Here is a 288,358-nt window from a genome sequence, read left to right as displayed (position 1 = left end):
AGAAATATCAAATAATTATTTCATACACCTGAAAGTAAATATCAATTATACCTCAATTGAAAAAAAAAGCCTAATCAAATTTAATGAATTTAATGAGACACAGTTTTCTACCCTCAGATAATGGGGATAGCTTTTCTTCACTGGAACATCTTTGTTGGAAAAACTCATAATGGAAACAGCTTTTCTTTGCCTTGTTTCCTGACACAGGACACCTTTTTTTACAAAGCCAATTATTTTCTGGAAGTTACCAGATGTTAGAAGATGCCTTCCCATGAGACAGCCCAGGTCCTTTCCTGAGGAGAGCCAAAGGTGATACTCTGGGCTGAGCCACAGCAAGTCCACGTTTTCAGTCATAAGCTACAGAGACCACCCCCAACTGTGCACACTTTGAAGATCCGCTACATTCTGTAGCTACGCATTAAAACAGCTAAAGGGGAAATGTAAACGTCTTCCTCAGAAATGTCACCAGGGACTTGACACCCACCACGGCTGGATCACAGAACACTGGCAGAGCAAACATCCCTTCCCATGCTTTTTATTTCTCCTCATCAACCCACATCACCTCACTTCATCAGCTCAACATCTTTCTTTACTGTCAACACATCTACTGATGAAGCCATATAATAACGAAAGAGCTCCAAGTGCATCTTTAACTTATCATCTGTCCCAGAAAAGACGCCCATTAAAGCGGCAGCCTTGTCCTTGGTTATCACAGCACTCAGCATGTAGGACAGCCTCAGCATCTACTTGTTAAATAAGCTAATAAAAGGCTGTGATGACTGGTTTTCAGACATTGCCCAATTAATAATTACAAAACTCCATTTCAGGATGCAAATTCTGAAGCTCAGAAGGATTAAATGACTTACCCCAAAATATCGATTTATTCAATAGCTGCAGAATTTGAACTGAAGTCAGGATTCAGCCTCCTCACCACATGGCTACAAGGCTCATAGTCTTTTCTCCAAACTACATTGCCTTTGTTGTGTATTTACCATATTTCCTGCACTCAGTGCCATCTGCAAACTAATGTTGTCAGAGGTAGAGTTCTATGTTCACCTCCCTTCCTCAGTGGCTTGCTCCCTCTTGCAGCTATTTCTCACACTAGGTTCTCACACCAGACCCTCAGCAAGCCTTGTAAATAACCTAAGACATAAATACACCCATGAGAGGAGGCACATCTTCCATTCTTGGTGCGTCCATCAGAGTAGTTCCTGGCACATGAGATGTGTTTGGTTACTGACGATGGCCACGTCTATACAGGAAAGTTAGAGTGAAAGTGTTAGCTAACACCATCCTCTTGTCTCGCCCCCAGAGCCCTGCGAGGGTGGGTAGGGCATCGCACTATGACAGACAACGAATTTGAATTCAGAGACCACATCTCAAGGCTGGCTGACAGAGCCAACCTAAACATAGGTTTTCCTATAACAACCTCCAAATTTCCATCTCAGTTTCCTACTTGGTGAGCTGTTACACGTCCTCCAAGAGCTAGTAGATATTTGCCTCCTCTATGACAATGCCCTGGAGAATGTGAGCCCCACGTGCTCTGTGCTCCTATCACTCTTGCAAATGTCCTGCAACATTTACCACAATGTAATGGTCTTTGGTTAATAAGACTCTCATAATAGACTGAGAAACCGCTGGGCTACAGATTCTCTGACTTTGTCATCAGTGTCTCTCCAAGGCCTGGCACAAAGCCTGGGTGCACAGGAGGAGTCTGATAAAATATGTTTGACATTTTATTTCTGTTACAACACATCAACAAGTTAAAATCAAATGAAGATACTCATAAGACTGTGTTACTCTTTAGCAAGCAAGTTGCTTGCTAAAAAGACAGCTGCAGATGAATCTCACAAGCATAATGTTGAGCAAAAGAAGCAAGATTCAAAATAGTATACACTTACTTGAAGTTCAAAACAGGCAAAATTACTGGTATAAGAACTGCTATTATCATGATTTCTCCTAATGCAACCTATGCCTGAACACCACAGGGATTCAAAAAAAGTAAGCTGTTATTTTTATATGTTCAGATTTCATTATCAGCTGACAATGATCTGCAACTAAAAGTGACACCCCTCTGCAAATGTTTCTAGCAATTATGTGACAACTGAAAACACCATGAAAGGTACCTGTATTTGGTGTTAATGTTTTCAATGCCTGGAGAACATTTTAAAAGTTCTTTAGCTACTGCATCCAAGAAGTTTGTTATTTTTTTCTGGAACTTAGAGTTTCTAGAATCAGCTTAAATTTTAACAGTTCTTTCAGATTTAAAAGATGCAAAATTGCCTCAGAAAATTAAAAGCTCTCCTGAAAAGGCCAAAATTGGTGGCTTCCACCTTCTCTGTGTCACGTGGAGCCCACTCATACCCACTTGCCCAGTTTCTGGCCACCTAGAATCCATTAACCCCTTTCCTCCCTCCACTGAGGGAGGGGGGGACTGTGTATTTGTGCTCTTCACTAGAGGAGATCAGGCAAAGGAGACAACAAGGGGTCACTGTCACTGGGATCTCCTCTCTTCCTAGGACTGATGACACCAGAGAACAGTGGTTCATGCACAGACGGGAAGCTCCAGGTCTGACCACACTGCCAAAGGTCTGAACAGATGATGCTGAGGCCCTCCCTGTAATGCACGCGGTGAGTGCCCAGAACCAGGGAATGCTCTAAGGAAAGGTTGTCCAGTGCCTTTCTCCTCTCCTAAGAGATACAAGGTGGGACTCCCCATCCAAACTACCCTATGGACACAGCCTTTTGGTCTCACTTCAGCTCACCTCAAAGCCAACAAATAAAGGGAAAGTTCCCTGGGAGAAAGGCAGCCTGCCGTAATGTAACTCTTCATCTCCCCCGCCCTGACACTCGGTTGCTCCCAATTCTTTACCTGGTCTTCAGCAACACCCGGTGCGACAGGTCACGCTGTCAGCTCTCTCTGAAGTTTTTCTTAGGGTTATGGTTTGGGTTTGGAAAAGTAGATGGGACTTGGGTGAGATGGAGGTAAGTCTTGCAGAAGAAAAACCACCTCTTGCGGAAGGATGGGCAAAGGCCCTAGACGAAGCACTTCTGAGTCCAGAGGCCGCAGGACTCAACTTGAGGTGATCACTCGGCCGGCTTCAGCCTTCCTCACCCTCACTTCTCTTGTCCCCGACACGATCACCTCTCCTCCTCCTGCTGCTGCTGTGTCCAGAAGTGCGGCCCAGGGCTTAGACGGCGCAGAGCCAGGACCTATGCAGGGCAAATGCTCCGCTGATGGGCTTCAGCCCCTCCAGCTCCGGGCGGGCGGCGCTGCCTCCAGGCACTCTCAGGATGTGCCGTTCGGTCCTCGCCCTGGGCCCCTCACTGTGGGGAGCACCCCGAGTGAGGCAAAGCTGTGGCAGGAGCCCGGCCTCGCGGCCCCAGGTGAAGACACCGCGGGGACCGGGGCCCTGGGACCGCGGGAGCCGCCGCCGCAGGCGCCCAGGGCGGGCGAGGGGCGCGCTCAGCCCGGCTGGGGAGCCGCCGGCGCCCACTTTCCCCGTCGCGGGAGCGCGGAGACTTGGACTGTTCCGGGCCGCGGGGGCGGCGCGGGGCGCTCGCTGGCCGGTGTGGAGACCCGCGCTCAGGGCCCCAGCTCCTCCCGAGTTGGGCCGCGGGGGGCGGGCGCCGCACGTGGGCTGCAGCGGGCGTCGAGGGGCCCGGGCGCGCCGCCTGCCGAGCCGGGCGCGGGTGGGAGCGAAGGGGGCCCAGGCTCCGCTCTCCGCACCCACCGCCGCGGGCTGCGGGCGCACTGGAAGCGCCGCTGCCGCCACGACCCCGGCGGCCCCACGCAGAGGCCTCGGCCGGCCGGGAGCCCCTGGGACTCCGGAAGGCGGGAGGCTTCCCGCGCTCTCCGCGCGTCGGGACCCCGAGCCGACCCAGGAGCACGCGCGGGCCGTGCCTGTCCGGGCAGAAGATACTGGAAACCACTGGGCGGGGGGTGCGCCCTTCCCGACTCCTAAACGTTCCTCTCATTCCGCATCTCAGACCCTTTAACGCAGCACTTTCCCATCTGCCACCTTCTCTACCTGTTTCGCGGGCGCACATTTTGGCCTCCTCGAGACACTGCCAACTCCTTGAAGATAGGAAGACAAAGTTAGGAGCTCCAGAAGACAAAACACCGTGTTGGGTTTTGCTCACCAAGGAAGCCCTGACATTTAAAAGGTGCCTGACACGAGTGTGAGACAGATGTCTCCAGAGAGGTACCCGTCGGAACCGGTTATGTCTCCCCCTTCAGGCCTAGCCCTGGGCTTCTGACCTGTGCCTTGTATCGTCTTGGAATGAGCCTGTAGGAAGTTAGTCAACTTCGACTCCACTAGTTTGTAGCGGATGAGGATCCTGGCTCAACCACCTCTTGGCTAAGAGGCATGAAATGAAGGAGTTAGTTAGATGACAAAATCCTCTCCAGGACCTAAAATTCTAATATATATGGTCATATCAGCCCAGCAGCTCAGCTGCTATTTAAATAGTTCAAATAATGATCTACGGTGGGTGAATTTTTAAATATGTTTTAAATTACTACGTTTTTCTTAAAAAGCCAATCTTTTTAAAAAATAAGGCTAAAACATCTTCCAGTTTCTAAGTCGTTACAAACTTTGTAACCCGTCTGTGTGTACATAGTGATTAAATGATGGATATCCATTACTAACTAAATGAATACCAAGATGATTAATGCCTATGGATAAAGTGAAGATTCCTGTGGCTAGGATTCTCAGCTGGCCCTGGTTGGCTAGCTCACTACACACGTGTGGGCAATACGTTGTTATTGACTCTATATAAAGAACTCTGCCCAGTGCCCTGAGTGGCATGGCTGCAAGGTTGCAGGAGAGCAGAGCAGAGGCTGGAATGGTGGCAGTGCCGAGGACAGAGACTGGGATGGCTGTGTGGGCAGAGATGCCCAGAAGCAGAGACCAGCTTGCTGCAGGCAGACCCACTCTGAGTGGATGGGATTCTAGTGACTGACCTGCCACCATGAAAATAAAGTTGGGTATAACCCTTTCACCCCAAGAACGTTCTACTGTCATTTCTTTGGTCACATTGAATCCAAAGTGAACTCGCCTGGGGCTGAAACCCATTGGCAAGACAATGCCTATCACAAAAAAAGAAAATAGTACTAATTCATGTGTGTGTTTGTTTTCCACTGCTATTTACATGGTTAAATCACTTAAAATTTGACCCTTGTGGCAATGACATACCCACCTTGAAGACAACATTGGAATAGTTCCTCGCGGATGTTTCTAACAGGGTTCAAGAAAACCTCTTACACAAACTCTTCACAAGGCACAATTATAACAAAGTTCTCCAAATCACATTCTTAGGATCACTCAGAGGTAAATAGGAATAGAAGAAGAGCAGCTTTCTCAGCTATTGAAGTTGAGTGTGTTGATAGTTAACAGAGTGATGCCAAAGATATTTAACAGTGACATCAAAGGAACCTAGAATGTCCTTCCAGGAACACCCTTTTGAGGTCCTTGATTAGTGGCCTGTCCTTGGAACCTGGCTGTGTACCCTTCCCTAAAGGTAACAACATCCCGTGGGCTGTGAGACAAGAGGGGAGATTCTCCCTCACTCCAGGTTGCAAGTGCTCTTTGTGAAATCCAGGCCAGCCATTCCCCTCTCCTCAGTTTCCAGAGCTTTTCAGGACCGTTTGTTTGGCCTTCTCCTCATACCCTGCTTAACCTCCTTTCCCACCTGGATAAGTATGCTGTAGTCCCCCAGGAGAGGGAAAGCAGATTTAGAAGTCAGAACCCACATAGATCCCTGTACAAATATGGGACTGGGAAGAACAAATTTAAAAAGTGAGAAGAAAAACCAGAACATCTGAAGGCTGTGAGCCAATACTAATTTTGCCTTAATACACTTAAACAATTTTAACCTGGGACTATTACTGCCTTAAATCGTTTTTCCAACAGGAAGCACTTCCTGCAGAAACATGGTGAAAATACAACTGACTTTTCTCCCCATAAAAGTTAAATAGCCTTTCTTCTTGAACTAACTTAACCCAATCAGCCTCTTAGAGAACAATGTTTGAGATTCATCTGAGAGGAATTCAGTGCTGCCTGATAATTTTTTTAATCTCCCGTTTTAGTTTGCCATTTGTGGAAGGGTTTAGCCAGAAAGATCTGGAGCAAACTGGTCACCAGCTTGGTTGGTGGGTTTGCTGTTTTTTGTTTGTTTCTTTGTTCTACAGTTGTTACCTTTTAATTCATAGAGCTCTGCTCCCCATTGGCCTCTGTCACCAGGAAAAAGTTTAAAAACATCACTAATTCCCCAAACCCATCTCTCAACAAAACTGCCAAGGAAATAGCCTAATCAGGTAGAAAGTGGACGAATCTAATTAAGTGTTTCCAATCAAGCATACCCTTAAGATTTTTGAACAGATTTCATTGGTTTGATGCTAAAAGGATGAGTTAGTTATCCAGCAGATGGGAGCAGGTCAATGTCAGGGAGGCAGTGGTTATAGACGGGTGGTTCTTACAAGAAGTCTGCAGGCTCAAACATGAAAAATATATCTCAGTTCTTTCTGTGTCTCATCACGTCTACCCCAGCAGCTTCCACACTACTGTCCCTGCTTCTCAGGTACTCCTATCTCTTTCCTACTCAAGGTGGGCCTTATAAATCCAGTAGTACCAGATACTGACCCAATAGGGGAAAAAGAAGGAAAATAATTAATTTTTACATGTCCTTAACCTTTATATTCAAATGCTATCATTTAATCCATCCAGTGGTTAACTATTGAAGTCTGGCGGCACAGTTTAGAAATAAATATAAATATTTGACAGGGGAGCACATGCTAAAAATTCTTTCTATTCAATGCAATGTATAATCAAAACAATATAGAAACCATTATTCTACAAAACAGCAAAAAATCACATTTTTAAATACACAGAATCACCATGCAATTCCTTTTGCTTAAAACCATTTGAAAGTCCCCATCGTCCTCAGAATAAAATAAAAAATGGACCATGGTGTCTGAGTGAACTGGCCCCTGCCTATGCCTTAAGCTCATTAGGCATGGCTCTTCCACCTCACTCACTACACCCCTGCCACACTGGCATCTCAAACCCTTCATTGTGTCGTGTCTATTCCCAACTCTGGTCTTTGCGGGTACTGTTCACCTGTTTGGAATCCTCATCCCCATTCTTCATGTGACTGGCTTCTTTTCTTCTCTTAGGTCTTAGCTTGTTTAACTTCTCTGAGTGGTTTTGGGTGAAAGACTTAAGAACACCTTTCTGTAAAACAGGAGAAAAGCCATGTACATGACTCAAAAAAGTTCATTCAGTTTTGTAAGCATCCTTGTTACTAATGATAACTGCTTGGTATTTATGATATGCCTATCTCATCAGATTACTAAATAGTTTCTAGATATTCATTTTTGATTTGATAAATTTTTCAGCAATCCCAAAAGATAGATAGAGGGCAAGTATTTCTCACTGTTGCAGAATTCAATGAAACCTACCCATCCATAATCATTGATTTAAAGACAAAATCTTCAAATAGAACTTTACAAATTTTTAAACCACAACTTGTCCAATTGCTTCCCCACTCTGTTTGTGTGTCTGTGTATTAAAATCAAATATTATTTCTCAGTTATTGCACCCTATTTGCACAATCATTTCAAACTTGAAAGAACAGCTTGTATAATAAACTGAAATGGTAGAGTATGAAATTATATCATTGACATTTTCTTCCTCCAGAAAGGAGAAGTACAGACTGGCAGACTATTGTTCCAACTGCCACAACTAGAAAAAAATGAGCAAAGTGCACAAAAATCATGTTTTAAAAGACATTATAAAATTGTGAAAACAAGTAGGACTATACATTAAAATCCAGAGAGAGAGAAGAGTCTTAGGTAACATGAACTGAGATAATCCATAGATGAAAATGGGGAACACTGACCCTACTTTGTGTCTTAAAAGCATTTACAAAACCAAGGATGTGCTTATGCTAACAAGGATGTGCTACAACTAAAATTCTCATGCACTGATGTTGGGACTGCAGAGCAGTATCCACTCTGGGCAATGGTTTGGTAGTTTCTTATGAAACTAAACATATGAAGTTATGCAAAGTTACATATACCAAGGTAAAAATGCCATATTCTACAGCTAGGTATTCACCCTGGAGAAATTAAAATTTAAGTATTCAGGTGGAGCCAAGATGGCAGTGTGAGTAGGACAGTGGGAATCTCCTCCCAAAAACATATATATTTTTGAAAATACAACAAATACAACTATCCCTAAAAGAGAGACAAGAAGACACAGGACAACAGCCAGACTACATCCACACCCGTGAGAACCCAGCACCTGGCAAAGGGGGTAAGATACAAGCCCTGGCCCAGCGGGACCCGAGCGCTCCTCACCCCAGCTCCCAGTGGGAGGAGAGGAGTCAGAGCGGGGAGGGAGAGGGAGCCCAGGACTGCTGAACACCCAGCCCCAGCCATCCGCACCAGAGCGCAGACACAGTGAGTGTGTGGGATGCTGGAAACTAGGGAAAAAGGACAGTAAGACCTGTGAGCGGGTCCCTGCAGCCGGCGCCCCTGGGACAAAGAAAAGCAAGTTCTTTTTGAAAGTCTTAAAGGGACAGGGACCCCACAGCTGGATGGAAGCATCCTGGGACACTTAGCCCAGCAGCTGGGAATCCCAAAAGACTCCAGGTGTACTAACACCCTGGGCAACAGCTCTGAGACCTCTCATGGTGGTAAACAGCCAAACAGCCCCCCATCCATTTCCCCTCTGGGGCCCTGCCATAGCAGAGCAGCAGCCTGAGGCTGGCCACGCCCACAGCAAGGGAGCTTCCTCCATACTGGCCAGGCAAGATACAGAGACCCAGTCTACAAGCAATTGCCCAACACAAGCCGCTAGAGGTCGCCGTTGTCCAAGTAAAGAAAAGCCAGGAGCAAGTGGAAAGAGTCTTGGCTCTCCCAGCTGACAGACGAGTCAATAGCATACCACTGCATCTATCAACATGAAAAGGCAAAAAAATTTGATCCAGACAACACTAACCCAGACAGCTTCTACATCTTCCCCTGAGAAGGAATCTGGGGAGATAGATTTAGCCAATCTTCCTGAAAAAGAATTCAAAACAAAAGTCATAACCATGCTGATGGACTTGCAGAGAAATATGCAAGAACTAAGGAGGGAGAATACAGAAATAAAACAATCTCTGGAAAGACTTCAAAGCAGAATGGATGAGATGCAAGAGGCCATTAATGGACTAGAAATCAGAGAACAGGAACACAGAGAAGCTGATGCAGAGAGAGATAAAAGGATCTCCAGGAATGAAAGAATATTAAGAGAATTGTGTGACCAATCGAAACAGAACAATATTTGCATCAAAGGAGTACCAGAAGAAGAAGAGAGAGAAAAAGGGGTAGAGAGTGTCTTTGAAAAAATAATGCTGAAAACTTTCCCAAACTAGGGGAAGAAATGGCCTCTCAGACCATAGAGTCACACAGAACTCCCATGACAAGGGACCCAAGGAGGGAAACACCAAGACACATAATAATTAAAATGGCAAAGATCAAAGACAAGGACAGAGTAGTAAAGGCAGCCAGAGAGAAAAAAAAGGTCACCTACAAAGGAAAACCCATCAGGCTGTCATCAGACTTCTCAACAGAAACCTTACAGGCCAGAAGAGAATGGCATGATATATTTAATGCAATGAAACAGAAGGGCCTTGAACCAAGAATACTGAATCCAGCACGATTATCATTTAAATATGAAGGAGGGATTAAACAATTCCCAGACAAGCAAAAGTTGAGGGAATTTGCGTCCCACAAACCACCTCTACAGGGCATCTTAGAGGGACTGCTCTAGATGGGAACACTTCTTAAAAGAGCACAGAACAAAACACCCAACATATGAAGAATGGAGGAGGAGGAATAAGAAGGCAAAGAAATAAAGAATCATCAGACAGTGTTCATAACAGCTCAATAAGTGAGTTAAGTGAGACAGTAAGATAGTAAAGAAACTAACCTTGAACCTTTGGTAACCACAAACTTAAAGCCTGCAATGGCAATAAGTACATATCTTTCAATAATCACCCTAAATGCAAATGGACTGAATGCACCAATCAAAAGACACAGAGTAATAGAATGGATAAAAAAGCAAGACCCATCTATATGCTGCTTACAAGAGACTCACCTCAAACCCAAAGACACGCACAGATTAAAAGTCAAGGGATGGAAAAAGATATTTCATGCAAACAACAGGGAGAAAAAAGCAGGTGTGGCAATACTAACAAGAGATAAAGAAGGACATTACATAATGATAAAGGGCTCAGTCCAACAAGAGGATATAACCATTATAAATATATATGCACCCAATACAGGAGCACTTACATATGTGAAACAAATACTAACAGAATAAAAGGAGGAAACAGAATGCAATGCATTCATTTTGGGAGACTTCAACACACCACTCACTCCAAAGGATAGATCCACCAGACAGTAAGGACACAGAGGCGCTGAACAACACACTAGAACAGGTGGACCTAACAGACATCTATAGAACTCTACATCCAAAAGCAACAGGATACAGATTCTTCTCAAGTGCACATGGAACATTCTCCAGAATAGACCACATACTAGGCCACAGAAGGAGCCTCAGTAAATTCAAAAAGATTGAAATCCTACCAACCAAGTTTACAGACCACAAAAGTGTAAAACTAGAAATAAAGTGTACAAAGAAAGCAAAAAGGCTCACAAACACATGGAGGCTTAACAACATGCCCCTAAATAATCAATGGATCAATGACCAAATTAAAGTGGAGAGAGATCCAGCAATATATGGAAACAAATGACAAAATAACACAAAGCCACAGTAATCAAGACACTTTGGTACTGGCACAAGAACAGAGCCACAGACCAATGGAACAGAATAGAGACTCCAAGCATTAACTCAAACTTATATGGTCAACTAATATTCCATGAAGGGGCCATGGACATAGAATGGGGAAATGACAGTCTCTTCAACAGATGGTGCTGGCAAAACTGGACAACTACATGTAAGAGAATGAAACTGGATCACTGTCTAACCCCATACACAATAGTAAATTCAAAATGGGTCAAAGACTTGAACGCAAGTCATGAAACCATAAAACTCTTAGAAAAAAACATAGGCAAAAATCTCTTAGACATAAACATGAATGACCTCTTCTTGAACATATCTCCCCAGGCAAGGGAAACAAAAGTAAAAATGAACAAGTGGGACTATATCAAGCTTAAAAGCTTCTGTACAGCAAAGGACACCATCAATAGAACAAAAAGGTATCCTACAGTATGGGAGAATATATTCATAAATGACAGATCTGATAAAGGGTTCACATCCAAAATATATAAAGAGCTCACACACCTCAACAAACAAAAAGCAAATAATCCAATTAAAAAATGGGCAGAGGAGCTGAACAGACAGTTCTCTAAAGAAGAAATTCAGATGGCCAACAGACACATGAAAAGATGCTCCATATCGCTTGTCATCAGAGAAATGCAAATTAAAACCACAATGAGATATCACCTCACACGAGTAAGGATGGCTACCATCCAAAAGACAAACAACAAGTGTTGGCGAGGTTGTGGAGAAAGGGGAACCCTCCTACACTGCTGGTGGGAATGTTAATTAGTTCAACCATTGTGGAAAGCAGTATGGAGGTTCCTCAAAATGCTCGAAATAGAAATACTGTTTGACCCAGGAATTCCACTTCTAGGAATTTACCCTAAGAATGCAGTACTCCAGTTTGAAAAAGACAGATGCACCCCTATGTTTTTCGCTGCACTATTTACAATAGCCAAGATATGGAAGCAACCTAAATGTCCATCAGTAGATGAATGGATAAAGAAGATGTGGTACATATACACAATGGAATATTACTCAGCCATAAGAAAAAAACAGAGCCTACCATTTGCAACAACATGGATGGAGCTAGAGGGTATTATGCTCAGTGAAATAAGCCAGGCGGAGAAAGACAAGTACCAAATGATTTCACTCATATGTGGAGTATAAGAACAAAGGAACAGTGAAGGAACAAAACAGCAGCAGAATCACAGAACCCAAGAATGGATTAACAGTTACCAAAGGGAAAGGGACTGGGGAGGATGGGTGGGAAGGGAGGGATAAGGGTGGGAAAAAAGAATGAGGGCATTATGATTAGCATGTATAGTGCGTGGGGGACATGGGGAGGGCTGTGTAACACAGAAAAGACAAGTAGTGATTTTACAGCATCTTACTACATTGATGGACAGTGACTGTGAAGGCGTATGTGGGGGGGACTTGGTGGAGGGGAGAGCCTAGTAAACATAATGTCCTTCATGTAATTGTAGATTAATGATACCAAAATAAAAAGAAAAATTTAAATTTTCACAAAACCTGTACATGATTGTTTGTAGAAGGTTTATTCAGAATCACCCAAAACTGGCAACAACCCAGCTCATCAGCAGGGGTTTGGGTTAACAAACTGTGGTACACATATTCAATGAAATGCTTCTTTGTAATAAAAAGGAGCATGCTATTGTTATGTGCAACAGTTTGGATGAATCTCAAAGGTATTATGCTGAGTGGAGAAAGCCCATCACAGATGACTGCATACTGCATAATTTCACTTATGAATCAAAAAGACAAACCTACAGTAACGGAGAACCAATCAGTGGCTGCCAGCAGTTAGGGAGGGAAGGGGAGAGTGCAGAATTCCAACAGCACAAGGGGGGTGTTTGGAATGATGGGCCTAGCATGTATCTTTATTGTGCTGGTGATTACATGACACCATACATGTATCAAAACTCTTAGAACTATACCAAAATAAAAGTTAGTTTTATTGTATGTTAATTTTAAAAATTATGAAGTATGGAGCCTCTTGACTCAGACTTCTTGGGTTTCATTCCTGACCCTACCCCTTCCCTTAGATATTTTATTTGCCATCACAACAATCCTGATCTAGATATTATGATTTCCACTCTTCAGATGTGGAAACTGAGGCTTATGAAAGTGAAGGAACCTGCCAAGTTCTCACAGCCAGCAAGGCATGAAGCACAAATGAGGGCTGACATATCTCTGCTGTTGCTGTGGTCAGTTACAGAGGTTTTATATAACATATAGTAGAAGAGTCATAGACTCTACCATTTCTCCTAAGAACTAGTTATGGGAGTTAAGGAGGTGAGGTAAGGATGAAACTATCATCTTCATGATTGATAAAGCAACACTACTGGACACAGCTTGAATCAGACCCTCAGTGAAGCTTCCTGTACTCTTCCCTTTGGGACATGCAAGTGGGACAAATCATGTCTGCCCAGCAAATACTTAACTCCCTGGCCTCAGGCCTTCCCCACTCAGGCAGCAACATCAATCAATGCCAGAGGTAGGAAGGATGACCGGCTAATTTTCCAGGAATTAAACAGGGTCTTCAAATAGCCACATATTTGCTTGGCTTTGTGGGAGCAGGGAAAGTGTTCCTGATAAATATGTTGGCGTTCTTCTAGTCTCCCAAGGCAGAGGTCATCTTTGTAATGGGTAGCCACCTTTGTAAGGAATAATGGTTAAGCTCAGTCTTAAATTCTAGGCTACTTTTATCAACACTGCATTTCTTCTTATAGTTTAGAATTTCTATAAGAAGACTTTCTCTTCTTATAGTTTACAAACACTTCTATAACTGCTTGACTCAAATGTTGATACTATAACTTGACTGATGACTAATGTCATTCACCTGGACTTTCAGCATAAACACAAATAATTACATGGAGCCAAGCTGTGGAATAGCTCACATACATTTATCATTATTTTTTTAATGTCTCATCTAAGCATGACCACCTTTTCTCTAAACTTTAGATGTTTACTGGCTGGAACTTTTATTCTTGAGCACAACTGAGACTTACCTGGGCATCCACAAAGCAATTAGATATGCTGATGAGTTCAAGTAGTTACCCAATTTCTGGAAGATTGCTTTTCAATATAGCCATGACACTCCCAAAACTTTTCATTTCCAGTATTAAATATTCATTCATTTTGATTTTTTCTGAATATTTGCCTATCTCAATGGAAATTTCTATTTAACTTAGTATAAACAAGGGTGTTGTTTGGTTATGATTATTTTGTTTGTTTTCTCCAACATCTGACTGCATGTCCACATTTCACACATACATACTGTACTTTAAGGGCCTCCTTTCTGGCTATAACAAGTTGAGTCTGTCTTGTTATAGATGTTCCTTCAATAATCATGCATTTGTTATTGCAATAATTCAGTTTTCTTGATGCATTTTTTAACAGACTTTATTTTTTAGAGCAGTTTTAGGTTCACCACAGAATTGAGGGGACAGTGCAGAGATTTCCCATACATCCTCTGCCCCCATACAAGCATGGTCCATCATCAACATCCTCCATCCAAGTAGCACATGTTACAATCCATGCACCTACATGGACACATCAAAGTTGCCCAAAGTCCACTGCTTATGTTATGGTTCACTCTTGGTGTTTTACATTCCATGGGTTTAGACAAATGTATACTGACATATATCCATCATGATAGTGTCATACAGAGTAGTTTCACTGCCCAAAAAATCTTCTGTGCTCTGCCATTTCATCCCTCTCCACCTCCTCCTTGATAGCATTTTTATTAAAGTCATTTTAATCTCAATGTGAACATGACTGTATTCCTGCCTTATATATTAAGTTCAAGGTTGGACTCATTTTCAAATTATCAAGGATTACAATCTCTAATTACAATTAAGACACTAATTTATTTTCTTTGCTCATTTATTTGAAATCCTTTTTCATTACTTCTAAAAGTATATACATTTCATTAATTATTTTTGCTGACTTTCTAAATGAGTTGTAGAACAAAGCAGTAATTTTGAAAATTATATCCATCAGACATCTACATTTAACAAGACTCCAGTCTCAAAGGGATATTATTAACTTGACAGCAATTAAAAACTCCAACACAAATCCTTGACTGCAAGATGCATTATGATTTTAATAAATTTCTAAAATGGGATAAACAAATCTTTAAAGGTTCTTTCTTACTTTGGAGCTTTATAAATCATAATTAGAGAACAAATGCAAATGAGTTTATCTTCATATGAAGATTTTTGGAAAAAATTTAAAATTCTGGGATATATTTATGGAAACAGTTTATTGAATACCTATTTTGAACCAGGAATGTTATATATTTCATATTTTTCACAACACTAATCTATGGCACTTTAATTCCCTCTTGACAGTTGAGACAACCAAGACTCCAAGAGATCAAGTAGCTCTCCTAAGCCAGGTGCTGGGGAGCATCCTAGGCAGATGGACTAGCGTGGGGTGTGCATGGAGGCTGAAGCCAAAGGAACCCCAGGAGACAGAGGAGCTGAAGGAAAGCCTCAGGGCCGGAGTGTGGGGATGGGGGAGAGTGGTTGAGCTGAGGACCAGGAGGCAAGCAGTGGAGCTCAGGAAGGATTTAACAGCAAATGTTAAGGATTTGAGAATTCATTGTGTGTTCCTCACACTGGCGTAGTATGAAGAGTACATTAGACAGACGGTTGCCATAGTCCCCAGGAGATTAGGATAACATGGATTGGGGGCTGAGGGTGGCCAGGGAAGGGCAAATCATATGGCTTGTGACAGATTTGATAGGTAAGAGCGAAAGGCATTACTGCTTGATTGCAGGGTGATGGCAAGTGATGAGGGAAAGGGAAATGTGAGGGCAATTCCAAGACTCCAGGCTCGGCCAGCTTCATGGAGGGCAATACTCTTCACTGAGACAAGGAGAGTCAAGATCCTGAGTCCCATGGAAATATCTGGGCCAGAGATCTAAGTATAGAAGTAGAAGTGAGGAGCATTAAATATGTACAGCAGTGTTTCCCACATTGTGCCTTGGACTTCCTGCATCAGAATCCTCCACAAATCCATCCTGTACCTCCGTGTTCTCAGACCTCGTGTGCATTGGAAGCCCCCGGGTGTGGCCAAGCCGACAAGTGGGCTGCGTGGTACAAAGCACCTGGCTTGAAGTCTGGCTCTGGAGCTTGAAGTGTCAGCTTGAGCATCTTAACTCTGTTACTCAGTATTCTCCTCTGTAAAATGGGGATAACAGTTCCTACTTCAAAGGGTTTCTTGACAATTGAATAAAAAGTTAATTTACATAAACCTCTACAGATGATGCTTAATACGTAATGAGAACTCAGTGCCTGCTACTATCACTATTTTCTGGGTAGCTTTGTACAATGTAGATTCAAGGACCCCAAACCAGTGTTCTGTGATGTACTCCACATTTTATCTCAACTTACATACTTTGAGTCTATGCCATAGTTACATTATTCTTCATTAATTATTTATATCAAAGTAATTTATGCTCAGTTTAACTAAAAATTCAAAATGGGTTTATCCTAAAAAGCAACTTCTCTCCATCCCACAGCTCCCCACCAGAAATTCTGTTTCCTGGAAATGATGTTTTAGTCATTTTCTTGTTTTAAGTCTTCTGGTGGTTATCATCATAGTGCTAAGTATTAAATTCATGCCATCATGTCAACATTATTACCTTTTTTGTATATACATTGCCTTTGTTTCTACAGATTTTGCTTCTCCTCTTCTCAGAAATCTTCTGGTTGTTATTGTAAACCAGTCTTGTATCCAAAGAAAGAATACAGTGAGAGGAAAAGGGGGATCTTTCTGCCTCCCTTTCTCATGACCCAAGGCTCTGTAGGGTCAGCGTCCTCCCTGAGAAAGAGCATTGTGCAGAGACTGAAGTCAGTTCTCAGCCCTCAACAACAGGTGCCAAACCTGGGATCCGACATGCGACTACGTTAAAGAATTGTTTGTTTTTATCACTGTAGGATGAGATTTGGAAAATATTCATGGTACTCTATGTGAAAAAAAATTTGTAAGACCACACAAAGTTGCTTCTGACTATCTCAGGCAAAATTGAATGGTCTTGAGCTGCAGTAAAACTTTCTGTTACAAGAACATGTCTTCTTTGCCAACATTCTGCCTGCAACTTTACCTACATGAATATGCATAACCAAACCTGTTAAAATAAATGAGATGCAGCATGAATTTCATTGCTGGAACCTGCCATATTTGAGGTTTGTTCCTTGCGTCAATTGTTCACATAACGCAACATTGCCTTTCTTGTTTCCTTACAGCAGTGAATGACAATTTAGTTTAAATTGATGACCCATTTTCATTTGGAGTTACTAAGAAGAGACCTCTGAGGATGATGTGAAGTGTCTTCAGGGAGGAATTCCTGCTCACATTGCAGAAGAAAGATTTAGCTGAGATACTTATGACTGAACTAATTACTGGGAAGGAGGCATCTAATAAAACCACTCTGCTCACCAAACACATGAAAACATAGGAAAGTACTTTCATTTGATTGCATGTAAAACTTGTTGTCAGACCAGAATTTATTTATTTACTTACTTGCTCATTCATTCATTCATTCTACCATAGTCCTGCTATACAGCATGGTTAGCAAAGAGAACTCAAATTTAAAAGCATTGTTTTGAGACAGATAGAAATGGAGGGATAAATTATTTGCTATAAATTTTGCCTCTTCACCTACTGTTTATAAGCTGCTATTATGACATGTTCTCACATTCCCTCTAATTTTAAAAAGGCTGTCAGAAGAAAAAGTGCCCATTTTATGCCAGGAGGAAACACATAATAAGAAATAAGGGTGCAATCTTCCATTCAGATATGTGTTTAGCTTTTCAAAACACTTTGGTATCTGCTATTCTACTTTAATATCATCAGAACACTGTGAAATGGTGGGGCAGGTGTTAGGGGTCACATTTTGTAGATGAGAAAACTGAGGTTAGAATATAAATAATGTATCCAAAGTCACATGTAAGTTAGAACTATATCTCTTTAACTCTAATTTGTACAATATTTTGGATAGGAAAAATGTTCTAAACAGAAGTGGAAAAATTATTTCACTTTTTAACATAATTAAGCAAAGCAGTATTTTTCCCGCCTTTCTACTTAACCAATCAGATGCCCCTCTTCAAATCTACTCAAGTTAAAATTCTTTCCTCCGGAAACACTTGTCTTTCTCTAATGTCGCCTACTTTATGTGCTTATGGAATTTAGGTGAAGAGTCTGGTTCTCCTGTATCTACTTACATATTATCCTGTATCCATTATCTAGATGTGTGTATAATAAAAATAATTATTGCAAAGTATAGTAAATATATCCAAGATAAGAATGAAGAAGGCTGTCTGGCTCAGTAATTAAGAGCCTGAGCTTTAAATGTGTCAAATCTAGAATCAAATCCTGTTCTGCTACTTATAAAAGGGCAGTCTCTCTAAGCTTCAGTATTTTCATTGTAACATGATTCAATAGTCAGACTTACCTGTGATGGATGTCTACTGTTTATTTATTTGCCCCTTCTACCACACAGTGCAAGTGTGGTGAGGCTACTCTCATGGCATCTGCTTCCTTAGACCTCAATGTTGTGACCTAGGACCGGCCAACAAGAGCGCACCGTCCTGCTCTGGTAGTTGGTTGAAGGCTAGACATGTGGCCTAAGCCAGGTCAGTCAGGGCTCTCCCTTGGGCTCTCTCGGCGGAAACAAGCAGGTTTGATGGCTGCATATAGCTGACAAGAGACAAGGAAGGGTCTGTAAACATGGGCTAGTACTACTGATACTGGTCCAGTTAGACGTGCCCACCCTCCCAGTACTTTGGGAGTTTGTCACTGCTGTTATTGCTTAGGCCACCTTGAATTAGGACTTCTCTTGTTTTTAATTGAAAGAGTTCTGTCATACTGCCTTGCAGAGCTGTAAAAAAGGATTGAATGAGGAAATACGTGTAAGGTACTTAGCACTGTGTCTGGAACATAATAAACCCTCCATCAATGTTAACTGTTCTGATGATGGTAATGGCAATGATACAAATGAAGCAAATGTACTGTCTGTTACTCTTCATCCTGCAGAGCACTGTACGTACAGTGGACACTGACTAAATGCCACCTGAATCTCTTGCTGACTCTCCAAAAGACTGTATGGAGGTGAATGAGTTAGGGCTGGAAGAGAGATTTGAATGCTTTAGATTAAATGCACATTTTTGTTGTCATATCTCACTACCCCAAATTTCATCATTTCTATTTTCTTTCCTCTTATTTATTTATTCTTTTTTCCAGCCTCTATTGAGATATAATTGACATGTAACATTGTGTAACTTAAGGTATACAAAGTGATGAATTGATATATGTAGATATTGTGAAATGCTTACCACAATCAGGTTAGTGAACACATCTATCACCTCACATAGTCACAATTTTGTGTGTGTGGTGAGAATTTTTAAAATCTAGTCTTACCAGCTTTCAAATATGCAATATAGTATTGTTAACCATAGTCACCATGCTGTGTGTTAGATCCCAGAACTTACTCATCTTACAAATGGAAGTTTGTACCCTTTGCCTACCTTCAACCCATTTCCCCACCCACCAGCCCCTGTCAAACCCAGTCCTTCACACTCAAGCCTGAATGCCGTCATCACAGCCTGCAGCTACTTTGTTTGCTTTCCCTGGATTCTTCCTTCTAGGGACTGTCCTGCTCACATGCCCCTTGAGGGGAGTTGGAAGGCAGTTAATCAAGGGGGCACTACCTTCTCCATCAGAAGAGCATGAAAGTAATACACCGGAGGCCACTTTAAGACTGGACTTGGAGGCTAGAGGAGGAAGGGTTTTCTTCCTCACAAGAGCTCAAGAGGAATGACCATGTAAGCCCACCTCTTACTCTTTTGCACAAAGGGGGAACTTGTCAGAAAATAGAACCATGGGGCTGGGGGGATTAATTCTGCATTTTTGGTAAATATAAATTGAATCCCTAGATCCATTTGTCCTGAAATTTGGGGACTGATGTACTACATTCCTTTTTCCAATAAAAGACTTTGAGTTGGGTTTTTGTCACTTGCAAACAAAAGTCCTGTGGCTAATTTACTATAGTGGTCTTTCTTGGTATATTGTACTTCAATTCTTACTTTCTTTATTTTTTTTGTATTTCAATTCTTATCTCTGTTAAAGTATGAACTCAATTGCTCCACTGAATGTTATTAAACTTAAGATAGTACATGGTCAATGGAAAAGGTATCTGGCTGTGTGTGTGTGTGTGTGTGTGTGTGTGTGTGTGTGTGTGTGTGTGTGGCTTCTTAACAGCATTTAGCCTTTAATTAGAAGGCCCCTGAATGACCTAACTTAAATGGTTTAAGTGCTCTGAATCACTAATATTCTGCATTAACAAAATAAAGGTATAAATATGTTCATTCTCGTATCTGTAAAGGTGAATAACAGATGTCTGCATAGAATAAATAAGTAAATGACTTTTTCCAGAAACTACGTGAAAGATTAATTCTCTATTTCATAAACACTGACCATTCCAAAATTTATAAAAACTTGAATCATTTCACTATCCAGGTTGATTTTGGTTCATGACTATGATCTAAAAGCCCTGGAACAATATGAACTGATTTCAGAACCGTCTCTGGGAGAATCCATGTCTGTTAAAGATGAAGGGTTTTATAGGAAGATAGAGAGTGACTCAAAAAGAAGAGCAAGGATGGGCTTTTCTGCAGGCAAGCAAGCAAGGCCGCTGTGTTGGGGGAGCAGCAAAAGCTCTGTGTCCCCAGGCAGGTGAGGGAAGGGGCACTGAGAATAGATGTGAGGGTCCCCAGGATGGGACTGCCTGCACTAGGGACCCAGCCTTACCCCAAAGTCTCCTGTTCCACAAAAGGACTCATTAAGGAGAGAACCCCCAACAAGGCATGAACAATGAGGCTGCCTGCAGCCAGTGGGCAGGCAAGGAGGGGCTCTACCTCCCTTCTCTGGACATGACCTACATCCCAAGATGCTAGAATAGCTCTACAGATGGAAGGGGTAACAATGATCGAAATTGAATTTCTGTCTAGTCCAGCTGGGTGATACTTGGGCTAGATTATGTTGATTGAAATGAATGAGCTTGCTTTTCTGAGCTAATGGGCTACCATGCATAGCTGTTATGAGTACTGTGTGTAATTTCTGTAGTCTCACTCTTTGATAATTAGCAATCCACATTCAACAATTATTATAACATCGGCATCATCACAAGCACTTACTGAAGACCACTGGGTATCCACACCCCAGCCTAGACACCAGGAAACTATGGTATTCCAAAATCAGAAATTAAATGCACATATTTTCTTGTACCTTTCATTTAAAGGTTCAAAGACCTGAATGAAAGAGAAACTGATGGTCAAATTTAGGTGAAGTTTAGCCATCCATGATGGAACCCATTTTCCACTGCCAACACTTGTTATTTTCAGACTGTTAAATTTTTACCAAGGTGATGTCTGCCAGCTTATTAAGGGCTACCACCTCTGGAAAGGAAGGATTTCCTGGCCACCACAGCCTGAGACTGGGCAAACAGCCAAAGGTCAGGAGAAGGAGGAGGAAGAAGACACCTGGACAAAGATGTTGGGAGAAGGCTCAGATCCCCAAGGGAAAGAAGGACAAACGTCAGTCCGATCCTCACTGAATACAGCCCCAGGACCTGGCACTGATTTATTTCTGTTTGGTAATTGTGATGATTTGACCTCCCAGGATGGGAGCTGCTAGCTTCTCATGCTTGTCAGTCTTGACTAAAGGCCTAGCATTGCCTGTAATGCATGTCACATCCCTGGCTGAATGATTATTTGAAAAGAACACTGTTTTCTTTTCCTAATACATTTGTGGAGAGAATTTCTGGATTGGGAGAAGTTCGGGTTTTAATTATATTTCCCTCAGATTTCCCCATGTGCAACCAGTGATTGTCGCTTTGAAAAGGTGTGTGAGAAGTGGAGAGAGGTGTTTCCTAACTCACTTGTTTCTCTGTTGATATAAATAAAGTGGTTTCATGAACCAGAGGGAAGAATCAATGTGCTCCCCGCATTCTGTCTCCTGGTCTTCCCTTGTGCACAGTTTAGGAGGGGCTTCCTGTTAGACTGCCCTCACTTTGATTAGATGCTGGCAGCACTCTTCAAAGTGGATGATGACTGGAGAGAATAGAGGCCGCAAACCACAGAGGCTTAAGAAGCATAAACCCACGTGCTGCTTTGCTCACTCCTGAGAAATGACAGGCCTTGGGAAGCTCTCCAGACACACGCCATGTGGTAAGCGCATGAGGCTGGTTGGCCTCTTCCCATCTGAGTTTCACATGGCTTCTGTCATAATAGGGTTTTACAAGCTGCACTCTAGTCACTTTCAATTCCTTGGGAGAAGAGGGATTGTCTTGTCTGCTTTCCAGGGCCCAGTTATCCAACTCTTCCTTGGATTTAATCATTCCCTATTAGTTATTTGTTACTTGAAAGCAAAATTGCATGCTGTGCATCTTTGAGTTGATGCTAGAATTTAAACCCAGATTTGGTAACTGAAGATTGGAAATCTGTGTTCTCATGTATAAATGATATTAACAATAATCACAACCTCAGAAAATATTCTCAGTAGGCACATTTTTTGAAGAGTTACATGTATGTGTAACTCTTACTATTTGATACTGGTCAATTTATATCTTTTTTAGTTTTCATTATTATGATTTCATTTAATAGATGGCACATTGTAATCATTTAGGAAATTTCTTTTCTTTCCTTCCTATTCTCCAATTACCAGTCAATATATGTCTTGAGTGTCCTAGGACCAGAAGTCTAGAAAAGTAACATGACCCACTATGCACCAAAAAAAAAACCACACACTGGCTACTCTCTGCCCGCTTGCACAGAATGACCTGGGTCTTCCATTCCAGAAAGTCCCACCGTGTGTAGAGATGCCACAAAGGAGACCTGTAACACTGGACTCCTCTCTGTTTTAGAAAATCATGTTACTCTGGGAATTAAAACTGTGATCCCAGCTCCCTGGCAAACATCTGCTGTTCATTGATAACACCATCTGGTATTTCAGCCCCTCTGTTGCAGAAACTTCATGTAGCTGCCTCCCTGGATTCATTAATTTATAACAACTCATTTTCTGGAAGCACAGGCCAAATAGGGTAGTTTTGCTAAAAGCTACTAATTTGGTGCATTCCTGTGCCTTCCCCTGGTCATGGTCTGAAGTGATTCAAGCCATTATATTCTGGAGGGTGGTGGTGTTGGTGGCGGGTGGGAAGGAGAGGAGGGAAATGCATACTAATCCCCTGAGCAAGTGGCTTGGGGAAAAATGTGTTTATCTACATTTCACAAGCTCATGAGTATGCTGGCTTAATCTAAATAATTTATTTAGAGGGATGATTATGATAATACAGGCTGAGCTATATCTGTCATAGGAGCTTGAAGATTGCTTCCTGGAGTGGTGATGGCTTTTAATAGAGCTATACCCTTTACCCCATTCAATTAGCAGCCCCTTCAATTACTGATCTCACCATTCCACTTGCAGCAGTGCCTTGAAGTTCCAGGGGCTGTAGGGGCAGCTCAGCCTGTTGATGCAATGAAATAAGCACCAGATGGGGTTGCCAACTAACCAAGTGATGTCCAGAAAGTTACAAGTCACTCTGGGTCTTAGTTTTCTCTTTGGTAAATAAATTACTTAACTCAGCACACCTTAGGTTGTTTTGACACTCCGATAAGGATATCAGTACATGGTACAAGCAGTAATACAAATCTCCACCCATATATCTTTTCTTTACAGACCAGAATCTGTTGAATTCAGGTAGTCATTGTAACACTGGAGCAAGATGTAACTTCAGACTTGCAGTATACTGTATGTTTATGTACTTCAGGGACAAATTCTCTCATCCCAGCTCACCTGCTCTGAATGTTTACATTCCAAACTCTCTTTTCAGAATATACCTTTTGTTTCAGCGTTTGGCTGCAACAATGGCAGTATGATTTGGCACAGCGATTCTTCACCTTGGTAACACATTAGAACCACCTGGGATTCTTTCCATATGCCAAAACCCAGACCTCAAATGAACAGAATCTCATGACATGGTCCAGGCATCCGTATTTTTTTTTAACGCCTCAGTTGATTCAAATGCACAGTGAAGAATGAGAACCACTCACCCAGAGGAAAGAGTACCAGCTCTGGAGTCAGACACTGGTGTCCCCACATTCTGCTGACAGTGTGACCATGGACCAAGGTCCCTGAATCTAGTGTGTAAAATGGGAAGGGGGAATTGACAACTTCAGAGCTGTTCTGAGGACACAGGATCACTAAAATACCCAGAAGTCAGTATATGTTAACTATTATAATTTATGAATTGACTTTTATCATGCACTCTCCTTCCCTGTGTGTCTGTGGTGTGTGTGTGTGCGTGCATGTGTGTGTGTGCACGCAAAGTCTTTGAGGACAGAGACTGTGGCTGACTTTTCCTCCATACCCCCTGAAGCCCCAGCATAGCACCATGAGTATCATAAGGGTTACATAACACCTGTAACAATTCCTTTTGATCAATTTATTGACAGAAAGGAATTTCAAAATCATTGTCAGCTCTGTCAGATATATTTAAAAACATCAAAATTGCATTTTAGTAGGCTCACCACAGCTGTTGATGAAATCCAAAGTGTACTTGATCATCTGAGTCTGAGTCATAGAAAACCTTTTCCATATTTAAGCTATGAGCCTGTCAGCTTACCTGTTGCATTTAGAAAGGAGTCATGTTTGCCCCAGGGCATTTTGTTTGACACAAGGCTGCAGGAAGGGAGCTGCATCAGGTGCGAAGGCAGGACCTGGCTTTCGTTTCTGAAGAGACTACTGTGCATGTGTTCTAGAAACAGGTCATTGGAGGTCAGTATAGCCCAGGTGCTTGGGTGGATGAACTAGAAACTTGAATGGGCTTGAGAAGGAGGATGGACAGGGACACTGGGAACAATGTGGGGAACCAGAGGGCATTCACTCTATGTCAAAGCAGCAAGGAGCTATTTAATGCTTTCTGGCTCAAGCCCAGATTGGTCTTTAAAGTAGAGCAGGGGAATCTGTGTGCCAGCTGCAGCAAGCAGAGAGCAAAGCAAGGGAGGTCAGGCAGAACTGCTGTGTTCTCTCTCAACTGGACATGTTGTGCCACCATTTGAGCCTTCTTGCCACTCTCTACCCTGTGTTGGACAGCAGGCATGATCAGAGCAGATGAGCAGCCTGCAGACATGTGCTGTGTGGTCCATGTATTTAGTTCACACAGTGTTTTAAAGCAGTGTGGCTAAGGAGATACTACTCTAGATCTTACCAGAATTCAGCAACTACACCACTTTCTGTGCCATCTCCCTGCCCCTGTATAATTCTGTTTGCAAACTCAAGTTAAAGCCTGTTGATACAGTGGACACTTATCTCTGTCAAGTATTGCCAATAAAATGCTGTTCAATTTTATTGCACATTCCAAGCCTCAGTCTACTGTTAAGAACCCACCCTCAAAGTTAATGGTAATTCAGAGCAATAAGAGAATAGAGATTTGGTCCTTATCCTAAGTCATCATTAGTGACAAGGTGTCAGGCAGCCTTGGAGTGTGTATCATAAGGAGTACATAGGATTCAGAGATCTGGGGTGTTGTACAAAAGCATGTGGTTGTAAGACGTCATCCTGCAAACTGGAGGTCACTAAAAGCTAAGGCCCCAACGTCATGGCCTATAAAATATCAAGTCAAAACTCAAGTTTCCTGCACAATGGGACATGGATCAGGATGGGAGTCAAGATCTGCCTCCCTCCAAAGTCTCATACGTATCATTCTCTGCCAATATAGGGCTGACCCGGGGCATGCGATGGCATATGTGGCAGTTTTGAAATGCATTTTACCTGAAAAAGAAAGACTGTCACCAGCTTAAATTTCATATATTGAGTTTTAGAAGTTGCCACCCTCTCCATTTTCTCTCAGGTCTCAGGAGTAATTAGTCAAATAACTAGGTCTGATAATGGGAAGGAACATGGGGGGTCATTTTGAAAGAGATGACTCTTTGGGCTGATGTCTACTTATTGGATTTCTGTTAATACACCATTACCCTGTAACTATTTTCATAATGGATTTTTACAATTCTGATTTTTACTCATGACTTTCATAGCATAAAATTCCATGACTGTGACACCACAGTCTGGTTGGTCCTTTTGCATTCCTTTCCTGTTTTTTTCCTAAAAGTAATATATATCACATTACTGTGTTTGTAAAATAATACAGTTCTATGACTTTTTGCCATATAATCTGTCATAAAATTTTCTAGAAAAATACCATTTTTATTTTCATAAAAGCAAAATTTTTTCTGTGGCAAAGTTATCTTTTATTAACGTTGAAATGACATTAGCATAATATTCATATGTATTAGCATAATATTCATTTACACTAGCATAATATTCAATTGCATTTGTCTAAGATAAATTACCTAAAATAGATTAAGTACATTAATGCACATTTCAGTTGCTTCCAATTTTCAAAAGACTTCTTACTTCTTTATAATTATTTCCTTAAGATAAATCCCATGAATTGGATTACTAAAGCAATGATTCTGAATATAAAACACGACTTGTTAAGTTTACAAGGAATCTCCCTTTAAGGATTAGATTTCAATACTCAAACTTTCCAGTAAAGTGGGCAAAGCACGAATTATTTCTCCCATTTTACAGGCAGAAAAACAGCCTACGGGAGGTTATGTGACTTGCCCAGGCCAGATGAACCAAAGCGGCAGAATAAGACCTAAATGAAAATCTTCTGGTTCTTGGCGTTTCCTTCTAGACAAGAGACATTAAAGAGACTCTTTGTTTAGCTTTATTTTTTTATTTTCATTACAATGTCCCAAATTTATAACTTTTCTTCTTTTGTTATGTTTCACAGGAAGGGTATCAAGGGAGGAGAGACGACCGCTTTTGTTGAGTGAATTTCAATAATAATAAAATCCAAAACAAAATAATGGTAATATTTATTATGATAACTGAGCCCATCAATATTCCAGGCACTGTGCTAAGTGACTTACACAGGTAGTATGTCCTGGGACTTGCACGCTGTCTTCCCAACTTGAAATGGCCCAGGTAGCAGCACAGATCATAGAAATCAGTAAATGATGACTTCCCCACCCCACCCCAAGAGCGGATCGTAATGGGCGCAAACAAGGCAATTTTACAATGATAATCTTCATTCACAGGTGAAAAGATGGAGGCTAGATAAGTTAAATGATCCTGGCATTAAACAATTGGAAGTAGCAGATTTGGAATCTGCACCAGGAAGTCTAATTCCAAAAATTAACAGTTAATTGCAACGTGTTACTCTTTCCTACTGATTCAGAAACAATGAAAATAGAGAATATTCTGAGATAACTGGGGACAGATTCTAGAGTATGGATTTTGCTTTTGCTTTATCTTGCTGAAAGCCTCACGCTTATGACTCAGGTAAACAACAGAATGGATTCTCAGCCTGCTTCAGCAATGAAATATCATGTAATCTACTGCTGTGTCTGGCATTAAACAACGATAATTTCCTTTATATAAATCATCCCCTACCCCCTTAAGGACAGTGAACTCGTTATTATTACTGTTCTTCATGCACGCCCTATATGACAGTGCTAGTTATTCAAAGGACTTTCTTTGCATAATTCTTCTATTCTGCTCTTACTCTAGATGTCTTAGATAAAATTGTTTTGTTATTTTCACAGATGTAGAGAAACCTCCTGATACAAGCCAATAATGGATTGTAGCAATTAATAAAAGGAAGCCATTTCATTTAATTATCTACAGTGTAGAAACAAATGGATTTGGTATGTCAACTACAGGCAAAAAAGAAAAGAGCTCAGCATTTTGGGGGGCTTAGAAACTACTTATCAATCAAATGAGATGGGGAGTTGGTCTTTTTTCTTAGAAGACTGGCACTTTAGAAATGAATCTTAACTACCATGAATGAACATTCCCTTTAAAATAACTTTCATAAAATTTGTGGAAGTAAGTCACTTGGTATTTGTAAAACATTTTACAGCTTCCCAAAGGTTGTGGATATAATCATGGAATACAATTCTCAGAGAGATGATGTCAATACTCAAGGTCATGCAGCTCTCCAGAGGCAGAAGGACTCAGGTTTCCTTACCTGAACTCTGGCTCATTTTCCATTTTACCAGTAACATACTATGCCTCTGGTAGAGAAAGAAAATAGACATTCAAGTGTCACATCAATTATCTTTAAGAGAATGGAAGACTTATCATTGAATTTTCCTTCTTATTTACTCTCCATTCATTGGCTTAAAGAAAGGAAGGAAGGAACAACTTCTCACTGAAATGTTCCTAAAAGTGTGATTTGGGATGATATTTGAGATTATTAATCCAACTCCTACACAATATCTCCTAAATTTCTCTGACAAATTCCCATCAGAGAATATCTCTGGAGGTGAATTATTTTGTCATATCTTTGGAAAGTTATAAGTCTAAGATATATTTTTCTTATTGTGAGTCAAAATTGACCTTCTACCTTGATTTCAGACTTCCATCTACAGTTATATAAAGGAGATTGACTTGTATATAGCAGAAAGAATGATAGATTTGGTCCACTCAAAAATTTGACCTGAACAACTCCAGGTATTAGAATTCCTTTGTCTAAACCCTGTTGCCAGGATTTTTTCCCCTAAATATATCCAAATGCTTTTTCTTACAGACTCCAAAGGATGATTTGGAACACCGAAAGAGCGGTACAAACCAAGAAGTCTTAGGTTCTAATTTATAATCAGCTGAACTACTTTCTCAGTGACTCTAAGAGAGCCCCTCTACCTCTGAAAATAAAAGTATAGTAATAGTAAAGCCATGTGAATATATTGCAACAGTAAACATGAGCTGATAGAGTCTAAATCCCACTGGCTTTCTTGGAGAAATGTGTGGGGAGAGTTTGGGAAGGATTCTTGCAGTACACAACAGAAAAACAAAGAGAGTAGACTTTGGTTTGTAATAAAAGGGTTGCACTGAGCAGTGTTCGGAAACTTCTTGGACATTGCAGCCCTCTTAGATTCTTGCAGATTTTCCTCATGCTCAGTACAAATAAAAACCACAAAATGTCTCATGCTTCGCATTGCCTCTCATGTTCTAATGATAACACTGCTATCATTGAAGAAACTCCCCAGATGGAGCAGACTTTTAAATGTGAAAGTCCATAAAGGGGATGTAGGAAGGGCAATTTTTTTATCATTATCAATGTTAAGAACACATGGGCTTGGAATTGTGTACTGAGAAGCCCCTGAATACTTAATGCAGAATAACTATGTTAGGATAATTCAGTGGAGATATTAAAAAATTCTGAAAAATAACTCAGCAAAAATTACTTAGTCATTCTTTATCCCAAAGACAAAACCTGGTAACTGATAACCTTCCAAGTTTTTTTCATATATGAATGTGTTTTTATTTAGCTATGTTTTGCAAAATTGGGGCATAGTACATCTACTATTTTATAATCTACTTTCTCAATTAATACATAATACACACTTTTCATGCCGTTAACTATCCTTTTAAAATTTGATATTGCATGCCTGCATTATTTCAGCAATTCATTTAGTCAGTGTTCTATTTTAAGATAAATCCCTGTATGACAAAATACTGGATAAAAGAGGATGAACATTTTTAGGTGTCAAAACTTACTGCCAAATGGCTGTATCAATGCCTATTGGCAAGATCCCTGGGTATTAGCATTTTTGTAAAGGGAAATTTGAAGGATGAAACACAACATTTCATATGGTTTTTCTATGGTTAATAGTGAGAATTATTCTATAATGTATTCATCTGGACATTTTTTAAGCTGCTCATTCATGCTCCCTAGAATAATAATAATATGTCACTGGACTAGATCACCCAGATATCACTAAGTTCAACATTCTTCTTCCATCTAGTGATGCTAGTGGCTAAATCTTGGGCCAGAACAGAAAGTCAGCCACTTGCTGTATGTATCATTTGGGCAAGTTAATTCTTCCCTGTACCCTGTTTTCTCCATCAGAATAAGAATAATCTAAATCTTATATTCCACATAGTCATGTATTATGGGATAGGACAACCCTAACTAACCTGAATCCTATGTTCTACATCTATTAGATGAATTTGGAATAAATGTGTGTATGATCCCGATCTTCCTAGCCCTCAGCTGCTTTCATGGTCTTATTATTGAATGGTGATATCTGAGCATTTTTATTTGTCCTCCTGAAAGCTTAGAAAGTAAGGAGGAGTTTACCACTCTAGAAAATATAAATAAATGCTGAACAGTTACTGAGCACTTTCTAAAGCATCGCACTACAACTTCAAATAACACACACAAGGTCCTACAACCTCTGAAGCTTACATGGAGTTTTTCATAACCTGCCCAGATTCATGTGGTTAGTAAGTGAGACAGAATGGAGCCTCAAACTTTGGTTTCCTGATACCAACAATACTTGCTGTGAGTAACTTGTGTTAAAAAGCAATTCAAGACACTCATGAGAGAAATTAAAGAAGATACCAATAAATGGAAACACATCTGTGCTCATGGATAGGAAGAATTAATACTGTCAAAATGGCCATCCTGCTTAAAGCAATCTACAGATTCAATGCAATCCCTATCAAAATACCAACAAACTAGAGCAAATAGTTCTAAAATTCATATAGAACCACAAAAGACCCCAAATAGCCAAAGCAATCCTGAGAAGGTAGAATAAAGCTGGGTGGATTACCCTCCCCAACTTCAATCTCTACTATAAAGCCAAAGTAATCAAGACAATTTGGTATTGGCACAAGAACAGATCCATAGACCAGTGGAACAGACTAGAGAGTCCAGATATTAACCCAAGCATACATGGCCAATTATTATACAATAAAGGAGCTACAAACATACAATGGGGAAATGACAGCCTCTTCAACAACTGGTATTGGCAAAGCTAGACAGCTACACGTAAGAGAATGAAACTGGGTTACTGTCTGTCCCCACACACAAAAGTAAACTCGAAATGGATCAAAGACCTGAATGTAAGTCATGAAACCATAAAACTCTTAGAAGACAACATAGGCAAAAATCTCCTGAATATAAACATGAGCAACTTTTTCTTGAATACAGCTCCTCAAGCAAGGGAAACAAAAGCAAAAGTGAACACATGGGACTACATCAAACTAAAAAGCTTCTGTACAGCAAAGGATACCATCAACAGAAGAAAAAGGCATCCTACAGTATGGGAGAATACATTTGTAAATGACATATCTGACAAGGGGTTAACATCCAAAGTATATAAAGAACTCACATGCCTCAACAACCAAAAAGGAAATAACCCCATTAAAAAATGGGCAGAGGATATAAACAGATACTTCTCCAAAGAAGAATTCAGACGGCCAACAGGCAAATGAAAAGATGCTCCACATTGCTAATTATCAGGGAAATGCAAGTAAAGACCACAATGAGATATCACCTCACACCAGTTAGGATGCCAGTATCAAAAAGACTAAGAACAACAAATGCTGGTGAGGATGTGCAGAAAGGGGAACCCTCCTACACTGCAGGTGGGAATGTAAGCTAGCTCAACCATTGTGGAAAGCAATATGGAGGTCCTCAAAAAACTAAAAATAGAAACACCATTTGACCCGGGAATTCCACTCCTAGGAATTTACCCAAAGAATATCATTTCTCAGATTCAAAAAGACATATGCACCCCTATGTTTATTGCAGCACTGTTTACAATAGCCAAGATATGGAAGCAACCTAAGTGTCCATCAGTAGATGAATGGATAAAGCAGAGGTGGTACATATACACAATGGAATACTACTCAGCCATAAGAAAGAAACAAATCCTATCATTTGCAACAACATGGATGGACCTGGAGGATATCATGCTCAGTGAAATAAGCCAGGCAGAGAAAGACAAGTACCAAATGATTTCCTTCATTTGTGGAGTATAACAGTGAAGCAAAACTGAAGGAACAAAACAGCAACAGACTCACAGACTCCAAGAAGGGACTAGCGGTTGCCAAAGGGAAGGGGTCAGGGAGGATGGATAGTGGAGTAGGGAGAAGGGTTTCAGGGGTATTATTATTGGCACATATGGTGTGGGGGGGAATCAGGGAAGACAGCATAGCACAGAGAAGGGAAATAGTGACTCTGTGGCATCTTACTACACTGACAGGCAGTGATTGCAATGGGGTATGGGGGGTCACAATAATATGGGTGAATGTAGTAACCACATTGTTTTTTCATGTGAAACCTTCATAAGAGTGTGTATCAATAATACCTTAATTTAAAAGAATAAATTCAATCAAGGGAATCTGAAGATCTAATTGGCTTATTGAGTGATTCATAAATAGGCAGCATTTCATCTAGCAAATAGAGAGGTGCTCCAAGGAATTCTACAAAGCAAGGTTTTTATAGAAAGGAGGGTTGGGCAAGACGTTATTAGCAAGAAAAGAAGCGATTGTTTCAGGTAAGGTCATGTTCCCTTAGGAGGAAGAAGGGGCGAGGGCAGGTGGCATCCTCTCATGCAAATTACCTCATCTTTTCAGGAATGGAAAGCACCTATGTAACAGTTTACCTCCCTGGGACTCAGAAAATTCCAGATGGACTCTTAAAAGGTCATATTCCTGGAATAGGTTGAAACTGTCATAAAATCTTGGTTTGGAAGACTAATGATTACATTTGGGCTTTTTCTCATTTTAACGCTTGGAATCAAAGCCTGATTTAAAAGCAATGCATCATAATTTCTTTAATTCAGGTTAAATTCCTACTGGCACCTAGGATCTCCCTAGCCTACCTTTTTCTCACTATCCAGTTGAAAAGAACACAGGAAATGCAAGTAACATTTGATATTAGACTAAATCAATGCAGCTAGCAGAGTTTATCAATGACTGAAAACCAAAAGCTGAACTTCTCTGCAAGATGTATCATATATTAAATATAATGGGCTTTTGACTAATCATTATTTCTGTTGAAAGCCTGAAACTATGGAGTACCTTAAAGATAATTTTCAAACTTCTCATTTATGAATATGTAAGCTGACAAAGCTATGGGAAAGGTAGTAAAAACCCCACACCTGGAAGGAGAAATGTTAAAAAAGAAACAGTAAATTCAAAATGGAGTCATTTGCCCTCCACCAGGAGAGTGGACCAAGACCCCATTAGTTTCCCCCTATCCCAGGTATGTGACCTTTGTCCATCTGAAATGTCCTGATCAGCATTAGTGAGCTAATCTGCATGATAAAAAGAAGTCTCAACTAAAATAATTTACCTTTCTTTTGCTAATAACTTCCTTGACCCACCCTCCTGCCTGTACAAATCTTCCATTTTGTACTGCTCTGAGGATCTCTCTACTGGTGAGATGGGATGCTGCCTGATACATGAATCGCCTAATGAAGTGAATTAGATCTTCACATTTATTCCATTGAATTTTGTCTTTGAACAGATTCTAGGTCTCTTGATTCCTACTCTATTGCCTTTTCTGATAAAACATTTTGCAATTTGTGACAAATGATGAATATTCTTGGCACTTAAACACACAAGTGCAAGGAGACATACACAAAGGCATTCCACTTAGAGATTATAATAGCATAAAATTGAAAATAACACAAATTTCCATCAATAGGACATTTGATAAACAAGACTACATAACAACCATGAATCCTAACCAGCTGTTCAAAATGATGATCCAGAGCTCTATTTCTTGTCCTAGATAGACTAGCATGATGTATTATTGTTTGAACAAAAGGAGCATCTTCCAAAGTACATGTATAGCATAGGCTGCTACATATGAAATTGCACACTGACATCCGTAGATGATGGGATTATGATGAAGTTTTTTACTTTTGTCTGTGGTCTTGATTCAGTATTATTTCAATTGCTTACAGAATTTGTTATATGAAACATAACATTTTCAAATAAAGTATCAGTTCATATTCTGTGTGCCTTTTTAAACTACCTAAACTAGTGTTTCTCAGACTTGAATCACTTGGAGAATCTTGTTAAAATGCAGGTTTTGGTTCTACCAAATGTCTGTGGTCTGGGGTGGGGCCAGACAGTCTGTATTTTAAACAAGCTCTCAGGCAAGGCCAATACAAATGAATGGAGAATAAACTTCGCTACAAGGACCTGTTTTCCTTAATCACCCAGCGGACCTTTTCATCAGTCATTCCATACGTAGATTCTGGAAATCCTGGCCTGGAAATATTAGTGCTGCAGTGATTGCTAGGAAAATAGACCCCTGGAATTTTCTTATTTTCCTTGCAGTTAATAAACATAAACACAGGGGGACACTATTTTAAACTGCTGCATACCCATTACACAACTGAAAATAGCATTTGACATATGATCATTTTTATCTTGATATCACTGAATAAGAATGTGCTCTGATTTAATGGCATTGACTGTGTAAATGTATGACCAACTGGGGAGTAATTAAGATTAAAAAAATAAAATAGCAGTTGACAGGCTGCTCAGTAAGTGAAATGAGATCATAATATGAATGTTAATTTCAACACATTTCTTTAATGCATTTTCATGAAGAAAATGAAAATAAAGCATTTTAAGAATAACTGGGTGTGGAAATGGCCTAAGATTTCATTTATGAAAGCAAAATGTTAAAACCCTGAATTTAGGAAGAAAATTGGGTAAAATAAAATCCCTTAGAAATTACAGTGTAATCAATGGTTAAGCAAAATATGGCTATTACCATTGTGAATGTTCAGCATTCATTATTCCTATTCTGTTTATTCCTATTCAAGCAAGCTGGTCAAGTTGATTTATAGACAATTATTTTGTTTAATATCTTATTTAAGGTTTATAAAAGTTCAGTAATTTGCACAAAGTAACATGTAACAACGGCAGTCAATATTTTAATTTCTATCTGACTCAAAACTCAGGATATTAGGCACTATGTGAAATTTGAAACACATTTAAAGAATTGAGTGTATACTAATGGGTACCACACATTATTTGGGTAATCAGGAAAATTTAGTGACTGAATGAGACAAAAGCCATGCCTTCATGGAGTTTACCTTCAAGAGAAGACGGAGAGAAATGGTCTTACAGATTTGCATGAAATCTTAATCACTTAGGCTGTGTAATCTTTAGTGAGAAGTAGAAATGCTACTTCCCTCTTTGGACGTCTATTTCTTCAATTATAGAATGAGGATTTTGTACTTCAACTTTGCTTTGATCTCCCAAACTTATACGTTCATGAAATTTCAAACCATTTTATGTATCTTTATATTTCCTGCTTCCTATCCAAACTACCAATAGGCCATCTCCCCCTAGCCTCCTGATTTCATGTATTTAATTAGGTTTTATTTTCCAATAATTATTGTTATTGTTATTGATATTATTACTATTAGTAGCCATGAATGCCAGATCAGGCTGCTGTGAGATGACTTATGTGTTTATGTCAACTGCACTCCCCTCAAGCCACCTCTTCCTACCTGTGCCGTTCCTGGCCTGTCATCTTGTTCCATGGATCTCTTCATTTGGCTGGTCAGGATCTGTACCCTTTATAAAAAGACTATAATCATAAATAAAGTATCTTCTGAGTTCTGAGAGTCACTCCAGCAAATTATCAAACCTGAGGGAGTTGTGAGAACACCTGAATTTGCAGCCAGTGGGGCTGAAATGTGGATAGCCTGTGAACCCTTGTGCCACCGGCTTCTGAGAAAAGGACAGTCTTGTGGAGGACTGAGTCCTTAACATAGGCAGTTTGCACTAACTTCAGTTGATTAGCACCAGGGTTGAACTGCAGTATACCAGCTGGTGCTGGAATTCCATCCCAGGAAGAAGCAAAAGAAATGAGGCTCTCATGCCTGCTTGCTACAGTTAAATTCTGTTGATAAATGTGGACATTTTCATATATAGCTTACTACTATAATGTTTGCCTTTTTTTTTTTTTTTTTGCTTTAAAAATGAGGGATAGAATTGCGGAGCCAAGATGGCGGCGTGACTAGAGCAGTGGAAATCTCCTCCCAAAAACACATAGAGCTATGAAAATATAACAAAGAAAAATCTTCCTAAAATAGAGACCACAGGACACAGGTCAACATCCAGACCACATCCACACCTGCAAGAACCCAGCCCCTTGCGAAGGGGGTAAGATACAAGCCACGGCCCAGTGGGAGCCGAGCGCCCCTCCCCCCGGCTCCCGGCGGGTGGAAAGAAACTGTAGCAGTTTGGTTTTTTTTTGGCGAGTGCTTTTTGGAAGACTTAAAGGGACAGGGACCCTGTTGCTATGGAGGCAGGGTGGTGGGACCGGTGAGCGGGTGCCAGGGACCAGCACTTGAGGACGGAGGAAATCGCGCGTTTTTCCCCTTTTTTTTCCTCTTTTTGGCGAGTGCTTTTTTGAAGCCTTAAAGGGACAGGGACCCCGGTGCTAGGGACGCAGGGCGGCGAGACTGGTGAGTGGGTGCCTGGGACCGGCACCTGAGGACAAAGAATATCGTGCGTTTTTCCCTGCGGGACCAGTGGGCGGGTGCTTTTTGGAAGCCTTGAAGGGACAGGGACCCTGGTGCTAGGGAGGCAGGGCAGCAGGACCAGTGAGCGGGTGCCTGGGACTGGCGCCTGAGGACAAAAAAAAAAATCAAGTGTTTTTTCCTTTTTTTTTTTTTTTTTTTCTGTTCCTCTCATTGTTGCTGTTGTTGTTTTGGTTTGGAGAGTGCTTTTTGGAAGTCTTAAAGGGGCAGGACAGGACACTTAGACCAGAGGCAGGGAATCTGGGGATCTCTGGGCACTCTAACCCCCTGGGCAGCAGGGAGCACAGAGGCCCCTTATGGAGATAAATAGCCTCCCAGCCGCACCCCCTCCAATAAATTCTACATTTTGAAGGAGCAGCCCCAGCCAGGCCACGCACACAGCAACAGCAGAGATAAACCCCATAGCAACCGGGCAGGAAGCAGAAGCCCTGTCTGCACACAGCTGCCCAGCACAAGCCACTAGAGGTCGCTATTCTCCCAGGTGAGGAAGGCCACAAACCAACAAGAAGGGAAGCTCTTCCAGCAGTCACTTGTACCAGCTCTGCACACTATCTCTATCACCATGAAAAGACAAAACTACAGGCAGACAAAGATCACAGAGACAACACCTGAGAAGGAGACAGACCTAACCAGTCCTCCTGAAAAAGAATTCAAAATAAAAATCATGAACATACTGACAGAGATGCAGAGAAAAATGCAAGAGCAATGGGATGAGATGCAGAGAAAAATGGAAGAGCAGTGGGAAGAAGTCCGGAGGGAGATCACAGATGTCAGGAAGGAGATCACAGAAGTGAAACAATCCCCGGAAGGATTTATAAGCAGAATGGATAAGATGCAAGAGGCCATTGAAGGAATAGAAGCCAGAGAACAGGAACGTATAGAAGCTGACATAGAGAGAGATAAAAGGATCTCCAGGAATGAAACAACACTAAGAGAACTATGTGACCAATCCAAAAGGAATAATATTTGTATTATAGGGATACCAGAAGAAGAAGAAAGAGGAAAAGGGATAGAAAGTCTCTTTGAAGAAATAATTGCTGAAAACTTCCCCAAACTGGGGGAGGAAATAATCGAACAGACCATGGAATTACACAGAACCCCCAACAGAAAGGATCCAAGGAGAACAACACCAAGACACATAGTAATTAAAATGGCAAGGATCAAGGACAAGGAAAGAGTTTTAAAGGCAGCTAGAGAGAAAAAGGTCACCTATAAAGGAAAACCCATCAGGCTAACATCAGACTTCTCGACAGAAACCCTACAGGCCAGAAGAGAATGGCATGATATACTTAATGCAATGAAACAGAAGGGCCTTGAACCAAGGATACTGTATCCAGCACGACTATCATTTAAATATGATGGTGGGATTAAACAATTCCCAGACAAGCAAAAGCTGAGGGAATTTGCTTCCCACAAACCACCTCTACAGGGCATCCTACAGGGACTGCTCTAAATGGGAGCACCTCTAAAAAGAGCACAGAACAAAACACACAACATATGAAGAATGGAGGAGGAGGAATAAGAAGGGAGAGAAGAAAAGAATCTCCAGACAGTGTATATAACAGCTCAATAAGCGAGCTAAGTTAGGCAGTAAGATACTAAAGAAGCTAACCTTGAACCTTTGGTAAACACGAATCTAAAGCCTGCAATGGCAATAAGTACATATCTCTCAATAGTCACCCTAAATGTAAATGGACTAAATGCACCAATCAAAAGACACAGAGTAATAGAATGGATAAAAAAGCAAGACCCATCTATATGCTGCTTACAAGAAACTCACCTTAAACCCAAAGATAAGCATGGACTAAAAGTCAAGGGATGGAAAAACATATTTCAGGCAAACAACAGTGAGAAGAAAGCAGGGGTTGCAGTACTAATATCAGACAAAATAGACTTCAAAACAAAGAAAGTAACAAGAGATAAAGAAGGACACTACATAATGATAAAGGGCTCAGTCCAACAAGAGGATATAACCATTCTAAATATATATGCACCCAATACAGGAGCACCAGCATATGTGAAGCAAATACTAACAGAACTAAAGAGGGAAATAGACTGCAATGCATTCATTTTAGGAGACTTCAACACACCACTCACCCCGAAGGATAGATCCACCAGGCAGAAAATAAGTAAGGACACAGAGGCACTGAACAACACCCTAGAACAGATGGACCTAATAGACATCTATAGAACTCTACATCCAAAAGCAACAGGATATACAGTCTTCTCAAGTGCACATGGAACATTCTCCAGAATAGACCACATACTAGCTCACAAAAAGAGCCTCAGTAAACTCCAAAATATTGAAATTCTACCAACCAATTTTTCCGACCACAAAGGTATAAGAGTAGAAATAAATTCTACAAAGAAAACAAAAAGGCTCACAAACACATGGAGGCTTAACAACATGCTACTAAATAATCAATTGATCAATGAACAAATCAAAATAGAGATCAAGGAATATATAGAAACAAATGACAACAACAACACTAAGCCCCAACTTCTGTGGGATGCAGCGAAAGCAGTCTTAAGAGGAAAGTATATAGCAATCCAGGCACACTTGAAGAAGGAAGAACAATCCCAAATGAACAGTCTAACATCACAATTATCAAAACTGGAAAAAGAAGAAAAAATGAGGCCTAAAGTCAGCAGAAGGAGGGACATAATAAAGATCAGAGAAGAAATAAACAAAATTGAGAAGAATAAAACAATAGCAAAAATCAACGAAACCAAGAGCTGGTTCTTTGAGAAAATAAACAAAATAGATAAGCCTCTAGCCAAACTTATTAAGAGAAAAAGAGAATCAACACAAATCAACATAATCAGAAATGAGAATGGAAAAATCACGACAGACTCCACAGAAATACAAAGAATTATTAAAGACTACTATGAAAACCTATATGCCAACAAGCTGGAAAACCTAGAAGAAATGGACAACTTCCTAGAAAAATACAACCTCCCAAGACTGACCGAGGAAGAAACACAAAAGTTAAACAAACCAATTACGAGCAAAGAAATTGAAACAGTAATCAAAAAAATACCCAAGAACAAAACCCCGGGGCCAGACGGATTTACCTCAGAATTTTATCAGACACACAGAGAAGACATAATACCCATTCTCCTTAAAGTGTTCCAAAAAATAGAAGAAGAGGGAATACTCCCAAACTCATTCTATGAAGCCAACATCACCCTGATACCAAAACCAGGCAAAGACCCCACCAAAAAAGAAAATTACAGACCAATATCAATGATGAATGTAGATGCAAAAATACTCAATAAAATATTAGCAAACAGAATTCAACAGTATATCAAAAGGATCATACACCATGACCAAGTGGGATTCATCCCAGGGATGCAAGGATGGTACAACATTCGAAAATCCATCAACATCATCCACCACATCAACAAAAAGAAAGACAAAAACCACATGATCATCTCCATAGATGCTGAAAAAGCATTTGACAAAATTCAACATCCATTCATGATAAAAACTCTCAGCAAAATGGGAATAGAGGGCAAGTACCTCAACATAATAAAGGCCATACATGATAAACCCACAGCAAGCATTATACTGAACAGCAAGAAGCTGAAAGCATTTCCTCTGAGATCGGGAACCAGACAGGGATGCCCACTCTCCCCACTGTTATTTCACATAGTACTGGAGGTCCTAGCCACGGCAATCAGACAAAACAAAGAAATACAAGGAATCCAGATTGGTAAATAAGAAGTTAAAATGTCACTATTTGCAGATGATATGATACTGTACATAAAAAACCCTAAAGACTCCACTCCAAAACTACTAGAACTGATATCGGAATACAGCAAAGTTGCAGGATACAAAATTAACATACAGAAATCTGTAGCTTTCCTATACACTAACAATGAATCAATAGAAAGAAAAATCAGGAAAACAATTCCATTCACCATTGCATCAAAAAGAATAAAATACCTAGGAATAAACCTAACCAAAGAAGTGAAAGACTTATACTCTGAAAACTACAAGTCACTCTTAAGAGAAATTAAAGGGGACACTAATAAATGGAAACTCATCCCATGCTCATGGCTAGAAAGAATTAATATCGTCAAAATGGCCATCCTGCCCAAAGCAATATACAGATTTGATGCAATCCCTCTCAAATTACCAGCAACATTCTTCAATGAATTGGAACAAATAATTCAAAAACTCATATGGAAACACCAAAGACCCCGAATAGCCAAAGCAATCCTGAAAACGAAGAATAAAGTAGGGGGGGTCTCACTCCCCAACTTCAAGCTCTACTACAAAGCCATAGTAATCAAGACAATTTGGTACTGGCACAAGAACAGAGCAACGGACCAGTGGAACAGATTAGAGACTCCAGACATTAACCCAAACATATATGGTCAATTAATATTTGATAAAGGAGCCATGGACATACAATGGCAAAATGACAGTCTCTTCAACAGATAGTGCTGGCAAAACTGGACAGCTACATGTAGGAAAATGAAACTGGACCATTGTCTAACCCCATATACAAAGGTAAACTCAAAATGGATCAAAGACCTAAATGTAAGTCATGAAACCATTAAACTCTTGGAAAAAAACATAGGCAAAAACCTCTTAGACATAAACATGATTGACCTCTTCTTGAACATATCTCCCCGGGCAAGGAAAACAACAGCAAAAATGAGCAAGTGGGACTACATTAAGCTGAAAAGCTTCTGTACAGCGAAAGACACCATCAATAGAACAAAAAGGAACCCTACAGTATGGGAGAATATATTTGAAAATGACACATCCGATAAAGGCTTGACGTCCAGAATATATAAAGAGCTCACACGCCTCAACAAACAAAAAACAAATAACCCAATTAAAAAATGGGCAGAGGAACTGAACAGACAGTTCTCTAAAAACGAAATACAGATGGCCAACAGACACATGAAAAGATGCTCCACATCGCTAATTATTAGAGAAATGCAAATTAAAACTACAATGAGGTATCACCTCACACCAGTAAGGATAGCTGCCATCCAAAAGACAAACAACAACAAATGTTGGCGAGGCTGTGGAGAAAGGGGAAACCCTCCTACACTGCTGGTGGGAATGTAAATTAGTTCAACCATTGTGGAAAGCAGTATGGAGATTCATCAAAATGCTCAAAACAGACCTACCATTTGACCCAGGAATTCCACTCCTAGGAATTTACCCTAAGAACGCAGCAATCAAGTTTGAGAAAGACAGATGCACTCCTATGTTTATCGCAGCACTATTTACAATAGCCAAGAATTGGAAGCAACCTAAATGTCCATCGGTAGATGAATGGATAAAGAAGATGTGGTACATATACACAATGGAATACTACTCAGCCATAAGAAGTGGAAAAATCCAACCATTTGCAGCAACATGGATGGAGCTGGAGAGTATTATGCTCAGTGAAATAAGCCAAGCGGAGAAAGAGAAATACCAAATGATTTCACTCATCTGAGGAGTATAGGAACAAAGGAAAAACTGAAGGAACAAAACAGCAGTGGAAATACAGAACCCAAAAATGGACTAACAGGTACCAAAGGGAAAGGAACTGGGGAGGATGGGTGGGCAGGGAGGGATAAGGGGGGGAAAGAAGAAGGGGGGTATTAAGATTAGCATGCATGGGGGGGAGGGAGAAAGGGGAGGGTGGGCTGCACAACACAGAGAGGAGAAGTAGTGACTCTACAACATTTTGCTAAGCTGATGGACAGTAACCGTAATGTGGTTGTTAGGGGGGACCTGATATAGGGGAGAGCATAGTAAACATAGTATTCTTCATGTAAGTATAGATTAAAAATTTAAAAAAAAAAAAGAAAGAAAGAAAGAAAAGGGGGATTACTCCTTGATAGGATAAAACAATTGGTAAATCAAAGATCAACGCATGCTTTAAATATCCTTAATGTTGATCACTTAAAGGGTGTCAGATGATCAGCTATGGAGGTACTCTTTTCTGATAATATTCCTTTCTCTTAATAAAAAAAAAAAAAAAGCAGTTACTGTGTGCTGACCTCCAATGAGTTCTGCACAGTGGTATAGAGGGCATGTCAAAGTGTGGGCAAAGGGTCTGTTTGTTTCTATGCAGAAGATCAAGGCCTAGCTTGGATACCCAGAAAATGAACTAAGATACGATATGAGGAGGAGCTTCCGGCATCAGCACTCTCTGGAGGACTTGTGCCGGGGGATGATTATCAAAAAGCCTCCACAGGGATCCGGACGATGCTGCGGTTGTGGCTGCATCCAGCCCACCGTCTCCTGGACTTGCCATAGGAATGAGGAGGGAGATGTCTAGGCTGGCATGTGCATACAGTGAGACAACGAATTTGACCGGATCTGTACTGTTGGAACTCAACCAGGAGTTGGGAGGGGTGCAAGGTGTAGCACTCCAAAATCTTATGACTATAGACTATCTACGGTTAAAAGAACATATGGGATTTGAACAGATCCCAGAAATGGGCTGCTTTAATTTGTCTGATTTCTCTCAGACTGTTCAAGTACAGTTGGACAATATCCATCATATCATAGTCAAATTTTCACAAATGCCTAGGGTGCCTAAATGGTTTTCTTGGCTTCACTGGAGATGGATGGTAATTATAGATTTGCTTTGTTTATGTCACCGTATTCCTATTATGTTAATATGTGTGTGCAAATTAGTAGTTTAAAACCTATACATACTTAAGGTACTATACAAGAAGATATGTCAAAGAAATAATCAATCCTCCCATGTTTCCTTCCATATGCTACATCTGTAGCTTTTCTTCTTTCTTCCTAATTACAACCCTTAAATAGAATTCGTGCCTCATATCGAATTTACCAAGTATCATAATTCCTCCAGGTAGTAAAGATACCTCGAGACAAGTGCTGGGCATAGAAGCCACAGGGCATAAATCTGCAAAGAAGTAAAAAGCTAACCTTTTCAAACAATATGGCTTCTCTCTCACTTACCAACTTTACATTTCCCTGTATGGCCCGGGAAGATGACTGGTTAGCCAGAGACGGGTAAGATTCCTCAAGGGAGGAACAACCTAAGACAGGCACAGTCGCAGGGGGGCCATCAGGTGAGAATTTGGGGATCAACAGAGGTGAGGCTCAGAACCTCACCCCCCCTGCTTTGAGAGAAATCTTCTGCATCCGTGGATGTTCTGCTGCCCTTGTCTAGCTTGGATTAATACTTAGTCCATAGGCACACACCTGATCATCTGATCATCTACATTTGCCCTCTTACAGCACTAAACTATGTTTTCTACCTTTATCTTGCATCTACCTACCACTTAAGCATTTTATTAAAAATAAAAATAATAATAATAATAAAGGGAGAAATGTGGGATCAACATATAAATCAAGTACAAAAATCAAACGAATATTCATATTTGACCTGATTGTTTATAGGTCTTAATGCGTGATCAAAACCGAAAGTTTCTGTGATGAATGCCCTTGTACTGTTCACCATGTAAGAATTTATTCACTATGTAAGAATTCGTTCACCATGTAAGAACTTGTTCGTTATGCTTCAGAAGATTGGAGACTGACAAGAATTAGACTTGAGATGGATTAATGATTGTACATTGAGCATTGACCCCCCTATACTGAATTTTATTGTTGTTAACAACCATTTGATCAATAAATATGAGAGATGCCCTCTCAAAAAAAAAAAATCTGAGAAAAAAAAAAATGAGGGATGGAGAGGTTGGCATGCATAAAATGAAAATAAAATTCAATTGCATGTTAAAATGGACTCCCATTTCTGCCACAGAAAGACACAATATATATTTAACAGGCCATGGATAAAAGCCACGGCCACAAACAGGAAATGGCTGAAAGCTGCAGACCGGACCACTGTTTTCAGGGTAAGTGTGGCCACCCCTCTCTCCGGGGGCAACGCTCCTTTCCTCCCACCAGACCAGACGCTAATTCCACAGGGAACAAAATGACAACACACGGCTTCTTAAGAGAAGAGAAGAGCAAACCTGGGTGTAACTATGGAAATAATGAGGTATGTGACCTCGGCCCTGTTACTGGATAGTTTGAGACTCAATTTCCTCATCTGTAAAATGTGGATAAAAATTCCCTTCCTCTTAGATGATGGTGAAGATTAATCTCACTTGATAACTGACTATTAAGGGAGATGATGAATAAGAGGTGACAAACTGCCTAGAATTTACGGAAAGCTTAACAAAGGGTGTCTTAGGGCCCCTGGGAAACCTAAGGCTGTTATCTCTCCTGTGCCTTCTTTTCATCCCTTTGCTTTTGTTTAAAATGGGCTTTCCGTGGGAAAATGTAATAGTTCTCTGCTGTTGGTAACTGCATAGCATTTATAAAACAATGAAAACACACATTCACACTATACTCCAAGATAGCCTTGCTACTCTCTTATGCATCTGATCCCTTCTTTTGACAGCACAGTTGAGTTGCGCCGGTTTGCTTGGACAGTATTTTCAGCATTTGGGTGTACGTGTGCGCGCGCAGGTGTGTGTGTGTTCCCCCCAAGCAATTGGTATTAAAGTACTTTCCTTTTGCAGAGAAGCAGGACAGTGTTTCTACATCTGTGGTTTCTCTGATTTGCTTGTTCCTTTGTTCTTCATCTTAAAAAATGCCTTGGGCCCTCTCTTTAATCTCCTTTGTTTGGATTTCACTCAAGCAGACATCTGTGATCCTCCCTATAACTAACGCAGCCCCACCCTGGGCTCTGGGAAGGCTTTGTTTACGGACTTCAGAGCACCTGCCTGCGGAGGTCAGCAGCCCGAAGCTCCTCCTGTTAGATGGAGATAAAAGTGGCCACAAGTCTCTGGTTAGAACACAGCCTACTCCACAGGCATGGCTGGAAAGGAAAGATATCAATAGATGGGGAAGGGACAACCTAAGGATAGAGAGAAATAGAAAACAGAGCTAGTGTTTAGCTAGAACAAAGGTTCAACTCCTGGATTGAACCAGAACAGGGAATTCAAACAAAAAAAGGTAAAGGTTATAAACACTGATGGTGTGATAAAGGATAAAGGAGGGGAAAGGGGGAGGGTAAAACCTCTCTGAGCATCAGGAATAAAGTCAAAAGACAAGAGGACTTGCTTTGCAAGAATAAGCCAGAGAATATGGAAAATTATGGATGGTTGGTAGATAGATAATATATAGGGATCCTTCCGGAAGGAACAGTCTGCTTTGCAGCCGATCTACCCCAATTTAGAAGGGGTGCTTCTAAAATCTGTGGGAACAGATGATGAGGAAAAGGAAACACGGAGCCATGTTTGAGGCACCCGACAGAATTGTGCTCACATGTGTCACCTCTGCTCTTCAAAAGGTATTTACACTCAAGTTCCGTTGCTTTCTTTTTGCTGTGTGCTCTTTGGGTAAGTTACTTAATTCCATTGAGTCTGGATCTCCTCAGCTATAAAATCAGGATAATAACAGTGCTGAGCTCACAGGATTATTGTGAGGAGGAGATATTGAATGTGAAAATATTTTACTTGGAGTATCATTATTGTTTAATAACACATAGCTAATATCATCAATATTTTTGAGGAGCTGTTCTGTCCCAGATAGTGCCCATTATTTTCCATGTAATATCTTATTTAATCCTCCAAATAGCATACTGCATGTCATCACCACCTTTGTGTATATGAGGAAATTGAAGATCCAGAGAACTTATGTAACTCACACAAATACGAAAGCATCCTTTTCAAAACATGGACCCCTCTGCTATAGGTCATGCTGAAGCCCAGTTAAAATAAATGTTTACTCTATAGTTAACATGAATTCTGCCTGTTTTCTTTTTAAAACTCAAATTAATTTGAATTAAGTAAAAAAAGAACAAGGCAAAAATATTATTATATATGCATAATATATGTAATTCACTTACACAAGCAAATAACATATATAATATTTATAATGCAATATTTTTATATATAATACCCTAACTACAGAAAGCCAAAAGTTTTGATTGTCAAGGATCCAATATTCAGATTGTCATTCCAATTTCCTTTCCTCATAAGCCATGAAGGAAATCTGAGGCTTCCCAGATTCAGAGTTTGCCTTTAGATACAAGCTCATGTACCATTTAGAAGAGCTTTCCTGCCTGTTTCCCACCAGTGGCTACATGCATCTAGAATCTGGACCACTCCTCTCCAGAGTGTAAAAAGAACCATAAGCTTTTGAGAGAAGGGACTGTGTTTTCACACCTTTAAATCTTCAGATATTGGCCCAGTGCCTGGCATACAGGAGATACTAAATGTTGACTGAATGTATGCCAAGTGAGTCCCTGAGCATCTCTGCTGTCCCAGGAGTCTTTATGCCTCCACAGGATATTTTATCTCCCTCCTTTCTCCTTTTATTTTCAAAAGGCCCCATAGACATTTGGCAGGTATTAAGAATGCCTTCATCTCTCTCTGGCTTCAACTTACCATTTTGTTCTAAATGATATCTGTTGTATGAGAACATTATTTCAGAACTTCTGTTCTTTCCTCTCTGTTTTCTTAAGACTAAAAGCCACTGCAGATCCTTTCTTCCCAATGTTTCTGTTGAGTAGGTCTGAGTCATTGCAGAAACAGGTTAGAAGATGAGCGGAGAAACCTCAAACTTTGCCTGTGTAGGATTAGCTGCTGAAACTAGACTCAGATCAGGCAGTGTTCCTGGGTGTCTATCAAACTAGAGTATTTTACCTGCACACACAATCTGAGCACTACTTGGGGAATAGGGAATGACTTTGCTCTACATCCTGGAAAAGTTTGAAATGTGAAAGAAATAATTTCTGAGAATAAAAAGAATCAAAGTTGCTTTGGACCTTTCCTCCCCCTTGATTGTACCTTGTAAGCTTTCTGTGAGCTGTGTCATAACTAGATATTTGTGCACACTATTCTCCTTCTATGAAAACAATCCTATTGTATTTTCCTATCAAAACTGGCTCTGTGTGGACATTGCTAACTCTGCACTCCAGCTACCTAAGGGTAGATAAGAATGAGATAATGAACAATGTACACTGATATGGAAATGAACTTTGAGAAGATGTTTTATCACAAAGGCCTTCATAATACTTCTTAACTTTCTAGATTTACTAGACATTGTTCAAGTATCTGCTGTGCTTTTTTACCAGTAAAATAAGTTAATAATATTGCAAACAATAAAGTGATATATATACATAGGCCATGAGGATGAACAGACCTTGAATAAAAAGACAGAGTTATTTCACATTAACCTATTAGGGTCAAGGGCAAAGGTGTGCATGTTGCCCATGTATAAAGTTAACCATTTCTCTCAAAGACAGTGGTTTGTGGGCAAACTATTTGACAATGCAGGATGCAAAAGCACAAATGGAGACTACAAGTGCCAACAGGATGGAGCAAGCCCACTAGAGCCTATTTCATATTGTTTCATATTAATTGGAAGCAAAAGTTCTAGGGCAATTCAAAAAGCAACTCCCTGAGAACTGTGAGAGGTTAATAATAGCAGACAGACTGGGGAGGGGAGACAGAACTTGAAGAACAATGGTGTGGGGTACGCTTCTTAAGTTTTTCCTCTTTTATCCCCTGGGTTGACCTGATGGTGACCACAGCGCTTAACTAAGCAAAGTCTCTGAAGAAACCCTGTTTTTCTGGTTGGAGGACCAGGCAAAGGACCTGTGAGCCTACACATAAGGGGGGCGGCGAGGGATTATTGTTTCTGTTTTGTTTTTCTCTTTCTTTCTCGCATCCCTGGTCTGAGCCACAGTGCCCATGGGGGCAGCAGTACAGCCCTAACACACAGGAGGAAACCTGTCTCTGTCCAGAGGAACTGGGGAAAGGAATTTGGGCCCTGTCACCCAAACGGTGTGGGGAAATCCTCTTTTTGTTTCCTCCCTTTTCTCTCTCTACTTAGACTCAAGGGAGGCCCCAGCCATGTGGAACTGCAGAAGTAAGGGTGGATGAAATTCCAGGAGGAAGCCCGTGTTTCTATTAAGATGATTAGGAAACATGCCATCAGGAGCTAGAGAATATTATCCCAGATGGAGAGCCTGGAAAAGAGGATTCTTGAATTCCGGTATGAATCAAGTCCCAAGTTTGGCCTTTAAATAAGCTATTGTAATCAGCTCCAGGAATAAAGGTAAAAATGCTTGAAATGAATGGAAAGATATATGAGTTCTCCGCAGAGAAACAGAAACTATAAAAAAGAACCCAATTGGAATTTCAGAACTGACAACTCCATGTCTGACATTAAAAAATCACCGGATGGACTCAATTGAATAATGAAGATGACAGAGGAATGAGTTATTGAGCTTTAAGCTAGAGTGATAGAAATTATCTGATATGAAAAATGCAGAGAAAAACAAAGATTGAAAGAAGTGAACAGAGCCTTAGGAAGTTGTGGAACAACATCAAAAAGATCCAATATTCCTGTCGTTTGAGAATATGAGGAAGGAAGGAAGAAAAACTGGCAGAGAAAAAGAATTAAAGAAATAAAAGGCCAAACAAAGATTGATTAATGTAAATGGTCAGAACTTCCTGCTGCTCTCGTGTAGCAAAGACACAAGAGAAGGTGCTTTTCCTTGACTGACCTAAACTGATAGTTTTCTTGATCAATTCAAAACTGCAGAGTGTACTTTTTTTGGATGCACTTCACTACCTTTTGAGGGCTGAGGGTGGTTAATCTCTTAAATGCACTTCCCTGGAATTTAGACCATCTTTTTAAGGACTGAAAAGAACTTGGAAGAGTATCTTCTTGCCCTCACATCAGACTCCCTCTTTATCATTTCCTCTTCTTCATATTTCTCCTTCCTATTGTCTTTAATAACTGAATATCTTTGCTAACTGCCAGAAGTCTATTTTTGGATGTTCTCTCCTATGACAACAGGAATAAAGCTTTCTCTTCTCCCATTTGTATAGACCTCAATCTAGGATCCCAAATACCAGGATGTACCAGTTTCTGTTTATAAGAAGTAACTTAAAACACTACTAGGTTTTCTCCTTGTTCTCATTATATTTAAAGACTTAAGAGAATTTTCCACATGAAACTTCATCTTACATACTAGGCCTTCATCACCCATACCTGGATGACTACCCCAGTGTCCTATTTTCCCCGTTTCCAATCCTGTTTCCTTAAAATTCACCTATCACAACTATCAAAGTGATGTATTAAAATAAAAACATGACTATATCACTTTATGGCTAAAAATATTTATGTATACTTTCTTGATACAAATTCTTCATAAGATATTTTGAAATATTCTCAACCAGAATGTGTCTGCTTTTCAGCTTTTGATGACCAGAAATTCTTAATATTGGTGAAATCTGATTTATTATTTCCCTTCTTCTGTTAATGTCTTCTGTGTTCCCAGAAATTATTTCCTATCCTCAATTCATGAAAATATTCTATTAGTATTCTAGAAGTCTTATAGTTCTCACATTAATGTTGAAGTGACCTCTGGACCCCTGTGTTTCATTAATCAATTTGTCTATCATTATGTCACTGTGATATGATTTATGACAGTGAATCTCAGCACTAATTTGCTTAACATCTAAAAGTTGTAATGACAGTATAAAAAAATACAATTTCATTTCCTGCTCAAAGATCAGTGGTCTTCTCCCCAAGTAAGACTCAAGGAAAGACACATAACTTGGCAACTCCAGAATAACTTCATCACCCACCAAACAGTCCATGAAATTCACAATCCAGATTTCTCTGGGTCCGACTTATTTTCCCAATCCTCCTTTTAGAACTATGTGTATTGTACCACACATCACTGGATAGTAGCTCCAAAGTATTTGTGCAACCTCAGCTACCATCTCATTATCTCCTAGGACCAGTGAGCCAACTCTCCTCCATGCATGGTAGTCCCAAAATATTGCTTTCTTTTCCATTGTAATGGAAGATTAATAGGCCATTATGAAATAGGTCTTCAAGCAAAAACTAAGATGGGCAGAATCTGTGCATTTTCCTGAGTAGTCATTTCAGACTGGTGTAAACAAAGTACCATAGACATTATTCTAGAAAATAATTCTACATGGTCTCTGGGACTGGATCAGTTGACCTGTCTGTAATAGGGCCTATTATTCCTCTACATTCACTTCTAAAATCTTATTATGATAGAAAAGTCCTGGCCAAATTAGCTTCAATTGCTTCCAGACTTCAAAAGTAATTTCATAACTACTTTTAATCTAGCTACTTTAAATATAGCCTCCATAACTTTCTTCATCTATCTTCCTTATAAAAATAGTGACTGTTAATAAGAAGTAGATGATTATTCCCCACATTTTCCTTACCTCATGGTATGAAATCATGTATCACCTGAGTGTGAAAAATATAAGGTGCAGGTTTCTTCTGTAATTACAAATATACCCCTGCTTTTTTTCTTCTGTGAGAAAAATCTTTCTGGAAAGCTCTTATTAATGGCTTGCTATCAATGTGCTAAATGATATGCTTTGAACATTAAAATAGCTATTATAGAGTGGTAATAGATTTCTTTCAATATATATGGTGAGAAACTACCATGACAATATCCCTTAATGCTTTCACTGCAAAGCATTTGCTAATACTGTTCTAAAATTTAGTGTTACCAGTAAATTTCATAGCAAGGTTGACAGGACTGAGCTTGCAAAGACACTGGGTGGTACTGTCAATGAGACATCATGGAAGGATCACCATCCCATATTAAATATTTTCTTCTCTCTTGTCTTGGCAGTAGGTTCAGCTGTATATTCTCTGCTCTATGTAATACAAGTTTCTTCTATCAATTCATAAAAAGAATTAAGAGTTTTGGAGCCTTAGACTTCATGAATTTCCATCCTCCACTCTTACCATTCCAATTCACTGTGATCTATTCCTTCTCTCAACTCCTAGAGCACCTGCAGAGAGTTCTGAGGTTTAATATACCTGGTCTCATATTATTCTTTAAACAGCTAGTCTTTACTCCTTCATAGAAGGTTCAACTCCCTGAGAGTTGGGACCATGTCTCTAGTTTCCTTGACAATCGCAATGAGCTTAGCCTGGTGTTGGACATAAAGTGAATTCCAATAACTATTCAGACAGTGATTACAAAAGATAACAAAAATAATAATAATTTTACCTGATATATATTGAGCTCTAATATGTGTCAGGCTTAATTAATCTTCATGACTATTGGATTACATTACTACCCTATTTCTACAGTCAGGAAACTGAGGTTTAATGAGGGTATAAATGGCTGACTGAAAATCTAATAGCTAATAATCACAATGAAAAAACTATAATATAAGGCAATAGACAGAGAGGCTACTGTCCATAGCCAGTAAGCACTGTTAGTAAATTTTTGAGCCAAATCTCTCTTGATAGTTATCCTCAGAAAGGTAACTATAATTACTTGCTTCAGCTAGTAATTTGTTGGATTTTGTCAGATAACATGACACTCCAGGAACATCATTCACAGCTCTCTCAAATTACCACTAAGAAAAAACTACTTCAATTTAAATAAACAACTAATGAGGGTCAGTGATGAAAGCATATTAGAACCTAGACTTACAACATAAAGGGAAAAGAGGGGATGTGAACTCAACAGTTCAAGCAGGTTTATTGCTAAACCTAAGAGGGTCCCCACCCCAGTTCTGGCCAGCAGAACAAAGAAGGTGTCTCTTATAGGCTAAGAGACTTTTTATGGCCAGGTTTTGGGCAGGTTATTTGAGGGGATGGGTCAGGGGAAAGGTGGGCTTGTGGCTTGCTGACATGTCCTCTGGAGAATGCTTGCAGCCTATGCAAGGTGAAGCCTAGATCTCTCGGAGATGGTGGGTGGGCTTATTCAAAAAGGCGGTACTCCTGTCCGGCTCTATCACAACACTTCTCAGCTCCACCTCCCATTAGCTTCACCCTAACTTCTAGCTCTTAAAGGTATCTATAAATGAGTGCAGTTCCTTCTCTCAGGAATTTACATCACACTGTCAACTTGGAGGATTACGTTTGGCTGGTGTTATCCTCAGTGCATGCTAGTGGGACTTGGCCAGCTCTCAGAGAAGTGGGGACCTTGACATATCATGAGCTGCTACTCTTAGATAAACCGTGCGGTGTAAACATGGTGTTCATGGAGCTGGGATCTTAGGAAGCAAAATAAATTGTTTCCTTAGAGGAAGTGCCTCTGGTTCAAGGCAGAGATTTCTTTTGTGGTATACAAGAAAAATGAGATCGAAAAAAGAGAACCAATAAATAAAATGTTTGAACTAAATATAAATGGATATAAATACCCATTGTGAGCCTGAAAAAAAAAATTTTAAGTCAACTAAGAAGAAATTCCAGAATAAAAATGAAGACCCTGTACATTAAAGATCAAGGAAACTTGCATTCTCTCAGAGTGTGGTGTTTCCTCCTCCTCTAGCAAAAGACAGCCAGACTTGAGACGTGGTGATGCGGAAATAACTGTGTAATGGGGACACTTGCTGGAATGTCTAAGTGGTGAAGAGAGGGAAATCACCAGCAGTAAAGAAGGGGATATGCCTGTTGGGCTGAGTTCTGAGCAGTGCGCAGTGTGTGTAGGGAGTGGAGAATAAGCAGAGGGTGGAAGGAGCTCCTTCCTTCCACAGGAAAGGTAGTCACAGAGGAAAAACTGAGATGCCTCAGGCATGCATTATCATATGTGTACCTAACAACAGAGCAAGATCAGTTTAACGTCTGAAAATCAATTCATTTAATACACCATGTAATGGAATGAAATGTTTGAAAACTGATGACTGAGTAAATAAAATATGATCTATCCAGACACTGGATATCATCCAGCAATAAAAAAGAATGAAGTACTGATACAGGCTACAATGTGGGTGAATCTTGAAAACATGATATGTGAAAGATGCCATCACAAAAGACCACATATTGTATCATTACATTTACATGAAGTGTCCAAAATGGCCTCGGTCTATTTAGGCAGAGAGTAGATAAGTGATTGCCTGGAGCTGAGGGGGTCTAGGGGTTGAGGTTGTGATGGGATTATTGCTGATGGCTACACAGTTCTTTTGGGGTAGACAAAAATATTCTAAAATTAGATTGTGGTGATGGTTGCCCAACTCTCTAAATATTCTAAATATAACTGAGATTGTAGGAGGTATATCTTAATAAAGTTTTGGGGGCTTTTTGTTTTGCTTTGTTTTGTTTTAATCTCTGAAGATATGGGTGAGTCAATGCTGGAGCAGGGAGGGTAATACATGCAGTGAACATTTTGTTAGATGAGAAAGCAAGTAAGTGCTCAAATATTAATGTATTTGTATCAAATAAATGTAGAATTGCCTTGAAGGAGTGCCCACCGGCCAGATTTGAATAAATGTGAGCAAAAAAGAATCATACTGTATGGGGAAAACTACATTCAAAAAATTCATAAGTCCATTGTGATATTAAAAATGAATATTACATAAATATATACATAATGCATAGAAAGAAAAGATAAATCAAAGAAAAATTCTTCTTTGTAAAAGAATGTCAGATAGGAAAAGTAGGACGAATGATGGATTAGAAAGTCAACTCTCTGTAACCCCCATTATAACAATGGTGAAAGCAAGAAACATCAGTAAATATAAATATCACTGCATGAAAGGCATTGGAAAACATATTCACATTATCTCAGAATGTTTCCCAACAGACTGCTAATTACAGGGGTACAATTGTTAAATGGAGTAATCTGATAGTCACCCTCTTAACCAAGTGGTCAAACTTGCCATCACCAGTAATAGGATGACCTGATGTTTCCTGATGTGAGGAGTGTGAGATACACATCACCTTTATGGCATTCTCGCTAGCAACATGTGATCTGAATTCAATCAAGATCTAACAGTCAGACAAATACAAAAGGTGGAATATTCAGCAGGGCATGTGACCAGCAATTGTCAAAGGATGCAATATCATAAAGACAAAGGAGAGGTAAAACGAAAGTTCTAGATTATGGGAGACTAAAGACACTCAACAGCAAATGCTATGTATGTATCTTCATAGGATCATTATTGTAAAAGTAAATAAAGCACTGAAGGATATTTTGGAAACAATATTGAAAATGAGTGTTGAATGATGTTATTGAGTTAATGGTGATTTTCCTAAGTGTGACAATAGTATTGTGTCTGTGTAGCAAAAAAAAATGTTCTTGTTCTTGGGTTGTGCATACCAAGTACTTAATAGAGAAATGTCAAGATGCCTTCATGCTACTTTCAGAAGATTAGGGAAAAAAGATGTCTAACTCATATATATGCACACAGGTACATATATGCATATACACTTACTCAGAAGCAGAGATAAATAGGGTTATACGTCATAACGGCAAGGTGTTAGGAGTAGTAAATCTGTATAAGGGTTGTACAAGCATCTAGTGTATTCTTCTTTAAAATTCCTGTAGGGTTGATATTTTCAACACTAGCTCTTTGCCCATATCACTAATTTGTGTATTTAATTCTGCACACTTGCCTTTTCATGGAATTACTTTTTGAAGAAATTAGCTTTTGTTCAATTGTGAAAGTGGAGTGTTCCAGACAGATCTGAAATTCATTAGTAGAGAAAACCTATCATTTAAAAATCTCTTTGTTTACACCATAAAAATTCTAATATAGAGAGTGAATGACTTCTCCTGTGATGTCAATATACTAACTTCCCTGCCCTATTTCCTCAGTGAAAGAAAGATTTTCTATAATGAAAATTGGTCCCAGGATGGGATTAATGTAGATGAGACTGTCCAGAGATAATACTAATCATAATTCTAGAGTTTAACTTTCCAATTCTGAAGGATTTATGAAGAAAAAAAAATTTTTCCCCAAGATAAATGTATTAATATTTAATAAAAACAAAGCCAGATTACAGTGTTAGTGAAAAATAAGGAATTTATATAAAGCTCTTTTATATTTGAACAAATACATTAAATTGAATAGCATAAATTCCTTCCTAGGCATGAAAAAGGTGTGAATAAAAGGAAAATGTACAGGTTGATAAAATATTTGGATACTGGACTAAAAAACTGCCATTGAAACTGTGTTGGCCAAAGTGACCAAATTCCTATTTTCAGAATGACTTCTTGCAGCTGTTGGTGGACAATCATTGATGTTGTATCAATGATCCAGGAAATTGGCCCTGATGTACAGTAATTTATCTCTCAAAAAATCAGGAATGGCCATGGAAAAATGTGACACAATTTTTGTGTCTTTTTTCCATTTCAGATTGTATAAGGAATGACTCTTCCCCACATTTAATGAGCTTTACTGCAACTATCCCAACCATGCTGGAACAAGAGCCAGATGGGCCGACTGAGTGGCAAGTGGGAAATTGGCAAAGTACTGTTTGTGTTAATCTGGATAGGCTAGGTCACGCCACAAGAACAAATAAAACCTGACGTATCAGTGGTTTAAGAGAATAAAGTTTTATTTCTCACTACAAAATGTTCTGGTTGGTTGCCATGCGCTATGTTTGTAGTTTCTTCATCTGAAACATGGAGCCTTTAGGGCACCATGACCAAGGGAAGAGAAAGAGCTGAAGGATACAGAGCTGCTTACAAGACCCAGCTCTTAAAGTGCCTTAAATCCCTCTACCCACCTTTTCTTGGCCAGAACCCAAGCATCTGACTGCAACACAACTATAGGAGAGGCTTGGAAATGGAGTCTTTCTGGGTGTTTTTTTGTTCAAATTGTTGAATCACACATTACTGATTTAAAACAAACCCACTTTTTCCCCAACCTCTTCTTGGAAATGAAATATACCCCCTTCCATCTGTCAGCCTACTAGAAAAACTACTTGTGAAATAGGACTAGTACATGGCTATTATAGAACTAGTCCACACTAAGTTGATAAATAATGTAGGCAGAAGTCCTTTGTCAAATAAATACATTTATTTGAATCAACTTCAGTTTAGGTGCATGGTGTGTTGGACAGGTTATCCAGCTCTTACTAAATAATTTATCAAACTCTCGCTTGTTTGAAAAATAATAAATAAAACCTCATAACAAAATTTTTAAATGTTCTTATATCGTAGACTGTACATTGAAGAAATATAATTATAGCTTTTCACCATATCATACATTCCCATTATACTGAATACAATAGTGAAGTGGTTGCCAGAATATTTCAAAATAAATACAATAAGAGTGTGAAAGACAGAGAGAAAGATGGTAAATAAACTACTTGGACTTCAGAGTGGTTGATATCGTCTATCTCCATCACTCTCTGTTTCCAAAAATGAAGAGGAAATAGTCCTGTGTGATGGATACCATTCTATAATATTATTTGGGTTTTCTTGAGGTCCTAACTCAACTCCAGTATGGGAAAAATCATCATTTTATCCACCTCTCCAGCATTCAAAGGAAAATATAGTATCTAGGATTTATAAAGGCATGGGGACTCCTTTAGAACTATGGAGCAAAACCATGCCCTATATACAGGAATTTACCAAGAATGAATCAATGACCTAAATGTAGTAGCTAACCTGTAAAACTCTTAAAAAAAAAACATATGGATAAATCTTCATGACCTTGTACTTGGCAAAGGATTTTTTTAGTTATGACATCAAAATCATGAGCAACAATTTACTTTTTTTTTCTTAAAGAGATAAATTGGGTTTTATCAAAATTAAAAACTTTTGTGCTGCAAAGGACATCATCAAGAAAAGCACAGAAATACCCTACACAGTGGGAGAAACTATTTGCAAATTATATATGTGAAAGGGAACTGTATCTAGAAAGTATATGCAACCCAATGATAAAAATAAATAAAACTCAATTCAAAAATGGGCAAAGGATCTGAATAAACATTTCTCCAAATGGTCAACAAGCATTTGAAAAGATGCTCCACATCTGATGATCATTAGTCATTAGAGAAATGAAAATCAAAACCACAATGAGATACGCTTCACATCTAGTAGGATGACTAGGATCAAAAAGACAGGTGATAACAAGTGTGAGCAAGGATGTGGAGAAACACTAATACACCGCTGGTGGGTGAGTAAAATGGTACACCTACTGTGGAAAAGAGTATGGAAGTTTCTCAAAGGATTAAACATAGAAATTACCAGCAATGCTACTCCTAGGTATATAGCCAAGAAAAATGAAAACATTATGTCCATGCAAAAACTTGTACATAGATATTTAGAGCAGCATTATTCATGATAGCCAAAAGGTGGAAACAAACAATCCAAATGTCCATCAATGGATAAACAGATAGACAAGAATGTAGTATATCAATAAAATGGAATAGATTCAACTATAAAAAGAAATGAAGTACCGAAACATACTACAACTTGGATGAGACTTGAAAATATTGTGCTAACTGAAAAAAGCCAGTCACGAAAGTGTATATATATGACTCCATTCATAGGAAAGTCCAGAACAGGCAAATACATGCACCAGAAAGTAAATTAGTGGCTGCTTAGGGCTGGGGTGGGGGTAGGTGGGGACGAATGTACTGGATCAGGAAAAATAGGATGGTGATAGTTAAAGGATATAAGGTTTCTTTCTGAGGTGATGAAAATGTTCTAAAACTGACTGTGGTGCTACTTCAATATTTCTGTGAATATACTAAAAACTGTTAAATTGTTCATACACTGAAAATGGAGGGACTGTATGGCACATGACATATTTCAGTAAAGCGGTTGCTACAGGGATTGTTCTTCATTAGCACTAGATAGAGGGGTGGGCAGTTCTTTGCTCTGTGCCCCCCAAGGGTTTCCCGACAAATACCAGGGGACAGGACATAGCAGTTATTGTACATTCTGGGCTCAAGCTACTTGGCTTTAAACACAGGAGCCTTTCCTACCACTTCCATGTTGTGTGATCTAGACCCATCTGCCTTCTCTGAGCCTCAGTCTCCTCTTCTTAATAACAGTAGCACATTTGCTTATGATGTTAGGTGGAAGGGACCATATCAGAAAATTCTGTGCCAGGAAGAATGTAATCACCCAATAACTATGGGTGTGGGTTAGGGTAACTTAGTAGATATTCCTTCACCATCTCAAAGTATTTAGTGAGACAAAAGTATTTTCTCAGCCTCTACTTGCCCAAGCCCCTCTCAGCTAGAATTGTGGGGGCTTTCCACCCCTGGGATCTGCCTGGCTGACTCCTCACTCAGTCAGGCAGGTTTAGCCCACCAGGTCATAGGGTTGAAATGCATTGTACTTCCTTAGATTGGCACCAGTTGCACCCGTATGCAGTCTAGAATTTGGACTCCAGACAGCCAAGCATCCTTCTCAGTTCCAGCTTCCTGCCGGGAAGATGTGGTCTTTACAACCGAGGCTTTGCCTCTGGCTTCCCTGTGCTGATCAAGGCCACCTGTTGATACCACAACCAGACCCTGAACCTTCTTGGATGGATCCTTGACTTTCCACCCTGCCTCTGCCCTCACTCTCTCCTACAGGGGTGAATATTTTTCTTGTATTCAGTAACTACTAGCTGGTATCTTGTTACAAGTAGATGGATTAACTGGAGTCATGGCTCTGCTACCTACCTGAATTAGGGTGCTCTTCTTCCTAGGTCCCTGCTGCTATTTCTTGATTAGATCTCTATAAAGAAGACCTGCCTGAACTTTGACCTAAGCAGCCAAATCTTCAGACACAATGGCTAGAATGCTGGCAGTGCACTGGGTAGGACACAATGGGTTCCAGCCCTTGAGTCTGATCACTTCCGTTACACCATCAACCCGCCCCAGCTTTGGATCAGTGGTAGCGACTGAATTAATACAGGATGTCAAATAGTGATTTGGTTGTTAGCAGGGCTTTGGAGGTTAGAAGACTTGGGAGATGGGCTTCTGTAAAACTTCACTTTTGGGGTTAAACCACCTCTCATGGTAAAAAGTGGACCTCTGGTTTTATTTCCCCTCCATTTTTGCTGTGCAACAGGGGAGCAATAGCAAATGAGAGCTGTGGAAATAAGTCCACCAGGGTTACCAGAACTCAATGCACCAAACTCGGGGTGTAGGAGATCATGGCTCACAAGTGATGTAGGCCAGTGATGCAGGATTCCTGCCTGGAAAGAGATTTTATAACCTGGATCTGTTTCCTATTTTTGGCCATTGTAGTATAGTTTATGTTTGGGTGAGACATGTGTAAGAGACCAGAGACACTAGCAGATGAGAGCTGCCTGGTCCTAAGAATCTGCAGAGCTTTGTTTCTTCATCCACCACCATCCTCCCACCGATCAGGAGTTCTCTGACCTCCAAGAGGCAGCCAGGCAGGCAGCCATAGGGAGACTGGTCCCCTGTGGGACCAACTGGTGCTTTTTGACTTTTTCAGCCTGAGGAAGAAATGGTTTGGGTCAGTTATTTCTGGCAATTGCCTGGGGGCAGCCCCTTGGAAGGATTTGTCATGTTTTTGATGAAGACAATTTTGAAGAGAAGGACTAGAGATTTGAGAGCTTCTGCTCTAGTCAAAAATAAAGATTTTCTTAGTGATAAACTTTCTATTTATTTCTTAGTACAGTAGGGATGATTTTTTAAGAATATTCTATGTACATCCTAGTGGAGAGTGCTTGGCATATATTGAATACTTAATAAAAGTTAGCTGTAATCATTTGTATTATTACGTGCTTTGTTATAGGCTTTGAATTTTGCATTGGGTCACTGTCCATTGCCCCGCTAAATGCCTGGAGTGTTCTGAGGTACAGATTTAAACACAAACTGTCTGCGTACTATAGGGCCTCTGTAAAGTCTGTGAATGGTAAGGTGGCTGTGATCATACAAGGGACAAAAAGTGCAGCTTTCCTGAAAATGTGAGGGTGGGAATAAAATTATTCCTTTCAAATGAAATTTGAAAATTCAGTGAAGAAGATTTATAATAGAGACCCCAAAGTCATATACTAAGTCGTGGGCACAATATCATGTCCATACCAAGTGCTCTGCAAGTGCTAGGGCTTTCATACCCGTGAAGGTAATTCCTTCCTTGTAAACAGAGTTGATGAGTTTGAAAACAACTCCCAGCAGGAGAGGGAGCAGAGACCACATCCTGACGGCTTTTAGAGAGATCTGAACTGTGTCAGTATGCCGGCACAATCAAGATTAATGATGTTTTATTTGTATTTTTTAAGGCTTTGCCATAAACCCGTTACTTCCACTTTATTTTTTCTTCTCCACACATCTCCATTTCTGTTCATTCTATATTAACAAAGATTAAGGGCATAATTCGAGTCAAAACATGATCTCTTTTTACAGCAAAACAACTCATGAAAGTGCACTGATGAGAATGTGCCTAAACACACCATGCGCTTGCTGACCAGCTGCCTTGGTGGCTCCCAATGTATAATTAAAGCTTGTTCCGGAAAATTCTAAAGAAGAGCTCTCTCTCTTTTTTTTTAAGGTATCCTTAAAATTGTATGCTAACCATCACTAGTATATGTAGTTATTCCTTTTAAGAAATGTGCTATGGATTTTTAAAAGGCAAAGGCGGTGTGGGACTGTGGGCATGTAATTAGCCCTAGTGCTTGACCCAGAATTTTTACTTATTTTCTTCAAGTTTCTTGCTGATCTTCTCTGCTTACCCGGGGCCCTGCTAATTTGCACATGTTCACATCAGAACCGCCAAGATAGCAGAATCCAGGCTGCTGGGACGTAGAGGAATCTTCCCTAAGAGAAAAGAAAAACTTAAAGACCTTTCTACAAATCCATACCAGGCCAAAAAGCCTCTCCAAGACCTCAAATACAAGACCTAACCTGAGTAATTACTATATCCATTCATGAGAGAAGTAGAAAAAGTGGCTCACCTGATGAGTCAGTCCAACACTGACCACCTCTGGCTGACGCAGGAACTGGGGAATCCAGTCCAATCACGAGGTACGAGCTCCCTCAAGGACGCCTTCTGGGAAGGCGCTTGTCCCTGCAGCCTTCAGGCCTCTCAGCTGCAGTAAAATTCCCAAAAAGTGAACTCTACTTTTTCCTTCCTGGGCTGGCCGGGATAGCAGCAGTTTCCTTTTGTCCTTGAAAAAGCTTTCAACTGACCTGTCAGAGAGTTCACTGTAGGCCCCTCATACAGAAGCATTATTCTAAAAGAAGGATGAAAACACAAGACTTATTTAATTATAATCATGTGCATTTTTTAGATAGATATTTCCATCACATAGTTCAAATTTCAAAAAATACACAAGTATATACAGGTCAGTAAAATATCCCTCCTAATAATCCCACTAACCCAGCCACCTGATCAGCTTCCCAGAGGCAAACAACTTCATTGTTTTTTTTTTACTTCCGTCCAAAAATATTTTATGTATAATCAAAAAAATTATAAGTGCATATTTCCTTTTGCTCACTTTTAAATATATAATCCTTGGTTTGTATCTTGCTTTATTCACTTAACAATATATCTTGGAGATTATTCTCTACATTTTCAAGAACATTCCGTACCAGGTCATAGAGAGCTTTCTCGGTCTTTATGTGTACTCTATTGAAGAATTTTCATAGTTGAACCAGTCCTCCACTGGCCGACATTTGGTTTGTTTCCATAATTTGCTGTTACACATGGTGCTACAAGATAAAGTTGTGTACTTAGATCATTTCATACACACGGGAAAGTACCTGGAGGCCAAAATGCTAGGAGTGAACGTACTAAGTCAAAAGGTAAATGCATAAAGTTTTGATAAGCATTACAGATTTTTCTCCTTGGAAAACTTCTACTTGTAATACATAACAGTTTTGTTCCATAAGGGTATTGTCAAACTGTAGGACTTTTTTATATTTTGCCAACTTGATATATGAAAAATAGGTCTCAGTATAGTTTCAAATTGCATTTTTTTCTTATATGTGAGACTGATCATCTTTTCATATACAAAAAAGCTATTTGTATTCATTCTCTGTAAACTACCTTCAGATCTTTCCCCTGATTTTTACTAGCTTATTCATGTTCTCTTTATTGATATGTAGTGTCCTTAGTCTTCTTCATTTATTAGAAAAAATTAGCCCCTTCCAATATGAGTTGTAGTTTATTTTTTAAGTTTTCATTTGTCTGTTGCTTTTGATAATTATAAAATTGATATTTAGAAGGCTTATTTTGCTTCAAGATTTTATATGTATGTGAGGCTTATTCTGCTTCAAGATTTTATATGTGTGTATGTATGTGTATAAACACAGAATATATTACAAATATACTGCTATATATATATACTATTAATAATATATATAATATTCCTTGGTTTCTTGCAGTAATTTCATGGATTTGGGTTTTTCTAACATTTAAATTTTTGATCCATTTAGAATATATTCTGGCATAAAACATGAACTCACTTCTATTTTCTCCCCAATAGAAACCTAGTAGTTCCAACCCAAATTCACTTTTTAAAAATCTTCTCTACATTTGATTACTTTTGACAAAATATTATGAATGTTTCCAGTTCTTGTAGAATCTTTCTACCCACCATCATGGCATAGTTTCAGGATTTATCATTCACACCAAACTCTGAAAGACTCTAGATCCAATTTCTAGGAGGTGAATTTAAAGTCTTTCTGAAGCTTTGCTTTGGAATATTTACATAAAAAATCTTGGACATGTCAGTTTGATTTTCATCCATCATTTGATTTCAATAGCCACACAAACTTATGTTGAATGTTCATGTGTAATTGCATCCATTCTGAAATGCAGCTTTTAGACTATATTTCTGTGTATGTTTGTATGCAAGGTGCTCTGGCTGCCTGACACAATAAGGTGTATAAAGACATTTCAGACATAACCCCAGCTCCTTCAAGGCACTTGCCATCTAGCATAAGGATACAAGTAGACCAGTAACTATGATAAAAAGTAGAGATGATATGTCTCAAACTACAAAGCATGTAGACCATTGAAGAAGGGTTCACAAGTGTTTGAGAGGGAGTTAGAAAGGAAGGATTCAAAGAGAAGGTAACATTTGAAACCCTTTGTAAGAGATTGAGAGTGATGGAACAAGCCATCCATGTGCAATTTACAAAGGTGGGAGGAATGTTTTCCAGCAGTGAGCAGTCCTGCTTGATTGGAGGGCAGACACTGTGGGAGATGAGAGGGAGACAGGAAAGTGGAAATGGAAACTAGGGCCTGAGCCCTAAAGTCCTGGGCAGTGGAGTTTGCAGGTAGTGGGATGGGGGGTGGGGGAGGGAGACATGATCCAAGCTCCTCTTTGTGAAAGCCAGTGTGAAAAACATGAGAATATTTGTAGGAATTAGAGTCTGTGCATGAGGTTTTCAGGAAGTTGACATTCCTTGGCCACTGGGATACAATGAAGACAGAGTCTTGCCCTCTAAGAGGGATCTGCTTTTTGGTGTGTGCTTGTGTATATGGGATAGGTGGTGGGTAGCACAGGGCTGGTTAATGAAACTGAGGCTAGGGCCCCCTCCCCAGAATATGGAATTTGCTAGTGTCATAGTACCAAAACAAAAATGAAACAAAACAAAAATGAAAAGAGCAATCGATGGATTTGGTTTTTCCTACTTGATTTTGGTGACTCATAAAGCAAGGCAAGAACACCATACCAAAGCCAGGGTGTCCTGCCATCCTGTCAGGCGGTACTGGCAGGAGCAGTTGCTTGAGGGGACACTCGGAATCAGTCTTGTCTCCCTGAACCTGCCTTGGGAAGAGGATAGATGAGAATGTGGACTGGCCTTGATGTAGAGACAGGATATTTGATATTTTTACCTCAGATTCCTGCCTCGCTCATCTTTTCCCTAAACCTTCTGAATAGGAAACCCAAATATTTTATGATTTATTTTCATTTTTTTAAGTTGAGACATAAATGATAATACATCACCGTCTAATCAGCTTCTCTGAAGTTGGCATAATCAAGGGATGGTGGCAGGAGGACGGGGTGGAAGGCTGAGCTGGATGACACTACTACCCTGCTCGGTGCTCACAGGCCTTCCCTTCCTCCTGCAAGCTCCAATTTGTAACTATGCCTCTTTTATCCATGACAACCGCAGGAAACACTAATCATGCCCCTTTTGGTGCTGTAACCCCCAAAAGTTAAAGATGACATTTTAATTTAGTGCACAGGCATATAAATTTATTTATTTTCAATTGCTGTAGCTGGCTTGGCCTTTCTGGGAGGATGGAGACATACAATAGCAAATCCCTTTGAGCACAGTAGCATCTAGGCAGCCTTAGTAACAGTGAGGCTGGGGCTCCCACTTCTAAGCAGTCCATGAGGACATTACATTTCCCTTTTCACTATAGTGCCTACTAGAATATCATCTTGGACAAAATATACAAATAAATATGTAAAGAAAAAAATGAAGGCTATAATTTTAAGAATAAGGGAGGCTTATCAGGAAAGTAGGTGATTAAGAAATATGACTTTGAAACTTTCATTAGCACAATTGATGGACTTAGAAAGGGTCACATGAATAAGGCTTGTGTTACCACATTTTTTACCTCTCCTTGTGTACAAACCTACAATTCCATAATCATTTTGGTACAATGCCAGCCAGTGATTTTTGATCAAGAGGATTTTAAAAAGATGAGGAATGGCTTTAGCTAAGGAAAAGGATCTACCTAGAAAATAAGGGGAAGGTATGAGTAATGCCAAATAAATTCTTATGTATGAGAGGCATTGTATCTGTAGCATATGACATGGTAATCTGTAGATGGAAAGACTTTATATCAGAATCAAGTCAAAGAAGAACAGATTTTGTGATCATCATTGAGCCCTTTGAAGTAGGTGACTGAAGTCCACCATAAATTGTGCTTGCATTGCCTTTCAAAGATCCTGGTTACTCTCTCCAAGACACTCGGGAATCATTTGGGGGCTGTCAGGCATAAAGATGGTGGGATGGATTAATTGAACTCTCAAGGTCCTTTATGATAATTTTGAAAATAGGAATTACAATAGCATTCTATTTATTAACTATGCCATGGTGCTCAATATTATAAATTACATAACAGGCCTCCCAATAAAATCTGAAGAGATTTTCTGTTAAGACACTGCTTTACAGATCCCATAGGATATACTGTCATGCAGTTAGTCAGATTTGTACTTTCATAGGACTAATGATCTATATGTCTTGTGTGATTTTTATTTTCCCAACTCCCTCTCATCTCTTCATCACAAAACAAAGCCCTTACACCTTTCTGTCAATTTTGGTCCATTGGACATTTGAGAAGGGTGTATTTTTTTCCCTTCCATCTTGGTAAAAATATCAATACTTTTAATTTGATAAGTTCCAATTTTTGGGGGTGTGAAGCAAGGGATTTTTAAAGACTGCTGCTTTCTGAGACTTGATAGAACACCAGAATTTGTTCAGACAGGTTAGTTTTGAGTGACCCCTGAGTGCAGAGGAAAGGGATTGGGAAGATCACACAGTATAATAGAAATGGAGAAAGATTAGTTAGCAAGTAAATGCAGGAATCCACTGATGAGACATGTGATGAGAAGACACCAGGAGCATCAAGAAGTCGGTCACGAGACAGGCTGATTGGGGAAGGGCTGGAAATAGTGGCAGATCCCATCGTATGTTAATCAGCTTGAGTTTTCCTCACGATCATGACTTTTGGGTTGCCTCAAGAGCTAAAGATGTTTCTTTGCTTACACAGTGACAAGAGGCCAGGGTGAGGAGGAGACGGAGAATGCAGACATCCACATGTCAGTAACCATCATTTACAGAGCATGTGGTAAGTGCCAGGCCCCTGATAAGCTTGTGCAAGCTGAATGTTATTTAATATTGACCACAGCCCTGAGGTGGTACTGTTGTCACTTAACATCCCACAGATGAACTAACTGAACCTTAGACAAGTTAGGTAGTGCCCCAAATTTCATATCCATAGAGTGGTTCCTCTATGACTAGAAATCTCTTAATTCTTATGCTGTACATCTAAGAGAGTGCTTTCATTAAGCTAAATTCTTACAGAGTTGGAGCCAAAGCAGTGCCACTTGCAAATCCAGGCTGAAGTATTTCTGCAGGAAGCAAAGAATAGTGGTCCAGTTCTGTGCATCATCCTGTCTTTGAGAGCTTCTGCTTGCCATCAACTATGAAGGCGCATACAGTGAGCTGAGCATCTTCCATGTGCACCCTTGCTTTGAAACGTAGAGATGTGTGGTCTAAAGCAATTGCAAGAGAGCTAGGAATTTTAAAAAAAATGTCAGCAGTTTTGAGACAAAAAAAGGAAGAGGTTATGAAGAAAACTCTATTAAACTCATCACCTTTCTCTTGCTTACAGTAAAAACTTAGAGCATGCTGGAAAACTATTATTTTACAAATGAGTGTCAGGAGGCATCTATTTCCTTGCCCTTGTTTTGTTTCTGCCTGGGATATTTATATATGATCATTGTTCTCTTAATGGATCGAACTAATAAATAAGCATATGAAAGCTACAGTACCTGCAAATCTAGAGTAAAAGGGAGATATAAAATATATTGTCACATGATTTGTGATTTCCTTTCTGAAAGTATCACCAAGGAAGTCAGTTTGGCATATTGATTTATGGTTGAGGACTAGAGAATCCACTGGGAAACAGAGCCACCCAATTAATGCATCTTGGAAAAAGGAAGTCACAAAGTAAAACAGGGTGATGTAGAAAACCGCCTCTCCAGTGTGGACTTGGCTATCATTTTGAGACTAAAGTTTTATTCTCAGAAGATTATACTCAGGGGGGATTAGCCTCTGTCATTGCCATAATATATCAAGGTCAGAAAAGAATGTCTCTTAATTAATTTATGGAATTACACATGCTAGATCTTTGATGGCTGGACTTTGATTGTCATCAAAGACAAAACCTACAGGGCCCAAGTGGGGGTGCCTAATCAAGGCAAAGATGTAAATTGATTAAATTAATTTTTAATCAACAGAGCCAGAACACACAGAGCAAGTGTTTAATAGTTATTTGAATGCATGAAAAAATGGAAAGAAATGAAAGGAAGAATGAAAATGGTGGTCTCCGTGGCCAAGATTCATCATGGTCTATGATTCTAGTCTAAAGCAAACATTTTATATTAAGACTTTAATGTGTGAATTCATTAAAGTTTGGGGGTCATACTCTCATTTACCACATATCTTAACTGGTAAAAGAATTTTAGGGATCATCCACTTAAGTTCTCACATTTTACAGAGGAAAAAGTTGAGGCTCAGAGAGCTTTGATGATCATCTAAGTTCATAACCATAATTAACAGCAGAACTAGGGTTAGAGCTGGAGTTTCCTGGCATTTTCTTCTGCACACAGTCTGATTTCCTATTAATATGAACCCAAAGGTCAAGACCAATAACATTCTGTTTATTGACTTTTCCTCCAATTCTATTTGCACAATGTATTAACCTATTTAATTTATATTTCAAATTGATCGTCTTCAGTATGCTAAGTTCTGTCGGGGGCACTGGGGACACAGCATTGAATGAGACAGCCATGGACTCGGCCCCCATCGGTTTTATAGTCTGGAAGTCAGGCACTAAATGACTAATTACAAGTGACAAGTCTTTGAAAGGGGGAGCTTTTCAGGGAAAGCATTACTTCTGTTTTCTGGCAACAAAATGGAATGCCCCAAGAAGCTCTTAGACAGATATGGGAGCAAAACTAGATTTAACTGGAATTTCTGATACTTTCAACAGGAAGAGTCCTGACCTGGTGCCCCAACTATACAAAACAACTGAGGGTTTGAGATGTGATAATGCATCTTCAGACCCCAGATAAGGCATCCCTGGTTTATACGGTTTGTAAATTGGGGAGATTCACCCCAGGGCTCAGCTCCTCCAGCACAAATGATTCATGTAACCCCCACAAGAATAATCTTGTAGATTTGTAGATCATGAATCCTAGCCCCTCTCCCTTTCCTGGTTTTTTTGTCCCCTTCAATAATCAGATTGAAGTTTTACAAAATCTAATCTGCATCAAAATCACCCAGATGATTCTGCTGTGACAGAGCTTGGGCCACACTTTGAGGACATTGATGTAAGTGCAAATAGATTTGATCACCTTATCTTTGCATAATTGCAGAAACATTGTTAGAATTTAGCAACCATTCTGATAAAGTAATCTTCAGCTTCAACAGAGTTATTTCCAGGTCCCTCTGTGCAGACAGGAATTTATGAAGCTGGATCACTAAGTTTTTCATCTGCTTTTGAAAACAGGAAAGAGGTAGAGTTCTCTGCAACTTTGAGAGGAAGAGGAAAGTTGTTGGTACAGTGCCCACCCTGTGGGGACAAAGCCATTTGTCCTTCTTAAGGCTAAAAAGAAAGGAACTGAGAGGCAGATCACAAGGGGTGTTGACCCACAGACTTCAAACACTAATTGCAGCACCGTATCTAGTACCTGTGGGGCCTTGGTGGGGCCTGTTGTGAGTTGCTTTCCAGAAAGAAGTAAAATGGAGCTGCCCGGCTGGAGGAGCCTGCAGCTGTTAGAAGGTTTCTGAGAAGGTGAGAAACACTTGGGCCTCCCTAGAAAACTGTTATAGGAAGTCACCACTGAGGAAAGTTGCTGCCATGGTTGCTCAGTGCAAGGAATGGGGAACCACAGCTCAGAGCTTGAGAGAGCAGATACTGAGAGGCACCACAAATTTTACTGAGCAGTGACCACGTGCTCAGCACATGACTGCTACTACTTGTTGGTGTGAAGGCATTAACGTGGAGAAGGCAGACAAACTCTTGCACCAGAGATCTTGTAGTCTGAAAGGAAAGAAGAGGTGTGTGCCCAGAAACACAGCACAACATGAGTGGGTACCAAATCAGGGGGACAGACAAAAGTGCTGTGTGAGAGTGGAGGGGAAGGAGAGGCAACTGCAACCTGGAGAGCCCAGGCCTGTCTGTGGATGGGCAGGGGCACTGAGCTGCCAGAGGAGCAGAGGAAATGTCCATCAGAGTCTGACTGTGAAAGGCCTTGACTTCCAGACAGTGCCCACTGGTGACACCCTTGATGGCTGAGCAGGGGAGTATGGTGGACAGAGCTGGGTTCTAGGAGGATTAATTTGGTCATGAGTCTTCTTAATTTCTAAGAAATGGGATGGCTCTATACCTATGGCTTGGAAAGGATCTTCGAATGAAGATTCCTCTCCTAAAAAAAATGAAGAAAACACACGTGACCAAGTGCACTCTCAAGGATGAGTTTTAAAGTTCTGATTCTCAGAATACCTATTTAATGTCAGTATTTTTCTAAAGGACAGATGCATACACCCTTGACCCAGCAATCAACCCTTAGATATTTTAACTGCAGAAGTACATGGATAACATGGTATGCATGGATTGCTCCTTGCAACATCCTTGGAAATAGCAAAAGACCAGAAACAATCTAAGCGTCCAATAGGAAACTGATGGAATTAGTTGTATCTCCATACAATGAGACATTACGTCCTAAAACACTATGCTAAAAGAAATGGTGCAGAACAGTGTGTTAGGAAAAAAGAACTATATATATGCATATTTTATTTGCATTTTTAAAAACCCGGGGGATACAGAAAGAAAAAAAAACCCACTAGAAAGTAGTTATCTAAGGGAAGAGGGTGTAAACTTGAGGGAGGAGAGACAGGAGTGAGTATAGGTCTTTTCATTCTAATTCTTAATTATAGTTTAAATATGTGAGAGCATTTCAGAGTCAGCATTGAGTGTTTATCAAATGTGGGTGAGCAGAACACGTTCAGCAGGGGCTTCTGTAATTCGTGAGGCTGGACGCTGACTCACGGCGCAACACAGAGGTTCCTGAAGGAGGAGGTTGAAGACCAGGAGCTTCGATACAGGCTGCTTACCAGCATTTACCCGCTCATATCTCCTCAGGAGAATCAAATTCCTCCTCTTTGCTATCAGGCAAAGATGATTATTCTGCAGCAGAACACCTGCTTCTCAAGGGAGGCTTTGGGAGAGGGAGCTGGGATGTGCTTCGTCACTGAGTTAGCGTCGCCGTGATGTCCTGTGCCCTGTGCTCAGCTCTCCTGCAGAAAGGAGCAGATGGTCCTATGCTACTTGGTTCCCTGAGCTCAGTGGGCATCTGCCTACAGAGCAAATGGCTTCCGTTTCCTAACAAATCTTTTTTACATCAAACCTTCCCTAATGAAAGGGTGCCAGTTGTCATTAGTGTCGGTGTCGACGGTGCAGGCATTGGCTGCTTCTTCACCCCTTGCAGACACACCAGTGCCTCTGCCTTTTTTTCCTGTCAACTTTCTCCCAGCGGATCACCATAGATGCACACACAGTCTTGCTTCTGAAAGAAAGTACACCCTAGTGATTAAGAATACAGAATTTAGGGTAAGATAAATGTGGTTTGAAATCTGAGTTTGGCACTTACCAGCAAGGCCTTGAAAAGGTTACTTGATGTATCTAGTCCAGTTTCCTCACCTTAAAAATGAGGATGTTTTATAAAATAAAACAAAATAGTTTTTAAGTATTAGCCCCATACCTGGCACACAGAAAAGACTCAGTAAGTGTGTTGTTGATGTATGTTTACCTTCATCTCCTGCTTGTGGAACTTCTGGTACAGAATAATGTGGAAGCTTTTGATAGAAAATGTATTGAACAGCCCTTATTGGCTTGCTTTGGTCAGTTGCAATAAAGAGATGTAGAATCTCCTCCAAGTGTTCCATGGAAACATCTTCTTTCCTTTTACTGAAATAATCTACCTGAAACCAAGAGGTGATATAGCCTTCACATATTTCTGAATATGCTCCCAATTTCAACTATGCATTTGTGTACATATGTAGTCAGAGTGACTCACAGTCATTTAAGCTGCTTTAGGTTCCTTTGCTGTAAATTCTTCCTCTAATTAGGCTCGTAATTGCAGAGCAAGGACAAACTGATTCAGCCCAAACAACCTCTACTGGGAGGATGGTCACAAGACACATTCAGCGCCTCTTTTTATTCTCCATACACGCTCACAGCAGACCAGCCACCGCCAGCAAAAAGCAAAAGCTCACTGCGGCACACAGGGCCCTCTGGTGTGGCTCCGAGAAGGAGGCTGCTGCTCCATTCGGGTGCACAGCTTTCTTGCTCCTGAACCTTTTGGTGACAAAGAGCACAGACAGACTCTGAGAGGAGAGATGCTGGGCTCTGGGGAGGTCGTCTAGCCTGTCCTCTCCCAGGTCTCTCCAGTCAAGCTGGGCCTCTGCAGGGCATCTTCTCCTTGCCCACCTACCTTCCCACCTTTCTGTCCCTACTCCCTCCCCACTTTCCTTTCTTGTTTCCTTCCTTCCCTAATAAAAATAAATAAACCTTAGAGTAGTTACTACTACCATACCCATTTTAAAGGCTTAATTTTTCTTTTAAAGATGAGACAACTTGGTCTGAAAGACATTGAGCAACTTAACCAATGATGATTCAGATAATGGTGAGCTGGGATTGGGATGCGAAGAAGGTGGGTCTGACTCTAGAACCCATGCTCTCAGCCACCGTGCTTTACTGCCACCCCATTTTGAAAGGTGGTCATGGGCTAATTGCCTTGCAGAACTTGAGAGGAGCACATCATTGGGCATTTTCCTTCTCTGTCCTGTTTCACTGGCACACAGAGAAACCTGATTGCTTGGGCCATTCACGATTGGAACTGGAATACTGCAGAGCAAACTTAACAATGGACCAAGATTATTCTGAAGTCCTAGCAATTCATGGACCATCCAATTCAAAGCTATCCTGACTATAATAACTGCTTCTTTCCAGGGTATCATTCAGTATTTGAAGTAGAGTTCAGGGGCAAAGTGTTCCATGGAAAAGCAACATTATATCTGCAGGGGGAAAAAGGATCTCCCCTTGCCTGTAATTCTAATACATCTTCTGAGGACCCTAATTTTGACACAGGGCTTCCCCATTAACTATATAAATTGAATTAATGACTTGATTTCTGCGGAGAACAGAAAGTACTTAAGGAACTACTTCAGCCAGATGACATTATATTAATAGTAATAAGGGGTGGAATTATAACTATTTACATGGCCTTTTCTTTGCAGAGTATTTGATAGCTTTCTTGCACAAATATTATAATCCTAATGGTCATTTTGTGCTCTCTCATTTGTCATGCTTGTATGTTTTTGCAGCATTTAAACATTTGTGCTACTAAATAAAACTAATGCTCAGGAAAGCCTGCAGCTACCTGCCCTGTGTGGTTTGGGGCTTCATCTATTCATACACTTGCCCTCCTGGCTGAGGGCATTCTTGACCATCCAAGGCTTCTGCAGGCAGTTTGGGGTCATGAGCCCTAGAACCTTCTGTTAGTTAAGACTTTATTGATACCCCATGTGTCTGTCTCATTGAAGGATCCTCTGCTTAGGCAGCGTCTCTGTTTCTCACTACAAATTCTTTTCTTGGACTTGTTTCCAGAGTCACTCAATGACTGTAAACAGAGTTAGTTTTCAGCAACTTCCAGCTGTGGGTTTATATGGGATGATGCAGAGTAAACTCTAATTTGCTATAGACAGTATTTTCCCCCCACACTCCACTATAAGTCTGTTTCTGAAGCCACTGTTTCCTTTTTTATAAGTTACATGATGATTATGAGGATGGTGATGGTGACGATGATAATTTTAAAAGAACTTACTGAGTACTTAGATGGCAAGCACTTAGCTAAGTATTTCATTTACACATTCACATTGACTTCTTACAAGAGCCCGATGAGTTAGTTACTATTATTGTTATTATTATTATTATTAATTTTTCCATTTCACAGCGGCAGGAACTGAGGCCTTGCCAGGCAGAGCTCCACCTTATATTCACACCTCGGTCACCTGACCCTATCCCAGGTGCTCATAACCATGTGCCACCCTCGTCTGCTCCAGATCTCTTGAGTCTTGTGAGCTGAGGGAATTTTGTGCTGCTTTTTAAAAACTGTCATCTGCAGTTTTAGTTCCATATATGGTTTGTCTAGGAAACCTCTGTGTCCTCAAGTGTTCTTGGTGCTGAAAGCCAGTCGTCGGAATTACTCTCAGCCCCTTGTGCTCCTCTGCCTTCCCTCTCCTCTTCTGTATCTGTTTTCCCGTGTAGGATGAGAGCCTGCGTCTCAGCCCTGTGGTCCTCCTTTTAGAATGGACTCGAACTTTCTCCCAGTGTGATCTAGCCGCTCCTGCCCTGTGCCCTCAGAGCAGAGCGGTGGGCTTGTGGGGGTTGCTAGAGCACCACGTGTTGATGATAATGAGGTAGCATCTGACAAGCAGACCCAATTTTTCTCCCTAAGAAATATAAGTCTGAGGCAAGGGAAATTCTCCAATTTTTACTTCAGTGCTCCCTGCATTCTCGCCTCTGGCCCCCATGCCCTCATTTCACTCCTCTCAGGTAGGAAACTGACTGGGGATACTGAGTAACATTGGGTGTTGGTAACATGATGTGGTACCTCTGTCAGGTGGCACTAAAACATGACTGGGTGTGGAGGATTTAAGCCAAAAGAATGTTTGTCACATGTTAGAATTTTAAGGCTAAGCAATAACAGTTAACAGGTATCACATTCTTACTTAGTTCCAGGCATGACACCAAATTCTTCCCATATGATCTCATTTTATATCAGCCTCATACAGCAGATCATTGACCCTGTTTTACTAATGGAGAAATGGCAAATAACTTGCCTCATGGAGGAAGTTCAAACTCTGGTCTGTTTCATTCTAATATCATATCTAACCTCTGTGGTGCAACTAGTTAGAGGACCCAGGTATGGCAGGAGAGCCTTCCTGTGATGGTCAGCCAGAGGTGCTGCCCACCCCGGCTGCACACAGGCTGATCCTGACAAAGAGTTAGCTGGGATCCCCCCTCACTCCCACAGCAATGACCTTCCCACCCATCTGTGGTAGGAATTGACCAAGTGGCAGATAGAGACAGCGAGCATGATTCCTGGACCCTAGTTGAGGACAAGCCAGGGAATGTCAGACCTAGCACTCCTTTGGATGGAAATTAACCTCTTTCCTTCTTTCTCCCTCAGTAGGAGAGGAGCAGAGGATCCCACCCATGTAAGAGCTAGGACCCATTTATCGAGTACCTACTGGATGCACACCTTGTGTTCTGCTCTTTCAGACTGATCTCACAGAGAGCTCATTCCTCTTTTCCTTCATAGGGATCTGTTGACATGGAAACAAGCCATAGAGAATTCATTTGATGTGGCTTTCGCATAGCTTTTGCATGCAATCTCTTCACCATACAAGATAGGGCATTGTGTTAGGTAGCTGTGTGATGGTTAGTGTGATGGACCAACTTTGGCTGAAGTGTAGTATTGGTTATTTAACTAAACACTATTAGGTATTGCTCTGAAGGTATTTTGTGGTTAACGTTTACTATCAATTGGTTTTAAGCAGAAGAAATTACCCTCAATAATGCAGGTGGGCCTCATTCCATCAGCAGAAGGCCTTAAAAACAAAACCAAGGTTTCCCAGAAAAGAAATTCTGCCGCATCAACTGCAACATCAATTCTCACCCGTTTGCAGCCTACCAGCCTTCCCTACAAACTTTAGCTTCCACAACCACATGGCTTGGAATTGTACTTCTACTCCCATTGAAAGGTTAAAAGGTACACAGTCTGGGTTAGGCAGAGACGGGTAAGATTCCTCAAGGGAGGAACAACCTAAGACAGGCACAGTCGCAGGGGGGCCATCAGGTGAGAATTTGGGGATCAACAGAGGTGAGGCTCAGAACCTCAACCCCCTGCTTTGAGAGAAATCTTCTGCATCCGTGGATGTCTTGCTGCCCTTGTCTAGCCTGGATTAATACTTAGTCCAGAGGCACACACCTGATCATCTGATCATCTACATTTGCCCTCTTACAGCACTAAACTATGTTTTCTACCTTTATCTTGCATCTACCTACCACTTCAGCATTTTATTAAAAATAAAAATAATAATAATAATAGGAGAAATGTAGGATCAACATATAAATCAAGTACAAAAATCAAACGAATATTCATATTTGACCTGATTGTTTATAGGTCATAATGCATGATCAAAACCGAAAGTTTCTGTGATGACTGCCCTTGTACTGTTCACCATGTAAGAATTTATTCACTATGTAAGAATTCGTTCACCATGTAAGAACTTGTTCGTTATGCTTCAGAAGATTGGAGACTGACGAGAATTAGGCTTGAGATGGATTAATGATTGTACATTGAGCGTTGACCCCCCTATACTGAATTTTATTGTTGTTAACAACCATTTGATCAATAAATATGAGAGATGCCCTCTCAAAAAAAATAAAATTAAATTAAAATAAAAAAATAAAAAATAAAAGTAATAATAATAATAATAATAATAATAAGGGAGAAATGTGGGATTCACATATAAATCAAGTATAAAAATCAAATGAATATTCATATTTGACCTGATTGTCTATAGTTCATAATGCGTGATCAAAACCGAAAGTTTCTGTGATGACTGCCCTTGTACTGTTCACCATGTAAGAACTTATTCACTATGTAAGAATTTGTTCACCATGTAAGAACTTGTTTGTTATGTTTCAGAAGATTGGAGACTGATGAGAATTAGGTTTGGAGTAGATTAATGATTGTGCATTGAGTCCCCTATACAGAATTTTATTGTTGTTAACAACCATTTGATCAATAAATATGAGAGATGCCCTCTCAAAAAAAAAAAAAAAGGTACACAGTCTGGCTGAGCAGTTGCCCCAGCTTCATATCACTCTGACGTTGTACAGCATGGGCACCTCAAAGAGGAGAGGGGACTGCACCCCATTCCTAGTGCAGATGAGATGTGCAAAATCCCCTTGCTGTCCTGCACAGTGAGCACCAGCTGAGGAGGACAATGCCAGCTGGGGAGGTCTGTGCCTTCTTTAGAGCCTCCATCTCAGGGCCTCAGACTTTTGTAGCATCAAGTGAAATTTAATCAGTTTCTCTCTGGATTTAAAGTCCATCAGTTCCTGGGGAAAGATCATCCAAAGAAGCTCATTTGCCTCTTTTCAAAGACACGTTAGTGAAAAAATTCATCAGAGAAGTGTTTAACAGGGCTCATAATCTGTCCGCAAACTTTACTGACCATGTTCTTGAAATTTGGCCAGCTTTCTTTTATTTCAGTACCTCCAATGTCATTTTGAATTATGTACTCTTGATTATAGAGAGATACACTTCTTCTCAGGGGCTAGCCAGACTTTTGGAAGACAAGGATAGGTTTTACTTTTATTTCAACCTGCTTCTGATTCAGAGTTTAGGGTGATGTGTAGTTGGACATCAGGTTAAAAAAAAATAATCTGTAATAGGTCATAATGTTCAGTTATGCTCAATAGGATATAATTGTTGATATTGACAATGCACGTGATTGCATTGATTCTCCTATCCAAGCAGAAAACCTTGATGACACTTTTTCTTATTTCACAACCCTATCAGTTATGAAAAATTCTCCAAGGAAAAATTATATTAATCATAAGTTCCTTACACAAGCATACTTTAGAGATAAGTGTGGGTTCAGTTCCAGACCACCACAATAAATTGAATATTGCCAAAAAGCAAGTCAAATAATGTTTTTGGTTTCCCAGCACATATGAAAGAGTTATGCTCACACTATACTGTAGTTGATCAAGTGTGCAATAGCATTATGTCTTTAAAAAATGTATATACCTTAATTCTAAAACACTTTATGGCTAAAAAATGCTCACCATCATCTGAGCTTTCAGAGAGTCTATCTTTTTGCTGGTAGAGGGTGTTGCCTTGATGTTGCTGGCTGCTGACTGACAGGGCGGTGGGTGCGGAAGGCTGGGTGGCTGGGGCAGTTTCTGAGAATAAGACAACAATGATGTTTGCTGCACTGACTGACTCTTCTTTTCAGGAGTGATTCCTCTGTAGCGTGTGATGCTGTTCAACAGTGAGTTACCCACAATAGAGCTTCTTTGAAAATTGGAGTCAATCCTCTCAAACCCTCTGCTGCTCTATCAACTAAGTTTATGACATATTCTAAATCCTTTGTTGTCATTTCAGCAGTTTTCACAGCATCTTCATCAGGAATAGATTTCATCTCAAGAAACCACTTTTTTTGCTCATCCATAAGAAGCAACTCCTCACCACGCCATCAGGAGATGGCAGCAATTCAGTCACATCTTCAGGCTCCACTTCTGTCTTGCCAATGGGTTTCAGCCCCAGGCAAGTTCACTATGGATTCAGTGTGACCAAAGAAATGACAGTAGAACATTCTTGGGGTGAAAGGGTTATACCCAACTTTATTTTCACATTGGCAGGTCAATCACTAAAATCTTGTTCACTCAGAGCGAGTGTGCATGCAACAAGACGGTCTCTGCCTCTGGGCCTCTCTGCACAGTCTCTCTGCACAGCCATCCTCTGGGCCTCTGTCCTCAGGGCTGCCACCAGTCCAGCCTCTGCTCTGCTCTCCTGCAGCCTTGCAACCATGCCACCATGTCACCCAGAGCACTGCATGGAGCTCTTTATATAGAGTCAATAACAATGTATTGCCCACAGGTGTGTAGTGAGCCAGCCAACCAGGGCCAGGTGAGAATCCTGGCCACAGAACTCTCATTTTATCCACACTCCACCCCTCCAGTATTCTCTCCTCTCAATCTATGTGCCCTCAATCCTCTGCAATGGTCCCTGTGTGAGAAAGCTGGAGCATTGTAACCACATTCCATAACAACAACAGAATCTATGACAATATACAAATAACAAAAATTACAACAAATTATAATAACCCTCAAACCTGAGGAGATCCATTGCCACCAAGTGATCATCTGCTGTATTCAAACCAGTTCTACTCAAAGAAGTTAACCAGAAGGACCATGGGTGGCCTTACAATACCCACCTTCTCCAGCCTCTCCAGCAGAAAGTCTTGCAGACACACAGGCCGATCTTGTTGCTTTATCCCTGCCTTCTGCTTTGTCCTCAGCATCTGGAACCACTGCCCCGGTCTCAATTGCCACAGCTCCAGTCATTCAATTTCTTACCATCTGCTCCTGCCTTTTCAAACCAGCCCACATCTGGGTCCTCGCGATGTTCACGGGGCCCTTTAAATTCTTCCTTCGAGAAGCAGACCGTATTTCCTTCTGTGCCGGAGCCTGAGGATAGAAGCAGGGCTCGGAGCGCGCCATGACCTGAGGAAGGGACTGCACCCCTCCTGAAAGAACCCGCGGTGCCGAGTCCTTCGGGCTTCCCACCAGCTTCCAACCGGGTGGGGTCTCCACCGAGGAGGGGCTGACTGATGTCTCCGGCACCGGCAGGGCCTCCACCCCCACCTGTTCATCAAACCTCCGCTCCTCCATTTCTGGGGCTAGCTAATGACCCCACTCCATCCTCCACCTGCCCCACGGCACCTGGCAGCCTGCGTGCTGCTGCTTCTCGTGCCAGTCCTTCTCGGGCCTCTTCCTCCACCTGCCCCACGGCACCTGGCAGCCCGCACGCCCACACTGCTGCTTCTCGTGCTGCTTCCTCTCGGGCCGCAGCACTTCATAATGACACCATTTCAGTCAGCTTTCTCCTGGGGTGGACCCCGTCCTCCACCCCTTCATAGTACCTCACCCACAGGGGACACTCGAGTGTCTCCCTGTCCGTAGGTGCAGCTGCTGAAACACTCCTTCCATGAGTGCAGCCTGTTCTTTTTCCTTGGTCACCAATGAACCCTGCCGACTGTCACCAATTGTCTTGCCAATGGGTTTCAGCTCCGGGCAAGTTCACTATGGATTCAATGTGACCAAGAAATGACAGTAGAACTTTCTTGGGGTGAAAGGGTTATACCCAACTTTATTTCCATGGTAGCAGGTCAATCACTAAAACCTCATCCACTCAGAGCAAGTCTGCATGCAGCAAGCTGGTCTCTGCCTCTGGGCCTCTCTGCCCGCACAGCCGTCCTCTGGGCCTCTGTCCTCAGTGCTGCCACCACTCCAGCCTCTGCTCTGCTCTCCTGCAGCCTTGCAGCCCTGCCACCGTGTCATGCCCAGAGTACTGGGTGGAGCTCTTTTTATAGAGTCGACAGCCATGTATTGCCCACACATATGTAGTGAGCCAGCCAACCAGGGCCAGGTGAGAATCCTGACCAGAGGAACTTTCATTTTATCCACAACTTCTAATTCTAGTTCTCCTGCTGTTTCCACCACATCTAAGGTTATTTCCTCCACTGATGTCATGAACCCTTCAAAGTCATCTATGAGGGTTGAAATCAGCTTTTTTCCAAACTCCCGTTAGTGTTGATATTTTGACCTCTTCCTGTAAGTCATGATTGTTCTTAATGGCATCTAGAATTGTGAATCCTTTCCAGAAGGCTTTTAACTTAGTTTGCCCAGATCCATTAGAGGAATCACTTTCTATGGCAGCTATAGCCTTACAAAATGAATTTCTTAAATAATAAAACTTGAAAGTCAAAATGAATCCTTGATCCATGGGCTGCAGAGTGGATATTGTGTGAGCACGCATGAAAACAACATTAATCTTGTACATCTCCATCCAGCTCTTGGGTGACTTGGTATATTGTCAGTGAGCAGTAATAGTTTGGAAAGAATTTTTTTTTCTGAGCAACTATGGGCTTTATTTCTCAACTGTGGGTTTAAAATATTCATTAAACCACGTTGTAAGTAGATGGGCTGCTATCCAGGCTTTGTGGTTCCACTTACAGAGTACAGGCAGAGTAGACTTACTGTATCTTGACGGCCCTGAGGTTTTCATGATGGTAAATGAGCGTTGGCTTCATCTTCCAGTCACCAGCTGCATTAGGTGCCTGATGGCATCTTCTTCCTTACAAGGCTGTTTCACCTACACTAAAAATCTGCTGTTTAGTATAGCCATTTTCATTAATTCTCTCAGCTACATCTTCTGGATAACTTATTGTGGCTTGTCCACAGCTCTTGCTGCTTCACCTTACACTTTGATGTCATGGAGACAGCATCTTCCCTAAGGAAACAACCTCGGCTAGCATCCAACTTTTCTTCTACAACTTCCTCACCTCTCTCAGCCTTCATAGAATTGAAAAGAGTTAGGGCCCTGCTCCGGATTAGGCTTCGGCTTAAGGGAATGTTATACTGGTTTGATCTTCCACCCACACCACTCAAACTTTCTCCGTATCAGCAATAGGCTATTTTGCTTTCGTATTATTGGTGTGTTCATTGGAGTAGCACTTTTAGTTTCCTTCAAGAACTTTTCCTTTGCATCCACAACTTGACTAATGATTTGGCTCAAGACGCCTAGCTTTCAGCCTCTCTCAGCTTTTGACATGCTTTCCTCACTAAGCTTAATTATTTCTAGCTTTTGATTTAAAGTGAGAGATGTGTGACACTTCCTTTCATTTGAACACTAAAGACCATTGCAGGGTTATCAATTGGTCTAGTTCAAATATTGCTGTGTCTCAGGGAATAGGGATGCCTGAGGACAGGGACAGAGATGGGGAACAGCTGATCAGTGGAGCAGTCAGAATAAATATAACATTTATTGATTAGTTTTGCTGTCTTGCATGGGTGAGATTCATGGTGCCCCAAAATAATATAACTATAATAGTGACACTAAAGATCATGGATCCAGATCACCATAACAAACATAATTATAATGAAAAAGCTTGAAATATTACAAGAACTACCAAAATGTGACACAGAGACCCAAAGTGAGCAGATGATATTGAAAAAATGGTGCTGATAAACTTGTTTGACACTGGTGCTCAACAGTATGGACTCACTGGACATTTCTCAGTTAATGGCTCAAAGTGGACCTTTCTCATTTGACTGCAGTGTCTATGGAGCCCCCTTTACTTGTCCTGATGGTCCATTCCAACCACTGGAAGAAACGTGGCTTTTGCAGAAATGATTTTGCTCTGTCTTTACCTTTTATAAGTCCATTTTTCACTTGCAGGATAATTAGGCCAAGGGAAGGGGAGAGATGATTATATACCTTTAGCTCAATTAAACTCAGGTTTTGTTTATAAAATTTCTGATTAGAAATATTTCCCTGGGAACATTTCTGTTGAGAAGAATAAATCTTTTAAAAGATGTTCAAAAGACCACCTAGTGTTCCAAGTCTGTTTTATAATCTCTAACTTACAGTCACTATATCATTGGATCCTCGGGGCAACAGGATTATTATTTCTACTTTTCAGATTAGGAAAAGTTAATTCAAGAGTTTGCGACCCAGCAGCCTCAGAACTGACACTGAGTCTACTAGTTCCCAAGGGTGTGTTCCTTCAACTTTGCCATAGTGTGACCCACTAAAGGGACTTCATTCCATTATGTAATAGTAATAATATTGGCAAAGGTGTAATATAATACCTTCATTTTGCCCATTATTTTTCTTCTATTTTCCCTTCAGGCTTCTGCTCGTATGAAATGTATTTCAGTACCATTTCATCTTATTAACTTTAAATAAGTTTACAAGAGGGAGTGTTCAACCAAAACAACCCTAATAGGCTAGAAATAAAATAAAATGACTTATTTTCACCCAATTGTTAGAGGAGTTCATTAGACCTGCAGAGCTACCACCTAAACACATTAGTTTCACCATCCAGTGAGTTTAATTTCCTCAAAAAAAACATTCTTCTACAGATGCAGTGCAGGTGGAGAGGAAGGAGGGAGGATTGTGAATGGAACTTGAAAAGATCAATTTAGTTCCAATTATCTGCTCTTACCAGATAAACCAAGGAGAAAATAATAATTTATATAATAGATCTGTTTGCATGTGTGTGTGCATGTGATACACACCTTTCAAATGGAAACAGTCAAAATTAAAGAAAACATAAATTTTACAATGGCATTGAATTTGGTCAAGATCAGCAATTTGGGCCGTGTTCTCTGTGCCTAACCCCTCACAAACATTGTCCCTAAAAGCCTAAGTATCTGGGAGGATTTTCCCCTTATAATTTTTGCCCCATGGGCATACTTATCTGTCTTAAAACCAAAAACAAAACCTTAAAATTCAGTGATTTAGAACTGGTCCAAATCAAATCAGCGGTTACTAGTTGTCTGGTATATCAGAAATCAAATATATTGATCTTTAACCCCTCCCACCACTCAATGGGCTCCCAATCTCTGCCAAGCCTCAAAACCTGTTTACCTCATGAGGTCAGGACAAGGTTGCATGAGAATGAACTTTCAAATTGTAAAGTACTGCTAAAATGTTAGAAACTCATATGGGGATTCAATTCAACAATAACATTGACAAGTAGAAAACAAATATAAATGGGAGACTTACTGTAAACAAGCCATTCAGTCACTCTGGGAGCATTGTTTACATCCTAAAATGAAAAATTTTTAAGATTCATTTACTAAAAAAGTTGCTTTCTGTGGAACATTTTCTGATAACACTTTGTTAATCAGTGTTTTGCCTTTTAATTATGCCACATAATTCAAATACCACATAATTCTTACTTTTCACAAATTCAAGTTGATCATCAGTTAGTATAAATTAATTAAGCCTCAGATTTGGAAATGTTTTAAGCACATATTTCCATCACCTTCTGGAAAGAATCCCCCCCTTTTTATTCATCTTCTGAACTTTCTTAAGAGACTTCCCTTGTCTCATTCATTATGAGTTCAATGCTTTCCACTGCAAAAAGCACTGTCACATATTTTACAAACACTCTGGGTTTGAGCTCTCACCTTGAGATCTTTCATTAACATATTGCTTAATGCTTGGAACCCCATTTATGTGTCAAGAAAAAATGAGTAACCCTGTCACTCATCTGCCCTGCCTGCTGTATAAATATTCAATGTACTTGGTATAAGTAATATGAAACTTCTTCTTCCCCAGATCTCTTCCCAAACATGTAATTACTTAGAGTGCATCTGGGATTGGGCTAGAAGTTGCAGAGGACAGAAAAAAGGTAATGTCAATTATTCATGCTAACAATAAGACCATTATTATAAAGATATTTGTGAAGCTTAGAATCTAGAAGGAGAGAAGAGATCTACATACAAAATCATTAATGATAAAAAAACAGTGTATGATCAGGAAATGTAGTGGGAAAAAGAAATAGATCAGTGAAGAACATGATACTTGGGGAAGGTAAGATGTGAATTAAGCTCTGTGGGTGAGCAGGATTTAAAGAGAATAAAACATAGAGAGAACACTGTTCAAATTAAGCTTGAGGGCTGTAACTGCAGGAACAAATATTGCTGATGACTTTAGCTGAATATATGAAGCCTGCTACTCTTTTTTATATTTTCTTTGCTTAGAGGTAAACTCAACTAAGTGAATGATGTGGGACCTTCCCAAGTTTATGTTGCAGTAATAGGCACTTCATTGTTTGGTCTGATTCCAGACCACCTTCTTCCAGAAAAATAATTCTTATTCTTGAAACCTTCATACCCCTCCAACTCCGTCATTTATCTTATGTTTTCCAAACAGACACCATTTGCTCATATGGCCCTGACTTTCTGGCCGCATTTGATTGGCCCAAAAATGATATCTCACCCAAGCTGGGTCAATGAATCTTTTCTCCTGGATTTTGGACTGGGAATCATAAAAAATATTAAGCCAATCTCTCTCTGGTACTGAAGCCAAAAGATGCAAACCTGGGGAGCTCTTGGCAGTCATGTTTTTAGCCAGATGGAAAAAACTACTCTGCAGTAGAGCAAACAGAGGCTGATATGACACATAGAGGGAAATAGACAGTGGGTAGTGGGAGCATCTCGGTAGTTCTAACATTAGGTAAGTACAACTATAACCTTATTCTTGAGTTCTCGGTCCAACATTTTCTGATAAAACTGTTCATGCATACATAGATGTTGTGTTAACTGTACAGTGAACACTCCCATCTACCACCTAGATTCAACAATTAGCAGTTAGCTATATTTGCCTTACTGCAATATGTAGCAGTTAGCTATATTTGCCTTACTGCAAAATTTGCCTTACTGAATATCTATTTATTCATCCCTTATTCATCAAGTCATATTATTTTTCATGTATTTTAAGTTGCAAACATCATCACACTAAATTCCTGAACACTTCAGCATACATACCACTACATAAAGTTCAATTATTGTTTACTTTTATTGAAGTACAATTATTTACTTCAATAAAACAGACACACAGATTATAAGTGTAACATTCAATCAGTTTTGACAAATGCATACATCTACATAATTCAAGCTCCTATCAAGACACTTAGTATTTTCTTTAAATAGTTTCCCTTTCTGCTTAAGATAATTCAAGGTTGTTTTTATTATTATTATTATTATTATAACGTGAAATCAAAAGAGTCATAGTTAAACTTTAGCAAATTCACAGCTGAACTGGGAATTGAGCTGTCTTAATCTGCTTGGGCTGCTATAACTGGGTGACTTAAAGAACAGACATCTATTTCTTACTGTTCTGGAGACTGGGAAGACCAAGATCCAGGTGACTGCAGATTCCAGTTCCTGGGGACATCCTTCTTCCTGGCCTGCAGACAGCTCCCTTCTTGCTGTGTCCTGGCAGAGCAGAGAGAGAGAGAGCTCTGGTTTCACTTACTTTTTTAATAAGGACACTGATCCCATTATGGGGGCCCCATTCTCATAACCACAGTTAAATGTAATTACCGCCCAAAGGCCGTAACTCCAAATACCATCACATGGGAGTCAGGAGTTCAGTAGATGAATTTGGCAGGAGACTCGAACATTCAGTCCCATAACAAGGGCCCAGGGATCTAAGGCCTCATGAGCCCACATGGTATCTCTGCAAATCACAAAGACTCCTGCTCTGGTCTGGTGAAGCCTCATGGTCTCAGAGGCTAGTAAGAGAACATAGTTGGATTTCAGCCCCTGTTAAGTGCACTTTACAGCAAGTATGTACAAGTGTACATGCGACTCCTACAGAGACCCTGGAGCCTCAGTCTGAGGTGTAAGCTCTACACGTTGGCTTAACACGTCTATTCAGTTTCCCAAACATCACAGGTTTTTTTGGCTTTGTCACTGCCCAGAGCATCCTGGGGCGCTCACCAGGAAAAGCTGTCCCTCCTGACCTCTACAAAAATCATAAAGAAGAGAACTTTTCTTGGGGTGAGGCGATACTGGACGCGGCTCTTTTTAGAAGTGAGTTAGTATGGGAAAGAAGGGCAAGGTGCCTGTTTCCCTCTGGTCTTGTGATTTGAATCATCAGAGCAGGAAAAGATAAGTTGGTGACCAAATTATGAATACTTTTTTTGGTTATACTATGCTTGGGAGCAAAATAATGTCCCTAGGGGTTTTCTTGGTATTTATACGTGATATTGCAAACGTTGAGAAATCATAATGCAGTCAGAAGGTAACAGCGATTTAAGCTCTGCCTGGGCAGGTCTGGCAGTGCTTTGAGGCCCCTACAAACAGAGAATGCCTCCCTGAGACCAGGCACAGGCTTCTGCAGGCAAAACAGGATAACTGAAACTGCTTACAGATGACCAGGAAATTATCCAAAATAAGGAGCCATTTTCTTCTGAAAGCTGGAGGAAGAGCAGGCACTTTCTCCCAGGAGTGACGCTGGGTAAGATCTTTAGCATAAATAATTGCTCATCTTTATAAACCTTAAAGTCTTTATGAGCTTTTCCAGAAGAAAGCTGTAATTCAGAGGTCAACCTGGGAGGGAAGAACACATTTTATTGACAGAGGAGAAACTTGGTCTGCAAGCTACATTTGGAGCCACGGGGAGAGGAGGGACAGGTTCACTTGGAAAATGGAAGCCCCCCATTTTTCCAGCTCTTCTTCTTAAATGTAAAGATATGTAATCCCGTCTCAAAATGGGGGTGGGGGAGGTTGCACAGGGGAATCCATCAGTCGGTTTAGTTAAGGAGGTGAGGATGGCAGGAGCTGAGGGAGAGATTTGTCCTTGACCTTACCCATGCCTTTGTGGTCTCTGCCAGTCAGAGGCACTTCTCTGAGTCACAGAAGATGAGAGGCCATCTGGAGGTGGACGGTTAAGAACTTGGACTCACAGTTTGACTGTTGTCTTTGTCCCTTTCTTACAGGACGGCCTTGGTCAAGCCAATGAGCTTTTCTGCCCTGGGCTCGCCCCTCCCTGACTTCTGGGTAACACAGGATGCCCTTAGTCTGTGGTGCCAGCTGAACACTCAGTGATTACTCACATTATTATAAAGTCATTCCCCAGGGAAAACTCTCCAATGGCCACCTACTGCCTCACAAGTCCAGTCCAAATTCCTGACCATGATGTCAAGGCTTTTCAAAACCAGGCTTTAGCCTCCTTCTTCCCCTCAGCTGCTCCAGCCTCACCCTGATTCTCATCAAGCCCTTAGAACTCTGTTTCCCTAACTGGTCACATGCTTTCATTCCTCTGAGCCCTGCACATAGAGCTCCCTCCGTCTGTAACTCCCGCTCCTCTGCACTCAGGTATCAGGTACAGATCCTTCGGAGGAGGCCTTCAAAGTGTAGTGGCCAAAATTCTTGAGAAATCAGCATGGTCAGGGTTTTAATCTTGGCCCCGATACTCATCCACCAAGGTGACCTTAAGTAAATTAAGCTAATTTTCTGTGCTTTAGTTTCCTCATCTATAAAATGGGCATAATACCTGATGTGGTCTGAACATGTCCACCCAAAATTCATAGTTAAAACCTAACCCCCAAGGTGATGATATTAGGATGTCAGGTCTTTGGGAGGTGATTAGGTTCATAAGGGTACAGCACTCATGAATAAGCACCCTTATAAAAGAGAACTCCAGGGAGCTCCCTCATTCCCTTCCACCATGTGACAGACAGGAGTCCGCAACCTAGAAGAGGCCCTCACCCAACTATGCTGGCACCCTGACCTTAGACACAGCCTCCAGACTGTAAGAAATAAATTCCTGTTGTTTATAAGCTATCCAGTCTGCAGCATTTTGTTACAGAAGCCCAAACAAAGACAATGTCCCCAAAGCACAGTTAGAACAACTAAATGAGATGCTGAGCACAAGGGACTCAGCACAGGGTCTGATACTGATAAGAACCAAAGTGAGCATAACCTAGATGTGGTCTGGGTGCCCCAGGAACATGCAGCTACATGCCTATGATCCTCCAGTGAGCTAGGAACATAGGAGACCTATGTACACCAGGTTCACAAAGGACATAGGCTTTGAGAGTCAGCAGTTAGTCTACATCAGGCTTTAGGCACATATGACATTGTGAGGGAAAAGCAAGAAATGGAAGCAACCTAAGTGTCCATCAGTAGATGAATGGTTAAAGAAGATGTGGTACATATACACAATGGGATATTATTCAGCCATGAGAAGAAAACAAATCCTACCATCTGCAACAACATGGATGGAGCTAGAGGGTATTATGCTCAGTGAAATAAGCCAGGCGGAGAAAGACAAGTATCAAATGATTTCACTCATATGTGGAGTATAAGAACAAAGAAAACTGAAGGAACAAAACAGCAGCAGAATCACAGAACCCAAGAATGGGCTAATAGTTACCAAAGGGAAAGGGACTGGGGAGGATGGGTGGGAAGGGAGGGATAAGGGTGGAGCAAAAAAAAGGGGGCATTATGATTAGCATGTATAATGTTGGGGGGGGCATGGGGAGGGCTGTGCAACACAGAGAAGACAAGTAGTGATTTTACAGCATCTCACTACGCTGATGGACAGTGACTGTAATGGGGTATGTGGCGAGGACTTGGTGAAGGGGCGAGCCTAGTAAACATAATGTTCTTCATGTAACTGTAGATTAATGATAATGAAATTTAAAAAATGAGACATTGTGAGGGCAAAGAAAATTATGTTGTATAACTCAAATGCTTCAAAATTCATTGATACTTATCTTATGGGCCAAAATATGGTCCATGCTGGCAAAGGTTCCATGTACACTTGAAAAACATGTACTCAGCTACACTTTGTTGAATGGACTGTTCTATAAATATCAATCTCGTGAAGTAGTTGATACTGTCTTTCGGGTCTACTATATCCTTCCTGATTTCTGCCTATTTCTTCTATGGAGAGAGAGGGATATTAAAAATCTGCAACTATCATTGTGCTTATATCTCCTTGTGATTCTAACAGTTTTTGCTTCATGTATTTTAAATCTCTGTTATTAGTTGCATAAATGTTTAGAATACCTATGTTCTTTTGAGAAACTGACCCTGTTATCATTACGAAATGAACTTCTTTATCCCTGTTAATATACTTTACTGAAATCTATTTTATATGATATTCATATAGCTGTTCCAACTTTTGATTAATGAAATGACAAGCCACAGATTGTAAGAAAATATTTGCAAACTGTATGTCTGATAAAGGACTTGTACCTCGAATGTATAAAGAACTCTCAAAATTCTATTGAAAGCAAAAAACTCATTTTTTTTTAATGGACAAAACTTTTGAACAGCTACTTCACTACAGAGCACACACAGATGGCAAATATGCTCATGAAATGACACTCGGCAGCATCAGTCATTAGGGAAATGCAAATGAAAACCACAATGCAATCTCACTTCACTCCTATTAGAATGGCTGAAATTTAAAAAAGACTGACTGTAATAATGTGGCAAGGATCCGAGGGAACAGAAACTCTGAATGCACTTCTAGTGGGAATGTAAAATGGGACAACCACTTTGGAAAATAATTTAGCAATTTCCTACATAAACATCCATCTACAATAGAAGGCAGCCATTCCATTCCTGGGAACTTTCCCAAGAGAAAAGAAAGTATATGTTCATAGACATATAAATGTTCAAAGCAGCTTTGTTTGTAATAGCTAAAAAGTGGAAACAACCCAAATCCCCATTACCAGATGAATGGATAAAGAAGCCAAGGTATACACAGACCATAAAAGATTATTACTCACTGATTTTTAAAAAAGGAATGAGCTACTGACATATATTACAACATGGGCAAATTGCAAAATAATTGCGCTAAATGAATGAAGCTAGACCAGAAAAAAAAAGTGCATGCTTTGTATTTTCACTCATATAAAATCTAGAAAAATGAAAAGTACTCTTTAGGAGAAGAATCAGGTCAGTGGTTGTCTGAGAATAGGGGGTGGTGAGCAAGGACAAGCAGGGTTCCAAAGCAGCAGGAGGAATTGTTTGGGGGTGATGGATTACCTTGATCCTCGTGATGGTTTGACAGATATATACATGTGTCAAAACTCATCAGATAGTTCACTTAAATATATTCAGTTTATTGTATGTCAGTTATAATTCAATAAAGCTGTTTTAAAAAAAAAGTTCCATATCTACCCAAGAAAAATGAACACATGGATCCACACAAAGACTTGTAAACAACTGTTTGTAGCATTATTCATGACCAAATATTGGGAATGATCTAAATGTCCATCAACTGGTGAATGGATAGACAAGATGCCATATACCCATACAATGGAATACTATTCAGGAATTAAAAGTAGTGAACCACATACAAATACATGTTATGACATGGCTGAATCTCAAAAAAACATTCTGCTCACTGAAAGAAGCTAGACACAGCAGACCACATATTATATGGCTCTGTTTATACGCAATATTCAGGAAAGGCAAAGCTATAGACACAGAAAGAAGATTAGTGATTACCTAGGGAGGGAGCATGAGGCCATGGAGTAATAGTGAATATGCATTAGCCAGCTTAGCAGGGTGATGAAAACGTTCTCAGGCTGGTTTATGCCACCATGGTAAGCTTGCTAAAATAAATAGTTCCAAATTCTGGCTCACCTTGTCCCAATCCTCTCTCGGCTCATGGTGAACTCTCAGAATGAGTCTGTATGATAAGAAGCAAAACGAAAAAACGTCATGCAGAGGGAACTGCAGCAGCTGAGATACCGCACTGTGCACAAACCAGATTAACTCCTCTGAGTAATGCGGTTACCTTGAAAATGTGATCTTGGAAGATAGATATTTGAACAATGACACAATGTAAGGATATGGTCCTGAAAATGAACTGCAGGCATTTCAGAAAATTAGCAGGGAGAGCAAGTATCTCAGTGGCTCAGTATGCTAGGATGGTATCTATTGGGGCGGGTGCTACCATCTTAGTATATTAAGAAGTGTGAATTTTGAAAAAAATCACCAGGGCAATGAAAGCAGGGGAGTTATGTAATAACCTAGGGCTTAATTTTTATGAATGCCATGAAGGTAGGAAAAAGAAGGAAAGAGCATTTTTTTGTTGTCATGCTGGAAGCTTTTCTTCGCTTTCTGACAGTGAATATAAATTTCACCTCTAAAATAGAAAGGTGAAGAAATAGAAATATAATTTTACACACTTTTGTGTCATCCAGTGGGAAAGTTTATAAACAGGCAGAAATCACATCATGTCTTTGTGGATTCCTGTGTCCCAGAACTATTTTGGTATTGTATTTACATGCAAACCAATGGGGGTCCTTCTGGTGTTGAACTCAGCCAGGGAGGGAAGAGAGTGGCCTCTGGAAAATGAGTGAAGTTAATGTTAGTACAGCCTCGCTATCCAGTAACGTCAGCTCCGTGTGTTTGCATGTAAGCCAGAATTCAATCATCAGCGCTATATCTAGACACTATCTCCTTTTGGGAATGAAGACAGATGAGAGACTTGACTTGTAGATATGCCAGCAAAGCTAACGGAAAAGCCTGGTGAGGCTTCAGGCTACAGGGTCCTTGGGAATGAGGCTCTGTACTTCTCAAGATCTCTGTGATCCTCTGTACTTTGGTTACTGCTAATATTCAACCAAGGAGATTTATTCTACTTCGCCCCTGAAATCCATCTCCAGAAAAAGCAGAGATGATACTAACTGTACAGGAGTTGGTGAACGCACTGTCTGTGCTTCCGAGGAGATCCACAAGCAATGCAACAGGAGCCTTGGCTTTTGAAAAAATACAAAGAGAAGCACCAGCTGTGCTTAGATGTGAACATGGCCTGAAGCACTTAAAATGCTACTTAATAAAGATATCAAATAGATCCAAGAATCTCCATCAGATTTACTTTGTTTTCATATTCTAGGGCTGGAGGTACTTTCAACAGTTTGATTCAAAGATGGATTATGATGTTCAACATTGGTGTGAAGCTCACAAAAATATAGTTAAAGATGAAACAGTGGCTAATATCTACACAAGGATGGAACATTCAGCAAAGTGATAAACTGAGGAAGAGAAAACATTGAGTAAATTAATGACTCAGGGGTCTGCTTTGACTTCTGCTGGGAAGGGTAATGCATTTATCTTATGTTTGGGTTAATTATAGAAACACAACTGAAGGGGATTTCTGAAATGATAAAATGCATACAGTTAAGACACAAAGGTGGGAATACTCACACATTTTCATTTAATAATAGACATTTGTAGCTTTAATTAAGGCAGATCATCTCACTGATAAAACAGGATTGCTTTTGACTAGTAAAAGTGTGACTAGTGAATTTGCTCCTTACTCTCCTCTGCTCTGGATTTCAGAAAGCCCTTAGTCTCTGGCTGTGATACTCCTTCGTGATGCACTTGCCACTGGTCTTCATATCTGAGGATGATGCTCTCAGTGGTGTCACTGTCTCTGTGCACAGATGTAGCTGTGATGTCTGGTGAGTGTTGACCTGCTCTTTTCAGATCATTCTCTGTAATCAGAACTGATGCAAAGAAGCTTTGCTCTCCCAGTTTGGCATTTGGACTCCTGGTAGGATTGAAAAGCTTATTCAGACTCAGCTGCCCCAAACCTCTTACTTTCATGTTATACTGGCCTGGTTGCTGCTTGAATTTCCCACTTGTCTCCAGCAAGACCTCTAAGTTATGGACAAGGGGATATCTTTAAGGTGTTGCTTCCCTTTTGACTGCTGCTATATAGACAGAAATGCATTGGTCATGTAATGGACTGTAGACATTTGAGAAAAAAAATTAGGGAGCAGAGCAAACATCACAGTGGTTGGGTGTCCTAGACTGGCAATGTGGCTCATACCTCTTTACACTTGCTAGAAGAAGGCTGAAAATTCAATGCGCAACCCACCTCTCATTGCTGGAACTAAACTATGGCTTTCTCTCTTGACCCTGAAGATCCACTGCTCAGACCCCCATAGAGTAGCATCAGTTTCCCTAAGGTACTCTTCCTGGGAAGGCCAAAACCAAGTTGATTTGGAGAGGTCATGGGGCTTATTGCTTCCAAAGTTCACTTTTGACCTGTCGTAAGACACAACAGACAGAGAGTGGTCAGATCCTCATCAAACTCACATCCCTTTTTACTGCCCACAGTGTCATCCTCTCATCTCAGGCCACCATTATTTCTTCTTGTACATTACTATTGGTCCTAGAACCCAGATGCAAGCCACACAAGGTGTTCTTACCTGCAAGTTTCCCGATTAAGGCCCTTGTTTCCCAAATCCCTTTGAGCGGTTTACAACAAACTACGTACAAGATGGGTGTGACTGCAACTTAATAATAACAATAATTAATAATAATTGAGCCTTTCAGATGCCAGGCCCTGTGCTAAGCACTTCCCAGGCTTTATCTCATTTCATTCTCATAATTACCTTCTCTAGTCATTCTGGAAATGTTTTCTTGAAAAAAAAAAAACTCTTTAAAAACACACTCCTTAAATACCAAATGTTCCGCAACTCAATTACTTCTTGTAATTATTTTACTCCATGTTCCATGAACACCATTAATTCTTCCTAACAAGGGAAACAGTTCACACTGCAGACAAACCATGTACGTTCAAGAAGTACACAGTACCCCAGTGAGCAAGGCAAAGAGAAAACAGGAGGTTTCAGGACACCAAACCCAGCTTTTAGCCCTAATTATAGATTTTTCCAAAGTTGGCAAAGGAAGAGGAGAAATGGGGAATGAGAAAGTAGCCTGTGATCTCAGCTGCCCTCGTTGGAAGAAGGTCTCATGAAATTAGCGTGCGGAGGAATTCAGCTTCCTCCCTCCACAGCTTCTTTCTGTTTCTAAAAGTCACACAAGTAAACGGTTCATCCCACAAATATTTCTCTTATTACATTTCTTTCTGTAAACACTTAACAACTCTACATGTGCAAAGACCATTTAGCAGAATGCCAACATAGGCTTTGGAATTTGTAATTTTCAAAAGCAACAACTAAAGGCTGCTATAACTCATAAAATATGCAATATGGGGGTTTGAGTAAGATTGAAAAGTAGGAAGAACATCTGTGCTCCCAGCAGGCAAAACATTCATGACATTTTTAATAATAATGAAACATAAGACCTCCGTAAAGCAAAGCTGAAATCCATTTTGCATGTGAAGAAAGAAATAGATTCCATTTAATTGGTTTAGGTTTCTTTTACATTTTATGTTTCTTATAGAAAAGTTTGAGGATATGGGAAGTATAATAAGTGGTTGAGGGGAGGTGTGAGAGAGCGAGCCAAGTTTTCCAGCAAGACTAGGTAAGGTAAGAAATCTTCATTCGAGAGTAACTTAGCTTTCTTGTCTTCACAAATTCAGTATATAGTCTGTAATATCCTGGCACTGCCTACATTTGGAAGACACTGGAAGGAAGTTTGTTTCTCATCCTAACTTAGGAGGTTTATCTCAATTCCTGTTAGGGAGGAAGAAAGAGAGAGAAGAAAGATGAGTGTTTTAGTTTTTAAGAGGAAGTATGATCATTGCCTTCAAATACCAGATGGATTTTTCCTGTGGGAGATGGATTAGACTTACTGTGTGTGCTTAAACAGTGACTGGTACGCACAGGCATGAGGGTTCAATAAGGAAGAATACAATATCGTAGCTGCTACTTTCATTTCATCTTCCACTCAATCTAAGGTCCCTGAAGTTGGGACTACATGTCTTTTAGAACCACTGTGCTCCCAAGGTGGGCTTTAACAAGTGTTGAGTGGAGCATGACCGCATAACGGTTAGAGCTGTGCAGTTGTGGAGGCAGGGGGCCTCCATCCGCAGATGTCACAGCGTTGCTGGCACACACGGACTGGAGCAGAAATCCACAAACACAGGAGGGGTTGGACAAAATAGCACGTGATGCCTGATCTGATGCTGATCTAGGATTCCATTAGTTTAGAATCTGTTTTGCCTCTGTGTGTAACTGTGTCTTTTTACAGGTCTTAGGGAATCTTCCTCCCCATCTATAAAACATCCCTCACACATGCAAAAGGAAGAAGCAATTCCATGTTCCCTGCTGAGGACAGAGAGGTGAGTGCTTTTTCCTGGGGCCTGGATATGTTTCCAAGGAAACCTGCTGACCCTCTCCTTTATTTCCTTCCCTCCATGGCCTTCTTGACCTCTCCTTCCCATTGCCTGTATTTCAGAACGCGCAGTTTGCTGAGGCCAGTGAAAGAAGCCTCACTCCCTGGGGGTCAGTCTTCTTCCTAATGTACCTGATTATGAGGCTTCTACAGGAAATCGCTATGGAAATCGGACCACAGTCAATAGAATCATGTTCCTGAATGTTCCTGTGTGCTCCTCCTAAGTGCCATCTGAACGCACACAGGGATCAGCAAGGTCTACTGCAAGAAAGACAGTGTGTGCCCCCGGTGCCTGCTGGGTTCCAGGGTCCTCCTCTTTAAGGACTAAAATATACCATTTGGAATTTTTAAGAAGTAGAAACATTGTGATGTTGGAACACACGCCCAAATCAACCACCTAGGATTGTCTGTCTCCCTGAGCGGTTCTGATTTAAAACGACCCTCTGCTTTGGGTTCCTGATCGACCTGGAAGTGTGTGTGTGTGTCCTTCTGGTGTCACTTGATCTCCCATCCACATGGTGACTGGTGGAAATGCAATATTTACTATTTTTCATTTATTCCTAATTTAAAATTTTATTGGCTTTGGGAGCAAACAGAAATAACAATTTGCAGGAAACAGTGACTATAGCATACTAAATATTTGAGAAGGGGGAAACATAAGGAATCAGAAGAGAACGTCTAATGACACAGGGAAATGGAGCTGGTCCAAAGGAATATTCATGGAACTGCATATTAAATAGCACAAGCTCTCTCAGAAGGGAAAAACAGGGAGGGAATACATATACATTATCTCACTTGATATTTAGCCTTTCAAAGGTATGTCAGACAGGAACTAAATGATTCAGATTTGACAGATGGGGAAACTGAGGTACAACTTACTCTGTATCATAACTTAGTGACTGAAGCTAGAGCATTGCTTTTGTAAGCTCTTTAGGGTTATGGAAGTGATGAAGAATTCTTGGAAAGATTTTGTCTCCTAGGTATGGGGAAGGTGTAGCATTGCTCAAATGGGCAAAATCGCATGGTTCATTTCTAGGGATTCCCAGACCTCCCAAGGCCCTGAATTCTGGTAAAGACCTTCCCTCACCTGTGGGTCATTTTCCAGTCTCCTAATTCCAAGAAGTTTCTGGTCAGGTGAAAACTGTATTTTGTAAACACATTGGAAGGTCATTCACAAAATGGATCATAAATGTCCTTAAAATGGCTAACACTCTTAGGCTATTGATCTACACTCTCTAGAAAGTCACCTAGGATGTGAAAGCCACCTTCTCTGTTGCTGCAGCCTCAGAGTCAGGATTCCTAAATGTGAGTCGGTGGGCCAGAGCAGGCCTTAGACAAAACTCTTCAGCCCACAGTAAAAAAGAAAAATAAGAAGAAATGAGTTTTTCATAATGCTATCTTTAGGATTTCTGAAATTATGTTCTCCACACTTTGGATGATGAATAGCTTTATAGTGATTTTTTTCCTTTTTAGAGGGGATGGTAGCACCGATAATCCAAGTGTTGAATGGTTGCAAGTCCAGTCTCAGGCTCTCCCACCTACCAGCCAGGTTAGAGTGGGCGGAGTACTTAGCATCTTTGAGCTTCCACTTCATTATCTGTAAAAATGGGAAGTCTTACAGAACCTCCACCAAAAGTGTTGTGTAGATTGAATGTAAAGAGTCAGTCACATATTAAGCCCTCAAATGTTAGCTAATATTAAGAGTTGATGGTACTGTATATCGCTATCCATGTTATATATAACAGATGATAATAGATGTAATATATATGTGTATACACATAAAACCATGGCAGAAGAAGTTAGCAGGTCTAAATAGACCCCTCAAATTAATTTTTTCAAATTTTACTGGCATGAAATCCAAATGTCTAGGAATTATTGTTATGGAATATAAGAGAAGGAGAGAGACAGAGAGAGAGGTTGAGTAAGAGTGCAGGACAGATATTTTAAAAAATGATCTTGATCTAATTCACTCTTTTCTAAAAAACTCTTTTGTCTAGACAGATGGGAGGGAGAGGAAGGATCAGGTATTTTCAGATGCATTCAGTCTCTTCTGCCTTGAGATCCTCAGGTTTAGTCTACCCTGTATCTGTTTTCTGTCTGTGTGTCTCTGTCTCTCTCTCTGGAATATCAGCTTTATGGCAACAGCATTCTTGTGTGGCTTACTCTCTGCTCCATCCCAACACTGCCACAATGTAGACAATTTTACTCAATGAATGAGGTGAGGATGATAAACCATAGTGGCAAACACCATGGGCATGAAATTGTCTTAATATTGCAAATACTCTGCCCTCCCGGGGCTTGCATCCCACCAGCTAAGGCTCTGCCCTGTTCAATCCAGGAGGTGCCGCTGGTAGGGGCAGCTTGAGTCTTCCCTCAGCCTGTGCTACAGCACAGGGTGCAAATGGAGTCAAGCACTCTGTATCTCATTCCCTCTCTCTCTCTCTCTCTCTCTCTCTCTCTCTCTCTTTCTCCTTTTTATAAGTTTTAATGTAATATTTCAGCATCTAAGATGATTTACCCTGCTAGTTTATTAGCCACAGGCAACTGGTTACAATTGGTTTTTAATGTCAGGTAGCCGCCAGCTGACAGGTTACAAGATATTTGTCTTTATTTAAGCGTAGAGAAAGGTTTTACCTAGAACGGAAGGTAATAGTGTTATTAGAGACACGGCTATCAGTTGTAGTTTAAAGTAGCTATGTTTATAAACAAGAGTAAGGCCGTGCCTCCTTCAAGGACTGAACTGCTCTTTAATGGGGAGAGTGCAAGGGTTACATTTCTTTCATCAGGCATTACAGAGAGTGAACAAATGTCAGTTCATTCACTGAAGGCCATTCAAACACCATAAACACAAATGATTGTGACAAGAGATCAGGTGTGTTCAGAGCAGACACCATTCCACGTGAGCCCACATGCACTCCTCAGTGTTCTTTAAAGTCACTCAGTTTGTGCCTGTTAGTTCCCACCTGACTCCAGCTGTTTTTACATACCTGTTGTCAAGGTAAACTCAAAGCAATTACCATGACCCGAAGCAATAGGGGAAAAAAAGAAATAGCCCTGAACTCCAAACTGACAAGACACTGAGCCATTAACAATTTGTGATTATTACACACAGCCCACAGTGAATTAATTTGTTCCTACAATTACTTGTATGTTGAAAAAAAGAGAATATCAGGTTTCCACTTTATTTATCTAATAAACTGACACCAAGGGCATTCACTGCAGAGGTGGACTGGGTAATTCCTACTATTTGTCTATGAAATGAGTTGGATTTCTCAATATGATTGAGATGTGCAAATAATCTGATTAGTAATCCCCCCTTCCACCTTTCTGAAATGGAATATTTTGATCAGCAGGGACTAGAAAGGAAGGATATTAAAATGAAGATTTATACTTGACTACTGCCAGGAAGACATATATAAATAGATTTAGAGAGAGAGACGCTAACTCTTCTTTAAGGAGTCCATTACATCCATCTTATAGATGATCTGCTCCTTCAGACGGAAAGGGGAGGGAGAAAGCAGATGAGCTGGGGATGTGGAGGAATGTTTCTTCTGGCAACTAAGTTGAAATTAAACACTTATCATAACCAAGTACAAATGGATTTTTTTTTAATCTAAAGCTTTCAATCTGTGTTATTAGTACAGGTCAGCACTTCCCAGGAATTTTCTGCCATATACAAACTCCCTTTAGATGTTAATTAATAGATGTTAGTTGAAAAGTGGTTTCTGGCATTAAATAAATTTTTTCAATCCAGGGCTTCCCAAAGGTAAAAGAATGTTCCACACTGCAGAAATTTTGCTGCTTATAAAATGGAAACTGAACCTCTGCAAGTGCTATAAAACATCATATGGTGGGAAAGCGTGGCTCTATCTAATAAAAATAATAGCTAGTTAAAAAGTCAGGCAGTGAGTTAAACACATATATAACTGTTACGGGCTGAATTACGTCCCCACAAAATGCATATGTTGAAGTCCTCACTCCCGGTACCTAAAAATGTGACTGTGTTTGGAGACAGGATGTTAAAAGGGGTAAATTAAGATAACACGAAGTGGACTCTAATCCAATACGACTGATGTCCTTCTAAAAAGAGATTATTAGGTCACAGGCAGCACAGTCTGAGGGGTGACCACGTGAGGACACAGTGAGAAAGCACCAGATGCTAGCCAAGGCGAGATGCTCCAGAAGAAAACAACCTCTGTGTCACCTCTGTGTCATACCCCCACCCTTGCACTTCTGTTACTCTCAGCATTCTGCCCATGTGCGCTCCATCCCGGGCAATTGGCTGGCAAGCCCCCTGAAGACAAGGGAGAGTCTTGGTATGATGGTTTATATCTTTATACCTTCTTCTATTTAGTTACTATTTTAACATTACAAAAAATAACATATGCTCCTTAAGAACATCTTTAAAATGATTTATTATATATCTTCTACTTCAATGAATTTCTATATTTGAAAGTTTGAGCTGAAAAAATTAGACTATCCTATACTTAGGGCTACATTTTTTTGAATAGATATCTTAATTAGCATACTACTGAGTCAAAGACTTTGGACATATTTAACACTTGGATCATCCAGACTGTCTAGGAGTTTTCCTGAAGAGGGGTAGACTCTCAGCAATGCATAAGTGCCAAATATATCCTTGACAGCAAAGATCATTTCCTTTTTTTAAAAATCTTGGCCCATTTGACAAGTGAAAGTATAACATCTCCTAATTGATTTAATAAGCATTTCTAAAAAAATTAAATATTCTTTCACATGCTAATTTAACAATTTAATATCCTCTTAAATTTTCTAATTATAATATCAAGGTCTTAGTTATTATGTATCTGTATAAGCTCTTTCAGAAAAGTATAATAATTTTTAGACATGCTTACTGGAAATGTTTTTCCCTAATAATTAAATGAAATAAGACTTTAAATTTTACAAAGTAAAATATTTGTAGTTTTTTCAATTACTCCCTAGGTATTGCTCCCTGTTTTCACTTATTTTCTATTTTTTCATGAATCTTGTATTGTCAGTAATGACCCTGTGTTTACAACCAATGTTAATGTGAAAAGCACAACGACAAAAATCAATTATCTAGAATAGATGGGGAATAAATAGAGAATGGAACTGGTTGATTTGGGTGTTCCTTCTCCAAGGGCTAGCGAGGCATCTCTTAGGCCTGCGTATCCCTTACTGGATGTGAAAGCCTCTCTCCTGGATTACATGGTCTTTCAGAATTTCAGGGCTGGCATCCAACCTCCTTGGGAAAAGAGAGAGAAGACAGGTGAAGGAGAGGATTCTTTAGAGCAGACGATGTTCTCTGAAGGCCCCCTCTTTCCCTTCACACCCTGTTTCTTTGACTTTTTCTCTGCCTCCCCAAGATGGAATGTGTGGAATGTGTTCATTCGGTTCTAGGAAGCCCTCCTTGGCCACCGCCTAAATTAGGTGAAATGCTTCAGGTGTGTACTCCAGCTATATACTTGCTTCAATATATCCTTATCTTCTCATCACACTTTCTTTTCATTATTTGGTCTGAAATCACAGCTAGAGTATAAGTTCTATGAGGGAAGGAAGAACAAAGATGGTAGTGGTTTAATGTAAAAACTAAAGAGTAAACTCTTCAGAGAAATGGAAACTCATTAGAACCCCTCTCCCCAATCCCACATTCACTTGTGGAGTTCCAATAGTTGTCTTAACACAGAATGATTCCAATCCACAGACATCAGAAAATACACTCTGTTCTAACACTCTAGCTGACTATTTTAGAACATCCTACTCATCACCAATATGCTTCTTGCCTAAAGACTTCTATGAGCTCGGCAGGACCCAGATTATTCTCTGCCTCTAACTCGCTAGGAAACTCAAGGCCTCCAAAAGAGAAATGATGGTCTTGCCTCCAAATAGTCTGAGAGGGCCTCATGGCAATTTAGGGGAGCTACTACACTTTTCTGAATGGCAGTTGCCTCATTTGCAACTGTGGGAAGAGTAACGGCTACCTCAGACCTTGCTGGAGGCTCTCTGATTCGATGAAATGAGGTGAAGCATATGGAAAGGTCTGACCTGTGACTGGTTCTCAATAAATGGTGGTTTGTTTCCCTCCTTGAAGTTCCACTTGCTGTATCTCCTGACCTCACACAACCTATTGATGAAAGCAGGTGGCCAGACCAGTGGGCAGCCAAGCCCTTTATCCTAGGCCTAGCTCCAGGCCCCTGGTTACCGTCCAATCCACAGACATCAATACAGTTTCCCTGACAAGCAGGGATTCACTTAAGGGGCCAGCCCTGGATATACTTGTTCTAATCCTGACTCAGTCCAGTTATCAAAGCATCTTAAACTTTCAAGTGGCTTTTATAATATGCCTTTTCTTATGTAATATAGGTTATCTTTATCTCCTCCTGAGTTTATAAGCTACCTAAGGGCTACTAGAGTGTCTAGTCATCTCTTGCACCCTACGGCATCTTACATGGTACTCAATAACCACAGTAAATGCTTGTTGAATTAGATTTCTGACTTACTACGCCTCAGTAAGAAAAGCAGGAAAACTGAGCCACAGCTTGTCTGCCTACCCAAGAACCAGTTCTGAAGGTTCACGTCCTCCACACACAAGGGAACACATACTGGTTGGCTTCTGCCAATAACATAACCATAACTCTTCTTTCCAGGGATTCATTCAAGTGCAGATTAAAGAGGCATTGGGTTGGGGGGGTGCGTGGGGGCCCTCCTGAGAAAAGCGTCTGCTATTAAAAGGAAATGCATGGGAAGAGAGAGTCTGACCTCTTTGGAAAGATATCAGTGTGTGACCATGAACAAAATAGCCTGATGAACAAAGCCGCCACACCGAGCAGCAGAAACGGGGAAGAATCTGGGATGGGATGAAAGAAAGGAGCTGGAGCTTAAAGCCCCGGATCGAGCCACCTCTGCATGCCTTGCTATGGAAGATGTTAAATGTGCTCACTGTTAAGCCAGGTGATTTTTCTCAGGCCAAAGCAGCCCCCATCCCAAGCCCTTCCAAGAGATCACATTGTAAAACCTGGAGTAAGGTGCAGTGCAGCCCAGGTTTTTTGGCCTGACCTAAGCTGAGGAAGCATGTGGGTCACCTGGTCAGTCTCTGCCTTGGTTTAGAGCTTGCACAAGGCACATTGCTCTCTGTGATATCCTTTAAGCAACAGAGGAAGATTCAAAACATCATTCATGCCCTCAAGGAAATTCAAGTCTCTCCAGAGGCCTGAGACGTGACCTGCCAGCCAGATACTTTATGTCATAACAGGCCATTCTAGCTCTTATCTCAGCACTGCCAGGGGAATCATGGGTCCTCATGCAACACATGCACATTGACGGACTGATCAACTGAGGCATGGCTTCCAGGAGCACCATCCCCAGCAGCAGAGGAAAGGAGGGAAAATGCAGGAGGGGAAAATGTAACCCCACGTCATTTCTATGATGAAAAATTCATTCTACTGTTTGCTTTGAAACATTACCAGGCCTCATCTCAGAAATTGGCAGTGACTTGCTCTCACAGTTCAAGGGCCCCATGTGAATGTACAAGAAGTATCTCTTCAATTATGCAGCTGAAGCTGGTCCATGGAACTCCTTCCAAGTTACCATCTTAACATGGTGATTATGATTTTTTTTTTTTGTATGTGCGCCCTGAACAGATTCTTAAATCTGGAAGCAGAGAAGGAACTTGGGAGAAACATGTGTTTGGGTGACAAAAATGCTTCTTTGTATAAGCTGAGACTCCTTTTAGCTCTCATTTATTTTATAAACATTGCACAGAACTGGCAGGCACTTGGGCTTAGAGGCTTGTGGAAACTTTTTGTTTTTTAAGTACACAGTGAGGCCTGTCTTCTCATCTGTTACGGTTTGCTTCTCTTGTGCTCTTTGTGCAGCTCTGCAGTGAAGCCTACCCTGACCTTTAACAGAGAAGGCAGATGGGACTGAATGACTACTTAACTTGCACAGTACTGACTTGTATTTCACTCCCTGTAAGTAAAATAGAGCCCTAAACTCAGGGTTTTCTGCTCCTCATCTCTGCCTCTAGATCTTACGCTCCTAACACCTGGCATTCCAGGCCAGAGTAAAACAGGACAGTGAGCACTGGGGCAGGAACAGGGGGGCAAGCACGGAGCCTAGCAGGGGCCAGTCTGGCTGTAACCTTGATGAGTGGTGAAAAAAGACACTCAAAATGAAGTTTAGAGCCTTTCAAAAGAGCCTTAAGAACAAAGCTTGGGCTTTACTCCGCAGGCAATGGAGATCCAGGACAAGTACCTGAGCTAGGGCTTTGTCTTGGTTGAGTTTTCCCAAAAGCAGACCCTGGGAGAATTGGGATCCAAGGAGTTTATCTGGAAGGCAATCAGGCAGCAGAAAGGTGATAAAGGGCAGAGGAACGAGGCAGCAGAGGAGAGGGGCTGAGTTCAACGTGTTCCAGAAGAATGTCTTTAGAGCAGAGTGGTTAGCTCCTTGTAGCTCACAAGTAAGACACCGAATCTCAGTTTTATTCTACCCCATACTGATGGATGAAACCTCAGAGGAGAAGGGACTCCACAGCAGCAGACAAGTGAAGCCTGATGTCCAGAAAACTGGAGAAAGGCAATAGGAGGCATTTCAGTTGCCATCAGGAAAACCACTGGTGTCGTGACATCCAGGCATGTGGGTCAGGGCAACAGGAGCCTGAGGAACACAGGCCATGGCCATCCAGTACAAGAAATGATGAAAATTCTGGTCTGGACAAGTGAAAACAAGGAAACCTCACTCTTAGGTTACCTGTGGTGGCTGCCTGGTTTTAACAGAGCATATTCTTGGAATTGGACTATAAGAGCCTGGCTGCAAACACAGCCAAGTTCTCAGTTCTGGAAAGGAAGCTCATTCATTGTGAAAGCTGGTACTCAGGCCCAAGTTCATGCTCCCATAGGAGCTGTTGAATTTAAGACTCTCTAATTCCTTGGGAGGAAGTTGGTGGCTACAAACCAGGGCCAATCAGGCAGGGAGAGCAGGGGTGGAGGGACTGTGGGCTCCCTGCACACCCTGTGGATAGGAATCTCCAGGCTCTTTTCACAGGGATCAGGTGGGGATTGGAGAGTGGGCGCATCTACTCAAGCCTCTGACTGCAAGAGGGCCACTCAGCGCGTGGACATTTAATCAAGCTACCCAGCCATGCCCTTTGTTTTCCTTGCAAGAATTCTTAAAGGAAAAGAGAGAACACAGAGGTGAAGGATTCAAACTAATTTTCTGTCATATTCCTAAGAAAGTGGACTCTTCCAGATTTGTCATGTAAGTGGAATCACACAATATTTGTCCTCTGGTGATTGGTTAAACTCATTTGGGACAATATTCTCAGGATTCGTCCATACTGTCGCATTTGACAGAGCTTCCTTCTTGTTTTAGGGCTGAATAATATGCCACTGCATGAAAATGGGTATACAGGGCAAGTACCTCAACATAATAAAGGCCATATACGATAAACCCACAGCCAACATCATACTTAACAGTGAGAAGCTGAGAGCTATTCCTTTAAGATTGGGAACAAGACAGGGATGCCCACTCTCCCCACTTTTATTCAACATAGTTCTGGAGGTTCTAGCCATGGCAATCAGACAACACAAAGAAATAAAAGGCATCCGGATTGGTAAGGAAGAAGTCAAACTGTCCCTGTTTGCAGATGACATGATATTGTCCATAAAAAACCCTTAAGAATCCAGTCCAAAACTATTAGATCTAATATCTTAATTTGGCAAAGTTGCAGGATACAAAATTAATACACAGAAATCTGTTGCTTTCCTATACACTAATGATGAACAAGCAGAAAGAGAAAACAGGAAAACAATTCCATTCACAATTGCATCAAAAACAATGAAATACCAAGGAAGTGAAAGATCTATACTCTGAAAACTATAAGACACTCATAAGAGAAATTAAAGAAGATACCAATAAATGGAAATACATCTCATGCTCATGGATAGGAAGAATTAATACTGTCAAAATGGCCATCCTGCCTAAGGCAATCTACAGATTCAATACAATCCCTATCAAAATACCAACAGCATTCTTCAACAAACTAGAGCAAATAGTTCTAAAATTCATATAGAACCACAAAAGACCCCAAATAGCCAAAGCAATCCTGAGAAGGTAGAATAAAGCTGGGTGGATTACCCTCCCCGACTTCAAGCTCTACTACAAAGCCACAGTAATCAAGACAATTTGGTACTGGCACAAGCATAGACCCATAGACCAATGGAACAGACCAGAGAGCCCAGATATAAACCCATGCATATATGATCAATTAATATATGATAAAGGAGCCATGGACATACAACAGGGAAATGACAGCTTCTTCAAAAATTGGTGTTGGCAAACTGGACAGCTCACATGTAAGAGAATGAAACTGGGTTATTCTCTAAACCCCATACACAAAAGTAAATTCAAAATGGATCAGACCTGAATATAAGTCATGAAACCATAAAACTCTTAGAAGAAAACATAGGCAAAAATCTCCAGAATATAAATATGAGCAACTTTTTCTGGAATGCATCTCCTTGAGCAAGGGAAACAAAAGCAAAAGTGAACAAATGGGACTACATCAAGCTAAAAAGCTTCTGTAGAGCAAAAGACACCATCAGCAGAACAAAAAGCATCCTACAGTATGGGAAAATATATTTGTAAATGACATACCTGACAAGGGGTTAATATCCAAAATAAATAAAGAACTCACATGCCTCAACAACCAAAAAGCAAATAACCCCATTAAAAAATGGGCAGAGGATATGAACAGACACTTCTCCAAAGAGGAAATTCAGATGGCCAACAGGCACATGAAAAGATGCTCCACATTGCTAATTATCAGGGAAATGCAAGTTAAAACCACAATGAGATATCACCTCATATCAGTTAGGATGGCCAGTGTCGAAAACACTAAGAACAACAAATGCTGGTGAAGATGCAGAGAAAGAGGAACCCTCCTGCACTGCTAGTGGGAATGTAAATTAGTTCAACCATTGTGGAAGGAAATATGGAGGTCCTCAAAAAACTAAAAATAGAAATACCATTTGACCCAGAAATTCCACTCCTAGGAATTTACCCAAAGAAAACAAGACTCCAGATTCAAGAAGACATGTGCACCCCTATGTTTATCGCAGTACTATTTACAATAGCTAATATATGGAAGCAACCTTAGTGTCCATCAGTAGATGAATGGATAAAGAAGTGATACATATACACAATGGAATACTATTTAGCCATAAGAAAAAAACAAAGCCTACCATTTGCAACAACATGGATGAAGCTAGAGGGTATTATGCTCAGTGAAATAAGTCAGGCAGAGAAAGACAAATAACTAATGATTTCCCTCATTTGTGGACTATAACAACAAAGCAAAACTAAAGAAGCAAAACAGCAGCAGACTCACAAACTCCAAGAAGGGACTAGTGGTTACCAAAGGGCAGGGGTGAGGGAAGGTGGGTGGGGAGGAAGGGAGGGAGAATGGGATTGAGGGGTATTGTGATTAGTAAACATGGTGTGGGGGGAATCATGGGGAAGACGGTGTAGTACAGAGAAGACAAGTAGTGACTCTGTGGCATCTCACTACACTGATGGACAGTGACTGCAATGGGGTGTGTTGGGGCGACTTGATAATATGGGTGAATGTAGTAACTGCACTGTTTTTCATATGAAACCTTCATAAGAATGTATGTCAATGATACCTTAATAAAAAATAAAATAAAAAATAAAGCTAGAAAGCCAGAAAAAAAATATATACCATTGTTTGTATATCTCACATTTTCTTTATCCATTCATTCTTTGGGAGAGGAGCAAATGGAGAGTTGTGTAATTCCATCAATATGACGTTTCAGTTATGTGAGACGACTATGTTCTAGAGATTTGCTGTACAACATAGTGTCTATGGTTACCAATCCTGTATTGTACACTTAAAATTTTGTTAAAAGGGTAGACCTCATGCTAAATGTTCTTACCACAGTAAAAAGAAGAAAGTATGACTCCTGTGTTATAAGGTTTTGTTTGTTTTACCCCAAAGCCATGAAATAACAATAAAACTTCGCACCAACTGCTGAGCCAGCTGCGGGGGACAGGCGAGGACCGCGAAGCCAGAAGCGCTGCTCTAACTCCTGACGCGGAGGAGGCTGCGGCCACAGGGCCACGGTGAGACCCAGGGCTCGGCCCCAGCTCAGCCCGCCCAGCCCCGAGGTCCGCGCATGCGGCAACGGCTGAGGCCGAGCGCAAGTCAAAAATGCATAACCCTTTGCTAAACTCACACTTTTCTTTCCACTTGTTCTATACTTTTTTTAAAAAAGAAAATTCTAGAAATAGGGAAAATAATTCTGCCACAGAGGCCCCTTACAGGCAAAGGTGACCTGCTTAAATGTATTTGCCCTCTAGACTACAGGGAAGCTATCAGAAATACGCTAAACATGAATCAAAAGTGCTGGAAATACCAGAGTAACTTAGATGTCAGCAATACGGACTGGTAAATAACAAGGGACATGGCACCATGAGAAAGGATAGCAATGATCTGTGTTTATTGACGTGGAGAGATGTCACTCCACATGTTGTTCATTGAGAAAACAATAGGTGAAAAATAAAACAGCATTATGGCCTCACATTGGTTTAAAATGTGTAATGCATATTGTGGATGTCTGGTAGGAAAAACAACAAATTGTAGGTGATGTTTCTCTCCATGTGATAAGTATAATGATTTCTTTTTTAACATCTTTAAATATTAGACTCATATTTTTAACAGTAAAAATAGATTTCTTGTGAAATTTTTTAAAGAGCATAGTCAAAAAAGATATTTTTAGATGTTATTTCCCCACCCCACCTCCCACCAATGTGCTATAAATATTGTTCTGGATCAAAGCCAAATATTCCTGAGCAGGAAAGTATTAAAATAAAAATTCCTGTAAAGAGAAAAAAAATTAGCTTTTCTCTGCAATGACATGTGCTATGTCATGGTGGATTAATTACAAGGAGTCATGGAGGGAAATTGGTATAATTATATTTAATTGGTTCCAAAGGTCACTGCCTATTTCAACTTTTAGCTCTGAACATTATCAGCAGAGAGATGTAACCTGTGTGAATTTTTCTGTCCTCCTATCAAGAATTACTATAGGGATATGGATTAATGTTCCACTTACTGTATGATATATTACTATCAACAGTGTCTATAAAAGACAAATAAAGAGAAATCTCAATAGTATTGACACAATGAAATGGAAACTATTAATAAGAGAGTCCCTAATAATCAGACTTAACTACATTAAAAAGAGCAATAGTGTGTTAAGTGCTGGCAAAATTGTATTGCAAAGCCAGTCAATTTTCTCTCCAGAATTTTTGTTAGTGATTAATTAGTTGAAAAAAAAATTGCCGATTGTTCTTAAATACCATGGATACTAAACAAAACCAAGCTGTGCATGACAGGAAGCAGATGGATCATTTAATTATTTTTCAATTACAGGTGACACATTGGGGACAAAAATCTGCAAGTCATCTATCTTTCCATTTTATAGCTGTGTTGCTTATAATAAATAAATACATTATTTCATTCATGCAGCATTTTATAACAACCAGAAAAATCAAAACATACCCACATAGAATATGTGTGCCTTGCATGGGACTCCAGGAGGGAAGGATGTTGGCCCCCACCAGGGCAGCGGAGGGATGGGCCTGTGTGAGCAGAGGGTGTGGGCGCCAGGGCATGGGCACAGCAAATGGCCTTCAGGTGGGGCTATTCACTGTTGGGAAGTTTCCTTCTCAGATAGATGAAGTCAAGCTTAGTAGGCTGTGTGTTTCCCAGCAACAAATGCCTATGGCAAACTACCATCCAGATTGCTGATGCATAATGAAGTTTTTTACACCCTGGTTTTAGTGCCATGGAGCTGAAGGAGAGACATCTGAGCCAACCTTCAACGCTGCCTTTAAAGTTTTTAATTGAAATTTTTATTGAAATAATTGTATATTTACATGTAGTTGTGAGAAATAATGCTGAGATTCTTGTATACTTTGTTTTGTTTCCCCTACACACTGTACAAAACTGTAGTGTACTGTCATGATCAGGACATTGACATCTTATTCAATTATTATTGACTGAACTTTTTCAGATTTCCCCAGGTTTTTTGTTTTCACATGAGTGTGTGTGTGTGTGTGTGTGTGTGTGTGTGTGTGTGTGTGTGTGAGTGTGGCCTCCTGTGTGTGCTTAAAGTTTGAAGATCTTCATTTGCTGGATTATAAGAGTGGTCTTTATCTCATAGACAGCTGGATCGTTATATATTCTCCTAGGTTGCCCAGGTTAGAATGGGAGGAGGGGACGTGGAAGATGGACTGACTCCCTTCATCAAATAGCATGTTTATTGATTACGAACTATTTTCTCAGCTAAGTCTCAGGAAAACATTCTATCTTTAAGGATGCCATGCTGTCAAGGATTTATAGAAAGGATGGTGCCATCTGCTTTCCAAATACCATCTCTTTATCTCAAATGCTTGCTCCATCCACTCCATTCATCCCTAAACACTTGTATCCTTCACTCTCTGCCCAATGGTCTCTTTTATTCAAATTCTCTGTCCTTCAAAAATCCAAAGTAACTGAATTTTATCCATTGTTAAGAGCCTGGACTCTGGCATCAGATCTAGATTCAAATTCGTGGTCGTCTGCCTGGTCTTAGAAATGAATCTAACCCATCCTGAAAGCAGCTTCTACATCTGAAACACATAGCTAATAAGAGAACTGATCTCATAGGATTGTGACAGCAAATGAAATATTTCCCTGCAAAACACTTACCAAGGAGTTTGGTACATATTGCATACTAAATACATTATTATCTTCACATTATATTACTATTATATTATACTGTACTACATATACCATTTGGCTATATAGGCTAATAGTTAGATTATGTATTGTTAGGATCTTTAATAAATGCAAGAACATTTTATTTTAAGGCATAAGTAGCAAATTATTTTATAGAGAGGAGAAATTTTTGTCACGTGAATAGTCTTGGGAGTTTGGGCAGAAGGTCTCCTGGGAGGAGGCCATTTACACTCACGATTTGTGTGTGGGAAAAAAACCAGTGTTTTCATGATGTGCATTTCTGCAGTGAGGCGTGAGTGTAACTCCCTTAGTTTCCCCCATGTTAGGGTGAAAGGGCTGCACAGAGGTCAGTTACCGTTTTATGGGGACTCTGCACAGCCTTCTATGGGATGGTGTTGGTGGCACTGAGTAAATGGGTAAATTTGGTGACAGTATTCCCTGAACCAGGCATAAAAACTTCCAGTATGAAAAGGGATTTGCAGTCATTCCTAGGAATAAGAGGCAATCCAAAGGATGTGATTTGGACACCAGCATGTTGGAATTGGGAACTGTTCTGTGATTTCTGAGGGCAATTGGCAATTTGCAGTACATGGAGAGTTTCCTGCAGCAACATTCGCAAGCCAGGATTTTCAGCAGGGGTGGGTGGATATTGTAGTTGCCAATGTTCTCCTCTCAGGTCTTAACCTCCTGGTAAAGAGTCCAGAAAGAAGAGGATGCTGTTTATAAGCAAAAGAAAATAGCACTGGCCACAGATATCAAATCAAGAACAGAAAATCTGAGCCTGTCATATTTAGCTTTCAATATGTTTCAAAGAAGAAAGCAGGAAAACGTATTAGTGTAATAGAATGAGAAGTTTTGGGGTGCTGGGCTAAAACCTGCTTTGCTTGTAAATGAGCTTAAGGACAGGCTGCTGTGCATGGACAGATGCTCGCTTTAAGATTCTCAAAAGTACAACCCATACAATTTCTGGGCCCAGTCTCTGAGAAGCTCACTTGCCTTGAATTTAGAGCTTAATATTTGGTGAATTTGTCTTATGCCAATTTTATTGAATTCACTCAAGAAGAGAAACATACAAACCTATGATGTATGATCCTAGCTATTCCCAAATAGTGATCTAGTTACGTTTTTCTTCAAGACATTACTTTCTCTTTAAATCACATATTTATTCATTCAGGTCTCTGGGCAGGAGATCGCTAAGGCCAAGGCCTCTGCAGGGAAGAACATTACTCTGAGTGGAAGAAAAATCCCAGGAGTTTTGGATATGCTTGTTAGGTATACAGATCATGGGTTTTCTTAATGAAAGATTCCAATGTCACACCAATAAGTGAACACTAGAGAAAAACCTTCATGTCTGTAATTGGAGAATGGTGAGCTGGAGGGATTTGGAGGCATTCTTAATGTGAATCAGTCAGTTGCTGCTGAAGGAGACTAAGGGGAAACCCACATTTTTATTAAAACCGCCTAACAGAAATCTCACTCAGTTTCTGGTCATGGGACCTGGTTCTACCCCTAATTTATTGTTATTACATTCAGTGGTAGGAAAAATCACTTCAACACTGACAACTCTATCAAGGCAGCTTTGGCTTGCTATTTGCATTGCTAAATTGTTCAGCAAATCCATCACTATTCAGAGCAGGTTGTAGTGCTCCTGAGGCAGGGAGAGCAGAATCACTCTACGGCACCCTGTTGAGTCAACATAATCAAGTGTCAGAAACTGCTTGCAAGCGAAAGTGTAGGTAAGGAGAAGCCCTCTCTGAGTCAGAATGCTGGGGTCAGCGCCCCACCGACAGCCTCGGTTCCATTGCAGGCCTCCCTTCCTCCAGCCTCTACCCCTTCTCATATCGACATCCTCACCCAAAGGCTCCCCATTACATTTCAGCTTCCGTAATGACATACATCCACTATGATTTTCTGAAAAGAGCTCCGTTTTTATTTTACACTTCAAGCAGGACTTTCATCCCCATCACTGCACATAAATTGGTCAAGACACCTTTTGTACCTGTAACCCAGGAGTACTATAAATTCAGACTGCATTGCAGCACCCAGGAGCTCCACCACAAAACCCAGGCAGCCTCCTCTCTGCCAATTTGCATCCTACCTGTTTTTCAAGGTATGCTTGTTCCATGTGTACCTGACTACCTGAATACCTCACTTCAGAAGGACGGTGCCTGTCTTTTTTCTTAGTGAACAAATAAGACTCTTCACCTTAAATTGTCTTGTATTATTTTCATTTTGTGGGTGTATATTTTTGTCTCATTGAGATACATATTTATTTTATCTTCTTAATTGAGTTATAACCTCCGTAAAGACCTCAGACCTTGCCTTAAAAACAACCAGCATTTGTTTAATTTGTATATAATCCAAAGTCACAATGGCTTCCATCACCTTAAAATTCAATCAGTAAATGTATAATCTTTACCCATCCCAATGAAGAGTTCAAAGAAGCCTATTGGAAAAGCAAAATATAGAACATTAAATCATAATGTGTCCATGGAGAAACTCAGATATATGCTTATAAATCTTTATGTGCTTAACAGCATGAAAGAACTCTCAAACTATTTCACTCCAAATGTTCTTCTTCACTTAGATATTGTTCATAGCAAAAGAAACGCCTGTGGGGTTTGTGGAAGTTGGTTTTTGCAATATCCAATTTTCAGGCTCCAAAAAATATCACTGGATTGATTCAAACTTACTTTTTACAGGGCAGAGACCAGAAAATCAGCAAAGGAGTTGACATATGCTAATTCATTAAAGAGCCCAGTAGGCCTCCCTATAAAAAACACCAAATAAAAATCTTAGTGTTCAGAATCTTGAGAATTTTGCTCCAAAATTTCTTTGCAAAGAAAGTCCTTGTATTTTATAAACCTTTAGAGGACAATTGCTCTGGTCTACCTGAGAATGAAAGGTTTTGCTCAACAGTCTATTGGAATAACTTTAAAACCTGGTTTTTAAGTAGAGTTGTTGGCTCTGCATTGGGAACATTTTGTTTTGGGGGGACAGAGATGCCATTCATCTACGGCCAAACTTGTTCTGATCTGACGCACTGATGATCTTCCTTCATGAAAATAAGTGGACCATGATTTACTCTCACTAACTATGCAGATCACTGGTTTTAGCTCAGATACTGTCTTAGCAATCTGTTCACAAGTGGAAAAAGCCCTGGGTTGTTCACTGAATTCCAAATAAGGGAAAGATGCATTTAGGAGGCCAATGCCTATCCATTAGGCCACTGGGGCTGGGGAAAGATGCATTTAATAAATTCACTCCTGCCATGGCAATGAATTCACTGAAGTTTTTACTGAAAGGGCACAGCTGTTTTGTGCATTTTAGTAGAAGCTATTTCAAGCCCTAAGAGAGTCAAACTCTTGGAGGAAAGAGAAGGATACACTGTGCTGAGGAAGAGGGATCCAGGCAGTCAAGTCTCCTGGAGATACTTGTCTGTAATTGCAGGAGCAAAGGACGTGTGGACTACACATAGCGCAATTATTTCAGCCCAGTTCCTGCTGAAACTCAGTGTCCCCTGACCTTTACCCATACCCAGAATCCCCACCGTTCACCACCCACACCATATTCACCCAGTTTCCTGGAAGATTCCATATGTCAGCTTTGGGCAGATCTTCAAGAAAAAGGATAATGATCATCACAATTTTTTGAGCATTTACTAGTACCAGTAACTCCAACAGCATTACACATTAATTATTTCATTTATCTTGAAGTGGATACTGTGGTATGTCACCCAGCACCCCTCCTTCCAGACAGAGGTGCCCACTGCTCCAGCTGCTGGGGCTTGGTGTTGTTGATTGACAGCCCTCCAGTAATCGGTGGCCAAAGTGAGCTCACCAAGCTCATGTTCCCTCCCCAGGGACAGCTGTCATCCAATGACTGCTTATTGTAGGGGTGCAAAAGCCAGCCCCCTTGCTTCGAGGAGGACAGGTCTGCAGGGGCAGCCCAGTTGCAGAGATCCTTGCAGAAGCAGCTGAGTGCTCTGCTGTAACTGCATTGCATAGTTCAACTTCCTCCTCTGCCCGCTCTTGCTTCCTTACCTCTCCTCCCTCGGGTGTGTTTCCTGAAAGTATTCCCCAATAATGCTTGCATGTAAATTGGAGAGTTTTAACATCTATATCCTGGGTGATCTAACCTACAAGAGTTGAACCAAAAATGATCCAAGAGATCAGATTCTAAAATGAAATGTTGGTGTTGGATCGCTGGCCGCAGGTTAGCCAGGAGGATGCCCTCACCGGGGGTGGGTGAAGCGGCGAGAGGCCCTGGCACACGGATGCGGCAATTGTGAAGTTTGCTACAGGGATCATCCTTGATGGGAATGCCCTGGTGGGTACAGTAGCCCCCACTTTTGAAAGTTTCATAAGAAATAGTAGTTATAAGGACTTTGGATCTGGAGAGCTGTTGATGGCCGTGGATGTATTTGAGCAAAAATTAATGGAAGACAACAAGAGGATGTGTGAAAGCCAAAAGGCCTTCTTGGCAGCATGGAAAGAAATTCTCATCTCTTACAGCCAGAGAACAGTAAGAGCAAAGGATCAGGCACACGACTTAGGAATAAGGGTATCAGAGCTCCAGATAGTGAGGAAGACCATGTACAAGCCTCTTAAACTCTACTCTTACTCCAACCAAAATAGTAAATCAAACCCTGTATCCCATTACAGATGGGATGACAAAGATTAACACTATCCTCAAAGTCCTAAGGAACGTATGGTCCTTCCTGAAATCCATGGAAACAAATGCATTCTCTAGATCAGTGGTGGCCACATGCCATTCAGCTAAGGCTGCATCACTTTGCTCTAGCTGAGCTTTCATAACAGCTGCAACCAGGACTTTTACTTGGTTTAGTTTGTGGTGGTCCACAGCCATCCTCCAAGATCCTTCTGGTATTTTTAAGGGGTCAGACCTAACCCCTTCCTAGACAACCTATTGTAACTTGACAATGTCTGCAATTCCCCTTTCAAAATAAGAGACCCAAACTTTAGGAGAACTAATGGAACATTCCCTTGCTTTCCTTTGGCACTTGCCCATAGCTGTTATCACCGTAATATATTTATAAATGTCTCCTTTTGTCCTTTGGGCAACATGAGGAAGAAGTATACCATTGTGGCTAGAGCAGGAGTTTCAGGGCCTGGCAGACCAAGGTCTGAGTCTCTGCTCCATTTTTAATAGCTAGTGTCATTGTGCAATTTATTTAACCTCTCCAAGCAAGTTTCCTGTTTGGTAAAGTGGTAATAAGTTGGCCATTGCCTAAGGTTTTGTAAGTACTGCTTGACAGAATATACGTTAAGTGATTATCACAGAGCCAAGCAAATATTTCCAAATAAAGCCTAAGTGTTGCTTTTATGATTATGATTAATAATGATTATTATTAGGAATTTTCTGAGTTTCTCTCAGGTGGTATGTGTGGAGACCTGGGTAATTTTAACTGCAGATGTTGAGTGATTTAGGAAACCCCATATTTGTTCTAGTTCTTTGATTAGGAAGGTTGAAAAACCCAAGTCAGATAGCTATAAGGGCTACATTTCCTAAGCATTTTGTTATAGACAAAATGTTTCTGTCTCCCAAAATTCAGTGTGGAAATCCCAAGCCCAAATTTGATTATATTAGGAGATGAGGCTTTGGGAAAGTAATTAGATCTAGATAAGGTAACAAGGGTGGGGTCCTCATGATGAGATAGGTGCCTTCATCAGGAGAGACAGGAGAGTGCCAGCTCAGGCTCGTACTCTCTCTATTTCTCTCTCTCTCCCCTTCCCTGTGAGGACATAGTGAGGGAGCCTTCTACAAGACAGAAAGAGCCTTCCCTAGGAACTAAATCAGCCAGCACCTTGATCTTGGACTCCCTGCCTCCAGAAATGTGAGAAATAAATGTCTGTTGTTTAACCAACCCAGTTTATGGTATTTTGTGATAGCAACCCAAGACAGAGTATGTAACTTTAAAAAAGGTGTTTTTCTATTTGTTAGTGTGTCTGTGCATGAAGAATTACCAATTATTAAAAACAAAAATAGAGCTCTTAGTAACAAGACTTCTTCACAATAATGGTTTTTATTGAACCATTATTATTGGAAAGTACACACTCACACAATGGGGTCTGTTTTGGAACTTCCAGGATATCCATTGCTGCAGAGCAGTGTCTAGAACGGAGGGGCCAGTGTCTGGAGTCAAAGGTACTCAAATCCCATTTTGTGTGAAATTCATTCCTCTTTGTCTCAAGCTCAGAATCACTATACTCTTCTTCCCCATATTTCTACTCTTAATTACTTCTGCACTGGAGGCAATTGTTTCAAGATCATGGGGAATATTTTGAACCAGCCAGGTACTCTTGCATAAGCTGTTATGGGGAAGTTAACAGCTTTGTCTCCAGAACTAGGCTGATTGAGGCTCAACTCTTACCTTCCCCACTTTTTACCTGTTTGGCTTTGAGCCTTCTGAACTTGAATGTATTCATCTGTGAATTGATATTAGTAAGATAGTAATGCCTACTTGGTAAGGCTGTTGTGAGGATTAAGTGACATCCTATAAGGAGCTTAGCACAAAAGTTTCTATTAGTCCAGCTGGCCCCAAAAAGCCATCCACGTGTCCTTGAAATGGGGTCCTGGTGATACCAGATTCCATGCCTGTAGACAGTGTTTTACATGCAATGCAGGATAATTCTTATTCACATTTAACAGATGAAGGGACTGAGGCTCAGAAAGACTTCAGTTCCTTGTTCAAGGACACACTGCCAGTAAGGGGCAGAGCTGGAGTTGGCACTGAAGTTCTTCTGTCCTCAAAGTTCAAAGTGTTAACTTCTTCCTTGTACTGTTTTAGACATGAATGTTGGAAAGATCAGGGGCCTGGAAGTTAACAGATGTTGGGTAATTCTAGCCCAGCTCTCCTGCCCTATTTTTAAATAAATGCTATTAAGGCCAAGGTCAGGCATACTGAGGCCCCACAGTTTAGTCAGGTGATACCTTTCCTGTGGATAGCTGTCAAGGTGGGCTCTTGGTAAAACAGACAAGCTGGAAAGCACTACTCATTCCTGGCTCTTTCCATCAGAGCACAGGGGTCTACAGAATACATGAAGGCAGTACCAGCCACTTTCTCAAATTATGACTTTGAGTTCTGGTTGACTTCCCTTTGTGCTTAAAAATCATTCTTTGCTGATTGTGTTCCTGATTCTCAGGGATTGGCTAGAAGATGGTAGCTATTTTCCTTCTTGGCAAGAATACATCTTTTTAATGAGCCTTAATTCTTCAAGAAAACCCTATAATTAAAAAGTTATCTTCCTCCAATTAAGTTAAAAAATGGCACCATGACACTAGGTGCTATGTGAGAAATCAGTCTTTTAAAATGATGCATCCGTTTCTCATGTGTTACCGTGAGCAGATGTTCAGGTTGTGGGAGAATGTGTATTTTACAATTTCTTCATTTGTGTCATTTCCCTGTACCCATTACCCATCTGGTACCTTTCTGTGAACCCCCAAAGAGCCATGGGACACATTTGGGACACACAGTTAAGATCATTAGATTGATGACTTTTCATGGCAAAAGGCAATTTCCTTCAGTAAAATGATGTGATTTAGAGGGTGATTTTTTTCCAGACAACATGACCAGATGAAGAGCAAAGTGGTGGAATGTAGGCGTGGGCTGTTCCCCATAGGTTTCTGAGTACTCCACTGGCAGGGCTGTTGGTCCTGCCTGAAGCTCTACCACATGTCAGACAGGCAATGGGGGCATGTCAGGCTTGGGTTTGGGAAATGAACAGCTTGTTACAAAATGTCTCCATTTGATTCATGAAGAAAAATGAATATATGGAGGACATTAAAGATGACAGTGTGATAGGTGAGACAGAAGCCTCCTCCCAAAATCATATATAATATGAAAATATAATTAATACAATTAATCCTGAAAGACCAACAGGAAAGAAGGCTGTACCAGACTGTATACACCTGGAGAAAAGAACAGACCTCACAGAACAGGGTAACATACCAAAGCCATGATCTGGCAGGACCCAAGGCCTTACCACACCCCAGCTCACTGGTGAGAGGAAGAGAAATGAAGTGGGGAGGCAGTGGAGGCCTAGAACTGCTGAACACACAGCCCTGGAGATCTGCTTTGGGAGCACCAACCTACATTGCATGGTGCTCTGGAAATTAGTGGGGTTGGAAAGCTAAGACAGGTGGTATACCTGGAGAAACTGAGATTCCAGCTGCTTGTGGAAAACAGGGATCCACATCCGGCTGCTCTGGGACAAAAGGAAGGTGGGCAGTCTTAGAGACTTCCTAACAGTGAGAGGACTGCTAAAGGAGCAAGGATTGCACAGAGCTTACAGCTCAGGAGAAAGGACAGATGGATGGACAAAATTGTCCAGGTGCACACTTCCCAGCAGATTGAGAACTTGCAGGAGCTTCAGGTGCTCCATTCCCCTGGCTGGCTATACAGCTCCAAGGCCTCCCACTGTGATACACAGCCTGCTGTGCCTTCCTCCCAGCCAACCCACACGTACCGGCAAACCAGCAGCCCCTGTCCTGGCATCAGGCCAGCCAGAGGAAGGCTCCACCTATGGCAGCTACAAACGCAAAGCATAGAGGCTTACACCTGTTTGCTCAGCCCACTGGTTCTGGCAGTGGAGGCAGGTACAGCAGCCGGGAAGCAGGAAACAGCTCTTTCCTCCCTGCAGGCACCAGTGCCATTCCCCCACAACCCACAACATCACTCTAGGGGTGAGCAGCTCCAGAGAGTAGAGCTTCTAAGCATAGATGGTGCCACATACAAATATGAAATGTCAAAGGAACCTGGCTCAAACCAAAATCCCACAAACACCAGAAAAAGGATCAAGTGAAACTGAACTCATCAATCTTCCTGAAAGAGATTTCAAAATAAAATTCATAAACATGCTCATGGAGGTACAGAAAAACATTCAAGAGCTCAGTGAAGAATTCCAGGGATGGAAATCCAATCATTATGGAATACAGTATCAGAAGTGAAACATACACTCAATGAAGGGATTTAAAAGCATATTAGATATAGTGGAAGAGACAGTAAATGGAATAGAAATTAGAGAAGAGGAATACAAAGAAGCTGAGGCATAGAGAGAAAAACCAATCTCTAGGAATGAAAGGATATTGACAGAACTGTGAGACCAATCCAAACAGAACAATATTCGCATTATAGGAGTTCCAGAAGAAGAAGAAGCGAGAGAAGAGAGAAAGGGATAGAAAGTGTCTTTGAGGAGGTAATTGCTGAAAACTTTCCCAGTCTAGGGAAGGAGATAGTCTCTAAGGCCATGGAGGTGCACAGATCTCCCAACACAAGGGACCCAAGGAAGACAACACCAAGACATATAATAACTAAAATGGCAAAGATCAAGGATAAGGACAGACTATTAAAAGCAGCCAGAGACAGAAATAAGATCATATACAAAGGAAAACCCATCAGGCTATCATCAGACTTCTCAACAGAAACCATACAGGCCAGAAGGGAATGGCATGATATATTCAAGACAATGAAGCAGAAGGGCCTTGAACCAAGAATACTCTATCTGGCAAGATTATCATTTAAATTTGAAGGAGGAATTAAATAATTTCAGATAAGCAAAAGCTGAGAGAATTTGCCTCCCACAAATCACCTCTACAGTGTATTTTAGATGGATTGCTATAGATGGAAGTGTTCCTAAGGCTAAATAGATGTCACCAGAGGAAATAAAACCACAGTAAAGAAAGTAGAACAATTAGTTGCTAAGCAGATACAAAATTAAATCAACTACCCCCAAAGACAGTCAAGGGATAGACAAAGACTACAGAATATGAGACCTAATATATAAAGAATGGAGGAGGAAGAAAAGGGAGGGGGAAAAAAAGAACCTTTAGATTGTGTTTGTAATAGCATACTAAGTGAGTTAAGTTAGACTGTTAGATAGTAACGAAGTTACCCTTGAACCTTTGGTAACCACGAATCTAATGCCTACAATGGCAATAAGTACATACCTATCAATAATCACCTTAAATGTAAATGGTCTGAATGAATCAATCAAGACATAGAGTCACTGAATGGATAAAAAAACAATACCCACCTATATGCTGCCTATAAGAGACTCACTTCAAACCCAAAGACATACACAGACTAAAAGTGAAAGAATGGAAAAAGATATTTCATGCAACTAAAAGGCAGAAAAAAGCAGGAATTGCAGTACTTGTATCAGACAAAATAGACTTCAAAACAAAGAAAATCACAAGAGACAAAGAAGGACATTACATAATGATAAAGGGGTCAGTTCAACAAGAGGATATAATCATTATAAATATCTATGCACCCAACACAGGAGCACCAACATATGTAAAACAAATACTAACAGAATTAAAGGAGGAAATAGAATGCAATGCATTCATTTTAGGAGACTTCAACACACCACTCACTCCAAAGGACAGGTCAACCAGACAGAAAATAAGTAAGGACACAGAGGCACTGAACATCACATTAGAACAGATGGACCTAATGGACATCTACAGAACACTCCACCCAAAACAACAGAATACACATTCTTCTCAAGTGCACATGGAACATTTTCAAAAACAGATCATATACTATGTGACAAAAGATCCTCAGTAAATACAAAAACATTGAAATTGTACCAACCAGCTTCTCACATCACAAAGGTATGAAACTAGAAATAAATTGCGCAAAGAAAACTAAAAAGCCCACAAACACATGGAGGCTTAACAACATGCTCCTAAATAATCAATGGGTCAGTGACCAAATAAAAACAGAGATCAAGCAATATATGGAGACAAATGACAACAATAATTTAATACCACAAAATCTGTGGGATGCAGCAATAGCCATGCTAAGAGAGAAGTATATTGCAGTACAGGTCTACCTCAGGAAAGAAGAACAATCCCAAATAAACAGTCTAAACTCAAATTAATGAAACCAGAAAAAGAAGAACAAATGAGGCCCAAAGTCAGTAGAAAGAGGGACATAATAAAGATTAGAGCAGAAATAAGTAAAATTGAGAAGAATAAAACAATAGAAAGAATCAACAAAGGCAGGAGGTGGTTCTTCGAAAAAATAAATAAAATAGATAAACCCCTAGCCAGACTTATCAAGAAAAAAAGAGTCTACACACATAAACAGAATCAGAAATGAGAAAGGAAAAATCACTAAGGACACCACAGAAATACAAAGAATTATAAGAGAATACTATGAAAAATTATATGCTAACAAACCAGATAACCTGGAAGAAATAGACAACTTTCTAGAAAAATACAACCTTCCAAGGCTGACCCAGGAAGAAATAGTAGAATATCTGAATAGACCAATTACCAGCAATGAAATTGAATTGGTAATCGAAAAACTACCTAAGAACAAAACCCGTGGACCACATGGTATCATTGCTGAATTGTATCAAATATTTAGTGAAGACATAATACTCATCCTCTTTAAAGTTTTCCAAAAGGTAGAAGAGGAGGATATACTCCCAAACTCATTCTATGAAGCCAGCATCACTCTAGTACAAAAACCAGGCAAAGACAACACAAAAAAAGAAAATTACAGACCAATATCCCTGATGAACATAGATGCAAAAATACTTAACAAAATATTAGCAAACCGAATTCAAAAATACATCAAAAAGATCATCCATCATGATCAAGTAGGATTTATTCCAGGGATGCAGGATGGTACAGCATTCAAAAATCCATCAACATCATCCACCACATCAGCAAAAAGAAAGACAAAATCCACATGATTATCTCCATAGATGCCGAAAAAAAAATTCTACAAAATTCAACACCCATTCATGATAAAAACTCTCAAGAAAATGGGTACAGGGGGCAAGTACCTCAACATAATAAAGGCCACATATGACACCCACAGCCAGCATCATATTTAAGAGCGAGAAGCTGAAAGCTTTTCCTTAATGATCAGGAACAAGACAAGGAATGTCCACTCTCCCCACTTTTATTCTGGAGGTCCTATCCATGACAATTAAACAACACAAAGAAATAAAAGGCATCCAGATTGGTAAGGAAGAAGTTAAATGTCACTGTTGACAGATAACATGATATTGTACACAAAAACGCTAAGAAATACACTCCAAAATATTAGATCTAATATCTGAATTCAGCACAGTTGCAGGATACAAAATTAATACACAGAAATCTAGTCCATTCCTATACACTAACAATGAACTAGCAGAAAGAGAAATAGGAAAACAATTCCATTCGTAATTGCATCAAAAAGAATAAAATACCAAGGAAGTAAAAGACCTATCCTCTGAAAATTACAAGGCCTTCATGAGAGAAATTAAAGAAGATATCAATAAATGGAAATACATCCCATATTCATAGATAGGAATAATTAATATTGTCAAAATGGCCATCCTGCCTAAAGCAATCTATAGATTCAATGCAATTCCTATCAAAATACCAACAGCTTCTTCAAAGAACTAGAGCAAATATTTCCAAAATTCATATGGAACCACAAAAAGACCCCAAATAGCCAAAGCAATCCTGAGAAGGAAGAAGAAAGCTGGGTGGAATATGCTCCCCAACTTCAAGCTCTACTACAAAGCCACAGTAATCAAGACAATTTGGTAGTGGCACAAGCACAGACCCATAAACCAATGGAATAGACCAAAGAGTCCAGATATAAACCCAAGTATATACGGTCAATTAATATATAATAAAGGAGCCATGGACATACAATGGGGAATTGACAGCCTCTTCAACAACTGGTGTTGGCAAAACTGGACAGCTACATGCAAGAGAATAAAACTGGATTATTGTCTAACCCCATACACAAAAGTAAACTCAAAATGGATCAAAGACCTGAATATAAGTCATGAAACCATAAAACTCTTAGAAGAAAACATAGGCAAAAATCTCCTGCATATAAATATGAGCAACTTTTTACTGAATGCATCTCCTTGGGCAAGGGAAACAAAAGCAAAAATGAACAAATGGAATTACATCAAGCTAAAAAGCTTCTGTACAGCAAAGGACACAATTAGCAGAACAAAAAAGCATCATACAGTATGGGAGAATATGTTCTTAAATAACATACCCGACAAGGGGTTAACATCCAAAATACATAAAGAACTCACACACCTCAACAACCAAAAAGCAAATAATCCCATTAAAAAATGGGCAGAGGATATGAACAGACACTTCTCCAAAGAAGAAATTCAGATGGCCAACATGCACATGAAAAGATGCTCCACATCACTAATTATCAGGGAAACACAAATTAAAATCACAATTAGATATCACTTCATGCCAGTTAGGATGGCCAAGATAAAAAAAACTAGGAACAACAAATGCTGGCGAGAATGCAGAGAAAAGGGAACCCTCCTACACTGTTGATGGGAATGTAAATTAGTTCAGCTATTGTGGAAAGCAATATGGAGGTTCCTCAAACAACTAAAAAGAGAAATACCATTTGACCTGGTAATTCCACTCCTAGGAATTTACCCAAAGGAAACAAGATCTCAAATTCAAAAAGACATGCACCCTCTTTATGTTTATCACAGCACTGTTCATAATAGTCAAGATATGGAAGCAACCTAAGTGTCCATCAGTAGATGAATGGATTAAAGAAGAAGTGGTACATACACACAATGGAGTATTATTCAGCCATAAAAAGAAAACAAATCCTACCATTTGCAACAACACAGATGGAGCTGGAAGGTATTATGCTCAATGAAATAAGCCAGGCAAAGAAAGGCAAGTTCCAAATGATTTCCCTCATTTGTGGAGTATAACAACAAAGCAAAACTGAAGGAACAAAAGAGCAGCAGCCTCATAAACTCCAAGAGGAGAGTCGTGGTTACCAAAGGGGAGGGGTGGTGGATGGCAGGTGGGGAGGGAGGGAGAAGGGGATTGAGGGGTATTATGATTAGTACACATGGTGTGGGGGGAATCGTGGGGAAGACAGTGTAGCACAGAGAAGACAAGTAGTCAATCTGTGGCATTTTACTACACTGATGGACAGTGACTGCAATGGGGTAGGGGGGACTCAATAATAGGGGTGAATGTAGTAACCACATTGTTTTTCATGGAAATGTTCATAAGAGTGTATATCAATAATATCTTAAAAAATGAATATACTACAAATCTTTCACTGAATCAAAAGTGGGCAATCTGTTTTTTCTTAAAAATTTTAAGAATCTGGCCATGTTTAAAAGATAGAATGAATGTTTGTAACCTCATATAATTTTAAAGTTAAGGTAGGCAACTGGTTTTATGGTTTTGCTAGCCTGACCATTATGATGCTAACATTTCTTAGTATTCTTACTCTGTCATTGGTGAATTATGAAAAATGAAGTCTCAATGCTAAGATTATATGGACATTATTCAAGTGCTTGAGATGTCTTCTCCCCCAAGAAACCTGATGAAAAGTGAAATGTCAATGTGGGACATTGGATCTGAGTGTTTTCTGGAAAGGAGTAGTCTTGAGTGGAGGTATGCTTTCTATATCATCAGTAATTTGAAAACAGAGTGGAATTATTTCTGAGATGGGAATGTTGATGGTTCCTTACACTGAAATTGAGCCAAGGGATTCAGTTCAACATTCACTCACCACGGATGCGCTGTGTTCTCTAAGAACCCCTCCTCAACTTTCTCCCATACAAAAGCCTGCCTCAAAGCTGAGGCTGGAGAACACTTCTAACTGAAAGATAAAAATACCTGCTATTTACTGAGGGACAACTTCATAAGAGGTGCTTAAAATGTTTTCTTTCTTCCCTCACAATAACTAAAATAGCTTTTAAAAATCCCATTCTGTGGAAAGTGAGGTCCAGAGAGAGATTCAGTAACTTCCTAAACAACACCCTCTGGAAGTGATAGATTCAGATCAGGGTTGCCTTATTCCAGTGGAATCCATGATCCTAACTGCCATGCCCTTCTCTACACGACACACACACACACACACACACACACAGAGTACAAGAAAACTAATAGTAGTATTCAGCCCAAGTGTTCTTGGGGGTTCTGGGGCCCAACAAGGAGAGATGAACTCCAAATAAAGAAAAACCCTGGATTGCATAAGTTGACTTGCACAAAGTATCATTTTGAGACAATTTTGAAAAAATAGGCTCCAAACAACAATGCATGAAAACTACTATGCTGTGATAAATTTTCATGACCAGGAAGACATGTATTCAGAAAGAAACTGAATAAATTCACTTCAGGCAGACCAGGATATTGATCTTATTTGGTTATAAAACATTAATGTATTTATTAATGTTAAGGACAATGTTACATTTTACTTAGTATCCACAGGTCATCTTTTCCATTAGATTTCAGAACTTTTGTGGTTAAAAAGGAATTATACCATAAACAAGTTGTTCATAGTATAACATGTACCTCCAAATGAGTATGCTCTTATGTTATGGTTGAGGACTAATTAAAGATACCAACAGCCAGGCTGGGGACCACACTGGCATTCAATTGGTAGCTTGTAAAAGTAAACATGACTGTAGAAGTAACAATATTTAGAATAGTGACTAGCATATAGTATGGATTTAATAAATGTTTGATAAAAATTGTTTGAATGACAAATGCATTATATCAACTTATTATGTGATGTGTGAGATATTTTTAAAGTCCTAAAGTTCACTGGGCAATCAATATTTCATTATCTTGCAATTTTATTTAAAAGCAAATATGGTCTACAAAAGATTTCTATAAAACATGAAAGAAAAAAATCATAATTATTCCCATATTTTGTTCCATTTTAAAGTAGGTTTATATACCCAAAAAAATCGGCAAGAAGTCCTTCAAGAAAAGCTATTATTGTCTATTTATTCAGAGGATTTATATGGCATCCTCTTTTCAAGTTGCTTTCATAATACTTAATTTCACAAAATTATTTGGCAAAATTTCTAAGTCCAAATGTGTGTTCCGAAAATAAATAGGCTCTAATTTTCTGATTTCCATATGGACAATTATCTTAAACTTAAATGTAACAGGACACTAGTCATTGATTTTTTTAAAAAAAGGTTTCAGAAACAGTCTAATTATAGTGATGACTGCTCAGTGGTTTGCATAAAATAAAATCTGTTTTGTTTTGGAAAAGAAAGTACATAATATAAAATAAGGTTAAGATCAGTTTTAAAGTAAGACAGAGCTGCTGCCTAGCTGAGAAATAACAGAAGAAATTTTTGGTTCATTTTTGATAAATTATTAATTTAGGGTTTTTTCTCTTTTTACACAAAATTGTTCCTGTTTGTAACAGAGAGGGAAGAAATCAAAACCCAACTTCTCAAGCTAGCAGCCTGGTCCAAGAAGGAAATTACCTTGTCTCAGAATACATTTTGCAATAGGTTATTTACAATTCAAATAAATGATTTATTTCTCATTTTATGACTGTTTTGATGAAATACATGGAAAAGATACTAAATAACTAACATCCTTTCCTTTTTCAACTCCCAAATCACCAGAGTTCTTGCAGAAGAGTCAGAATTCTTAAAGCTATATTTATTCCGTATTATCCCATATCCCATTTCACATCTGTTTACTGAGAACCTGCAGAATTTAGGGCACCATGCAGGCTGGGAATTGGAGAGGTGGGAAGTGGAATCCTTGCCCCACTGGACGAACTGGACTGGAGCCTCCCCCTTGCCCTCAGTGTAGTCCATTCCTGGGCCCCTTCCCACTCGGGGTCCCCTCCCGCTTCAGCGTCTCTGTGCTATGAGATGGAAGGGACAAGGGCTGATTAAGGGCGGCCCCCTTCCACAGCCTCCCCGGTCCTGGCAGCATCTCCTGGAGCTGAGAAAGCCACGCAGCAGGGGCATTTCTTTCCCTGACCTGGACCTTGGAGTTTTTAGATTTCTTTTGGGCACTAGATGCAAATATGAAAAACTTCCTGCTATTTAAAAACAAAATAAAGGAACATAAATAAATAAATAAATTGTCAGTGTCCTTCATGTGCATTTAAAAGGCTAAAAGCTTTCTGGCCAAAGCAACTCTGATGAAGGAAGCTTGTCTTTTTTAAAGGGCCTAATCAGAGGTTAACAGCCAGGGCAGCAGGTGTGTGCCCATTATACCTGAGATGACAGGAAAGATGGGCTAGTTAACAAGGTGGAGGCAAAGTCAGCTGTTCCTGCCCACCCAAGGCCTGGCCCAGCGCACCCCTCTCTCCCCCTCACCCCACCCCAGCCCCACTCCACTAACAGTACAACCATCAGCCAACATGTAGGCAGGGATTAGGAAGGTCACAGGGTCACCAGTGAGGGAAAGGAGAGAATGTCAGGAAGATGGATGTTAGTGCTGATGGGAGATGTACAATCAAGAGACAAAAACCATACCAGTTATTTGAACAGGGAAATTAAAAACTTTTTAATTAAGTATAAAGTTGAAGGTAACTCAAAAGGCAAAAAAAAGACAAATATTACAGAAGTGCCAATTGTAGGAAAAGCTGCTACTCCTGGGGATGGAGAAGAAAAGGAAAAGGGATGGAAATAATTAATACTTGAAGCTGGGCAAGGGGCACCGGGCAGTGAGGGGGCACACTGGCTAGAAGGGGCTGTTGTCCCTGAGAAGGAAACCAGGAGGCTGTCTCTGAGTGTTGGAAAAACCGCAGCCTGGATTCAGCCGCCCTTCCAGAAAGGAAGCAGGAAGCCAGAGAAAACAGGAAGGAGTGAGAAAGTCCCTTCTTCCTCCTCCACCTTACAGCGTCCGTCTAGACTAACAGCCGTCCAGCTGGCAGAGCAGAAACATGATTTGCAGAATCTCAACCCAATCTCGCACAGAAGAGCATAGAAGGCTATGTTTGGAACTGAGTTTCCAAACTCAGTTGGTGGCTGTACGCAGAACACCAAGTTTATCCTAAGCAGAAATGACAAATAGATTTTGTCCATCCATGTGCCAGTCCTAATAATGGTGAATTATCGTGTTGGGAAGTGTAGTCCGTGATTATACTCTGGGGCTAGAGACCTGAACTCCTTCTCAGCGGCAGTGTTCTACCCCTTTCAGAGAGACAGAAGTCAAGTTTAATGCCTACCACTGTTCCTTATGTGGGCGCAGAGAGCTCTCCCTGTCCTGTCCTCAGAGGGCACTTTGGCACACCTCAGCGCCTCATCAAGGGTGGCCCGAAATCAGTGCTCCAGATGTGGTGAAAAGGAATAAAGTAGAGAATGCAGTTAATTCTTTTAAAGATCCCATCAACATTTCTGATGACCACATCACACTGAACAGTCCAATGAGGACTTATTTTCACAGAAATGATCCTCAGCCAGTTTACCTCCAGGATAAACAATTTCCAGGTGCTTTAAACTTTTGCAAGGCAAAATAGGATGCAGCCAATACAAGCTAACTGGGAAGCTTCCTTGGAAGAGAAGGCAAACAGCTTTGTGAGTGCTTAAATAAGTTAGAAAATTAAGCTCTTACTTGCTGATGGTGGCTATCATAAATGTATGCTCCAATGAAAAGCTTAAATCAATTTGAGTGTTCTCAGTGAGCTGCAAACTTTGTTATTGTTCTTTTTGCGCACTATAGATGCCATAAACCATAGCTAAGTGTGCAGAAGACATTGATTTCCACTGGGGTTTTCAAGTCAGATGAGATTTTATAAGCGGCTTTGTTCTACCTTGTAACTACATTTTAATTTAAGTATATTTTTAATCATAGCTTTTAAAATGATCTTCTGTTGGCAGCCGTGCTCAGAAAATAGCGCCCCATGCAGGGCAGCCGGAAGGCCCCGAACTTCCTAATGACAAATCATCCCACACCACTAAACTACATGCTAATTGCGCCTTGGCATAAGGACCAATGAGACCCACCAAATGGTTATGCTAATAAGGCATATGGAGCCGCACCAACCAGGTCAGAGCATGAGAACTATATAAGCAAGCCTCTCCTTCCCCTCTGGGTCCTGCCCAACTCATTTGTTTCACAAAGAGCTGAAGAATAAAGCTTTCTGCAGAAGAATCCTGCTGTTGTTGCGTGCTGTTCTTGCCGGCGAGGACGGGGCGCGCGACAATCTTCACTAAGTAACTAAAGTTTAATAATGGCATATATTTTTTAATTGCAAAAAAAAATTCTTAGGGTCTTTAAGTATTCTACATGCACTATTTATTTTAGGTTCATTTAGTTGCACTATAATTTTATGGAGTTTTAGGGTGGTGGGGCATGTGATGTGATGGCATCTTATCCAGGCCCTATTTCCAGGTACATTATCAGAAGAATCTATGAAGTAATAGTGAGTTTAACAAAAGTGGAAGTCTCCAAGAAATCACCTGATGGAAATTCCAAAGACACAAACTTCTGAAGGTTAGGAGAAGAAAGATAAATATAACTAAATACAAGAAAGTCGGGGGTGAGATGTGGCAAGGAGTAGGAGAAATTCTGACTGATACACAGCACCCTAGGTAATGACTGACCAGCTGAAACTATCAGCTTTCAAGTTATTACATTTAAGGCAAACCCTCACTTTCAATGACTTCATGTTGAAGGATTAAGTGCTTTGTTATTAAAGTGGGAAGGAATTATTTTCTGGGAAAAAGAAAAAAATGCAGGGTCATATACATATTATTCTAAGGAAAAACAGATGTCTCTAAAGATTATGTGATTTAGTTTTCTATTGCTCGTTAACAAATTACGATAAACTCAATGGCTTAATACAAATGTATTGTCTATAAATCAGAATTCTGACACGGATCTCACCAGTCGAAAATCAATGCATTGGCAGGACTTTATCCCCTCGAGAGGTTCTATGAGATGCTCTCCTTGCCTTGTCCAGCTTCTGTAGGCTGCCTGCATTCCTTGGCTGGCAACCCCTTCCTCCACCTTTCAAGGCAGCAACATTGCATCTCCGTCTGATCTCAGCTGAGAAAGATCCTCCACTTTTAAAGACTCAAGTGATTACATGGGACCCACCTGGATATTCCAGGATACTCTCCCCACCTCAAGGTTCTTCATCACAACTGAAAAATCCTTTTTGCCATGTAAGGTAACATATTCACAGGTTCAGGAGATTAGGAAGGGACATTTTTGGGTACCGTTATTCTGCCCACCACCCTGTGTAAAGCAAAGGTGAGACAAAATGCTCACAGTGGACTTCCTTAGATGCTGATCAGTTCCCTCTATCGACTTCTTCAGGGTAAAACTCACAATTCCGTATGCCCCCTGCAGTTATCTGCAAGGAAAGGGATGGTAACTATGGGAACTGATCTAGAATGATGGCTGGGTCCAGGTTAGACCCACAGCGGATACTTTTCTAAGTAGTCAGCTGCCCAGAGGCAGACAGTGTGTTCTATGTATCCTCTTTTCACAATACTGTACTGACTCTATATTTATTTTTCATTTTGGAGAGGTAGTTGCATTCCATAAATAAATCAATAAATAAGGAAAAATACTGTGATGTCTCAAAGCAATTGTCCTGTGGAAAAGTTTATCTGAGCTGCCCAAAGTAACTGCATCATAGGATGATCCTGAAGATTTCAAGATAATTTGTACAAAGTATCTAGCATGGAGCCAGGCTCAAGGCAGGTACTCATAAGCAATTTGTTGAATAATCAAGTCTCCGGAAGCTCTGTTAAACAAAGACCTGTCTCAGCACAACTCTGTTTCAGCCATGACAAGCTAAGGGGACCCAAGTTTGTCATGGCAGGAAGACTCACTGCACAATTCCCCCTGGCTTCCCCTCCATGAAATTTTAGGGTTTTCTTTTTTCTTCTGGGATATTGTTCCTCTTGAAAGAAAGACACTTAGTGTTGTTTTCATCTGTCAAGAAGTATAAGCACACAGTTTAGGGAGTAAATGGTGACTCTGAGGGTAGCTGCAACTCATGAATTTTGACCACAGGTTCTTCCTGAAATCAAGACTGAACAGTGTAACCACCACAGGTGCAGTGCATTTCAATGAAACAAAATGCATGGCTGCATAACCATGATGTCATGGAATTTGTTCCCATGGTTATAGCAAGGCCAGGTAATTTCCTGGTGCATAATTAGCATTTATAGTTGGTCCCCATAAGACAGCTAAGAGCATAATCAAATGTTCTTGTGTCAGCTCATAAAACAAATGCCTGCAGGATCAGAAAGCAATCTCCTCTCCCATGGTACACTACTGCATAATTTTCTGGTTTCCTCCCATTTCAGAGTTTGAGGATATTGTTAATTTTAGGGATGAATTGCAGGACAGGATAGAACCGTTTTCAACTCCAAATAAGGCACACTCAAGACATCAGCAAAACTGAAAGTTTCTCTCTAGCTTTGTCCACAGAAGCCCGAGTTGTCAAGGACATGAGATAAAATTTATTCTCATGGTTTCAAGTTTTTTCTTTTGGCAATTGACTTTCTTAAAATTAATTATGAATGGATTCCTCTGTATATATAAAACAGACAATTGACAAGCACTCTCATAGAAATCTGAACTCTCATTTTACCCCTCCAGCTACTAAATATGTGACATTAAAAAGTCACTTACCTTCGCTGAGCCTCAGGTTTCATTCTAGTTTTCTTAATCTTTGAATGGGAATAACAATGCTTGTCTTGCCTACCTGGTAATTGCTTTAGGATCAGCTAGAGTAACGCCTGAGAGTATTTTGCTAATAACAAAGTACCATACTCATCCAAGGTAGTAGCTTCTTACATGAAAAAGTAGGCACAGGTAGAACATGATAAAATGATAAATTGGTGGTTTAAGTTACAGTAATGAAGAAAGAAAATGATTCTTATTTATACAAAGACCATTTTCTGTCAATTCTTAACTTCCAAAGATTAGAATGTCTCATCTTTGAGCTTTTTAGAATAACACTAGATACAGTCGTAGATCAAGGATGATGCAATGATTTCTTCTGGAAAATTGGGATGATCCATCTGAAAGAGTGGGCTATCAAGGATTCAAGGATCTCTTAGTGCTCATCAGGGAAGGCGTGACAGATTAGTGATACCTGCTATCAAATGGAAGATGAAAAGGACACAGGTTTTTCTTCCCTGTCAGATTAGTTTTATCCCTTTGATTCTTTTGCTTCATTTCTCTTTCCCAAGTTTTCAATCCTGGGTCTTTAGCATTAACACTCACTCCATTTCCAGGATGGCTGGAGCCACCATTCTAGCATTAATGAGAGGTGCTGGGGACTTACACCTCATGTTTTCTGACATGTGCCCATCCTCTGCACCACACTCTTTAATTCCTGCTCAGCAACCAGCTCGTCGGTGTCTTTTCTCCCTAGCACATGCCCTGCCTCATATGGCTCCCCCCAGGAAAATCAGCTCAGATGATGACGCCCCATTACAGCTAAATCAATCAGAGTCTGACAGACTCGGTGCTATGACATTGTAAATGGTGTCTCCCTGTCTTTGGCACACCTTGAATATTCTGAATCCACGTGTTCTGTGTGGAAGAAAGATAGAACATTCTGAATTAACAGGAAACTAGTGAAATGAACACCTGCATGAGGCTCACTAAAAAAAAAAAAGGAAAATGGCTGAAACTTTATCCATTATGTCATAAGCAGCTATGTAAACCTGGCCCACCTGCTTGGCAAATGGGTGTGCACCACTGAGAGGGGACAGGAGTTGAATCTTAATCACGTCAAAGAAGAGAGGGTAACAGTATCAGCTCCATCGAGCTCTAAATCTTGCCTCCATAGTCACCATGGCTCACGGATCTACTAAACTTAAGTTAAATTTTTAATGGGCAGAAAACAGCTGTTTCCTTTCCAAGGCTGGCAACTTCGAACGGTTAAAATAGGCATAGAATTCCCTCTCTGCTTTATGATGTGTTCATTAATAAAAGTTTTAGAACATTCTAATAACAGATGTGGAAATTATTGTTTCTACTGAACTGAAAGAAAAAAATGATGTCCCTCAATTTTAAAAAAAGTCTAAAACTTTGCAGGTTCCTCACAATGCATGAACAAAAGAAAAGTACAAATTTTAATCCATTGTGGAGCACCTAAATTTCTTAATATTCATCATTTTTATACCTCATCACTGTTGGTATGTTTCTCAAAAGCTTGTGGGAACTATTAATTTTCACAGAAAAATAATTCATATGGATCAAGCTAATATCTTCTTACAGTGAGTGAAAATTGTGGGGGCCCGGCCTACGGCCGAGGCTGAGCCCCACTCTAGCTGGACAACGCCCTAAAGATGGCGCCTGCTTCCTGCTCACCACCCTTTCCCCTCTTCCCTGTTGGGGATTGGCCCAGCAGACTTCCGTACCCGTGCACAGCTCGTGCTGCCCGCTTAGAGTGGCGCGTGATACCTATCCGCTTAAAGGTCACGCATGATACTGTCCCGGATTGGTTGGGTGACTGAATATAAGGGAGCCCGCTGGGAGGGAGAGGAGCTTCCCGACAACTGCTGTAACCGCCACGAGAGATTAGACAATAAAGCCTAGAGAAGAATCAAGACCTTGGGCGTGTTGCTTCGGTCCTTGAAGGGTCACGACAAGTGGTGCCGAACCCCGGGAATTGCTAAACCTCGTCGCGACCTGATCCGCTGACCCTGGCGCCTGCCGATGAAGTAGAGCTTGTAACTCTTCAGGAACGTCGCTGGACGCCGTTCGGTCGGCTGGCCAGACCGGGAGAGGGAACCAAGGAGGGTGAGTGGATCGGCGAGCAAACTGAAAGTATACGTGGCAGGGCAGACAGCAGGCAGTTGCGGTGGGTGTTTATGTGTAGTGTGTGTGTCCTGTTAGTGTTTGTGACATTGTTTATTATAATATATGGAATGAGGAGGCGCCAGTGAAGTTTCGCAGAGCGGCGACGAAATAAAAAGGTTCGCAGAGTGGCGACGAAATCAAAAGGTTCGCGGAATTAGCGACGTAGTCCATCTAAATCTTAACTAGGATACTTGCCCCTTTAGAGAGAGGATGGGGATGGAGGCCTCTAGGGTTAGGGCCGAGGAACCTCTGAAAGCACTCCTTAGAGCTAATGGAACCCCTTTGAAAATGAAGACTGCCAGGGCATTCCTGAACACTATAGAGAATCATGCCCCATGGTTCTTAGATGAAGGAAAAATCACCAGCCCTTTATGGGACAGGCTAGGGGATGACCTACGCCGGGCAGACAAGAGGGAGCCCCTTCCACCAGGGACAATCCCTATTTGGGGTTGAGTAAAAAATTGCCTGAAGGGACAGAAGCCAAGCTGCCGAGAGGCCATCCAAGAGGGGGAGGAAATATTAGAGGAAGTACGAGAAGAGCGTGCCTCCGCAAAGGCATCGGAAGGGGGATCTGAACAGGGACTGCCATCTGATGAGGATGAAGACGGGGAACTTTTGGGGGACGAGCTAGAGAACAGGTTTAATAGCAGAGTTAAACTAACCACAGAGACTTTTTACAGTGAGCAGTCTAATGCCATAATGAAAAAACAGGGGTACACGGGCACTAGAGGACTAGGGAAGGATCTCCAAGGGAAAGAACAACCAATCCTTTTAGCAGGGAGACCGCCCAAAGGGCCCGGAGGACCAGGATTGGGTTTTTCTTCGGGGCCACTGAGGGAAAACAGCCTATAGAAATAACATGGCAGTCAAAAAGGCCCGTGTGGGTACCTCAGTGGCTCCTCACCAAAGAAAAGAAGGAAGCAGCCCATACTTTAGTACAAGAACAGATAGCAGCTGGCCACCTCCAGCCCTCTACCTCGCCATGGAACACACCTATTTTTGTAATTAGGAAAAAGTCTGGCAAGTGGAGATTACTCCATAATCTCAGGGCAGTGAACAGACAGATGGAGCTTATGGGACCTGTACAATTAGGCCTTCCTCTCCCTGTGGCCCTGCCCAGAGGATGGAATTCAATAGTGATAGATATCAAAGACTGTTTCTTCTCCATCCCGCTTCACCCCAGAGACTGTCAAAGGTTTATTGCCACAGGGCATGGCTAATAGCCCCACCATGTGTATGTACAGAAGGCCTTACAAACTGTCAGGAAACAGTTTCCCCTGATAATCATCTATCATTATATGGATGACATCCTTTTGTGTCATGAGAGCAGCAGGGAGCTAGAGACAACCCTCAGGGTCAGGGTATGGTGGAACGCACCCACCTCACCCTCAAGAATGCCTTATATAAACAAAAAGGGGGAATAGGAGAAGACTTTAGAACACTGGACAAAAATGGCTGCAGTGCAGCAGAGTGGCACGGCCAACAATCCAATCCAAAACACATGCCTAAAGTTTTGTGGAAGGATGTGTTGGAAGGAACATGGAAAGGCCCGGACCCAGTGATAATCTGGACCCGAGGCTTGGTTTGTGTTTTTCCACAGGACCAGCAGAACCCCGTTTGGGTGCCTGAACGTCTGATATGCAGAGTGGAAAACCACGGAGCGGAGGTACAAGACGATCGCACTGCTTCTGCTCCTGCCGTGGATCCTACAGCAGGTGACGGCGGAGCCGAGCTGCAGCTGCAGCCACTGCCGCGCTATCACCATTCCTACGGCAGAGACGCTAAATGGTCTGTCCCAGGCCACTGCCTCGGCAACCTCTTGGCAAATGGGTGTGCACCACTGAGAGGGGACAGGAGTTGAATCTTAATCACGTCAAAGAAGAGAGGGTAACAGTATCAGCTCCATCGAGCTCTAAATCTTGCCTCCATAGTCACCATGGCTCACGGATCTACTAAACTTAAGTTAAATTTTTAATGGGCAGAAAACAGCTGTTTCCTTTCCAAGGCTGGCAACTTCGAACGGTTAAAATAGGCATAGAATTCCCTCTCTGCTTTATGACGTGTTCATTAATAAAAGTCTTAGAACATTCTAATAACAGATGTGGAAATTATTGTTTCTACTGAACTGAAAGAAAAAAATGATGTCCCTCAATTTTATACATTTTTTATACTTTATAAGAATTCTTATACTTTATAAGAATGTCCATTCTTATACGGGGGTGTATTACTGGTATTCCTTTTCATAATTATTCTAAAGCTGCCAACTTGTCCAGACAGTTAGGCAAGATGTTAACCACAAATTGGTCCAGTGAGCTTGACGAGCTCACCACTCAGCTATGGTTAGAAATTTTGCTCCGTAGCTCAAATAGCTGAAGCTGTGTTAAATGCCACCAAAGCCTGGTCAGGTGTAGGTGTCATAGGAATATTGCTAATTGTGGGCCTCCTCCTGGTTGGGAGGAAAGTCTGTTCCATACAAAAACAGCAACGGGGAGAACGGAAGGTCCTGTTGCAGGCCATGGCAGCGCTAGAGGAAGGCATATCCCCTAGAGTATGGCTTAATATGCTGGATCAGTAGTCAAGGACGGGTAAGATCGGGAGCTGCGCATATCAACCTAAGACAGGGCGCAGACCTAAGCTGTCTGATGCCTGAGGACAGGTAAGAATGCCACAGACTCCGGACGACCTAAGACAGGCATGATCCCGACAGCCCTTTGGTTATAAAACAATAAAGGGGGAGATGTGGGGGCCCAGCCTACGGCCGAGGCTGAGCCCCACTCTAGCTGGACAACGCCCTAAAGATGGCGCCTGCTTCCTGCTCACCACCCTTTCCCCTCTTCCCTGTTGGGGATTGGCCCAGCAGACTTCCGTACCCGTGCACAGCTCGTGCTGCCCACTTAGAGTGGCGCGTGACACCTATCCGCTTAAAAGTCACGCATGATACTGTCCCGGATTGGTTGGGTGACTGAATATAAGGGAGCCCGCCGGGAGGGAGAGGAGCTTCCCGACAACTGCTGTAACCGCCACGAGAGATTAGACAATAAAGCCTAGAGAAGAATCAAGACCTTGGGCGTGTTGCCTCGGTCCCTGAAGGGTTGCGACAAAAATTCCACATTTTATTATTGTATTGCACTTTTTTCTCAATGAAATTGTTGCCTCTCTAGCAGCTGTGTTCTACATTTAGGCAGCATGATTCCCTATGTTCAGTGAACAAATCTAAATCTTGACTAAATCTTAATGATTAGATATATATGCAGTTGACATAGTTCCTGAGAAGATATAGATTGGATGTATTCTCCCTGGAATTGGTGAGATTCTATGAGGTTTTGGCCAACCATTGACCATATGCCATTGCAGAGAATAAGACCCAAAAGGCTGGGTATGAGAGCAACACCACTGGACACACCTTGTAAACATGATTTCATCTCCTCTACCCCACCTCTGCCTCCTGTCACTGCTGCAGTGACTTTGGTCAGGTCTGTGCAGGTGCAACCTGGCAGTGCACCTCAGGACCTGCTCTTGCTTCCTGCCCTGGGGCTTCTCTGAATGCATGATTTGCAGAAGCTCAAATAGAAAATCAAAACATCAGTTTCAAATACAAAGTATGTCCAGCAAGTGGAACAAGATTCATGTATGGGCAGGTGGTCAAGGCTGTCCAAGCTTTAGAAAATGGGCCCAAATTCTCCATTCCATCCTGTAGCTACACCAGAAAATGGATCCTAATAGACTTTAAGATGTATCTTGGTTTTTCTCTTTATCTGTCATTACAAGAAAAAAGAAAGAAGAAACATGGACTCTGGCCCCTGGAAATTTATCATCTACATTATATATAAATATGTTGTATGTATGAGTACATATATACATGTATGTATGTATATACATATATTCATTATTAATTACATGCTGTCTATGTGTTTGCCTCAGAGATACCATTTTATTCTTTATACAAGCCCTATGAGGTTGGCATCATCATCTCCATTTTACAAATGACTAAACTAGACTGTAAGTACAAAAGGTATATAATCCTAGATATCCAAACACAGTATCAACTATGCACTGTGCACCAGGTGAGCAGAGATGGGCTGTACATGAAGCCAGATGGGACTTTATGGGACTTTTCAATCTGGTTGGGACACTGAGATGAGCACACCTGAAAGTTCAGAGAAGACCACAAGGACGGCATACTGGTTAGCACCAAGCTGGGTGATGTACGCTGTTGTGGGAGTTGAAAGGCTATCTGTGAGAAGCCATCAGGCAGGAAAAATGCAAGCTGAGGGATGGACTTTTCCAGCAGGGGAACAACATGTGGTAGACACTGAATGTGGGAAACAGCATCTTCCACATTGCAAAATTTCCAACTAGAGCTCTATATCAGACATGGCTGTTAGGAAGATGAGATGGGAACTAAAGTGTCTCATCATTGGGAACCTTCTACATAACAGAATGTATAGTTGGCATCTGTTATACATTTGGTATTTTCCTCCTAATGAAATCTTAAGTCCTCACTATATAATTAAGGTACAGTGATCAGTCAAGGGGAATCACCATTTATACCTAAGAAATGAGTGAAAACCCTCAAACAGAATCCTTTCTGGAGACTGACATAGATCTTCCTTCTTCAGGGCCATGAGTTCTAAAGATCCATTAAGCCCACAGTTCTGGACATCAGCTTGTCACTGGCAGGAGAGAGAGATTCCAGAGAATAATAAGCAAGACTCACATAGCCAACAGCCAGAGGCAGACAGATGTGATGATGTCAGAATGCTTGGATCGAACCTAACCTGAAGGCAATAGCTGGGCTTCCCAGTTTTCTTTGTTTGCTTTCTTACTTAGACTAAACTAGCTTGACGTAGGGTTTTGATACTTGTAACCAACACAATCCTGGTTAACACAGAATGGCAGAATAGATGGAACAAGATGTGGGGCCACAAATCATAGGCAGAGACCCTGCAGCACAGGGACTGGAAAAATTGCTGAGAAATGCTTTGTTCTTGAATCATTTTTTGAGGGGCAACTCCTTTGATTTTTCACTATCTAATCAATAAAACAAAGTTATACCTTCACCTCTTTGGGGAAATGGAAGTTCCTATGGCTAGGATACTCACCTGACCCTAAACTACTTCATGATGTAATTGGCCTACTGTTAGGCTAATGCTTCCACACCCTTGGGCAATGAGCTAGTATTTGACTGAGTGACTATATAAAGAGCTCCACCCAGTGCTCTGGGTGGACGCAGAGATGGAGGTGGATTACGGACCTGCAGACTGTTGGATGCAGACATGATTTTCATGCTCCACCTACTGCCAGGAGAAAAAAGCCAGGTATAAACCCTTTTACCCCAAGAATGTTCCATTGTCATTCCTCGGTCTCACTAAATCAATAGTGAACTTGTCCAGGGCTGAAACCTCAGGCAAGACAACCTCCATGAAGGAGAACTTGCAAAGTTCTAATGAAGCTGAGAAAAATGACTGAGATATCTGAACAAAATGTAAAGTAGTAAAAGACTAATATTTATTGTTAAGCATCCAAAATGAGTGTTGTTCCATTCTTCTTACACAGAGATGTTTGAGTGTGTTAGAAACTGGGAAGAAATGCACTCTTCAATAAGCAAACATCATTTATTTAACTCTAACCATCTGTTTTATTCTTTTTTAGGAGACATTTTACATCCTGCTGCTTTCAAGAGAGCTGCTGTCTTCCTGGCCTATAATCCTCTCATCTCTTCTTCTTCCCTTAATTAGTCCATCTGTCAGCCAATCCATCTTTCTCTCTTTTCTCTTTTGTTTACCCTCATTTTCCACCTCAAAAAGAAACTTCTAACTGAACCAGGCAAATTACCCCTAGATAATTATCTTCTAAAAGGAATATAATGCATATTTTATGTATCCACCAAATGACACAGTCTCCATTCCTCATCCTACTCTCACAGAGAAAGCAGTGGCTCGCCTGCCTTCACATTTTAAGTGGAAGTAAACTCTATTCTTTAGCTCTGGCTTCTAACAGCCATAACTTACAGTAATAAAGGTTAATGCATTGGGTAGAAGAGAAGTAAATTTAAGGTAATAATGAAAACGATACTTCATCATTCATGACAGATCTTGAGCTCTGTGTAAGCAGTAATTAAAGAAGAGCTTCAGAAACCATAAAAACATAAATAAGATTCTTAGTAAAAATCTTTATTGTAGCTAGGACTTTTTTATTGTCTTCTGGACTGAGCTGAGACTACCATCGACTTTGTTAAGGAGCTTTTTCAGAAATCACTCAGATGGGAAAGGTTGGATAGAAGTGGTGGGGTCCTTATCCCCTGCAGACTCTTGAACTGGAGCAGCATGAAGATGGGTGTTATTATTTCTCTTCTAAAGCTCTGCCCTCAGGTATGCATAGAAATAGGTAGAGAACTTGGAGGTAGCTACTAAAGCTTTTTAAGATTGGCCAGAATGAATCCCTGAGAAAAGCCATAGACACTGGGACCATCTGGACCAATTCAAGAGTCTGGAGAGGAGTAAACACTGTGGAAGTGACAAAATGTGAATGGCTCCTGTGAAGAATAAATGGTGGCCAGCTGTCCTTATTTGCTAAGGTCTGAACCATGCACTGAGAAAGCAATGCGCTGGCTGCAGGGAAAAGCCTTCTGGACAGGTGAAACTTTACAAAGAGTGATGAAGGTTTGCTCACAGTCTCACTTTGAATGAAATTTCCTCCCATGAAATCACCAGATTTCTAGATTATAGGGTTTGAAGTAGGTGGTTAAAAGCAAAACACAGCTAGAATGGGTAATTTCTTTCTCCTTCTCACCATAATGCATGAGGAAGAGGGAGTTAATGGAAGATAGTAAGAATGGGAATGAGAGGAGCAGGGAGAGGTGGGATGGGCAGGACTATGCTGGCAGCAGGAAGACTTAGAGCATGTGCATGCATCTCTCATCCACCCTGAAGGACAGGGGGTGCCCAGTGAAATCAGGGTACAAGCCCGTCTGCAGACTTGAAGGGGAACAGGTACCACAGACTGCCAACTTGCAGCCCAGGGACGGCAATGTGTGGAAGCTGGCAGGTATCACTCCAAGGTTGCCTGTCATAGTCCTCCTCAAAGCCATGGGGATGGCTAGACAGCTTTGCAGGACTTCTAGTCCATTTTAGCACCATTTGGCAGCATAACCTTTTCTTCTGTGAATCAAAGCATCTAACCACCCATTCTCCAGAGCATCACAGGGCAGAGTCAACCCACCCCAGTTTATCACACTCCACAAGAAGCCACAAACATAGAAGAGAATATAGAGTTAAAGTCACTGGGGCTGAACTAAGGGAGCAATTCTCCCCAGTGTGGAAGAAGTAGACCCACCTTCAGCCTCACTGGGCATAAGGAAGCAAGTGACCCCAGGGTGACTGGGCTCTAGACTGTGCCAGACAATCTGGGTTAACATTCCAACTCCACCACTTACACCCTCTTTGGCATTCGGCCCAGTATATGATCTTCTCTGAGCCTTGCACTTCTGTCTATAGAACAGAAACAGTAACACCCATCTTGATGCTGTGTAATGGTTAGTCAAAATGTTCAGTCAGGAAAAAGAGGCATAATCTGAAAGTGGAATGAATTATGGAAGGTACCCAGCCAAAGGCACTTGCCATTGGATACCCACTCTTGACTTGGGCAGAGAGAAAGTTCAAGGTGATAGCATGTCAGTCAGGAAAAGATTATCTCAGATTCTGGCACCCAAATCAAACGCTGTGTAATATGCCTTGACCATTTATTTTTTATTGAGATATAACTAACATACAACATTACTTTCAGGTATACAAGATAATGAATAAATATATATATATAAATTGCAAAAAGATCACCACAATAAGTCTAGCTAACCTCCATCACCACAGTTACAAATTCTTTTTCTTGTGATGAGAACTTTTAAGATCTACTCTCTTAGCAACTCTCAAATATACAACATTATTAACTATAGCCACCATACTATACATTACACCCCCATGACTTATTTATTTTGTGTTTGGAAGTTTATACATTCTGACCACTTTCAGCTATTTTACCCACCACCCACCCCATGCCTCTGGCAACCACCCGTTTGATCTGTTTTAACGAATTCAGTTTTGTTTAGAGGGATTGTTCTTTTAGATTCGACATATAAACAAGATCATATGGTATTTGTCTTTCTCTGTCTGACTATTCCACTTAGCATAATGCCCTCAAGTTTCATTCATATTGTTGCAAATGGCAAGATTTTATTGTTTTTTTTGTGGCTGAATAATATCCCATTATACATATCAGGTCAAGTGAAATGGGGCCAACATGGCAGCGCTGGATGCAGAAAAGGCGAACCTGGAAGTGATTATAGGAAGGGCAATATCCAGGACCATGTTCCACTAATCGTTAGGTCAATGGGGACTCTTACATCACTCACTCATCCCACATGCTCATTTCACCCCTTAACGCATTCCATTTTTAATATGGGCAAGAATTTTCCTAATCAAAGGTCATGCACAAATATCATGACACAGACCACAATGCTATAAATCATGCATCAATTAATAAATCCTTCCTTTCTATAATTTCTACATTGCAACTTTATCAGCTTTCCCATAACTGAAGTAATGAATGCAAGAGTACACATAAAGTGGACTGCCAGCTGACGTTCTCTGCAGTATCCACCCCATGCCCCCACTCAGGTACACAGATAAATTCTATCATCGTTTTTACAGCACCTCATGTATAAACTTGGATACTTTATTATTTGAGATTTTGCACTGACAAATTTCCAAAATTAGCTTGCTTTATGTTCTTGCAAATCACCATGCTGGGGTAATAAAGAATGAGTGTGCTTGGTGAAGGGGGGAACCTAGTAAACATAATGTTCTTTCTGTAATTGTAGATTAATGATACAAAAATAAAAAAAAAGAAAAAGAAAAAAAAAGAATGAGTGTGTGACAGGGAGTTGCTCAGCAGATGTGACGGTGAACATCAGTCGTGCTTTGCCCTCTTCCTGACTGCCTTAGCCCCTCCTCCGTTCAATTTCCTTCCTGCAGTAATAGTGTTAGATGGAGTTCCTAGAATAAAGATGGCAAACAGGTTACCTCTCATGAGCTGATTGTAGCTAACAGAGCTGTCCAGGCTCTGTGCTGGGAAGTGAGGTCGAGGCTGGACTCAGCTAGGGAGAGCCCTGGGGTTGATCAAAGGTGGCCGCTCCAGGAAGGGGGAGGCAGAATGTCAGCTCACAGGCAGATAGCTCCTATCCTGCACTGTTCCAAAGAGACCAAGGGGGAAATAAGAATTCATAACCCCAAACAGAGACCGAGTCTCATGAGTCTGGGGTCTGGAGTAGCTACTGCTACTATGCTGGTGTTAAATTGTGTGGAATGTGGTTCAACCTTGACATTGTTGAGAGATATACTTAGAGAATTTTGTAAACCCTCGATCCTGGAACTGATCTTATTTATTCAGCATGAGCCAGGCATTATTTTAAGTGCTTTACATGTCTTTTTCTCCGTAATTCTCACAACAGTCCTACAAACTAGGCAATATCTTCATCTCCCTTTTACAGATGAGGAAACAGTCATAGAGGGGTTAAGCAACATGCCTCCAGTTACAGACAAAAGGAGAATGGGTCTGGAAATCAAGGTCAGGCAGTCTGAGTCCAGTGCTCTGAACTCCTGTGCAGTACAGAGTGTAGGGAATGAACACACTCTGAGACTTGAATACCAGTCAAATAGCACACTCACTAGCTGCCTAATGTGCTCCTTCACACCAGCCTCACGGCCAACTTGATTCAGTCCTGCCTAGACATTTTTCATGTACTTCCTTATCTAAACTCCCCTCAAATTTTATAGGATTGCTGTAATTACCCCTCAACATGTACCTTCAAGGTTGCAAGCCAGTGGTCAAAACTGTGACTACTGTAGACATAAGCTCCAAGAGGCTATTAGTGCCAAGTATTTCTTAACCACTGCATTTATATCAGTGTATGGAAAACAACACAACAGGGACAAGTAGAAAAAGACATGAGCAGATTCCTACTCATTCCCAGTGATGGGACTCTTCCTTAAAAATTAAACATTTTGGCATGCTAAAAGAAATCTGGATGTAGCATTGAGCTAATCTTGTTTCTTTATGTTCAAACAGCATCAAATTCCACTTCATTATAGGTAAATTTTTATGGAACTCGTTTGTGCTTATAATTCACTCTGTATCTCACTTCTTTTCTGTTTAGTTACCTCTGGTTTATTTTAAAGTATACCCCTTAGGAACCCCCTTCTGAAGGAGCTGGTTAATTAAGACATTGGATCAATAAAAAGATGAGAGCTTCTAACAGTGGGGGAAATCACCAAAACAGCAACACAAGTCATGTTATGTGAAAGCAGTTAAATCATTTTAGAGGCAAACGGTGTAAAATCACATTCTTTCAAAGGGGTTTGAACTAAAAGAGGTGGACCTATCTGTTGACAACATTTGAGGTTGTTGACTCAGTATGGAAAATAAACATCTGCTACAGCCTGTCTTCTATTCCAAGACTCTAAACTTTTCCTGAATTTTCTTTTAGAAAATACAGTTCTTGTGCATAGAGAAAAAAAGAAGAAGAAAAAAAAAAGAAAAAAAGAAAATACAGTTCTTGAGTGTAAGAAAAAGGGGAACTTAATGGGGGAGAAAACATTGGACATCCTAAAAAGACAGAAAGCAGAGGAAATGGATGGAGGAAGGAAACCACAGCCCAGCAGGCTGCAAAGGGAGGTGAGAACTACACCAGATTTCCATCCCTGGAGGTGGTGGGTGCTGGAAACATGTGGGACCCAGGAGCATTGACCCCACCAAGCCTTTTTCTTTTCATTGAGGTGAAATTCACATATAAAACAAAGTGAACAATTCAGTGACATTTAGTACAACGTAGTGCTACTCTCATTTCTATCCAGTTCCAAAATATGTCTCCCCAAAAGAAATCCCTTACCCCTTAAACAGTGACTCCACACCTCTCCCTCCTTCCCCACAGTTCCTGGCAACAGCCAGTCTGCTTTCCGTCTCTATAAATTTGCCTATGCTGGACATTTTGTATAAATAGGATCATACAATATGGAACTTTTGTGTTTGGCTTCTTTTGCTTAACATAATCTTTTCAAATTTCTCCATGTTGTAGTATATATCAGTATTTCATTCCTTTTTATAGCATATACTACATTTTGTTTATCCATTCATTCATTCATGGACATTTGGGTTGTTTCAGCCTTTTGGCTATTGTGGATAGTGCTGCTTTAAACACTCATATACAAGAATTCTTTTAGTACCTGGTTTAATTATTTTGGACATGGAATTGTTAGATCATATGAAAATTCTGTTTCACTTGGGGAAATGCCGAACTGTTTTTCCGAGGGGTGGGGCCATTTTATATTCCTACCAGAAGTGTATGAGTGTTCCACTTTCTCCACTTGCTCACCACACTTGTTATTTTTCATTCTGTTTATCATTATTATTATTATGACCATCCTATGAGTATGTATTGGTATCTCATGATTTTGACTTGCATTTCTCTAATGACTAATGACATCGAGCATCTTTTCATGTGCTTGTTGCCCATTTGTATATCTTCTTTAGAGAATATTTATTCAAGTCCTTTGTCCATTTTTAACTGGGCCTTTTTGTTGTTGAGTTGTAAAAGTTCTTTACATATTCTGAATACTAGAGCCTTACCAGACATAAGATTTACAAATATTTCTCCCACTCTGTAGGGTGTTTTTTCCCCTTTCTTGATAATGTTCTTTGCTGCACAGAAGTTTTTAATTTTGATGAAGTCCAATTTATCTATTTGTCTTCTGTTGCTTGTGCTCTTGATTCCTGACACACCCTTGCCTGTATCTCTGTTGTCACTAGGTCCTGTGTTCCCATGACCTTCAGGTCCTCTTCTGCTCTCTCTTGAGCCTACTCAACACAAACTCGTCACAGATGGATTTACCCCACCCACCCTTCCTTGGAGCCTGCCTCTGGTCATTCACCCTATCCTTGCCTGTCAGGGGGCCCTTCATGTGTCCTTTTTCATCTTTAAAATCCCCGTATTTTCAAAGTATCTTTCTTGACTCCTAGCCTATAAATAATTCCAAGCTACTTCTATCCAAAAATTAGAAACAAATAAATTCCTCTCCATATATTCTACATTTTCCTTGAATGAGCTCCCTTCCTCTCTCCTCCTACTAACCAAATTTCATGAGTCACCCATGTTGACATTCTCCTCTTCACACCTTTGCAATCAAGCTTTGGCCACATCACTGAAACTGCTCTCAGAGAGGCCACCTCTGACCATCAGTTTGCCAAAATCTGAGGACACTTTACAATTCTACTGTGGCTGGTCCCCTGTGCAGCATAAGACATGACTTAACCGATTCTTACTTTTTTAATTCTTTCAGCCCCCATTGGCTTCTGTGACACAAACTTAAAAAGGCAACAATGCCTGAAAAATGGCTGTAGGTCCCTAAAATTTACTGGGCACTCACCATAGCTACATTTCACCAGAGGGAAAAAGGATGGAATCGCTGTGAACATTTCTTTTATTTCCATTTTATAATCTGGTCTATGAACATGGCTTTGAGGTTTGCAAACATAAAGCCTCTTTGATACAATTTGACATGAAAAATTAATCGGAGACATAAGGTTGTAATTCTGAGAGGAGCACTAAGGATGAGGGAAATGGGTGTTTATTGTTTCATTAAGTAAGTAGCATTCCATATTTCCTTCGGAGGGTGACTGATGGCTGAGAGATCAGGAAAACTGCAAGCCAGAGATCAGACATGTGCAGGTCTTAGGACTGCTGCCTTCTCAAGCACACGAAAAACAGAACCTACAAAGCTGTCATGTTAGAGGGTGGTGAACAATTTACAAGAGAATGCCCTGAGCTATGATAGGATTTAACTGGGAGGTTTTTTAAATGGGCAGCATTCTTCATGTCTCTAAGTGTTTATTAATACCTCATTAGTTAAAGAAGAATATGAGGGAGCTTAAAAGAGTTTAGAACTAAAGTGTGATTATATTGATCCCACTGAGAATCAATATAAAACAAAGAGGTAGTTTTTCTAAAGTGGTTGATTAACATCAGAAGAAGCAAGTGCTTTTGACTTATAAGAATTTAGCATGCAACTCAACTATAAATGGCTTAAGCATGATAAGAGTTAATGTCCCCATGAAAATAAAAAGTCCAAGAATAATATTTAACTGGCTTGACTCAAGACTCAAATGACATCTTTGCAGTCTCCCTTCTGTTGTGGGTCTCTTTCTCATCTTGTCATGTCAAAGTGGCTGCAGGAGTTCCAGGCAGCATCTGTTTATTCAAGAAGAGAGGAAATAGCATGTCTCTCTCCTGGGTACCCCTTGCAAGTCCTAGGATTACTTATCATTGGTTCAACTTGGTTCTATGATTATCCCTGAATCCAGGTTTTTGTGGCCAGGAGAATGGAACTTGCTGATTGGCTCAGGCCTGAGGTCATATGCCCACCCCTGGAGCAGGAGGTGGGTCAGCTGCATCCAAAGCACATTCTCTGAGAGCAGGGCTCTTGGGGATCTTCAGAGGCAAACGGGGCTCATCTTTACCAAAAGAAGGGAAAATGAAAGTTGGGTAACCGAAAAAGAACAAGGGTTCATTATGCTCAGCACATACATGAACTTCCTGGGTTACATTTTTGATATAAAACTACAACAAAGCAGGATTCTCACACCCACACCTGGCGTGAATGCTTTCAAGCCTTCCACTAGCAGTGGGATGTGTGCCCTTGCCACCAGACAGCCACCAGGAGATTCTTCCACACAGCACATGCCTCAAGTTGCCACCGGCATCTTCCACTGAGAATCCCAAGTAAATTGTTCAGAGGCAAAATCTATGTGTCTACACATACTTGCCTATGAGGCTAACTTACCATCTAGTGCCATACCTGAACAGTGCAAATGAACAATATTATCCTGGTTCAGAAATGGGAAGAAGGGCAAACTTTATTTTTCTAATTGTCTTGTCTGAGGGTTTAAGCCCTGGGCAAGCTCACTATGAATTCACTGAGCCCAAGAAATGACAATGGAACATTCTTGGGGTAAAAGGGTTTAATTCCGGTGTTACTCTCATGGCAGTGGGTCAAGCACAAGGATCACGTCTGCATCCAACAGTCTGCAGGTCCGTAATCCACCTCCATCTCTGCCTCTGCCCAGAATACCAGGCAGAGTTCTTTATGTAGTGACTCAGTCAATAATAGCTTGTTGCCTATGTGTGTGAAAGCATTAGCCTAGCAGTAAGCCAATGACATCATCAAGTAGTTTAGGGTCAGGTGAGGATCCTGGCCATAGGAACTTCTCCCCACAAGATGGGGAAAAAAAGACACAAATTACTCTTGTAATGGATTTCCAAACAATCTGGGATTAGCATAGGAATAATCCAATTCAGTAAGTCAATGCAACCAGGAAAAATAATGTGATTCTATGTTTTAGTCTTATTTAAAATGAATGAGGCTGCAAGTTCATTTCAACAGTAGTAATTCAGAAAGCTACACTTTGTTTATTAATCCTGCTGCACTCAAGGATTGCTGCAGAGGTATGGCTTGGGTTTCCAGAGCAGGGGAATGATTTCTTGAGAGCAGGTTAGAAATATAAGTGGAGGCAGGTAGATCTCTGGCTTTTGTCTTCCCTCCTTTTTACCTCTTCCTTCTCCTTGTGCAGGGTTTTGATTGTTCTCACAAATATCAGTTTGGTTCATTTTATACCTTCTTCTGCCCGAAGCAGAACTGGTCCACACACTTCCAGGCCAAAGTCTTTAATGGGAAGAAGAGACTCACTGCCAAATGTCCCAGCAAACCACACCTTTCTAAAACGACTTGAGTGCCCTCTAAGACAGAATCAGCAATCTTACCTAAGACTCCACAGTGCAGCCTTGAGACCCAGGCTCTCAGGTCTTGCCTTGACTCCTCTTAACAGTAACAACACAAAATTGTAAAATTTTTTTATCCCCGATCTATTCAATTTTGCCTCAAGCACTTCTGAACACCATAGTTGTTACCATCTCCTCACATTTACCCATATTGCCCACAATTTAGAAAATCCATTTTTCATCCCCAGCCATTATTCAAAATCCCGACCATCTTACCTCCTTCTCAATCATATCACCACTTTCTGAGATCATTCTTTCCTGTACTGGGTCATTTATTTCCTGAAACCTTACAACATTTAAATAATTGCTTTAATAATTATTTTAAAATATAATTAATTTTTTAAATTTTTAATTAAGTAATTTTAAAACCTTACATCACTTAAATAATTTCTTATTTTGCTACATGTTCCTAATGTTTGTACCTGTTTAGGGTCTCAATTAAACATCACTGAAGGGCTGGGCCTGTCATTTGGCATCCCCCATGATACCTGGTTCAGAATAACACCTATGCTGGCATGACCCCAATTCTTCTCTCAATTCTACAACAGTTCTCAAATTGTTATTATTCTCCAAACACTAATTTCTGGGTCCTTTTGTTTAGTAAACCTCTGTATCATCAAGGGTGCCCTTTAAAAGGCAGACTCCTGGTCTCCACCTGCAGAGATTATGATTTAGTAAATCATCTATGGTTTAGCAAATTGCCTTTGTAAAATTTGCCCCAAGTGATTCTGAGGCAGTTGATCCAAGGACTGAGTTCTGAGAAAGGCCTCCAGAGAAGATTCCCTTTCTCTCCATGGGGCTCCTCAGGCATCAGCAAGCCTTAATCTTAAAGGATGGAAACCTCTAGTCTGCTCCTCTAGTCTGAATTGTGACTGTTTTCTATAGTGGCTGCATCAGTCTAATCTTTAAAATGGGTCTGATGGAAGGAAGTTAGGCTGAGTGTTGTCTCAACCCCTTTGCCCCCATCTCTGTCCTACAACCTAAAAATCTCAGATTAAAAGTATTGGTTTTGAGCAACTTGCATTATGCTTGAAAAGATAGAAAACAGATTAAAAGATGTGATATTCTTTTTGACTTACCTTACAGAAAAGAGTATCATTTGTTCCCAAGGGCTGTGGGAAAGAGTGGTTGGAAGTGAGAAATGGTACACTCCAGAGGTGCATCAGCTCAGAGAGAAGAGGATAGGTACAGCAACAGGAACTCTAGCCAAGGGGATGCATTTGGCAAGTTGGATAAACAGAGGCTGAAAATATGGGCACTAGAATTTTGGTGCAGAATGCACTAATTTAGAAAGAATACTCTTGGGGGTATGAAAAGTATTTTCAAATATCTGAAAGGCTGTCAAATAAGAAGAAAGGTAAATCTACTTTGCATGTCTCCAAGAGTGGAATTAGCATCAGTGGGGGAAAAATATCAAAGACAGCTTTTGGTTGAGTATTAGAAGCATTCTGAAAGCTGCCAAATATGGACACAGCTGTTCCAAGTGGCACTGAATTTGCTGTCTCTGGAGGTATTTAAACAGATGCTAGAAGTACACTTGGGGAAGATGTTGCAGGAAGGATTTGAATATTAGAAGTTGGAAGGGGATGAATGAGACGAGGAGTTCAAAACCATCAGCTTCATCCAAGTCCATCCAGGTTCCAAGTCTAAATGCCCAGCAAAGCCACCTGGGAAGAGCATTTCACATGGATTAAGCAGAGTAATCCTGATTCACCAGGTCAGGAGAGCCTGGGAATCTATTTTTAGCAAACAATCCCAAACGTTGGAGTCACCTCTCTGCAGCCACTCTAATTTCATTTCAGTTTGCTTAACTTATTAGCTTCTCAGCCATCCTCATGCAGCATGTGTGAATTCGCACATGAAGAAACTGAGGCTCTGAGTGGTCATGCAACTGGTGAGTGATGGAGCAGAAGTGTCAGATATGTTTTACTACAAAGCCTCTTAATTGCTGTCTGTACACAGAACCACAAGGTGTTTCTTGCCTATAAATAAGGTCTGCTCTCAGGATCAGGAGTTCTGGGAAGACTCGAAAGAAGTGCCCCTGGAAGAGAACTGTACCTGTTCCAGGTCTTTGAGCACAATTTCCTGTAAAGTCTTAAAAGGAAAAGTGATTGACAGCCTCCTGCCTCACCCCTGGGCTACGGAGGTGCCTTCTGTGACTATGAGTGTATTATTTCAAAGGATGGGGATAAAGGGGCAGGGAGGAGGTGAGCAAAAACCTGAAAGACATATATTTTTTAGGTGAAGTAATATTTATCTGATGAATGCCTTAGTTGACCTATCCATGGTTAATGAAACTCTGATCTCAGAGACACACAGAGTTCTCTATAAGGAACTGGTTAGGCAGGAACATGGTGAATATATATATATAAAGTCATCCCAATAATGCAAAGATAATCAAAGTGACCTGTTTCAGAGGAGGGGGAATGCTTGTGTTGTAAATTTCAATTTCCTTTGCCTCCCAGCTGCAGAGTCAGTCCTCTGTGATGATCAGGCAGCTCTGTTCACCTCTTTAGTTTATTTCTCCGTGTAAGATAGGACAATGGAAAGAAGAAAGTCAATTTTCTTTTCATCTCAAGCAGATTGAATTTTGCTGAACTAAAATGGGCTCTGGATAAGTAAAGGTCAGCCCGGCCTTGGATCTTTTCCTTCATTAACAAAAAACCAACACAAGCATTGTTGCTTCCAGCTCTATCCCCAGGAACAGTTGGAGGTGCCATCAGCAGGGCCCACCCCGGGAGACATGCATTACCGTATCAAGATCGTGAACAGTGGAGGCAAGAGCCAATTATTACTTATACAGATGAATGTACATTTTTATATGGAAGCATGGTAAATATATTTCACCCTGTTAAATATCACACTATAGAGAAAATTGTGTTCTATAAAGAACAATATGGGACCATTGTGTTATCCAGTTGTGGTTACTCAACTGTTTTGTGTCCTTCAGATATAGGATAATCAACAAAGACATCATATGAGACATGCTAGGCCACTTCTCTCTTTACCAAGGTCCTGAGCTGTATTGATATTCCCTTAATGGCATAAAATATGTATGAGCTCTCCAGAAAGAGTGTCTTAGAATTCTGTAAATAAATATCATCTGGAGAGGAAAGAGAACGAACGAGGAGTCAGAGACCAGTAAGGAGACTGCAATAATGGAAAAGAATAGAACAATAAAACCTGAAAGAGGTAAATGAGAATGTAGCTTGCTTCAGAGGCAAGTTTTGTGCCTAGCATGCTGACAGGATCAGGAATAAGTAAACATTTTTTTTTAATGGTAATGAGAGCTTACTGAATAGGGACTCAACAGTTAACGTTTGCTAAACTAAATAGAATTTGGCAGCTTATCAGGTAAAGAAGAGGTTAAAGCTCATTTTAAACTTGAATTTTGCATGACTGTATTATTATTGGTAGGAGAGACAGGGAAAGTTCATGTTTAGGGGTAGGTGGAGACTAAAGCTTGGCTTTAATTAGTTAGCTTCACCAATAGTGAGGTCTTGATTTCCAAGTCAATGCCCTGTCTTGATGTACTGAGACTGTGAATTCAACTTAGTTTGTAATGTACCAGAGTGAAATTTGTGGTATGATTTTTCAATGATGTTAGACCCACACTAGATTGTACCTATCTCTGATTCTTAGAAAATTGCTTTTATTAAATATAATGGGATAAAATATAATATTTATACAAGAAGACATCAACCTTCAAATAACTGTGAAGTAGTAGTTTATTGAGATTATAGCAGGTTTCCTTTTCACCAACTGCTGCATATCAAAGGAGAAAAAAGATGCATATATATATATATACACACATATATATATAAACTATAAATTGTGAGATGTCATTATAACGTCAGCCACTTCTAAGGAGATGTCATTATAAATTTAAATATGGTCTCCATATTTAAGAAATCTGAAGGAAAACTTTTAATATACTAAGTTAATTTAAAAATGTGAACTAAAAATGAGAGTGTATAATCTGGTAGGTGGTAAAGTGGAAATAAAATCCAATGGTTATATGGAGGTGAATAATTATTATTGTCAATTTTTTCCCAGTCTGTGAAACTATTTTCAATGAGAATAAAATGATGTTTTAGGATGATGCATCATTCAGAGTCCAGTTGAAAATAAAAATCACATTCTGTTTCAACAGAAGGAATTGGTAAAATTATTACAAGTAAGGGAAAGCTAAACTTAGACACAGGAAGAAAGGCTACCTCTTCTAGCAAGGGAGGCTCTGAGAGACATAAAATATGTATGAGCTCTCCAGAAAGAGTGCCTTTGAAATTCTCAGCTTTGTCTATGTCCACCCAAATATCTTGATTCCAACTTCTAGGCTCTTAGTCTTTCCAAATCGATGCCCTGTCTTGATGTATTGAGACTATGAATTGAACTTAGTTTGTAATGTACCACAGTGAAATTTGTGGTGTGATTTTCAATGATATTAGACCCACAACTAGATTGTACCTATCTCTGATTCTTAGAAAACTGCTTTTATTAAATATAGTGTGATACAATATAATAATTATACAAAAAGATATCAAACTTCAAAAAACTGTGAAGTAGTGGGAATTTATTGAGATTAGTTTATAGCAGGTTTCCTTTTCTCTGAAAGGACTCACCATTTATACAAAATAGTGTATTGGAACCCAAATGCACCAAACCATCCAATTTTTTAATAAATGAAAGAGTAGAACCTTTTGGAATTTCTCACTTGGAAGTCTTAACCACTTTTACCATCAAACTTACCTGGTGGTTAAAAAAATTGTAACAATGTATGATGACATGTTAACTAGACTTATTGTGGTGATCATTTTGCAATATATACAAATATTGAATCATTATGTTGAACACCTGAAACTAATATATGTCAACTATACCTCAATAAAAAAATGTTAAATAATTTTTTAAAAACCCTTATCTGATGGTGATCAAATATTTGTACACATATAGCAGTTTGGTTTCATTACAGCAAGCAGAGGAAATGAAAGAGACAGGCTATATTATTGCATGAGTTAATTACTGTATGTTACCCATGTTCTCTGGAATCCAGACCAACTGAAAAGGGGATTGTTTTGAAAAGGTATAAGACAAAGGAATAGAAAGAAAGCAAAAAGAGAGGGGGAAAAAAACTAAATTTTGAGAGCTAAGCTGCAAACTGATAGCATGAAATCTGGATTTCATATAAGCTCTTGTTGACAAATAATTACACAAAGAATTTCCAAGTAATCATGATTCATCAAGAATGAGGGCATTAAAGTTGTCTGGGTGTAAAAAAAAAAGGATTTTGCAAACAATCCTTGGTTAGCTGAAAAATTCTGATGGAACATTTGGTGGCTGTATTTTTAAAATTTAGTCCCTCAAGAAAATTCCCTCACTGATGATCAAAATCAGGGGTTTTGAAAAGAAGTGAAAGAGGCAGGAAAAGAACCTTCTCTACAAGAGCAACTGGGCTTCAAAATTGCAGATTCTTCCTCCAGGCTGAATAACATAGTCTTAATCGTGGAGAAAATGATCTTTCTAGAAAGATCTCTGTGTGCAAACCAGTGAGGGCTGTTCTGAAATCCTAAATGGGAAGATGAAAAGTGGAAACAGATCCCACTTTCAATGTCTGTCACTTCTTGGAAAGGTACAGAATTTGGTAGATTCCAAAAAAAAAGTAAAGCCTTCACATCTTAGTTCTCTCAACATTTACCATAATGCCAACTTCTAGGTTTTTTCATTTAAAAAAAAAGATCAGTTAGCACTGTGTTGCTCATGCAGGAATCCCGGAGTTTGTAAGCACACGAAGGGGCTATAGAATCAAGTGAGCTGTTGGCGTCATTTGGGTTTGGCTGCATCTCAGTTGTTAGGATCCCGGGTGCTGGCGGGGACCTGGGTTAGCAGGTGCCAGTGTGTTCAGACCACTCTAACAAACTACCACAAACAGAGTAGCTTATGAATGACAGAAATTTCTTTCTCACAACTCCAAAGGCTGCAGATTCCGAGATCACGGTGCCTGCAGTGTCAGTAACTGGTGAGAGTTCACTTCCTTGTTCTTAGGTTGCACTGTATCCTCACCTTCCAAAGGCCCCACCTCCTCATGCCAGCACCTTGGGGGGTAACATTTCAATATGTAGATTTCACGGGGACACAAACATTCAGAACATGCACCAGATCTCATGCCAGTGAATGCTCAGCTGGCAAAATATGACTTGCAACTACCAATCTGGAGACTGATAACCTCCATTCACCCATCAAGAAATAACACTGTCCGGCAAACTCGCCATCTATGGATACACATCCTCATCCCTGCTAGAGCTGGACAATGACAGCTTGTGACCCCCCACGAGGAGCCCACGTGCACTGACAGCCAGCAGTGGACAAGATGCTGCCTCCTGGGACTCAAAGATAAACAAGACACAACTCCTGTGTTCAGGATGTTCATAGTCTCTTGCCTGAGGCTGGCTCTGAGAGACCGCGGCCTGGAAGGCTGGTCCGCTCTCCTAACCAAGGGCTCACAGGTGACCTTCTGCTCAGCCCTGACCACCCATATTTGGCTGAGCTCCTAAAGTCCAGGTTCCCTTTGGAGTTGCTGCTACCACCCATTCCCAGTATCTGTCTTTACAGTTTGTAGATTTCTGAGATGTTCACAAAAGTGAGCATATGGTCCCTGCTCTCATGGAGCTGATAGCCCAGTGGAGAAACTAGAAATCATCAAATTTGTGTGGCTAGTAATATTCACAATTATTAAGTGTACTGTAATAAGGAAGTTCAAAGTATTATAGGAGCTTGTAGAAGGAGAATTTTTACCCAGGCTAGGGAGTCAGAAAGGCTCCCAGTCAATCCAAGAAGCAGAAGCAGCTTCAAATGAGCCAGCTCAGTAACTAGCCATTGCCCAGACAGAACAGGAACAGAAAGGATCCTGACACAAGGCGCGGATGATGGGAACCACTTTCCAGAGAAGGAAGGCAGGTCACCGGGGTAGGCGGGTGCGGCCCAGCCAACTGCCAGCAACTGCCAGCCCACAACTTCACTTGCTCTTGTAGGCAGCCCCTTCCTGGGATGAAGAATTTACTGTGTCTTTATAGCAAATGACTTACCCACTTATGACTTTTGGCAGAATAGGCAGTATTTCCTACTTTGCTCAGCCTATGCTGATAAATGATTGCATTGAAATATTTTTTTAAGTAAAGGCAAGGGAAGACTCAGGAGTTGGTCTAGTGGGATGTGGGACCATAACAGTGCAGACTGTACAATCACTAAGACTACTTGAGATTTTTTTATAACGCATCTTTCATTTTCTCCACAGTGGCTACAAAAAGTGGCTCATTTTAGTAGAAATCCTATTTGCATAGCAGCAGTGTTGCCAAAAGTTTTTTAAATGAGAAAGAATAAGAAACTAAAAGACTTCTCTATTTTGAAGTGTGATCTACAGATCTATTTAGATCTTAGGTGTCAGTGCAATAACTCAGAAATGAACACAATGCTAACGCCTTGCTTTTTTCTTTTCTTACATTATCCTTCTTCTACCACAAACAAATATGATAAAAGATAAACCCCTGTTATGAAGGAAATGATCCCACTTTGATAGTTTGCTTGTAACTCTCAACTAGCATCTCTGATGGGTGGCCTGGCATGTAATGTATTTCTGATGTCGTGACCACAGCAGCACTTTTGTTCAATTGTCAGGCAGCAACACAGGAGGTGCAAACTGGCTTCATTTATCCTGCCATCTTCCCCAGACATACTCTGGGATCATAATTTGACCATATCCAATATTTAACATAGTGACAAAGATGCCAACATAAAGGCTGCATTTCAGGAAGAAGAAAGCATGTTGGTCCCAAAACAAAACCAACACTCACCATCTACACCAAAGTGCGATACACACAAGAATGAGCAGAACTGTTGAGCTTCTGTGAGGGAGAATGGGGCACCCCCACTCCAAAGTGAAAGTCTAAACTTGTGCCACTTATTCAATGTTTTTCTGGGAGCCATGCCTCTTCACAGAATAAGGGGGAGTTTCCAGAGCATTAGCTTCCGGCATCTCCCCAAGAGAGAATGCAGTAATTTGTCAGCATTGTGCTGGATTTAAGTGGAATTCACCTTATAAAAACTAAATCTGAAAGACCTATACCCTGAAAACTACAAGACACCCTTAAGAGAAATTAAAGAGGACACTAACAAATGGAAACTCATCCCATGCTCTTGGCTAGGAAGAATTAATATCATCAAAATGGCCATCCTGCCTAAAGCAATCTACAGATTCAATGCAATCCCTATCAAATTACCAACAGCATTTGCCAATGAACTGGAACAAATAGTTCAAAAATTCATTTGGAACCACCAAAGACCCTGAATAGCCAAAGCTATCCTGAGAAGGAAGAATAAAGTGGGAGGGGGGGGATCTCGCTCTCCAACTTCAAGCTCTACTACAAAGCCACAGTAATCAAGACAATTTGGTACTGGCACAAGAAAAGAGCCACAGACCAGTGGAACAGAATAGAGACTCCATACATTAACCCAAACATATATGGTCAATTAATATACAATAAAGGAGCCATGGACATACAATGGGGAAATGACAGTCTCTTCAACAGTCGGTGTTGGCAAAACTGGACAGCTACATGTAAGAGAATGAAACTGGATCATTGTCTAACCCCATACACAAAAGTAAATTTGAAATGGATCAAAGACCTGAATGTAAGTCATGAAACCATAAACCTCTTAGATAAAAACATAGGCAAAAATCTCTTGGACATAAACATGAGTGACTTCTTCATGAACATATCTCCCCAGGCAAGGGAAACAAAAGCAAAAATGAACAAGTGGGACCATGTCAAGCTGAAAAGCTTCTGTATAGACACTGTCAATAGAACAAAAAGGCATCCTACAGTATGGGAGAATATATTCATAAATGACAGATCCGATAAAGGGTTGACATCCAAATATATAAACAGCTGACGCGCCTCAACAAACAAAAAGCAAACAATCCAATTAAAAAATGGGCAGAGGAGCTGAACAGACAGTTCTCCAAACAAGAAATTCAGATGGCCAACAGACACATGAAAAGATGATCCACATCACTAGTCATCAGAGAAATGCAAATTAAAACCACAATGAGCTATCACCTCACACCAGAAAGGATCGCCACCATCCAAAAGAGAAACAACAACAAATGTTGGCGAGGTTGTGGAGAAAAGGGAACCCTCCTAACACTGCTGGTGGGAATGCAAATTAGTTCAACCATTGTGAAAAATGGTATGGAGGTTCCTCAAAAAGCCTCAAGAAATGGAAGCCACCTAAGTGTCCATCAGTAGATGAAGGGATAAAGAAGATGTGGTACATATACACAATGGAATATTATTCAGCCATAAGAAGAAAACAAATCCTACCATTTGCAACAACATGGATGTAGCTAGAGGGTATTATGCTCAGTGAAATAAGCCAGGGGGAGAAAGACAAGTACCAAATGATATCACTCATATGTGGAATATAAGAACAAAGAAAACACTGAAGGAACAAAACAGCAGCAGAATCACAAAACCCAAGAATGGACTAACAGTTACCAAAGGGAAAGGGACTGGGGAGGATGGGTGGGAAGGGAGGGATAAGGTAGGGGGAAAGAAAGGGGACATTACAATTAGCATGTGTAATGTGGGGGGAGGCATGGGGAGGGATGTGCAACACAGAGAAGACAAGTAGTGACTCTACAGCATCTAACTACACTGATGGACAGTGACGGTAATGGGGTTTGTCGAGGGGACTTGGTGAAGGGGGGAGCCTAGTAAACATAATGTTCCTCATGAAAATAAATAATAAATAAATCACTCCACCCTCATCAAACTGAGCAGGCTCCTCACTCAAGGGTCAGCTGTGCAAAGTGATACCCTTCCAGAGTATAGATGGAAAGCCAGGAACAGAGTGGCTTTACAGTAGAGAAACCTGGCAAGTCACATCAGATAAATCCCAGTTAAGGGTCATTCTACAAAATTCCTGACCAGCACTTCTCAGAACTGTCAAAGTCATCATCACCACAGACAGTCTGAGAAGCTGCCCAGCCGAGAAGAGCCTATGAAGATATAACAACTGAATGTAAACTAGCATCCTCAGTGGAGTCCTGTAACTAAAAACAGGACATTAAGTAAAAACTAAGGGAATCTGAATAAAGTTCAGTATTTATATTTAATAATAGTATTAACATTGGTTCATTAATTACAAAAAATGTATCATACAAATGTCAGATGTAATAATAGGGGAAACTGGGTGTGGGGTCTATGGGAAGTCTCTGCACTATCTCTGTAATTTTTCTCTAAGTCTGAAACTGTTCTGAAAAATAAAGTGTATCTGTTAAACTTACGCTCCAGTGGCTCCACAAGAATGCGGCTGATCACCCTGCGTAAAGCTACAGAGGACTGGGGACTGGTAGTGCCACTTGTGCTCCTGTGGGATCTCTTCTCCGAGAGAATTCCCATTGATCTGTAAACACTTTCTGCCCGCAAGCCTCTGTGGTGTGCAGCTCATGTGCAGCCTGAGAAAGATGCTTCTAGTTCCCTCCCTGGGAGTCAGTCTTTTACAGCTGCTGTTTCACCGGTAATGGCTCTTGACAGAGGTGGAATTAGTGAATATGGTGAATACAATCAAAAGCAGCCCTGAGGCCAGGGAAGACCTTTCACCCACTCCAGAGTGTGTTCTCTGAGGTTTCTAGAGATTTATTTTCTTTATTTGGCTGCCATTCCCTGAAAATGATGGAGGATGCTGCCCATCAAAGGGTGTACAGCTTTCAGATGAGGCCACTGACCCCCTGGAGAGCCAGCACCCCCTGCCAGCGGAGCCAGAGCCAGGGAGGAGGCCTGGGATGGAGAGACGCTCTCAGGCCTGGCCTGCACTGCTCAGGGAGGCCGAGACCTGTGAATCGAATGGTCCATCTTCTTCCCTCTGTTCATGTAAATAAAGAGTCACCAGATCTACCTGTTGTGTTTCCAAGGAAAGTTCGGTTTCGGTTAAAACTGTGATCAAAAGAGCAGACTTTAGCTTACTGCTTTATTAAGACTATCTCTGATTTAACTATATGCCACATTTTATTTGGGACCACTCCATGCTGGATTGTGGGGGCTGGAGTGTGCAAAGAACCTGGTGGTCCAGAAATACCCACTGAACCTGGGTTCAGTTGGCTCCTATGGGCCCAGGGCCACTGCACCCAGCAGTGAGCAAACCATCCCCGGCATGAGAGGCCATCTGTGCTCTGTAAACACTGGAGCCTCTACCTGAGTTGGCTCTGCTTTGATGTGGGGACTTTGGGTCCACTTGCCTTGTTACCAGCGTCATACCCACCCAGCCCTTGTGTACAGCAGCCCAACTTAGTCAGCTATGGCTGCTGAAACAAAATATTACCAACCACATGGCTTAAATGATAGACTTTTTTTCTCACACTTTGGAGCTGGTAGTCCAAGATCAAGGTGCCATCAGTGTCGGTATCCGGTGAGACCTCTCCTGTTTTGCAGACAGCTGACTATTCACTGTGTCTTCACAGGGCTTTTCCTCTGAACTTGCATGGGGACAGAGTGATCTATGGTGTCTCTTTTTCATATAAGGGCACCAATTCTATTGGATTAGTGTCCCACCTTATGACCCCGTTTAACCTTAATTACCTCCTTAAAGACCCTATCTCCAAATGCAGTTGCTTCAGTGGTTAAGCTTCAACATACAAATTTTTACATAGACACAATTAAGTCCATAACAATCTGGAAACAGGGCAAGTAACTTAAATGATGTAGTAGAAAACTTACCATCTTTGGAATGAGAAAAGCTGAATTTGAAACCAAGCTTACTAGAGGGGCCACAGAATACAGGCTATTTACCTCCTCTACTTTGTTTCTAATATAAGAAATGAGAATAAAAACAATGCCTATAAATTAGAGTGGTCATGAAAATAAAATGTGACAAATCATGTGAAAATTCATTGAAATTGTTAGCAGCCCTCAATTATAATAAACTGTGGGCCCATTGGTTCTGGAAGTAAGTGCTTCAAAAGTAAAAGATTCAGAGAAGATGGCAACAGACTCAATGGTGCTCCAATCCATAGAGCAACCATAGCAAGTTTAGGGCATCCGCCAACTGTGACCAGCTGTGCACCTTCTTTATCTCTGCAGCTCCAGAAGAATGTAATCTGCTGCCCCTGTCTGAATAGGTTCCTAAGACAGAGTTCAGCCAGGTAAAATCTGCACCCTACAGCCTTTGCCACAGCTGACAGAGGGAATTTCAGAAATTAGACTGATGCAACTGAGTGCTGCCAATTGCCTGGACCCACACTTCTAAAAACTGAGACCTCTGTTACAGGATTGATCAGTGAATGGACTGAATCCTCCAGTGGGCAGGATGTTTGCTTTGTATGGATAAATTTCAAGGACAGATTTTCTTTGATCCAAGCAAGTCTTTTATCTCTAAGGCCATGTAGTCATCCAAAGCAGAGTCAGGGCCCGAACCTGACCTCCTGATTTAGTTATTAATGTATCTAACCAACAGTATTGAGCACCACTGCACTGGGTTCTGAGAGTACAACAGAGAGCATAACCAGATCTTGCTCCTATCACCATGGCACTCAGTCAGAGAGGAGAAAGATATTACTCAAATAACTGCCCACATTTAAAAAAATTAAGTTATTACTTTCAGGGGTAAAATGTCACAGGGGATTGAGGTGGGAGATGCTGAGGATATAAATGACACGTGAGCCAGGATGTGAAGGATGAATACCAGTTAGCCAGGGTGTGACTGGGGAAGGGAGAGAGAAGAGGGTCAGCGAGACATTCCCGTGTCAGGAGGGAGTGTGGCAAGTGTGAGGCATAAAGCAGAGTGCTGCGGGCTTGAAGCAGAGAAGGTGGAGGGCGGGGTGAGATGAGGCGGTGGAAAAACCACATGGGCTCTTATAAATCATGTTATAAAGTTTTATTTTGTCCTAGGAGCAATGAGAAACCATTAAAGTGCTTTTCAGATGCGGAAAGGAGATGACATGAGAGAGAGTGAGAAAGCAGAGAAACTCTCTGGAGATCCCTGTCTATGAAGAGCAGGGGGAGGAGGCCTGGTGGACACCTGGATCATTCCCCCCTACAGGCATTGCTTCGCTTTGGTTCTGACATTCTAGGATTTCTACCTCTTTATTTCTGCTTTACAGAAAGGACACGCACTCAGCCTTCATGCTGTCACAGGCAATCCTGGGGCTCAGCTCAGAGTGTCCACCCCAGCTCCCAAGTGCAGGTAAATATGCTGCAATCGTCAGCTCATCTTGGGGAGCGAGTCCCCAGAAAGGCCATGGCCCACAGTCAGGAAGCTGCTGGAAGAGTTCCAAGGATGAGAAGAAACATTTGACAGCCTCTATCTTTATTAACAAAATTGCCACTCTGGGGGTTTCAATAGGAGCAAATGTTTCTGCTAATGCAGTTGCATTCACAAGTAACACATCTACTATTTTATATGGCAAGCAATGGTGACAGATCAGTGTTCCTAAATATTTCATGTCTTTAACTAAAACTGTCTTCTTCCTTCAGTATTGATTCACCAAATTCTTTCACTTAGATAAACTGCCTGCGGTAGATATACATTCCTTGTGATCCCAACAACTTCGCTTCTCTATAGCTCCTTGTCATTTTACTGCGTGAGCTTTATGGTGGTAAAAGGTTGCAAACTGTCGTTTGTCACTTTTTGGTGGCAGGAATTTAGCAACTAATGAACAAAACTCACAAGCCCCTCCCCCCACCAGGCAGTGCAGGACCTCAGAAGCTAATGCTGGGGCACAAATGGAAAAGAATTTTAAAAGGAGTAAATGTGGCTCAGACGTAGAGATCAGGCTGAGAAAACAGGCTCCCGGGTATGCTGGGGAAGGGAATACAAGGAAAGAACTTTAAAGGTACCTTATTGATGAGTGTTGACTAAAGAGGGGCAGCTGATGCCTTAATCATAAAAATAAAGTAATAATCCATATTGATAGTAGTCCCCATTTATCAAGAGTCACATATGGTGTCCCACGCACTGTGCAAGGACTTTGCAAGATGATCTCATTTCATCATAACAACAATCTCATGAGCTGTTCAAATAACCCCATTGCTCTGAACTTCAGTTTATAAATCTACAAAACAGAAATGATAATTATGACTAAGGTCACAAAGCTAAATTCAAGTGTTAGAGGCAGATTTTAAGCCCAGATACATTTGACTCAGGAGAACAAGGTTTTTAACAATTGCACCAGAGACAGGACTAGAAATAAACAACTCTTGGATTTTTTTTCCACACGCATGGCTACAAATGAACTATGCAACTCAGGATCAGAAAGGTAAAATGACTGTTCCTGAGTTTCTCATCCATCTGTAGACTGAGGAGGCTGGACTGGGTGGATTCTCTCTTCCTCTCCAGAATTAACACCACCATCCTCATTGGCCTTCCGACCTAGAAATGGCCTGAAGTGTGATATGTAAATCTCAAGTGGTACAGACAATTTTAAGAGACAGTGCATGCCATTTCAAGAATATAAATAACAGCTTGTGCCACAATCATTGTTGAAATGAGTTGTTGAAAGTTGAAAGATCTAGTGAACTTTCTTAATGCTCTAGCTGTACTAATCATATATCCGTACTCATTCTCCTGTCAGCTCTTGCCAACTGATAACAGAAATTTAAAAACAAGAGCCAAATAAAATGAAATGGATTTCTAGGCCAACTTTATCACTGGTAGCTGGAATGAAGAATATTTAGTGACCCCCCCCCACCTCCCATCTTGTAGCTTTATTATTTTAACAGCATTATTGAGGTACGGTTAACATAAAATATATCTATATAAGGTATAGAATTTGAAAAGTTTTGACATATGTATACACCTATGAAAGTATCAACACAATCCAGATAATCGGCATATCCAAACCTTCCTAGAGACCTTTTGTGATTCCTCCCTCCTGCCCTTCTTTCCCCACAGCCCATTCCCAGATAACTATTTATCTGCTTCCTATCACTGTATGTGAGTTTACATTTCTTAGAATTTCACATAAATGTAATTACAAAAATATTCTTTCTATCTGGCCTCTTTCCTTGAGTGTATTGTGAGATTCATGCATATTTTAGTGGGTATCAATCATTCTTTTTTATTGCTAAATATTCTATTGTATGGCTACATCAAAGTTTGTTTATCCATTCATCTCATTTCGGTGGTCCCAGTTTCTGGCTATTACAAATAGAAATGCTTGTATACAAGTAGTCCTATGGTTACATGCTTTCATATCTAGGTGTGAAATGATCCTATGGTAGATATGTTTAATTTTTTAAGAAACTGCCAAACTACTTTCTAAAGTGTGTACATTACCAACAGCCATGCCTGAACCTCATGATTCCCCCACATCTTCAGCAACACTGGGTATGGTCAATAGTTTTTATTTCAGCAATTCTAATAGGTGGCATCTCATTGTGGTTTTAATTTACATTTCCCTAGTGACTAATGATGTTTGGGGTCTTTTGTGGTTCCACACAATTTTAAGATTATTTATTGTATTTCTGGAAAAATATAATTGGAATTTTGATAGGGATTGCATTGAATCTGAAGATTGCTTTGGATGGTATGGACATTTTAATGATAGTAATTCTTCCAATCCATGAGCACAGAATATCTATTAAGTTATTTATGTGTTCCTTCATTTCTTTCATCAGTCTTATAGTTTTCAGGGTACATATCTTCCACTTCCTTGTTAAATTTATTCCTAGGTATTACATCCTCTTTGATGCAATTGTAAATGTGATTGTTTCTTAATTTCTCTCTCTGGTAGTTTGTTACTAGTGTAGCAATGCAACAGACTTTTGTATATGGATCTTGTATCCTGCAACTTTACTGAATTTGTTTATTAGTTCTAACAATTTTTGGTGAAGGAAATGATAGAACAAAGTTGGAATAGGAAAGAGGAGAAAAAACGAAACATAGTATGAGCACCTTCACAGCTGGCCAATCAAGTAATAGAAGTATACCTCAAGAACTGTGATGAGTCTGAGATTTTACATTGCTTGCAGCTAGCTAGCTATTCTATTACAGTTTCACACATGCTTACAGGAACTGCAGACCCTGGGCCAGAGGCAAAGCAACATGAGCTTCATGCTTTTGCCAGTTCGCCTGTGACCCAAGTCTAGGGGCAATGCAGAGGAGCCAGTCAACGCTCTGCATGCAGTGGGTCTGCCTCATAGCTGAGGAACCCAGAATTTAGGAAACCGCAATCTTTTATAAGGGGTCTATTAACAAACCTGCCCAAACTTTGCCCCAGAGGGAGATATTATCTTTATTATCTTAAGCAGCAAATTATCCCTCTGCCCTGGAGGATGACACTGTATATTCCAAGATCATTTTCTATGTCAACATCCTTGAATAGATTGTCCCAAACAAAAGCTGGTACAAGACACGCAGAAACACAGAAGACCCATAGATAATTATATTACTAAGCCATATAAAAATACTTAAATGTTTAAAGATAGGCACTAAGAAAAATCTTATAATCAGGAGGTGGACAGGAAAGAGGTGAGCTGAGAGGGAGTTGAAGAATACTGATTTCACCATTGTCTGGAATAAGGAGTCAATGGTACTAGCCCAAAACTCCAAGAGTCAATATAAAGAAGCAGCCCATAAATATGAGCATGAGAAATAAGGTGTGCAGCATCATTTATAAAAGCAAAATGCCTCTTTAATCTTGAAGTTTCAGCTGAAATGGCACCTCCTTGAGAAGGCCCAGACCAGGTTTGCTACCCTTGGAATCATCTCCCACAGCTGACCAGTTCACACAGCTGCTTGGTAGTGGGCTAGGATTCAGGCTACAAGAGCTGGTGCAAAACTCTGCCGGCAACTCACAGATGCATCTGATTATATTCCATTCACACCTGCGAGTACAAAGTTTAGTTTCGTCCTCTGAGTTTTTATAAACATAAGCCTTAATTGTCTAATACTCTTGTAAGGTACCCTGAGGCCTATCTTATGTTTCCTGAGTATGGCCCTCAGGACCTTGCCAAAACAAGCACCCCTGGAAATCATTTAATACACAATACTGAACACAGATGAACCTTTGAGGAGCCCACATAAATGCAGACCAACCACACTGCCTTATGGCACACAAGCAGTCGATAGAAGAAAGAAGCCAGGACTGACTCTGTCTCCTGATCCTACACACTAGATCATCATCTGTCTCTAGTGAATTATGTGTGAAATTTCTGAGGTTATGTGGGGAAGCCACATACAGACCTTGAAATAGCTTTGAAAGGTGAATAATGCATGCTATATCGGATGCATGAAAACTGGACCAAAGGGGTCAAGCTCCTATTCTCTGCAAGGAGGGTGCTTTCTGTCTTCCCACAAATAAATGAATCACTGGTTATTATACTTTTTTAAACATCTAAATAGCACCCCAGGCATCCATAAGATCAGTTTTTCTCCAATCACTTTGTTGCAAGCCATTTTCCTAATCGTGCACATAATTCCCTATGTAAGTGAAGTCATGCATTTTTGCACCCTTCTGAAAAGTTGGCACCTTAGCTATAGTTCCTTTAAAACTGGCTGCCGTGTTGCAAAAATAAATCTCAATATCCTCATGCCAGTCTGTGCAGCCAAAGCCAGGATAGAGATGGCTCAGAGAAAAATGGAATCTTTGACAGTGTAATTTTAACATTGTCAAATTATTCAGCTTTTTTCTTAAATACACTTACTATTTCACACAGATATTACTTTTGCCATCAAATGTCACTTTGGAAAAAAATTAATAATTTAGGAACTTTCATATATTTTTTAAAGGCTGATACAACAAACACATGAAGTGCCATAACCAGAAAGCCCTCTAGCCACATGAGTTTTGTGTAATTACTTCAGTTGGCATCATCACCACAGGGCTTCAGAGAAAAGGGGCCAGCAGCTAAAGAAGCATTAATCTGGGGGCCAGAGAGTCTGCAGCAGCATTGTAATGGTTTAGGAGAATACTGTGACGTTTCTTCGGAAAAGAGACTTTTCCTATTAGCAACAATCTCATCTTTCACTTTAAAACTTAAATAAAAGACATTGCTATTGCAAAAACTTAGTCTTTGTGCTAAAGCTCACTTATAAAGGAAAGGCATTTTTTTAAGGTACATTAATATACAGTCTTATAAAGGAGCAACATTGTGGTTACTACATTCACCCATATTATCAAGTCCCCGCTACACACCCCATTACAGTCATGGTCCATCAGCATAGTAAGATGCTATAGAGTTCTACTGGTCTTCTCTGTGCAATACTGCCATCCCCATGACCCCCCTACATTATGTGTGCTAATTATAATGCCCCTTAATTCCTTCTCCCTCCCTCACCACCCCCTCCTCTTTGGTAACTGCTAGTCCCTTCTTGGAGTTTGTGAATCTGCTGCTGTTTTGTTTCTTCAGTTTTGCTTTGTTGTTATACTCCACAAATGACAGAAATAATTTGGTATTTGTCTTTTTCTGCCTGGCTTATTTCATTGAGCATAATACCCTCTAGCTCCATCCATGTTGTTGCAAATGGTAGGATTCCTTTTCTTGTTATGGCTGAATAATATTCCGTTGTGTGTATGTACCACTTCTTCTTTATCTGTTCATCTACTGATGGACAACTAGGTTGCTTCAATATATTGGCTACTGTAAATGGTGCTGTGATAAACATAGAGGTGCATATGTCTTTTTGAATCTGGGATCCTGTTTTCTTCGGGTAAATTCCTACAAGTAGAATTCTTGGCTCCAATGGTATTTCTATTTTTATTTTTAGTTTTTTGAGGAACCTCCATATTGCTTTCCACAATGACTGAACTATTTACATTCCTACCAATAGTATAAGAGGGTTCCCCTTTCTCCAAATCCTCACCAGCATTTGTTGTTCCTTGTCTTTTGGGTGTTGGCCATCCTAACTGGTGTGAGGTGATGTCTCATTGTGGTTTTAATTTGTAGGGAAATGCATTTTTGATGTCACACAGCTGCAGCTGCTGGACCACAGCTGAGCTGACTTAATGTTCACAGCCTGGCAGATGCTCTCCTAAATGCCTTACATGTGCTTCCAGTTTAATTCCCTGAAGTACCACACAATGAGTGGTATTTACCCCATTTTACAGATGAGAAACTGAGACACAGAGTAACTTGGGGAAGGCCATACAACTAGGGTGAGTCATAGGTACTGTAACCACTACTCTTTCCTGGTTCCTAACAACAACTACCAATTAAGTACATTGCAAGCGGCCCCATGGTATGCATTTTCTCATTTGATTATCGCCAAAAAAAGAAGAGGTAGATCTTTGTATTCTCATTTTATGTATGAGGCAAGTGAGGATTATAGACACCAACAACTTGTGCATAAACACACTGCTCCCATTACCTAATTTTTAACTTTACATTGAAATAGAAGTCTCACTACATAAAGGGTGCTTAATTTTGGCCATTTTCTGGAGGCTAAGCTTTTCTGGCTTCTTCCTAAGTCATCTCACCCCAATTCCTCTCAGGATACACAGGGCCCTTGCAGTTGACAGAACTTCCCAGGCCCCAGCAGAAGTCGTCTGGCCTCAGGACCCCAACCACACATGACCTGCTGGCTGGCAGTCAGGCTTCTCTAATGGGAAGACACACGCAGAATCTTGAGAAAGGCCTCTGCTGGGGCAGAGGCTGGGTGAGACTGTGCCACTGGGGTGGCTTCCCTGGGGCTCTGGCTTTCCCATGCTGCCTCCAATTGCCCAAAAGACCACTATGTGGACAAGGGAGAAGAGGACTGACTGAGATTTGACACAATCAGTAAACCTATGTTTTCTGAGCCGCACAGTGATTATTAATATATCCCATCCCTCTTCTCCAGTACATCCCTCACTCTTGACATTATCTGCCTGGCACCAGGAATGAGCCCACGACCTTGAGAATTGTATTTCTCTGCCTTTTTATTTATCTTAGCATTAAATTCATTAACTTAAGTTTGTCAGAACATGACGGTTTCTAGTGTATTTTGAATTACTTTAGTGAATCATGAAATTCCAGGAAGCAAACTGCCCTCTTTCAAAGCAATGCTATGCAGCTTGTCACCTAGGGGTAAACCTGAGCAGGTTAGCCTCAGGGAGACCCAGCTTCCTCCTCATCTATACAGTGAGAAAAGAAATATAAGAATATTATCAGGATTGGCCTGAGAAGGAAGAATAAATCTGGGGGGATTACACTCCATAACTTCAAGCTCTACTACAAAGCCACACTAATCAAGATAATTTGGTCCTGGCACAAGAACAGAGCCATAGATCAGTGGAACAGAACAGAGAGTCCAGATATTAACCCATACATATATGGTCAATTAACATATAAAAAAGGAGCCATGGATATACAATGGAGAAATGACAGCCTCTTCAACACCTGGTGTTGGCAAAACTGGACAGCTACATGTAAGAGAATGAAACTGGATCACTGTCTAACTCCATAACAAAAATAAACTAGAAATGTGTAAAAGACCTGAATATAAGTCATGAAACCATAAAACTCTTAGAAGAAAACAAGGCAAAAATCTCTTGAATATAAACATGAGCAACTTTTTCCTGAACACATCTCCTTGGGCAAGGGAAACAAAAGCAAAAATGAACAAATGGGACTACATCAAACTAAAAAGCTTCTGTACAGCAAAGGACACCATCAGTAGAACAAAAAGGCATCCTACAGTATGGGAGAATATATTTGTAAATGACATATATGATAATATCCAAAATATATAAAGAACTTAAATGTCTCAACACCCAAAAAGCAAATAACCCGATTAAAAAATGGGCAGACGATTGAACAGACACTTCACCAAAGAAGAAATTCAAATGGCCAACAGGCACATAAAAAGATCCTCCACATTGCTAATAATCAGGGAAATGCAAATTAAAAAACCACAATGAGACATCACCTCACACCAGTTAGGATGACCAACATCCAAAAGACAAGGAACAACAAATGCTGGTGAGGATTTGGAGAAAGGGGAACCCTCCCACACTGCTGGTGGGAATGTAAATTAGTTCAATCATTGTGGAAAGCAATATGGAGGTTCCTCAAAAAACTAAAAATAGAAATACCATTGGATCCAAGAATTCTATTTGAAGGAATTTACCCGAAGAAAACAGGATCCCAGATTCAAAAGGACATATGCACCCCTATGTTTATTGCAGCACTATTTACAATAACCAAGATATGGAAGCAACCTAAATGTCCATCAGTAGATGAATGGATAAAGAAGTAGTACATATACACAATGGAATATTATTCAGCCATAAAAAGAAAAGAAATTCTACCATTTGCAACAACATGGATGGAGCTAGAGGGTATTATGCTCAGTGAAATAAGCCAGGCAGAAAAAGACATGTACCAAATGATTCCCCTCATTTGTGGAGTAGAACAACAAGGCAAAACTGAAGGAACAAAACAGCAGCAGACTCACTGACTCCAAGAAGGGATTAGCAGTTACCAAAGGGAAAGAGGGTGGGGAGGGTGGGGAGGGTGGGTGGAGAGGGAGGGAGAAGGAGATTAAGGGGTATTATGATTAGCCCACATAATCTAGGGGGGTGGACACAGGGAAGCCTATATAGCACAGAGAAGGCAAGTAGTGACTCTATAGCATCTTACTACGCTGATGGACAGTGAGTGCGATGTGGGGTGGCAGGGGGTGGGGACTTGATAATATGGGTGAATGTAGTAGCCACAATGTTGCTCCTCTGAAACATTTATAAGATTGTATATCAATGATACCTTAATAAAAAAAGAATATTATCAGGACTGGATGAGATACTGTATGAAAAATAAAACCTAATCCAATGTGGAATCTTTAGAAAGTACTCAGTGAAAGCTAGCTTCATCTTTGGAGAGCAAAGGCAACTTTGAAGAGTCAACTCCTAACAGGAGTGGCAACTGCTGTTAGTTGTACAGTGTGCTGATTAAATGGAAGATATGGCCCAGCCTTTCCCTCTCAGAGGTTCCCAAACCCTTTCCTCCCAGGGGATAGTGCCAGCACCTTCCACAGCATAATGCTCCAGTTATGTTTTCCAGGTGACCCTCCATGGGGAAGCCTGGTGAGGAAAATTAGGGAACATCCAGATTAGAGAACTTTGTGGTGAAACACACAGGCCAATAAACCAACCAACCCAGGTACCTTTGTTGACTGAAAAGAATTGGCTTTAAATACCAAAGTACCTCCTTCTAAACAGGCTCCCTATTTGAGAAAATGCGCTTAAAGAAATGGAAGAAAACCACCTCTTTCCTATCTTAAGTTCTTCAGAGATGGAATGAATGAAACCTTCCCCTCATACCACCAAACAGGTGGAAGGAATGCCCACTTTTCTTCTAGGGAATTTGAGATTAGAGACCTGAGTGAATTGTCATGCAAGATCCACTATTCCATGAGATGCCTCATTACAAGGGTCAAAACAGGATGAAATTCAGGCAAACCTCCTGGATGGGCACTAAATGGAGCAAAGATCTGTCTGTAACAGATGACAAAGCTAGAATTTTTGGTGATGTATTTTTATAATGGTGCTATACTCCAACTAACAACCAAGATACACAAAATCAGTACTTCCCATATCTCCCTAATGCACACCATCGGGCCTAATCAAACCCCGTGGCCTCCTTTCATAAGGAACTCCTATACGTGGGCCTTCACACCTGCCCCTGTTGGCCTCGGTGTGCCTCTCTTCACCACCACTCCACTACCCTTCCTCTAAACCCAGTCTCCTGCCCTTCCATGTGGTTTTCTCTGACAGCTCCTGCTCTCTCTGACGTCTGTCCTCAGAAATCCAAAGGAATTTGCCATCTCCGCCAAGTAGTGTCTCTCACACACTGATGATGAACTCATTTTCTATGAATGCTAGAAATTGCTTTCCTTCCCAACTGCTTTTTAAAAACTAAGACTATGTTATCTTAGTACTTTTCATCCTTTCACAGCATAACAGACTCAGTAAATATTTGTTGGTTAATAATGACTTCTGTGAATAAATACTGTAAATTTTGTAATAACTGATCAGTGTGAATACAATATTCCTGCCTCATCCCTGATTTTAAGAACACAGCATTTTAAAGCCAGAATAGATTCCTCAACCAGTCTCTTCATTATTTAGATGAATGGACTGAAGCTAAGGGAGTTGAAATGACTTGATAAATAGAAGCCAGTCAGGGCCAAGGCCCAGATCTGCAGACCTGCAGTTATGTACCCTTTCTGATACACAGGACAATGCCCCAGGGCTGCCCTTTACTTGTAAGTTGGCCACTGCAGTTCAATAGAGGGAAGAACAGACTGGGAGTTAGCTGGCACGGAGCCAAGTCCTTTTTCTTTCACTAATTCACTCTATGGCCTTGGGGATATCTTTTAACCTTATGGCCTCAGACTCCACTGCAAAAGGGAAGGATGATTTTTAAAAAAAAAAAAAGGATCTAACTCAGATTTTGGCAAATTACAGGCCAAATCTAGTGTGCACCTGATTTGGGAAATAAAGTTTCACTGACATACCTATTCATTTACCTATTGTCTACAGCTGTTTCATGCTACCATGGCAAAGTTATGTAACAGTTAACCAGAGAACCGTATGATCCACAAGGCCAAAACAGTTACTATTTGGCCTCTACAGAAAAAATAATGTGTTGACTCCCAATCTAACCTATATAGAGTATGTAGGAATCTAATATAGTTTAATAGTGATGCAAAGGTTCTTGTGAACTACAAAGTGCTACACTCATACTTTTTAAATAACTATTGTAGACAACAATAGTAGTAATAGTAATAGTCATGAAAAATCATTGCAATAAGGGATAATTAAAATTTGCTTTGTTTATTAGGTGGCATCTACATAGCATTTTTCCTTGATTCGAGATTGCTTCACTATTATTCATTGTAATGTGTTTTTGCAGAATCAAGTGACAACTTTAACAGATCCAAGAATATTCCAGCAAAAATAAGATCATTTATATATAAAATACAAAACAAATATTTTCAGAAGAATGGCAGCTCATAATGGAAGACATCTGCCCTATCATCACTAACCTGACTTCCCAGAAGAGCACGGTCCTGTTGTACCTTTAAGTACCATGTGATGGAATTAACATTCACCTGGAAATACCAAACTGACACACAAGGAGCTTTGATGTTTAGCCCTGTTGCTCTAACTGCATTAATCTTCACCAGTGTCATTTTGGTGGTTTGATGTCATTTTGTCCTGGCAGGTGCTGCAGGCATGGCCTATTAGCCAAGAAAGCCAAATTTTTCCCCAGAAAGTGAGAAAAACACTCATTGGCCATGTCCAACTCACTGCCATGTGACGATATGGGACTTCATGCTAAGAACCACAGGCAGTCACTGAAGGGCCTTAGAAGAGTTCTTCCTCTGATACGACGACAATGTGGAGAACAGGTTGGTGGTGCAACAGCAGATGTAGGAGCCAGCTAGGAGGCTGTCATACTCATCCGGGCAGGAGACAGGGTGGCTTTGACTAGAGCTGACATGGAGATCCAGTTACACAAGGGGTCAACGGCAAGCTGAAGTTGGAGGTGATGTGGGAAAAAGGGTGCAGAGAGGTGGGACAGGGACTGACTTTGTATTAGCCCAAACCTGACTTCATGCTGCAGTTAGTGAGAATCCAGCCAGATTGCATTTCCCTCAAATTCATTGCCAACCCCCACTGAAAATGTACTTAGAGACCCATAAAACCAATTCCAATTAGGGCCCTTTATTCCTCTCCAATAAAACTTAAAACTTTCATTTGATCCAGTAAAATTCTCAACAACATTTTTTTATTTCCCTCTTTAAAAAGACTTTTAAATGTGGTGTAAATATAATAATTATTTACTAGTGACTACATTCCTAATTAAAGAATTGTTTTATTATATATTATCAGCTTTAAAATGTTTAAAGTTGGAGACCTATCAGGGAAAAAAATAATTTTATTTACAGGAGTTGGGCTGAGAGACCTGATCTTCCTGGCACAAATAAGGCAGAAATGACTGCTATGAGGTGAGGCAGGACTTATTAGGCTCTATGAGTAGAGTTTGTGTTTCCTGTGAAGTATTACTCTTCCTATATTTGTATATGCATGCTTGTGTATGTGTGTGCACACGGGTGTGCACGTGCGTGTATGCAAGCAGTGTGCCATGCAACATGAGAAATGTCCATGCAGTAGGAATCCTCTCCCACCACTAAAACATTCCTCTGAAATTTCTGCATCAGAAAAAGAGCCTTAAACCCCTAAATGTTAAAGTCAAATACCCCTCTGAGAAGAGAAATAAGAAACTTTGATCAGTTATAAAGCACTCAATGGGAACATACATCTCAGATCTTTCATCTTCTCCAACGGCTGAGAATAAAGCAACAGGGCCATGGGGGCTCTGATGGAGGGTATGTTAAAATCACAGATCGGGACCTGGCACTTCCATGCATGATGATGGAATACTAGAGCACTGAGCGCAGTCGGGCTGTTGATTGGAGGAACCATAACCAAAGACCAGACTTCCAATTTCACGACTCTGCAGAAGCCAGTCCTGACTCCTAATAAAATCACGTATTGAAGTTGGGCTTTATTTCTGCCCACATGGACAGGCTTCTCCAAGGCTTGTCTTTCTTAGCCCAGCCCACTGCCCTAGAAGTTGGTTGTCTTTCTATTTTGAGAATGAGGGTTCTCATAATGTCAGACATTGACCTGGCCTTTTTCCTAATGACACCAATGGACCTGTATAGGCCTAGCCACACCCTTTTGCCTGGATCACCTGGGCATCAGAGCCCGCATGAAGAGGCTGGGACAGGGAATGCACTGCAGGCTGCCTGTGGCCATGGAAGGAGAGTGATCTAAGTCATATATCCTTCTGCTCACCCATTTTTTCATTAGTTCATCCCTTTAGCCAACTATCAACAGCTATTTCCAAGCACACACACACACACTCTGCAGGGCCCTGTACAGGAGACTGGGGGTACAGGAGTCACATTGTGCGGATGAGTACACCAAGACCCAGATGGGCTAAATGGTCAAATCAAACAGTTTGTAAAAGAGCTGGGGCCAGAACCAGGCTCTCCTTAGCCCCCAGCCCAGAGCTTCCTATCTTTATAAGTGAGCATAACAGTGCAAAATCATTGGTGATGACTCACAGAGGTAATGGTTACTCCATTTGAATGGGAGGTTTAAGGATGATTCTGAAATAAACTGATTTGTCACTCATGGGCAGCCAGGGTCCAAAGAAAATGAGGATTGTTGCTTTCCCCTACGAGAAGGATGAGAGGTGGGGAGTAGCTGCCTGTGGTATGCAAGATTCATTAGCCACAAGTTCCCCTTGTTTAGAAATAGTTTATAAAGATCATGCCTATCCTCTGTCAAGGGTAGCATCTGTGCTGCAAACAAATCCGAGCCATGAATGCAAGAAACATGAAGCAATCCAAGCTCAGAATACAAGAGTAAGGGCTTTAACTCCCTTGATACATACGGTGGAATGAAGCACTGGGGTGCAGTTCGGCTTGGTTGGTTGATTTGTTTGTTTTTAACTGTACGGGGAAGGGAGGTCTAAGGTTGCTCTTCCTCAGCCTGGACCATGTGTCTGTAGGCAGGCTCAGTGTCACCATGAAAGCTCTGGCACCCATCACTCACACTAGAAGCAGATCATTCAAATATTCCTCCACGGGGTCTCTTATGCCTGAGCACTGGTCCTGGTGCTGAATTGCTACAGAGGGTACAATTCTGGGAGTCCAAGAGACACCCAAGCAGTCACAGAAATGCATGCCACCTGCATATCTAACCCAAGTTCTTCTGCATGTGAGGGCTTTTTTGGGGTCCAGCCTTGTCCCAGTCAGGAATAGGGGTCACCTGCATGCCTCGGATTGGCTCTATAACAGGGCATTCTACCAGCAGGCAGCTCTATGGGGCTGGCTCCACAGTCTCACAGGAGGCCCCAGGCATAGCCTGGGCACCCCGATAACTGCGCTGTGTTAGTTTTCTCACTGTACAGATCTCCAGGCCTCAGATCCTCCTGTTGGATCACTAAGCTCAGCCTGTGTAATCTTCCTTCATCTGTCTTGTTTCTCTGGACCTCACCATCCATTAATTTACAGTCTCTTGGGATTGGATGAAATCTGGTGTTGATCTCACAGTTTGTCTTGCCAGCAGTTAGCCCATCACAAGCCACACAACTTCCAGAGAACTAGCTGCAGAGTCTAGCCCTCCCCTGATGGGACACAGCAGCAGAGTGCCAGCAGGGCCTAGAATGCCACATGCTGTGAAGAACCAGTGTAACGTGGAGATGACCCATGGCCACATAGATCATAAAGCCACCAAAACAGGAAGCAGATGCTGATCCCAAATTCCATGCCTCCATGACTTTTGCTCTTTCTGTCCCTCATTAGCTGGATGGCCTTAGGACAGTTACTTAACTTCATTGAGCCTTAATTTCATCATCTGTAAAGTCAGAATAACAGTATCAACCCCATTCACTGATGATTACATTTCTTGCTGTGGGGCCTGGCGCATAATAAGCTCTTAACAACAGTGGCTCTTATCATTATTACCATGATTAATAGAACGTGTGAAAGTGCCTGGACTATAGCAATTGCCAAACAAGTGTTTTGGAAGGATGTTGGTTATTTCAAGGCTTTTTTTTTAACCACTTTATAAATTTGTAGAAAAGTAGGTGCCCATCAATCTTTTCACCAACTCCTACGTTTACTGAGTCTCTTCTTCCCTGTACCACGTAATTATCACTATGGTTATTCCAAAGTCCCAAAGAGCACCACTGCATAATGTTAATAATGATGGTTAGGCATCATGTGGCACTAAACAGCATATACATTCCTCACCTCTTGCATCCTTACAACAGCCAAGTCATACATTTGAAAGGGGATCCCCATGCGGTCAATAAGGTCATCTAAGATGATTTGACAAGTTAAGTGTCAGAGAAGGAACCAGAGCCCAAATTTTATTATTTCTCACCCTAAGCCGCAGTTCCATACTACAGTCTGAGTCTATTATGTTCCCCAAGTTTCCCCCAAATCTATGAATTAGATGGTAAAAAGCAACTATGTCTTTAATAACCCCTTCCAACTGTCATAAGCCTCTATGGAACAAATCCATTCTGCGTGCATCAAACATCAACTGTTAGCATGCTCAACCCTGTAGAGGGGACCCGTAGGGACCCTGAAGCTTCCTCTCTGTCCACAGGGTGCCTGTGGTCTCTTCGGAGAGACAGTGTAGCCACTGTGATGACAGCAGCATGAGGACAGACACAGTCTTGCAGCTATAATGCAAAGGAGCATTAGAAGACTTGTACTGATCTCTGAGTCCATGTGGAGCTGGGGCTTGACTTTGTGTAATTCATTTGTAGTCCCTGAGTGTCAAGTCACTCAAAGGGTTTTTGGTTACTTCTCTCCTAGAAAAGACCTAGAAAGAAGACAAGCAAAAGGAACATTCAAAGAAAGATTAAAAGGATTCCTTTTCTAATTTGCCCCAGGTTGGGAGGAAAGATCTCTATCACACACACACAAACACATATATACACCAGAATATTTGCATAATAGAACTAGAAGCAAAAACTATACATTATTTTTAAATCTGTCTGGGCTTGGGATGCATCTCTTTACATACTATCACATCCCATTAGCTGCCATTTGGTTGTTAAGGTGCCTTAGCTTCCTGATGAACATCTGTACATCTGCGACATAGTGCAGATCAGAAAGAAACCTCTGGGGCAATACGGTTAAGACATTGCAGGATGGTAACCCATTAAGAAAGCCAAGCGATGTTACCGGGAATGAAACTTGGGAAGAATTGCTGAAAGCCACCTATGTCACTAGACTCCCTCCCAGAAAAAGTTGCTGTGTGCAGAACGGAGGCGTTTGTAACACAAGAGCTCCTGGAAAGTGGAAAGGTCTAAGTATATTCACAGCTGTCTCCCCTTAGGGTTTAGGTTTTGCTCCAGAGCCAGTTCCAGAGTCTTATTTCAATTGAAAGCTTTCACCTGATCTGCAATCACTGAAATTCCATCAGGTAGAATCCACTGAGGGAAATTGCTTTCTGCAATGATATATAATTCTTTCATTCACATCTCTGAGCTATTTACAGGAAATTATCTATGGATTGTATCATTAGTTTAAAAGCCACTGCAGTTGTTTTTCCCTCAGTGTAATTTTAAGCCATGTAGGATCATTAGTTGGGAAAAAATATTTGAAAAGGGTAGATAGCTAGTTATCTCAGTGGAACAGTACAATTTATGTTGAAGGAACATAGCATTGGGAAGTAACCTTGGAAGCATAAGTCATTCTTGGGACCGACATCTGAGCCTCTCTTCTTCCTTGAAATTTCCCACTGCAAAAAGTACAAAAAATTTCTAGGGACACAGAACACTATTGCAAAGACATCCACATTACAGCTGCAAGATTATTGTGACGATAAAGTTTTTCTCCATTGAGAAAAAGTCTTTTCACCAAGAGATGTTCTAAAGCTTCATTATCCTAATAGCCATTGTTCTACTGGACCATTCAGCAGCCTCAGCTTTTTTTCTCAGTTCAGTGGCCTCCTGGAGGATTGTCAGTGTCTGCCTGCTGACAGCTTCCTTGGCCATAAATTCAGAAGGAGAAGTGCCAATTACATCTCTACCCAAATTATAGAGTATCTATATGCATATAAATATATATATATATGTACACACAGATACATATATAGTCTGATAAGTAAGCCTCATGCTAGCACTAAATATTATGTTCTTGAAAGATAACATAGGCAGAATATTGTTTATTCATATCCTCAATACCTGAAGGTACACTAGAGAAATAGAGGGATAATGACAGAGTATATTATGTATTATAAATATAAAATATAAATATAAAATGACTTCTGCTATCACTATCATTACTTGACAATGTATGTTTAGTCTTAAAATGTGCCAGGCTTTGCGTGAAAAACTTCTATTGGTATTATCTCCACTAACCTAATTAATCTCTCTATAGGGCAAATACTGGTATTATCCACATATTATGAGTCGGAAAGAGAGGTTCAGTAGCTTCCCAAAAGTCACACATCCATTAAGTAGCAGAACCTAGATTTGATTCCTTCTAGTCTGACTCCAAAGCCCATGTTCTTAAAAACTATAAATACAGCAACTTCATTAATTGATTTGTCCTAATTTATGTTATGTAATCACTTCTCAATAGTGTCTCATGAAAGACTTTGAACACAGTTTGAATTTCATTCACGAGTTTCCATTTCTGGTTGTCCTAACACCAATACGGGCAAATCCTCCAGGAAGTTGGGCTGGTGGTTAAACTCAAAGGGGATCCCAGCACCCGAAGATGCAGAATCTATACAAAAAGAATTTAACAAAAGGGCTCCATGCAGGGATGTTCCAGCCTGGTTACCCAAAGTAGGGCTAATCCTTTCCCAGCAGGGACACACATCAGCCTCAAACAATACACAGTAACATTAAATTGCACTCAAGCTGGAAGACTTTGAAGATGAGCAGGCCCAAATTTGTTTTATAATGAGAACCATGAGGTCCCAAATTGTGAAGTGACTTTCCCAGGGTCTCTCTAAGTCATTGGTAGAACTAGGGTGATTGAAGTGTGACACCGTGTTTCCCCTGCACCTTCTTGCTTCCCAGATGGGGACCTTACAAAAGCCACCTTTCCCTTCAGCCAAGAACAGTCATTGCTGGGACCAGAGTATCCTCAAGAGCTTTTGCAAATGCCTTGTTTACCCCAAACTAGACTTAACTGTGTTTTGCCTTTCACCTTGACAAAAGACAGAGATTAGGAAGTGTGGAGTAGGAAAAATTATCTGGAAAAACTGTTCTTCTGTTTAATAACTCTTCTAAGTGATTATGATTAGCAAGGTAATAGATATTTAAGGCAGAATGCTTAGAAACTACAGGAGGGAAAAGCACTCAGATGAAAATACAAATGAATCATAATCCTGCCACCAAAGGATTAGTACGTTCTCTTCATAGATGTATATGTAACAATAGATAATATGTAGTGATACATAGCAATATTTTTTCTAGCTAGCTAACCAGTTGCTTTTTAACAAAATAAATGGATGTTATTACAGTTTATAATTTTTTGCAAAGACTTTTTTACTAACATATCTTGGCAACATTTTCCTATACCCTTCAATATTCACATAAATAATATTAATGATTATTTAGAGTCTCATAGTAGGAATGCATCATTATTTCCCTAATCAATTTTGAAAACTTTAGATTGTTTGCATTAAAAAAATACAATGCTTCAGCACATTTCTTAATAAAATAATCTTTCCATATATTTATGATAATTTCCTAGAAGAGGACATTGAGTCACATGACATGTACATTTTTAGGACCATGGAAACATAGCAACAAATTGCTTTCTTTAAAGATTATACCAATTTACAGCCCTATCAAAAGTTATGTTAGGGAATTCATAGTGTATTAGCATTAGGGAAAAGAAGCTACTTTGCTAATAAGTGAAAATATTTTTTGTGATAAAATATACTTAACATAAAATTTACCTTTTTAAGTATTTTAAGTATTAAGTATATTAAGTATACTCACATTGTGTTGTAATCATCATCACCATCCATCTCCAGATCTCCTTTTCTCATCTTCCCAACTGCAACTTCACACCCACTGAACAATAACTACCCATTCCCCTCACCCTCCCTCACTGCCCCCTCCCACCTCTGCCCTGGCAGCCGCCATACCAATTTCTGTCTCTATAAATTTGACTGTACTAGGTAGCTCATATAAGTTAAATCAAACACTATTTGTCTTTCTGTGACTGGCGTATTTCACTTAGCATATTGTCTTCAAGGTCATCCATCCAGATGTGGCATGTCTCAGAATGTCCTTCCTTATGCAATACAGCAAAAGCAGTTTGCTAAGAGGGACGCTTATAGTGATAAATACCTACATTGAAAGAAGAGAAAGATCTCCAACAACCTAACTTTACACCTCAAGGTACTAGGAAAAGAAGAACAAAATAAGCTGAAAATCAGCAGAAGGAAGGAAAAAATTGTAGAGCAGAAATAAATCAAATAGAGAATAGTAAATAGAAAAAAAATGATGATTTTTTCGTTGGTTTTTTAACACAATTAACATTGTTATTAGTAAGAATGGAAATTAGGGCAGCCACTATGAAAAATAGTATACAGTTTCCCCAAAAAATTAAAAACAGAATTACCATAGGATCCAGCAATCCCACTGCTGGATTTTTACCCAGAGGAATTGAAATCAGGATCCTGAAGAGGTATTTGGACTTGTATGTTCACCGCATCATTCACAGAAGCTGCAGATGAGTGGGCCCAGAGCTGGGGTCCATGGTCGACGGGCCCAGAGCTGGGGTCCACAGGTGGGCAGGCTTGGTACTAGGATTTATAGGCTGGCAGCTGTGGTGCCTGGGTCTGTACTCAAGAATTTTTTTGGAAAAATGAATGAACACTTCAAGGATTTTTTTTATAGCTTTATTCAGTATGACCTTCAAAGAACTGCACATATTTAATATATATAATCCACTGTGTGTATGTACATTTTGTTTTTCCACTCATCCATTTATCAGTAGACACTGTTTGCTCCTACCATCAGGTTATTGTGGATAATGCTGCTGCAAACATGAGTATACATAGATCTGTTCAAGCCCCTGCTTCCAGTTCTTCTGGGTGAATTCCCAAGAGTAGAAATACTAGATTTAATTTTTTGAGGAAATGAATAGATGAGTACATTTTAATTTTTGAATTCATATATCTTAAATTATTAGTGAGGAGTGACATTTAGAAATTTTTTATGGGTCTCAACATTTTTTTATTTGTGACTTATGAGTAGATATTTCTTAACACTTATAAGAAAGGCAGGTAAAAAATTTGTATCTTTGGTTTAATCTTAAAATCAAACTCACTCTTTTACAACAGTGTTTTGCAACCTTTTTTTTCATTATTGTCCCCCAAAGGATCCTTCTTAGACAATTTTTCCTAATTGCCCTCCTCCAGTGAAATTTTAATATTAACAGATATACTGTGTATCTGTTTAAGTATCAGATTTATATCTATACATTTAAGAAGTAAGATGTTTTTCACCATCTCCCTCCTGCAAGATCCAATGTTTTCCCCCTTCAGGGCAATATCATCTCTGTTGAGAATGAATAATCTTCAATGTTTTCTCTAAACATCCCATACTCATCTTTAGAATAACAGAATCTCAGAAATATAAGGGGACTTATTGTTCTGCTAATTGAAACTGTTCTTACCCATTGATTTGTAGTAGACTCATCTGGAAAATTCTTTCTTTTAAAATACAGATGCCAGGGATGGACCTAAGATGTAGTAGTTTGGGTCTGGATAATTTATTTTTAATGCCAAGTGGTTTAAGTGCAGACTCTAAATTTTGAACCACTCAAGTCCAATTTTAATCTAATAATAACCTTTAAAACAGCTTGCATTAGGGAAACAAAAGCAAAAATAAACAAGTGGGACTAATCAACTAAAAAGTTTCTGTACAGCAAAGGAAATTATCAACAAAACAAAAAGGCAACCTACTGTATGAGATAATATGTTTGTAAATGATTTATCCAATAAGGCACTAACAACTAAAATATATAAAGACTCACGACTCAACGCCAAAAAATAAATAACCCAATTAAAAAATGTGCAAAGGACCCAAATAGACATTTTTCCAAAGAAGACATTCAGATGGCCAACAGGCATGTAAAAAGATGCTCCATATCACTAATCATTAGAGAAATGCAAATCAAACCACAATGAGATATCACCTCACACCAGTTAGGATGGCCACTATCCAAAAGACAAGAAATAACAAGTATTGACAAGGATGTGGAGAAAAGGGAACCCTCCTACCCTGTTGGTGGGAATGTAAATTGGTGCAGCCACTATAAAGCAGTATGGGGGTGCCTCAGAAAACTAAAAATAGAAATACCATACAACCCAGTAATTCCATTTCTAGGAATTTACCCAAAGGAAACATAATCTCTGATTCAAAAAGATTTATGCACCCTTATGTATTTATGCAACCTTATGCACCCTGCATATTTATAATAGCCAAGAAATGGAAGCAACCAAAGTGTCCATCAATAGGTAAATGGATAGATGTGGTACATATACACAAAGAAATATTATTCAGTCATAAAAAGGAAAGAAATCCTACCATTTGCAACATGGATGGACTTAGAGAGTATTATGTTAAGTGAAATGAGCCAGGCAGAGAAAAACAAATACCAGATGATTTCACTTATACATGGAATCTAAAAACAAAACAGCAATAGACTCATAGATACTGAGAAGTGACTGGTAGTTACCATGTGGGAGTGGCTGGTGGGTGGGTGAAATAGGTGAACAGGCACAAAATTTTAATCACAATACAAATTAGTCACAGAGATGAAAGTTCAGCATAGAGAATATAGTCAATGGTTCCCTAACATCTTTCTACGTCAACAGATGTAACTACACTAGTTGGGGTGAGCATTTAGTAGTGTATATAACTGTCAAATCACTATGTTGCATCCTTGAAACCAAAAGAATATTCTATATCAACTATAGGTCTTTTTTAAAATAAATAAACAGCTTGTATTATTGAATGCTACTGATGTACCAGGCCCTGTCCACTTCTCTATCTCAGATTGCTTAAAGTCATCCTATAACTTAGGTACTACTATTATTGTTTTTTTATAGGTGGGGAAACAGAGGAATACAGGACTGAAGAAATTTGCCCAGGGACACCAACTAGCCTAGGCAAACTGAAGCCAGAATCATCACTCTTCATCATTAGTCCACACAGCCACACAGTTACCTTAATGTGCGATTCTCTTCTACACGTCTCCCTCTTCTCTGTCCTATGCTCATGAAGACGTCAGGGTCCATGCCTAGGCATCCCCTAGGTTGCCAGTACTCGAGGGACTGTAGGATTCCCTGCAGAAATGTGGGAAATGGTCAATCCCCTTTCCAAGCAGTATTGGCTCTTCTATGTCCCAAGGAGAATGTGCTTGTGCCCAGAGGCTCCAAGCCCCCACCACGATTCCCTCTCTGTCAGCTCTAATCCTTCTTCACAGGGACCAAAACTAGGCAAGGAGTCAGGTGGGAGGCATTCCCTTCCCTCTGACACCTACTCGCTTGCTCTCTTCCTGTATCAGCCCACAAATAAACACTCTTGCCAAAAAATAATAACAATGGCAAACCCAAAGCCATGCATTTAGATTCATGCAAATCAGTGCCCCCCCCTCCCTGTGAGGCATCCCTGCTAAATGAGAGTGAGGGGAGCTAGGCTGCCCAGACTGAGGTTGCTGATCCTCCCCAAAAGTTTCCCCACTGAGCCTTTAACAAGTGAAAATTTGCTTTTAAAGAAAGTGCCATCCCTGCAAAGGGAGGTATGCACTTCTCTGTGACTTGAGCAATGTCATTACTGCCCAGAGAATGGAGAGATGGGGAATTTACTGCTTAAAAGGCTTCTCCATAAGTCACTGGGCTCAGCAGAGATGCATATCCATAATTTATGGAGGAAGTGATCAATCACTAGAAAATACGTCCTGCCCATTAAAGTGAGCCATTGGCCTCTGGACTCCTGTCAGCCCAGGCCCCTGTACTGGAGAGTCTGGGCCAAGGACACCTGGTACTGTCTCTCTCTTTACTGGTTTTCAAGGCACAGACATGAGGTCTGTCACTGCCTCAGAGGCTTCAAGGCCTATAAAGGAACAGGGGTTTGGAAAACAGGTTCCTAGAAGGGAAATGGGACAAAAGGTCTCTGCTTCATCAGGTCTGCTGAAAGGGAAAGGTTGTAGCCATCTCTGCAGGTGAAGGGGAAGTCTGCCTGAATCAGCAAGTCTTCCATCTGTGGCCGGAAATAAGATTCGGAGATTGAAGGCTGGTTGGTGGTCAAGCTGGGAATATAGAGACATATAATGAACATTGGCTTATCTGATCCACTTTCAAAATAAGAGGAAAGGGCAAGAGGGAAATGAAAGAAAAACGAGCGCAAGTAAAGGGCAAAAGTAACCAAAGAAGAAAAAGAAAGTATTTGCTAGTCAACAAACCAAAGGGAGACACAGGAAGTTGAAGCTTAGAATCATAATGTGTCTATAATTGCTCAGCAGTCTGGCATATTTGGCCCAAATCTAACGTAATTCTTATTTTTAAATACTCAAGAGCTCTCAGCAATACGTGTTTCATGTCCCAATAACTTATGGCAATGGAGAAGCCCAGAGACAGCGCAGCTCAGCAGACATTCCAGAGGCGGTTCTGGGGCAGCTGCTTCCTGACCCCCAGGTCCTGTCAGTGAGCTCATTGTCCTCCGGAGATGGGAAGGCTTTGGCCGACAGGAGCCACTGGGAAGTATTTCCTTCTTCTGCTCCCACTTAGGCATGCTCTAGGGCCTCAACAGACCGAAATGAGATGCAGCCTCCAGTATTCTTTCTTTCCCTCATGACTCCCATGAAAGAAAGCATCGCCCCTCCCCTAATACAACCTGCTCACAAAGACCTGATTTATACCAAGATAACACATTTTAAATGGAATCAAGCCTTAACACTAACAGAATGAGTTGCTAAGAGTGGAACCTGAGTAAATAGCCAGCCTTATGAGTAGACTGAGCCCCTGTGAAATCACCTGTGATGTGGCCAATCAGACATTGAAGGATCCAGCCTCTGCCCAGGTCTCTGACATATCCTACCACTTGTGACACTTGCCTCTTCCACAAACATACTAGTGATGTGTGCCCCAGTGCCTTTGCACATGCTCTTCTCTTCTATCTGGAACTCTTTCTCCCACTGCTCTTCATATAGTTAACAGTCCAGCTTAGCCTTCACATCCCAGCACAAACGTCACTCCAGGGAAATCCTCCCTGCCACCCAGCTCCCAGCACCACGTACTACTTCCCCACAGCACTTATGTTTCATTCCTTCTTTGTCCGAAAGTCCCTTGGGTCACAACAAGCTTGATGGTTTCCAGCCACTTAAAGAGGACCAGTGAGGCTGGGGTATAGTGGGAAGAGGGGACAAGTAGGTCAGAAAGGCAAATTAGGCCCGAGAAAGCTTAATTCAGGATTTATTCTAAGGGCTATCAGAAAACACTGAAGGGTTTTAAGCAATGGGGTAACATGATCTGATGCATAGTATGAATCATTACTCCAGTTCCTGTGGGAAATGGGTGGAGGTCGGGGAAACCTTATAGCAGACAGGTCAGTTGGAAGCCTACTGTACCAGGGAGAGGTGGTCAGATTGCGCAGGGTTATTTAGGGGAGGTGCAGAGGAGTGTATGTCTGGGGAGAAGATACCACCTGACATATTAGTATATTGAATGCAGTGTTGAAAAGAAAGAGAAGAACTAGCTTTGGCTTGACTAGCTAGTAAACGTGGCATTGTTTATTGACATGAGGAAGATTGGGAAAGACTAGGGAAGGGAGAGGAATCAATGTTGTTTTGGTAAATTAAATTGGGAAACTCTTTTAGATATCCAACTGGAAATGTCAAGGAAACAAATGGAATTGCTGAGAAAGGTCAGAGCTAGAAAAAGGTACTGGTCAATTACTGACCTATAAATAGGCTTATCAGAGTCAAGGTTGCTACTTGAGTGCGATGGAGGCAGAGGCCAACATCAAGGATGTTTGCAGCTGAGTGACCATATGGAACCAAGGAGCCTGACGGAGTGAGAAGGAAGGAGGGACCCGAGAACATGAAGTTGGGGGGGGATGCAATGTGGTCAGAGACGTGAACGTCACCTGAGGGTCTGTCATTGCTAAAGAGGGAGACCTGGAGTAAGTGAGATGTGGGGGTAGGAGTGGCTGTCAGAGAATGAATTTGGGGTGGCAGAGACTCCACTTCAGACTCACCCCGTTAGGCTTCCTCATGCACCCCAAATCCCATGCTTGGACTACACTGTTGTGTTGCTCTGCTACCTTTTTAGGTGCCCGTTCATGGATGTTGTTACATTAACATTCTGTGACATTAACCAGTTTGAAGGCAATGTAGGTTGCCTTCATGCCAACCATTAAATGGGCACTGGAAGGGTCCCAGGAGCATTTGAACACCTTTCCAAATCACCCCCTGACTGCTGCTGCTCTGCTTCATTTGTTACCCGGCTGAATGATGCTTGGCTCTTACTCTTCTGCTCTAGTCCAGATTCCTGGTTCCATGATCCATGGAAGACCATGCCTTCTGCTCTGGATTCCCTGCGATGGTAATCACCGCCCCAGTGAGCTCCGTGGAACTACATCTCCGGCTGACGGGGCAGCCCCGCTGGCTCTGCTGGGTCTCCCTGAGGGAGACTAGAAAGCCCCAAGCTTCCTCCACATCCCTTCCACAGAGGGCCTTCCCTGCAGATGCCATCTCCACACTAATGGACTCCACCTCCTGCTTTCTCTCTACTCTGGAGAATACATTCCTTCGGGCACGCTTTAATTGTCTGTAGGAATGGTATTCTGCTCCTTACTCCCTTTTTAAAATATTTTAACATCTATTTATGGAATTTGATCTTGATCTTTGTACTGTTCAGTTCTACATGGAATTTGGTTGTTTTCCCAGCTTCGTGGCTCCAGAGTTCCCTCTTGTGCTGCTTTTATGAAATGCTCCCAATATGCTGTCTTCCTTTCTGAAACCCCCCTAGCCTTGGTCTCTTCCTCTTCTTTCATTCGGACTCCGTTTTTCATTTGTCTCTACTCACCCCAAGCTGCTCACTGTGGACTTATTTCCAGCAGTTTCTACTCATTGTAGGACTTTATCTTAGAAGGGAGTTTTGTCTGGTTATTTCTAAGAGTTCACGGGGCCCTAAAAGACCTCTTCAGGCCTCACCACTCCCACACACAGCGAGCAGAGTCTCAAACACCCCTACCAGGCTCAGCAGTTGTTCTCAAGTTGGCCAGCTAAGTTTCTGGTGAACATCTGTTGGCTTGTTTTGGAGACCATACCTCAGGTGCCCCACTGCTTTCCTTTGCTTTGTCCAGCACAGTTGTTGATACAATTCAGGTCTTGGAGTGTGGGTGGTGTGTCCCCACCTACTCATATTTATGGTTCATGAGGATACTTTGTCAACTAGCTTTGTCATGAATGTTGACTACAGATTTTGTGGGGTTGACTTTTTTGTTATTCTATTTCTCTTCTTAATTTTTTAGGTTTATTTGGAGGAAATTTTAAAATAATGCACGACTGCCATTTTTCCAGGTCCCCTTGGGTTGTTTAAGCCATTTAACAACACTCTGAGGTACTTACCATTATTATTCCCAATATAATAATTGGGAAATTATTATATTTCCAGAGCCTAGCAGGTTCAGCAAATTTCCCAAGGTCAAGTACTGTAAGCAGTAGAAACAGATACAAATCCAGACATTCTACCTATGCAGGACACACTGTTAACCACTCTGCAAGGCTAAATCTAAGTGTCACTAAGCTATCAGAAGGATGAGTAGAAACTGAACAATAGGGAAAAACCTCTTCTACACTGAAATAATAGGACAGACAAAGGCCCTGAGGTTTCCCTGCTTTTGAGGAATTAGAAGTCATTAGTGGCTAGATATCTGTGAGACAGGGTGGGGCAAGGGGATAGATACCATAAGATGAAGCATGAAAAAGAAGCCACAGTAGATTTTTCAGGACACTGCAAGCTACACAAGAGGTTTGGGGTTTTACCCAATATGCAATGCAAATCATCAAAAAAAAGCTGTAAGTTGCATCTTACTATGCTGATGGACAGTGACTGTAATGGGGCTTGTGGAGGGGACTTGGTGAAGGGGGAACCTAGTAAACGTAATGTTCCTCATGTAATTGTAGATTAATGATACCAAAAAAAAAAAAGCTGTAAGTTTTGTGCATGTCACACTGGAGGAGATATCAGCTTTGGACAAATTCACTCTGGATTTGCTGAGACCAAAAAATGACAACAGAACACTGGGGATACAAGGGTTTATACCAAGCTTTATTCTCCCAGTGGCAAGTTGAGTGCTAGAATCACCTTCACATCCAGCAAGTCAAATGCTAGAATCACTTTTGCATCCAGTAAGTCTGCAAATTCCCCTCCACCACTGTCTCCACACAAAGCACTTGGCAGAGCTCTTTATATAACAGCACAGTCAGTAATATCTCATTGCAACAGGTGTGCAAGCATGTGCCTATGCAGTAGGCCAATTACATCATTGCAAGCGTGTAGTGGACAAGTAGATTAGGGTCAGGTGAGGATCCTGGCCATATGGACATCCATTTTCCCTGCAATACAACATTCCAAAGAGATAAGAAGGACCACTTTGCTCCACTTAAGGAACTAAATTAGATATCTTTGGACCTGAAGAATGATTTGACCACAGAGAGGATGGGTGAATGGTATAATAGTGCATTCATTGCCCGTTAACAAGTGAACAAAGACAGGAGGAAAATGGTACCCAAGGGGTGAAGAGTCATGAGAAAGGAAGCTAGATAGCTTAGACAAGAACCAGATCGACAAGGCCCTAGACTGTCCTTGCTCAGCGATCTTCTGGGAGCAATGGGCCTTTCTTCACATTAGTTGCTGCTAGGGGAAGAGTGGTGACAGAGACATAGAATCTGTGACACAAACAGAGCTAAAGAGAGCCTTACTTTAGGTTGAATTTTTTCAAGAGGCTGCATCCCCTTTCACAATTTCTCAAGACTCTGTATCAGAAGGTCAACCACATTCACCTGTCAAGATAGTTTGGGTAGTAATGACTTCCCTTTCTTGCTTTTCATATCTGCCTTTTGTTATAATCACCAAGGCTTTGTGAGCCAGCTTTGTGATAAGTCTTCTGTATGATGTAATATTTTTAGCACTTTTCCTATTCTCATTCAAACTTCAGCAAAAGTATCAGAAAAAGTGGGAGAAAGGATGATGCCAGTGACTTGGGTACTATTTTTATCTGCATCACATGGAGGAAAGTTGCTTAAATACTGTGGAACTTTCTGGGGTTTCATATATATTCAAAATAGATATAAAGCAGTTACTTTACACTCACTGATGATTTAACTTCTAGAGTTGCTCTAGAAGTTTCCATTTTAACTCTGAATTCTTATTGTAAGTTTGGGATCATTGGGAATTATTTGTGAAATGGCCACTGGATGATTGGACATAGGACACAGGCTGAAGGGAAATCAGGACAGCTCTAGCCAGCAAAGACAGCCATGTGGAGAGGAGCACAGGTGTGAGCCATTGGCAGCCGACAGCTGCAGGGGCTGGGGGCAAGCACAGCAGCCTGGTCAAGGGACTCTGGGTGGAGCACCAGTTGCATCTGCTACCTGGGGCTTAGGTGGGACCACATCCCTAATATTTCTAACAACAAGTTTGTCTGGATAAAAGGAACAACTCAGAAATAGCTTATATGGTGGCATTCCAAAAGTGTAAACAAAGGCTGTGGCATTTATTTGCTCTGAGATTTTGTCTCAGTGGCAGTGCTCTTTGGTCTCAGTCCTAAGGTTGTACTTTAATGGCCACAACTTTGAAACAGAAACAGTTTCATTTCACAACCCTGAAAGTCCAAGAATTTATGAGCTTTCTGTATCTGAATCTGTTTGCAAAACTTCTTTATGAGCTCAACTCTTTTACTACTTCATCAAATAAAGCCAGTAGCTACCAGCTCACATTTTCAAATTCTGCTTGAAAACTCACACAATGCTCAAATTAAGAACACTCTCTGTTTTTCAGATTACCACATACAATAGTTCTACAAAACATTTGCCATTTCCCCAGCATCCTATAACAGTTCCCTCACTGCCATCCGTCCACCAAGAGACCATGCAATGACTTTAAATGTATAATTCTTTGAAAGGGTAGTAACGAATTGGGACCAATAATATAATTAACACAGCATCTGACCCAAGCTGGACCAATGAGAATCCTTTTCATGGGATGGAGAATAGAAGTTACCCAATGGATCTGATCCAGACCCTTTGTGCCATGTGGCTCTCTGCAAGGCCGCCCGCCCATTTGTGGACACAGACAAGTGAAGCAGATGAACGAAGATAAGTGAAAGGCACAGAGAGGGTTCCTGGATTCCTGTCACTTTGTACTTTCCTCATTCCAGGTCCTTCCAGAGGCTTAGCCATGTGCCTTTGCCTCTGTGAATCCCCCTTCCCCCACCTTTATGATAAATTCCCATTTTTGCTTTAAACTAGCTTAAGTGGTTTCCTGTTACTTGAAATCAAACATTATCAACTAATTCGGAAGAACATGATGTTCCTGAGCCCAAAGTCATGCACAAATCCTCATACTGCCTACTGCCCCAGCCCCAGCCCATCTGATGCTAGACCAGATTATCTCTCAGGTCTCTTTTGGTTCTTTGATTCTATGTGGGGTCTCTGGGGGGGTCTCCCTGATGTGAGGAATCTATGACTTCCATAAGTATAGCCCCTGACAGAGGGAACTTCCCTAGAGTGAATGTTTAATTCAGTGAAGAACTCAACACAATGCCACTCTGTTTCTGCAGAACACTCCAAAGTGCATACTCTCCTAGCTGATTATGAGTGACTAGTTAAGCATTCACTAAGTATTTCTCTCTTGATCGAGAACCAGCACACTGATTTAGGATTATTGGCAGGTGTTTGTGTGTGGGTAAAAGAAAGAATAATTTACTTTATGGATTTAAAGTGAGCTCTGCCAGTAGCATCAACTACCTATAAACAGACACTGCATAGAACCAATAGACTGTGCTGTTACAATATTTCCATGTACAAAAAAACAAAGCAAAGTTTGCAATGGGAGAAGTTCCCTATTTCTAGTATGAAGGGTAAAAATGCTGTATCCCACCCAAAGGATTAGTCAGTCAACCAATTTTATTGCCTCTCAACTCCCTCCAGTAGTTTAGATGGCAGAGAGGAGGTGGGTTAGGGATGGAAGTGAGGGACTCAGGACCATTCTGGGGCACAAAAAGCCTGGGAGGCACTTTGTCCCAGGAAGTGACAGGCAGCAGCAGCATGAAGCCATCATAAGACTTGATGTCTGACAAGCATGATTCTTTCCTACTCAGCTGGAGCTACTCTGTGGATGGCAATGAGTGCCTCCCAGTTCTCATTTACAACCTTACATGGAACTTCCTGCAGCCCTTCCTAAGCCCGGTGGGCCAGGGAATCCTCTACTGAGCATACCAGTGATTCTGAACATTACCTCAGGCCATGTTAGCAATGCAAAATATGGGCCCACCCCAGAACTACCAAACAAGAAACTCCGGGAGTGGAGCCAACAGTATGTGTCTTAACAAGTCTTCCAGGGAATTCTGATATTCTCTGAGGACTCAGAACCTCTGCATCAATCTAAACCTAGAAGCTGAGTAGGAAGCCCAGAGTGGTCCCCAAAGTCTCCTTTCCTCTGGATGGGGATTCATCCTTGCATCGCTTGCAAAGACCATATTGTGCTTTTCATGTGCTCAAGCCAGACCCTGGGGAGGAGTCAGAAGTCAAGGTCAGTGGGAGAGCACTTCCTGGAGAACCAGCTGATTCAAGTGCTGTGGTACCACCTAGAACCACTGCACAAATCCTGTGAGAGCTCACGACAGGCACCCGGCCTAGTCTGGGAGAAGAGACGTCAGACGTCTCCCTGTGGAGGCGACGGTGCAGCAGTGGTATGAGAGGTGGGTGGGGCTGGATAGAGAAAGGCGAGGGGAGCGGGGGATTGGTGGCTTCTGGGGGGCTGTTAGCACAGAGAGGGTGACGTGTTTGAGGGAAATGAACGGCGGTCAGTGTGGCTAGAATGTAGGCAACACTGGCCAGGTCAGGGGCTGGAGAGCCGAAAAAAGACGGATGACGGATTGGGTAGGTCCTGAGGCTCACACGGGCAATTCTGAATTTTATTCCGAGAACAATCGCATCATCAGGGTGTGTGAAACAGTTGGATTTGAGGTCCAGCAACTGTGAAAAGTGGAGCAAGGCTTAAATGTTTAAATCATGCTTGCCTTTGGCTGATAGGAAAAAATAGTTCTTTGACTATCTCTCAAATTTGTGTCTGTTTACACATGAAGGATGTCATGGGAGGCTTAATCCTCTCAATATCCATCTGGATTCCCCGCTCCTGGCTGCCCCAGCAGGAGCTAAGAAGGGGTGAATCTAGTCCTGAGGACAGCACTCCTTATGTGCTACATGTCTGCCCTCCTGGGCTTCCTACAGAAACCTACTCTGTGAGCCAGGGCTCAACCACAGAGCAGCAGGAGAAGGTGCACAGGGGGCAGCAGGACTGGGCCTGTGGGAAGGTGCAGCCACGTCACAACCTGGAGGAGAGCCACACCATCTTCATTACTTGCTCCCCAGCTCTCCAAGGACTGGGGTTTCGGGCTTGGTTCATGCAGGTAACCACACACAGCTACAGTTTTGAAGTGGATTATATTTCAATATGAAGTTAGCAACCTACAAATTGACCAAATCCATAAAAATTACTGACATCAATGTCGTGAGGCACTCCTCAGTTTAGAGAGAGATTTAAAAAGGGAAGTTTGCTTTTGATCCAGGGCCACTGCTGCCCCTGCAGCTCATGCTGAGGGCCATTCTCCCCTAATTGTCCTCTTCAGTGTTTCCTGACGCAGCTGCCTCCTCCCCCTCCTCCCACCAGCCCATGGCTGCTCCATCTGCCCAGTCTATCTCAATGCTTTCTCTCCTCTTTTTTTATTCTTATGGATTCCTTTTGAAATGAAATTGGATAAAGGGAAACGTATGAAAAAATTGTACACAATAATATTATATTCAAAAAAGTACCTAAGAGTCAGCTCTGTTACATGGTAAAATGAGTTCCTGGGAGAAAATAATAAGAGAACAATCACCCGAGTTATTTAAAAAGCAGCTGGACAAAGTCACCAAGGATGTGGTGGCAGGAAGGCCCCAGTCTCAGCAGTCCTGGAATGAAGAAAATGATCTTAATAGGATTTTCCTCTCCCTGTCTTACTTTTTCTCTAGGCTGAATGCTTTAACTCATACTGAAATCAGTTATATCCAAAGACAGCAAGATTCACTGCCTTCCTGTGGCCAAATTCATCAGCAACTAGAACAAAAGCAAGGGAGAGGAGTATTAAAGAATCCCTTCTTCAATTATCAAGAAACACCCTGGTTCCATGGGAGAAAATCGATGCTTTCATTCTCGGCCTGCTCTTGATTTCCTGATCTGTTATCAAAAGAGACATTCTCTGGAAACAGCAAGTAAGTTCTACTAACATTTCATGGTAAAAACTGCTATCTTATGCACAGCTTCCTGCAATGTCTGCATATAATTTTTGTCCATCAACAAGTTAAGGTTTTATTCCCCCAAATAGCACTTGTTTTCCCATTTCACATTTTTGGCAATTTCTCTGATGTCTACTCATTTTTGTATTTGTGTACAGCCTTACAGAGCATTACAGAAATCTCTTCAAGCTCAAAATATGTGAAATATAAGCATTCCTGTATCAGCGCATATCCTTGTCCTTACAGTCTAGTGCTCTAGGGGGGAGTGTTGCAGTTATCTATGTGGCAGCATCAGATAAACACAGCCCTTGACTTTACCTAACACTTCAGTGAAAAATCTACCATGATTTGATAGTCTGATACTACCTCATACAGAGAGCACTTGTACTTTAAAGCTCTTGCACAAGTATCCACTCTTCTGATCTTCAATCTGGGTGTTATCAAGTCCATTTATAATGAAGGATCTGAAGCTCAAAAAGGGGAAATAATTTGCTTGATGAATGACACAGAGATAGCAAGGACAGGCTGGAACACAACCCCAGATCTGTCCTCAAAACCCAGGAGTCCTCCCATTCTATCACCCTGCCCTTCTCAGGGCTTCTGGGCCTCAGCCTAGAAACAGGCAGAGGATGAGTTTTGAATGTAGATGCATTCTCAATATATGTGAAACCAAAAAACTACACACTCATATAGAGATGATTTATTAATACAAATGGTGTTTTAATCAGTGACCCTGAGAAAATAGCTGCTTGTCTATGTACAAGCCTTTTTCATTCACAGGGAAACAATCATGAAAATGAATGTGGACTGGGCTGAAGGAATCCAATTGATTCCCAAAAATTGGATCCATTCTGTTTGCTCTCCTTAGAGAACCCTCTCCTGCAAACTTTTCTTACCCAGCCACCTTTACTCCACCAGGCCAGAGTACCTAAGGGTGTTTCTCTGAAAAAAGCAGTGCATTTCGAGAAAGCAGTGTGTTGGAGTAACAATAACTTACTGTTGATTAGGTTTAAATGGAAAACCAAGCAAAGTAAACCCATCAAACATCTTTTGAGCAGAGCCCTCTGACTTCTGGAGCTCACTGGTTCTCTGCTAATTCCAAGGAAGCATGAAAAACTGCATAAATTTGACCTTAAGGATGTCAAGCAGTAAAAGAAGCAAGCTTGTGAACATAGAACTAATGCCCCAACTAAATGGGGCCTCAATAAAGACCAATAAAACCCACCACCACCCCTTGAGTATAGAAAGGACCTGACACCTGCTTTTAATAGAATATGGCAAACATGATAGGACCCCATTCCTATCTGGCTGGCGTGATGAAGTAAGCAGCCATGTCCACAAAGCCCAGGGGATAAGAAAGTGCAAGTGGACTCTAGAATTTGAGAACCTCCAACCAACAGCCAGCAAGAAGCTGGGGCCTTCAGTCCTACAACCACAGGGAAATTAATTTTGTCAACACAACGATACAAAACTAATACATCATACAAGGATACATTTACCTAGGAAATGAAATACTTGGATGGGCCAATTAGCCATCGAAAGGGTATGTTTGAAACATGTATGAAACAGCCATATTTGTAGTAACTTTTCTTAACAACTAAGTGGCCTTGGTTAAGTAGCTTTTCTCCTTTACATGTTGGTTGCCAAATACTTAAGTTGCTGGAGGATTCAATGAGCTAGTATGTATGTGTAAATCACATAGGCACCCCCTATTACTTAGATATCTTTGTTTCTTTCCTTTGGGTTTCCCAACAGTCAGTAATGGTCCGATTTCCAAGTAATATCTTTGTTGACCAAGCTTATGCTAAATGATCCACTGATACAGAAACCAGAGATCTGAAAATACTAGGAAGCACCAGCACTGTTCCTGAGCCTCCAAAAACCCAAAATAAAATAACCCATCTTCCTGGGAGGAAAGGCAATGTGTTAGTTTTCTGCTGCTGTGTAACAAACTACACCAAGTTGGAAGCTTAAATACAACCATTTATCATTTCATAGTTTCTGTGGGGCAAGAATCTTGGCATGGCTTCAGTGGTCCCCTACTCAGGGTCTCACAAGACTGCAGTCAAGGTGCTGGACACACTGATGAAAGATGTACTCAAGTTCCATCAAGTTTTGGCAGAATTCATTTCCTTGTAGTTACAGAACTCATGGTTTTCTTCAAAACTAGCAGGAGTGAGAGTCTGACATCATGGAGAGCCCCCCAACCCTTTTTTAAGGGCTTTCACCTGACTAAATCAGACCTACCCAAAATCAGACCTTCCTTTTGATTAACTCAAAATCAGCAGACTTGGGATATTAATTACATCTGTAAAAATCATTTAATTTTTTTATATTCTATTCGCTTAAAAGGTCACACACACACAGAAGAAATACAAGGGCATGACTCATTGGGGATCACTTAGGACATGTCCAACACAGGCAGGGTGTAGTCCAAACGCTTTGCAATATCAATAAATATTTACATTTAACCATAATATTTTATCAATTTTCATTAATTCTAAGTTCTTTCATTTAGCCATTATTATTTTACCAATTTTTATATTTATGACAAGGAATCTATATCTTATACAAATTGCTAGGTGATTCTCTATTAGGTGTCAGTATTCTATTTAGGTTACATTTGGTCACATACTGATTTATGTCCTTATTTAATATATAAACCCCAATTTATAGGTGAACCAAAAGTTTCTTATAGTCCCCTGGCTGCTATGTCTTATAACATTTAATTGTTATTTAATCTTGAAAGAGGTAAATCTTTAAGTCTGCAACCACTATGCCTAAGAGTGTCTTGAACCTCCTACAACAGACCACACTGACCTGCTTCATCATAAGAATATTTTTCCCAGTCTTCCCTGCCAGCATATCTTGATTCTCCAGTCCTAAGCATGGGCAATGATCAGTGGTCACCATAGGATCAGGGGATAAGGGGTGAGTTTGGGATTCTCTCAAGGTTCTTTCTTCAGTTTTGTTTTTAATCTTAATCTCTTTGGGCTATAGAGTTAAGTATTCTAATTATACCCGAGAGGCTTAATTCCGAATTTGCCTAACAGAAAGTAGGAAAAAGAGTCTGCCTGCTATCCAAACTAGTCAGTAGAGCAGAGAAAGGCAAACACTGCATGGTAGCGCTTTTAATTTACGTGCAGAACCTAAAAAAAAAAGTTGAACTCAAAGAAACAGAGATTAGAAAAATGACTGGCAGAGACAGAGGAATGAGGGAAAGAGGGAGAGATCAGTAAAAGGTACAAACCTCCCATTGTAAGATGAATAGGTCTGAGGATCTAATGTATAACAGATGACTATAGTTGATAACACTGTATCATCTAACTGAAATTTGCCAGAAGAGTAGAACTTTAAGGTAAATACATGAAAGTGATGTTAAAAAAAGAGAGAGAGAGATAAATGTGTGGTGAATGTGTTAATTGACTCAATGTGGGGAATCCTTTCACAAAATATATATATGGCTGATCATCACATCATACATTTTAAATTTTTATCCACACCTGATGCCAACAATAGCCCTGGACTTTGCAGTTCCTCAGCTAGCACATTCTCTTTTGGTGTGAGATGATTGGGGTGGGAGGTTGCTTTTTTGTTTTCTGTTACTTGCACCAGGAATTGTCCTAAGTACTATACTGCCACTGGCAAACAGACCAAAAGTCTAGTTTCCCCAGTTGATCACCACAGCAACATATATCAATCAGTTATAGATTTTGCAGTGCTAGAAAGAACCCATTGAGTTTCTAGTCCAACACACTTACTTTAGGGATTAAGGTCTACAGCTCTTTGGAAAAGGACCCACTGATAGGTGACAAGCTATATGTCAAGATCAAATTTCTCGATTTGAAGTCAAGTGATTTTTTTTCCCACTACCTCACAGTACTTAAATAGTATATTAAGAATCTATCATACAGTGACTTTTGAGAACCAACTACATGTTCAGTTGTACAAGTTCTTCCCTGCAGATTAAAAAATACATAGTCAGCTATCCAATAGAAGAAGGTGTAATTCCATTCTCAAAGAGTTCACATTTCAGTACCATAAATTCAAAAGTAGCTATTGATATCTATCATGTATTCCCCAGCCTAGCTGAGATATATGAAAATATAGGAGATATACACATAGGATTAACAGTAAAACACACATACAAGACCTGAAGTCAAGCACAGTGCACTTACATTACCACTTAGTTACTTTTGACCTTGAATGATATACCTACTTTAATTTCTGTATTTCCTCATCTTAAATTTTAGTTAATTCATGCCTTCATATGGCAAAGATTCAGTTAAATACCTTAGGTTTGCATGCTTAACACTAAATCTGGTGAGAATCTCAGTGAATGAATTAATGTTGTTATTGTTACACACATGGAAAGCTTGCAATATAATGCATAATTTAAAAATCACACATGGTACTCTTGTTACCAGCTGAGAACGCTGCTTTTTTCTCACAGTCATGTCTTGGAGATGATGAAGAATGAAGCCAACAGGCAAGAATACAGAGCAACCAGCAAAGTTCTTTTAATGAGTGAAAATACAACGATCAAGCAACTCAGGAGAGGCCCCAAGGGAGGATACCACGAGGGCTGTGGATTCTGGGATTTATATTGCCTCCTGAGAGGAAGAAGTCCCACCCTCCCCGGACCAAATAGAGTACTGAACTAATGACATCACAACCCACTCTTGATCCGCTGAAACTACAATGCTCTATTTGCACAGGCCATAACAAATCAGAGCTGAGGTCTACCTAAATGTCCTTTTGAATGGCTGAGTTTGATTGGAGCTTTTTGAAACTTACAAGGGCTCTGAACTTTATCTACCTGCATCAGTCTATCATCTGCCTCACTCTGAAATATATCAGATAGCACAAAGCACTGTGTGATAAGTGATGAATGCACAGCCCTCAGAGTTTGCAAATTATTGGCCTGTAGGATAAATCTAATTGGTAAGCATGTTTTATGTGACCCACACAGTGTTTTTTTTTTAAATTCTAATTATTTTCCAACACTTAAAACTTAAAGCATTTTATATAAAAATCTAGATTTCTCTTTTTCTTGACAAATCAGAAGATTTGAAAGTCTACTCTTCAGCATTGCATCAACTGGAGCTGAGCAGAATCTGCCCAGTAGAGGGACCCAGCCACCCACTGTATCACAGACCCTACTCATTTGTAATTTTTGTCCAGCTCTTGTAGACCTGAAACTAGAACTCAAGTCAACATTTCAAAATATGTTCTTAGAATCCCCACTCACATTCTATGCGCTTACATTTCACCCCCTCACCCCAAACAAACATAACCTCTCCTTGGTTATAAACATTAAGAAATGTTTCATTTAATAAATCCTCAGCCACCTGTAATGTCACAATTCACTTAAGGTTCTAGAAACATTACAAGGAAGAAACTGTTCACATTGTTTCAACCTGGTATTTCTCAAATATATTAGACAAGAAATTTTTCTCCCAAAGACTTGCTAACACTATCTGCACTAATGTTTTTGGAAGACATCTAGAGATTATTGGAATAGACTTTAAAAGACCTGTGTGTTCATAAGATTCATAAGAACTAGTGTGTGTCATGACCTCTGTCCAATGTGTAGACACAGACTCCATACTGAGTATTCAGTGAAAATTAACAGACAATCTATAACTGAAGAGAAGTTGGGGAAATAGTATATATGAAGAGAGATACAAGACAAAGGAATATATTTGGTCTCTCTTAAAAAAACAAAAATAAAAAACAAAAAAAGAGGGCTTATGGAATTAAGCCAAGTAAATTATTGCTACCACTTCTTAAAGAGAAGCAACTCCACAATAATGGCCCTCAGACAGGAGAAACCACTGCTGGCGTTAGAACAGATTCTCAACTTTGCTTTTGTGTCTTTGCTTTTTCTCCATACGCTACTTTATGACTACTTAGTATTTTCCTTTTTGAAATAAATAGACTGGAGAAGTTGACTGATGATCCACTTATCTTCATCAAACTGAACTCAGAATGATCAGTAAACTTTCAGTTACGTGGACTAGCAGGTAAGGCCTTTTAGTGGCTTCTGTCACTCAGATTTGTTTTGCTCTGTGCCATGGGTTCTACTTGGCGATTCAATAATTTATGGCCAGATTAATTTGGCAAAATTTAAGTGTTTAATTTTATGAGGTGTTTTTTTTTACTACAAAACAAACAGGTGTTTATAGAGAAAGCTGAAAAGTACAGATAAAAGAGAGACTATAATCAATTAAAGGTAGTATTAAGGGCTAATATTTTTACATATTCCCTACAAACTTTGCCCCTAAGAATATATAGTAGTCTGTGTAACCTAAGTCAATAACCCCAAAATTTAAAAGATTCTATAAAATTTATTTTTTAATTTATTCAAGTTATCCAAATGCTCATCAATAACATAATGGATCAATTGATTTTTTATATCCATATAAGTACTATACACAATGAAAATGGATTCTCTGATATCACACAGATATAGTCCACAGAAACGTAACATTAGTAAAGGAAGTCAAATGCAAAGAGTACAAACTATATTCTTCTTTTAATATAAAGTACAAAAATAGAAAAAGCTGATTTCTGCTGTTAGAAGTCAAGATAATGCTTTGTTTTTGAGGGGTAATACCTGGAAGGTATTCAGGGGTTCCCTCTGGGGTCCTGACAGCTCTAAATCTGTGTGTGGTTGCATAGACATTTCAGTATGAAGATTAATTGATCAGATACTTACGAGTGCTTTTCTGAATACATTTACTTATGTAATATCTTAATAAAAATATTAAATTGTTAAAGTTTACATAAGCCATTATTATTTCAGAACCTATCTGGGACATCTATTGCTTTCTGCTCCCTATTCAAGAAAGACTAAATATTGAGAAATACCACCCTTTGGAAAAACTGAATAAAGGCATTTAGAACATCAGTGCAACCAATAGAACAACAATAAAAATTATGTGCCCTGTCTAAACACTTTAAGATGATATAAGATTTTGTAGGATTCATGTTTATCCACATCTAACTTCCTTAGTTTTCAAAACAGCCAAACAGCCTGTTTCCCCAATTTTTTACTGTGGTAAAATACACATAATACAGGATTGATAGTAAAAGTAGTAGGTGGAAATACAGTTGAACTATACCTGTTAAGAACCTTTTCAATACCATATTTCCAATTACTCCCTCCTCTCCTTTGCACTATCATTGACATATGTTAATCGTATATATGCTATAAACACAAAAAAACATTGTTACTATTTCTGCTTTAAATAAGCATGTGTCATTTGGAGCAATTAAACATAAGTAAAAAAAATTAATAAAAAATAAGACCAAACAGTTTTTCAGTTTTCTCTCTTCTCCCTTCCTTTTTCTGAGCCACCATTATCATTTAATGCAGAATATATTTTAGTCAATGAACTTGATCACAGATCAAATTTAATTGCGTTTCTTAAAATGTATTTTAACAGTTACTTTTTATTGAGATATAGCTGACCTGTAATACTGTATTAGTTTCAGGTGTATAACATAATGATTTGAAATTTGTATAAGCTGAAAGATGATCACCACAATAAATGAAATTAAAGAAGCTCAAAATAAATGGAAGATATACCTATACTAATCCATAGTCTCAATGAAATCCCAATTAAGACCCAAAGAGGAGTATTTTTAAACAAGCCAATTCCAGAATTTATTTGGAAATGGAGGAGACTGGAAGAGTCTAAACAATTTTGAAAGAAGAAGAAATACAGAAGGCCTATGTCACCAGATTACAGACTTGGTTATTACAATGTGTGGTGTTGGCATAAACATACAAATTAATGGAACAGAACAGAAAATTCAGAAATAGACCCACACATTTGTAGTCAATTAACTTTTGGTTTGTGCCAAAGTTCTGCAACTGGGAAATGATAACCTTTTCATCATTGCTGCAGGAACAACCATATATAAATATGAGGGAAATGTACCTTGTCTTTTACCTCACACCATATACAAAAATTAAATTGAAATGTATCTTGGATTTCTATAGAAAAGTTAAAACTTATAAATCTAGGGGAAGAAAAACAGACAAGATCTCTATGACCCTGAGATGTGCAATGATTTAAGAAAAAGAAAAATTGGACTTAAAATTTAAGACTCCTAAAATGCACAGGAGGCAAGTGAGGCCTATCTGGTTGGCCATTTTGAAGACACTCATCTGTGTGCTATCCTTGCCACACGTGTAACAGTTACACCAAAATACATCCAGCTAGCACACTGCGCACGTGGAGAATGCACTTAAGAATCCACTATGCTGGGAAACATTTCATTCTTAAAAAAAAAAAAAATTCTTCTTGTTATGATAACTCTGAATGTTTTTCCATGGGGTCAAAAGGTACCTAAGTTTATAATTGCAAGAGGAAAAATAAGGGACAGAAATCAGGTATTGGCAGGTTTTCCATTTTCATTTGTGTGTGAATTTTTAATATAAATGAGGAGACAAAGCATTAATGCAAGTCAAAATGTTTCAGTGTACAAGTTTCAGCAGTTCAACTTTATAATTATAAATAAACCTATTAAATTTTTCTGGACAATGCCAGCATTTGGATGTTTTTTCAACAGTAAATTTCTTATTAATGGCAACTGAATGGTGTTTGTAGCATTTTTATCATACAGTAGATTCTATCCATTTATTGTACTTGTCTGAGTTGTCCTACATGTGAGTATATATCTTTAATGATGTCCATCTTCTGTGCTGTTCCTGTACGTTTGCTATTAAAATATATTAAACTACAAAAAATAATAATAATAATGCCAGCAACAGATTGGGATAAAATATTTACACTACATAAATCTGACAAAATATTGACTCTTTTTTGAACTTACAAAATAATAAGACAAATAATAAAAATTGGTCAAATATTTGTGCTGACAATTCACAAAAGAAGAAATGTGAGTGGCCAAACTAATCTATAGTGACAAAAAGCAGTAGTGGCCTGGGGCTAGGGGTGGGAGCATCGAGCACAAATGGCATGAAAGCATTCTGGGCAGTGATAAAAATGTTCTATATCTTGACTGTGGTGATGGTTACATGGGAATACATATTTGCCAAAACATCAAACTATTCACTTAAAATGTGGGCATTTCCTTGTAGATTAATTAAATCCCAATAAAGCTGGTTCAAAAATAAATAAATAAAAATGAAGAGTCAGCTGCAAGGGTAACAGTACTTTTTCCCCTTCAAATTAATTCCCATTTCTCATGTGCCATTGGTCTTCCCAAAGACAACGTGCAGCACACGTTGGTAAGCCCATGTTCTGAGCTGTTAATGACATCTAACTGTCACAGCAATGCCTGAGAGATATCCTTAAGAGTTCCTTAAATGGGTCTTAGATCCTTATAGCTATGAAAGTTGGGAGGATGGCAGCTCCCACCTTCTGGTGCCAGGAGATGGAAGATGACATTCTGACATAAGGACCAAGTAATGTCCTTATCAGCATAACCAATATGTTCTCCTGATGACTGCAGCCACGGGAGACCTGCTCTTTGGCCCCCAGCAGTAAGCAGATCTTCCCTGAGCTTCTTAGGGCTGTACGGGAAAAGCTGGCAAATTAGGCACAGGGGCACCAGAGGCCTTATATATTATTGTTGCTCCATCATTCCAGCACTTGCCAGCATCTAGTAATCCCCTATAACACAGGCATGCTTCTAAAATGGCAAACAGTGGTTTACAGAGCCAACAGAGGTCTAGCAACCATAAAGCTAATTACTAAGATGGGAAAAAGGAAAACGAGAAGAAAGGAACCATGAATCACTAGTATCCCTGCAGTTTTTTCACCAACTTGTTGCCAAGAAGCAAGTAGCTTAGCTGACCTCCACTGAGAGGGTGCGGCATGCTTTTAGAGAAGAGACCTATCTGGAAAGGAATTTTTTCCTTAATATTTTCCACCTAAACTTATCAGAGATGTTAAGAAACAGGGTGGTTGAAAAGAAAGAAATTAGACAACAAAGGATAAGTTCCTTTATTCAAAGGTTTACCAAAGAATTCCAAAGAAGTTTGCTGTGTTACCCCTACGTTTCTCATCAAGACTGACATTCAGATCAAAGTGTTGTGGAATAGGGAAAGGAGATGTGGGTTTGTTTGGGAAGAAATGAGAGGTGCCATCATCTCCAACTTTATTTAGAAGTCGTCATATCTGGGAGCTAGAAGGGACCCTAGGGTCACGCAGCTCTGAGGTTCCCAGTGCTCAAAGAACAAAGGGGTAATGGCAAACATGGCTCCATTTCCAGGACCAAGGAAGATTTCCTACATACACATTATATATTAAAACAAACACACAGATACACTAAGTCAAACAAGAATTTGCCTGAACTTTTTTAAGTGGCCTTGTCCAGAGGATTTATCAATTGCATTAACTTTGCCAGCTGTGCTCTAAACTCACAGGCCTTCTCTCTCCTCTGCCACTGGGTGTACCCCGGTGTGATATCAGAGAGGTGCAGTGATGATGAAATTCTGTGATGATGAAAAGGGGACCCAGGAAACGAAATGGACTTGGCCGGCCATCCTGGGTCTGCAGATAGAACCAAAGCTGGGTTCTCCTTCCTCCTGCTCCAGGACCCGTCCTCTGACCCGGGGACATGGCAGAAACTGGAGAAAAGAACCTGTGCAACACCATTTACTCCAGCCTGGCCTTTGGGGTAAAAACAGACCCCCTGGCTGCTCTTCCTCAGGAGACATCAGCCCTTGGGTCCATGGTGCCTGGTCCTTCTCTGTGAACCACATCCCTCCCCACCCCACCCTTGTCTCCACCTTCTTGCAACACTCTGCCCCTGAGCACCCTGCTCTGTTCATGCGTGGTGGTAAAAAGAGCTTATTCACTCATTCCCTCTTTCATCCTTTCATGTTTATTCTGTGCATGTTGATGTAAATACAAAGCTAAGTAAGTCGGCCATTGCCTCACCCTCCAGGGGGCTTTACAGTCTGGCCCAGCAGGAAGGTAGCAAGAACTGGTGAGCATTTGCTTGACACAAGGTGCATGCTTCTTCCTGGTCCTCACTCAGTAGGAGTTTCAATGACAAAAAAAACGATCCATTCTGCCCACACCCAGCACTGAGGTTGCTCTGCGCCATCTCCCTGGTGAGAGAAAGTACCCGTCCCTTTCTTGTCCTGACGCCACTCCCATAGAATACATCCACAGCAAACAATGACCTGAAGCTCTAAAAATGAATTACCGTGGTAAATAAATACCTGCTGATGATGAAGCCTCCAGCAAACTTTGGAAGAGCAAATTTGGTGCTAAGACCAAGGCTCAGATGTCTTTGTGTGTCCCGAGGACCTTTTCCCCTTGTCTTTTAGTGGCATATCCTCCCCTCTGCCTCCCACCTGTGTCCGTGTGAGGAAAGGATGGAGATTAAGCCCAGCCAACCTGACCAGCAGTAACAGGCAGTGGCTCGGGGGTGGCCCAGTCAAGCGGCTTCCTCTCTCTGGCTCCTTCCAAGAGCCAAACCCCTTCTCTGAAGACCAGACTTGTATTCCCAAATACTGGGACAGTGAGACAACAGCTGGGTTTATGAGCAGCTGTGGGGTTTCTCACACAGATTCCTCTTGTCTATTAGGGAGATTACAAAAACGTTTGATTTGTGGATAGTTTGTTACCAGGTAATTGAATACATACAACTCTATTTGATCTTTGCCACAACTCAATGAGACTCTTTTGTATTAGGAAGAAACTTACTCAACCAGTATTTACTAAATGTCCTCCAAGTGCCATCACTATGGGATGGATATAAAGTTGAGCCAGACACACTTCCCATTGTTTGCAAAGTCAGAGTGTGATAGGCAGGCAGAAAGCAGACAAATAATTCTAACACTCTGTGAAACATGAGCCCCACTATGACCATACTATCTCCTATGCATAGTATTACTAAAGACTGAGGACTAAGTTGTCCTCAGTCATCTGCTCTACCTGGAAAGACCAGGGTAAGGTCTAATGAAGTGGCACTTTACCAGAAACTTGAAGAAAGACGATTTATCAAGTGGATGGACCTTTGAGGAAAAGAGAAGAGGACATTCTTCTGTTCACAGAGGGCACAGCATGTGAAAGACCTGGCAGCATTAATCTACAGTACAGAGTGTGTTTACAGAGCTTCATGGTGTGGGCAGGGGTGAAGTGACTTATCCAAGGTCCTTTAGCTGGACATGGCCTACATCCCAAGAGTTTAACAGCAAGGGTTGGGGTCAAGGTCAGCTCTCTGCCCACAGCATTTTTCTACTCAGTTGCAAGGCCAGGCCCTCCGTAACACACTGGGTTTCCTGAGTAAAGGCTGCCTGACCAACGGCACTCCAAATGGGTGCTCACCGCAAATCATCTCTGGTATTCTTGATTTCAAGCTGCATCTCTTTGGACAAGGCATCTCTATACATTGGAAAATTGCAATAGTTATGATCATAGTAATAACATCACAAGAATAATCAAATGCTATTGATACAAAAATGTACTAAATTAGGCTAGGCTTCAGATACTGTATTGTGCATTTAAGTTTATGCACATTTGTGATTTATGATAAAGATGATGCCCTTTACAATTCTCTGGAAGCTGTGATAGACTGCCCCTCTGCAATCTGGCTTCATTTGGCAATTTCTCTCTCCTTCCCCCCAGGCCTCAATTTTGAAAGGGAGAATAACCAATCTGGTTGCTACAGTCTGGGCCTATGCATCCTAGGGCAAGGCGGAACTACTTGGGCATGATGAACTACTGATTGATAAGTCCCTTCAATCCACTTGTCACTGGCAAGACCAGATTGGGTTTGCATAAATAACCTTCATGCAGCCATCAGGTCAGCAACCTGGCCCCTTTATCACTCTCCTGAGGCTAGCCACATACACATCCCCTGCCCATGTCCGCTGGTCTCATTCTGGCTGCTCCCGTAATTTTCACTCTTGAAAACACACAGTGCCACTGATTTTCTCTACAGAAAGAAGTGGGGGCCAGAAGACTTCTTTTGAAGCTATCAAATTTGCATATCAGGACATTGGGTTTCCTTCCATTGCACGTTTACTTGAGCTGGCTTGGTGAGAGCTGCGGCAAGGGGTACCTGGCACTGCGTCACTGCTCATCCCTTGCTACCAGGAAGCAGGGCCCACATGTTGGGAAGATTGCTTTGCTTTTCCATACCCATTTTAAATTCCACATTCTCTAGGTGGAATTTCTCTCTCCATCTCCATCCTTGGCACTTTTCACATTTCTGAGAACTTATTACAGTCTGCCAGATACTGGGATTACATAGGTTTTCTCTACTCCATACCGATCTCCTAGGGGAGAGTTCCATAGTCATCTCTGCCTTCCACAGTATATCAGAGGTTCAATTAAACCTGGGCAGCTTGTCAAGGGCAAAAACCAGTTGATTCTATCTCAGTAAAGCTGGGGCCAGTGGGGAGGGGAGGCAATAACCACATGAGTAAGAAGATGGGTTATACGCAGGCTATTGTAATAAAAAGAGCACCCAGACCCAAAACCTCTCCAAGGGGTGGTTTTGCTTTAATTTTTACAGGAAAGGAAGGAGAGTAAATAAGTGGCAAAGGAGATGATTAACAGTGGGATTGTTTGAAAGCAGGACAAATCTTGGTCAATTTTCTTGAAAAACACCAGAAAATGTTTTTCTCTGTAATTAGCTTGTTTCAGGGAGACAAACAGTTCTAATCTCAGCTCATCAATTATGAGACAAAGAACAGGAAGTTGGAGAGGCTCCATCTAGCCTCCTCTGCTGATTCAAACAAAGGGGGAAAGGTCTGTGTTTGACCTTGTCCCTGGTCAGGGGAGACACTGTCCTGTTCTATGAGTCATGAGAAAGAACGCCTCCAGGCCTTAATCTAAGTTACATGGGGAAGGGCGGTTCTTTGAGGTAAACTGTTTATTGCAACACAGAAGGTTGGGAAATTTCTTAACTGTCGCTGTTTTCCAGAAGCACAAGGCTCAGGTGAAGTTCAGTATTTTCAAACTGAATGAAAGCAAATGTGCTGCAGTCTCTCAAGTGTGAGTACCCTGCTCTGCCTCTGCCTCTCCTGGAGCCTTACAGTGTCTCCCCCCTCTCATTATATGTATGTGTGTGTGTGTGTGTGTATATATGCGTGTATGTACGCTTACTTACATGTGTGTGAGTGTACCTTCAATATATCAACTATATCAGCCAATGTTCTCTTCAAAGAAAGACTGTTCCCGCTTTCTCTCCCTGCCTCTGCTCTTTATTTGTGACCTGCTTGAAGAACTAAAGAGAGAAGACAGAAATTGCCACAGGGGAGAATTGCCTTTAAGGTGACTGGACTTTAAAACTTGCAGCATAAATACTACGCTGCAGCCTTCCCAGCAGAACTGCAAATGTGAGAAGGAGTGAAAACAAAGAAGCTTCTGTGCACTGGGGTGAGGACGGTGGGCGACAGGGCCAAGAGCGGGAGTGCCCAGGGGGAGTGCCGAAGATCTGCTTTGCTCCTTGGTAACAGCAGTGGCCCATCACTCACCAGCCCCCAAGATTGGTGGAGATGAAACCCTGTATCTGGGTTGTTTTTCCAACCACATTCCTACAGCTGAGGCTCCCTGTGTCAGGGCCCCTTGAGCAAAGAATGAGGCCTGCTCAGGAACTGAGGAGCGAAAACTCTGAGGGGAGCTAGGAGGCTTAGACCACAAGGAGAAGAGTTACAAGGAGAAGAGATCCTTGAAAAACAAACTCTGAAGCTTCTTCTCTTTTATTTTTAATCAATTTGCTTATCCCTACAAACAGGAGATGAGCAGTTCTGGGAATAATTATTAAAAAATAAAAAAAGATAAAAGATTAAAAAATTATAAGATTTTTAAAAGATTCTGTATATACAGAAATCCTGTGTGTTATATTTGAAGGGGTACCTGTTTTATTTAATCCTAATACACTGTTACTTGTTATAGTCTTTGGCATGTAATAGGTGCTCAGTAAATGGCTATCAGTTGACTAAATTGCAGTTTAATCAGGTTTATTGTTTCCTTCTCATTAGAGGACATAGCTGTACCTCCCAACACTTTTCTGTGGCTTGTCAAACCATGAGAGTTTCGAATCAGCTGTCCTGCTGTATCTGTTTCCAGTATTTTTAAGAAGTTGTCCTTGTCACTAGCACAGCAAGTAAAAGACTTTACCTGCAGAAAGAGGATGCAGGCCAAACTTGCTTAAAGACAGCCTGGGTGGATGCCCAGACAGTGCTCATTCCTGCTCAAAACAAAGTTCCCTTCTTGCTTGCCTGATGAAGCTTGATATTTCGTTCACAGAGAATGAAGCTTTTCACTCTACAATGCGCCCTGGCCTTGACGGTCAGAGGCCTCCTCTCTTCTCAGCCCGTGTCACAGTTCACCGGAGCTGAACAAAGCTGAGGCATAAGATGCACTTGCAATCAGGGCATGCGAAGTAAACTTGGGAAGGGAATGGCTGTAATGTACCCAGGCTTGTACCAGGAGCCCTGAGGTATATGAAGTTAAAAAAGTCTCTAACTCTGAGTTTAAATGCAAGCTCCACTGGAGATACAACTGACATTATCAGAGCCTTTCTCCAGAGTCAACTGTGGGGTATGGACAAGGCCTGGAGCACTGTTTTCCTGTGATAGGGAAGGGAGAGTGTATATCCCCCATGTGATTTTAATATGCAGCCAAGTTTGAAACCCAATGAACTAGATGATTTTTAAGAACTCTCCCAGGTTTATGATCCAAAGAACCAGATATTTGATATAACAAGATGAAGAAAAAGCAAGGGTCCCATCTGAATTGAAGGAGGTCAGTGACTACAGCATGGCACGAATAAAAGCTATGCCTGCCTCATGATTTGCAGCAACTATTCGAAAGGCTGAGCCCATTGTGGTGAAAAGATGCATGAGTCTAGACAAAGATGATGGAATTGGTAATAAACTTAGAGGTCAGCATCCTGGGATACTTAAGGAACTTATTAATGAATATTTATTGAGTACTTATTATGGGGCCAATCCCTGTTAGACTGTAGTTGAAGCACCGATTAGTTGGACACGGATAATTAGACATGAACATAATGGACACATTCTTAGTGGAGACACTAATCACTTCTCTGTGGGCTCCAGGAAATGCTTTTTGAATTAAACCTTGACGAATGGGTGGAAGCACACGCAGTGGTGGAATTCGGGCTGGTGGTGGAGAGCACCTTTGGGGTAGGAGGAGGAGGGTAAACCACGCTTCACACTTCACACTCGGCAAAACTGAGCTGTTTCTCCATACGTAGCTGGTTAATGTCTCCATTCCTTTAATCAAGTATTCTGCCTGCCTCTGAAGCCTCTCTCTTCACCTGGATAAGTCCTATCATTTTTTAAGAGCCAGCTGAGAGTACCTTCGCAAGGACACCATCCTGAGGGGGGTCTTTCTCGGGCTTCCCTCCACCACCACATTCACACATAATGGCCTTAATCACGCTGTGAGCTCTTCAAGGGCAGGGACATCCCATATGTCCATTCATGGTCTGGTTTTCAGTACCTCTCACATATCCTGCCTCTCGATGGTTCTTCAGTGTTTATTTAACTGGACTAAGGAAAAGAGGTCATTTTTTTAAAAAGATAAATCAGATTGTATCATTCCTTAGCTGAAAATTTTTTAATGGCTCCTTATTTACTTATAATAAAATTCAGACTCCTTACTGTGGTCTACAAAGTCCTTGGTTAAATATTTTTCTAACCTTAAATCACTTTCCTCCCACATTCACTATGTGTATAACACACACAAGCCTTGAAAGTATTGCCCTAATCCACAAGTAAATTAACTGTCAGAACAGAACAGAACACTTCTATCAAGGAGATGATGAAATACAGATAATCACACTATGGCATCCAGCATATAATCAAAACTTTCCAGCGATGTGAAAAGGCATGAAAATGTGACCCTTACCCAAGAGAGAGATCAGTCAATAGAAACAGATACAGAAATAACAATGATGGAACTAGCAGAAAGGGCTTGAAAACAGCCATTAGAGGAGACAAAGTAACATACTAAAAAATTCTCAGTTATTCTTAAAGAATGCAGGAAAGGAGAGGAAAAGGATCAGAGAACAGATGGCCCAAAAGCAAACAAGAGCAAGGTGGTAGACTCAAACACGGTTCAAGGTAAATAGATGGAACGCTCCGATTAGAGGGCAGAGATCGCCCGACCGGATAAAAACAAAATTGAGAATAATCACATGGTAAATGGCAAATGTCCAGTTTGACCAACTCATCAGTTTGGAAAGTTAAGTAATGAGGGTAAAAGACAAGAAGTGGGACTGAAGCCACACCATCCATGCTGGGTTTATCATGTCAAATGTTTATCATGTCAAACAGTCCATCCTGTGAAATGGAATGACTGTCTCGAAGAACTGGTATAAAGCTGACTTACTTTACAGAATGTTTTATTTCATAAGAAAAGCAAGTCTTTCTCCACCTTCTGATTTTTACCTTCTTTGTGAAGAAACAGGGTGGCCGCTGTGGTGCATTTCAGCTTCCCAAGCCACCAGTGCATAAATAAAGCCAGGTGACAAACAAAACATTAACCTTTAAGCTACATACTATGATCCTTCTTTTAAAAGTGGTAATATACTTAGAAACTGAAAAAAGTAGTAAGTCTAATCTTCTCTTGTCATTAAATCAATAAAGAAATTAAAGACAACATAACTCAAAACTGTGGTTCTTGGAGGATATCACCTTTTTTTATTATTGTCATTGTTATTATTTTTATTTCATTTTTCAGTGGCCACCAAGTATGAAAGTTCCTGGAGTTAACGGCATAGCGAGATGTAGAAAAGATATTGCTTTTGCCTGAGTTTCATGAGGCTGATATCAATCTTTTATTTCATAAACTTCAGGCTGGTTATTGCTTTAAATGCAGGCTTTGGTGCATTCGAAGTGGCACTGACAGGAATACAAATAAGAGAATTCCCAAGGACACTGAGCAGAGGGCTGGGGAAAGGGGTGACTTCCCTCCCATGCCTGGAACATGGGATTCAGGAAAACCCACAAAGCAGCCAGACTTTATAAATAAATCTGAGCTCAACCGACTCAATGAATAACCTAGAGGTACAGTTTTTGCTGTTGTCTTTTTCTCAGAAGGAGGAAAAAGAACGAAGGGTTTGATTGAGCCTTAGAAGGAAGTCTGCCTGTGGTGAGGTGGAAAGGGCCCAGATCTCAGAGTCAGAAGATCTGGAGTTTCCACCTCCGTCAGCCCCTAAATGGCCCACCCCTCCAGGCCTCAGTTAGATCTGTGAGATGACAGCAATTTGCAGCAGTTAGTGTTAAAAAGTGCCTTCTGGCTTGAAATCTTCCTAGTACCTTCCTATAGGGAACAATTTATAATATTTGGAAAATACCAGAACACCATTTGTCTTGATACTAATCACAGCCTTGAGAAGAGTAAAGGGTATAGTTGAGTGAACTGAGGTTTAACTAAGCTAAAGCTAACCAACTGATAGATCTGGTCCTAGGTTGCAGGTCTTCTGGGTTTTAATCATGTGTCCTTTATGCGATCACACACTGCCTTTCAAAGAAGAAAATATAAGACTTATTTAAAGGGAACATTCTAGCAAAATAGAGAAATGATGCTTTTGAGCTCTTCAGGAAGATATTTGGTTCTAGGACAAACTGTAAAAATGGAATGAAATTGTCTATCCGGTTAGAATTAAGCACAGAATTTGCCCACTCCTGGGTATATACTCAAAAGAATTGAAAACAGGTCCTCAACAAATCACTGCACAGAAATCTCAGTAGTGTCAGGAGACAAGAGTAAGTCTTTGTGTTCCAGGACATGTAATTTCTCCATGGGCTGCCAATTAAGGGTTAAAATCCTTAGCTTCCAAATCCTGAGAAATCTGGCCTTCTCTTGCCTTTCCCCAACTCTGCACTTCATATGCCACACACTCTGGTCGGACCAAAGGACAGTTCTTCCCAGTCCCTGCCCCACACTTCCCCGACACCATGTCCTTGCTCACACTGTCGCATGGGTCCAGAACTATCTGCTTCCTTCATCGGAACACATGTCTCCAATTCCAAGAAGCATTCTTTGATTCTTTCAGTTGGAGGTACTCTTTCTCCTCTAAACACTTCCCTCCTTCTCCTCTGTATACTTTACTTCTCCCCTATATTATAATTATTCCTGAACTGGCTTCATCTCCCCTTAAATGGTATATTCCTTTAAGACTACAGGAAAATGTCATAGGACATGAATTGAAGGACTCAAACCAATCTTGTCTTGATTTCTAGGATGCCAGAAGCCACTAACTGTCATCTCAGATTGGATATCAAACAGCTCATACATAGTAAGTGCACAAGAGTATTTGTTAAATATTTTTTAATTTGCTTATTTGATATCAAGGTCACTTTAACACTGAAACTCTTTTTCAATTTTGTCATTAATTTATTTAAATACTGGCTTTTGTAGTATCTAATACCAAAACAAATTTTGTGGACTAGCTGAGGACTTCTGTGAGCATTTTTAGGGAATTTTCTTCTAGAAAAAATGAAGGCACTAAAGACCAAGACTCGGGCTCCTTTTCCCCTTACTCACTTGTGGTATCACGAGGAGAACCTTAGCCTTGGAGACTGAATTTTCTTTGTGACATGTTTTTAAAGCCCCCAGACAAAAACATGCTGAACTGAAAGGAAGTATTTTCATTTCATTGCTTTAAACTCTTACTCACTTGTCTACTAAAACACATACCTAATCATGGCACATATTTAAAGCCATGAAATATTTACAATGCAATGCCTAAGGCAGATGATGGATAGTATATTCATTCTACAGCACAGTAAATTGTGGATGCAAAGACTCAAATTGATGTTCTCAAGTGACTGTGTCAGTGCAAACTAACTTCCCTCAAAAAACAGTCCTTCATCTCCAGGATTTGATTTTCAGTCTGAATAGATAGTGTTCTCTAGCTATGTCTTGGATGACATACATAAATCCAGGCTGTAGCTCTTTCCTACAGCCATCAAAGTACATTCTGCCTTGTGACTGAATCATTTCCGAACAGGTGAGATTCTTCCTGCTGCTCCTAACGTTAGAGGCGCCCCATAAAAGCCTGCATTGAAGTACATATTGGCTACGTGGAATAAAATTCTCAGTTCAATTTCCCAGAGTTCTGTTTTGATGTCTCATAGGAAGTGCTGCTATATCCCTGAGTTTGTAATCCTGGGACACCCCAAATACCTGGAAGTCAACATCAGCTGAAGTGCGGCATACCCAGAACCTTCCTTTGTTGAAGACGAGAAACTGTTCACCGACTTCCGTAGTCATTTATCTGCCTCTCTAAACCATGTTGCCTCTGCACCTTTGCTCTCTGCAGTGATTCCACAACCACAACCTTTGGGGCTGTTTTTTTTTTTCTCACTTTGTATATTAGCCTAGAATCAGTTCTCTGGGGTGCTTTAATGACCGTGATTCCTCATTATACCCTTCAGTACATAATAAGTGACTGATAAGGGAGGAAGCTTTTAAATGAGAACCTCACCAGCTTCTGCACTTAATCATCATTGTGTGGATTTCAGGACTAATGCGGGACTACTGTTTATTTATGAGGACTCCCTAAGTACCAACAACATTTGAACCAAGAAGCTGAGCCTTTAATTCTGTCTTCCTAATGAAACTGAATAGTCTGTCTCCTAGGGAGGGGGTCTTGCTGACTGTCAGGTCTGCCATGTTCAGGAGTCCAAGCACAATTCTGTAAAGCCCCCTTTTCCTATCCCTCGGTTGAAATGCTTCCAATTATCAAAGTCCATATTTCTAACAACAGCTCTCTCTCCTGTTGAGCTTTTCCTGATCACTGTCCCTCAGAGATTTCTTCTCTAAATCTGCAAAGCTTTTGTATCAGTTTGCCTTTTAGACCAGTGCCCCCACATACATGCTCCCTAGGTTGTAAGCTGTTTGAAGGCAGGGGCTTCAACCAAAAGCATTTTAAGTTTTCACGGGATGTTCTGTGTGTTGAATTTAACGTTAACTGAATGCAGATGGTCCCCGAGAGCCACACACTTCAATCCCAGCCCTCCCAAGGGCTGTCTCAGCAAGTCAGGAAAATGTATTTCTCATGTTTGAGCTGCTATTTCCATCAACTGGGTTGGGTCTTCTTGCCGCCAAGACAATAATAAACATGTACCCAAAACTTACAAAGTGAGAGAGACTTTGTATCTGAAGGAACTGCACTCCCAAGCGTGTAAATGTGTGAAAATCGCTGAAGAGAGCAAAGGATGCATGTTGGCTACTGTATAGAGGGGCTTATTTATTTATGTATGCAGTCGTTTGCTTTCTTTAGAGAACCATGTACTGCTAAGCAATTGGGGTCACTCTCTTCTTTGCATCCACAGTCCTCAGAACTAAGCCTGGTTGATAGTGGAGGCCCCACAGATATTAGTGGAACTGATTCTGGTAAGCCTCACCACCATGGTCAAAGTAAACTCCTTTATAACAATGTGGCACTCCTTCCCAGGTGTATTTTCATGTTAGAAAGGACACCCACAGAAGATAGAGCTTAACCTACCTACATCGTTAATAAAGTTGGCTGCTTCTTCTTTGACCCACGCCAAGGACGGGCCGCCCAGCTGTTCTCCCCACTCTGTTGTGAGTTCTCAAGAGCAGGGACTGGGTCTTGCAATCAGGCACGAGCACAGACGTGAGCACAGAGAAAGAATAATACAGTAAAGACTTGGTGGTACTTTCACTCCTCCATTTACAAAGAAACTGAAGCTCAGAGCTTGTGCATGAAGTTCTAGGATTTCAACTCAGGCCTGTTGGTCATCAAAGTCAGAACTCTTAACCAACACTTTGCCAAAGGTGACACAAGGATCAACACAAATGAGAAAAAGAAGAGGTTGCCATATACGGCTACTAAGAGATGGTGCAACCACGTAGCTTAAAATCCACCCTGAACTTTTTGGTAAATGAAAAAGATACTGTTAATAATTATGCTGGGAGAACCAGGGTAAGATGGGACTGTCCCCAGCGCCCTAGCATGTGTGAGGATCCACTAAAAATGCCATTGGCTATATAAAATGAAATTAAAATAAAATCATGAAATGGCAGTAAGGATGGAGCCAGATGACAGTGGACAGAAGAGAAATAGGACATGAGGAACTAGGGTAAAGGAAGGTGGGCTCAGCTTCTTCAAAAAGTCTGAAGACACTGAAAATCACTTGTGAGGCAGCAAGACCTGTTTGACCACGAGCAGGGAGCTCCACCTAGAGCCTTGCAGAGCCCAGCATAGGCACATGGTGGACACCTATTGACTCATTAATCACAAGTAGGGAAGGGATTATTAGGAAGGAAAACTACTGAGCACAGTTATAGTCAGAAGAAGACCCTACAGGGGGAAAGAGATGCAAAATACAACAGGAATTAATAAAATAAAGTGGGTTAAATAGCCTCTGTAAGATAAATTCTAGCCGAAATAAGCAGGCAAAGAGAGGCAACAAAGGGCCAGGTAATTTATTTAAATACCCCCGGGTGAGGTTCTGTGGCCTTCTTGTCACAGGCCAGGGAAGTCACACCTGGTTGGGGAGGTGGGGGGCTTATAAGGGGTTAGGAGGGGGAGGAGTGGGCAAGCTATCCTAGGGGGTGTGGAGAGGTATGATTGGCTAAAGGTGACATAATAGACAACTAGAAACTTTTTTTCCTTCCAAGAGGGAGGAGGCTGACATCCGGGTCTTAGTTGGCACATCAGAAGGATGGAATTCAGGAAGAGCTGTCCCCTTTCCATATAAGGCATGGACCTTGGGGTCTGGTCTGTTCTCCCCCTATGGCATCTCTCTGTTCTGTTTGCATGTCCTTGTTTTTCCTTTCTCCAGCCTAACAGCCTCAAGAGAGAAGAGTTTGCCTTGAAAGGAAGGAGAGCTTTTTCCTCTAAAGAAATAATAAAATGAAGGAGTCATGAACAGAGGACTTACAGGGAGCTCTTCCGAGGGAATCACAGAGCCTTGGGGTGAGGACAGGATAATAGCAATACCCATTCCAGTTTCACCCAACAAAGACACACTGAGCATTTTCCCCAAGAGCAGGCCGCCAGGGCCAGCCAGGCCCCTTCCTTCCTAACGGGCAGCGGTTACAAAAGGACTAGGAAGCCTGCACCGTGAGGAATCTGAGCTGAGCCTCTGGCTGGGAATCCAATCCATTTGGCCACTGACTGACTTTGTCAACTGGAATAGGTGCTTCCCTTCTTGGGGGCTCATTTTCCTTCTATATCAAATGCGGAGGTTGAACTTGACCAATGGGTCCCAAAGGTCTAAAGCCCAGGGTAGAAAATGATGAAGTATGTGTTTTCAACATTTAATTCAATCATAATACGTATACATATCACGTAAGTTTCAGAAGTGCACAGCCTCTAGATTCTCTCAAATTGGACATGCTATGAAACTAACACCCAGCTGAAGAAATAGAACGTTACTAGCAGCTCTGAAGCCTCTCCTGCTCCCTTCCAGTCACTCAACCCCACCAGGGCGGCCACGTCCCAAGCTCTGGCTCACAGATCCACCTCACCGGTGTCGTGTCCTGCATCTATGTGGCATGTAGAGTGTGCACTATTTTGTGCCTGGTTTCCTCCACTCCGCCTCATCCACAGTGCTGTAATGAGGATGTTTGCAACAATACCCTCCAAAAAATGTGAAGAATGAGGACCATGCTGTGAGTCTTTCATCAAGCTAAATGTGTTGAAGTTAAATGATTGTCCTTTACTGTGAGATGATGTTCTTCCATCTATTTTATAATAAAATGTTCTGTAAGTTTGGTTGTTTTTTGTTTTGTTTTACTGTTGGTGCATTTGTTTTTATCTCTGTCTAGCAAACTCAATCTCTAAATTATATTGTCTTGAAATATGGCTGAGGCAGGAAATCCCCGAATGTGAGCCCTGCTGGTCTGCATGAGCTCCAGGGTTCTGGGCACTGTGATCTACTTAGGCAGAGCTTCTTCCAGACGCTGAGCCTCCTAGTTAGAGTGCTCTGTGAGGGCTGAGCATAGGACAGGGAAGTCTAGGTTCCCAGCAGAGCCAGAGAAGCCACAAAACTGAGAGTTTTGGGGAGGAGGAGAGAGAGAGGGGAGGCTTGTCCCCCCACACTATTTCTACTCAGTGACAATACAGTAGTTTCAGTTTCTCTATAAAACAGACCAGGTGAGGTTTTGTCTGGCAGCACAGGACGTCTGGGCCTGGAGAGTGGGGGATGTACCCACTTACAGGACAGAACCAGAGAGCACAGCAAGGCAGCAGGAACTCAAGTCTGAGTGTCCTCAACTCAAGGCCGTTCCTCTAGAATTCACGAGAGAGGCAGATGGCCAAGGACTGTGTCCTCAGGAGGCCCTGAGAACCAAAGCAGAACCCTGAACAGACTACAGGGCCTCACAGCAGGCACTCAGCTTTAAAAAAAAAAAAAAAGGCTGCTGCACTGACTTCCCAGACAGAGGGGCAGAAGGGGGAAAAATCGCCTCTGCTGCTGTAAACAATACCGGGTGCGATGGAGCCTGAATCCACCTGCATGAGCATCCATCCAACTGGAGCAGCCAATGGGGAAACCTCACATGACAGATCCTTCCGGCTCATTCCCTGCCCCAAAGGATCCATGGAGGCAATGGGATAAACACAAAACAAAGGCGGGAATCCCAATGTCCCCAGTTCTGAAGGACTACTTGGTGAGGTGATGGAGTCTGTGATGGAATCTTCCTTCAAGATCAAGTCAAAGGAAAGAGCTTTCAAGGGAAAACCCAGATCTCCCTTCCCTGGGGGTGCAGTTACATAGGTGGTTAAATCTCCTCCAGAACACCCCATTACAGGACAATTCTACCTAAAACCAAACCAACCACAGGCTATGTTTTGCATCACTAGTTTTCAAAAGGATGCACCAAGCGTTTCTTCTAATAGGTAGTATCCTGGTCCACCTGACGTAAGATTCCTTACAAACATACCGTTTTAAAAGCCTTGGATGTTGCATAAGGCAGAATATATATCAGCATCTCTCTTTACTCGCTTGTTTTGCCCTTGTCTCTACAGGGGGCAGTTTTGTTTTGTTTTTAGTTGTCTGGCCTCCAGCACGTACGGCACTATTTCTATTAGAACTTTTCTCATTTGGGGCGAATTCTCCAATTTTTGAGGCCATGGCAGATGATGTCCAGCCCCTGCTGCTTTACACTGCCTCCTCTCCTAGCAGATGTCAGGAGGCCACCCTGTTTCTCCTCCAGCCCCTGAGGCAGGCCAGTGACCCAGGCTTGACTGTCAGATGCTCACTCCTGGGACCTGGAGCCTGCGCCCAGGGGTGTTAAGTCGGAGGGAATGTTCGAAGGGCAGATGCAGCACAGGATGGCAGCCTTTGGATGCCAGCTGTTCCTGATGTCCAACCCTAATGCCACAAACAACCTTCCATAAACCTAAACATGGGCAGCATCCGTTTCTGATTCTTACAAATGAGAACCCAGCTGGTAGTTTCCATCACATGTATGATGTGACCATATGTCCCCCAAAAAATCTCTCCCTCCAATAAACTGCAGTATTCAGTAGTAAAGACATGTTCTATTATCTCTTCCCATTCTACCAGTGAAACCGATGCTCAACGAAAGGGTTGGGTGACACTAACTGATACTGACAAAAGAGATAAAAAGGGATTAGATGTCCTCACAAGTGGAGGTATCAAACTTACTATGAAGTTCACTGAAAATAGGCCAAATAGAAGCACCTTAAACTTCGTAGAGCAGATTTGGCTTTAAATAATACAGTAAGTTGACATACCACGGTGCAGGAATATAAATAACTCCACTTCATGTCTGCCTCATGAGACATGTCTTAGGTATTTAATCCTAAAGTCACACTGAACATTATGCTTTAATTAATGAACACCGCTTCATAAGGCAATGATGAGCACCTCTGCCAATAGCATCAGGTCTCTCTCTATACATACGTCTTCCAGCTCTGCACTTGCACCCGGGGTCAGGAGGTAGACATAACGACTGCCCTTTCACTTCATACACATGGATTTTTCAACCCTGGTGGCCCATGTTTCATTACCTTCCTGCCAAAGGACAGGGACATCAACATCAGCATCCATATATGCTACTCCTTGGCCCGCAGTCACGGCAAACACAATTTGCTTCAGAACAGAATCAGCAGGAGGCACCCCACCCCAGCTTCCCAGGCCTTCCCACCACATCCAGCCTGTGCAAGGAGGGTGTCCGAATCTGTAAACATCAGCTGCCCACACGACATCAGCAGGGGGTGCGGAAGGTGGGAGGCCATGAAAGGCAACACTGCCTCTCAGGTTGGAGCCCAGTCTCCGGAGTCAGACTGCTGGGGGAAATCTTGGTTCCATCACTTACTAGCTATGCAATCTGGAACAAGTCATTTCATTTCGTTTCTGCTGTTTAGCTTCCTTACATATAAAATCAGACTATTACTAGCACCCGCCTTACAGTATTGTTGGGAGGATTAAAGGAAACAACCAACGCATAGCACTTGGAAGAGGAGCCGGCACTTAGGAAGTACTCAGGAGAGTATGTGTTTGCTGTCGCGCTGCCTCCAGCATGGGCCCTGTACAGAGGCCTTTCTGCCAGTCTTCCCAGGGAGCCCAGACCCAGATGTTCCTAATCACCTGCCTTGGGGGTTCTTTTGTTTTTGTGTTTTTAAGCAAACCAATTTCTTTACCAGATGCTCTTTGAGCCAGGCAACCAGGATGGTGATGGGCTGTGCTGTGTCACCCACTCTCCCTCACCTGGTTGTGACCGAGCCCAGTGCTGCAGAGGGGGGTAAGCAATGTGTCTCCCGGCTGCCCCTGGAAGAGAAGTGTACACCAGAGCACGAAGTGGCCTGGCAGGATCAGGGGTCTGAACCTGCACGTCCCTGGGGCAAGCAGTCACACAAAACAGCAGCAGGGCAGTGGTGTTGGATGGTGGTGGGGAGGGAGGTGTTGGCAGTGTCCCAGCTGGAGGCACCTCTGCAGAGTGGAGCAAAAGGGGAGTGTCCTCCCAAGGGTGGTGGAGGAACATGGGGTTCTGCTGTCTGGCGGTGAGAAAAACACAGACAGGCAAGCCATTGGGCCTGCCAGGCCCCAGGAACGCAAAGACAGGAAGGTGGGAGAATGGGAACACCTTGACTATATTTTGCCTAAGATTTGTACAAGGAAGCATCATTTACCACTCCCGCCCCTATTAAGAAAGGAAGAAACTATGGTTCGAGAAGCCAGGGCACCAAGCCAAGGTCTTCACACAGTGGGTAAGTAATGGGTAAGATCCATTGCACCAGGGCAAAGTCAGGGGAAAACCACAAAGGCTGCAAAAGAAGAGTCCCAGAGGGACAGGGAAAGGAGGTGAGACTGCTAATGGTGAAGATGAAACGGCTGCAGCCACTTTGGAAAACATACTCTCACCATGTGATCTAGCAGTTGTGCTCCTTGGTATTGACCCAAAGGAGCTGAAAACTGATGTCCACAGTAAAACCTGCACATGGATGTTTATAACAGCTTTATTCATAACTGACAAAACTTGAGAGCAACCAAGATGTCCTATGGCAGGTGAATGGATAATAAACTGTGGTACATCCAGACAATGGAGTATTATTCAGCACTAAAAAGAAATCAAGCCATGAAGGACATGGAGGAAAGTTAAATGCATATTGCTAAGTAAACGAAGCTAATCTGAAAAGGACTACATGCACTACCCGATTCCAACTGTATAACATTCTGGAAAAGGCAAAACTATGGAGACAGTGAAAGATCAATGGCTGTCAGGGATTGGGGGAAATGAACAGAAGATGGAGCATAGAGGATTTTTAGGAGAGTGGAAATATTCTATATGATACCATGATGATGGATACTTGTCATTATTCATTTGTCCAAACCCATAGAATGCTCACCACCAAGAGTGAACCACAGTGTAAACCATGGACTCTGGGTGATAATGAGGTGTCCGTGTAGGTTCATCAATTGTAACAAATATACCTACTGGTGAAGGAGATTGATAATGGGAAGGCCGTGCATGTGTGAGGGCAGGGGTATGTGGGAAATCTGTACCTTCCTCTCAACTTTGCTGTGAACCTAAAACTGCTCTAAGAAATGGAGTCTATTAAAAAATAGTAATAAAAGGCTGAGGCACATCATCTAGCATGGCGAGTGTCTTAGCAGAGGCCAGAGGTAGGCTGCTCTCACTACATGGACTCACTCACAGAGCCAGGAAGCTGGAGGCAGGCACAGGATGTGCCAATGGAATGAACACTGGGGGAGGCCCTGGGGAGGCTCTCCAGACACCCCTGACTGTTCCACTCACATTCTAAATCCCCTGTGCTGTAGCCACGTTTGGAGGTGTAGGTCTCCATTAAAGCACATGCTCTGTGAGGTACCCCAAAGGATGTATCTGTCTGTTCCCATCATACTGAGCTGACGGCCCCATCAGAGCTGGTGTTTCAGTCCATCTTTGTTAAATGAGCTCTACCTACATTCCTGCTACGGTGATGGACTGGGTACAATGACCTCTAAGAGGACACTGAGTGGCAGCCATGTGAGCTCGAGGGGCCTCCCCGGGTCTTTCTTAGTATCTGTAATTCAGCACCCTTGCTCAGCCAGTCTCTGCTCTAGCCAAAGAACCACACTGCCATCTGCTGGCAGAACACGCGAGGGCCTGGGATGCAGCTGGGCCCACCCTGCATGGTTTGCTGTGAGATCCCGAGGCCAGGCTCCTGGAGTAATGCCCTTCTAACCCCTGGCGTGTGCCTCTTCTGTGGAAACCCCAGGCTCTCTCCCTTACAGTTTTCCAAGCATCTCCCTAAACTCATCCTTTTCTTCAAAAAATTTTATTTTGTTCAGAAACGTGTGTACTCTACATTAGGGCATAGTTTTCAGCCTCTTCCAAGCCTGGCAGGAAGGAAAGAGAACGTGGGATAATGGAGACACACACCTTCCACTCACCCCTTCTCTAAGGGGCTTCACTACAGCCCCACATCACAGTGGCCCAGCAAGCTCTGGCAGATTTTCTATAATGAGGTTTGTTTCACATTCAAACAACTCAGAAATGAGGATGCATCTTAAGAGGCATAATGTTCTATGTGAAACTTTAACATCTTCTAAACAGATCAAGAAATCACTAGCATCCACGTCTCACTTTAAACAGGTGAACTGTATGGTATGTGAACTAAATCTCAGTAAAAGTGCAATTTAAAAAACAAGTTTCTCAGGTTGGGTTGGGCATACACACCGAGCTTACAGTAGGGACACAGTCTACAGGAGCATTCTCATTCAGTCCTCAGAACCAAATGACAGGGAGATGCTACCACTAACCTCACTTCACAAACGGGCTCAGAGAGGTTGTGTCCTTACCAGGGACTCACAGATAAGTATGGTGCCATCTGTTTTGGAGGGTTCCTAACCTGCCTTTCACATGCTATATATATATATATATATAAAATTATGATAGGAGGCAAACAAGATGTCTTTCAATAGGTGATTGTGTAAACAAATGGGAATATTTATACAATGGACTGTTATTTGTGATAAAAATAAGCTCTCAAGCCACAGCAGGACATGGATGAATCTTAAATACATATTGCTAAGTTAGAGAAACCAGTCTGAAAAATCTACATACTGTATGATTACAATTGAATGACATTCTAGAAAAGGCAAAACTAGAGACCAGAAAATGACCAGTGGGTGCCAGGAGTGTGGGGGAGAGTGGGCAGCCTGAATAGGTGAAGTACAGGGGATTTTTCTGGGGGTGGTGAATATTTTCTGCATGATACTGTAGATGTGGACACATGACATTATGCATTTATCAAAACCCATGGAGCCTTACAGCACAAAGAGCAAACCTTAATGTATGCAAATTGAAAAAACTCACTTAGGAGGTCAGGGTGGAATGCAGAACGCGACAAAACAATCTAACTGCATTAAAATGTATGAAACAGCCTAGCTGAAGGGAGCAAGCAGGAGGAAAGGTGCTGACTCAGGTTACTTTGGAAATGAGCAGAGTCTGTAAATCAAAACTAAAGGGAAGGCACATGAACACGTACTGGGGTTGATGAAGTCGCTTGCCAGTGGCACAGGTTAGCAACCTTCACACTGCTATGCATGTACCCTGGAACTGAACAATTAAGTCAATGGATAGGGTATCACTAGTGTAGTAGAGGGTACAGATAAGCAGGGAGTGATACTGGCTTAGGGTTGAAGACATCAGTAGGGTTGTGTTTACTTAATATAGACACAGATGGTTACATATAGAAATACTGAGACAGGTAGATGGCTTAGTACACATGCACAACGATGGGGATATGAGAGAGACAAAGGACCCAACTGAAAGAGTTCCCAGTGACCAAAGCTGAAATGATCTGAGCAATAAAGTAGTATTAATTATACACCAAAGCCTAAGTCTATGAAGATAGGAAGAAAACAAAAACATAAAACAAACATGAGCCTTAGAGAATTACAATGAACACCCTTGTAACTGCAACCACATTTTTCCATTTTCTTCTGACCGAGAATGTTGCTGTGAAAAATCCTGATGGCGATCTCATTTTTTCTACTGTAAATTACTGAGCCATTTGTTTGAATATCCAACAATTTTCTTCTTTTTCTTTAAAGGACAATAATTTTATTATAATATATCCTTCTAGTCATTCTGGGCCTATTTATTCAGTTTGGGGTGCTCCCCTTCATATCTGCTTTCAAACTTTTGAGGGTTTTCTTTAACCTCAGGAAATGTTTTCTAGAATTCCAGTTTTTAATATTGTTGTTTCCTTGCTTTAGTTTTCTTCTTTGGGGAGACTTACATGATAAATGTTGAATGTTTTGCTTGTCTTCTCTAGTTGTCACTCTCTCACAAGTTTCTTTTTATTCATTTTGCTTTGATTTCTATTTCCTATTGTTCATCTTCTGTTGATCTTAAGACATGGTCTGTTGTGTTTGTTCACGTTTCTTCTAGTTTAAACTTCCTATTTTAAATGATTGTTTTTTCTAATTCTTTCCCAAGTTCTGACTTATTTTCTCAGCTTTTCGAAGTGTTTTATGTTGTTCTTTCATGCATTATTTTTAAATCTCTAAATGTGCTTTGAAACATTATCATTTTCATCTGCTTTGTGGGCATATGACTTTATAATGTGGTTCCCTGGAGACATAATTCTGCACCTCACTTTCCTTTTGAAGTTTGCAAACATTTTACCTCAATCTTTTTTTCTTTTCCTGAGTTTACATGAAACTTTTCCAAACTTCTAAAAGGGAGACTTGAACTAGGGTAATTTTTCTTATTCACAGCTCTGGAGTCCCCTATTCTGTCGAGTCTGTGAAGCAAGCAAAATACAGCTCTTCCTTTCTAGTGTCCTGGATCTGTTCCCGATGACTGCTCCTGTCCTGCTCCCTTTGGGATCCTATTCCCGGCAGTTTCTCCACTGCAGGCTTTGTCCTAGGAGCTCCTGGGCCACCGATTGCTCCAGCCCCTGCAGGCTTCCCACCAATCCCTCACTGACCTGCTGGGGCACGCACACCACTCCCAGTTTGTTGGCGCTCTCAGAAGGGCCCGCTGAGATCTTGAGTTCCCAAGGTTATTTGGGGCTTCTCAGGTCCATCAGACTCCCCCTTGCTCCTCCAGCTCCCCCCGCACACATGCTAATGACACGCTCATTCATCTTCACCTGCTCATGCTAAGGGTTTGTGGATACACGTATCCCCTGTATTTGGTGTTCTCATCCATGAGTTTTAGTTTTGCTATCCTAGTTCTCTGTGTTCTTATAGAGCGATTTGGAGACTCTTATATACTATGGCACAACTGTCACCACCTTGCCAGAATCTGCATTTTTTTTTTTTAAAGAAACTCTGATCCTACAAATTTAATTCTTACTCTCTGTACTCTTTCAGCAACTAGCAACCACAGAACGGGATTTACAGTTTCCAACACCCACCTCCCCTCTCGTGGCCCTCCCACTGCCCCTGCTGCCCCCCTCTAAGAGTCAACAGTTGCTTGAAAGGCATCACAAAGGCTTCGTGCTGAGTCTCCATGGCATTGCTGGTGTAAATCCCCAGCCACTGGGTAATACCAAGGACAAAACCTTCCTCGGAGCTTGCGAGGACAACCTGCGTTCCTTTCAGTTGCCCACTCCTATCTGATGAGAAAAGACTGACTTAGTGCCGGGCTGCTAGACACCAGATGGGCCCTCTGGCTGGACAAGCACTGAGAGCTGGCATGGTGGGCGGCCCCCCTCATACACACGGGAATTCTACCAGAGCATGAACAGGCTTTGGGAAGTCAGCCCCTGGGGTTCTCACCTCAGAGCCCCACACCTGCACTGTCGCCAGACTCCTCACTACCTTGTACATAAAACTTCACGAGGGGATACAGTGAGCACACAAGAAACAACCACCGGCCCTGTAGTCCATAAATTCAGAGTAATGCCCATTTTTACACTCAATCTTTTTTTTGATCATTTATTTAAAAGTGAGGAGTGAGTCTTCTGATGCACGTTTTTATCTCATCTTCCCTGTGAACTCTTATACATTAGTTTCATCCTGGTCCTCAGTCTTTCTGGGACATTCTCACTTAGTTTGTCTCTTCGAATTAATACCAAAGACACGTAGCTCCAGGCAGTCAGCTCCAGGGAACTTGGCTTCTTGGGCTTGAGCCAATTAAATCACCCTTTGCTGAGGCTGTCTTTGGAAGTGATGGGTTTAACAGCTTGGTGAATAAACAGTGGCGCTGCCGTCATACTTGAGTTATGGTCTGTTTCAACACCAAATCACCTGCAATTCACGGCTCCCGCTTCCTGAGAGGGAAACCTTGGCAGTATCAGGAGATGATGTAACAGGGAGGTCCTTCGACTTTCAGAGAAATAAGAGATTAGAACATGATTAATCTGTCCTATCATTTAAGGAGAAACTTCTTTTAAGTCCAATCCTATGGAACGTGTTAGAAATATGGACAAGTGTGAACTAAAATCACTCAAGAATTTAATCTTTGGTGGATCAAAATACATCCTTTTATTGTGAGGCCGTCTTAAAAAATAATCTGAGAACCAGCCGTGTGTCCTGCTTTCTCTGACATAGCACTTGGAATCAATAAGCCTGGAGAGAAAAGAGAGGAGGGGCACTGGAAACACTGGAAAATTTGTTGGGCACTCTGTCAATTTAGGCTCAGTAAATTTGTTTATAAGTAAAAATACCTTATCAGTAAATGTTCTTTGAAGACACTCACTACCTTGGACTCCTCACTGCCTTGTATATAAAACTTCACGAGGGGATACAGTGGGCACACAAGAAATAACCACCGGCCCTGTAGTCCATAAATTCAGAGTAATGCCCATTTTTACACCCAACCTTTTTTTTGATCACTTATTTAAAAGCTTAGTTCATTCCACTTTCTGCCCCGCCAGTTGGAGAAACAACAGGCATTGCCAAGCATGCTTATCTGTATTCATCTTTCAAAGCCATCCAAATCCAAGGTATGATTTAAGATTTAATGAGATTAATTTTGAAAAGAACAAAGCCATACAATGAGATCGTCTATGGTCATTAAAAATAATTAGATCTATATGTATGAATATGGAAATATAACTTGAATGTACTGCCAACTTAAAAAAAGCAAATTGCGTAATATATACAGAATGACCCAATGTTTGGGCATGTGGTGTGTGTGTGCGTGTACATTCTTTTATACATACTGATTCTGTATGTTACTAAATGCTTCATACATAGATAGAAATTGGTGAAAATGTAGAGCAGATAACAGTGGTTATCTCCAGGGTACATCTTAGGTCGAGTTCCTAAAGAAGCAGACCTTACAATAAGGATTTTCATGCACATGATTTACTGGGGAACAGCCCCAGGAAATGCTGGCAGGAGAAGGGAAGGGAGAAAATAAAGGGCATGTTACTGAAAAACTTACCATGGTGGGCGAGTGGGATTTGACCCTCTGGGAAACCCAGGGAGACAGTGTAGCCCAGGCCTGAGATAGCCCAGCCATGAGATGACCAAGTCCGTTTCCCATCCCCAACCACAGTGGTATAAGGTCGCAGGGACATCAGATCTGGCACCCCTCGGGCTTGTCCCACATGTGCCAATCAAGAGAAAGTCCAAGAATAGGGAGTCCAGGCACTTGACACAAGCTATCTACAAGCAAAGAGCTGTGGGGCTGTGCTGTGATGTCAACATCTGCCATGCGGGGGATCTGGAAGGCTCACTTTCCACATGATAGTGTTTGGTTGTCTTTTTGTATATCAATGATGTATTTTAAAATCAGAGAAAAACTGTTAATAAAAATACTCACCAAAATGCTAGGTTTGCTGCAGAAAAGAAAAAAGGCTGCAGTTAAGTCAGAAAAAATGGAAAGGGAGGTCAGGGGTCTTTCCACCTAGAAACCATCTGCCTCACAAGCCACCAACTCTGTAATGAGCTCACCTAACATGCAGAGTGGACAGTGCCAAGGACAGAGAGAAGGCTGAGACAAAGCACATTTAGACATTTTATTCACTAATCATAAATACAGTCTCACAAGCATTAAGGTGATCATGAATGATGTACTAGCACCTGAACTTGCCTGGCACCAAGCACTCAAAGTTTCACCATCACTGGCCAGAGAACTCACTGTGGCTGCTTGGGGCATCTCCCCTGAGTGTTTGGCTTTATGAGGACCCTTCCCTCTGGTGCAGCAATTTTACTCTTGGCTCATTCTCAGTAATTAAAAAAATCATAAAAGATCAAATGTTTGCAAGAAAATACCAAAGAGGACAAGAATATGTTCAGTTCTTCTTGCAAGAATATACCAAAGAGGACAAGAAGATGTTCAGTTCTTCTTAGAGTCTAAAAGTAAAAAGGGGAGGTAAAAAAGAAAGAGAGGAATGGGGAAAGATGTCAGGGGTCTGCCAGGTTTCTTCCTTTCTCCAGAGCATTTTACAAAAACAAAGACCAGGGAGGCATTAATGCTGTTTGGAGATGGGTTGTGTCTCTCTGATGAGCCACTCGAGAGCCTCCTGGCGGCCCTGTTTCTGCAATTCCTTCCCGATCACGTCCCTGCAGGTCAGGTGGTAACTGTTGAGCCAGTCGCACTACAAGAGGGAAGAAAGACAGAGGTGGCATTCACCATCCCACCTCTATCGAGGGCCACAGAGGCACATGGGGGGACAAGAAGGTAGAGTAGACGAGTACAAAACCCCTGCGTCCTGCTCATGGACAAATGACTGCCTTGTGTTCTATTTCCCTGAAAATAGATGGAAGAGACCACACTGATTATGGTGAAAATGCAGCTGGAATTGTCCACAGCATGTGCACTGGCAATGACTGTGAGGCAACCGTAAATACTGGTGTCGAGTCATGGCTTCGGGCCTCCCTGAGTGCACAGTCACCTGTGACCAGGTATTCCTCCTGACAGGACTCCTGGAAGCCATACCTATAGGCCATGACAAGAGGGATGGAGCAGGGGGCTAGGGAGCCCCTGCACCCACCCAGATGGCCTCATTCCCTTACACCTGAGCCATCCTGGGGAGACACAGGGAGTCTCTCTGAAAAACAGCCCTTGGACTGCCGGGAAGCCTCCTGCCAACAGGCTGTTTCCAACCCTGTACCCACTGAAAACGCTGACCAAACAGGCCGGCCAAGCCCACCGAGTCCTGTGACTGTGAGGCTGTAGCAACTCTGCTGAGGCACCGCTGGTGTGGCTAGCATGGCTGCAATAAGTCAAACGCCACTTGGGGATGTGGTGGTGTTACAAAAGCATCAAGGACCATGGTGTGGACCAGGTACCGGAGCCCAGCTGAGGGGCCAAGATGGGCAGGATGCAGTGGTGTTGCCAACTGGCTCTAACCCAGCCAGGCTTACCCTCACCCAGTAAGAGCTGACCAGGCCCTGCTGGGAGCTGGGGGAGGGTGAAAGTGGGTCTCAAAAGCAAGCAAACCGCTAGGTGTCAACAGGGAAGGCCAGGCATGACTGCGGTGCAGCTCAAAAGTAAAGACGACAGCTGCTGGCAGCAGCCAGCCCTGGGGCCACAGCGAAAGTCCCAAGGCCGATTTGGTTGAGGGGAGGAAGTGGGGGTGGCCTCAGCGAAGCGGAGCAACATTCCAAAGGCCCTGACAGGCTGCAGCTGCCCATGCTCACCTCCAACCAAGGTCCTCTGGTGACCAACGATGGGAATGCAGACCCAACCCAGAAGTCCCTGGAGTGACTGATAAGACAGTCTGTGTGGGAGATGTAATGGGCAATAACCAGATCTTTTAAAAGCCCAACGGACAGAATACTGTTGTGGGTGTTGCTGTGCCTTCAGACAGAACAAAGCCCCACGTTTATGAAGTGCTACATGGGATTGGGACTCTCCTGCTGAGATAATAAATGTGTGCTGCTTGGTATGTTACCCTGTCTACTGTTACTTGGGGAAACCTCCTTATGACCTGAGGGTAAGGAGGTACTTTCTGCCCTGACATGGTTTGCAAGAACAACAATTCAGCGGTTGGGACATGCAAGGTAGTGATGACCGACTGGACCAGAAGGCCTACTGGTCTGTGTCCCATGACAGGAAAATAAAACTGTTTCCCACAGGAAAAGTGGCCTCACTTACCCTTCCTTGTGCACTATTTCCCTGGATAAAGTGAAATGTCATATGAGAGAAACACCTCCTGATTAGCACTTTATGGGGACAACAAGGACTGTGTGACCTAGAAGTGGTAGGACACCACAGCCTTGGGCTCCCAAGAGTGTCAAGTGACTGCCTAACAGACAGTCCCTGGCTAAGACCCTTGGAGGCTATGCCCGAGGCCACTACAAGAGACACTGGCTCCCGTGGGGCAAAAAAAAATCTGTGCAGGGTGACTTCTTGTCCCCTTTCACCTAGGCCACTCCCTGTGGGGCCTGGAGGTGACGTGCAGTGCTAGCAGGAACTTACTGCTAAAGAGACACACCTGGCCCTGTGCAGCTGACGAGCTGAGCTTCCTGCCCAGCACCCAGCTGCAGGCGGAATAAACCAGCATCAGCAGGTTAGGTGCTATGAGTAGGACTGTTTGGCTGGTCAAGGGCACTGACGGTCAGGGAGGGGTGCCCAAGCATAGAGGAGAGGAGAGCTAACCAGGAAGTGAGACGGCCTTCCTGTCACCCACCTGTAAGCTGGACAAGCCCATCCCATCAGCTCCTCAGGCCTCGGAGGCCCTTTCCTCTACTGCCAAGCACAAGGCCAAGTGGGCCCCAGCAAGAATCCACTCTTGCCTCAAAAGGCACTCGATGGTCCCTGGGGCAAGGCCAGCGGCTGCCTTGGGTAACAGAAACTTATTCCTAGAGCAACCCACCACACTCATCCTGCTTTTGGTTCCTATCAGTTGTTTGCTTTTTGCCAGGACTCCCGACCACCTGCCTTTGAAATCTCCTTCCTGGCTTCTGGCCTCTCTTTCAGGCTTGGGAACCATTTTGTCTGTTTCTGTCCTGTTGCTGACCCTTGTCTCTGCTCTGCCCTTAGTACCTCCAGCCTTACCCCAGGTCTCAGGGCCTGCCTCCTCACCTGGTCTCGTGGGCACTGGGACCCACCATAGGATTTGAAGGGATTTCAAGATGTGTAAGCCTCTGAGCTTGACAGGTGAGCACTCTTGTGATCCTGGCTTTGTGAAGGTTTCATGGCCCAGAGTAACCAGAATAAGAGATAACCACCTCTCTCGCTGTCTGTGTGACAGCTAGGAATATGGTAATAGGTTTTGCTTCTCATCTCCTTAATATTTCATGCAACACAAGAAAACAATGGCCAACGTGCAATGGCCAACAGGCCCCACCACCCATGTGGCTTTTCGCAGGGAAGACACACAGCCTATTGTTTGCTAAACATCCCTCACTGCAGCCATGGCTCCTTCTCTCCCGGAAAGGCACACTATTCCCCCTAGGAATCCTTACAGCCCCACAATGCTAGGGGAAGCAGAACCATCTCTACCTGGAGGCCAAAAAAACGTAGGAAAAATATTTATATTCCTCAGAAGACCTAGGAGTTTCAGACTCCACTGGGCCAGACCTCTTAAGCTACAAGTAAGAACTGAGTAAAGAATGCATGACAGCTCTCCACCACACTCCCACTTCTGCCCTACCCCCAGACTCCCACATTACCTCTCTGTCTGTAAGAGAATCCACATTTATCATTTTGGTCTGTATCGGAACCAAAGTTAGAGGTTCAAAGGTCAGGCTTCCCCGGTTATTGAAGTTATACTGTCAGAGAAAGAAGAAACAGAAGCTTTTACTCCTCTACCTTGATGAGCCGCCTCATTCCCACCAGACATGACTGCCCCTCCAAGCCAGGTGTAACAGGTGACAATTTTTAAAAAGCACAAGGGGCATGATGAACACAGCTGATGCTGCTTCCCAAGCGCTGTCCCTGTACCATCAGGTAGAGCCCAACGAAGGGTGCCAAGAGGCTGGCTCCTGCAGCAAGTCCACAAGGCTAATGTCCACTATGATGTAAAGGAAGGAGGGGCAGGGTGTGAGGGTGTCTGGGCTCAGGGACATCTCCAGTTTTGGTTCTCAAGACTCTGCTGGGGCACAAGTCCCCCAAAACACTTTTTTAACAGTCAACTCTGCAGTCTGCCTTGACCCAGCCAGGCTCGTCAGGTGACAGGTAACAGGTTTGTCCGTTCTGTGTGGTATGGAATGGCTGGTGCACACAAGAGCATGTTGCGTCTCTGTTCTGGGCAGGGCCTTTGGGAGTGAAGTGAGGCCACTCTCAAGAGTGACTTCAGTGTAGAAGCCAAGAGCAGATCCCTACAACCTCCTTGCAGGCTTAGGAAACCACTAACCTCCAACTTTTCGAGTTCCATAGTCACCCATGCAGGAAGAACAAGCAAGTCTTCCAGGCAAAGCCCAGCAGCATTTGCCCCGTGATCTCTTGGTAACAGTGGTGGGGAGAAGGTGAAACACCTGTCTTAGAGCATGCAACACACCTGTCTTATTACCTGCCTGTGGGACCTGACCCATCGGTTAAACCCAGCTTTACCTGATACAAATCATCTGGGGCATCAGCTGTGAAAATACAGGTTCCAGGCCCCAGCCCTACAGATTGTGATTCAGGGTCTGAGAGGGGCCTTTAAACAGGCACCCATGTAGCAGAGGAGGCTTCACGACAAGATGCTGCCTCTGGGTAAACGAGCTCCAAATCACATCAAACAGGGGTCTGCCTGGGCTCCATTAATTCCATTTCTGTGTCTAGTTCACTAAATATTTTCTTTCAGGCTTTGCAGAAGGCAGTGATCTCTAGGACAGTTCCCAAACTCAAGGGAAGAAAGCTCCACTTTGGCCCCAGAATGGCACACTCTTAGCTCCAAAGGAAAAAGTCTTCATCTTCCCCTATTAAGGAATAAGGACATTTTAAAAATAAGTAAATACATAATTACTCACCTTAGTCTTCACAGGAACCACCAGGACAACATTCTCAATGCGAATTCCAAAAGCCCCATCTTCATAATAGCCTGGCTCTACAACAAACCAAACCCCAAAATGAGAAGCAGCCCACGGGAAGATGTACACCCAGCCCTACTACAAAGGAGGAGGAGAAACAGGTGAAGGGTTCAAGCCACTGAGAGCCCAGAGACACCTCCTTCTCCCACGTGGCCACTTCTTAAAGGCACATGAGGTACAGAAAGGTTCTGAAGTTCCTGAAAACTGGCTACCGGGTATGAAGTACAACAGGATCCACCAAATAAATCATTGTGCTATCCATAAGATATAACTGATACAGGCATTAAAATACATCCACAGAGATTTGGTAATGACATGGGAAAAGGCAGTACGTTATGAAGGTAGAATACAAACAATATGTTTAGTATAATCTGAATGATTAAAATATATATATCTACATAAATAAAAGACCAAAAGCTAACTTATCAAAATATTAAGTAATGTTTTCCCTGGGAGGCTGGATTGCAAATAATTTTCATTGTTTTCTATACACTGTACACAGCCTCACTTTTTCTAAAATGAATATGTATCACTTTTATATTCGTAGATTATTGTTGTTTCATTCAAGGTGACAGCAAGGGGAAATAATTTCCGATTTACTTTAAAATAATTAAATATAAGAAATATCAAAAGGTTTCAGGAAGGCTGGAGGAGCCATGCACGCCTTCTAAGTGGGAGACACCTACCATCAGTGACAATCATGCCCGCCTCCAAGGGCTCATCAGAGAATGTTTTATAGCTAATGCCACAAGGACCCTCGTGAACGTTCAGAAAAGACCCAACACCATGTCCCGTTCCATGCAGGTAATCCAGACCAGAGTCCCACAAAGCTGAGCGGGCAAAGGAGTCGAGCAAGTGGCCTGAAAGACACACAAAGAACCACTTGATGATATCTGTACAGCATTTTTCCATTTGCAAAGCACTTTAGAGATTCAATTTATTATGTATGTCTCCAGAAGATGGAACAGAAATGAGTGGGTAAAAGTTACTGGCAAGTTCAGATTTCAACCTGGTACAAAGAAGAATTTTCTAACAATCAGCATTCTCAAGGAGGGCAGCTCCCCAGCCAGTCATAAGCCAGTCTGAAGCTATAGGATCATTCGTCCAGGAAGCCAGAAAGGGGCTGAACTGCAGCCAGTGAGGGTGTTGACAACAAGGACTTTAACTTCCCAGCTCCAGGACCCTTAGGTTTCAGAACTACAAAGATGAGATTCTCACCAGACTGCAGGCAGGCAGGCAGGCAAGGCAGGCATGACAGATAAGAAAATTGGTGCCCAGAGAGATGAATGCAGGCCCAGTCTAAGCAGGTCCAAGGCCCAGGTCTTGTCAATTCCAAAGTCCAATGTTCCACCCACCAGTCCTCAAGCAAGGAGGTACACATCTAAAGACCAGTTCCCAGTAAAATGAGTCCCACTACGGGTCCTGAAAGGAGGCACTAGCCCAGCCCTGAAGGGCAGACAGGAAGCTGCACCAGCTTTCACTTGGACCAAGGCCTTCATGCCCGGCTGGCCCCTCCTGGGAGCCACCTTCCTTTACCCCCAATACCATAAGTGGCCAGGGGAGAGGTACACAGCTGACACTGGGCCCAGTCCTAAGCTTGGCTCCCTGGGAAGCCCTCTGAGCTGAGTCAGTGAGTCCAGAAGACTCACTCCATCCATGCAGGACCCCCACTTGCACTGGCTGGAACTGAAGGGGTCTGGGGCTGATACTGCAAGGGGAGGACTTGTTCTTCCACTCAAACTTAGTCACATTTGATGCCTAAACCAGAAAAGCCTGTCATATGACAGAAGGAACCACTTACCTTTGGTTCCAGTTGGGAAAATGGCTGCACTCACAGCTATGTGGCCCTTGAGGACATATGTGAAGCATTCCTGCCAAAGAAAACCCAGGGGGCATGTTTGAGAATAGGGACAGAAGCTTTAGTCATGCACTTTCCTGACAGTTCAGAAAATCTAGCCTCTGAGGGTCTTTTAGCAATGCCACAGAGAAAATCAGAGTAAAAAGAAAAAAATCTGGTGGAAAAAAAAAAACTTGTCCACAGGACCAACTTTCCAGAAAATCTTGAAATTAAATATCATAAAAGAACTATCAGAGGCGGAGCCAAGATGGCGGCGTGAGTAGAGCAGTGGAAATCTCCTCCCAAAAACACATAGAGCTATGAAAATATAACAAAGAAAAATCTTCCTAAAATAGAGACCACAGGACACAGGACAACATCCAGACCACATCCACACCTGCAAGAACCCAGCGCCTTGTGAAGGGGGTAAGATACAAGCCCCAGCCCGGTGGGACCCAAGCGCCCCTCCCCCCGGCTCCCGGCGGGTGGAGAGAAACCGGAGCGGTTTTTTTTTTTTTTTTTTTTTTTTGGCGAGCGCTTTTTGGAAGCCTTAGAGGGACGGGCCCCCGTTGCTGGGGAGGCAGGGTGGCGGGACCGGTGAGGAGGTGCCTGGGAACGGCGCCGGAGGACAAAGAATATCCCGCGTTTCTCCCTGCGAGACCTGGGGGCGGGTGCCTGAGACCGGTGCCTGAGGACGGAGGAGGTCGCGCGTTTTTCCCCTTTTTTTTTTTCTCTTTTTGGCGAGCGCTTTTTGGAAGCCTTGAAGGGACGGGGACCCCAGTGCTAGGGAGGCACGGTGGCGGGACTGGTGAGCGGGTGGCTGGGACCGGCGCCTGAGGACAAAGAATATCCCCCCGTTTTTCCCTGCGGGACCGGTGGGCGGGTGCCTGAGACCGGCACTTGAGGACAGAGGAAATCACGCATTTTTCCCCTTTTTTTTTTCTCTTTTCTGCGAGTGCTTTTTGGAAGCCTAAAAGGGACAGGGACCCCGGTGCTAGGGAGGCAGGGCGGCGGGACTGGTGAGCGGGTGCCTGGGACCGGCACCTGAGGACAAAGAATATCCCGCATTTTTCCCTGTGAGACCGGTGGGTGGGTGCCTGAGACCAGCACCTGAGGACGGAAGAAATCGCGCGTTTTTCCCCTTTTTTTTCTCTCTTTTTGCCGAGTGCTTTTTGGAAGCCTTGAAGGGACAGGGACCCCGGTGCTAGGGAGGCAGGGCGGCGGGACTGGTGAGCGGGTGCGTGGGACCAGTGCCTGAGGACAAAGAATATTGAGCGTTCCTTCCCTGCGGGACCGGTGGGTGGGTGCTTTTTGGAAGCCTTGAAAGGACAGGGACCCTGGTGCTGGGAGACAGGGCAGCAGGACCAGTGAGCGGGTGCCTGGGACCGGCACCTGAGGACAAAAAAAAAAAAAAAAAAATCGCTTGTTTTTTCCTTTTTTTTCCTTTTTTTTTTCTCTTTCTTTCTGTTCCCTCTCTCATTGTTGCTGCTGTTGTTTTGGTTTGGAGAGTGCTTTTTGGAAATCTTAAAGGGGCAGGACAGGTCACTTAGACCAGAAGCAGGGAATCTGGGGATCTCTGGGCACTCTAACCCCCTGGGCAGCAGGGAGCACAGAGGCCCCTTACGGAGATAAATAGTCTCCTGGCTGCTCCCCCTCCAACGGGGCTCCACCATTTTGGAGGAACAGCCCCAGCCAGGCCAAGCCCACAGCAACAGCGGAGATACACCCCAAAGCAACTGGGCAGGAAGCAGAAGCCCTGTCTGCGCACAGCTGCCCAGCACAAGCCACTAGAAGTCGCTATTCTCCCAGGAAAAGGCTACAAACCAACAAGAAGGGAAGCTCTTCCAGCGGTCACTTGTACCAGCTCTGCAAACTATCTCTATCACCATGAAAAGGCAAAACTACAGGCAGACAAAGATCACAGAGACAACACCTGAGAAGGAGACAGACCTAACTAGTCCTCCTGAAAAAGAATTCAAAATAAAAATCATGAACATGCTGACAGAGATGCAGAAAAAAATGCAAGAGCAATGGGATGAGATGCAGAAAAAAATGCAAGAGCAGTGGGATGAAGTCCGGAAGGAGATCACAGATGTCAGGAAAGAGATCACAGAAGTGAAACAATCCCTGGAAGGATTTATAAGCAGAATGGATAAGATGCAAGAGGCCATTGAAGGAATAGAAGCCAGAGAACAGGAACGTATAGAAGCTGACATAGAGAGAGATAAAAGGATCTCCAGGAATGAAACAACACTAAGAGAAATATGTGACCAATACAAAAGGAAAAACATTCGTATCATAGGGATATCAGAAGAGGAAGAAAGAGGAAAAGGGATAGAAAGTGTCTTTGAAGAAATAATTGCTGAAAACTTCCCCAAACTGGGGGAGGAAATAATCGAACAGACCATGGAATTATACAGAACCCCCAACAGAAAGGATCCAAGGAGGACAACACCAAGACACATAATAATTAAAATGGCAAGGATCAAGGACAAGGAAAGAGTTTTAAAGGCAGCTAGAGAGAAAAAGGTCACCTATAAAGGAAAACCAATCAGGCTAACATCAGACTTCTCAACAGAAACCCTACAGGCCAGAAGAGAATGGCATGATATACTTAATGCAATGAAACAGAAGGGCCTTGAACCAAGGATACTGTATCCAGCACGACTATCATTTAAATATGATGGTGGGATCAAACAATTCCCAGACAAGCAAAAGCTGAGGGAATTTGCTTCCCACAAACCACCTCTACAGGGCATCCTACAGGGACTGCTCTAGATGGGAGCACCCCTAAAAAGAGCACAGAACAAAACACACAACATATGAAGAATGGAGGAGGAGGAATAAGAAGGGAGAGAAGAAAAGACTCTCCAGACAGTGTATATAACAGCTCAATAAGCAAGCTAAGTTAGGCAGTAAGATACTAAAGAAGCTAACCTTGAACCTTTGGTAACCACGAATCTAAAGCCTGCAATGGCAATAAGTACATATCTTTCAATAGTCACCCTAAATGTAAATGGACTTAATGCACCAATCAAAAGACATAGAGTAATAGAATGGATAAAAAAGCAAGACCCATCTATATGCTGCTTACAAGAAACTCACCTTAAACCCAAAGATAAGCATAGACTAAAAGTCAAGGGATGGAAAAACATATTTCAGGCAAACAACAGTGAGAAGAAAGCAGGGGTTGCAGTACTAATATCAGACAAAATAGACTTCAAAACAAAGAAAGTAACAAGAGATAAAGAAGGCCACTACATAATGATAAAGGGATTAGTCCAACAAGAGGATATAACCATTCTAAATATATATGCACACAATACAGGAGCACCAGCATATGTGAAGCAAATACTAACAGAACTAAAGAGGGAAATAGACTGCAATGCATTCATTGTAGGAGACTTCAACACACCACTCACCCCAAAGGATAGATCCACCGGGCAGAAAATAAGTAAAGACACACAGGCACTGAACAACACACTAGAACAGATGGACCTAATAGACATCTATAGAACTTTACATCCAAAAGCACAGGATATACATTCTTCTCAAGTGCACATGGAACATTCTCCAGAATAGACCACATACTAGCTCACAAAAAGAGCCTCAGTAAATTCCACAATATTGAAATTCTACCAACCAATTTTTCAGACCACAAAGGTATGAAAGTAGAAATAAATTCTACAAAGAAAACAAAAAGGCTCACAAACACATGGAGGCTTAACAACATGCTACTAAATAATCAATGGATCAATGAACAAATCAAAATAGAGATCAAGGAATATATAGAAACAAATGACAACAACAACACTAAGCCCCAACTTCTGTGGGATGCAGCGAAAGCAGTCTTAAGAGGAAAGTATATAGCAATCCAGGCACACTTGAAGAAGGAAGAACAATCCCAAATGAATAGTCTAACATCACAATTATTAAAACTGGAAAAAGAAGAACAAATGAGGCCTAAAGTCAGCAGAAGGAGGGACATAATAAAGATCAGAGAAGAAATAAACAAAATTGAGAAGAATAAAACAATAGCAAAAATCAATGAAACCAAGAGCTGGTTCTTTGAGAAAATAAACAAAATAGATAAGCCTCTAGCCCAACTTATTAAGAGAAAAAGAGAGTCAACACAAATCAACATAATCAGAAATGAGAATGGAAAAATCACGACAGACTCCACAGAAATACAAAGAATTATGAAAGACTACTATGAAAACCTATATGCCAACAAGCTGGAAAACCTAGAAGAAATGGACAACTTCCTAGAAAAATACAACCTCCCAAGACTGACCAAGGAAGAAACACAAAAGTTAAACAAACCAATTACAAGCAAAGAAATTGAAACAGTAATCAAAAAACTACCCAAGAACAAAACCCCGGGGCCGGACGGATTTACCTCGGAATTTTATCAGACACACAGAGAAGACATAATACCCATTCTCCTTAAAGTGTTCCACAAAATAGAAGAAGAGGGAATACTCCCAAACTCATTCTATGAAGCCAACATCACCCTAATACCAAAACCAGGAAAAGACCCCACCAAAAAAGAAAATTACAGACCAATATCCCTGATGAATGTAGATGCAAAAATACTCAATAAAATATTAGCAAACAGAATTCAACAGTATATCAAAAGGATCATACACCATGACCAAGTGGGGTTCATCCCAGGGATGCAAGGATGGTACAACATTCGAAAATCCATCAACATCATCCACCACATCAACAAAAAGAAAGACAAAAACCACATGATCATCTCCATAGATGCTGAAAAAGCATTTGACAAAATTCAACATCCATTCATGATAAAAACTCTCAGCAAAATGGGAATAGAGGGCAAGTACCTCAACATAATAAAGGCCATATATGATAAACCCACAGCCAGCATTATACTGAACAGCGAGAAGCTGAAAGCATTTCCTCTGAGATCGGGAACCTGACAGGGATGCCCACTCTCCCCACTGTTATTTAACATAGTACTGGAGGTCCTAGCCACGGCAATCAGACAAAACAAAGAAATACAAGGAATCCAGATTGGTAAAGAAGAAGTTAAACTGTCACTATTTGCAGATGATATGATACTGTACATAAAAAACCCTAAAGACTCCACTCCAAAACTACTAGAACTGATATCGGAATACAGCAAAGTTGCAGGATACAAAATCAACACACAGAAATCTGTAGCTTTCCTATACACTAACAACGAATCAATAGAAAGAGAAATCAGGAAAACAATTCCATTCACCATTGCATCAAAAAGAATAAAATACCTAGGAATAAACCTAACCAAGGAAGTGAAAGACTTATACTCTGAAAACTACAAGTCACTCTTAAGAGAAATTAAAGGGGACACTAATAAATGGAAACTCATCCCATGCTCATGGCTAGGAAGAATTAATATCGTCAAAATGGCCATCCTGCCGAAAGCAATATACAAATTTGATGCAATCCCTCTCAAATTACCAGCAACATTCTTCAATGAATTGGAACAAATAATTCAAAAATTCATATGGAAACACCAAAGACCCCGAATAGCCAAAGCAATCCTGAAAAAGAAGAATAAAGTAGGGGGGATCTCACTCCCCAACTTCAAGCTCTACTACAAAGCCATAGTAATCAAGACAATTTGGTACTGGCACAAGAACAGAGCCACAGACCAGTGGAACAGATTAGAGACCCCAGAAATTAACCCAAACATATATGGTCAATTAATATTTGATAAAGGAGCCATGGACATACAATGGCAAAATGACAGTCTCTTCAACAGATGGTGCTGGCAAAACTGGACAGCTACATGTAGGAGAATGAAACTGGACCATTGTCTAACCCCATATACAAAGGTAAACTCAAAATGGATCAAAGACCTGAATGTAAGTCACGAAACCATTAAACTCTTGGAAAAAAACATAGGCAAAAACCTCTTAGACATAAACATGAGTGATCTCTTCTTGAACATATCTCCCCGGGCAAGGAAAACAACAGCAAAAATGAGCAAGTGGGACTACATTAAGCTGAAAAGCTTCTGTACAGCAAAAGACACCATCAATAGAACAAAAAGGAACCCTACAGTATGGGAGAATATATTTGAAAATGACAGATCTGATAAAGGCTTGACGTCCAGAATATATAAAGAGCTCACACGCCTCAAAAAACAAAAAACAAATAACCCAATTAAAAAATGGGCAGAGGAACTGAACAGACAGTTCTCTAAAAAAGAAATACAGATGGCCAACAGACACATGAAAAGATGCTCCACATCGCTAATTATCAGAGAAATGCAAATTAAAACTACAATGAGGTATCACCTCACACCAGTAAGGATAGCTGCCATCCAAAAGACAAACAACAACAAATGTTGGCGAGGCTGTGGAGAAAGGGGAACCCTCCTACACTGCTGGTGGGAATGTAAATTAGTTCAACCATTGTGGAAAGCAGTATGGAGGTGCATCAAAATGCTCAAAACAGACCTACCATTTGACCCAGGAATTCCACTCCTAGGAATTTACCCTAAGATCGCAGCAATCAAGTTTGAGAAAGACAGATGCACTCCTATGTTTATCGCAGCACTATTTACAATAGCCAAGAATTGGAAGCAACCTAAATGTCCATCTGTAGATGAATGGATAAAGAAGATGTGGTACATATACACAATGGAATACTACTCAGCCATAAGAAGTGGAAAAATCCAACCATTTGCAGCAACATGGATGGAGCTGGAGAGTATTATGCTCAGTGAAATAAGCCAAGCGGAGAAAGAGAAATACCAAATGATTTCACTCATCTGAGGAGTATAGGAACAAAGGAAAAACTGAAAGAACAAAACAGCAGCAGAATTACAGAACCCAAAAATGGACTAACAGGTACCAAAGGGAAAGGAACTGGGGAGGATGGGTGGGCAGGGAGGGATAAGGGGGGGGAAGAAGAAGGGGGGTATTAAGATTAGCATGCATGGGGGGGAGGGAGAAAGGGGAGGGTGGGCTGCACAACACAGAGAGGACAAGTAGGGACTCTACCACATTTTGCTAAGCTGATGGACAGTAACCATAATGTGGTTGTTAGGGGGGACCTGATATAGGGGAGAGCATAGTAAACATAGTATTCTTCAGGTAAGTGTAGATTAAAAATTTAAAAAAAAAAAGAAAGAAAGAAAGAAAAGGGTAATTACTCCTTAACAGGATAAAACTATTGGTAAATCAAAGATCAACGCATGCTTTAAATATCCTTAATGTTGATCACTTAAAGGGTGTCAGATGATCAGCTATGGAGGTACTCTTTTCTGATAATATTCCTTTCTCTTAATTAAAAAAAAAAAAAAAAAAAGCAGTTACTGTGTGCTGACCTCCAATGAGTTCTGCACAGCGGTATAGAGGGCATGTCAAAGTGTGGGCAAAGGGTCTGTTTGTTTCTATGCAGAAGATCAAGGCCTAGCTTGGATACCCAGAAAATGAACTAAGATACGATATGAGGAGGAGCTTCTGGCATCAGCACTCTCTGGAGGACTCGTGCCGGGGGATGATCATCAAAAAGCCTCCACAGGGATCCGGACGATGCTGCGGTTGTGGCTGCATCCAGCCCACCGTCTCCTGGACTTGCCATAAGAAGGAGGAGGGAGATGTCTAGGCTGGCATGTGCATACAGTGAGACAACGAATTTGACTGGATCTGTACTGTTAGAACTCAACCAGGAGTTGGGAGGGGTGCAAGTTGTAGCACCCCAAAATCTCATGACTATAGACTATCTATGGTTAAAAGAACATATGGGATGTGAACAGATCCCAGAAATGGGCTGCTTTAATTTGTCTGATGGTTCAAGTACAGTTGGAAAATATCCATCATATCATAGATAAATTTTCACAAATGCCTAGGGTGCCTAAATGGTTTTCTTGGCTTCACTGGAGATGGCTGGTAATTATAGATTTGCTTTGTTTATGTCACCGTATTCCTATTATGTTAATATGTGTGTGCAAATTAGTTAGTAGTTTAAAACCTATACATACTTAAGGTACTATACAAGAAGATATGTCAAAGAAATAATCAATCCTCCCAAGTTTCCTTCATATGCTACATCTATAGCTTTTCTTCTTCCTTCCTAATTACAAACCTTAAATAGAATTCGTGCCTCATATCGAATTTACCGAGTATCATAATTCCTCCAGGTGGTAAAGATACCTCGAGACAAGTGCTGGGCATAGAAGCCACAGGGCATAAATCTGCAAAGAAGTAAAAAGCTAACCTTTGCAAACAATATGGCTTCTCTCTCACTTACCAACTTTACATTTCCCTGTATGGCCCCGGAAGATGACTGGTTAGCCAGAGACGGGTAAGATTCCTCAAGGGAGGAACAACCTAAGACAGGCACAGTCGCAGGGGGGCCATCAGGTGAGAATTTGGGGATCAACAGAGGTGAGGCTCAGAACCTCACCCCCCCTGCTTTGAGAGAAATCTTCTGCATCCGTGGATGTCTTGCTGCCCTTGTCTAGCCTGGATTAATACTTAGTCCATAGGCACACACCTGATCATCTGATCATCTACATTTGCCTTCTTACAGCACTAAACTATGTTTTCTACCTTTATCTTGCATCTACCTACCACTTCAGCATTTTATTAAAAATAAAAATAATAATAATAATAGGAGAAATGTGGGATCAACATATAAATCAAGCACAAAAATCAAATGAATATTCATATTTGACCTGATGGTTTATAGGTCATATTGCATGATCAAAACCGAAAGTTTCTGTGATGAATGCCCTTGTACTGTTCACCATGTAAGAATTTATTCACTCTGTAAGAATTCGTTCACCATGTAAGAACTTGTTCGTTATGCTTCAGAAGATTGGAGACTGACGAGAATTAGGCTTGAGATGGATTAATGATTGTACATTGAGCATTGACCCCCCTATACTGAATTTTATTGTTGTTAACAACCATTTGATCAATAAATATGAGAGATGCCCTCTCAAAAAAAAAAAAAAAATACACACTTCCAATTGTAAAATAAATAAGTAACCGGGATGTAATGTATAGCATAAGGAATATAGTCAAAATATTGTAACAACTTGGTATGGTGATAGCTGGTACCTAGAATTATCATGTGTATAAATGTTGAATCACTGTGTTGTACGCCTGAAAAAAAATCAAATATTCATATTTGACCTGATTGTTTGTAGTTCATAATGCGTGATCAAAACTGAAAGTTTCTGTGATGACTGCCCTTGTACTGTTCACCATGTAAGAATTTATTCACTATGTAAGAATTTGTTCACCATGTAAGAACTTGTTCGTTGTGCTTCACAAGATCCGAGACTGACGAGAATTAGGCTTGAGATGGATTAATGATTGTGCATTGAGCATTGACTCCCCTATACAGAATTTTATTGTTAACAACCATTTGATAAATAAATATGAGAGATGCCCTCTCAAAAAATAAAAAAATAAATAAAAATAAATTTTAAATTTAAAAAAAAAAAAAAAAAAAGAACTATCAGAAACACAACCACAAGGTCTTTGCATTATAATGAACATTCTGACATGCCATATGTTATGTGAGCCTTATAAAGCCTGGGAAAAGTAATAAAGTGCTGATGACACTAGCTAGCATTTACTGAGCTCTTCCTCTATGCCAAGCACTGCTCATTTAATCCCATACTTCATGAGAGAGGCACTACTGTCAACCTCACTTTACAGAGATTAATTGCTTGCCAGGTGGTGCAGCTCCTAAGTGGCAGCCTCTGACCTCAGAGCCAGGCATTCCCGCTTCCCATCTATGCTGCTGATCACCTTTCCTCAGGGTATCCTCAGGGCCCTTCCCTATCACCCAGACAAGAGAGTGCTGTCTACAAGGTTAGTAGTTGCCATTCAGGTGCAGAGTTGGGGCTAAACCCCACATTCTTCAATCTGGTCTGGAGCTGTTCACACAGCACAAGAGTCACACACACAAAAGGTACTTGGACCCAATGTCAAACTCCTCTGAGTTTCTACAAACAGATGAGCACGGGGCCAAAGCTATGAAATGTGCCCCACTGCATCACATAAAACCCTCTTCCTTGGATAATCTTCCAAAAAGAGCTGGAAAAATAGATTCACTCAGAGCCTCAACCAACATTCACTGGGAAGTGACTCTGATCCAGGGGCTGTTTGGGCTCATGGGACTTTCACAACCAGCCCTGGAGGCCTATACTTTCACCCCATCTTTATGGACGTGTCTAAGTGCTTTGTTCAAAGTCACAGAGCCAGTTAACAGCAGAGAAGATCTGAAGCCCAGTCTCCAGGCTCCTGCTCTCCACCTCACAGACATTTCCTCCTTTCCATGCCATTGACCAGAGACTGAGCAGTGTATATCATTTCACAGGGCTCCTAGGGAGTCAAGTGTATAAACAGGAATAATGAACTTGAAAAAAGGAGGGTGGCTTTCAGAATCAAACCCAGACACTGTAAAAAGCATGCATTTCACTACCCCATTCCCATCCCCAAAGACATTTTCCTGATTCCAAAGTGCTTAAACTTGAATCTCAGCTTCTTTGACTTCAGCAGACAGAATGCTTTTTAAATTTCTCTAATAATTAATTAACTGGATGTCATGAAGCACATAAGCCTGATTCCATAGTAATGAGCTATTTTACTATCCCACATATAATTTTCACATATCTATACAATCCCTTTTCATAAGAGCAATGTTTTCCTTAAGAAAGCAGAGGGGGCCTCCTGAGTATTCTGCTCTACATTTACCTTCTCATAGTCTGTAGGAGTCCCAAAATGCATCGTCCGTGTCACATCTGTGGTTCCATCCCTTTCCAAAAGAAAGGACAAATTATTTTTCAGTTAAAATAAGCTTTTGCTCAATTATGAGACAGGCAAAAATGTGGAGAAATTAGAACCCTCATGCCCTGCTGGTGGACATGAAAAGAGTTCAGCCACTTTGGAAAGTAATTTGCAATTCCTTAAAAACTTAAACACGGAGTTACCATATGACCCAGCAATTCCATGCCTAGGTAAATGCTCAAAGAATTGAAAACGTATGTTTATACACAAACATTCCTAGCAGCATTATTTGTAACTCAAAAAGCGGAAACAAACCTAAATGTCCATCAACTGATGAATAGATGAAAAGTGAAATTACTCACACAATGGAATATTATTCAGTAATAAAATGGAATGATGTACTGATACAGGCTACAATATAGATGAACCTTGAAGACATTATGCTAAGTGGATAAATCATACAGTATGTGACTCTTATGTCAATAAAGCTGTTATAAAAAATTACGTGAGACAAAGTGTGAATGTGAGGATGGCCTGATGTAGTGGGAATGATCTCAGCCAGGCCCTGACACACTTACTCCCGGTCTGCAATGGGAGAGGCCATCCCTGGGTTAGGAATGAGAGGCAGGACAAAGTAAGTAAGAGCCTGTTCTAGCAGAAGGCCAAACTCCAATTCCTCCTATCAGGACAGCAAGGGTTTATGGACCCTAAGAATACCCAAAAGCATCTCTTAGAACATCCTAATCCACACCTACGACATAGAAGGGATGACTTCCGGGATCCTGCTAAAATTTAGAAATGAACCAAAGTTTACGCTATTACCCAAGCAATCCCAATACCCTAAGCTCTAGGCTGTTGTTATTAATACCAACATATGCGTCCCAAGGCTGGGCTGTGGTTTCCACATGGCTGGTTGAGCTCTCTTAATAATTAGGCTCTCCATAAGCCACAGGCCCAAATGTGGCAGGAAGTGGACCTTTCAAAAGCCTTGCTCCCACTCTCTTAATGCAGATGCCTATTCCAGCTCCTTCTCATGGGCTGCACATCAAGAACCAACCATAATCTTGGCTCTCCTCTGAGAAATGATTCTAAAGGACAGTTGTGAGAGCACAACACATGAACATAGGAAATCAGAAATTCAAAGGCAACCCTCATTTCTCATTCATTCATCCACAATTAATCCCTTACTTTACAAGGTCCAAGGAGGGAGCAGGCAGTTCTTATGGGCTGGGGTAGACTTCCCAATGGCTTTGAAAGCTTGCTTTCAGTTATTTATTTAGTATTTAACAACTTCTAGCCAAGGACTAAACATTTCTATCAAACAATCTTTTTTTTCAACTAGGGGTTGGAAAAAGGACAAGATACGGATGGATTCCATTAGTAGCTGGCACAGAATGAGATTACCAGATGAGCGCTCTCGGCTGGAGTCCGGCTCCCCGCTACACAAAAGGCCTGACTCAGCACAGGCAAGTTCTACAGCAGCCCCAGTCCACTTACTTGTACTGAGCACCCGAGTCAATGAGGTACACCTCATCTAGCGACAAGGTCCTATTCGTCTCAGGGACTGGCCTAAGAAAATTAATTAAAAATTAATTATTCCATAAAAGTAAACACTTGCTGAATCCTGGAGGAGGGAATACAAGAGTTCCTTACACTATTCTTATAACTTAGGTAAATCTGAAATTATATCAAAATTAAAAGTTACCCAATAAATTAATTCCAACCAGTATTAATCTTCTATTATTCAAGACCCAGTCAATCTATCTTCCCAACTAGATAAATAGCTCAAGAGAAAGAATAATAATGTATTTCTTTATATCTACCTCCATTTGTGTCTGGGGGAAAAACATGTTCATGAAATAATATGTAAAAATAATTTACATATTTTTTTTTTTTTTAAATCAATAGATGCAATAGGACCAGGCTAGAGTCCAGGGAACTGGGAAAAGGGCAGCCTGGAGTCCCTTGTCTCTGGGTATGGGGGTACCAGGCCCCTGCCTCAGCCTCCATGCCCCTTCCTTGGTCCTGACCACATCAGGTGCCTCCCCATTTGCTTTCTAGATCACCAGAGAGGTAAGAGGTGCAGGTCTTGATTTGGGAGAAAAACTAAAGGGATTTTTGCTGGGAAAAGGAGTGGATCATAATGCTCTCATGCCAGGGTACTTTTTTCAAATGAACAATAAGTATTTTTACAAAGTGGTCGAATTCCCCCATGCCTTCTTCCAGACAATATAACTGCAGTGGAAAATGCTAGAAGGGATGAGTATTCCAAGGTCCGCCTTGCCACTGCGGGTGGTTCTCCTTCACTCCCAGGCACCACCCCCTACTCAGCAATAAGGGTGTCAGTAGCCACTCAAGCCACACCACTAAAAAGACAACCAGACATGGAACCACTCCAGTGCCCTGCCTCTGAACAGTCTTCCAGAAGCCCACAATGAAGAAACAAAAAAGTAGAAGCAAGTTTCTCCCACCTTGATCTGAAATTTTTTAATGTGTTAATTACATGCAAAACTATAGGAAAATATCCAGCCAAGAAACTCATCACCTGAGTTACACATAACATAAAAACTAAAGTCCTTTTGATATTTCAATGTGGGAACAGAAGCATTAATGTGAGCCCACAATAAATCACATCTGTATCTGTTTCTAACACACAGCATCAAAATTTTCCCCAAGACAAAAATTATAAAAGCGATTATCAAAAAGCAGGGTTGGGGGGACACTGTGCCCAACTACAGCACAGTTAGATGGACCAAGCATTTTCTCACTGGTCATGCACATCACAGATGGGGAACAAAGAACTCAAAATGCCCAACAAAAACCAACACCATTTAACTGGGTGAAGATGAAGCTGAAGCCCAATGACCAAGCCTAGTTCCATCTCCCACCATGGCCACGGGCAGATCTATCAGTCCTTAAACCTACTGCATGTGCCCCTCTTGTCACAGTGCAGGCACACTCAGCTCTGTGGGTCCACAGGCTCTTACAGGTCATCTGGTAAAAACTCCACAGGCTGGGATGCCAGGTTTCAAGACCACGGGGAGGAAAGAGAGAGTGCTGATTATATCCCCATCCAAACCTGGTGATATTTTTTTTTTGGCACAGAGGAGGTACTCAAAAGCCAGAGGTTTGGAACCACTCCAGTGCCCACTCCAAATAAGACTTCAGAGGTTTTATTTCTTATATAAGAATGGTCTCAACAGACACACAGAGGTAGGCACTGAGGCCTCTGGTGAAATAATTTCTCTCCCCTGCTCAGGCGCCTGCACAAAGTGGCAGCAAGGCCAGGCAGCATGTTACTCCGCATGCCTTACGCGTAGTGAATGATGGCGCCATTGGGTCCCGTACTGGAAATCGTTGGGAAGCTCAGGTCCACAAAGTCAGCCTGTTGCCTGGAACAGAAAGACATAGAGAAGAAAGGCTTATGGTGACAAGAATCCGGTGACAAGAATCCGGGCCCTCCCAGCGTCATTTAACTCACCAAGGAAGTGAGCAACAAGGCTTTGGGGACCCCAGATGCATCCTTACCTACGAAATTCCTCAGCTTTGTCAGCAGCTGAGATCTCTGTTACACCACCTTTAGGTACCTATAAAGAAGTTGCTTATAAATCATCTGCTTTGAAAAATTTATGTATTTCATACAAATTAAAGGGTATACATTAAAAACTTGCTTTTTCCTCAATTCCCATGTCCCAACTGTTCAGTCTAGAAGTCACAGTTGATGTCTCATCTTTAATAAGGAGGGAATCTCCAAAAGCTCCCACCAAAGCTATCTTAAGTACAAGGGTTTCTATTCGTTTAATTTTCCACTCAACTATTTTGCCTTAGTATTATACCTTGAAACCTCCCAAAACTTAATACATCTAAGTTTAAAAATCCAAAAGCACCTCCTCCTAGAATATCATCCTAAGGAAGTTACCCTAAATAAATTACAAAAAGATAAAGGCAAAAATATTAGAGTTATTGGTAATAGCAAAAAAAAAGATCTAAACATTTGAAAATAGGAGGAATGGATAAGTCAGTCAAATCACTAAATGCAGTCTCCATTTGGAACATTTATTTTAAGGCCTCAGGGCACATGGAAAACACACACACACTATGACATTATGTGAAAAAAAAAATACAAAATCCTATCTGATGGATTTGTAAAAATGATTTACAGTTAAAAAATGATGTACGCAGATGATGAACAATTGCAAGAGGGAAAAAAATAGTTACACTGGCTGACATTCTTTTCCCAATTTAAGCTATTTTAAAAGAGTTTTTAATAAAATATTTAAAGGGAACATGATACTGCTAATAAAAGCATAAAGAAATCACCCTCCTATAAACTATCCAGAGTGAAAGAGCAAGAAATTAATGGCTATAAGTCAATTCAATACAAAAAGTTTTAGGGCTGAAATTGAAGTTCAAAACGTATACAAAGATTTGTCTATCTTAGTACAATTAGCCTGTCTTAATTATCATGAGGGTTATTTTTCCAGATACTGAAATTCTACTTAGTTATACAACAGTTCTTTAACCCACAAAGGATCTGCTGTTAAGGAAATACTTTCTTATTACTATTTAACAATTAAAGAATTTTTAAATACACACACACTCCAAATTTCCAGAATGAAATATTAAAAGAAAAGTACTGAAATCGAATCAAATCTTAGACCTCACAGTCACCAGAACATGGAGGGTGCCACAGTTAGAACCACATGTTGATAATTTCTGAATTATCTATATCCATGTACTAAACAAAGACTGAGAACCAACCTCTTTCTCCAGCCAGTTAAAGAGTTCACAGAGGGCAACGGCATCTTTAATCTGTGCAAACAAAGGAGACATTATAAAGTTATTACTGAAAATCAGATGGGCAGAATCAGAGCCCAGCCCTAATGGGATCCTGAGAGCTGCACCTACAGGGCCAGCCATCAGCACGCAGTGTTTTACAGGCAGACACTGCTGTGAATAAGTGTGCAGCGATTCCCACTGCAAGGGAAAGGCCTCCTCTGCTGTCCTATAGCCTGACACAATTAGAAAGGGCCTGCCTCAGAGCATGGGCAAATCCCTCAGTGGGTTCACTACTGTCCTGCAGGGGCAGGAAGGACAGACCACTGTCAAAAGCCATCTCTGGGCCCCAAATCTTTCTAGGAAAAATCATCATCAAACCTATCATCATCACCATCACCATCACCACCATCATCACCATCACCACCATCATCACCATCACATCACCATCACCACAATCACCACCACCATCACGATCACCATCACTATCACTGCCATCACCACCACCACCACCATCATCACCATCATCACAATCACGGTCACCACCATCACCACCAGCACTGTCATTATCACCATCACCACCACCATCACCATCATCATCACCATCACTGCCATCACCATCATCACCACCACCATCATTATCATAATCATCATCAATATCTTTTCCTGTGTGGTATGTTCTAGCTCACTGTGCATTTTATTCCATTCTGTAATTAATGTGGGAAGGCTCAGAAAAGTTCTGACAGCAGGTGAGGGGCTGGGCCTTCTGACCACCATCCATCCCTTCTGCACAGGCTGCTTTACTCACGTGAGCTCGCCTCATGCCCTCGGATTCAGCAGGATTCTTCACAGCTTTGGCGATGCAGATGGGAGTGTAAGGCATACAGCAGCGATGATCCTAGGGGCAAAGGGCAGTAGCGTGGTGAATCGAGCCTGGCTCCACTCAGCCAAGACAAAGGCAATCACCTCTCCACCCCACACATCACACTTAAGACAAATCATCTGAAGAGTTCCCACTCGGGACCCACCCAGCTGTGCCGTGGGAATCAATGACCTGCACCTTTTGGTGCGTGACTCTGAGCATGACAAGGGGCTTGAGCTCCTCCAAAAAGACACAGTACATCAAACATGGCTTTCAATCCCCCACTTCTCTAGCTGTTTGAGACTGCTGGCTGCTGGCCATCAGCAAGATACGGCTTTTCAAGCCTCCATGATCAATAGTCAGAATTAACTAACAGATCAAAGTTTGACTGAAATAATCCCTTTCTTTCTGCTTCAAGAAGGCTTTTGCCCTCTGTGAAGGGAAGGACATGACTGGTAACGGAGGGCCCAAGCTCCTTCCTTCCTCTTGTCAGGGACCACATGTCACTATTACCCATGACCTGATCTTAAAGGGCTGGGGAAGACCATTTCCAATTTAAGAACAAGTCAGAATCCAGCCCTGTGTTACAGGGAGGGTGATTTAGTATCACCTTGCACTTCTACAGAGCTTCTCAAACAGTTGTCACTCAATCTACCCTCCTCTCTCTCACATATGCGCCCCTCATGAAACAGAGAGTGCAGGTGTGGTGCCCACTTAGGTCCAGAAATAAAGTTCTAAGTAACTCAGTAGCATACAGTGTGAGAGCAGCAGGGGTACGATGACAAGCCAGGTCTACAGGGCCAGACCTGGGCTCTTCCCAGGATGGCCACTGCTCAAAGGACAAAACAGAATATCACTGGGCTAGTCAAAGGGCAGGACAGTGTAAACACATCCAAGGTGACTTGGATTCAAGTTGTGCCCCGAGCCCTAATTAAAATTTGGGGACAGGTATCAGCTGCTTACCACCCCAGCAGGGGCTCAGTAAAGAACAGGGCTATCATTATCATTTGACCTCTGTCAAGTTCCCAACTTCCCAAGCCAACTCTGGGCCACTATTCTTACCTAAAAAATGTAGTGGGGCAGCCAACATCATACTTACAGCAAAAAGCTGAAATCTTTTACATTAAGACAGGCAACAAGACAAGGATGCCTACTCTCCCCACTTTTACTCAACATAGTTCTAGAGGTCATAGCCACAGCAATCAGACAACACAAAGAAATAAAAGGCATGGTAAGGAAGAAGTTAAACTGTCATTGTTTGCAGATGACATGATATTGTACATAAAAAACACTAAAGAATCCACCCAAAAACTACTAGAACTAATATCTGAATTCAGCAAAGTTGCAGGATATAAAATTAATACACAGAAATCTGTTGCATTCCTATATACTAAGAATGAACTAACAGAAAGAGAAATCAGGAAAACAATTCCATTTACAATTGTATCAGAAGAATAAAATACCTGGGAATAAACCTAACCAAGGAGGTGAAAGACCTATACCCCGAAAACTACAAGACACTCACGAGAGAAATTAAAGACACCAATAATGGAAATACATCCCATGTTCGTGGATGGGAAGAATTAATACTGTCAAAATGGCCATCCTGCCTAAAGCAATCTATAGATTCAATGCAATCCCTATCAAAATGCTAATAGCATTCTTCAACAAACTAGAACAAATAGCTCTAAAATTCACCTGGAACCACAAAAGACCCTGAATAGCCAAAGCAATTCTGAAAAGGAAGAACAAAGCTGGGGGGGATTATGCTCCCTAACTTCAAGCTCCCTAACTACAAAGCCACAATAATCAAAACAATTTAGTACTGGCACAAGAACAGACTCGGAAATCAATGGAACAGAATAGAGAGCCCAGATACAAACCCACACATATATGGCAAATTAATATATGATAAAGGAGCCAAGGACATACAATGGGAAAATGACAGCCTCTTCAACCACTAGTGTAGGCAAAACTGGAGACATGTAACTTGATTATTGTCTAACCCCATTCACAAAAGTAAACTCAAAATCGATCAAAGACCTGAATGTAAGTCATTCATTGTCTTTCTCTGTGAATAAAAACCTGAGCAGTTTTTTCCTGAACACATCTCCTCAGGCAAGGGAAACAAAGGCAAAAATAATCAAATGGGACTACATCAAACTAAAAAGCTTCTGTACAGCAAAGGACACCACCAGCAGCACAAAAAGGCACCCTACAGTATGGGAGAATATATTCGTAAACAACATATCCAATAAGAGGTTAACATCCAAAATATTTAAAGAACTCACATGCCTCAACACCCAAAAAACAAATAACCTAATTAAAAAATGGGCAGAGGAGCTGAACAGACACTTCTTCAAAGAAGAAATTCAGATGTCCAACAGGCACATGAAAAGATGCTCCACATTGCTAATTATCAAGGAAATGCAAATTAAAACCACAATGAGATATCACCTCCCACCAGCTTGGATGGCCAACATCCAAAAGACCAGAAACAACAAATGCTGGTGAGGATGTGGAGAAAGGAGAATCCTCCTACACTGTTTGTGGGAAAGTAAATTGGTTCAACCATTATGGAAAGCAATATGGAGGTTCATCAACAAACTAAAAATAGAAATACCACTAGACTCAGGAATTCCACTCCTAGGAATTTACCCAAAGAAAACAAGATCCCTGCATCATGCTATACTGACGAACAGTTGACTTTGGTGAGAAAAAAAATCCTACCATTTGTGGAGCATGAAAACAGCAAAACTGAAAGAACAAAACAGCAGCAGACTCACAGACTCCAAGAAGGGACTAGTGGTTACCAAAGGAAGGGGCTGGGGAGGGTAGGTGGGGAGGACTCAATAATATGGGTGAATGTAGTGACCACAATGTTGCTCATGTGAAACCTTCATAAGATTGTATATCAATGATAGCTTAATTTAAAAAAAGAAAGAAAGAAAACAAGATCCCTGATTCAAAAAGATATATGCACCCCTATGTTTACTGTAGTAGTATTTACAATAGCCAAGATATGGGAGCAACCTAAGTGTCCATCAGTAGGTGAATGGATAAAGAAGATGTGGTATATAGATACAATGGAATATTATTTAGCCATAAAAAAAACAAATCCTACCATTTGCAACAGCATGGATGGAGCTAGAGGGTATTAAATGCTGAATGAAATAAGCCAGGTGGAGAAAGATAAGTACCAAATTATTTCATTTGTGGAGCATGAAAACAGCAAAACTGAAAGAACAAAACAGCAGCAGACTCACAGACTCCAAGAAGGGACTAGTGGTTACCAAAGGAAGGGGCTGGGGAGGGTAGGTGGGGAGGGAGGGAGAAGGGGATTAAGGTGCACTATAATTAGCACTCACAATACAGGTAGGTCATAGTGAATGCAGTAAGCACAGAGAAGACAAGTAATGAGTCTATAGCATCTCACTACACTGATGGACAGTGATTGCAGTGGGGTTGGTTGGGGGGACTTGATTATATGGGTGAATGTTGAAACCACAATGTTGTTCATGTGATTGCATATCAATGATACCTTAATTTTTAAAAAAATGTGGTGGGGGAGGGGCATGTGTAGAGTGGTAATTCCCAAACTCCAGGCCTTCTCCTACCACCTGCACAACTCTTACCTCAGCCGCCCCAGACCCTGGAACCTTACTTATTTAAAACTTTTCTTCAGACCATTCTTTAAATCAACTTACTTTGTTCAACTTTGTCATAATACATTATTTTTATACCATGGTCTCATATGCTAGAAATGTTTTTTTCTAGTATGCACTAAAACGCTTTAGCTGATACAGCTAAATCAGCCTAAGTATTAATGTGTACCACCTAAAATCATCTCTCATGCCACACTTCAGAAAACACAGGACTCAGTGAGTTCTAAGGGCCCTAAGACTCTCAACAGCACTCCAGCCCAAAGGTCTCACCCTGCACATGTCAAGCTCTGCTTCAAAGACAAAGCTGCATGTTGCCAGAACTGGAAAGGAGCTAGAATATGGCAGGACTTAGATGGGTCTCAGTGTGGGTACCAACCTTGGGAATGGCCTCGCTCACCGCATAGCTGGCCTTGTCACTGACCCACACTTTCTCCCTTGGGGAGAGGTCAGCACACAGGGCCTTGAGCTCGCTCAAGATGGACTTGTAGGGAAGCACCTGGATTCTGTGTTCCGCTTCCAGGCCCACGTCAAAAAGCAGGTGCTCCTTCACATGGGGGGTGCCTATGCGGTCACCATCAATGAAGAGCCTGCAGAGGGGCCAAAGGTGAGGTGACAGGAAAAGCGGGGCACATGATGGAGAGCGTGAGAGCATGGACCCACACACATGCACCTTCTGAAACCAAAACCAAGCAGCTTCTCCTTCATCCCCATTCCTTTCCCAAATGCTGCTCTCCAAACTGCACTCCCTGTCCCCATAAAGGCTGTCACCATCCATCTAGCTGCCCACACCAGGACCTGGACAATGTCCTCCTTGATGTCCCTCCTTCCTTCTTCACAAAGGTCTTTGGACCTTTGGCCTGGGACAGCCAACTTTAGCAAAGGCTTGCCTTGTCACCACCCAGATTCAGGCCACTGCCATCTCTCTGCTGGTCTCCCTGCCTCCAGTCTTGTCCCTTTCCATCCTATTCTCCATAGCCATAATATTCTTCATAATTTACAAACCTGATCATATGCTTCCCTGTGAAAAATTAATTCACTAGCATTCCATTATCCTTGGGATAAAGGAAAAGTTCCTGAACTTGGCTTACAAGGCCTTCTTTTATGCGGCCCCTGCTCTCCTACTGGCTTCAGACTCCACATTCCGACCACACTGAACCACTGAACCACTCCAGGTCCTCCACATGTCGTGTGCTCTCTCCTGTCCAGAGCCTCAGTAAACGCTGTTCTCTCTGCTCAGATTCCTTAGCCATCCCCCCCCCCCATTCACCTATGTAACTCATATGTGCCCTTAACCTCTGCTTCCCAGAGAGTCTCCTCTGACCCCCAAGTCCAGGTCAGCCCCTCCTCTAACACCCGTACCCATCCCACTGAAAGCTAGTGCCTACTTATATGCCAGAATCCCAAGGAGATGCTCATCTCCCCAACTCTAACCTGGGACCCTGTCTGTCTTATTCACCCTAGCACTCAATAAATGTGTTAGCTGAATGAAGAAAACCATCCAAATAGAAAAGCAATGGCAGGAAGGCCACAGCAATGCTTTAGCAGATAAACTAACAGTTCAACAAGGCACAACTGAAGGGGTTTTCCTATATAATTTCTGACCTTTAAATTAACTGTTTATTTGCATTATAGACCCAGGATTGCACAACTGAGCCTGTGTATGTATCCTTTTGCAATGGCTACTACAAAACCTGGAATCAAATGTGTGTACTCAACAAAACTTTGCATCAGGAATTTTATACACGAAACTACTCTGGTTTTGTTCTGAAGTCCTCACCTAGTTATTTTTTTTATCTCATAATACTAGACATACTTTCACAGATTTCAAATCTTTTGGAGGATTAAAAGAGGTGGAATATAAATAAATGACTACTGTTAAGGCAAACAAGAAGGGAGAGGAAAAAGGCGGGAAAGGTAACAGCAAGAGGAAGGCAAGGGGTGTCAGGCAGTGACTGGTGGGCCGTCACCAGGGAGGGGGGACCGGGGCTCCCAGGAGCTGTGGTGGAGGGACTTTTGGGTGTGGAGCGAACACTCACATGATCGTCTCTAGTCCTATAACTGCGTAGGAGAAAAATACCGGATTATGCTCCACATCTGATCCACGGAGATTGAACAGCCCTAAAAAAAACAAAAACAAAAACTCCTGTCACCTGCCTGACCTGAGATTTTAAGGGGTAGTGTGTAGGGGGAGGTTAGGGCCTCAGACTGCTAGGGAAGGAATCGGCGGCACCTCTCAGGAAGGCCGGGACCCTTACTTCCTATTCCACCTTTGAGCTGCAGTTGCTCTTGTCGGACAAATGATGGCACCAGAGCTGTTTCTTAAGCCACCACATCGCTGTCCCAAAAAAAGAATGGAAGAGTCGGAAAACACGAGAAATGCTCTCCAAACAAAGAGTTGAAATGGTCCGCCTAGTGATGACCTGCCAGGCCTGGCCTTGCTGCAGAAAAACTTTCGATGCTCCCAAATAACGGGGGAGAAGCCAAGCATTCTCTCCCTTCTGAGACAAACGACCTAGGGTAGGAAAACCGAGACCCATCCACAAGGAAGGCCAAACGAACTGCTCCTGACTAGGGTCAGAGCCCCGTGGAGGCGGAGCTTCCCCGCAGACAAACAAAAGCAGTGAGTCAGCGGAGCTTAGGCCCGTGATTGCAACCCGAGCCGCAGCCCACCGGGGTAGCTGTGGGCAGGCCGGCAAGGCTGGGTGGAAGATCCCCTGCAGCCCGCGTCCGGCGGTGTGGACAGGAACTACAGGGGCATCAGAGCGACCAGCTGGGGTCCCAGGGTATCCAACTCCCAGTGGTTGCTCTCACTCTCAGGAGGGTCCGAGTACAAAAAAGCCATTTAAACTAATGGCCTAAAGGCCAAATTTTTTACCTTTAAAAAACTAGCACTTTTTAAAAGCTGACAGTACTGGGGTTGATGAGGGCATGGCAGGATGGGTACGTTCAGACACCACTATAAACCTCTCTGGAAGGTGAATGGCAAGATGGGCCCAGAGCCCTACCACACACACATCCTCTAGCCACTAATACTACCCCTAAAAAAGCCAACCAGAAATGGGAAGAAGAAAATCCTCAGAAACGAAAACACTACTTCTGATGCACCAAGATTTCAGTGACAGCACTGTAATAAAATCATGGAAAAATTGGAAATAACCCAAAGGTCATCCTTAGCGGCTTGGTTTTAAATAAATTACACTCTAACCATATGAGAAGGTTATTTAATATTCACTTAAAATTATGCTTACATATGCTTAGAGTATACTGACACATTGACACAATCAAGCTACAAAATTACATATGCACAGAGTATGAACAGTGATTATCTCTAGGTAACAGGATTATAGGTGATTTTTTGCTTCTTTCTACTTCCTCTGCATTTTCTAGGTTTTCTACAACAGGAATGTGTCTTTTCTATAATCAAGGGGAGAAATTAGCTGTATATGTTTTTTTCCTCTTATGTTGAGGTTACAAGTTAATTAGGGATCTAATTCACTGATACATGGCATATGTGTCAACTATCACTGATACCTGACAAAGCTTTGGGGTCAGGGACTGAAGAGATAGGACACATATAGCAGGGTCTTTTTCTCTACTGAGAAAATAAAAACGTAATGGCTCTTTTCAGTTACCCTGGGTCAAATCCAGTCAGAAAACAACAGACAGGACAGGAAGGTTCAACCAACCAGATTCCTTCACATTCTAGAAGATGACAGAAGGTACTTAACAAATTGCTTGAGGTCTAAAGATTGAGGAACTGCTATTTTATCAAAAAGCTTGATGAAGAATTTTCAGTTACTGAGTTTCCTGAGGTAAGAATATTTATACAACATTCTTACTGCAAAGAACTTGAGGAACTACAGGGAAAGTATAAGGAAGAGTGATCCCACTTCTACACCTCTAAGGAGACACCAATGTTGACAGACACAAAATGTTAGGAAGACACATCCTCCTGCAGGGCTGTCACAGTCCTAACAAGAGTGGCCAGAAGTGGACATCACCACAGATCTAACTTCAGTCCCTGTACTACTACTCTGAGCAAAGCTACACACACCCCCCAACTCCCTGTAATTCTTTCTTCATCCTACATGGCGTATCATATACCCATTTGGTGACACAGCCTTCTGTTTATTCCCTGGTCACTTAGAAAGCTGAATGGCATGAACACACAGATTCCATGGAACCAGGAGAGAAACTGGGTAGCGTGCCCCAGCAGTGACCCCAGCGCACTCACATGCAATCTCATCCAGGGCGGTGACCACAAACCACACCACGTTCCTCTCAGCCATTTTCAACCGAAGATCTGCAACTTTGTCTTTCCAGGAGATGCCTGCAAGAAACAAGGTGCTTCCAACACCAGCCCTGGTTCCAGAGACCCACAGGAGCCAAATGAGAGAGCCTGTCCTAAACATTCTTACCCAGCACCACATCTTATAGGGAGCATGTAGCCTGACATACAAGAAGCCTGGACTCAAGCCCTACATAAGGTGTGACTCTGTCCAAGCCAGCTGATTTTTTAGAGCCCTGACTGCCTCACCAGCAAAATTAATTCATTTGTTCACTCAATAAATGTCTATGAAGCAATCAGGGTTCCCAGGTATAGACAGCAGCTAGGTACTATGCAGGTCGCTATGGTTACAGCTCTATGCTACACAGTCCCTGCCATGATGGGGCTTACAATCTAGAAAGGAAGACAAACCTGCAATTAGTTACACTTCCACAAAAAGACTGATGCAACAGAGGAAGCAGAGAGAGCTATAAGAACACACTACCCAGCAGAGAAAACGTACCCAGTCTCAGAGGTCAAAGGAGTATCACCCACCACTTTACATTCCTGGAACGACAAGACTCGCCTTTTGGCACTAAGACCTGGGAATTCCCTGCAGGCTGACTCACTGTGACTAGTTCTTCCAAATCACACTTGCCCCGTCAGACACAGCCTGGGCCTCCTTGCTGTTCCCCAGGATGAAAGTGCGGCCTTAGAGGTGCGCACCCCCATCACCACCACCACCACCACCCACCACAAAATGGCACTTGTAATTCAGGTTACAGCCACCTGTGGAGGGGGCTCCCTTGTCTTACTCACCACCACCTAGCACAGTGTCCTGCAAAGAACAGGCACTCATGTTTGCCCTACAGAAATCTTAACAGCAACATAGGCTTTCCCCTCTCCTATAAGCAATAGGTCCGAGCCTCTGCTTCAGTTAAAAAAATTCAAAACATGCTGATGGAAAATGTTTAGCTGACCCTGGGCCATCTCTGGACCTATATCCCTGGCAATCTGCGCTACCCTTCTAGTGAGGGCATCACAAGGAAAGCAAGTTGCCACCACAACAAAACACTGCTTTGAAGATCAGCTCCGGAATGCTGTTTAAAACTTGGCTGAGAGTCTGGGCTGTAATGCTTTCTTCCCAGGACCCCTCTGGGCAATCTGCCTACATTCCAGACATCCCCCATCCACCTCTTCTCTTCTGTTTCTACAGCAAGGCTCCCTCCCCTGCAGCCCCACGTCCCAGCCTCCCTCTGCACCCCTTACTATTCTATAAATCTAAACATTCATCTCCACAAATGGTTCACAGAACTTGCTCCTCACCCACCACTATCAAAGAGGCCAAAGAAACCCCCCCCCCACTCCAAATCCTTTAAAACAGAAGGTACAAGATGAGGGTGGGAGCCTAGGAAGGTGAACCTACAAATGCTGGCAGAAGAAAAGGGAATGGAGCCTAGCAACCTTTAAGCTGTGTTTCCAGTATCCAGTTAGAGGGGCTGCTAGCAACTGAGTGGTAAACAGCCATCTAGCAGCACCCAAGGGTCTTCCCAGAAGAGCCCTAGCAGAATAGACAATGCCAAATCAAGAGGCAAGTAGACAGCAACAGTGGAAACAAATAAAGCTCCTGCTTCTATCAAACCCCCTACATTGTGGGCGGCAGGGAGAGCAATGTCGTCCCATCAGCTCAAGCCCGACTTTGATTCAGAGGACTGGGATAGAGACGATGCCTCGTGGGGAGGGGTGAAGGGTGAGGGCTGGGACACAGCAGGGTTCTGACCTGTGTAACCCAGGCCCAGTGTGAGAAGGGGTTTGCACGGGCGCTCAGGGCGGTCTGTCCAGATTTTGTCCACAAGGTTCTCCTTGACAGGAACAAGGTGGTGGCCGGCACCTCTCAGCACCTTGGCCATCTTCTTCCAGTAATCTGGGAAGAAACACAGATGACCTAGCCATGCATGAACTGAATGCCCATTCCAGCAGAGGCCAGCAGCAGGGCCTCGAGAGCCTGGCGCCTTACAAAACGGCAATTCCCCATGGCCCGGCGCTGGGTATGCAGGATGAGGAACTACAAGAGGACATCTTCGGCACCAGTGGCCTTGCCCTGTCTCCACACCAGAGCTCTTCTCCTCACTCAGTCTCTGTGGTGACATCAAGTCATGCTGAGCACCCAAATGTTCCACATAAGCAAACAAGGACAGAGAAGCATCTAGAACTCACTTCCTCATGCAGGCTGGAAGGACCCAAGCTCACTCACCTGTAGGAATGATCAGTGGGTCCACACCAACCCTGGATCCTTCAGGAAGTACACTCACCAGCCAGTCTTCCTGAGTTGGTGTGTCCTTCAGACCTAGAGAGGGAAGAACTGGTAAAAAACAATTCCCAGTGGACCCAAGCTCATCATTCTACCCAAACAGATGCAGTACACTGACACCATGACAGGAGGGGTCTTTATTAAGTACCTCCTTTAAGGTGGACTGGTAGCACACAGGAAATCTGAACCCCCCTTAACCCTGGAAGGCTGTGAAAAGTGTAAGATGGTATATAAGGAAAGCATAAGATAAAGATAATACAGAAGGGAAAAAAAGGCAAGATTTTCATTCGACCCCTGGTAAAATGGCATCCTGGGAATCCCTGCAACACAGGTACGTGGTGTCATCACCAAGATCATCTCATTAGCCTTTGGGTCACTTTACCACTGCTGATCACTTAATGAGAATTTGGGGGGTGATCTGGTGAAGGCGGGGGCTGGGAGCCTCCCTCACATCCCACACCAGGTAAGAGGAACACACGTGCCACAGTGCCCTCCCCTCATGAAAGGCAGAGTGGCAGAGAAAAGGCTCCCACTCACAAGCAGGCCGGACTGGAGAGCTGAACACAAGTCTTGGCAGCAAAGAATCTTTCCACACACAGGCACCCACCACTGTCACCGGGCGCAGCTCCCGGGCTTTCCCAACTCCCAAGAGCAAACAGTCCTTTCCATTTCTAAGAGACTAGTCATAGGACACCCAGTAAGCTTCAAGAAAGGAACTAGTTATTTTTGATATTCTAGTTTTTCTTTACTCCAAGCCAGTATCTTCTTCAGGATATGTACTTCTTAACTCATCAGGGTTTTACTAACCAACACCTTGGTGAAATATATGTATATTTAGAGTGAAAATTCACATATTCTAAGAGTGTTTATCCTTCCTATTTTCTCTACTGACTACTGATAACCATATAGCCATAGAAGGGAAGTTCAAAGGTTTATAAAGAAATGAGCTCATGAAGCTCAGTTCTAAAAAACCACCTAAAAACTGGCATTGAGCTGTTATTTTGCTATTTGATTCTTTCCTATTATTTTTCAAACCACCGACCAAGTCACTTACTAATGAAGTTTCTTTTAATGCCCCTAGTATTACTTTCCCAGGATGAAGTCACATCATTTCCTAGCAGACAGGTATTTGGCAAAACCCCAGGGATGAATCACTCACTAATCAAATGCACCAGAATCTCCCTCTGCAGGAGAGACTCCTGAGGAAAGGTGAGCTTAGGGAAGAGACACCAAAACGAGACAAGGGCTTAGAAAGGAAAAGGACCGTTCTCCAAGGCTGCCACCTACCTACTTTAAGGAAGAGGCAGACAGGTTTCACTTCTCTGATACTCCGACCCTCAAACTGCTAACAGAGCTGAGAGCTGATAATGTGGTCCCAAAGAGAGATGCCACATTCCAGGGGTACACTAAAGGATCACTGGGGTGCAAAAGTATTAGAACGTCTATTTGTATTTTCTATAAAAAATAAATTAATCTTTGCTGATATCTGAAATACAGATGGACACTAGCACATATTTATAACATATAAACAAATATATGTTGAGGGTCCACAAGCCATTACAAGAGGCATGCAATTAACATGTTTAAAGCCCACTAGCCTGTCCATTTACAGCTGCCCCACAGCTCCAGATGCCTGCTTCTGTGTGTGTGTGTGTGTGTGTGTGTGTGTGTGTGTGTGTGTAAGGAGTTGGGGAACAATTGTGACAATAACCTGTAGCTTTGGTGTTTTTGTATTCTAAAAAATATTTTTGAGAAATAGAAATTTAAAATAAATCCATTTCCAGAGCAAAAACGTTCCTAATTCCTAAGACAAACAACACATCTATATGTACACGGAGAATGCGTGGTGCACATGTGCACATGCACACCCCTCAGTGGGCTAGCTAACTGGATCTCTGTCTTGTCTCATCTCAGCAACAACAGCCCTCTGCTCCCTCAACTGGTGACAACCCACTTTCCTCATTACCTCCTACAACAATTAAGAAGTATCAGGTATTTCACCTCATCTTCTCCTCACTTAGCCCTGGTAACCCTTTTTCTCCCTCCCTATCTTCTGTTCCCCAAGTTCAAAATTCAGGAGGGAGACACCTTGGTACAACCACTAAAACTGTATTTCTGAAGACTATTTTAATGAAAGGAAAAATATACACAAGTTAAATGAAAAACAAGAGCATACACACACATACACACTTATTCAATAAACACTGAGTTCTACACATTCCAAATATGATTTCTTTAATCCTCTCCATTTCATGTGGTACTTACTAGTATCCCAATTTAGAGATGCAGAAACCAAAGCCCTGAGAATATAGTAACTTCCCAAGGAAGTTCAGACCCTTGCTCTTGCCCAGCTCACTGCTCTTCTCCAAAGCTGAGCTGCCAGAAGCCAGCCCAGTATCCTTAGAGAGATCCTCATGGGGACAGCTTCCAGCTCCCATTGCCAATGACCCTTAGTTTTATTGCTCTGAGTCATGAGGCAGCAAAGAGCAGTGGGAAGGCCCTCAGTGCATGCGTCTCACACACACAGCAAGCTATGTGACCTGCAGCAAATCAACTGTCCCCTTTGGCCTGTTTCCCCTCACTAAAATGAGTATCTTGAATCAGTGCCTTCCAAAATTGAATGCTGAATGGTATGTATAGGTAAGCATACCATTTTCTTGGTTTTTCTTGTGCCATAAATTGGACTGTGTCCCCCCAAAATTCTTACATTGAAGCCCTACCTCCTACAACATAACTGTATTTGGAGACAAGGGATTTAGGAGGTAATTAAGGTTAAATGTAGTCATGAGGGTGGAGTTCCAATCCAATAGGACTGGTGGCCTTGTAAGAAGAGGAAGAGAGACCTGAAAGTCAGCCAGAGAACTCTCCCCAGAACCTGACCACGCTGGCACCCTGATCTTGACATCCAGCCTCCAGGACTGAGAAAACAAATTTCTGTTGTTTAAGCCACCCAGTTCACAACACTTTGTTGTGGCAGCCTGAGTGGACTAAGATACTTTGGATTCTCTAAAGGATCCATGACCCTGAATGAGGGCTGAGATCCAGAAGCCCTGAGGAGCTCTAAGGTCCCCGCCCAAAGCTGACCAACTAAGGCCGGGCTGGCCATGCTTCTACACACCCATCTTCATGAGTGTCCAGTTGCTGTCCATCTGCTTGGCAGCCTGGAGAAAGTAGCGTCCATCAGTCCACATGGCTGCATGGTCTTCTGTGATGATGGCCGTGCCTGGAGCAGGGAAACCAAAAAACCAGAAAGGTCTCTGACAACCACCCAGAAGCTGCACAAAATGGCAGCAGGAGGTCATGCTCAGTGAGAGGTACCAGCTCCTGCAGGGCCCAGCCTCCCACCACTACACCAGCGGGGCAGACGGGCCTTTGGCTCCAGAGGAACTCTAGGCAAGAGAAGACAGTGCCGCTGAGACCAGTTGCAGGTCGAGCTCAGAGGAAACAACCCTGAGGCAAACCAGGCTGCCTAAGGACTGTGCTGGCACAGTGCCCAGCTTGGGTGGCTTGAGTCAGGCCAGCAGCACCAAGGACTGGGGCCCCAACGGCCTCAGAATCAACAAGACAGAGGTGCACTTGGTTGTGCCCAGTGATCACCCCAAAGGAGCTATTTCACCTTGGCCCAAGGGAGATCAAGCGTATGTGAGTACTCCACCAGCAGGAGGCTTATGCCTCCCCTCCCCTACCCCCGCCTGCCCTCAGGTCCTACAAACCTGGCAGAACTCAAGGTTTTCAGTAGATGTTGTCAGCCAAAAACAACCCTAACGTGCCAACCAGCACAAGTACTTCTATCCGGGGAAGCTATGGACTAACAGAGAGTAGCTCTTGCCAGGTCTAGCGGGCTTAAGGGATGGGAGTCTGATGCAGGGAAAATCACTTTTGAAACTCAAGAGCACAACAGTTTTGGAAAAGTTAGGCCAGGTCACCAATGTAGCTCAACATTCACCTTTGTCTGAACTGAAAGTGAAAATAGAGAAAGCAGAAGCCAAGCACTTGGAGAATTATACAGGGGCAGTGAGCTAAGGCAGGGATTCTGCGGTGCCATTAATGTCATGTTTCTTAAGTGCTAGCTACACAGGTTTACTCAGTTTAACTCATACTATTTTCTCTATGTATGAATATTCAATTAAAAGTTAAAAACTTTTTTGAAATAAAAATTGTTAAAACTTTAAAAGCAAAGGCATAGAGAAAAGGGTCACTAAAAGGTGATCTTAGGGAGCTGGGGAATGCTCACACCTTTCTGCAGAAGCTCAGTGGGGAATGTCTGGTTCGCATTTTCTTTCTCTATCAAAGGCTGAAACTTGGTCCAGTTATTTTGGGGAGGTGAACAAAAATATAGAAAGAACAGAGAATTTAGCAACTCACCTGCAGAGCCATCAAATCCAGAGACAAAGGCCCGCCGACAGTCACACGGAGCAATGTATTCACTCTGGAAAACAAAAAGGGCAACAAATTGAACCTCGGTCAGTCACGTGCAGACCGCTTTCCATGTGCGAGGCCCTGTGCAAGGCCCAGCCTATAAAGGCTGGCAAATCCTGGCCTGGCCGTCAGGGAATGACAGTCTAGCTGAAAAGGCAGGCTGAACATCAGCACACACTGCGCAAGACCCTAATTAATTAAAGGCTATAAGAACTGTTTCCTTTAGCCACTATTTCCTCATCTGGAGAGCAAAGCAAGTCAAGAGAAAGAGCTCAGAACTGCTCTCTTCTCACCGAGATCCTACTAAGAAAAGCACATCCAGTCTTCTCCCTTGCTTGCCACTGACATTTAGGCATCTGTTATTTTTCTGAAAAGGCTGAATTTCTGTTTTAAGTACCAATGATTCTCTACCTTAAATCTCTTTACATATGAGCTTGTTTCCAAATTTCCTGTTTATGTGCACCTCCAAGGTAGCACCACTCATCACTCCCACACAGACCTGGTCCCTTCCTGTCAGGGAATGAATGGAAACACTTCCTCTAACCTAGGAAGCTTTAGCGAAAGAAAATATCATATCCCAAGCCAGGTCCTTCCCAGCTGATAATCCCCTTGCCTCTTGATGGAAAGAACTTAGGGACTGAGGAAAGTCAAAGGTTCTCAGTGGGCAGAAAGTATGAGGCCATGGTGTACAAATTCTGGTAATAGCCAAAGACGCACAGAGAGGTAAGTAACTTCCCCAAAGTCACACAGCCAGTAGTAAGTAGCAGGGGCAGGACTGGAACCTGGGCTCTGAGCCCTATGCCACGCTGCCCCCAAATGACACACTATCTTTCATCCTCATAACGACTCTCCAGGGTAAGACCAATAGGAAATGAGAAAACCAAGGTGTGAAGACAATCTTTTTTTCTTTTTTGGTATCATTAATCTACAATTACATGAGCAATATTATGTTTACTAGACTCCCCCCATCACCAAGTCCCCCCAGCATACCCCATTACAGTCACTGTCCATCAGTGTAGTAAGATTGTGTAGAGTCACTACTTGTAAAGACAGAATCTTGAAGTAACTTGCCCACCAAGAGGTCAATGGCAGGGCCAGGATCTGGTCTGCTTGAGACCACAGCCACTACTCCTTCTGCTTTAGCAGGTTTCTTCTGAGCTATAGGACCCAATAAGGGTAAGGATGCTTAGGACAGAGAATGGGGACCCAAGGCATTTTAACTCAATATGATGTAGGGGGGAAGCACCTATGTTTCACTCCTGCCATGTGGATGAGAAATACTCCCTCCACCAAGGCAGATACAATCACATCCTCAAACCAGCCATAGGACCACCACCTATGGAGGTGCTAGAAGGGCCAGCAGAGAGCCCGAGCTCCAGGCCACTCGAGCCCTCCAGCAGGCCTGGCTATGAGGTCTGCAACAAGGCTCATCACATCTCTCAGGCCCAGGTCCTCTGCCAAAGCAACAGTGGGCATGTGTTATAGACCCAGAACATAAGGAACACTTAATAGATGGCACTTAGAAATAGCTGCCAGTATCATTTATGAACTATGGAAGCCCTGTTTATTAACCTAGTAATTACTGGGGCAAGACTAAAAAACAAACAAAAATGATAAAACAAAAATGGTGGGAGCAGGTTTCCCTTTTCTTCTAGGATTTTTGCGAGGAAAAGTAAGTCAATGTTTAAAATGACTCACCAAAAACCTAAGAGTGATGCATGCATGCAATGGAAGAGATATTAGTACTCTTCCTCCTGAATAGTGAAAAAGCAACTAAGAGGTTGAGAAAATTAAGTTAACAAAAATAACCCATGTGCTAAATGTCACAATGCACAATGAGGAAGACATGGGGAGGACCCTCTCAACTGACAAGCAAGTTCCCCTGCTTGGGGATCTCCCACCTGTAACACCAGAGAGGAAGCCAGCAAAGGACTCACAGGGAAGCCCTGGTATTCTTGGGCCAGCTAGACTCTTCCACCCAGGAACATGGTTCTCGAAGAATGTCTCATCCCTATCCGACCAAGCCCAAGAGGAGGACAGGGCACCTAGAAGGGTTTACCTAGACTTGCCATCAGCAGTGGGCTGCTCCAAAGAGAGGTGGAATTAATAGTAGGTAGGTGTTTGGTTTGGGATTGAGATGAGGTCTGGAGAAAGAATGTCTAGACATGACCTAAGTGGTCAACATGCCAGAAAGATATCACTGACCAAAGCTGTCACCTCCCCACCAACAAGCTAAACAGGCCAGACTAGGCCTAGGCCTGGGCCTCCCCATCTCCTCCCAGCCACAAAGCTGTCAAAACCCAAGAACGTTCTCCCTAGAGAACAGGAAATGTCCAAAAAAAGCCAAAGCTGTAGCAAGCCAGGAAAAAGGCAGAAAGAAGCACGCTGCAGTGAGCTTCTCAAACTCAATCCCTCTCTCTCCCTCCCTTCTTGCTGCCTTCTCTCTCCCTCCCCGCTTCCTCTTCCCCCTCCTTCCCCATCCCCCCCATCTCTCTTTATATATATATATATATTTTTTTTATGTTAGCATCCTGTTTAAAGCCTGCCAATGGCTTCTTATCATGTTCAGGATACAATCCAAACCCCAGCCCAGTCCTCCAGTCCCAAGGCACCACGTGCTCTGACCCTGCTGTCCTGCTGGAACTCTTCCCACTTGCCCTGCCACTCATGATGCTCCAGCCACACCACCTACTTTCTGCCTCCCAAGCTCCTTCCTCCTTCACAGCCTTTGCACATGTTCTTCCTGGTGCTCATAAATGTCTCTCTCTGATCATGGCATGCCTGGCAACTTATCCTTATATTTCAGATAGGATGTCACCTCTGCAGAGAGGACTACCTGGACTACCCAGTCAAAGTAACCACAAAGCTTTTTCACCTCTCTGTATAACACATTTTTCTAGATGCCTCCCTTTTTAATGAACTTTTTTACATTGTTACTGTATTGTCCTGATCCCCTCTGTCCCCCAGAATGTCAGTTCATGAGATTAGGGTGTTCATCGGTCTTATTTGTCACTGCCCCTATACACAGCACAGGTAACACACAGTTGATTCTCAGGCAACATCTATTGAATAAATGAACAAGCAGAGGAAGAGGTGAACCTTTCTCCCTCTCCCTAGTTAAAACCTTAGCCATTTCTTTGAAGATGGAGGGAGGGCCACAAGCCAAGGAATACAGGTGGCCTCCTCAAACTTGAAAAGGCAAGAAAATGGGTTCTCTCTTGGGGCCTCCAGAAGTAACAGAGCCCATGCCAGACCTCCAGAACTGTAAGACAATAAATGTGTTGTGCTGTAATTCAAATAATGTGAATAATACAAATAAAGCACATCTGTAAACTCTGAGGAAAAAAAGCCTCAGCCATCTCTCAAAGTCCAGCTTAAAACACACATCTTCCTCAAAGCTCTCTGACCCACTCCCACTTTTAGAGAACTCCCACATCTCTCAATTTTATAGGACCACCCATGCTGGCATTTATCCATGCCCTGCCCTGCCCTGGGTGATGATAAGTAATATTGGCTAAGATTTAATAAACATCTACTAGTTGCCAATAACTACATTCATTTCCTCTAATTCTAATAGCAACAGTAGCTCTGGAAGGTATCATCCTCCCATTTAGATGAAAGAAAACAAAAAATGAAGCTCAGAGAATTAAATTGCTTACTTCCCCAAGGCACCACTGCTCTAAGTGGCAGAGCTGAGGTCTGATCCATCAGGTGTGACTTCTGGAAGCCCATGCACTTACCATGTTGCCAAACAACCTCTTTTATTCTGTACAGATTGTGTATATCCAGTCTGCACAACTGGATTGTAATCCTAGTAAAAAAGAACCACAAGATATGCCTCACATTTACCTCTACCTTCATCAGGCACATGACAGACATCTCCTACGCCCAGGAATCCAACCTAGGTTCACACCTGGCTCCCCAACTTACTAACCAGGTAAACCTTGGGCACAACTTTGTCAGCTAGAAAATGAAGATGATGATAATGTTCACCTTGGAGGCTTGACTTGCAACTAAAGCAATTAACACATGCTAAGCTTTTGATAAACTGTAGCATTTACTACAATGCACCAGGCAATGAACTAGACTGTACAGGAAACATAAGAAAGTACCATCTTGGAGTTGGACAATCTGCCAGCAAAGTAAGGCAAATATCCATGAAATATCAGTCCAAACTCTACTGAATATGCAATACGGTATTGGCTGTAGTTTCAAGGACACTCAGATCTGCCTTAAACCCATCAGGCCAACCTCAGAGGTTTGATAAGGAAAAGCAGGAAGGTGATCCAGGGAGGGGAAAAGGTGCAAGAGGCCCAGGAGCAAGAGATCTTGTGGGAAGACAGTGAGCCGATTGACCTGACTGTGAAAGCAGATAGTTTAAGGAAGTGACAGCAGAGATGCCTGGAAAGGCAAGCTGATGACAACAAAGACCTCAAACATCTCACTGAGGCCTGAACTTCATCCTACAAGTTCCAGAGAGAGACTAAAAGTTCAAGAGAGGGTGGTGACATGACTAGAACTGGGTTTTAAGAAGAGTGGTAAACATGGCCACATGCAGATAGAATAGGCAGCCAAGGCTGAAGGCAGAATGCCAAAACAAGCATGTCTAAGGTCATTAGGGCCCATGATGGGATGACATCTTCCCCCCTCCCTGACCTTTTACCCCATAAGCCATGAGCCTGGCACAATGCCTCAGACATCCAAGATCTCAACAAAAACAAAAGCAAATGAGTAAATGGCTGTGTCCACAGAAAGTCCCAGAGGTTAGATTGTGAATGGAGACATTCTACCTGTTCCCAAATATGAGACAACTCCCAGTCTTTGGCATTTTCTTCTCTCTTAAATGAAACCAAGTCAAGGTATATGGGAAAAATGGACAGCTGTCCAAAGATTCATGCCCTTAGTGTACAGTCACTGGAAAGTGGCTTCCCACCCAGAACTTCATTTCTGGAGCAACCCTGTGCCTAGGTGGGGCCACATGACTAGTTCTCACCAATGGAATGCAGGCAGGGTAGGGAGGTAACATCTGGGTTGGGGCAGTTAAAAATAGGTGCGCCTCCTCCATGCGCCTTCCCCTTCCACCAGCTAGAAAGGAAGGCATCAGAGGATGGAAGGAGCTTGAATCCCTGAATCACTCTTCCTCCCAGAAGAACAAAGTTATCTACCAACCGGGAACATGCACTCTCAACTGCTACATGAACAAGAAATAGGGCTTCACAGTGGTAGGCCACCAAAACTTTGAGATGTGTTACCACAGCTAGCATTACTCCAATTAATGCAGTGGATAAAATCACTCTAGGATAAAAACCACCACCCCAACCCCAGGAGAGAGCCTATGTAAGAAATAAAACAAAACAGGAAGCTGACTCCAGGAGGAATGGGTGTAGAATCCAAAGAGTTTAGGAAAATCTGATTCATATCCTCCAGAAGGAGGAATCACAGACACAGTCAAAAACTCAAGTTGGCAGAGAGACACCCCTGACAGAACGGGACCCTCTGACTAAGCTGAGCCAAAGAGCAGAATATGGGGCCTTACAGATGGGGAGGATAAAGAATTTGGATTTCTAAATGTCACTGCTGACACAGCTCTGGCTCCAACCAATGATTCTCCCAGTTGCGGGCCACAATCCCACTATTTGACTGCAATGGTACATGAAGGAACCCAAATTACCAGAGAGAATTGGTAATTCCTCACTGCAAAAGTCCCTCTGGGCCCAAACTCATTAATACCACAACCCTTGCTCTGAGTTTACAAAGAAAAAACCCTTGGAGATGCAGAAGACAGCCAGAAGACCCAGAAGGTCCCTGGAGTGCCAAGTCCTTGCGTGATTATGCATTTGAGGTGCGTTTTCTCTCAAGCATGGAACACTGTGTGGGTGTGTGTACTTGGGATTTGGAAAGTACACAAAGGACAGAATTCAAGATCTCCCTTCATTCTCCAACACCCTCCCTTCCCACCCACAGGAGAAATTCCATCAACCTGAATCTAGCCTGAAATGAAACAACTAGGCCCAAGAGCCACAGAGAACAGCAGCCTCTCTACTACCGAGGAGGATGCTGCATACAAAGCCAGCCCTTCCTCCGTGTCCTCACAGTCCTGGCAGGGACCCAGAGTCCCACTTACCAGTCACCCCAACTATGCCCCCACCTCTCCACAGGAACTAAAGCAAGAATTGTGGGATTTCTCATTACTTTCTGTGCATGGCACCACAGACACTCAGGTTTCAAACTTCACAATCCCCTCTACCATGTGCCTGTCAGATCCACACTTAGCCTGCATTCTACTGCTTTTTCTCTGTATCCTTCCCCTCTTCTCTGCTTCCAGGGCCAGCACCCAAATCCAAGACCTCTGCACCCTAACTCTGGGATACTGCAATGGCCTCCTGATAGGTTTCTCAGTTCCCAGTGTCCCCCTTCTCCAATCCACACTAAATACTGTTCCCTCTGAATGATCATGTCAGTCTTTTGTTTCAAAGACCCTCAATGGATCTCTACTATCTAACAAAAGCCTAAACTTCTGACTCTCAGTTTCCTCACCCAGGGAGAAGCCATTCAATTCTGATATCCCAGGATCATCAGCAGGAGATGAAGAGCTGGGGAAAGCCTGGAACACCAGCTAGGGTTTGGCCAGCCTCGCTGCCATTCCCAAAGTTTAACAAGGATGTTGGGTGTATCAGGCCCCACCTAATGTCAAAGAAAAAGCATTTTTATACATCGATCAGGGTCTTGAACCAAAAACAGATTTACAATGAAAAATAATAATAAAGTTAGTGAAGGAACAGCACCCAGGACCAAGAATATCAAGACAAACTTGGCTTGTCTACAAGAACATCACCAGTAGTAAAAATACTGTATCCTAACTCCAGGCAAAAGAAAACTGAAACTGAAACAGCAACAGTACAAACTTCTGACACACCCTTAACCGGAAACCTCCAACTTTCAATTCAAGTAATTCTCACGGATCAAATCTTTCTGTACAATGAGGCCACTCCTGAAGGTGAAGGTTCATAAAGAGGAACTATGCAGAGTCTTTGGCTGGGGCTCCATGACAGCCCAGCACACAGTCCCCAGCAGTGTGAGGGGACAATGGTGGTTAATTTTATGTGCTAACTTGGCTAGGCTAAGGAATTCCCAGATAGCTAGCTGATAAAACATTATTTCTAGGTGCATCTATGATGTTGTTTCTGGGAAAGATTAACATTTGAATCAGTAGACCAAATAAAAATTACCCTCAATAATATGGGTGGGTAGCATACAATCTGTTGAGGGTCTAAACAGAATCAAAAGCTGAAGGAAAAGCAAATTTGTTCTCTCCTGTCTAAGCTGAGATACCCATCTTCTCCTGCCCTCAGACATCAGCAACCCTGGTTCTCGGGCCTTTGACATGTACAGGGACTTATACAATTGGTACTGCCTGCAAGCTGAAGAACCAGGAAGGCCAGTGGGGTAGTTCCAGTCCCAACCTGAAGGTCTGAGAACCAGGGGAGCTAATGTCATGTGTGCCAATCCTTCTTGACAAATCTCTCTATACAGAGACACTTATATATATCCTATTGGTTCTCTCTCAAGAACCCTGACTTGACAAATCTCTCTATACAGAGACACTTATATATATCCTATTGGTTCTCTCTCAAGAACCCTGACTGATGTAGAGAAAAACCCCAACCAACTGTCACATATGCTCCAGCCACAAGAACCACCATCCTGCCCCATGCTGAGATAGGGCAGCTCTATCAGATCTGTCTAGGGCAACGGCCTGATGCCTGAAGGGCAGAAAATCAAACACTACTGGTGAATCAGCAAAGAATTCATGTGACATGAAGCCCAAGTTCAAAGGCTGAAGCCTGAGACTGACAGAGGCAGGCAAGAGCCTATCAGAGGAGCCCGGACAGGAGAGGAAAACAGAGTTCCTTAAAGATGAGGCCAGAGTCTGCCCTTCTTAGGTGGTGGGTGCCTGGTTCCTCCACCACCCAGACCTCCTACTGTGACTCAGGGCCAAGCTGTGGTGACCAACCTACTTACTTATCCAGTCTTCAGGCAAGATGAAACTTTGGTTTCTGTGAAGACAGTGAATCTTGTTCCTCTATTCTCAGCAACATAGGTGAATGGAAGACCTCTGTTGCCATCCCCACCCTAACTCTCACCAGTCTCACCTCACCTCCCCACTGTCTAAATCTAACATTAATGTACCCAACCACCACAGCTTCCTCATGAGCCACGACCCCCTTTCCAGCACAGTCCTCTACTTCTCCTGTACTCACACTTCATACCCTTGCTCCTCCTGCTACATCCACTTTTACAAGCAAAACCCTCACCATCAGTGGCCTTTCCTCTCCACACACTGATCTCCTTTCCTCTCACCAATTCAAGGAGCAAAGTTCTAACCCATTATGGTATGAAAATGGTATTGTGGCTCAAAAGACCAAGGAATTCCATGGAAAACTGAGTTACCTAGCCTGCCCGTGAGATGACTGTGGGAATCTCATGGACATTTAAGTCTGGAAAATGCTGAATACTTCATCCTCCCCTTAAAGTTACACAGTGTACATTAGCATATTAAAGGCCCTGAGCAGTCGTGCAGTTACGAAACTGTTTGAATGGGCAGAGGGCTTGAAGAGACATTTCTCCAAAAAAGATACAAATGGCCAACAAGTATATGAAAAGATGCTCAACATCACTAATCAACAGGGAAATGCAGATCAAAGGGCACTTACTGGGCTGCTTCCATCAAAGGTGGGCGTTGGGATTAAAGAGGGGTTGGTATGCAGCATCATCCCTAAAGCCTGCTAAGGTGGAGATCCATGATGACTTTCTGGCTGCTCTTCTGGCCATGCCAGAGGCATGGGTCAGTCTGCATCGGGAGAAGGGAGGCAGAACAGACAGCTCTGCTAGAGTGTGGCAGAGGACCCGGGGTTAAGTGTGTCAGCAACAGAAAGATCCATACTTCTGCCCCTTTATTTGTCATTAACACTTCCACAACTTATTGAAATCTGGCTATATGCCCTGGGAATAAGGAAGCCAGCACCAAATCAACAAGCATTCTGTGACAGCCAAATGGACACAGGTCCCTGTGCCAAGCCCTTGGGGGCATGATTAGTTGTAGATTGACAACGGGACTCTCACAAGGAGAGGTGAGGCTGCTGAGTTCCACCACCGGCCCATCTCCCCTCCGTACCTGGTGGGCATCTCCCGATGGGATGATGTAGGCCTGAATCGGTTCTGTTACATACTCCACATTCCTCATGGCTTGTCTCAGTTGCTTAAGTAGCTCCGAAGTTACCTTTGGAGCCATTCTGCCACCTGCAACAACAGGAGAGTTTGTCCCAACCAGCCTCCCTGTGCAGCCCAGTGGCTAGTTCTGAGGAAGCCTGAGAGAAGTGCCCACTGCGTTCAGCCCACCCCCAGTGCACCTTCAAACTGACCACCCCACCACCAGATCAACACCAAAGCAGCCAGGAACTCCACGTTTACAGTTCTTAAAATGCCATCCAAATAGCCATTTGTAGCAAGAAACATGAGCTACTAATACTCATTTCCAAACTGATTAATTACCTCTTTCACTTCTAGGACTTAATTCTAAGAAGATAAACAGATGCACAAAGATACAGGTGTTTATCTTTGTTTATAGCAGTAAAAAAAGAGGGGGAATATATAATTGGCTAAATGAACATACAACAGTATAATATGAAACCATTAAAAATTAAACAGACCAAAAAAAATTACACAGACCTATATTTAACTTACACAGATACCAACAACACTGGTGAGTGATTAAAAAAAGAACATGTGTAAATTGCTCTTATTTAAAATTCTGTATGTGTATATGCAGAGAGAAGTTTTTAGAAGGTCAGTCACCCAAGTATTAATAAAATTTAATTAGAGTAATTAAATTTAGAGTAGTATTTTCTTCTCCTTGTGTTTTATGCTTAAGTTCAACTGCTTTAAAAGAAATGTTTTATGTTTTTGTTAAACAGTCATCCACAGACTTAGAGTAGAAAGGTCAGTCCACTAGAAGTCAAAGGCCTAAGTTGCGTGCTCTAGTGACTAGTTGCTGTCAACTGGGCATGCGACCTCAGGGAGAAGGGGATCAGGGCCTCAGCGCTCTGTGTTCTCCTCTCTAAAATATGGAGGGGGCGTAGATGCAGTGTTTTCAAACTGAGCCCCCAAGGAGTGCCAGGGATTCTGGGGAGCCTCTCAACCCAACAAAACTAGAGCTAGTCAGCTCTAGAAAATACGAAATAGAACACAAACACAAAAATCATTTTCTTAAACATTAGAGCCTTTAAATGCAGTCCTACCAAAAATTCTTAAACTTTCACTAATTTCTAAGTAATCAAACTTATAAAAGCATTGCCTCCTAGTGAGTATATAGACTATTTTCATGTGATAAAGGTACAGATAATACAAGTTGACTTTCAAAGCACTTCAGTTGATTCTTCAAAAACATCTTTTTTCAAAAAATATCAGTAAATAGTTCTGATAAATCATACTATATAATAACTATAGATATATGACCAAATAGAGTACCTCATAGCTATAGCTGTACAGGTATATAACAAAACAACTTCTCAAAAAGACAATTATAGAACAGTGAGCATATATATTTTACCACATCCCATATATAGTGGCACAAAACTATACTATTAGAATTCAAGTAGAATAATGAGTTTTTCCAGCTCATTTAAAAATTTTTATTTTTTAGAATACTTTTAGGTTCACAGCAAAACTGAGCAGAAAGTACAGAGGGTTCCCATATACTCCCCTGCCCCAACATACACACAGCCTCCCCCACTATCAACATCCCCTACTGGAGTGGTACTTTTGTTTTAACTGATGAACCTACATTGGCACATGAATCCATAGTTTACATTAGGGTTCACTCTTGGTATTGTATATTCTCTGGGTTTTGACAAGTGTATAATGACATGTATCCATCATTACAGTATCAAAGAAGTTTAACAGTTTTCACTGCCTTAAAAATCCTCTCTGCTCAATCTACTTATCCCCTACCCTCAACCCCTGGCAATTACTAATCTTTTTACTGTCTCCATAGTTTTACCTTTTCCAGAGAGTTGTACAGTTGGAATCATACAGTATGTAGCCTTTTCAGATTGGCTTCTTTCACTTAGGAATGTGCATTTAAGATTCATCTGTGTCTTTTCATGGCTTGATAGCTCATTTCTTTTTAGTGCCAAATAATAGTCCATTGTCTGGATGTACTACAGTTTATCCATTCACCTCTGAAGGACATCTTGATTGCTTCCAAGTTTTGACCATTATGAATAAAGCTGCTATAAACATACATGTATAAATTTTTGGATACACCTAAGTTTTCAACACATTTGGTCACACAGAGTCATGCAGCATGACTTCTGGATTGTATAGTAAGAATACACTTAGTTTTGTAAGAAACTGTCATACTATCTTCCAAAATGGATATACCATTTTGCATTCCCAACATTAATGAATGACAGTTCTTCTTGTCCACTTCCTCACCAGCATTTGGTGTTGTCAGTGTCTGGATTGTGCCAACACATTTTTTTAAACAAAAAAATTTTTAGTTAACCAAAAACATCCTAATGTACAATGCTGTAAGTAATAGTTACCCTGAAGCCATTAGACTACAGGTTATTTTCAAGGACTGACACCCTGGCTTATCCTCTGCTAAATATGGTTCCTTTTATGGTTCTTTTTCTTTTAACATTTTCATCTGCTTCTTCTCCATCATCATCTACACCTTGGGCTATAGAAGCCTCAGTCATTTTGTTTATCTACAATAAATTTCCCTGTGAGGTGCTACACTGATTTGGGGACTCAATGAAAAAATGCCCATTCATATTCTCCAGGGGCAGTTTTAGCCTCTGGCCCTGGGCTCTGTCTCAGGAGAGTGTCACTGGAAATGGTGTTATTCATGATTCAAACATGTCCACATTCCTTGCATTACAGCTGCTTCTGAATACTTTTCAGAAGGGCAATCCTTTCCTTTTGTCTGATCTACTGAGCTTATAATTTCTCACCTATCCGAGGATGACAGGTGGTAACTATCTAATCTGACCCAAGCTTATGTGTCCATACCTCCAACTGGATCCAAAATGAAGCCTGCGTGGCCTCAGAAGATTGCCAGCATCTGAACTTCAGGATTAGACTTGTGTTTCCAAACCATATTTCTGAACAAGTTAACATTACAAGAGAGTCAAGCCAAAATGTAGTCTTCCTTTGGAGCAATATTTCAACCTTGGCTACACATTAAAACTACCTGGGGAAATTCTGATTTAATTAGTCTGGAGTGCAGCCTGGGCATCTGGATTTTAAAAAGCCAATATATTTTCTTTCAAGATAATTAATTTCCTTATAGTATTTGGTTTTGATTTGGACACACTCAGACTTAAGGATTTTGATGTCACTTACTGGGTGTTTAGTATGTATCCACCTTACCAGTCACTGACTTCATCAATAAAGTCAACAGAACCAATGGCAAGCACAAAATGCTCAATTACAAACTGAAAAATATCAAAGGCAAACAAGTCAGTCAAAGACACCCTCTACCTCCTGGTCACCCTCCCCTCCCCCCTCAGCACCACATCCTGGCCTTCGTCACCATCGCGTACCTCATCCACATTCCTCCTTGCCTGGCCTCCTCAGAAGCGTCAGCATCATCAGCTGTGCCCTCCTATGGTGGCATGTCCACACTTCCCTCCACAACACCACCTGCCCATCACCACTCTCACACTTGCCCTGCTCCTTCCTCCTCACCCTCCATGCCCTTCACATTTGGTTGATGTCCTTGTTCAGATGCAATCACTTCTTCATCATCCGTATTGGATACAATGAAAGAACTCCCAATACCACAATCAACATTAGGATTGCTAAGGGGCAGTGGTGGCTACAGCAAAGGTCCCGAGAAGACAGCAACAGGCAGTGGCTGAGGCACTGACCTGTGGTAGTGGAGGCAGCTACCACTGAGGTGGATACAACGGGCAAAGATGGCTGAGGAGCTACAGCCACAGGACAACAGCCCTTGAAAGTGCAAGTGACTGCATGGGTGAGCAGCTAGCAATGAGGAGCTGACAAAGCTGGTACACGTCACAACCGTGGAGCTGGCAATGATTAAAAGGGCAGTTAACACAGAGGAGATGAAAGCCATGGCTGGTTACCCTCACACAGTAAACGTCACAAGCCTTAAACAGATTATTACATGTATAAAGCACTATGAAACAATGCCTGGCACATAGTACATGTTATGTGTTTACAATGATTAGAGTTAGATACACAATTAACTAACCATAAAAGCAATGTGATAAATAGTGCAACAGGTATATATATTGCTTCTCCTTAAGGCAGGGACCATGTCATCCTTATCTCTGAATCCATGTATCTGGTCCAGCACCTAAAGCATACATATGCTCATTCAAAGGTAGCTGAATGAATGTCACAACTTTGTGTCTATGATCCTTTCAGACTCAATAAACAGTAATAAATCTTCACTGAAAGAAGAAAGTTAGGATCTTAGAAAATGCCATATTATAGCATCTGTTCATTCTATGTTCCATTATTTTTCAGAAATGTTAGAAGCAGTCAAGAGTTAATCAGGGTGTACAGGGAAATAGGAAGCCAAGAGCAACAAGCCTCATCCATGATGTAACATTAGCCCATACACTGCCAGGTATTTTTAAATCATCCTTTAAAAAGAATGATTCCTTTAAAAGTCTCATATATGTGGGTCTGCTTTTAGAAAAAAGTTCCTAAATCTTTAGCCTTTATCATAAACAAGATGTCTCACTGATTAGAAGTACAGGAAAAGTACATCCTACATACCTCACTGGGTGGCTAGGAAAATTCAACACGGCAACATGTGTGAGAGCACCATGCACCACATGCAGTACATTATAAAAGCTCAGAAAAGATTACTTGAATCCAGATCTCAAGGACCAGCTGGGATTCCTACACGTCTCGTTCTAAGAGTAGAAAGGGCTGGTTTACTTCATGCACAGAATGCCAAACTGCTTTTCCAGCATCAGTTGCTTCAGAAGTGGTATTCTGTTTCTCTATCCTACCACTGAGGGAGAACCAAGGGTTTTATGTACATCAGTGGTTAAATCTCACAATAATTCTCCCAGGGAGGTTTCACTATTCCCATTTTACAGATAAACAGGAGTTAAATACCTTCCCAAGTCAACTGAATCATCAGGACCCAGGACTCATGGTCTATCTGATTCCCAAGTGATGCTCTAGCAGACCATGTTATCTAGGGGACATAACAGATGCTCTCTGAAGTGTTCTAAGACCAACAGAATCAAAACAAGTGGGTTCCAGTTTCCATCTGGGATCTGTAACCTCAAACAACTGATGATCCCTAAATCTCATTTCTTCATCTGTAATAAAAAAGAGAAGTTTTCTAAAAACTCTAAATTTGATAATTCTATCACTTTTTCCCCTTTTCTACGTTCTCTCTTTTCCCATTCCTCCTTCTTCCTCTCCTCCTCCTAATATGGCCCAAAATGTGTTGGTACATTTATATTTTTAAAGAAAAAGGAGCTGAAATTGCATGCAATTATAGCTGATTTTCCAAGGAGAGATCAGTCATGGTTTCCTATATGCTTCAAGGGAACAATTTTTTTCAGTCAGCTAAAAGAAAACAATGTGGTTCTCCTGGCTAGCCCATAGATGAGCACTGGGACAGAACATGGCACTTTTCAGAATTCAGATTTGTGGCAACTTAAAAATACAACTAACCAGCCCTGGGAAAAGGGTATTGTTCCAGAAATCTTTCCCAAAATGATTTTCCTGAAAGCATATTCAATTTATAAAGCACAAAAATATGAACTTTTCTCATTTCATATCCTATGTCAAAAACTGAAAGTCAATGAAGATTTATATTAGCGATCAGAAAAACCAGAACAGGGCTTTTTCAATAACAACCTCTCTTCACCATCACCACTGCCACCTCAAGAATGGGAAATGCAAAAACTATCATACTCTAACTTACTACCTAAAAAAACCAGTGAATATATATAGAAATGGTAACCAACTACCCAGGAAGCCAAAGGCCAAAATGTTTTTAATTTCCAGATAGACATCCTCTCAGCCCCGACCATAATCAATTATGAATCCCTTACCTTCTCTTCTGTGCCAACATGGGTTTGGAGTAGGGGCACCTAAAACCCTTTTGAGATGTTCTATCTAATTAATAGGCAAAATTATTACCTGTTTGTACACCTGGATCTCCTGAGTGTGTCACCTCGTTAGGCTCAATTATTCTTAAATTTTTCAGCTGAAAGTCCTGGTGATTTGCCCTTAAGAAAAGAAAGAACAGGATGTTTCAGACTTTGACCATAGTAAACGTGGCAAGGCTCAGACAGAGAGGACATCAACTTGACTTAGTAATTCTCCTTCCTGAGCTGGAGGAACTCTTCACCCCAGTATCAGTGACAAAATAAAAGTTGCAGATAAAACAGCACCATGGCAGGCAAACGTTCTCTGGCCTAGTCTCTCACTCATGAATTCTCTTCTGCTGCATCTCATTTCCTGTTCAGCCTAAAATCAATTTATTTCTAATGACTGTATTTTTCACAGGCACAAGTTCTATTTGGTTCTTTTTCAAATTTGCCTGTTCACTCTTCATGGTTGCCCATTCTTTCACTATGGTATCCATTCCTCCTCAGCTTTAATTATTTGAGGGCCTTATTTTGGAATTCATTTCAGACTTTCCATCAGAAGGTGTCAGGACAGTAACCCTCCAGTCTGTTGCATCTGCAGGCTCCCTCTGGGAGGGTCACTCACTCTTTGCATGCTCTCATCCTTTATTAAGAGCTTATCTTCAGCAGAGACTATTCTGTCTATGAGGATGAGACATGTCCTGAGTTATACAAGCTCTACTGTCACTGTTGTTTGCCTCTGAGACTGATTTCACCTTTTATTTCTTAGCTAAGAGATTTGCACACAAGACTCCTGTCCCCACATGGGGACAGTCCCATGCCCTAGGCCCCAGGTATGAAGAAGGCCTATGCATCTGATACCCTCCTCAGGTTCAGCTTATTAGTTACTGTTCAGGCTTTAAGCACCCCTAAATTTCTGGTAACTAAGGATTTCCCTTTCTTTCGAGCGCATTCAGTCAAAAAATATTTACTGAGCATCTTCTATAATCCAGGCCCTATTCTAGGCATACCAGTGAGCAAAACAGACATCTCTGACCTCAAGAGGTTTACTTGTGGGTGGGGAGAGTGAGTGGAGGATGCTGGGAGGGGAGGATACAGGAGGAAAGGCAACAGACACAAAATAGGAATACCATTTGTCAGATAGGGAGTAGGAATTCTATCAAAAAAAGTAAAGCATAGCAAGGGGAAGAAAGTGTCAGAGGGGTTAGGGGAAAGGTATGTTATATGGGGTTTCCAGGCAAAGTCCCTTTGCTAAAAGATGACATTTTAGCAGAGACCTAGGAAAATGCGACAAGGGAAGAACATTCGAGAGAGAGGGAGAGGCAGGTGCAAAGGCCCAAGGCAGGAGTATGTCTAGTATACTTAAGGCAAAGCCAGTGTGGTGTGGTTGTATGTATTGAGAGAAGGGGAGGTAAACGGCTAGGAGACTAGATCAGAGAGGCAACATGGCAGTCTGTTGTGGAATACAGAAAGAGCTTTGAATTTTATTCAGCTATGAACTTAAAGGTAATTCTGTTATAATTTTACCACATTTTTATGTGTTAGTAGAGGGAGAAGGGTCTGCACTAGCTCAGTCCACCACCCAGCCAGAACCAGAAGATCATCTTCACCACTCTCCAGGCCAGCTCCTGGTTGGCTGCTACTTTAATTTTGCAGGACAAAATGAGATGTTCTTTACTGGGAGAACCACGCATTCTTTCACAAAAACATAAGACACTTCAATATTTCTAATAAATGCAAATATCCTCAACACAATACTAACAAACTGAATCCTTTAACATATAAAAACACCATCACCAAGTGATGTATTTATACCAGGAATGCAAGACTGGTTCAACATTCAAAATTAATGTAACACACAATATCAATAGAATAAAGAATAAAATTACACAATCACCTCAATAGACACAGAAAAGGCATTTGACAAAATCCAACACCTCTTCATAATAAAGTACTCAATAAACTGAAAGAATAGAAATTCCTAAACCTGATCAAGATTATTACAAATCAAAGGCTAACATCATCCTTAAAGTTAAAAGGCTGAATGTTTTCCCCCTAAGATCAAGATGTCCACTAAGACTGAGATGTCCACTCTTTCCACCCCTCACATCATACAAGATGTTCTAACCAGGGCAATTGGGCAATTTAGAAATAAAAAGCATCCAGATTAGAAAACAAGGAAAACTCTCTTCTTGCAAATGTCATTACCTTAAATATAGAAAATCCTAAAGAATCCACAAAAAACTATAAGCTCACTAAGAATGCAGGATACAAAACCAACTGCATTTCTATACACTTGCAACAAACAATTCAAAAATTAAATTAAGAAAAGTTCATTTAAAATAGCATCAAAATAATAAATACCTAGGAATAAGTTTAAGAATGTAAGCAAAACTTAAACTCTGAAAACTACAAAACACTGTTAAAAGAAATTAAAGGACACCTAAATAAATGGAAAGACATTCCATGTTTGTAGATTGGAAGACTTAATATTGTTAAAAGGGCAATACTCCCCAAAATAACCTACAGATCCAATGCAATCTCTATCAAAGTCCAGCTAACTGCTCTGCAGAAATTGACGAGCAATTCTGAAAATTCCTATGGAAATTCAAGGAATCCAAAATAGCAAAAACAACCTTGAAAAAGAACAAAGTTTGAGGATTCACCTTTCCTGATTTCAAAATTAATAAAACCACAGTAAGTAAGACAATGTGGTACTAGCATACGGATATGCATAAACATCAATGAGATACAACTGAGAGTTGAAAATTATAAACCCCTACACTGACTGACAAGAATGCCAAAACTATTCAATGAGAAAAAAGTCTCTTCAACAAATAATGTGGAACTGGATATCCACACACAAAAGAATGAAGTTGAACCTCTATCCTCACACCATATATAAAAATTAACTCAAAATGGATCATAGATACAAAGTTTTCTTAGAAGAAAACATAGGCATAAGTCTGCCTAACCTTGGATTAGGCAATGATTTCTTAGATATGACATCAAAAGTACAAGCAATAAAAGAAAACAGATTGACTGGACTTTGTTAAAGACTTGTGCTTCAAAGGATACCATCAAGAAAGTGAAAAAACAACCCATAAAATGAGAGAAAATATTTGCAACTCATATATCTGGCAAGAGTCTATATAAAGGGTATATAAAGAACTATTATAATTCAACAATAAAAAAGACAAACTAATTTTTAAATGGTCAAAGGCTCTGAACAGATATTTCTCCTAAGATATAAAAATGCACAATAAGCACATGAAAAGACTGTCAACATCACTAGTCATCAGGGAAATGCAACCAAAACCATAATGAGATATCACAATGATAAAACTCACTAGGCAGGTTATAATAAAAAAAAACAGACAATGGCAAGTATAGACAAGGATGTGGAAAAACTAGAACCCTCAGACACTGCTGGTGGGAACTATGAAATGGTATAGTGATTTTGAAAAATAGTCTAGTGTTCCTCAAAAGGTTAAATATAGAGCTACCCTATGACCGATCAATAGGGTGCAGAAAACTGAAAATATTAAGTCCACATAAAAACTTACACATAAATATTCATTGCAGTATATTCTTAATATCCAAACAGCAGAAACACCCCAAATGCCCACTAAGGAACGGATAAATAAAAGTGGTCTAATATACAATGGGATATTATTGGCAATAAATAGGAATCAAGTATTAAAACATGCTCCAACATAGTAAAAACCTGAAAAACATTTTATGCTAAGTGAAAAAAAGCCAGTCACAGAGGACCATATATTGATTGTATGATTCTATATGCAATGTCCAGAATAGGCAAACCCATAGAGACACAAAATAGATTAGTGGTTGTCTAGAGCTGGGGTGTAGCTGGGAAAAATGAGAAGATCCTGCTAATGTATAAAGGGTTTCTTTTGGAGAAAGGAAATGGGGAGGGATATAAATGTTCTAAAATTGACTGTGGTAATGGTTGTACAACTCTGTGAATAGTCTAACACCAATGAATTATACATTTTAATTAGGTGGAGTATGATTCGTGAACTCTATCTTTAAAAAAGCTGTTATAATATTTTACAAAGTAAGAAACCTCTTTTTCTTGGAGAGAGATGTCACATTCTCATCTGATTTCCTCTAACTTCATATGCCCGTTTACAAGATGGTGAGCCAAAGAAGTCAGTTTCTCTGTATATTCAAAGTTAACTGGTCCCAGTGACTAATTCAGACACAGGGCAAGAGTGCTGGAGGGAGACTATTCAGAAGTAGCTCTACTGATTCATTTCACAAGAAAAGAAACTAAGCTTGCCAGAGGCCAAACACCTCATAGCTTCAAGCCCAGACCAGAAATGCGGTCTGACAAGTGATGCTCACAGAAAACTGAGTTCAAGCTCTCTGTGAGCAATGCCACCTCCACCTATCTCTCAGGATCAAAGCAGCCACAAAGCAGCTAAACATTAGTTGTCCTGCTCCTGTCCTAGTGTCTGTAATGTCCAAGATCCATCCATCCTTTATTAACTAGGCCAGGTACATTATCAGGCTCTCAGTTGAAGCAGGGCTACTGTTAAACATTTGAGCTATAATGAACCTCAGGGACCATCCAACTTGGCTCTCTCCTCTAGAAAAAGAAATTGAGAAACAGATCAAAGGACTTGCTCAAGGCCTCACAGCTATTTAGTGACACAGCCAGTCTACAACTAGAGTCCAGGCCTCCCAGTACCTAGTCCAGTGCTCTTCCCCTTTCCAGGACTTCTTCAGCATACACTTCAACATCCTGGTGTGCCATGAGGTGCATAAGGGGAAAGGAACATGCAGAGAACTTCAGTTCAAACTTTGCTAAGGTGATTATGACACATTTTTCTCCCTCTTTCTTTACAGAAATCCCAGCAGGGTTCTGGTTACCCTCCCTCTTACACCAGCCCATGATGAGAATCATACATGCCTATCGCTCTGAAAGGAGCAAAACAAGGATGGAGATGCTCAATCATGCCTCATGTGGTGTAGACAAGGATGGAACTGGAAAAGGTTCTAGGGTTGGTAAGTGGGCAGTGTTGTTTCCACCTACCCAGAATCCATCCCTCCTTCTTTTGATCACAGCACCAATGGTTTCCCTTTGAGAATGATACTTCTCCACTTCCAATCCAAAGAACTGGAGTAAGTTTCACCCACTCACCTACAACATCTGGGACCCAGGCCTCATCAATCCATCCCTCTGGCCACAAGAATTGTTTCAAGGATAGACATAAGAATCAAGTCAGCCCAGTGGGAATTAGATCTAGGATTTCTGCTCCAACCCTTTGGACCCTCTTTCTACTGGGCTGTCAGCCTAGAACTGTCACACCCACCATAAGGAAAAAGTCTGCCTGAGATTGAAGAAAACACTGAAGAAAGCAGATCCAAGAGATACAAAAGAGAGGCCAAGTCTGGTGCCAATGTTAGTCTCCTGGACTCAGCTGCACCAGAAGCCAGGTCAATTTACCTGTCAATTTTATGCGAACTGAAAAAAGTTGTTTTTAACACTGAATGGCACTCAAATTATGCCACTAAGGAAGACGCCTGGGGCGAACTGGCCTCCCTTCCCTCAGCCTCCCAGTTGTGTGAGGAATGATGCTCTACCAAATGATGGTGAAAGACCGTTCTGTCCCCAAAATGTTGTGATTCAACGAAACTAACACAGACCACCTTGGTCCTCAAAAGCTACTAACCAGCCTAGGACCTAACTCATCATTATCCACTTTCCCGACCCCATTTCCAGCACTTCACATACAGGCAGCACCTTCCACCTCATCACACCCTTCCACAGGGCCAGTCTGGTTCTCTACTCATCCCTAACATACCAAAGCAAGCCCAAGTCCGGGCCAAGGTCAGCTTGCGATCTGTCCACTCACAGACGCAAACCATGATAGGCGTTCATGTGAACCTGGTCATGCTGCAACCGGTCTGAGGATGGCTGACCCTGTGTGGATCGCCAGGTAGTTTGACCTCTGGCTCTAGGGAACGCTCAACATCTCTAAGTCTCCCACTTTGTTAGCTGCTAAATATACTCTGGTTGTTGGGGGTCACTAGCCTGAAATGTGTTTCATTTGAGACTGGGGGTGGTAGGGAAGGGAGGGCTGTATCCTTTTCACCTCCCTATGCCCAGGAAGAGCACAGGGCAAGTTACTGGTGGGATTCTACTAGAGATTATGCCGGTCCCTCGGTTTCCTATCTCTGTGAAGGTGACAGATCAGTAGGGCGAACTGCAAGTGCCCGTATAGTCAGGGCTGTAACGTGACGATCAGATTCCCACAGAAGGAGGGCGAGGGCAGGCTCACCCACCTCCCCCGGACACCGGGAGAAACCAGGAGGGGCCAACGTCCTGCAGCGGCGGGGCCTTCCTGCCCAGCCGGGAAGCGGCGGCGGCCACCGCCCCCTCGGGCGAAGCACAAGCCGGGCACACTTGCCCGAGAGCCGCGCTCGGCTACCCGGGGTGCCCGCGGCCCCGCCGGAAACGAACCGGAACTTGCCCGGCTGCACCGCTCCCTCCGCCTGCTCCCATTTGAGGGGCTCCCGCGAGCCGGGACCCTCGCCCGACTGTGGCGGTCCACCCGCCGCTCCTTGTCCCCTCGCTCCCTGCCCTCAGGGGTGCACCACGCGCGCCCGGACGCCGGCTCCCCGGCAGTCCCTCACCTCACTCGCGGTGCCTTCCTGGAGGCTGCCATTCGGCGATGACGTGCCCCCGCTCACGTCAGGGAGCGCAGACCAGCTGATCACGCGCGGACCGCCAGGAGTGAGGGAGGCGTGCGCGCGGGAAGCGGGAGCGCGCGCCGGACCGGCCACGCCCTCTGGGCGGGAGCGCGCGCCGATGCCACGCCCACCAATGGACCCCGCCTACCAGCCGGGAGACTGGCGGGTGGGCACCTTTTCAGCAACGGGTTTGAGGATGGACACCGTGCCACCGTGCTTCGTTTCTATGCACTTTTCTTGCCATTCCCATAGGACTTTGCCGGCTAAAGGGGCTGTGGAGCGATGAGCTGCCCTCCAGGGATGTTCCTGTCCTTAGGAGAGCGGAGAGGAGGGGTACTTGGCCAGTTCTGGGCAAGGTCTCGCTTCCTGCGCCTTCCGACATGTCTCCAAAGTCATTTCTCCAGACAGCTTCAAAATCTAGCTGCCCACTCCACTTGACTAGCTAATAGGCACCTCAAACCTAATGTGTCCGAAAGGCGCTCCTGGCCCGAGCACCAAAACAAACCAGAAACGTGCTCCACTGAACAGCCTTGGCCACTTCAGTCAGCAGCTGCTCCATTCTTTCGGATGTGCAGGCCAAAATCGTGGAGTCGTTTCTGTTGCTGCTTTTCACACCGCACATCTGGTCTGTCAGAAAATCGTGTTGGCCCTGTCTTCAAAATAGATCCCTAAATCACTTCTCACCACCCCCACTCGTCGCCTCTCTGCTTTGCATCACTGCTGCCTGCTCCATGTGACTGATTACATGGGTGTCCCTACTGCCACCGGCACCTGCAGTCTACTTTAAATCCTTTGGAGTCTGAGATTTGTCCCTACACAGCTTAGCACTTTCCAACGGTTCCTCGTTTCACTCAGGCTGAAAACTCTACTGCTCTACCCCCACCTCATTTCCTTCTGCTTGAGCCTTGCTCACTCTGCTCCAGCTCAACTGGCCTCCTCGCCATCGTTGAAAGAACTGGTCACACTCATGCCCCCTGGGCCTTTGGACTTGTCTTCCCCCAAATATTGTGGCTCCCTTCCTCATTTTTCCCTCATCTTGCCTTCAAGTCTGCTCAAGTATCACCTCAGTGAGACCTACGCTGGCCACCCTATTTAAAATTGCAACCCCTCCCCAACATTCCTAATCCTCCTTTCCCTGCTCTAGGTTTTTCCATACTACTTATCATCTTTTTACGTTGAAAGGTTTTCCCCTGACCCCAGTGACGAGAGGGAAGGAGAGCAGGCAGGCACAGAACTCACAGCGAAGTTTATTTCTGCGGGGACAAAATGGCTGCCTCAAGAAACTGAGGGCAGCAGCAGGGGTAGGGGATTTCTGGCTTTTATACTTGTCGGAGGGGGAAGCAGGTCAGGTGTTTTCTGAGAAGCGTTGCTTTACAGGGAAATGGAAACTTAAGGACCGTTGGTGCTGTTTTTCTTGGCGGGGGCTTGCTCCTGGATGTGGGTTTCTGATATTCCCGCCTTTTGTTTTATATATACAAGCAGAGTGGGGGCGAAGAAGGGTTCTGTCTAGTTGCTTCCAGAGGGCGTAGAGGGGGTGCTTTTAGGGGTTGACGGTTTCAGTTTCCCGCGGCTGGTTTTCATCTTCAGATTTCAGCGTGTGGTATCTTTGGAGCAAAACCTGATTGATAGTTTGGTTAGAAATGTTGCTTATTTGGAATTTGAAAAATTGATCTAGGCAAGGTAGCGAAGAGCAGAGGAGGAGGAGAATGAGGAGTGGGCTGAGGATGGGAGGAGCAAAGTGACAAGGGAGTTTTGAAAGACGTCAAACATGCCTGCGCTTCTGGGTGATTTCTTTAAGTCATCTGCTAATTTGTAAGTTTGTGTATGTTTTCTTCAACTACT

General features: G+C 41.7%; 1 protein-coding gene and 3 long non-coding RNA genes across 20 annotated transcripts; 1 reads left to right on the top strand and 3 right to left on the bottom strand.

Moving 5' to 3' along the window:
* Positions 1-60,646: 60,646 nt before the first annotated feature.
* LOC108388086 (uncharacterized) lies at positions 60,647-66,904 on the bottom strand. 2 transcript variants are annotated; one of them, XR_012133495.1, is made up of 5 exons: positions 66,019-66,904; positions 61,563-61,682; positions 61,161-61,204; positions 60,926-61,060; positions 60,647-60,788 (listed from the first exon to the last, which is right to left on the bottom strand). It is a non-coding gene; the product is annotated as an uncharacterized lncRNA (long non-coding RNA). The 2 variants fall into 2 exon arrangements; XR_012133494.1 differs by having other exon boundaries at positions 60,926-61,204.
* Positions 66,905-69,049: 2,145 nt separating this feature from the next.
* On the bottom strand, positions 69,050-84,551 carry LOC140850344 (uncharacterized). The gene is made up of 3 exons (XR_012133033.1): positions 84,277-84,551; positions 82,160-82,202; positions 69,050-70,706 (listed from the first exon to the last, which is right to left on the bottom strand). It is a non-coding gene; the product is annotated as an uncharacterized lncRNA (long non-coding RNA).
* A 5,022-nt stretch (positions 84,552-89,573) lies between these two features.
* Positions 89,574-286,613, bottom strand: XPNPEP1 (X-prolyl aminopeptidase 1). 11 transcript variants are annotated; one of them, XM_073240450.1, is made up of 23 exons: positions 286,460-286,612; positions 279,846-279,934; positions 273,817-273,941; positions 264,588-264,651; positions 263,341-263,445; positions 260,166-260,258; positions 259,692-259,835; positions 257,879-257,974; positions 255,681-255,762; positions 254,021-254,231; positions 249,926-250,015; positions 249,103-249,153; positions 247,870-247,928; positions 247,656-247,733; positions 245,839-245,910; positions 244,309-244,369; positions 233,543-233,612; positions 232,428-232,601; positions 231,682-231,758; positions 230,401-230,499; positions 182,054-182,172; positions 91,799-91,968; positions 89,574-89,599 (listed from the first exon to the last, which is right to left on the bottom strand). In XM_073240450.1, exons 1-23 carry the CDS (start codon positions 286,489-286,491, stop codon positions 89,589-89,591), a joined length of 2,172 nt encoding a protein of 723 aa, XP_073096551.1. In that variant the 5' UTR covers positions 286,492-286,612; the 3' UTR covers positions 89,574-89,588. The 11 variants fall into 11 exon arrangements, with proteins under 11 accessions (XP_073096551.1, XP_073096550.1, XP_073096554.1 ...); XM_073240449.1 differs by lacking the exon at positions 89,574-89,599 and adding an exon at positions 91,404-91,468 and having other exon boundaries at positions 254,042-254,231; positions 286,460-286,613; XM_073240453.1 differs by lacking the exon at positions 89,574-89,599 and adding an exon at positions 91,404-91,468 and having other exon boundaries at positions 254,141-254,231; positions 286,460-286,613.
* On the top strand, positions 203,161-245,832 carry LOC108407849 (uncharacterized). 6 transcript variants are annotated; one of them, XR_005056740.2, is made up of 3 exons: positions 203,161-206,767; positions 211,609-211,664; positions 245,684-245,832. It is a non-coding gene; the product is annotated as an uncharacterized lncRNA (long non-coding RNA). The 6 variants fall into 6 exon arrangements; XR_005056741.2 differs by lacking the exon at positions 245,684-245,832 and adding an exon at positions 227,541-227,635; XR_005056737.2 differs by lacking the exon at positions 245,684-245,832 and adding an exon at positions 215,182-224,921.
* Positions 286,614-288,358: the final 1,745 nt, after the last annotated feature.

Source organism: Manis javanica, chromosome 7 (genome assembly GCF_040802235.1).
Source record: "Manis javanica isolate MJ-LG chromosome 7, MJ_LKY, whole genome shotgun sequence".
NCBI lineage: Eukaryota > Metazoa > Chordata > Mammalia > Pholidota > Manidae > Manis > Manis javanica.
Note: the sequence above shows the minus strand (reverse complement) of the source record. Positions and strands in the feature narration are given on the sequence as shown.

Excerpts from the sequence above, each read along its gene's own strand:
- XPNPEP1 (XM_073240448.1), bottom strand. The coding sequence starts at position 286,491 with ATGGCAGCCTCCAGGAAGGCACCGCGAGTGAG. Across the intron at positions 273,942-279,845 it reads AGATCCAGGTGTACAAACAG|GTGGCAGAATGGCTCCAAAG; the intron begins GTAATAATTTTG and ends CTGTTGTTGCAG. Across the intron at positions 231,759-232,427 it reads GGGCATGATTGTCACTGATG|AGCCAGGCTATTATGAAGAT; the intron begins GTAGGTGTCTCC and ends GGTTTGTTGTAG.